The sequence below is a fragment of the Hyperoodon ampullatus genome, assembly GCF_949752795.1.
Source record: "Hyperoodon ampullatus genome assembly, chromosome: 5".
Taxonomy (NCBI): domain Eukaryota; kingdom Metazoa; phylum Chordata; class Mammalia; order Artiodactyla; family Ziphiidae; genus Hyperoodon; species Hyperoodon ampullatus.
The window spans coordinates 80,537,884-80,809,119 of NC_136918.1; the positions used below are offsets into that span (position 1 = coordinate 80,537,884).

Sequence of the window (271,236 nt, forward strand, 5' to 3'; positions counted from 1 at the left end):
ATTAAAAAAAACAAAAAAAACCCAACAAAAGAACAGTGGTCTACATTTTTGTCCTTATACTGTACTAGTAAAAAATTTTAACATCAACCCCCAAATATTCTGCATATTTATGAAACATATATTCTTGAGCTAACCCCCAAATTTCTGCATATTTGTAAAATATATACTCTTGAGCTAACATGATATGCATATATAAGACATATACAGGAATACAAAAGGATAACAGGCATAATAAACAATATTTCAAAACATTATTTAAGGCCCAATACTTTTTTTAAAATTAATTAATTAATTTTTGGCTGCGTTGGGTCTTCGTTGCTGCACGCAGGCGTTCTCTAGTTGTGGTGAGCGGGGGCTACTCTGTTGCAGTGTGTGGGCTTCTCATTGCTGTGGCCTCTCGTTGCGGAGCACGGGCTTCAGTAGCTGTGGTGCACAGGCTTAGTTGCTCTGTGGCACGTAGGAATCTTCCTGGTCCACGGTTCGAACCCGTGTCCCTTGCATTGGCAGGCGGATTCTTAACCACTGCACCACCAGGGAAGTACCCCCAATACTTTTTTATTCTCACCGCTAACCCCCCACCCCCCCAAATTATTAACTGTCCCAGATGCATAGTCTTTAAATGTTTTGGTAATTGTGACGACTTCACACTGGCATTAGCTGTATCTGTCATACTTAACCTTAGGGTAAACTTTGACTAAAAAATAGTGGATGGTTCATATTTCAAAAATTCTTGAGAATTCCAAAAATTTCAGGCCTACTTCTTGTCAAATTTGATTAGCTCATTATTGTTTTTAACCTATTGATGTAACTGATGAAGAGTTCCTACTGAGAGTAGAATGTGAGCTTTGCCATTTTGTTCTTTTATCTACACTTTATTTGCAGGAATCATTTTCAATCTATGAGGGTCAAGTTAGTTAAAAATCAAATAATATGACTACAAATCCATTAATTAAGCACAAGTAAAGTGTCGTTATGTTGCTGAAATTTTTAAAAAGCAGGAGGGTACGATATATTCACAATCCCTTCTAGGCTGTGGATTCATCCCCTTCCTTTAGGAAAACTGTATGGTGGACCATGTGACCCCTTCCTTTGACATAGGGACTGAGGAGGGCACCACTGTCTACCAGTAAATTAACCACTGGAAAGGTAATTTCTTGCATTTTAAGATAAAAATAAGATTTAGTAGTTCTAGCATTCCAAAGGATCATCCCATACAACCTCTGGGTATATACACGCAACTTTGGAGACCGGTAGTTTAAATACAACTTGGAAAATTATCTCTGGGCCACTTTTCTTCCATAGCTGCCCAGATGACATTGTGGTGTTGTCTGTTTACACCACTCTACAAGAGCTCCCCCTAAGACTGGAGCAAGACAGTCACCTCTGAATGACTTTTATTCATCTTCGCACCCCTGTATTCCTAAGACTTGGCAGTGTCCTATAAATCAAATTGATTTAATCAAACAGCAATTTCACACTACTACTTCTTTTCTTTGGTTCTTCTGCAGTCTTACCTTTGTTTTCTCTTTTTAAGTATTTTGTTTCTTATGTAAAGGTGGAAAATGAAGACAATACTGGAAATCATGAATACAGTAAGTATCCAAAATGCCATCAAAATGAGTATTTCTAGACTCTTTATGTGTGGGTGTGCAAGCACACACATATGCAATTTTACATAAATGGGAGAAACAATATTATTTTTTGATGGAGAGCAGAGTAATCTAGTATAAAGAAGCTGGATCAAATATACTCGGCTGTACATTCCATCCCAGCTCTGCCATTTTCTAACTGTGTGGCCTTGATCAATGTACTTATTGCTCATCCCCCCTCCCCAATCTATTAACAAAAGAGTTAATAATGGCTATCTCTGGAGATTTAGGGAAGGACTGAACAGGCACTCAGTAAATGCAAAATTTTTTCCTTCCTCTTAATCTTCACACTGACCTTGTTATTGGAGGGTTTTCCTAGGGTTCATTACTGAACAACTCTTTTCCATCTTACAGTATCTGACTGCAAATATCTGGAGCAGAGACCATATCTTATTAAATTCTGAAGGCCAGCACCCAACAACATTTAGGGGTTTAATATACGTTGGCTAACTAAATGAGGTCCTAGGAAGAGTTTGCTTGTGAACTTCTGTTTGTACTGACTGACCCTGGGTTCATCTAAATAAACAGCATCTCATATTCTATTTGCTATCTTCATTATTAAACCTGCATATATTTTCTTCTAGTTTCAATTAAAAATGCAGCTAAGTGATTCTGAGCAAGTCACTTACTCTAGTGTGTAGTTTCCTCATTTGTAAAAACATAATAACAGTTCCATAACAGTACTTCATAAAGTTCATTAACGTAATAGTACTTCCCAAGTGCAAAGTGCTATACAAATACATGTAATTACTATAGCAGCCAGTTCATCGTGCATTTTAATTTATAACCGTTACCTTGTGGACAGGCTCACCAACCTCTTTTATTTTTCCCCTCTACTACACTACTTACCTGTTCTGTATCACCCAGCTTTCCTATATTCATCTTTTTCTAGTCCTCTGGTTGGTTACTGTGGCTCAGAATCACTGATCTTTGCAAGGGACCACCTGATGAGCCCTAAAGGAAACCAAACCATCAGAAACCAAACTAGGGGATGTATTCACAACCAGGCACACACAGTTGAAGATATAAGGCTTAGAATTTAAGATAAAGCAAGACCAGGAGAGATGGGGACTATGTTTGAGAGAGAAGTACAAGAGATCTGAATCCTGGTTCTGCTTACTTTAGCTCTGTGGACCTTAGGTAAGTCAGTATACCTTTCAGACCTTCAGTTTCCTCATCTTTTAAGTGGAGGTGGTAACAGTACTTACATCAAACGATTATAATTTGAGACAGCATGTGTGAAGCACTTAAGAACAGTGTCTGGCACATTATAAACACTCAGGAAGCATTAACTATTAAAATTATTAAAAACTGATAAATGGTTGACAGCAGGCGGGAAGGTAGAGGAAGAATTTGAAAGGCCAGAGAAACAATCTAGGAATGTTAATTTCAGTGGTTCTATATTTTCTCCTAAACTTCTCCCTCCTTATGTCCTAATTCTAGATTGAACTACTTTTTTTTTTTTTTCCTATAAAATTATCCCCCTCTTGGTCAGATTTTTAAAATTTTAAACAGCATCAGTTCAAAATATTTGAAGGCAGCAACAGTAAAGCTACTAATCATAACCTTAAGGTAGACTATTTTTGTACTTTATTATATACAAAATAGCCACGTTTCCAATTTGTATAACCTAAACATTTGTTATTCACTTTCCTGCTGGTATAACTGGGAGTAGGGATGGGGAGTAAAGAGGAAGGCAGGATTTCGAGCTTTGCCTCACAGTGTTTTAGGGACTAGTGGCAAAGGTCTTTCATAATAGTTTGCAGGGAGAGGCAACAATCATTTGACAAAATTGCCACGCACTGAGTTTGCTTTTAACATTCTTTACCCTTCTCCATGACATCCAGAGGCCTCATGTTCTCTCTTCATTGCAAAGAACAAGAGCTGCTACCACTCCTGGGCTATGTAAAAAAACCTATGTCCAGGTTTGAGATTACAAATTGATTGCATGTTGGCCACATCTACCCTGGGATGTTTTTAATTCGGCCTGTAGGGTTTGGAAATATTGGTGTAAAAATCGAGGGATTTCATACAAAAATCCTGCTTTACGGTTTCTCTTGGGGGAAAAAACCAGCATACCTCAGAACACTGGATCCACATTCTTCAGGGCAACAATCTGCTAGAGCCGAACAGCTGCTCCTTTCAGTTACAGCACGGACACTCCAATTTGCCACGTTGCTTATCATTCCCTATTGTTTTACTCCAGGCCAGTATCACTCATTTGCTTTGCTTTTCTGGCCTCTGTAGACATCTGAGTTTGCAAACACTATCTAGACCTCTCCGTTCTCCCATCAAAGCTTACTTTGTTCTGTCCCAAGTTCCTCATCAGTTTTCCAAAGCAACAGCTAGTTAACCTGACCAAGTATGTGTATTTTTATATGTGCTCCCAGAGATAGTATCTTAACAGAAAGGGATGACTCTGCAGGTGGAAATTACAGACACCACGGGACTGATGGCAACAGTCCTTTCTACTTTTTCTGTAGCCATACCTCACTGTCCTTAGGCAAACCACGGGAATCTGACCACTGGCCTACGTGCGAAACCAACTTATATAGTACTTTTATAGATCACCCTAGTTCCAAAGAACCAAAAACTACAAAGGGTTATTCTGACTCCCCGTTTCCTCAGTCTTCGGGATATCCGACCTGACGGCACTTCCCCTCACCTGCTTTTGGGGCCCGTTCTGCGCTGGGCAGTCGCGACCGAGGAGCGCGCGCAGCCAGCATGAGCTCATTTCTCAGGGGCGTTTCTGGAAGGCCGGGCTTGGCCTGGCGCACGAGGCGCAGTCGCCCTCACTCTTATCAATGGCCACCGCGACTGGGCGGGGCGCGGCCGCCGAGGGGCGCTGCTTCTCTGGAAGCTTTGTTCTCAGTTTAGCGCCCGAGAACTCGCACCCAGCCGGGGAGGCGCCCTGAATCCGTCTGGCCCTTCCGGGGAAGACGCCGGCGCTCGGGACGCGCTCTCCTGGGCGGAGGGGCCTCGGGCGCGCAGAATTAGCCCCGCCCCGCCGAGAGCCTCCAGTGGGTGGGGAGACCCCTCAACCCTCCGCTCGAGCGCTCCGAGCCCAGCGCAGCCGACCGCATCAGTTTCACACCGGCTCGCGAAGGACTCGCGCTCCCTATCTGCGGTTTCCATACAAGCTGCAAGTAGCCGCAGGCGAGCCCGTCTAACCATCCACCACAACCCCAGTCGCGCTTCTCCCCACTCCAGGGACCGCCACCGGAGGCCGAAGGCCAATCACACTGCAGCTAGGTCTTGCGATTGGACGGCAGCGAGGGCCGATTGGCTGCCGCTACGGGTTTCGACGTCCCTCCTTTTCCCTTTTGCCCCGACTCCGGCTCCAGAGCTTCAGGCCAATGAGAAGGCGCTTTATAGATGCCCTCCCTTCGCTCTCAACTTCTCCCCACCTCGTCGAGGGAGGGGACGTCCTGACTGGCCAGACTGTCCTCGGAAGCCCCATTCCTTCACCAATCACCGAGGGAGGTGCACTCCCAGCGGAGTTTCGGCCAATTACAAAGCGGCCACGGCGCCCAGCCGTGCGGTTTCACCAGCGACTCCGGGCTTCACCGTCCTTAACTCTTCAAGCATTTTCCTGAGGGCCGGCGACTCCGATTGGTCACTGTTGCCATTGTCGAATTTCTCCTCCAGCCAGCCACAAGACAAGGCGAACCCACCTTCTTCTCGGTCGGCTATCTTCGGCATTTTCCGTCCTTGGGCGTGAATTTCCAGCGACACTTTCTAATTGGCTCCTCAGGTCGATCGGCTTTTTCCGGGAGGATCCGCAAACAAACGACATCCGTGATTGGTTCCGCTCGGGCTTCGGCTCCCCTGCCGAAGGGGGAGGACACTCGGCTCGGCCGGCGATTCCCAGACGCCTGTTACGCGGACGCGGGGGCGCTGGGCGGTGTAAGGCTGGGTGGGGGAGGAAGGAGGCGGAGGACGAGTAGGAGGGGGGAGGGGGAGAGGGGAAAAGCTAGGCGGCTGCGCAGACGGCACTCCTCACACAGAGCTGCCCCCGACCCGGGCGAATGCAGGCTTGTGCTGCCGCTGCTGCCGCCGCCGCCGCCCGGGCCGAGTGACAAAGGAAGGAAGGAAGCGAGGAGGAGCCGGCCCCGCAGCCACTGACAGGGCCCGGGCTGGGGGCAAAGCGCGGACACTTCCTGAGCGGGACCGTGCAGAAGCGAGGGGCGGGAGGGCGGCCGCGCTGGTGCCTTGGACGGGGGAGGGGGCCCCGAGGGACGGAAGCGGTTGCTGGGTTCCCATGTCCCCGGCGTATGGGGAGCAGTCGAGGAGCCGCTGCCTGGGGTCTGAAGGGAGCTGCCTCCGCCACCGCCGCCGCCATGGCCGCTGGATCCAGCCGCCGAGTGCAGCTGCTCCTCGCGCAATGAGGAGAGGAGCCGCCGCCACCGCCCGCCTCTGACTGACTCGCGACTCCGCTGCCTTCCAGTTCGCCGGGCCCCTGCCGTCAGGCCGCCGGATCCCGCCGCTGTCGGAGCTGCAGCGTTTCCCGACGCATCTCCGAGCCACCCCCTCCCTCTCCCTCCCTCCTTCCCATCCCCCTTTCTTTTCAAGCGTGAGACTCGTGATCCTTCCGCCGCTTCCCTTCTTCATTGACTCGGAAAAAAAATCCCCGAGGAAAATATAATATTCAGAGTACTTATTTTCAATCAAGTATCTGCCCCCGTTTCACGTGATATATATTTTTTAGGATCTCCCAACCATTTCTCCCCTCCAGGGAAAGGGAGGGGAAAGAATTGTATTTTTTTCCCAGCTCCTGATCATCTATATGTTAAATATCCGTACTGATCTGGCTTCAAGGAGAAATACATCGCTCGCTTTTTTTTATAGCTGTACAAAAGGAGTGAAAAGCCAAGAGGACGAAGTCTTTTTCTTGTGGGAGAACTTAATGCTGCATTTATCATTAACCTAACACCCCAACATAAAACAAAAGGAAGAAGAGGAGGAAGGAAGGAAAAGAAGGTGATTCGGAAAGAGAGTGATCATGTCAGGGCGGCCCAGAACCACCTCCTTTGCGGAGAGCTGCAAGCCAGTGCAGCAGCCTTCAGCCTTTGGCAGCATGAAAGTTAGCAGTGAGTATTGATTTTATTTTACACCCCTTTTCCACCTCTTTAAATAAGAGACTTTAAAATATCAGGATCTTAAATGTGAGACCTTCTGCTATAACAGCCGGAGGTAATGAAAAAGGGCAAAAACCTGTCTTCGGTCAAGGATGAGGCAGCTCCCTCTTTTCTCCTCCCATATCCCCTCCCCCGGTCTTATTAACCTTGAATTGAGGGAATATAATTTTTATTTGGATGATTCGATCTGAAACTTTGTTCTTTTTATATAGTTTTCTTGCAGTTGATAGCTTTATCAAGCGGTTGAGTTTTTCCATCTTAGAATAGCGATGGAAGTGTTTACTTGCTCATCCTTTTGAATAAAGCGAAGGACAAGACTCATAAACCATTATGTGCCTTTGCAGAGTGTGTCTTTTGGAATGAGGGATAGTTCAGTTAGCTCAGGTCTCAGGGGTTATCATAGTTTTGTATACTTAATAGAGGAGCTAAATGTCACTGTCTCGTAACATTTCTTTCTTGCCTATATGACTATACAAAGTATGCGTTCATAATCTAGAGATGAACTTGCTCCGTAACCACATTCCGGTTTGGAGGCAAGCTTTGATTCTTCCCTTTAGAAGGGACCGGTGGGGCTGATTGATATGCAGTAGCAGTAGTATCTCAACATGCATTGTTCTAAATTGGATAAGTGGTATATAATATGTTATCTCTTAACCTTCCCATTTTGACGTTACCAATCTACCACTATAGAATTAACGTTTAATCAAAAGGTAATTTGGAAGTATGTCCAAGTTTTGATTGGGGCTTGTATTGTCATGTTGCCAAATGCTAAGTTGAATGTTAATTGTCACGGACTCATCATTAAAGTTCAGTTTTAGGGTGCCATGGCACTCAGTACTTGCTAAATGATCTAGAGTTCAGGGGTTCCTTCTTAAGACTATTTAAAATACTCTTGCATTGGTTTCCTGTTGAATTTAGATAAGACTGTGGAGTTAGAAGAATATGGATTTAGACCTTTCCATCATAGGTTTTGCAGAAGGCTGTGGTCCTGCGTATAATAGGGATACTTGGGCTGTGTTCAAGGTTGTTGCTAGAGTGTACCGTCTTTCCTGATTTGTGCAGAAAAGTCTATGTTGAGTGTCCAAGTCTATACTAAGTGTCCAATGTTTTAATGTTCTCTATATGTGGATATGTTTATGTGGTATTTAATGACAGTTTATTTAAACATACTTACAGAATTTGACAAAAATATCTGTATTGTTTCCTTATTCCTCCAGAAAGGGGCATGATGAGGGCAAAGAAAAACTGTTTTGCTGCCTAGAAGGAGAGAATTGAACTGAGATTTTTAAAAAGTATATGCTGTTATATGAAATTGATTATGTCCTTAAGCAACATAAAATGATCACTCTTATTTGAACTCAGGATTTCAATTCATTTTGGCTTTTGGAACTTGCCTGAAACAGGGTAGTCTAAGGTAATAACTGAATGGGAGATTATTTTTGAGAGTTAAGTTGTTGGGTTTTTTTTTGGTAACTAGCTAGTTCAGAATGCAGGGTACGTGAAGAGGGAAGCTGATGATGCATCTTTCAGGGAATGGTCAAGCTTTCTAAGCACTTCATGGGGTCATTTGAGAGGAATATTTTTAAATTCTGGGGTAATTTTCTGCTATGATGAAGCAAATCTTATAATAGCTACTTAAGAGCCTCTTGTGGTACTGGAGTGTTAGGATGTTTTTCATCTTGGTTTAAAAACCACTCGAAATCAATTTTAGGTAATTAATGTATTAGATCTATTTCAGAGAGCAAAATAGGATAGCTTATAATATTAAATTTGGGGACTTTTCATTTAGTTTCCAGGATTCTCTTTGAATCCTGTGTGGATGTTGCCTGAGGATGGAGTAACTCTTGGAAAGTGTGCAGGTTAAAATGTTGACTTTTCTGTTACCATATAGGTCAACCTAACATTTTAAAAGTTGGAGATCAGTGCTAATTATGTGTTTTTGACAACCCTGACTTTAAGGACATTTTGGAAGAAAGGGGAGTAATTAAGCGTTTGTTGGATTGCTAGTGTTCTAAGGGACCCCTGTTCAGATGAGAGATACGTAAGAAATTATAGTCCTTGGCCTGAAAAGCTTGTCAGTTGTTGAGACAGGTTATAGGTCAAAGTGTGAAAACAATATCATGATGACTGCACGATAAATGCAAACAGAATGCTTTGTTCAGAGGGACAAGAAATGAAGGGATGAGGTAGAGGGCCGGAGAGAGAAGACTTCTGTAGAGGTGTGTTTTAAGACAGGTGTTAAAGGAGGCAGTAACTTGAATCGACAGAGAAGCCTAGAGGATTCTAGATGGAAGGAATGGACAGACGCACAGAGGTAGTGATTTTTGTATTTATAAAGCAGGTTAGTAAATCTGAATGAAAGGGGCCTAAATAGGAAAACAAGAAGAGATGGAATTTGAGAAACGTGTTAACTGATGGAGGGCAAAGGGGGTCTGTAAGAGTTTGGTTGAGATTCAGGAGAGATTGGTATTTACTGTAGGTTGCTGAACGAAATATTTGAAGACGATCTGGGCAGCTGAGTTGATGGGTTAGAAACAAAACATCAGAGCCATTTTAGGGAATAGTAGGTATGTCATGAAGAATGAGAGAATATATAAAGTGTGAAAATGAGATGAAAGCACATTTGCGAGACAGCGTGAATGAAGAACTGGCAGGGCTTTGGATTGGATTGAAGGGGAATATTTGGGAAGGAGTCAGGAGTTAAAAATAAATTCTGATGTTACTGGTCTGGAAGATTTGACCACCAAGTTATATTGTTGATTGTAATGGGAAAGTTGAGAAAGTGCTGAGATGAGAGGGTAGTTGAGTTCACTTTTTAAAAATTTAATATACAATAGGTTTTCTTGAAATTCAGAGGCAGCAGTTGGTTACTGGCAATGATATTTAACTTTACAATCTTGAACTGTTTCTAATTTTTCTGAACCCAAAACTGTCAGATTTATTTTCAGTAGTAAACTAAAGGTTTTTATTTATATGCATTCCATTTAAAGTCCTAAAAAAGAAAATAATTTTTTATGTAGATTCAAAAACCTCACACTTGAAACCTAGTTATAGTAACCCGATGGTAATTTATTTGAAAACAATGAAAATACTTTTTGGGCTAAACCGTGACATAAAAATTTTAGATATTTTATACAGCCTTTAATTTAATCTTCGGTACATGCTTAAAACTAGTTTTTCATAAATAATGGTTATTCTTAAGTAAACCTTGCGTTTAAAATAATGGTAATATGCAGACTCCAGCAGAAATTAAAAGTTGATTTTATAACAAGTATTTTTGCCTTTTTTTGTTGAGCTAAGTTTAAAACAGTATATTTGAATTTTTTTTTGGCTGCATTGGATCTTTGTTGCTGCGCGTGGGCTTTCTCTAGTTGTGGTGCATGGGCTTCTCATTGCGGAGGCTTCTCTTGTTACAGAGCTCGGGCTCTAGGTGCTCGGGCTTCAGTAGTTCTGGCGTGTGGGCTCAGTAGTTGTGGCTCGTGGGCTCTAGAGCACAGGCTCAGTAGTTGTGGCGCACGGGCTTAGTTGCTCCGCAGCATGGCGGATCTTCCCAGACCAGGGCTCGAACCCGTGTCCCCTGCATTGGCAAGCAGATTCTTAACCACTGTGCCACGAGGGAAGTCTCTGATTTTTTTTTTTTTTTTTTTTTTTTTTACTCGCTATGGTGAACCCATTTTTTTTGTCCTCGTCCATATTCAAGTGTTATTAAATAAATGTAAATAGTTATGAAGTTCTTCTGTAAAATCACATGATATTTTACTCAAAATAGAGAAAGTAAGGAATTGATAAACTATTAGTGAAAATTTAGCTAGTTGTCTAGCTAAGTCAGGGAGAAGTTATTTCCTCATATAAAACTTTTTTAGATCAATTTTTTTTTAGTGAAGTGAATAATTAATGGTAGTTGCATATTACTGTGCAGTATTTAGTTGTATGGCGACTAAAACCAAAGAGCAGGTGGCAACTTAGAGTTTCTCTATTCCTGAGGGAATTTAATCTCTTTGTGACATATAAAAATCAGGTTATTAGAATTTAACCAATTCTAGATTATCCAGTGTGGAAGAGAGTTCATGTGTGAAACTGAAAACCAGACTTTCATTTTCATTGTTTTCATTCCTTTCCCAACCAGACCTTTCTAGAGTTGTTAAAAAAACTAGACCTTCATATAAAAATTCCATGCTCTCTTGTTACATGCACCTCTAGAATGCTAATTGTGAAATGACTTTAAGGCACAGGTACTAAGAAAAAACTTCAAGGGAACCCAGAGGTTCACAAATCAATTTATGACTGATTGGGAATTGCATTTAGAAAATGAGGCGACATCTTCTCATTTCACTTGCATAGTTCAGCTGAAAATCAGTATATACTTGTATCCTGTGCTGTCTGCCCCTTGTTTTGGACTTCGGTTGCTGGTGTGAGATGCTGTTTTGGAGAAACAGCAAGGCTGGGGAAGCCAGAGTTTCTTAGGTGTCAGCAGCAGATTCTGAGACCAAGGGAGCTCTGTTTTTGTGTGTGCATTATGTGTAGAGAAGGCTGTGAAACGTGCATGTGCCGCAGTTCCATACATTTAATAACTCTCATGGGATTGTGGGACAGGGGTGGGATTGGGCAGGCTGTGGGATTGTGGTGTCTCTTGTGATGCTCCACCCTGCAATAGGAGAATGGAGGGGCAGAGCACATGGGTGTGATGGGATTATATGCTGGTACTAACAGAACCAACCTGATTTCCCAGACATTGTTCTACTAAGAACATAATCACCGTGAGTAAATGAATTTATTGGAATGTTTAGCATCATTTTCTAGCCTATTTTTGGGGGGGAGGGGTTGGAGGGGATAGTATGGAGAGGGAGCCTTGCATGATTGCAAGGATAGAAGCATTTTCATGGTTCACTGGTTTTAAAGTAGAGGTTGCAATCTTTGCTTCCATCTTGGGTTGTACAAATCATCCTTGGTTATATAAATTGTCTTTGACCTTGGTTGAGTGTGATATAGAAATGTATATTTATATGAAGACCTGTGTGAATAAAACAGCAAGGAAAAACTGACAGAGTTAAAGGAGAACAATTTGTTTTCCCAAGTTTCCTGCCATTAAATTGATAAAGGGATATTTATTCTATTCTATTTATTCTTGAGTTTTTATTCTAGTTTTTTTAAAAAATGAGTTAACATTCAGCACGTGATGGACATTCAGTAAATTATTTCAGTTTATGCTCATGTCTGTAATATACTTGGTCTGAAACAAGATACAAAGACACAACTTTGTAGATTTGGATTCTTAGTTTATGATCTCCTTTCTCATTTTTGCTTATGTTTTGGGGAGAAAAGTGTACTTTCAAAGCGTGTGCAAGTTGAAATTCTGTAAATGGTTGAACCTTATATTTTTGTATTGAATAGTTTTCTTAGAAGCATTTTAGTGTGATCATATTGAGGCAATGATGTTTTGGTTATTTTGAAACTAATTTTGCCAAACCAGGTTTTCCTTTTGTCTCCAGGATACCATGGCCAACAATGGCATGAATATGAACCTTTAACATGTTCCTTTATTAATATAGTTTGGAGTTGTTAATTTCTTGATTGTCCTTTCAAATCAATTTAATAATGAAAAGTAAACATTCCTGACGAACGAGGCACTATTTTCCTAGAAACTTGTATTTTTAAAATTTTAAACATTTTTTTGGCTGCACCACGCGGTTTGTGGGATCTGAGTTCCCGGACCAGGGATTGAACCCGGGCCACGGTAGTGCAAGCCCGGAATCCTAACCACTAGGCCACTAGCAAACTCCCATAGAAACTTGTGTTTTAGATGGTGGTATAATTTAAATGAACTTACAGTCCTAGGACTGAATAAGCATGCCCTAAAGCCAAAGAGATGGTAGCTAGGCAGGCAAAAATATTGGTAACATTGGTGCAAAGCAGTAACATTAATACTCCATTTTTTCATTACCATTAATTGTATCATGTTGAATTCCTTGGCTTAGGAAGCCAAAAATAAGTAGGTTGCTTTAATAGAAAGGGGCTGTGAATAATAACGTGATTGACTTGTGATATGTCTATTGAATGTTTGTTAAATGCTAATAAGCAATCTGCTAAATTCTTTACATGCAACAGCTCATTTTAATCATTACAACTCTACAAAGTAGCTAATACTATTATCCCCACCTTATAGATAGGTAAATGACATTTAGAGAACTGAAGCAACTTGTCCAACATTACCTGACTAGAAGATTGCTCTGCTAGAATTCAAATACAGGCATTCTGATTCTAGAGCTCTCGCTCTTTATTGTATATTTTATAGAGAATGGATTGCTGTTGTCTTAACACTTGGATTCCAGAGATAAGCTGAAGTGCCTTTTCTTTTAGGATAGTCTTCCATTGATAATTTAGCAGTGACTGTGTAAGGCTTTCATGCTTTTGAAATTAGTTTCAGGCATGTTAGCAAATATAGTATTTAATTACTTACAATTATATTGGAAAAAATTCTCAATTCTTTTAAGATTTCAGGGAAAACTTGTTAAGACAAACATTGAAAATGAAAATGTTAGGGCTTTTGTCGGCACAAAAAGAAAAATATGTAGTATATGTTTTTTTTTGTTTAATGTTCAGTTGGAACACTGGTTTTTATTGGTAAGTACTGATCGTAAGTAAATCTGGTGTATTTATATTTCCAGGTAATATTAGAATGTGATTCTCCAAATTAGCCATTATTAAGGATTATTTCTCTCCATCTCTTCCTATAGGTTGTGAAGTATTTTAAGTGTTCTACTCTTTCTTTTAATATTTGACAGCAAACTTCATGAAATTTTATTATATGTACACAACCAATTAGTCAGGTATCTATTGGACACTTGTTATGCCTGGAACTGTGAGCCTTCAGGTTGTTGTTGTACTTGTTGTTAAAGAATAACAGCTATGCATCAATGTGCAGTTGGGTTATTTGGAACATCACCTTTTTGGAATTTGTTGGTATTTGACAATCAGCAAGTGAACCAAAAAGGCTCCTGAGCAGCTAAAATCCCCACACAAATGGTGCATGCTCTTTCCTCATAGGTTATTTTTTGGCTTTTATTTAGAGTTCTTTTTTTATTCTTTAACACATAGTTCTAAGTCATTCACTTGTCTTTTTTTTTTTTAACTGCAAATTAGAAGGGAGTGAATTACACTGATATTAAGCATTACCCCTTCTAAAAAGTATAGACAGACAGTTCAGGAAAACAAGCATATTGCGATTACTTAGTGTAGCCTCACACAACCCCAGGGGAAATCACTCTGATAATTGTTCAAAATTTTGGTCTAGAGAAGGTTAAATTATACTAACTTCACTCTCTCAAAAGGACAGGAGTCAGGAAGGTCTCTTCTGGGTAGCTGGGCTTCTCAACTTCTCACTGCATTAAACAGTCTCTAATTTCTTGGTTACCTGAAGTGATGAGGAAGAGAACTGGGTCATCGCTGTCTGGTTGACCAATTCCAGTTGGCTTTCAGTGATAATGGATGAAGGTACTAAAGTCTTCAGTATGCTAGCCCAGAGTATCGTTTCCAACTCTTTCTTCCATTGCCCATCTATGTATATTACTCAGCAACAGCATTTTATCTGATTTAAGATTTGTTGTCTTATTTTTTCTTCTGTGGTATATATGGAGTTGCTGTTTGGATTTTGACATGCCCATACCTTTGTGGAATGCTTAGAAGGCACTGCGTGGAGTCATTTAATCTTTCTTATGAATTATGATTAGCTGTTAGAGAGTCACTTTACCAAATACACTTATGGCCTCTATAATGAGAATTGAAAAGGTGGGTATCTTAATTGTTGACCTGAAGAAAAAGGACAATCATGAAAAAGTACTTTTTTCTCTTATGGAGATCTGAGAAATTTTTAGGGGCTTAATTGACTAATATAAGTGAGAAGATGTTTCAGATATCTTTCTAAGGAAGACTAACCTATCTTTTAAAAATGTGACTCCCTCTACTTCCCCTTATTACGTAAAATCAGTTAATTCTTTTTAATTGATTAACCACTTTCTTCATGATCTTTGTGGAAGTTATTGAGTTGAGTCGAGTTGCTAATCCTAGACTTTTGAATTCATAAAGGCAGCACCTGGAGAATTGGAGTGCTGGAGTTATGCCTGGCATCAGACTGACGGTATTGTAGGTGCATTTGCTGTCTTACTGGAATTTCAGAGCTTTCGCACTTTACACATTATTTAAACTCTGAAGGGAAGAGGGAAGCTTTGAGTTGGTAGGGTTTCAATAATAATAATAAATTATATATGTATATCATTTACGTAATGTATAGTAACAATCACAATAATAATATAAATTGGATGCTGTATGATAGACAATTCCATGTTTGTCTTATTTACATATTTTGCTTTTAAAAATGGAATTTATTCACATGATTCAAAATTTAAAAGTGTTCAGTGATGTCTTTCTCCCCCTCCTGCTCTGTAACTACCAGTCCTCTTTCCTGGAGACAGTCAGCATTCCAATTTCTTAAGTATCCTTCCATAGATATTCTGAATCTTTACAGGTTATTTCTGCTATGAAATAACATTTTGTGTATACAGACCTAAATTAACACTGGCTTTAGCATAAGAGTGTTAGAATTAAAACAAAATTTAAATCAGTTATTCTAGAAAATTGCTATTGTTTTTCATCCTAGTAGATTACTAAACCCTTATTTTTTTAATATGAGTTGGATGGGGAGTAAATACAAAGATGAGAGAGTGCTTCTCTTGGTAATAAGAGGTAAAATGATAATAGGCATAACCAATGAACGCTTAGTGGCACATTTAAAATATTTGCCACTCTTTGTGTATTTTAGAAATGATCTATAAGGTCAAGTAGATATTATGTGTGTTCTTACTGGAAATAGCTGTTTATTTCATGGTAAAGAAAAAGATAAAAGATAATTGATATTTTCCTTTAACTTTGCATTTTTTGAACATCTTAGATGAGAAAACCTGTTCTCTTGAGAGATCAGAGGCGCAGAGTGCGTCAATGTCAATGAAGCCTGTGCCTTTTACCTCTTTAAGAGCGCATGGTTTCATTCTGCTCCCAAACCAAGCATTCCTTAGTCTTAAAAAATTAAAAAAAATTTTTTTTATTAAGTAATACACTCTATCATATGATTTAAAGAAATCAAATAGTGCAGAAAGTCTCAATATAGAAGCGTAACTCCTCTCCCTCATTTCTGTTTTTCAGAGGCAACCTTAACTATGACAGCTATTTCCTCTAGTAGTTTTATCATAATTTTAATTAGTGTACTATTTGTCTATGTCTTAAAATTATTTTTAGATATTATTTATTGTCATCACCATCTCCCTTTTACTATCTTACTAATGTAATTATACCACCATTTTTAGTTAAATAATTATTTTTTAAAATTATTATTCAGATGATCAGTACTCAATATCTAGACATCAAGGTGAATAGTGTACAATGATTACATTTCCTTTTAAAAACTGCATTATTGAGATATAATTCACATACCATAAAATTCATTAATTTAAGGTGTACAGTTCAGTGGTTTCCAGTACTCACAGAGTGATGCAACCATCACCACAATCTAATTTTAGAACATTTTTAATCACCCCAAAAAGAAACCCTGTATCCATTAGTAGTCATTCCTCATATTTCCCTTCCTTCCAGCTCCAGGCAACCACTAATCTACTCTCTGTCTCTATGGATTTGACTATGCTTGACATTTCATGTAAATGGAATCATAAAATATGTGGCCTTTTGTGACTGGCTTCTTTTACTTCATATAATGTCTTCTAGGTTCATCCATGTTGTAGCATTTATCAGTACTTCATTACTTTTTATTGCTGAATAATATTCCATTGTATGGAAATGCCACCATTTGTTTACCTGTTCATCAGTCAGTGGACATTTGGATAGTTTCTACTTTTTGGCTATTATGAATTATGCTGATATGAACATTTGTGAACAAGTTTTTGTGTGGACATATATTTTCAGATCTTCGGGTGTACACTTAGGAGTGGAATTGCTAGGTCATATGGTAACTGTTTAATATTTTAAAGAATTACCAAACTGTTTCTGAAGTGGCGATCACACTTCCTTTGCTTTCAACTTTTTTTTACACTTTTTTGTTGCAGTTTTCTTTTTCTTGCACAGCTTGCAATGATCACAGTCTTCATTTTTTTCCCCTCAAATTTTATTAAGCATTCTCTAGATTCTGCCCTACCCTCCATTCTTTTCCTGGAGTGCTGTCCTACTGGGATCTGGCCTGGTTGTTCTCCAGGCCTCTGCTATACAGCTGTCATCCTCTAACTTCTTTCACTGCTCTTTAGGGTCCACTGTCCTATTTCCTGGATCCCATCTCTTTGCATCCCTGAGTAGTTCTTATCTAACATAGTCTCATGACATCAGCTAGCAGTGCCTGGAGTATTAACTGTTTGGTAGAGACGCAATAGGGAAGGGATGTGGGAACAGATGTGTATGTATGACTGATTCACTTTGTTATAAAGCAGAAACTAATAAAAAATAAAAAAATAAAAAAAAAATAAAAATAAAAAATAACTGTTTGGTAAATGTATCTGGAAAAGTTTTTAGTTGGTTGTTTTTTCCACATTTGCTCCAAAAGGGTAGTTAAGAAGCTGACACACTTTTTTGGCAGGTGTCTCACCTTTTCAGTATCTAGATGCTGAGGCAAAATGTTTGGAAGGTTACTTAGTATCATTGTGATCAAGTGATTACCATGCCAACATGAAGCAAGTACAGAAATCTGAACAATATAAATGTTAAGTAGTTGTTTAAACCAGACCTATTCAATAGAAATATAATGGAAGCCACAAATGTGAGTCACATATGTAATTTAAAATTTTCTAGGAGCCACATTAAAAAGAGTAAAAAGACAGGTGAACTTAATCTTAAGAATATATTTTTATTTAAAGCAGTTTATCCAAAATATTATGTCAACATGTAATGAGTATAAAATTTACTAATGATAAATTTTGCCACCTTTTTTGAGTACTGAGTCTTCACAACCTAGTGGGTATTTTACTCTTAATAGCACATACTAATTTGTAGTAGCCACATTTTAAGCGCTTAATAGCCACATGTTGAGCAGTACAGGTTTAGAATTTTCCAGGAATTACGTTACTGTGTAATATTGTTGTCAATCTGCCTAATCATATATATATATATATATATATATTTATTGTAAAGGAACAGATAAGGTGTATGTAGTTTAAAAACACTTCATTGATTGGTCTCATTGCTTTGTTTTGTTTTTAGTCATGTCTTCAGTTTATTTTGAAATTTACACCACATTAAAGTAGGTTGAGAGATTTATGTTCTTCAGAAAGGTCCTTGGTATAGGAAGTAATGATTTTTTCCCCATATTTTAGCACACTTAAAAAGTATATTAAAATTCTTATTGGTATACTTGTTAGATGTTGTTATTGCCATGATTGTCCTGGTCCCAATGAGATCTTATTAGTCTAAATATTCTTTGTCATACATTCTCTCCCCTTGCTGTTTCAAAGACCCACCCAGCTTTCAGAGTCTCATACGCCACCTCAACTACTTAGTCTTCCTGGCCCTTTACTCCAAGGCATGAAATGCACTTGCATGTAACTCCTATAGCGCAGTCGCTCTTCTTATGTGCTGCCTTGTATTCTGTTTAACTTGTTTTGTCTCTTTCTAGGTGATTATAAATTCGAATATGGCAAAAATGGTATTTTACTCACCTTTATGTTTCCTGTAGTGTGGAGCACAGTGCTTTCTATAGTGGGTTACTTAATACATACTTGAGTTGAGAGTAATTTATCGTGGTAGTTACATGTATACTGTACATGATAGTATTAGAGTTTCCAGGTCATTAAACTGTCACTGATGTTTCTAGAAACATTTAAGTTTTTTTTTTTTTTTTTTTTTTTTTTTTGCGGTACGCGGGCCTCTCACTGTTGTGGCCTCTCCCGTTGCGGAGCACAGGCTCCGGACGCACAGGCTCAGCGGCCATGGCTCACGGGCCCAGCCGCTCTGCGGCACGTGGGATCTTCCCAGACTGGGGCATGAACCCGTGTCCCCTGCATCGGCAGGCGGACTCTCAACCACTGCGCCACCAGGGAAGCCCACATTTAAGTTTTGATACAAGAAATTAATTTATAAAGTTAAACCTGGGTTTTTGTTTAAACACAAAGGAACAATAGTAGGGAAAGCAAACAGACACAGAGATATAGACACTTGTGTTATACTGTGTGCTTAGCACAGAGGGGTGTGAACTCTGGATGGATAGCTGAATGAAAGAACTCAGGTGCTAGGTTGCACTGGTTGATAAGCACAATACCTTTGAAACATTGAGCCTGTCCAGCTAGTACAATACCCCCAAACCTTCCAGGAGTTTATTTGGAGAGGGTGGGGGTAGAAGAGAGATTTAGAATAATGAAAAGCGATAAATCAGTTTCCTTATTTTTACCAGGTAGCTTATTCTGCAAGAGACAAAGTAAACAGACTATTTAAATATGAACAGTCCCTTTCACCATGGATGTACTTAGACATATAATTGTATTGTGGGGATTTATGAAAACTGTAATTTTTACAAGGCCTCTTTTTGTGCCTCTCGGATAGTGTGTGTTTGTCTGATATACTAGTGTATATTAGTATATCAATTCAAGAGCTTTCCCAGAGAAAGTAAGAAATATTAATAAGCAATAAGGGTTCTCTCCACTAAATAATCCAACTTCTTAAATAGCTGTAAAATTTGGCTGTCTGTATTGGGTTTTGAGAAATCATGATGTCAGGATAATAATTTGGTTTTTACTGATCAACATTGTATCTGCTTCTTTGACTAATTGTATACATTGTGAGATGTTTGGCTGACCTAGGGCATGATTCTTAGAAGAGATTTATTTTCTCTGTAAGTAGCAAATGCTTGCTGTGCCATTGAAACCTAAGAGGAGTTACTAAAGAACAAAGCATAATTCTATTTAAATTCAGTTGAACATGAGGGATAACCTTTATTGAGACTTTACAGTATATATTTACCTCCTGTCAATTTATAGAAAGTTAAAGAATGGCTGTGCACTTTCAAAGGATAGAGGAAATGTTCTAGTATTTTATTTCTGCTATAGTGGAGAATGAGTACTTAGTAAGAAACAAAGGATTTGTGTGTCATGACTTCTAAAGTAGGAGCAGGTGGGCCAGTTCCTGGGGTCCTTAGAAAAGAAAGATCGCCAGAGGCAGAAGATCCTCTGACTCCACTGTCTTGTATATGGCATCAATATAAATTGTACAGCTTGTCAACTATCATTACTAATTTAAGAGTAAGACATTGTTTAAAAATGTAGCTTTACTTTATGTCCCAATTAACAACAACAACATATATTTTTTTTCTTATATATACCTGGGAAAGCCTATGTACTTTCTAAAGTTTAGGGAAGAGGTAAGAAATGCTGCTGTTGGCCATAGGAGTGAGGGTTGGGGAAAAAGTTAATTAGAAAAAAGATTGTGGTTATTATGATGAGTATTGAGTTTCCCTAGATGCTATGATGGTAGCCCATATCTTAGAACTAAAATAATTCAGATGTAGCTACTGTTTGAGTGTTTACTGTGTGCCAAGGGCTGATATTTCATATAACTTTCATAATGCTTTGAGGCAATATTCTCCCCATTTAATGGATAATGGAGTTGAAAATATTTTAATTGATATATTCAGGTTCTAACAACTAGTAGGGAATAGGCCCAGCATGTTGAACTCAGGCCACCGGACTTTAAATAAAAGACAAAAGGTTTTTCAGTACTTAGTATGTCATTGCACTATACTAAGCAATTTATTTCTATCTTATTTAATCTTTACCACAATCTTGTAAGGCAAATACAATTTACAAATGAGGAAACTGAGGCTTAGAGGGCCTTACACAGCCAGCAAATTTTGTAGTCATACTTTGAATTTGTTCTTTTAACTGCTGCACTATGTGACCTTTATAATTTGGAAAGAAAATGGGAAGATTCTGGGAAGTTGGTTGAACTAAGTTTTCTTAGGGTAGGGCTTTGGAACTTTTACTTTTTATTAATGTTGCTTACCAAGAAGAAAGTAAATTGTCAGCCATATACAAGTAAAGTTAAATTGTTTTATCCTTTTGAAGTAAAAATTCTAAGAGCAAATACCTTGCTTTAAAATTATCTATGAAATAGTGGCTGTAAGAGATGTGTAACAAATATAGTTGAAATCCATATTGCAAAGTCAGTTATGAGCCAGATCCCATTATCATTGAGGAAATTGAGGCTTAGAGAGGTTAGGTAACTTTTGCCAAGGTTTCAGAACCAGCAGATGGCAGAGCTTGGATTCCAACCAAGGTAATTTAATCTAGAGCTCTTTTCTCAACTACTTTACTGTCCTAAGAGAATGTGAATGATGTGCAAAAATGGAGCCTTGCTACCTCTGGTAACTTGAAGACACCGATTTTGAGTTTGACACATCATAGCTTGACTCAAGGCAAGCGTTAGACTTCACTCACCTGCTTCCATCCTTATTGTTTCCTGAGGTCACTTGTCTCAATAATTTAAAAAAATTAATTAATTAACTTATTTATTTGGCTGCATCGGGTCATAGTTGCGGCATGTGGGATCTAGTTCCCTGACCAGGGATTGAACCCAGGCCCCCTGCATTGGGAGGGTGGAGTCTTAACCTCTGGGCCACCTAGGAAGTCCCTCAATAATTTTTGTTGCTTTGCATTTTTGTTGCACATGAAGATCCTCTTTATTTAGTTGATGCTTAATAAATGTTGAATGTTGAAAAATAAATCAGAAATTTAAAGCAGTGAATCTTGAGCATAGAGACCAAATTTTAATACATCAGTTCGTAATCATGTTTTTCTCTCTAAGTATTTTTGTAGCTTTTGAGGGTAGTTAAATATTAATTAATTGATTTATAGTTTTCATGACTTGGAGTAAATTTTCTGTGCTTCTGAGGAACTTTTCTTAGTTGATAAGTGTTTTAAGTGTCAGATTATAATAAAATCCTGTGATGATACAAAATTCAGATGCAGTATAATTGGCTCCCATTCTCTGTACCGCCTTTTTCTCTACAGGTGAGGCCAGATACACATTATGTTTGTAGTAATTTAGTTTATGTCCTACAGTTCTGGTAAATGAAAACTGATATGTGAACTTTTTATTCCCTGTCTCTTCTACTCTGTAACTGGAAGACTAGTGGAAAAATACTGTTTTCTGTTAACATTGCAGTAACAAGCCCTGTTAGATTTTTCAGACCACACTTATAAGAGGACATCTGGGTTTTAATGTATAATAGTTTATAAATGGAGTATTCATATATCCACAAGGCACTTACTTGCCAGCTCAGCTATCCAGAATGCAGGCAGGAACTAGATAGTGGATAAAAATGAACACTGAGAGCCAAAAGAGCTATCATCTGAAGCAAAGTGTCATTTTGTTTTTTAACCTATGTAAAATCCTTTGGTCAGCATTTCCTACACTAGTTACTTTAAGCAATGTTATGCTGTAATAAATATTCTGTGGCTAAAGAAGTTTAGGAAATGCTGCTTATAGGATCCCTCTAAGGGTTGGTGTTTGTTGGATCACACTTTGGAGTCCTTGCCTTAGGTATTTGGGTCTTGCTTTTATTTTAGAAGAGAAGGGAGGGGAACCAACGTTTAAAGAGCATTACTGTACAGGACCTAGGTGATATCTCCATTTTACAGACGAGGAGCCTGAGGCCCTTCTGGAGGATAAAGAACACAAAACTAGCAACAGGGCACAACTGGGAATGGATCCCTAATCTCTCTGATTCCTAAATCTTTGCTCTTTTGACTTTACTCTGCTACTATATAATTGTAATGAACTGCCCATTTGGGTTTTACACTTTAGAAACAGCAATTTAGCAGTAATACTAGGAAAGAGACTAAGCTGCCCTACTTAGGGAAGAAGGAAAGGATAAATTTACTTACCTGACACATGGCCTGTGTCCTTTGCTTTGCATGGATGAACTCCATGCTCCAGAGGGGAAGGTTTCAGAGAATACTGTGTAAATTAAAGTGCTTTTAGAGTGAGATTTGATAGTATGTTTAGTTATGTATAGCTTTATGTCCATTTTTGACATTATAAGGCCAGAACCACCTCTTTGATCAGGTATAGTGGGCTTAAACAAGTTACAAACTTTTTATAGCTTCATTTTCCTCATCTGGACGTGGTGATAATAATACCTACTTTTCTGGGTGATTGTGATGCTTAAAGGAGGTAATTACGCATGTAAGGTGTCTGGCACAGAGTAACCTTAGCTGCTGTTATTAGTGGTAGTAATAAAAGTAATTAAGGCTTAGGTGTAGATTGTTACCTCTCTGTGTCCTGTTTTTTTGTTTTGTTTTGTTTCTTAATGGGCATGTGTAGGGTGGTCATAAGGAAAGCCTCCAAATCTTTTTTTAAACTTACTTGAGGAAAAATCATCACCATTTGCCTTACTAAATTACAGTCATACCTCATCTTACTGTGCTTCGCTTTATTGCACTTTGCAGATACCACATTTTTTACAGACTGAAGGTTTGTGGCAACCCTGTGTTGTCAGATGATGGTTAGCATTTTTAGCAGTAAAGTATTTTTTAGTTAAGGTGTATATATTGTTTTTTTGTAGATACAATGCTATTGCATACTTAGACTACAGTGTAGTGTAAACATAAGTTTTATGTGTGCTGGGAAACCAAAAAACTTGTGTGGCTCACTTTATTGTGATACTCACTTTATTGTGATGGTCTGGAACTGAACCTGCAATATCTCCGAGGTATGCCTAGAATGAAAGTCCTATCTTGGGTATATTTTATAGGGCATTAAGAAAGTTACAGTTGCTGTTAGGCATCTGGCACTTTTTCAGTGAGTACTATTTGTAATCAGCAGATGTTGGCCTGGTGCCCATAAAGTTCTTGTTTGTTTTTAATGTGAGATGTGTATTTTGAGTAGATCTAATGTCTGTGTAGTCAATATTTAAAAATTTTTTTAAATTTATTTTTGGCTGCATTGGGTCTTCGTTGCATGCGGGCTTTTCTCTAGTTGCGGTGAGCGGGGGCTGCTTTTTGTTGCGGTGCGTGGGCTTCTCATTGTCATGGCTTCTCTTGTTGTGCAGCACAGGCTCTAGGCGCCCGGGCTTCAGTAGTTGTGGCACACGGGCTCAGTAGTTGTGGCTCTTGGGCTCTAGAGCACAGGCTCAGTAGCTGTGGCACATGGGCTTAGTTGCTCCGCGGCATGTGGGATCTTCCTGGACCAGGGCTCGAACCCATGTCTCTTGCATTGGCAGGCAGATTCTTAACCACTGCGCCACCAGGGAAGTCCGTAGTCAGTCTTTTTATACTGTATATTTTTCTCCTGAAAGCTGTTTTCAGGCTAGTCTGTATGCAGTGACAGTTTGGTTTGTATTTGACCATTAGTTATTAAATGTTTAACTATGGTGGGCAAACCAGATTACTATGGAATGTGAAGATTTTTTTCTCCCAACTTGGATGTCTATAGTCTTGCTCAGTAGAGTTAAATAGTCTGAGGTGCCCTCTGAAAATTTGGAAAACATGTTTAGAGCCTTTCAAAACCAGTTAATAAGACTATTAACTGTGGATTGAGTTAAGCAGAATATGGTATTTTTCTTCCTTCAGTTTTTATTCCTCTTCAGTTCTGAGGAAGTGGGGGAGAAAGCCTCCCCACCACCCCCCCCCCCCAAATTTTTTTCTTTTCCTAAATTTTTATTTCCTGCTTTGAAAATAGCCAAGATCTTTGGGGGCTCTAAGAACACCAGTTTTCACAGTGAAGCTTGAGGCAGAGTGATTTTCATGGGAAACCTTTTCTTATAAAATAAAATACTCTTTGTCCATGTCAGGACATTTTTAAAGGAACAGCTAGTAGCAGCACCTCACTACCTTGTCACTAACTAAGGTGGAGGAAGAGAAGAATGAGTCACAGTTTCATTCTTTCTCCTATTCTGCTTCTCTTCTCTCTTTCCCTTTCAACTTAGCTCTTTATTGGCACTGAAAAAGTTTGCCAACCCTGATCTAGATCACGCTATCTGATGGTGGTGATATTTTTTTATTCCTTCTGTTTTATTTGCTGGAGCTCTTCTATAAAAAAGAACTTCTTTACTTCAATCAATTGTATGATTATTCTGCACAACAGTAGAATAAATGCCTTATTCTTTTCCTAGTATTTGAGAGGTGGCTAGTGAGGTTTTTGTTTGTTTGTTTGTTTGTTTTGTTTTCTTTAAGAATCAATACGAACCTCAGGTTTTGGATATGTTTGTTATAATCCATTGTAGTTATTCTTTTTAATTCTCAAATTGTCTCATCTTTAGCTAGTGGGAGCCCCTTCATGTTGGCTCCTGTATTCCTCGAGAAAACCTCAATAATCTTTGGTAACCCTGTTTTCCAGTATGGAAAGATGTTCCAGGCTCATCTTGTACATCACCTGTCTCAGATCTAGAACCAGTTATTTCTCTAAGGGGTTTTGATTCCTTTTAGTGTAAGATTATATTTAAAGACCATCATCTGAGTCTTTGTTGCTATGGTTGTGTTGTTTGTAGGCCCTTTTATTGGACAGAGCTAGGGGGTGTGGTGTGTGTATGTGTGTGATTTTTTTTGTGTGTGGTAAAATAAACAGTGTAAAATTGACCATTTCTATTTTAAAGTGTACAATTCAGTGACATTAAGTACATTCACGGTATTGTTTATTGATCACCACTATCTAGTTCCTGAACTTTTTCATACTCCAAAAAGAAACCCTGTATTCATTAAGTGGTCACTCTGCATTCTTACCTCTCCCCAGACCCTGGCACTAATCTGCTTTCTGACTATGGATTTGCTTGTTCTGGACGGTTCATAAGTAGAATCAGACAACATGTGGTCTTTGTGTCTGGCCTCTTTCACTCAGCATAGGTGTTTTCAGGTTCATCCATGTTGTAGCATGTATCAGTACTTCATTGTTTCTTATGGCTGAATAACATTCCATTGTATGGATATACCACATTTTGTTTATTCAGTTGATGGATGTTTGGGTTGTTTCCAGATTTTGGCTATTGTGAATAGTGCTGTGGTGAATGTGTACAAATTTTTTTGGAACACTTGTCAGTTTTCTTGGGTGTTTACTGAGGAACTGCCAGTTTTCCACAGTGGGTGCCTCATTTTATATTTCCACCAGCAGTGTATGAGGGTTCTAATTTTTCCACATCTTCTCCAACACTTGTTATTTTCCATGTTTTGATAATGGCCATCCTAGTTGGTATGAAGTGGTATCTCACTGTGATTTTGATTTGCATTTCCCTAATGACTAATGATGTTGAGCATCTTTTGATGGACTTGTTGGCCATATGTATATCTTCTTTGGAGAAATGTCTATTCAACTCCTTTTCCCATTTTTTCTTTTTGTTGTTGGGTTGTAAGCCTTCTTTATATATTCTGGATACTAGACCCTTACCAGATACATGATTTGAAAATACATTCTGCCGTTGTATGGGTAATCTTTTCACTCTCTTGACAGTGTACTTAGATGCACAGAAGTTTTAAATTTTGATGAAGTTGAATGTACCTGCTTCTTTCCTTCTCGTGCTTTTGGTGTCATATCTGAAAAAGTATTCCCAAATCCAAAATCATGAAGATTTACCCATGTGTTTTCTTCTAAGGATTTTATATTTTATTTCTTACATTTAGGTCCCTGACCCATTTTTGAGTTAATTTTTATATATGGTGTGAAGTAAGGGTTCAGTTTTCCAAGTTCGATGTGTTGAAGAGCCTGTTCTTTTCCCATTGAAGTGTCTTGGCACCCTTGTTGATTATCAGTTGACTATATAGATGCATGGGTTTATTTGTGGCCTCTCAGTTCTGTTCCACTGATCTGTATTTCTGTCTTTATGTCAGTACTACACTGTCTTGATTACTCTAGCTTTGTGGTAAGTTTTGATACTGGGAAGTTTAGGTAGTCTAACTTAGTTTTTTCTTTTTTTTCTTTTTTTTTTTTTTTGCGGTACGCGGGCCTCTCACTGTTGTGGCCTCTCCCGTTGCGGAGCACAGGCTCTGGACACGCAGGCTCAGTGGCCGTGGCTCACGGGCCCAGCCGCTCCACGGCATGTGGGATCATCCTGGACCGGGGCACGAACCCATGTCCCCTGCATCGGCAGGCGGACTCTCAACCACTGCGCCACCAGGGAAGCCCTAACTTAGTTTATTAAGAAGATTATTTTGGCTATTCAGAATCCTTTTCAATTTCATTTGAATTTTAGAATCTTCTGTAGATTGCTTTGGGTAGTATTGACATTTTAATATTAAGCCTTCTGATCTATGAACATGGCATGTCTTTCCATTTAAGTATTCTTTAATTTCTTTCAGTAACTTTTGTAGTTTTCAAGTCGTACCTCCTTGGTTAAATTTATTCCTAAGTGGTATTTTATGCTATTAAATTGAAATTTTTAATGCTGTTGTAAACTGAACTGTTTCTTAATATTCTTTTCAGAGTGTTCATTTGCTTAGTGTATAAAAATGTGAATGATTTTTGTGTTGATCTTATATTCTGCAACTTTGCTTAGTCTGTTGTATGATTATTTAAATGCGAAAATACACTAACACAACACTGTAAAGCAGCTATACTCCAATAAAAATTTAAAAAATAAATAAATAAAAATTTTAAAAAGTAAAAAAAAAAAAGAAAAGAAAATACACCATGAGTTCATACTAATATTTCTAAGTCTGATTTTGTTTCCAGTTTAAGGGTTTAGGATTATAAGATTTTCCCTTTAACTTTTTAAAGATTTATATTTATAGCTCTTCTTTTACGCTGAAAGTCTTGGAGAGTAATGAATTACTTGCCATGTTACTTATATATACATATGTGTATTAGTATTATTATTTTGAGCTTATTTTAGAAAATGGTTGCTGAAAACAATTGCCAGTTCCGCCACCACCGGGGTGGCTTCGTTATTCTCACAGTGGCGGAGTCCTCGGCCACTTCTCTGCACTTTGTCAGGTGGCCTCCTGAAGGTGCTGTGAGCGACTCCTACGTCGAGCTGAGCCAGTACCGGGACCAGCACTTCTGGGTCTCATTACTTTAGAAAGTTCCACATCATAACCATCATGAATTTCAAGCATCCTGCAAGATTCAAACAGTGAACGGATTCAACTTTTGCTGTTGTTTATCTCTGCAGTCTAAAGCCTATAGCTTCATTTAGGTAGTAGTAAGATACTGTCTTGTAGGATTTCTACAGTGTTTCCTGAATGGGTGGCAATGAAGAACAGGAAAAGTTACTGAAGAAAAGCTGTACATTGTATGTTGGAAATCTTTCCTCTTACACAACTGAAGAACAAATCTATGAACTCTTCAGCAAAAGTGGTGACATAAAGAAAATCATCATGGGCCTGGATAAAAATGAAGAAAACAGGGTTCTGCTTTGTGGAATACTGTTCAAGACCAGATGCAGAAAATGCCATGCGGTACATAAATGGAACTCGTCCAGATGACCGGATCATTAGCACAGACTGGGGCACAGGCTTTAAGGAGGGCAGGCAGTATGGCCGTGGGTGTTCTGGGGGCTAGGTACGAGATGAGTATCATCAGGACTATGATTCTGGGAGAGGAGGCTATGGAAAACTGGCCCAAAACTAGTGAGTGGTGAGAGCCCCATCATGAAAAACTCACTCCTTTGGCCTGTTGAACTTGACTTGCGTTACCCAAGGTCTGCGAACCTGCCCATTTTTACCAAGCTTTAATCAATGTCTCTACTGAGCTGGAAGCCTCTTCATGGTTTTCCACTTAAAAATTATTAAAGGACATAATCCAAAAGAATGCCTTTAATTCTATAGTCTTAGCATCTTGGTCGTGTGTCAGATTACCAGAATGATTTCAGTTACCAGGTCAAAAATTGTGTTCCTTAGCAACAGACGTATAATGTTGATCCATCAGCCAAAACACACTTCTTTTAGGAAGATTGGAAAAAAATTTTTTAAGTGTTTACCATATTTGCATCTAAGTAGGTTCATGGTCTACCTTGGGGCCTGGAATTACTATTTTTAAAATTTTAAGTTTGCATGAGATCAAGTTTAGTAAGTAGAGTTTTGCTATGTAATATAGCTTTACTCTAAATTAGGAATAGATGTTTGATAACTGAATTTTTTTCTGTGTTGAATTTTAACCTCTAAAGGCAAACTTAAGAGTCAAGGGAACTTCCTAAATAGTTGGTAAGCCTTAGACAGTCGCAGGGGACACCATCTCTTATGTGCTTTACATATCAGGAAATTAGGTCAGGACTTGAAGGGTATTTTTACTAAACACATTTTTCAAAATATGTGTTTTAGCTAACGCTAAAAAAAAACCTAGGGTCTGTATTACAGGGAACCTCAACTTCTGTAAGGGCAAAGGGGGGACGCTGTCAGTAGGAAATGGGCAGGAAGTATCAGGAGATGTGAGTTAAACCAGTGCCTTGACATGATGAAGGTTGCTGTGAGAGCAAGCAGATCTATTGTTTTCATTTTCAAACTGATCTTGGGAATTGAGTGGGGGTTTTTTTTTTTTTTTTTTTAAATGAGCTTAAAGATCAAGAGAATGCTTAACAAAAACAAAATCAGAAATGCTTCCCTCGGGAAATGTTTTGGCTCATTCTCATACTGAAGTCTGTCTTGTTTTTTCCTTAACTGTGCTGAGTTTCAGAGCCTGGGTAGTGAGCTGGTGGTCTCTACAGAGAAGGGAGTCTGGAGGATTTATTTTGTATTTGTAAGGGAAGAGAGAATTTCTCTAATATTATGTGAACTATTGCTCATTTTAAACTGGTAGTCTAGTATAATTTTCCCTGACGTAAGTGATATTTTTTCATCTAGCAACAGAGTATCTCCTAATTTCCAGTAGTTTGTGAAGCTGGGGCTGAAGTATCTCAATGTGAACATCTTGCATGTTACAGTAAGTATGTTTTCTCAAATTTAAACTGGCTATTTGAACTTTAAAAGATATCTCTAAATTAGTTGTAAGTATTTAGGAAAGCATTTGCAAATATCTAATTTAATGAGGACGTACAATTCATTATTAAAATCTTTTTACGCTGTAGTTTGAATTAACGTATTTTATATTTTGTAGTAAAATGTAACTCAGATTTCTAGAGGCCTTAAAACCACAGACAGTGGTTCCTATTTGAACTGTCTTCTGTAACAGATTTCAATAAAATTGGACCAACTTAAAAAAAAAAAAGAATTCTTACAAATTCTACTAGGGACTTATAGTCAAACTACTGTTTTAAAATCATTTGAAATGATTGCTCTCTAAGCCACCCATTTGATATATAGTTTGGTTTATTCATTTTGCTGTCAGTTTTTGGGAATAATCTGTTTTCATTTTGATTTACTTTTGATTACTTTTATAATTATGTAAAACATATTCTTCGTTCCAGAACCAAAACTACAATATGTAGTCAGAAAAATCTAGCCTTTATCCTTTCCTTCCCCTATAAGTGACCATTTTTATTAGTTTTTCGTTGTTTACAAAAAATGTATATAAACTTAGTCATATTTCTCTTTCTTTCTTAGATAAAACTTACACTTTATTTAGCACCTTGTATTTTCTTCTACTTAGCAGAAATCCTGGAAATCACTCAGAATATAGGGAGCTCTTCCTTACTGCTTTTTAAACCTGCCGAACACTCTGATTTTTTAATTCAAGCAGTTCCATATTGATTACATTAATGTATTACATAGAGAAATTTTTTTTTTTTTTTTTTGCTGTACGCGGGCCTCTCGCTGTTGTGGCCTCTCCCGTTGCGGAGCACAGGCTCCGGACGCGCAGGCTCAGTGGCCATGGCTCACAGGCCCAGCCGCTCTGCGGCCTGTGGGGTCTTCCCGGACCCGGGCACGAACCCGTGTCCCCTGCATTGGCAGGCGGACTCCCAACCACTACACCACCAGGGAAGCCCCATAGAGAAATTTTGATGGGACCAAGTTCCTGGTTCTTCTGGCACTGAAACTTCAAAGTATTTTATTTTTTATTTATATAATAAAGATATTATTTTACCACAAATACTCAAACAGTATAGAAGTGTATGCAATAAAATTTGTAAAGTTGTCTCTGATTCCCATATGCTCAGTTTCCCTTTATTCCTATCTCCAGAAATTATTACTAGTAAGTTAGTTCAAGATCTTTTTCTACAAGTGTATAGCATTTAATATACTGCAAATAGTTTTTAAACAAAGTGGGGATCATATCATGAATATTCTGTAACTTGATTTCTTCAATGTAATATTATCAGTTGAGCTTTAAATTTGGATAATGAAGAAGATTCGTGAGTATAACTAAGACTTAAAAAATGATTTTGAGACTTTTTTCTTCTCTTTCGTTAACACTAGTCAATAATATTTTTTTTTGTGTGTGTGTATATAACTTACTAAATTTTCTGTATTGTAATTTCTGCTCTAAAATCCAGAAAGTAGTGTGTGTAGCTATATCCCTCTTTACTTTCTTCTTAGACTCAAACTTACATTTGGAAAGAAATTGAGAAAAATTTTATTGTATTCTTAACACTAAAAGGAAATCTAAATAAAGTCAGTATACCTGTTAACCACCAGTGAACTCCATAAAAGCAGGAAAAAAACTGCCTATCTTGTTTATCACTGGGTCCCTAGCACCTAGGACAGCGACTGATTCCCTATTCTTACTCTGTATTTGTTTTATTTTCACCATAAATTATAAATGGATCATGTTCTGTGTCCTTTTTTCATTTGTTAATATATCATGGAAAGTTTTCTTGTCAATACTTAAGTATCTGCTTCATTCTTTTAAATGAATGTATTAATGGAGATACTATATATTACATAATTAGGTGGTTTTAAAGACTTTAATTTGAACCCTTCTCACCCCCCCAGACTTTGGTACTAGTGTTCTGTTTTTAAAATATTAGTGGAAGATACTAAGTTGAGGATTATATTGGAACAAACTTGTATAACTCCCTTTCTTAAAGTGTATAACATAAGTAAATGTTTATGTAGAATGGCAGTGTACATTAACGTGCTTTAAACAAATCTATGAGTATTCTGATGATGAATATTAGAGTCATTCACTTTAAAATATTTTGATAAGCAATTCACATAATGAGAAATAAAAATAGTTAACATGTGAAAAAAGTGTTCAATTTAGTATAATTGATTCAATACAAAAATAGAATGAGGCAAAATTGTACCCCTTCCTCCCCAGTGAAATTGGCAAAGATTAGAAAGATCATATTTAGTTGGTGACAAGAGTTTTGGGAGTTGTGTTGCAGAAGGAAAGTAAATTTATGTATTCTTTTTGGAGGGCAGTTTGGAGAGTTTCAGAAGTTCTAATTCTGGGAATTTAAGGAAAAAAATTAAGGCTATGCTCATAAATCTAGTTTTACATGAATGTTTATGAAAAATTTAATCCTGGGATTAATAACAGTAATACTACTTAAATAGTGCTTCATCCATGCCATATATTTATTTAATCCTTTCTACAATCCTGTAGTATTTATACAGTAGGATTAAAAATGATGATGTATAAGAATATTTAACATAGAAATAAGTTCATGGTTTCTTTTTTTTTTTTTTTTTTTTTTGCTGTACGCAGGCCTCTCACTGTTGTGGCCTCTCCCGTTGCGGAGCACAGGCTCCGGACGCGCAGGCTCAGCGGCCATGGCTCATGGGCCTAGCCGCTCCGCGGCATGTGGGATCTTCCCGGACCGAGGCACGAACCCGTGTACCCCTGCATTGGCAGGCGGACTCTCAATCACTGCACCACCAGGGAAGCCCAGAAATAAGTTCATGATAAGAATGAGTGAAAACAGCACATTGCAAAAGAGTATGTGCAGTGTGATTGCATTAACTGCAACAAAATAGAGAAAACTGAGAATATTCTCCAAATATTTATACTTATGCTTATAACCCTTTATTGTACTTACAATACAGTTATAATCCTGTTGTTCAAATATGTTACTCTTTCTGAGTTTTTCTACAGTGAACATATATTGTCTAACAAGAAACCTATTTTTTTTTAAATGTTCTTTGATTTTGCAAAAGGTTTTGCTTCAGGATTCCTGAACAGTAAATTCTCTAAGTACCTTTAAAATAGAAATCCATTAGTAACTAACTTTTGGTGAACACGTTAAATAGGGATTAAAATGAAGTGTAGTCTTTGATTTCTGTTAATTTGATGGTGTTTTCTATGGATTAGAAATGGAAAGAGTAGAAAGTTAACTGAAGCATATAAAGTTTGAAGCCTGACAATGGCAAAATGATGAAGTCTTTTAGATGTTAGTTTTGTGGTTGCTGGCAGTGAAGCTTTATCATAAATAAATGAAAGAAAGAAAGAAGGGGGAAGGGGAGAAAGAAGGAAGGAAGGAAATAGAAAGGGACTTGCTATATTTTTGCTTGCTATATTTTCATGGCATTATAATCAGGTATTTTCTCTTTTCCAGTAGGAATTTAATAATTCTTTTTTAAAAAATTTCATTTCACTATATCTTTCATTTTATTATTTATTTATTTATTTAATTTTGGCTGCGTTGGGTCTTTGTTGTTCCACACGGGCTTTCTCTAGTTGCGGCGGGCGGCGAGCAGGGGCTGCTCTTCATTGCGATGCACGGGCTTCTTATGGCGGTGGCTTCTCTTGTTGCAGAGCATGGGCTCTAGGCTCGCGGGCTTCAGTAGTTGTGGCACGCGGGCTCAGTAGTTGTGGCTCGTGGGCTCTAGAGCGCAGGCTCAGTAGTTGTGGCTCGCGGGCTTAGTTGCTCCACGGCATGTGGGATCTTCCCAGACCAGGGCTAGAACCCGTGTCCCCTGCATTGGCAGGCTGATTCTTAACCACTGCGCCACCAGGGAAGTCCAGTAATTCTTATAATTATTTTTTCTCCTCCTTTAGAATTGGTTTCTTTCAAATCTTCTGAGTCTTACAGTTTCAGTCTTGTTCCTACCCTTTTCAGGAATTAAGAAAATTAGTTCACCAGGTTGCTGCTTATGAATCTGATCTATGTAGGACTAGAACTTGTGCTAGTTTTACTTAGCTTCATCTTTAACACCTTGTTAAAATGTTTTTCTCAGTCAGGCCTTCTTTGCCCCTTATTTTAAAAATTGTAGGGCTTCCCTGGTGGCGCAGTGGTTGAGACTCCACCTGCTGATGCAGGGGACACGGGTTCGTGCCCCGGTCCGGGAAGATCCCACATGCCGCGGAGCGGCTGGGCCCGTGAGCCATGGCCACTAAGCCTGCGCGTCTGGAGCCGGTGCTCCGCAACGGGAGAGGCCACAACAGTGAGAGGCCTGTGTACTGCAAAAAAAAAAAATTGTAGCTGCTCCCCAGTTCTGCACTTTCCATTCCCCTCCTCTGCACTTTTTTAAAAAAAACATTTATCACCTTGTTATATATAATTTATTTTGTTTGTGTCTGCTCTTCCCTCCTCCCCTGTTTAAAATGAAAGTTACAGGGAGTGGGCAGATTTTTGTTTCTTTAGTGCCTTGTGTATTTCCAGAGTGCAAAGCAATGCCTGGATAATAGGATTTCAGTAAATATTTTTTGAACAATGAATAGAGGGTACTCAGTATTTGTGGAATGATTGGATGTTTTATTTAGTTGATGGAGGTGAAATTCTAAGTGTTTACAGTTTAGGATTCCATAGTTGTTTTGTATTGTGGTGTTTGATTTTCAGTCTAGTAATAGAATTAAATTTATTGACAAGTTGAAATTTCTGAATTTATTTCTGAATAATTCCAGAACAGGGATTATTCTTTATTAATTTAACTTTTATGATATTGTTTATTAACTTTTGCTAAGTGAATACCAAAAAGACTAATAAGATGAGTAGGGGAAAAACCTTTTAGCTTGCTGTGAGAGTCTGGCCTTTTTGGTCCTTGTAAGGGAGCTGGACTAAGGTTTAAGAGCTTTCTTGCTCTTTCTCTGACTTTGAGATTCATCCCAGGGGTTTTGTGTTTTTAGTTATATTTCTTTGGAAATAACAAGTTGTGAGGAAATGAGTTTGATGAAACTGCTGCCATGATTGCTTTTTTGAAATCAAAACTGTTGTTGAATGTTAATTAGCACCACAGCTTTGTGTGAAGGCTTTTAGACTTGAGTGATAATGAGTCTCATTATTATAGAGTGTAAGATGTTCCAAGGTCTCCACATTTATTCATCCAGCACTTAAAGCCAACTATATGCTAGGCACTCTGCTAGACTACTGAGCATACAAGTCAGTGGGACAGATTCAGTAAAGAGGAGATAGTAAAAATGTTTGTTTCACAGGTGCTTCTCCTAGATGTGGGATTTCCCAAAAGCAGGAGAATTTATTTTCTTGGGTATTTTTGGTTTTGATTTAATTTAAATTGAAATAGAAAATGAGCCACTAACTAGTATTGAGATGTATGATCACAGCATAATTTTAATATCAATTTGCTATTGAGCTAGAGTTTGTATGAATGTATATGTCTTTTTGAAGGTATTAACATTTATTGTCTTGTACTTTTTACCTGTTTTATTCTTTTAACGTAGTCCTTATAACAACCCTGAGAGATAGGAGTTATTGTCAGTATTTTACAAATAAGAAAAGTGAGTTTCAGAGAGCTTAAGTCATTTGCTTACGGTTCATAGCTTATAAGTCGTGGATTTTAAACCAAGCCTATTGATGCTGAAGTCCATAAACTTTTTATAACACTTCCCCAGAGGAATCTGGTTTTCTTTTTTTGGCAGGGTTGGGGGCATGTAGGTAATGTTAAATAACAAGATGTACTGAATTTGTAAGCTGTTCTGCAAATTTTGAGCCAGAGTATTTCAAAATAAAAATTCTCTTTTTTTCTTAATAAAAAATAAAATATATTCATTATGGCAAGAAATACAAGATTAGGGAGAAGAGAAAAGAAGAAAAGAAGAAAGGTAGCTGGGATGGGGAGAACCATAGTCCTGTTGATCCACTGTTAACCTTTTGGTATACGGGTGATACTTAATGTAATATACTGATAGTTTGGATTCCAGAGTTTCTGAGACCTGGAGTTAAATCTGGTTTCTGCCATCTAATAGTTTTGTGATTTGAGACTTTCATGGTTTTGGGGCAAGTTATTTATTTAAATTTTGCAAAGGAAAGAACTGAGGTTTGGAGAGGGCAGCCTACGTCATAAAGTTTTTTTTTTAATAAATTTATTTATTTTTGGCTGTGTTGGGTCTTCGTTGCTGTGCATGGGCTTTCTCTAGTTGCGGCGAGCAGGGGCTACTCTTCATTGCGATGCACGGGCTTCACATTGCGGTGGCTTCTCTTGTTGCAGAGCACAGGCTCTAGGCATGCAGGCTTCAGTAGTTGTGGTGCATGGGCTCAGTAGTTGTGGCACACGGGCTTAGTTGCTCCGTGGCATGTGGGATCTTCCTGGACCAGGGCTCGAACCTGTGTCCCCTGCATTGGCAGGCGGATTCTTAACCACTGCACCACTAGCGAAGTCCCTAACAACATTTTTAATAAAAATAATATTTTCCCAAATAAAAATATTGAGAAATTTAACATTTTTGCAAATCTCTTTGCTAAGAGAATGAGAGTGAAAAGGCATTGTTATGTTATGTGAAATATTGTTATGAAAATAGTTTTGGCCTCATGGACCTCCTGAAAGAATCCAGAGATCTAGACTACACTTTGAGAACTGCTGACCTAAATATTCAATTATATTTTCTTTTTGTATTTTTATGACCGAATTTAAATCTGGAATGAATTTGATTACTACCCTCCCACCACTCATTAGCCAACATCTTTTTTTTTTTTTTTTTTGCTGTATGCAGGCCTCTCACTGTTGTGGCCTCTCCCGTTGCGGAGCACAGGCTCCGGACGCACAGGCTCAGCGGCCATGGCTCACGGGCCTAGCCGCTTCACGGCATGTGGGATCTTCCCGGACCGGGACACGAACCCGTGTCCCCTGCATCGGCAGGCAGACTCTCAACCACTGCGCCACCAGGGAAGCCCTAGCCAACATCTTTTGAAAGTCCCATTTTCTTGTAAATCATTGACTGACTGCCTAGAATGAAGCTATAAACCTTTCCACCTTGCTCAGTTGTTACTGCCGGAGCTTAACTGTTGATTGAAAGCCCTAGTCTTAGCAATCTTTGCTTAATGTTGTATCTCTATTTTGGTATATTCTCTTAGGTTCCTGATGCATTCCCTCAACTCCAACTTACAGTTTCACATATGTTGTCCTAAAACTTAAAGATTTTTTATTTCTGTTGATGGTTGTGCCATATTGCTCTGAAAAATAGTTTGCTCACCACTTATGAAAGTGATGTATAATCACTATAGGAAATCTAAAACGTGCATAGAAGCATAAATGAGAAAAGAATATTTTGTCACTGTGAATATGCAGAGTGCTGCAGACATGCTATTATTGCTGTCCTGTGATGAAGGTTACTTCAGTATTGAAAAATGCTAGCAAGTTGAACTATACGTAAATTCCTGCTCCACTCTTAATAAATTGTACATCTTTTGATGTGCTGCTTAGCTTCTTGGGATCCCTTGCTCACCAGTCTTATGTTTATTACTTTTTGTGTGTTCCTAAGGTATTTTGGATAAAAAGAACAAGACTTCATTTCCCTTGTCACTAATTTTGCAGGTTAATGAAGAAATAATAAACATGTTATGTGATAAATATTATTATAGCTGTAAGCAATTATGAATATTATGGGAGAGCCTAAGCAAGCTATTGTTGAAAAATGATGAGGGAGTGAAGAGTAGGGAGTGGTCTTGAAAAAATTAAAGTTGTGTAATCTTTCTTTATTATTTGATGATTTGTTTGGCTGTCTAGGTCAAGAGAAGGTAGGAGTCAAGAATGACTCCCAGCTATTTGGCTTGAAAGACAGGGTGGATAATGAAGTTTACTAAAATAGGGAATATATTCTGCTCCTAACAAAATAAAACTCCCTGCACACCTACACTTTCCAAGGCTCTGTTCTTTTGCTTTCCAAGATGAGATCAGTTGTGGCCATGTTGAGTTTGATGGGCCTGGAAATATTCAGGTGGAGATGTGTAGGAGGCATTGGAAAGCTGTTAGGAGAGAGTGTGGGCTAGAGAGTTAGCAGTGTAGCATAAGTGGTTGAATGAAGATTAAGATCATCCTTTGAGAATTCTTAGCAGGAGAAGAGAAAAAGGATAGGGACCCTCCAACATTTGAGAGACAGGCAGAGGAAAATAAATCCAGCAAAAAGTAGTCAGAAGAGGGGAAAATGGAAGAGTGGTGGTGTAGAATGCAACTGACCAGAATTTAAAGAAGGATGAGGGTAGCGGAGAAAGGGATTTGAAATGTTAAATCCAGCTTAAAAAGACAAATAAGCCTGAAAATGGTTCATTAGATTTAAGAATAAGGAGGCATTGTTGACTAAAGCAAAAACAGCTTAACTGGGGGGCTGGGTACAGAAGTTATAGCAAAGAGGTTAAAGGTGAAGAAGTGGAAGATAGTATTGGCTACTCTTTGAGAAGCTTGCCTATGAAGCTAGGGGAGTGTGAATTAGAAGTGGACAAAAACATAGGGATTTGAGAGTGTTTATATTCTAAGGAAGAAGAGAGGAGAGAGTAAGAGATTGAACTAAGAGTTGGGGGAAAAGTCATCTTGGACTTTCTAGAGAAATGATTTCAAACTTTTTGTTTGCTCTCTTAATAAAAATTTTTTTAAAATGTATATTTTAGATAATACTGACTATGGTTTTTGATACCTTTTTATGATATTTCAGTTGTCACAAATAGGAGTTACTCTACTGTTGTTCTACTGAAGAGCCCCATTCTAAAATGGGCTATTTAATATAATCATGTAGCTTTTTGATGGTCAGTTTCATCTTTTCCTTGCACGTGTATGTGTCCCTCCAGCTCATTAATGTGGTTGATGGTAGCAGTAATACCATCTGTTCCTACAAATGTACTGCCTAAGTAACTGAACTGGGAAATCTATTAATGAGTTGTTAGAATTGTGCTCTGAATGAGATTACTGATATTAATTAATTAAGTAAATTGTAAGGAAGATCTGGGGGATGGCTGCTTCCATAAAGCTTAGTCTGTGATCTATTTATCTTTGTATCTGTCTATGGTTTTCTGCTGCTGTTTCACTTAAAAGATGTGGAGCTCATGGTTAGATTGCTTTAGAATGCCAACTCCAACACTTACTAACTCTGAACTTGAAAAACTTTCAAAACTTGACTTTCTTTATTTTTAAAATGATGATAATAGTACTTACCTCACAGGACCATTATGGAGGATAAATGATGTAACCCATTAAAAACACGCTTGGTACAGAGCAGGTAGATTAACAGTTGTTAGCTGTTACTGTCTCCAGGGTTTTGATTTTCTAGGCTTGATGTTCCTGGATGTTTTCTTGATTAGAGAGGTGTTACTGTATTTGAAAAGGGACTAGATTAAAATAGAGCATAGTGTAGATTTTATGTGTCTGGGAGGGCAGTGAGAATTTGCAGCATATATAAAGAAGGAGATTTATTTCCTGAGATAGGTTGGTTGGTTGTTATACCTGTTGAGGGCAGGTTTTTCTTAGAGGCATTTGAAATGCTGTATACCTCTAAATTGGTTCTGTAATCCCTTTATTTTTGAATCGAATACAAAAAGTATTTTAAAATGAGAGAGGGGTAAAAATGACCTAGAATTATGTTATGGGGTATTTTAGTTGAGAGAGAGAGAGACAGAGAGAGAGACAGAGAGAGAGAGAGAGAGAGAGAGTGTGTGTGTGTGTGTGTGTAGGAGAACAGGGGTTGCTGTAGACTGCTATTTTAGGACAGGAAATTAATGTAACCTGGTGAGGCTCATGAATATTGCAGGCTTAGTATCAAAACCACTGGGTAACCTGTAATTTAACCCAGGGCAGTACTTGGAGGGCAGGAAGTTAGAGTCTGTACCTTGGTCTGAGAAAGCCTATATTCACCTTTTTTTATGAGAGACTTGAGCTCCTAAAAAAGACAGAGAATGAAGTTATCTAGTATTTGATAACCGTCAATTTAGTCATTCTTTTCATCCTTCTATCAAATAAGTTGTACTATTCTTTTAAACAATTTAGAGTTCTGTTGAGAATCCATGCCTTTTTTGGTATAGTAAAACACTAATGGATGGAAAATCCTGTTTTGTAGCTTTTGTGAATGTACAAGTACATATGTAAGCGTCACCATTGAACTTCTGTAACACCCACAGACCCCCTTTATAAAGGAGAGGAGCATTTAATATGTTTAAAAATAGTAAACTAAATTGTTTCCTTCTGAGAATTTCTCTGGATGTGTTAATGGAGTTGAAAATTTATAAAGCTGCTAAACCCACATGGGAATTTTCACTTGTTTTAAATGCCATAAAAACAGGTTTTACTTTTATTGATAACTGGCTTAGTAAAAAGACCATGTTAAATTCAGAATGATTTAAGAAAACATTAAAGGTTTCATTGCTTTTTTTTAAAAAAAGTACTTCCTGTATGCAAGTTTCTCCGTATCTACAATCATACCAAATGAAACACGAGTGCCTTGGTTCTTGCCTTGCTACAAAATCACCCTCTCAGCAGTAGGTAGAGCTTGTTGGCATTGGCAGTGTTAGGTCAGTGACCTGACTATTAAAGCAGTGCTAGCTTTTCATTGAAGGGAGGATGAGATCTCTGTCCTCTGTTGAAATATGTTAGGTGCTTGCCAGTTGAGAAAACTATTGTACCATTTGTGGGAGGTATTGGATTAATAAGGTTTAGTATTTTTGACTTGTCAAAGTAAGATTTAATTGTCTTGTATTAAAAAGTTGCTCGCGTGATACAGTTCTTCTGGAAAATTTAGAAACTCCTGGAGAATTCCCTTACTTAAGCAAAAGGAAAAAACCCTAAAAATTCCAATTTTAGTTAACCATATAAATACCTCCCCTCTAAATACAGTCAGTGGCCATTATGTGATAGTTGTTTTTACAAAGAAATGTCATGTTATCAAAAATTACATTTATGTTATTAATGGTTTTAAGTTGCTAAAATTTTAGAAAAAAGGGTAGTGGTGGCTTAGTAGATTGTTTTTCAGATTCCTAATCACAAAGTAATTGTACAAATTTAATAGGTAGGTTTTTTTTTTCTCTTTAAGATATAGGTTGTATATCTATAGAACCTAAACCACACTGAACAAGTGAGTATTTGATGACATAAAGCTAGCTTTTGCACCAGATTAATGGCCTTTACCCGTCATCACTGGTATCATTAGTGTGTGTTAGCTATTGACATATAACAAACCACTGAAAACATGGTTTAAAACAACCACCGTTTGTTATTGCCTATGAGTCTTTGGATCAGCTGGGTAGTTCTGCTGATCTGGGCCAGGCTTACGTATCTTACATGGGTTTGCTCATATTTCTCATGGATTTAGTCAATAGATTGTCTAAGACTAACTTGTCTAGCGTGGTCTCACTCATGATTTTCTGGTTGGCTGCATGTCAGCTGGGGTACCAGGGTGACTGGGCCGCATGTCTTTAGATATCCTGCAGGCTGACTTAGGCTTGTTCCACTGTGGCAGAGCATATTTTCAAGAGAGGGATATGGAAGCATGCAGGAGTTCTTGAGGCTTAGGCTTAAAACTGGCAAACTGTCATTTTTACTGCCTTCTATTGGCCAAAGCATGTCATCAGTCCAATTCAAATTCAAGAGGTGGGGAAAGACTACAGAGTCACACTGTGAAGCGTGTAAATATAGGGAGACCTGAAAAATGGGAGGAACTTTTACAGTCAGTCTCCCACATTTAATGGACTATATACTCCAGTTAAAAAAAAAAAACTCCCACATTTAGTATAGTGATTTTTTTCAATTACCGAATCATATACTTTTATTTTTTTTTAAATTTCCTTTATTTTATTTTTTATTTCTTTTGCGGTACATGGGCCTCTCACTGTTGTGGCCTCTCCCGCTGCGGAGCACAGGCTCCGGACGCGCAGGCCCAGCAGCCATGGCTCACGGGCCCAGCCTCTCCGCGGCATGTGGGATCTTCCCGGACCGGGGCACGAACCCGTGTCCCCTGCATCGGCAGGTGGACTCTCAACCACTGTGCCACCAGGGAAGCTCCGAATCATATACTTTTAAACCTTTATTAGTGATAAAGCTCATACCTACTCCCCTGAGTAGCTGTGCTATACCTACAAACAGCTTTTATCTTATTTCCTTCACAGTTATGCTTTCCTACATAATGCAAATTGGGTTCCCTAACTAAACAGTTGAGTTATGTCATATTTAGTTAAGAAAACTGGAAGAGATGTTTAAAATTGTCCTCTGTTGCCTATTTTAATCTGATTAATTTTCCTGCCTTTCTTTGAAGGCTTTTTAAATAATCTGCTTTCTCATAGTCTATTCAGTTTTATTTCCCAGAGTTCTGTTCTCTGGCTTGCCCAGTGACTTTCTCCCTGTCATTTTTTTTTTTGAGATAAAATTGACACAACAAAAAAATCAAACACTTTAAAGTGTACATGCGTTTACATTCACAGTATGTAGCCACCACCTTTGTCAAGTTCCAAAACATTTTTATCACCTTGAAAGAAAAATCTGTGTCCATTAGCAATCACCTACTCAAGTCTTCCTATAAACCCCTGGCAACCACCAATATGCTTTCTGTCCCTATGGATTTACTTATTCTGGGCTGTCATTTGTTTTTATCCTCTATGCATCCAGTTTTGTTCTTTCTGCCCAGAGTATCCAGAATCCTATTAGACCTCTTCAGTATTTGGCCCACTTATTTCTTCTTCATCACAGAGATTGTATCCTGTAGTTTAATTTAGCTGCAGTGAACATTAGCACTGCACTCCACTGGAACTGCTTTTCCGTTTCTCAGGTTGCTTCCTCTGAGTCTTTCCTGCAGGGTGCTTCCTTTGCAGGAAGGGAGGGAGAGGGCCCTCCCCCTAATGTTTGTATATTGACCTCAGCCCTTTGTTCTTACTCTTTCCACCTTCCTTCTCCCTGGGTGATCTTAGCTACTTCTGTGGCCAAATTGAGATTTCTAACCCAGTTATCATCAGAATTCCATACCTGCTGGACTTACCACCTGGATGTTTCACAACTACTTTAAACTGAACATGTTAAAATTGAAATCCTTTTCTCTCCTTACCCTCTCCTTCCTTAAATGAAATGAAACCTTAGTATTACTCTTCCTTCTATTCTCTCTCTTGGTAAATGGCACCATTATCCATGGAGATCCCTGGGTTTGTTCCCAGGAGTCAGAGTTGTTTCTTCTTTATATGAGTGCCTAATTCTCTACCTCTAGAATGACTATTCTTCAAGTCCACTCCACCCCTTAAATATCTCTGGAATCTCTTCCTTTTCATTTCTATAGACCTCACTGTAGTTTAGGACCTTATCACTTTTTGCCTAGAAAGAGGTTCACAAACTGTAGCCCAAAGACCAGTTATGGCCAGCTGTCAGCAGTTTTTGTAGAATCACGTTTTATGGGAATACAGCTTTGCTCATTAGTTTTAGGTGTTCATCATCTATGGCTGGTTTTATGCTACAGTGGCAGCGTTGTATAGTTGTAACAGAGACCACACGGCCTGCAAAGCCTAAAATACTTACTGTCAGACCCTTTACAGAAAAGATTTGCCTACCCTTGGATTTTCTGTCTTTACCGTGTCTACCACTCCAGGTGAATATTCAGAGGTCTGACCATATATTCCATTGCATGAATCTTTTATTTACTATTCATTCCCTGTTGAATAAAGTTTGAGACTCTTATCATGCATAAGGCCCTTGCTTACCTCTCGGCTTATTTTCTCATTCAGAAGGCATCTTAGTCTCTCTGGTATGTGCCTGAAATGTTCTCTTTTCTCTTTCTGGTACATTTATATGTCTCTCAAAATCTAGCACAGATGTTATTTTCCTAAGAAATCTTCTGATATTCTAGATTATTCCCTCTTCCTTGCTTCCTTCATACCTTCTACAACTTTTGTTGTACTTAACATACCCATCATGCAATCTTATCCATTTAATGGTATTCCCCTAGTAGACTTTAAAACCAACCCTGGGCCAGGCCTGGAGCCAGGTATTGAATTACTCCTTCAAGAAGTGTTTGTAGACTGAGTGAATTGATTGCTTTTGTGTTAAACTTTTCCTAACTAGTCTGTCATGGCAGGAATTATGTCTTAAACAACTTTTACTTCCTCTGATTGTATCTAGGGAAATGCTATATCCATAGTAGGTACAGTTATTGGTTAAATTCTTGGTTTGCATTGTCATCTAGATAAAGGAAGCAAAAGATTCCTTTTGGGGAGAATGGACATTTATCAAAGAGAGGCTATCTGGCTAAGCCCATTAAAAGAGGACTTGATTTCTTTTAATTACCAACTTTCCCCCCTTGTCATATATAGGCACTTTTTATTCTCTTCCGTACTGGGCAATTTAATTGATTTTAATTTAATATTTTGTGCCATTAATTAGGCATCATATGACCTGTTCTGCATAGTGCAGATATAAGGAACAAGATAGATGGAATGTGCTAAGTTGATGCATTCATACAGGACAAAGTCATTCTAAAAGTACTGAGTTAGTCTGGGTGTAAATGGGAACAGAAATGGAGTGTGTTACTATTGCCATTAGCTGTTAGCTATCTATACTTTTTCTTTACTATAGATTAATATACCGTTTGTGGGACCTAGGTGCTGGTCCTCATAAGATTTCCTACCAGTAGAAGTAGAAGAAGGAGGAGGAGTCGTCGTCGTCATCGTTACTGTCATTGTCGACACCTGTCTAGTGCTTTTTATGTGCCAGCGACTGTTCTAAGCACAGTAGTACATAAATTAACTCATTTATAACCTATGAGGTAGATTCTGTTATCCTTATTTTACAGATGAGGGGCCTGAGGCACAGGGAAGTGACATAAATAAACTTGGCTAAGATAATACAGCTAATAATTGGTGGAGCCAGAATTTAACCCTAGCTATCTGGCCCCAGACTAGGTGCTCTTGGTCAGTATGATGGACTTTTCCTTCATGGATCATGGAATGATTTGAGTGCACAATTCTTATGTTCATTGCCTTCCTCTTTAAAACAAAACTCTGGGATTTGGGGCCAGTGGGGAAAGGAGGAAGTACTAAATGGTTAAAGATAGTTTGCTTAAAAAAAACATGTATATCCCATTTTATATTTTTCGTGATTAGTGATAGAATTCCTTTTATCTTTTACTGCAAATTGAGGCAAGAGTTTGGTTTTCTTTTGGCTTAACTTGTATGGATATAGTAAGTGCTTACTAAATGGTTGACTTTAAGCAAAGAACTGTGGGGCAATAGAGGCAAGTGTATTACAGTTGAAAGTTAAATATATGTATAATGAAACAAATTCATGTATGTAGCTGTAGAAGGTATAATTTTATTTAGCTGTGAGTATATATAGTCCCTAAACCTGGAAATATATTAATAACTGTGGTAATCAAGAGGAAATCATCATTGGAGCTTCTAGGTGTTGCTTGTAGCCAGCTTAAAAAAACACCTGGAGGTACAATTTATATATAGCAGATTACTCAAAGCCTAAGTGTACAACACAGTGAATACACTACCACAGAGATCAAGCGAAGTGTTCAACATTTTCATCATCATTCCAGAAGGCTCTCTTGTGGCCCGTCCCAGTCAGTAATGCCCCATCCCTTATCTTGCTTTATTTTCAAAAATTGCAATTATTACAGCTTGGCATATATTAGTTTGTCTTTTCTACTTAAAGTGTAAACTTCATGAGGACAGAGACTTGGTTTTGCTCACTGTTCTTTTCCATTGCTCAGCAAAGTGTCTGGTATATAGTAAATGGTTAACAATTATTTGCTAACTAAAAATACTTAATTATTCCCTATATACATATTATATGGTACACAGGTGCTGCTTAATGTACTAGGTGCTGAGGGTAGATGGTAAATTTTAGTTTTCTAGGGTGAGACTTTTGACATTCAGCATGATACTTAGACCAATTTTTAAACAAGGAAATTGAACCGTACTGGCATTGAGTTTAGTGTGTGCTGGTCTTTGCTCTCGTGAATGTTAGGAAATATGGGAAATTTGCTACCAGTGAGAGATAATAGCAGTCTATCTATTAGATTGCTTTCTTGAGAGTATCTGATTTCTTAGTTATCTCAAATTCTTAACTTACACCCTAAATGATCTTTTTGAATACCCCAAACAGTTGCAAAAGACTAAATGCTCTTGTTCTTGTGGGAAGAGAACTGTGATAGAAAAAGCATTGGTTTATTTGATCAGGTAAGACAGTTTAGGTGTGGTTTATAGGTCTTTTGTATCACTTCAGTTAAAACAATAAAAATTGTCTATCTTGATTAAAATAAGTAAAGGAGTATGTGGTTTAGAAATCATTCTAGTTCAAATTTATATTCATGTAGAGAAGGAAATTTTGAGCCAGAAGTGACCCGAGTATTCTGGTTCATGTTCTTGTTTGTCAAGTTTAATCCTCTCATTTTACATTTGAGGAAATTGGGGTGCAAAGAAGTTATGTTATGTGCTAGTTCAGTACAAATCAGCAGTCAACCAGTCTGTTTAACTCAAAAGTTCCTGGCTCTTTTGCATCATATTGACTGTAGAATCACTGGGGGAATTTTATAAACTTAATAAACATGTTAGGGTCCTACTCCCAAAGGCTTTTATTTTTTTATTAGATTTGGGATGGGGACCAACAGTGGAAGTTTCTGTTGCTCTACATCCTCACCAGCCTTTGGTGTTGTCAGTGTTTTCGATTTAGCCTTCCTAATAGGTTTGCAGTAGTAGTTTATTTTAATCTTGCAATTCCCTAATGACATACAGTGTTGAGCATCTTTTCATACTTTATTTGCCATCTGTATATCTTCTTTGGTGAGATGTCTGTTCAAGTCTTTTGCCTGTTTTTAATTGGGTTGTTTTCTTATTGTTGAGTTTTAAGAACTCTTCATATATTTTGGATACAAGTCCTTTATTAGATATGTGTTTTGCAAATATTTTCTCCCAGTTTGTGGCTTTTTCATTCTCTTAACAATGTCTTTTGCTAAGCAGAAGTCCAACTAATCAGTTTTTCTTTCATGGAATTTGATTTTGGTGTTGTATCTGAAAAATCATCACCAGACCCCCGGGCAGCTAGATTTTCTCCTGTGTTATCTTTTAGAAGTTTTATAGTTTTGCATTTTACTTTAGATCTGTGATCCATTTTAAGTTAATATTTGTAAAAGGTGTAAGCTCAGTTTATATTCAATTTTTTTTTTTTTACAAGTTATCTAGTTGATCTACCACAATTTTTTTGAAAACCTCTCATGATTTTTTGATGTCCTCTTTCTTTCTTTCTTTCTTTTTTTTTTTGCGGTACGCGGGCCTCTCACTGTTGTGGCCTCTCCCGTTGCGGAGCACAGGCTCCGGATGCGCAGGCTCAGCGGCCATTGCTCACGGGCCTAGCCGCTCCGCGGCATGTGGAATCTTCCCGGACCACGGCTCGAACCCGTGTCCCCTGCATTGGCAAGCGGATTCTTAACCACTGCGCCACCAGGAAGGCCTTATGTCCTCTTTCAATGGAGCTGTGCTCAAGTGTGAATTATGATTATTAAAATAAAATAAGGAACTTGAGATTATCATCATTGTTTTGATTTATAGAGTTTAAATTTTTTTTTTTGGCTGTGTTGGGTCTTCATTGCTGTGCACGGGCTTTCTCTAGCTGCGGCAAGTGGGGTCTACTGTTCATTGTGGTGCGCGGGCTTCTCATTGCCGTGGCTTCTCTTGTTGCGGAGCACGGGCTCTAGGTGCATCGGCTTTAGTAGTTGGGGCATGCGGGTTCAGTAGCTGTTGCTCACGGCCTCTAGAGCGCAGGCTCTGTAGTTGTGGTGCTCGGGCTTATTTGCTCCATGGCATGTGGGATCTTCCCGGACCAGGGCTCGAACCTGTGTCCCCTGCATTGGCAGGCGGATTTTTAACCACTGCGCCACCAGGGGAGCCCTGATTTATAGAGTTTAAGAGTAGTTTAGGAGGTAGTAGCATATTGAGTAAGAGCTTGGGCTCTAGGACAAGTCAGTTCTTTTATTCAGATTCTGAATTTGCCATTTGCTAGCTGTGACCTTGGACAAGTTACTTAACTGTGCCTCAGTTTCCTCCTGTGTAAAAACTATTCTTATGCTAAGTGAAAAATATGTAATATAAAGCGGTACAGTATGTTGCCTATCATATGGCTGATTCTCTTTGTTGTGCAACAGAAACTAACACAGTATTGTGAAGCAATTATACTCCAGTAAAGATCTGTTAAAAAAAAATAAGGAACCCCCAAATGCTTTATATACTTTTAATTTTCTAATCTCTGTTACTTTATTCCCTACAGTGTGTTCTAGAGAAATAATAATGGTGTTAATCTAAACAAGAATAAACATACTTGGACTGTTTCTGTTGTTATTGATGACTTTCTGGCAGAAGCAGATTTACATAAGGGAGTTTAATGACTGACCTAGTATAATCCTCATTTAAAGTGCGTAAAGTATAAAAAACTGAGTGCTTACTTCATTCTACAAGCTCATTGTTTTCTAAACTCAATAAATATCGAATAGCTCAAGAGTAACAGTTATATTTAAAAGGTGATGGTGACAGAAGAGCTGTAGTGTCTGTGCAAACATATTTCACTTCTTTGTATATGATGAATTACACACTATCTGCTTGCTTATGTATTTAGAATAATTTATCTTAGATTTTGTTTGAGTTAACCTTTCCAAAAAATATGAGATTTTTAAGGTAATGTGTCTTCATTTCTTCAATGTTACAGAACTTCTGGATAGAGAAGTATGTGTTTCTTAATTGCTATGCATAAGCTAGGATCAGGAGCAAGATAAGAATGTCCACTCTAGCCACTTCTATTCAGCATTGTATTGGAAGTCCTAGCTAGGGCAGTTTGGCAAGAAAAAGAAATCAAAGGCATCCAAATTGGTGAGGAGGAAGTAAAACTGTCTCTGTTTGTGTATAGATCAGATGTGTATAGAAAGTCCAAGAAATCCACTGTTAATCCACTATTACAGCTAATCAGTGAGTTTATTAGCATGACAGAGAATCACTGTATAAAAGTAAGTTGTATTTCAGGAGATTGGGATTGACATATATACACTAATATGTATAAAATGGATAACTAATAAGAACCTGCTGTATAAAAAAATAAATAAAATTCAAAAAAAGGTTGTATTTCTATGCAGTAGAAATGAGCAAACTGAAAATGAAATTAAGAAAACAATTCCATTTACAATAACATCAAAAGAAATAGAATACTTATAAATTTAACAAATCTAATAAATTGTTTAATAAATATAACAAAGGAAATACAAAACTTACACTGGAAATTACAAAACATTGTTGAAAGAAATTAAAGAAGACCTAAATAAATGGAAAGACATTCCACGTTCATGGATTGGAAGACTTAATATTGTTTAGATAGCAGTACTCCTAATTGATTTACAGATTCAGTGCAATCTCTATCAAAACTGCTTTTTTGTAGAAATTGATGAGCTGATCCTGAAATTCATGTGGAAATACAAGGGATCTTGTATTAGTTTTCTAGGGCTTCCATAGCAAAGTACCAAAAGCAAGGTGTCTTAAAACAACAGAAATTTATTGTCTCACTGTTCCAGAAGCTAGAAGTCCAAAATCAAGATGTTGGCTGGGCCATGCTCTCTGATAGCTCTAAGGAAGAATCCTCCCTTGCCTCTTCAGGTTTCTGGTGTTTGCTGATAGTCCTCTGCATTCCTTGGCTTGTAGATGCATCACTCCATTCACCTGGATGTCTTCTCCACGTGTGTCTTCACATTGTCTGCCTTCTATGTGTTTGTGTTTCCAGAATACCCTTTTTTATAAGGACACCAGTCATTGGATTAGGGGCCACCAGAATAACCTCATTTTAACGTGATTACTTCTGTAAAAACCCTATTTCTAAATAAGGTCACATTCTGAGGTACTGAGGGTTAGAACTTGCATATGTCTTTTGGGGGGGACCCAATTCAGTCCATAGCAGCCTCTGAATAGCCAAAAATATCTTGAAAAGAAAAAGAACAAAGTTGGAGGACTTACACGTACCAATTTCAAAACTTACTACAAAAAAAAAAAAAAAAAACCTTACTACAAAGCTACAGTAATCAGACAGTGTGCTACTGGCATAAGGATTGACATATAGATCAATGGAATAGATTTGAGAGTTTAGAAATAAGCCCCTACATTTATGGTCAGTTGGTTTTGAAAAGAAGTGTCTTTTCCACAAATGGTCTGAGACAACTGGTTAACTACACACAAAAAATGAAGTTGAATTCCTACCTCACACCATATGTAAAAATTGTCTCAAAATAGATTAAAGACCTACATGCATGAGCTAAAACTATAGAACTCTTAGGATAATAAAACAGGAATAAATCTTTGTGACCTTGGATTAGGCAATGGCTTCTTGCATATGATATCAAGAGCACAAGTAACAAAAGAAAAGGTAAATTGAACATTATTAAAAATAAAAACATTTATGGTTCAGCATACCAAGAAAAAGAAAAGACTGTTTTCTTGGGAGAAAATAATTGCAAATCATATATCTGATAAGGGACTTATATCTAGAATATATAAAGAACTCTTATAACTCAATAATAAGAAAGATAAGTAACCCAGTGGCCCATAAACACATGAAAAGTTGCTCAACATCATTAGCCATCAGGGAAATCTAAAGAAAAACTACAAGGAAATACTACTTCACATCCGCTAGGATGGCTAGAATAAAAAAGTCAGATAATGTTAAGTGTTTGTGAAGATGTGGATAAATTGGAACCCTGATACACTGTAGGTGGGAATATAAAATAGTGCAGCCACTTCAGAAAACAATTTGGTAGTTCTTTGAATGTTTACATATAGAGTTACCATATGCTCCAGCAATTCCACTCCTAGATACATACCCATATGTTCATGTACATGAATGTTCATAGCTTCATTATTCATAGTAGCCAAAAAGTAGAAACACCCAAATGTCCATCATCTGATGAATGGACAAACAAAATGGGGACTATCCATACAATGGAATATTATTCAATAATTTAAAAAAATCATATCAATACATAAAGAAATCAAAGTACCTCAACATGGATGAACCTGGAAAACACTGAAAGTTAAAGAAGACAGCCACAAAAGACCACATGATTCCATTTGTATGAAGTGTCTAGAACAGGCAAATCTGTAGGTAGAAAGTAGATTAATATTTTCCTAGGGCTAGTAGGGATGGAGGGATTGGGGGATGATAGCTAAGGGGTGTAGAGTTTCTCTTTGATATGAAGAAAATGTTCTGAAATTGATTGAGATGATGGATGCACAAGCCTGTGCATATACTAAAAGTCACTGAACTGTACACTTTAAATGGGTGAATTATATGTTTTATAAAGTATAACTTAACAAACCTGTTTTAAAAAATGCATTTTAAAGAGTACATTTAAAAAGTTCATATTGTCATTTTATAAGACTAGTGACCCTTCATTGTAGGGAAACATCACATATGAAAATTTAAATAACATAAGAGATGCTATAAAATAGAAATATGTAAGTTATAGGTCAGTGTTGTTCAGTAAAAATATATTGTAATGCCACGGAGCGGCTAGGCCCGTGAGCCATGGCCGCTGAGCCTGCGCGTCCGGAGCCTGTGCTCCGCAACGGGAGAGGCCACAACAGTGAGAGACCCGCGTACCGCAAAAAAAATAATAAAATAAAACAAAATAAAATAAAATAATATATATATATAGTAAGGCACATATATAATGAAAAATTCTAAAAGCCACTTAAAAAAAAGAAATGGATGGGATTAATTGTAGTAATATATTTTATTTAACCCAATATATAAAAATATTCACATTTTGGGCTTCCCTGGTGGCGCAGTGGTTGAGAGTCCGCCTGCCGATGCAGGGGACACTTGTTCGTGCCCCGGTCCGGGAAGATCCCACATGCCGGGGAGTGGCTGGGCCCGTGAGCCATGGCCGCTGAGCCCGCGCGTCCGGAGTCTGTGCTCCGCAACGGGAGAGGCCACAACAGTGAGAGGCCCACATACCGCAAAAAAAAAAAAAAAAAAAAAAAAAAAAAATTCACATTTTAACATGTAATACATATAAAAGTTATTGAGATATTTTACATTCTGTTTTTTATACTGAGTCTTCAAAATGTGTAATGTAATAACAGCACGTCTCAATTCAGACTAACCACTTTCAAGTGTTCAGTAGCCTCATGTCGTTGGTGACTGTTGTGTTAGCACAGATAGAGACAGTCAGTGTGACTCCAGAGGAGGAATAATCATTGTAGTTTAGAATGGTTAGGACAGGTCACAGAGGAGATGGAGTTTCAGTTTATTTTGCTCACTCATTCATTTATTGATTCAGTCATTTATTCATCCAAGAAATTTTGAGCTCTTTTATGAAAACTGGTGTAAAATGAAGACCTGTCTTATCTCCTTGTGGACAGTACATTAAACAGTTAATTATACAATTATTTAATTAGAATTGGTTAAGAAGTAGTTAGTGGAAAGAGTATAGGCTTAAAGTTAATTATTCCCTGTGAAACAACGGATGATGATAACTGCATTGTGGGGTTGGTGGGAGTAAGTGAAATAGGATATGCCCAACACTGTACTTGTTGCCAAGTATTTAATAAATACTGCTCTTCTCTTTCTTCCCACTTCATCCTCTGTCCCTTGTTGAATGCATGCATCAGGGCATGGGAAAAAGAAGCTTAGGACATGGCAGAGTCAAAAAAGAAGCAGGCTACCCAGGGACTCAAATGAGTTCTTACCTTCTTCTTTTATCCTCAGCCTTCTTTCACTACACGGTCCTGCTTCATGGACCCAGAACTCAAGTTTGTACTATTAGTACTAAGACCTATTTAACCAGTGTTAAATAGGTTTTTATGGACTGGATTAAGAACACAAATTATTGCTCTTTCTGTAAATTTTAATGTTTCATTCCAAACAGTTTTTCTATGAGTGAAAATTTGGAGCTCTGCCTGCTAAATTTATTGTCTTTTGCTTATTCAGATAAGAAAGTGTTTCAGAAATATTTTGAGAAGTGTTGAAATAAAATTATTTTTCAAAAATTCAGACTTCCCATTACATTTCTGAACACTCTGATCCTTGTAATTTTTACATTCTAAGATCTCAAAACTTTACCATACTTTTTTACAGTAAGTATTATTAAATCTAGTTAAATATTAAAGTTAGTTACATTAAGTTTGAGATGAGGAGTTGTAGTGACATTATTATTGTATGTTGAACACTGGATTTAGGTTGGGCAGATCTTGCTTTCTTGTGTGTTAGCTATATGGTTGTGGCAAGTCCATTCATTCACTGATTTTCGATTCATTTGAAAGATACAGGTTTGAATATTTAATGTGGTCAGGACATTATTTGTGTATTTACTTATATTTACAGATTGTGATAAATACTTTGAAGGAAAAGAGCTGGTTACAGTGAGAGGATAATAACAGAGGAAAATTACTTTGTTAGGATGGTCGTAGAGTAGGCTTCTCTGAGAAAGTGATATTTAAGCTGAGACCTAAAACATAAAAGGAGTCGGCTAGTGGCCTAGAAAAATACCATTCCAGGCACAGGGAAATATCATGTAAAAGAGTCCTGTGGAGGCAAAGAGCGTTGTGTATCCAATAAATTGAAAGAAGCCTAGTGTGACCTGATGATGGTGAGCAAAGGGAAGAATGGCATGAGGTGAGAATCCAACCAGATTTTGTAAAGTCTTGTAAACATGTTGAACCCTTTCAAGTATTTTAATCAGGGACATGATTTAGACAAGTGTTAACACTGAAATGGGAGGTTGAATATAAGGGTCTCTAAAGGTTGAAAGAGAGGTTTGGGCTACAGAAATAAATTTGAGAACCAACAGCTCTCAAATGTTAATAATTTGAGTACCATGTAATTAAAGTTCTGAGAATGTGTAAGATAAACTTGGGGAAAGTATAGTAGCAGAAGAGAAAGGAGGTCTAGGACCCAGACCAGAAGACCTCCAGCATTTAGAGGTTTGTAGAGGTGGAAACAGAATAGACAGGAGTCCCTCAATTATAAGCAAGGTTTTTTTGTTTTTTTTTTTTTGAGGGGTGGTGGGGGTTGTTTTGGATGACCAGAGGTTCTGAAGTGAAAATAAGGAGCAAGAAGGACATTATTTGAGATGTGTCGAGGAATTGAATCAGCCTCTGTGGGATTTCTGAAAGTAGTGTCCCTGGGGGAAATTATGTTTTCCTTAAGGCCAGCAGATGGGAGTTTGCTGATCAGAGTAAGAATTCAGAGGACACTGTAGAAGGGGAAGTCGAGTTGACTCAGATGAGAAGGATATATAGAGTAGATGGGGGATGAGAGTTAATAGCAAATAAGAGGGGCTTGTACTTCTGGTGAAGACTTAGGTAAACAAGGATATGCAGTGTGATGGATTTAGTCCTTAAAGTTTCTTGTAGGCTGGAGGGACCTATGGCCTTAGTGGTATAATTTGGACAATTTCATATAGCTTGTTGGGGGAGGAACAGGTTTTTGGTGATGTAAATTGGCTTTGGTAGGTTCTAGTTGTGGTATGGTGAGGCTCTGGGCTGGCCTGTTCAATTCTTTTATTTATTAAATAGTAATAATACCTCATTGATTATTTTATGATTTAAATGAACAGTCACAGAGTGGTTCATAAAAGTTGAATCTGAATACGGATAGCCCTTTAGGAAATCTTTTAAATGTACATCATAATGAGTCATGATTTATCCAGCTTATTTTCTTGTCACTCTTTTCTGTATTGAATATAAGAATCAATGCTTAATTGAAAAATAAACATTGGCTATGAGGCACTCAATCCATCTCTTCGTAATACTGATTATACTCTATTTTAGAACTAAGGATAAGACATTCAGAAAGTAGGCATTTGCTCTTTTTTTACTTTAGACAGTTCCTTAAGCGCACTTGGATATTTTAGAACCCAATGATGAAATGTTAGATTATAACAGTAATACTTCTATGAAAAGAGTATCTTTTTAGAACTTTAAGCAAATTCGTCTTTAAAAAATTTACATGCTCAATTATAGAGAATTTGGAAATTACAAAGAGGTACAAAAAAGAAAATTTGTCTGTATTCTCACTATCCAGAGAAAAGCTCCTGTTTACTTTTTGATGTGTTTGTAATATTTTTTTTCAACATTGGGATCACACAGTATATAGCAGTTTGTAACCTGCTTTTTCATGTAATCATGAATATTTCCTTGTAAACTTAAGTATTCTTTGAAAGTCAATTTTAATGGTTGTTTAATCTGTTCACTGGAGCATTATCATATTTACCTAGTTATTCTCTTATTTTGGAGTATCTAGATTGGTTTCAATTTATTGATATATATATTGCTTCAATGAATATGAATGTCTACATAAAGCAATCATTCTCTCTCAGTTTGATTACTTTTTTTTAATGTTTATGTTCTTTATTTATTTATTTATTTTTGGCTGCATTGGGTCTTCGTTGCTGTGCACAGGCTTTCTCTAGTTGCGGCGAGCGGGGGCTACTCTTCCATGTGGTACACGGGCTTCTCACTGCGGTGGCTTCTCATTGCGGAGCACGGGCTCTAGGCGCACGGGCTCAGTAGTTGTGGCGCACAGGCCTAGTTGCACGGCATGTGGGATCTTCCCGGATCAGGGATCGAACCCGTGTCCCCTGCATTGGCAGGTAGATTTTTAATCACTGCGCCACCAGGGAAGTCCCTCTGATTACTTTTTTCCCCACCGTATTCCTAGAAAGGGAAATACTGAGTCAAAGGGTAGGGTTTTGTTGTTGTTTGTCATTGTTGATGCTTTTAAGGAAAAATATACTTAATACAGGATTTCATATTTAAGAATCTATATACATATGTGTATATATTTGTGGGTATGACATTATTTATTGTGCAATTCCAACAATGGTTGGTTTGTTTATGGATTTGGAGACCCCATTGCAATAACAAATTCTACAGGGTCTCTGGCTCAAATGTTGAGACTTCTACTGGAGATTATATTATATATAAACCTTCACTTCTCTCTCACACCTTATCTTTCAGTGCTCTTACTCCAGCAGATACCTTCTCATTGCCCCTAACAAATACTCCTTCTTCATTAAGTGAACTTTCTTTTCTAACATTCTTGCTTGATATTTGGGAACAATTTTAAGACTTTTTAACAGTTTTAAGATATTAATTCTCAAACACTGGGAGTGAAAGTGTAAATTGATAAAACCTCTAGAACTCAGTAAGAGCTAATTGTGTTTGAGGATGCCTAGTTTTATTGTATCCTTGTTAACCTCGAGTGTTTACTTTTTATTTTTTAATATTTGCTAATTTGCTGGGTATAAATGATAGCTATATTTGGGGGTAGGAGGAGTGACTGAAATAGTAACTTCTTTATTTCCCAGCCTGTAACTGAATAAAAATTGGAAGGTGAGAATTAGGTTCTAAAACCTAGTGTTTGAAATTTATCCTCTTCATCTGGCAGCCATGAAATCATATATTTTAAGACCCGAAAAAGACCTAAAAGCTCATACTTATTCACTCCTTTCAGTTTACAGATAGGGAAAGTGAGGTTTAGAAAGGCGCTTCCTTGACTTTGCCAAAGTCATAAACCAAACAGTGGTACAAAAAAGCTGGCCTGTTTTTTCAGAGCTAGTCTGTTGGCTTTTCCGCAAACATCCCCTGCCTCCCCACCCCTTGTAGGTGACTAATTTTTTTTTCTGTTTGAATGCCTGATAGAATCTTTTTTAGCCTTTAGTTTAACCAGGATATTTCAACCATTCTGAGTCAGTTCTTTCTGGTATACACTGTAACTTTTTGTCCTGCAGATGTAGTTTGCTCAAGTTCAAGGAAATTTGTATCTTTGAATACTTTTTCTACTCATGTGTTGGAATCCATTCTTGGAACAATAATTATCATTTTTGTTCTCCACATTTATTATCTTCTCAAGAATTACTTTAATCTCTTCATTGATTCCCTCTGCATTACTATGATTTCCTTTCCCCCTTGCATTAATTTTTCACCAAGTCTCTTCTGTTCTTTGCTGTTTCTAGTTTATTAGATCTATGGTTGTTTTGCTACTAAGCTAAGGAACAAATTGAGAACTGTGGTAGGCTGAAAAATGAGCCCCCAAAAGATATCCATGTCAAACTTTAGCAACCTGTGAATGTTACTTTATTTGGAAAAAGGGTTTTTGCAGATTGCAGGTAAATTAAGGATCTTTTTTTTTTTTTTTTTTTTTTTTTTTTTGGTACACGGGCCTCTCACTGTTGCGGCCTCTCCCGTGGCTCTGGACGTGCAGGCTCAGCGTCCATGGCTCACGGGCCTAGCCGCTCCTGGACCGGGACACGAACCCATGTCCCCTGCATTGTAAGGGGACTCTCAACCACTGCGCCACCAGGGAATCCCTAAATTAAGGATCTTGAAATGAGATCATCCTAGATTATCCTGATAGGATCTAAGTCCAACTGACAGATGTCCTTATGAGATACACAGAAGAGAGCAGACACACAGAGGAGGAGGCTATGTGACCACGGAGACAGATTTGGAATCATGTGTCCACAAGGCCACAATGCAAGTAACGTGGGCAGCTACCAGAAGCTAGAAGATGCAAGGAATGGATTCTCTCCTACAGCCTACGGAGGAAGTGCAGCCATGCTGACAGCTTGATTTCAGACTTCTGGTCTCCAGGACCGTGAGAGAATAATTTCTGTTCTCTTAAGCAACCCAGTTTTTGGTAATTTGTTACTGCAGCCACAGGAAACTAACACAAGGACCAAAATAATTTTTCTTTTTAATGTTTCTGTTGTTTTATGACCTTATCTTTGGACTCTTGTTTTAATTACGTTCTTTTTAAGTTCTCACTATTGGAAGGAATTTTTTTCCTGTTCTTCCAGATAAGTGTTTGATTTGGCTTTTGCATGGTTTTCCTGTAGTGTGCTTCTGTCCGTTTTTTTCAACTTTCTTATGGTTAAATTGGGCAGCTCTTTCCAGATCTTTTGTTTTGATACAATGTCTATCAGTGAATTCTTTCTTTTTCACCTTAGTTTGGATATCTTTGTCTTCTACTAATGTGGCCATTGTTTTTCAACCACTCTTCTGTAGCCTGAGGGGTATAGTAGGTAAAGAAGTCTATTAGCCAGTGTAATCCTTTCTGAGCATTTTTTCCACCACTAAGCCATGGGTACATTCCACTTTTGTGGGCTTCTGTTTTTTCCCTCAATTTAGTATAATAACCTTGAAGACATAGGCCTTTCAGCCTTTGCTGAGGTTCACCTGTGGTGTGTAAGGGGCTTTCAGGGGTAAAAAACATTAGCTGTGGACTTTTCCTAGACCCTCCCTCCCCTACCTTGCCACTCCCAACTCTATAGCCGCCTATGGCATTTTCATGTTCTACTTTTTACCATATTGAGGAGTATCATAGAGAGTTCTCAGTATGTTGTCTTTTCACCATTTTCCTTCAGAATTGCTTTTAGAAGTATGAGCAGTGTTAGGAACCATGCCGTAGTGTATTATTTTCATGGATGGTCATTGTTTTTCTAGAGGTAGCCTGCCAAAATGTCTAATTTTATAAATAATCTGCTTAATTAGAAACCATTCATTTTTCAGTGACATCAGTTTCATTTAAAGTATCTGATAGCTAAAGTAGTTAAACTACCTGTTTTTTCTGTAAAGCCAAAGTTGGGGAGATAGTGGATCTATTCTTCAAATAACCATTTCTGAGTTGCAGTGAATATATACTGAGATATCAGATAAGAAGTCATTTAATTCAGTCTAGTGATACTGAAATGGTTTACAAACCTGCACAGTAATACAGCTCCTGGCCTCTTCTCAAATCCCCTGCCTTCATTCTTTTTTGCTCACTTTGCTCTAACCACGCTGCCTTGGGCTTTGGGTGCCCCCACTTTTAGAGAATATGTATTTTCATAATGTAAAGTTCACTCATTTAAATTGTACAATTCATTTATCTTTAGTTTGTTTACAGGGTTGTGCAATCATCACCACAATCTAATATTAGAACATTTCCCTCATCTCCCAAAGAAATCTCTAACCCGTTAGCAATCACTCCCTATCTTCTCCCCCACGCCCCTCCCCAACCCTAGGCAACCACTAATTTACCTTCTGTCTCTGTAGATTTGCTTATTCTGGACATCTCATATAAACAGAATCATGCAATATATTGTCTTTGTGACTGACTACCCTTCTTTTATTCCCCTATTTTCCTGAACTCCTTCAATGTCTTTCTTTTAACATGCCTTTATTATCTTTTCCCATCCTGTTGTCCCTCCCCGCTTCACACTTCTTCAAATTTCAACCAAAATATATCACTCTGTCTGCGTGACCCAACCCTAATTAGGTTCTAGATCCTCCATTATGGGCTTCCTTGCATCCTGTAGTTCTCTTTTACATACTCTTACCTCAGTTGTTATATAACTGGAAAATTATTTGTATAAATAATCTTTGCTTTTCTCACTAGGCTCTAGGTCCATGAAAGCAAGGAGTTTGTTGTTTATTGTTGATTTTCCACTGTCTAGGAAGAAATAACTACTTGGATGAATACATTCAGGTGCTCAACCCAGTGGGAGGGGGGAGGTTTGTAGAGAAGAGAGGGAGGGTATTAATTAAGTGTGTGTATTAACTCTCAATGTAACAACACTACTCATAGTTGAAAACGTAAGCTGAAAAATTAGAAAATTAGTGGTAAATTAGGCTTTATGTACATGTGTTGGACATAAGCATTGTCTGTTACACTCTCCCAGAAATATGACTCGAGAAAATCTGTCACCAAAGGAAAGCTTAAGATGTCAGTGCCAGGTTAATTTCTGGAGTCCATTTATGTTGTTGACTAGATTATGTGGAATATTTATCCTACCCAAGAAGTGGAATAGCCCAACTAAAATATTCTCTCTTTTTAAAATTTGGAATCAACATTTCAGGTTTCCAAGGACATTTGTAAATTATGGGTTCTGTTGTCTACTTGGGACACAGTTTATTGCAGGAGCACGTTGCTTCACTTGCTTTGATGGATATATTAATGAATTTGTCAAGGTTCAACTGCTGTTATTGGTCTCTGAAGTCCACTATTTCTTCTCTATTTGTTATAGTACCTGGATTGTTTGGTACATTTGTTCTTTTCTCCCTTAATGTTATATTTGCTCCTTTTTGGATAATGCAGGGGCCTGGGACAAAGGTATGTGACTATGGGTTGTGTGTATGGGGGTCTCAAAAATAGGGGGAAATAGTATATTTCTCCTTGATGAGATTTAAAGTAACATTTTAAGAGTAATAGTTCACATGGCTTTCTGTTGACCTTGTTGATCTACAAGATCATAAGTTGCACGAGACTGTTTACCAAATCAAATCTCTGAAGCCTTAAACTCTGTCTCTACCGTTAAGCTCTTCTGTGGGTTCGTAGTTTCATATTTTTATAATGGAAACTGATAAGAAAGTATGATGGTGCTACAGATACTTACTTTATAATTAACTTTTATTACAGTGTATTTCATCTGTGAAGCATGAATGTACACAGAATGGAGGGCTGTATTGGAGCCCATTGGATGGAGTCTTGGAGGGAATCAACTCAGAAATGTCTTCATTGCAGTCTTGGTCCTGTTATTTGTATATATTTGCACCAGAATGTTTTTAAAAAGATTTTTGGAACTTCGTTTCTTGTTAAAGTTAATTTCATAATCTGGGCAGCCAGTGGTACCTTTTCCTGTTTGACCTTTTCTTAGAAGCAGATTGATATATTAGTAACAGAGTCATCACTTGGAGTTAGAATAGCTGTTTTAATGTGGCCCCTCTTAATAGTTAGTGATTTCCAATGAGTCTCTTAACTTCCTGGAGTCTCAGTTTCCTTATCTGTGAAGTGGAAGTAATTTCATGAACTTCACAGGATTATTAAGATTAAGTAAAGTATTATGTGAAAATAATTAGTAAGGTATCTGGCTCTATTATGTTACAGGAAATACTGAGCCCAGATTTTGAATAAATATTGAATCCAGGTTTCATTAATAAATAAATAAATTCTCTTTGAACAGAAAACTCCATGAAGGAAGGGTTCTTATTTATCTTATTCTATTTTTGGGACCCCAGTTCTTAGCACAATACCTACTTAGTACACAGAGAATGCTCATTTTTAAAAAAATAAATTTATTTATATTTATTTTTGGCTGCGTTGGGTCTTCGTTGCTGCGCACAGGCTTCTCTCTAGTTGCGGTGAGTGGGGGCTACTCTTCGTTGTGGTGCATGGGCTTCTCATTGCGGTGGCCTCTCTTGTTGTGGAGCATGGGCTCTAGGCACTTGGGCTTCAGTAGCTGTGGCATGTGGGCTCTGGAGTGCAGGCTCAGTAGTTGTGGCGCACGGGCTCAGTTGCTCCGTGGCATGTGGGATCTTCCTGGACCAGGGCTCGAACGCATGTCCCCTGCATTGGCAAGTGGATTCTTAACCACTGTGCCACCAGGGAAGCCCCGATAATGCTTATTAAGCTTGTGAAGAATTAATCAATAACAATGTATTTGAACCAAAAATTCAACTGCATCTTTTTCTGTTCTCAAGATTTTTGAAACTTTCTACAGTTAGCCTACTGTGTGCCATTAATATGAGAGAACACTCACAAACCAGAAAGGTTGTATGTAACACAAACACATATGAGAATTAATATTTTATAAAGCCACACACAGATGATTTATTAAAATACAAGTACTTGAAGTATAGGATTGCATTTCTGTCTCTCTTGTTCTCATTTTAAATGGTACTCACTTTCCCACTGACTTAAGAGTATGTGTTCCAGTGCTTCTGTAGGTTGTGGGGGTATGGTATAAAAAAGGAACTTAGCCAGCAGTCACTGTTAATAGGCTTATGGCTGGTCCTGTCCTGGTTTATCATTGGGTCATGTAGGTAACAGTAGGAGATGACAGAGACCATCTGAAAAGGCAAGGTTAGCAAGGTAGGTGTTTCCCAAAGACGAGAGTTCTTTTTTTTTTTTTTTTTTTTTTCGGTATGCGGGCCTCTCACTGTTGTGGCCTCTCCCATTGCGGAGCACAGGCTCCGGACGCACAGGCTCAGCGGCCATGACTTACGGGCCCAGCCGCTCCGCGGCATGTGGGATCCTCCCAGACCGGGGCACGAACCCGTGTCTCCTGCATCGGCAGGCGGACTCTCAACCACTGCGCCACCAGGGAAGCCCCACGAGAGTTCTTTTTAAGTCCTCTTAGGCTTCTTACATTATAAGTTATGAGTCAGCAGTGTGAGAATTACTCTACCCTGGCATGGGGGTGTCCCAGCATGCTCTTCTGTGACCCACTAGTAAGAGGATCAGCCATACTTCTTAGGCAGTGGCAATTGAAGCCAACTCTTATAGTCCCACTGTGAGTGTAAGACTGTGTCACTCCAATGCTCTTTATTTAACAGAGCCCAGTTAGCTTTTCTTGTAGCAGAGATTTGTGAGGAGAAATGCAGAGTGGACTCTGCTTTGTGAATTGACCCAGGTGATCTGTCATTACTCTTCCTCCATGGAGAGATGGGCCTGGGACTTGTCCTATTTAAATGGCATTGCTCTGTTCTCTAAAGTCCATTTTTGTGGGGAGAGTACTGGCGGATGTTGTCAGCTTTTGGAGGAAGGAAGAAAGGGGTAAATATGAAAACCAATATGGATTTGATTCCAAAGGATTAGAATCAGTTGGGACAATGCTATTTAATATATTTTTCTCTTAGGCATATTTCTTATTAACTGTAAGCATAGTGACATTACTAATGTAGTTATAAATGTAAACTAAAAATTAATTAACCACTATATGAAAGTGTGTGGTGTTCCTTATAGAAATGGAATTGACAGAACTCTTATTACCTGGTTATTTTATTTTTCATAGTTAAAGAGATTCTTGTAAAGTTCTTAGGAGGTACCCTATCTCATTTCCACTTTAATAGTTTAACAAGTTAAACTGTAACATTTTATGTTTATTTTCCTCCCAGATTATACAGAATAGTCTTAGCCTGTAAACAGATTGTGTTTTAAAAGTTCATCAGTTGTTTTGGAACTCAGAACATAATTTTTCATTGAAAGTTTTGTAAATATGTAAAATAAAAATACTTAGGTTCCCAGGCTATCCTATAAAAGCCTAACTAAGCCATAATTAGCTCAGATATCTACATACTATAGTGAAAAATAATAGAGAATAATAATATTCTCTATATTATATTATTACTGATAATATAATAATATCATATTATAATATTATTTAGTAAAACTAAAACCCCCCTAAAAATTAGTTTTGAAAAATTCTTCCAAATGCTGGTACTACTAGATTGATAAAGGGATTTAATCTGAGGGAGATGAGAAGTAGATAGAGACTATGGGAAACTGACATCTTTCTGGGTACTTTCAGGAGCTTAATAGATTGATGGGATTGGCTTTTTAACTCATGGCTTTACTTTCTCTTGATACTGGTGTAAGAGCAGAAGTGCTATCCTTTTGCTTACCAGCTGTGGGTAAGGTTGCTTTTTTAGTTCTTGAGTGGAATGAATTGATAGGGAAAAGAAAGGGAGAGAAAGTTTCTTTTGGTAACTACAACTTGAAAACAAACAAACAAAAAACAGAAGGTGAAGTAACCTAGGATGTCTGTTGTCTGAGGTGGATTTAATTGACATAAGAATAATGCAAGTTTAAGGGAGTGGGGGGAGAGTATAACAATGTGAATGATTCCTGTTCTGGGAGAGAGACGGTGATAATAAGAAAGTGTGTTGAGTTAGACATCCCTGTGTTGGTCAGTAACTGGTGCTGGGTATCTTTGGAAGCTGTTTAGAACTGGGAATGAGGAACAGTGTGCTAATTTGGTATTTATATTTGCACATATTTCAGAGTTGGTTTTTCATGATGTGGGACAGCATCCACCACCCAAATATTATATAGATTTGGGGGTACTTTTTAAAATAAATTCAATTATTATCATTATTAAGCAAATATGCTGTTATCTTTACATTTATGAAAAGTGAAATATTATATGTTAATTATGTTAACATGTAATGGGTTTATTTTTGTTATTTCTGTTATTTTTAAATGAATTAATAAATCAATATTTTTAAAACTTAAAAAAAAGGGATATATTGTAATTCAGCCAGATCAACAGATTTCTAAAACTGTGTAATGTAGAGAAACTTAGTCTTCGTATTTCTTTTTTGATTCTTGATTAGAAAAATCATGCTTCTCTGCTTTTTCTGTCCCCAGTAGGTTTCTTATTTAGGATAAACCACACAAACCCCCCGCCCCGCAGACGTGCCCCCACCAAAAAAAAAGGCAGGAAATGTTTCTTCTGTTCCTGCAAAAGTAGCAGCTGTCGTTAGCCAGTGGATTATTATTTTGTATTGTGATGAATCTGTTCAAGTACTTAAATGTTTGCTATCAGGTCACTGATTTGGTTTTCTTCAGAGGGATTCTGACTCTCATTTTACTCATTTTAGATAGCCTTATGTATCAGGTAGCCTTATGTCTCAGGCAAAATGAAGCAATTTTTTATTGAAAGTATTTTTGCAGTTTATATTAAAATGTGTGAGGGGACTTCCCTGGTGGCGCAGTGGTTAAGAATCCGCCAGCCAGTGCAGGGGACACGACTTCGAGCCCTGGTCCGGGAAGATCCCACATGTCGCGGAGCAACTAAGCCTGTGTGCCACAACTACTGAGCCTGTGCTCTAGAGCGCACATGCTGCAACTACTGAAGCCTGTGCGCCTAGAGCCCGTGCTCGGCAACAAGAGAAGCCACCGCAATGAGAAGCCCATGCACCGCAACGAAGAGTAGCCCCCACTCGCTGCAACTGGAGAAAGCCCACGTGCAGCGATGAAGACCCAAACGAAGCCACAAATAAATAAATAAATAAATAAAAATTTAAAAAATGTGTGAGGATGCTTAAACTGTGTGGTACTGTGGGCTGAGTTATTTTTATGGATTTATTTTGGAATAGAAATAAATGGCTTGGTTTGCTTCCATTTTTATAGGCATTGGAAAGTGTATTAAACTTGGGAATTGGACGACCTGGGCAATTTTGCTTATCTTTTGAGCTTCAGTTCTACAGTTCATTATTGGTTCTACCTCCCTTATAGGACTGTTGCCTGGATAAAGTGAGGTTATGGGTCTAAACATGTTCATAAACTATCAAGTGCTCCACAAATATGTTATTGGTGAAGATGATGTGTGGTGATCAGGGTTGGTCCCAGGGAAAATTGTCAAATCACTGAATTTGTCTTTGCATTTTCTTCTCAGTCTACTGAGTGACCCAGTCCTTTTGAGAGATTACAGAGTCTTGTATCATTTTAGAGGAGGAATTAGAGGTACTTGTTTTAGTGACTTAAAGAATTTTAGCAGATTTCAAAGTTTAGTGGAATCCTGTAGGAAGCTGTTCACTTATAAATGAGCCAATATTTTACAGCCTGCTACGTGCATAGGCATAAAATGGGTTACAGCAATAAATGTGTGATAAACTTGTTTGTTGCCCTCATGGATTGGATATTAGTTGTTAAATTGTAATTGATAAAGCACATGGGACCAACCTAGAGTAACTAAGTCTTCTGGGAGAAAACAGATCCTGTCCTTCCCCTCTTTCCTTTACTGCTGTTTGAAATATAGCATAAAATTTTAGGTTAATAACTTCTTTAAAATGCATATAAAGACGCTTGTAAATTTGTATGCTGTGCTATTGGAAAAGCAGTTTGGATTTAGGGGTGGAGATAACTTTGGTGCATAGTTCAGGAGAAAGCAAGACTGAGTCAGGGTTTTGGGTTGTCAGAAGGTAATATTGAGCATCGAGGGGATGTGTGTCAGGCCAAGAACAGACGTGATCCATTAAAAGAAATTATAGAGTGCTGATTTTAATATTATGCTCACTAAAGACTAGAATAAAATATATCATCTTTGTGAGAGCTATTTTTTGGCTTTCTTCTGGATTCACGGCTGTTCAATATTGAAGTTGCCAGAAGTGTGATCACTGATCAGTGAGTCACTGTGTTTTTTAAAGTAATTATTTGTTTCTTTAGTCTAAGTGTTTACCATTTACTCTTCCCACCCATGTATGGTATACTGTTTCTTTGGTAATATGGTAAACTTCCTCATTAAGAAAGATTTTAATGTATTTGTCTACTTTCTCCCTGCCCAAAATTGGGCAGTTTTTGTAAATCAAGCAGATAAGCATGTTTAAGACTTAAAGATTCTAATGTTAATTCCTAAAAGCCAGAGCTCTTTAGACACATGCTATACAAGCCTTTTAGACTTCCATGGGAAATAAACCTGTTTCTAAAATATTGATACATCTTGATACTGTTTCAAGTGAAGGCTTAAGACCAAGTAAAATGTTTATTAATTTTGGGTTTGGTTTGATTTTATTCCAGTTCACTTGAGTTAGAAAAAAGGAAAAAATGTGCTTGATTCCAGTTCATGGTTCATGAGTAAAATAATATTTAAATTCAGGCTGTTGAAAATTAGCATGGTTCATTCTGGTTTTTGGTTTAAAGTAAAATTTGGGTTTTAAGAGAAGATTTAAAAATTGAGTAAATTACAATTAGTTCAAAAGGAGTATAGATAACTTGGAGTAAGATTTTGCATCAGAATCTTCTGTAAAATATTTAAAATTTTCAGTTTTGCTGAAAAAAATAGAAAGTTGATTTTAGGACCTTGATCCCTGTGTGTTATTTTCATGGCATAGTCTTAAGCAAAGTAGTGTAGTAGGGTACAGGTTTTAGAGTAAATGGATAGGTCTGAATCCTGTGGGTACACTTTATTGAAGGGGTTACTTTGGGCAAATTACCAATGAACCTTTCAAACATCCTAGTTTCTCCCATTTGTTAAATGATTATCTGAGTACATCACAAAGTTGTACGAATTAAATGGTATTATGGTTCTTTCTCACAATATGGTAGCTAGGGGCTTCCCTGGTGGTGCAGTGGTTAAGAATCCTCCTGCCGATGCAGGGGACACATGTTCGAGCCCTGGTCCGGGAAGATCCCACATGCCGCGGAGCAACTAAGCCCGTGCGCCACAACTACTGAGCCTGCGCTCTAGAGCCCGCGAGCCACAACTACTGAAGCCCGCACGCCTAGAGCCCGTGCTGTGCAACAAGAGAAGCCACCGCAATGAGTAGCCTGCGCACCATGCCGAAGAGTAGCCCCCACTCGCCGCAACTAGAGAAAGCCGCGCTCAGCAACAAAGACCCAACTCAGCCAAAAAAAAAAAAAAAGAATGGTAGCTAGAACTGCATTAAGAATCATTGGGGCGGGGGGCTTATTAAAAAAACAGTTTCCTGAGCCCTACTGCAGATTTACTGAGTCTAGTGGGGAAATTTTAGGATCTTCATTTAGTAAACTCTCCCAGGTGACTCTTACGTCCACTGTGAGTGGTGCTTGCAAACTGTAAAATAGTTCTCAAGGAATATACTTATATATGTATTGATGTAAACTGAGCTTCAGACCTCAGAGATGACCCCTGCCCAGTTCTTATCCATTGCTGCATATTGATGCACCGAAGAAACCAAAATTATTTGGAAAAGGGTTATGAGCAGAGTAATTCTCCTACCTGTAAATAGATACACATGTGGCAAATTGTGTTACTTGTTTTGGCTGCTTGTTGTTGCCATGTTTTCAGTAAACCTTCCATTCTGTTTTGCTATTTGAAAGGCTTCTATATACCATATCCCTAGGGATTTGTATCTGATCAATTGGCAAGTGTAAGAAGTAAAAACACTGCTAACTGTTTAGCAGGAAGTAGTCAGTTCCCAAATCCTAATAATTCTGCTTGAGTGATTTTTATATAAATTCAAGAGCAGACATTTGCGGAGACACCTGCATTGTGCTGAACCCTCTGCTAATAAGTACTAGGGAAATAAATCTAAATGATTTAGGTAATGTCTGGCTTTCCTAAGAGCTCATAGTCAAGTGGGGGGCTAGGACTCTTAATAATTATAGAACATTGTGATCAGCACTGTAGTAGGGCATGTACCTGGTGGTAAAAGAGCATAGCAGAAGAATTTTTTTTTTAATTCCCACTATCAGTAATTTTTCAGAGAAACTATAATTTATTGAGCACTCACTATATGGCATGTACTTAAAAAACAAAACAAAACTGCTTAACCTGTGTTATTTAATCATTACAACAACCTATGAAGTAGCAGCTATTTACATTTTATAGATACTAAGTGGTAGAATATGTGATTCAAACCTTGGTCTGACTTCAGAGCCCATATTAACACCATTATGCCTCTCTCTAAGGACAAAAACTTAACTGATTTTTTTTTCTTAAGATTAATTTTATGGTTCTTCAGAATTGATGCTTGTTAATCCCATTGGCATGGTATCTGCCTGTGATTGAAAATGTGGTATTGTTGCGTTGTTAAGGACTTGGGAGTCTTTTCTGTCTCATCTTTATCCTCTATCACCCTATGTTTTCCTATAATTTCTAGAAGCGATATACAGGAAAACATCTCCAAAAGCCAGCTCATGTATAACATCTGTCCTTTTTTTTTTTTTTTTTGCGGTACGCGGGCCTCTCACTGCCGGGGACTCTCCCGTTGCGGAGCACAGGCTCCGGACGCACAGGCTCAGCGGCCATGGCTCATGGGCCCAGCCGCTCCGGGGCATGTGGGATCTTCCCGGACCGGGGCACGAACCCGTGTCCCCTGCATCGGCAGGCGGACTCTCAACCACTGCGCCACCAGGGAAGCCCCATCTGTCCATTTTGTTTTCCCTGCCTCTCTTTGTTTACTCTTCCTATCCCCAAAGGACATTTAGTAATTTTTTGTTTTTTGTTTCCAGTTCTTTAGATAGAATCATGTGGAGATGAATCATGTCTAAGGGGAAAGGCCCTGCTAGAAAGATATTTATCACAAGTTTACATAGAAATTGTCCTAAAATTTTTTATCATGCTGTTGACATTAGAGTTGGTTTGACTGATTCAGCTGCTTAGTTTGCATTCTCTTTCTTTCTTCATAGTTTTGCTCCAAGTTATGAGAGCAGTTGCACTCTCGCTAGAGCTTCCACATCATAGAGTAGAGGCCCTATTTCTTGACAATAATAAGCTTATTTTAGAATTTGTCTAACTCTGATTTTCTGTGGACCTCAATTCCTTGTTTTTTATTTCTTTTGCTTATTAATTTTTATGTTGTTTTCATGTTTCTAAGCTGTTGTGTTTATTTGGGGGAGGACATTTGCTTTAATAAAAGTTCCTTAGCCATATACTTAGGATAAAGAGTTGTTTGAAGTTTAATTTAAAAACCTGAAAATTTGACAGTGGTCAGTGTTTCCCCTTCAGACTATCTTAATCATGCCTGAAAATAAGGTTTTTTGGTTCTTTTAAGTAATTTATATAATAATATTTTTCAGTAGACTGTTTGTTATATTGTTGTTGAATATCCATAAACATAGCTATCTGTTATATCTCTTCATGAGAAACAATAGTCAGAGCTAGTTTCCTTACTAATCCTATTGTTAGGTTAAAAAGCTTCATAAAAATACCTGTATCTTCCTTGTATCATACCGGGTGTGCTGGTTTCTCTGGGCTTTGTAGACTTTTAATTTTCTGTTATTTCTACACGGGAGACATTCTTCCGGAGGTAAAGGAAGATTTAATATAGATAGTCGTTGCTGACTTTGTTCAGTTTATTTAGTAGTATGAGTTATTAACATCTCTAAAAGCCTCCTAGTTAAAAAGGGTCACAGTTGCTTTTTCTCAGCTCTGAATCATTAAGAAATACTAAAATTAGAATGTCAGTGTCAGATACCTCCTAATATTTACATATGCCCGAAGTGGCCTTTTGGGTTTTGGATGGATTGATTGTTCTGAGGAGTGACTTCAGAAGACAAAAAAAATGTAACCACAAGGTGTTGCTGTGTTTGAGAGACTGAGAACAAGGCTGCACATATCATTTTGGGATACATCTAAGGGGCTTTGTAAAATTGTATTCTATATTTAACAGCCTTCAATTGAAAGTGGTTGTTCTGTTGCATACCACCTTTCCATTGCTTTATGAGGAGTCTTTTGTGGTTTATATATTTAAGATTTATCCACTGTGCTAAAGAATAGGGGATTTAATTCTATGTTCTAATCAGAATAGGAAATTCGTACCACCTGAGTGAATTTTAATTGTAATAGAGGATCCCAGGAGTTCTCTGGCCAGAAGAGAGTGCCTGAAACTGAGCTGTTCCCACTGCTTTGCTGTTGTTGCTCCTGAGAGACAGTGGCATTTTTTAGGGACCAATTTTATTGTAGTTGGTGTGAAACTCATGATACCATGCATTCTGGGAAATTCAATATTGGGCAAAGTGGTGACTTTTTTGTTTTTTTTTAATGAGGCATGTCTGTTATGAATTCTAGCATTTCATGAGGATTTTGGTTTCTTGGTAGCAGTGTTTAAATGCTGCTCTGTTGTTAAGATCCAAAGTTACGCAATTTCTAGTAGCAAAAGTTAAATTGTTTGAACATCACAGAATCAATTGTATTACATTTTTGTTTTCCATATGCTTTTGCTTTGGGATAACTTTCAAACTCTAATGTTGCCAAAGTATCTTTGGAAAAAGCTCTTTAGCTATTAATAAATGAATAATTGAGGACTGAAAACTGCAAAAGATTGTTCATGTATTCTCTTACTATTATTCTGGAGCTGACCTTTTTTACATTATATTTTCAGAGACATCTGCTTCTTGGGGGGGCGGTGTGGGTAATGGTATATGAAGTTGGTCTTTCAGCTGTAGTAGGAAGGTTGTAAAATATGGCAGAGGCAGCCTGACGTGAGTGAAGAGTTCTGTTACTTAAAGCTTTATGATATTGGACAAGTTAATCTCTCTTACTTTCCTTATTTGCATAGTAAACATGGCCCTCCATTTAAGTATTGGAGTAGAGGAAACAATCGGAAAGTTCTTTTGTACAGTGAAATTTTATACAGCTGTTATTTTATTGCTGAGTCAGCAAATTGCAGTGCCAAATGGTGACATGCTTTTCCTTGGCACACTAGCTGCTGACTGTCCCATGCATTACTAATGCTCATACCAAGGCACTCCCGGTGTTACCTTGCCATTCTTTACAGCTCTGCTATTTCAGATCTCTGATGGAGCAGTCTGAAGAACTTGGTGATTTCTGAATAAAAATTCCAGGATGCTTAGGCAGAAAGAGCCATTGTTCCTTGTATACCCAGGATTTCCTACTAGTGGGAGAGTATAGTCTGTAAGAGTTCTCAGCAGTTTCTCTAACTGCTCGAAAGAGAACAGAGTAAACCTTTTAATTTTTACTAAGATAGTGAGCAGGGGTTTTTGTTGTTCTTTGGTTTGGTATCTAGGGTTAAATATTACATTATTTTTCTTCTATATTTCTTCAGTGAGCATCTTAAAAATAAAATTGCTATAATGGAAGAGTAAGAGAGAAGAAAAAGAAGTGAAGTTTAGTCAGTGAGCCTAAGGACTTACATTGTACTGAGAATTGGTTTTAGATTTGTCAGGAAAGAGAGAAGAAGCATGAAGTCATAATTGCTACTTCACAAAGATTGTAGTCCCTAGAATCTTTGTGTATTCTGAAATCACTAAAAGAACAATTTAAAGCTTCTTAAAATTAAGTGCTAGGTAGTATAGAATGGTTTAGAATAGTTTAAGAATTCTGAGATATGAACTGTGCTTAGTCAAGAAGGAGGTGGCTCTTGAGCTTGAATTGAAGAGAGTCTTTGGATTGTTACTGATGAGGAGGGAAGGCAGAAGAGGTAAGGAGACGGTCATGAGTGGGCAGAGATCTCAGAGCTGGAGACCTAGTTATGAATGAGGCTCGGTTCAGAATGGGTTTTTCTTTTAAGTTTTGCATCTCTTACCCCAAATTTAACATTCCCCTATTTCTTTTACCCATCAGACCTTTCTTGGAAAGGCATCATTATTTCTGAAGAAGAAATAAGACACGGAGAAGCAAAAACTCAAAGCCTTACCTTCCTAAAGGGAGAGTGGTCTGAATAGAGTCAGCATATTTAGACTTTTTCAATTGCACTTATCTTATTTTCAAGTAAAATAAGAAAGCCCTGAGGAAAGAATTAGGGCCTTTAGAGTTGGACAGATAAAGATTCTTTGGTGGGTCCATCATTCGCCTTTTGACTGGACAAATGTAACATTCTTCTCATTATGTTTAACATAGGAACAATTCTGTCTACTTCATGGGGTTGTTTTCATTAAATGAAGTCATATATATAAACTAAGCATCGTGTCTGGTCTATGGAATGACTGAATAAATGGTGGTTAAAATAATTACTTATAATTGAAACAAATAGTTGAAGTAATACTATGTGATAAACTAAGATGAGCATTTAAAAATAATTTGTAGTAAAGAATATAGTTTACTTGGTATACTTTGGCAATTTTCTCTGTTGAATTCTTTACAGTTCTCATTTTTCTATCCCTTATTTCTTTTAGGAGACAAGGATGGCAGCAAGGTGACCACAGTGGTGGCAACTCCTGGGCAGGGTCCAGACAGGCCACAAGAAGTCAGCTATACAGACACTAAAGTGATTGGGAACGGGTCATTTGGTGTGGTATATCAAGCCAAACTTTGTGATTCAGGAGAACTGGTTGCCATCAAGAAAGTATTGCAGGACAAGAGATTTAAGGTAAGACCTTCAGTATTTCATGTATTTTGTTGCTGTCAATACATGTAAATAATTATTTTTTCAATTGTTTCTCTTTGCTTTAAAGTTCATTTATTGAACAAATTTTTATTCAGCTCAACTACTGTAGTGACTTTATTTCACATTGTGTATTATGTAGAGATAAAATTTACTGAAGATTGCAATATTTTTTTTGAACTGCTGTGAGTGACATATGTATTTAAAATGCTGTGAAATGTAGATTAAAATTTCTTAATTTCTATTTTAAAATGTGACCTTTCTCTGCCTTGGTTGTCATTGGTGTAAGAGACCAGAGAAACATTACCTGTAGCATATGATCATTTGATACAGTTGACTATGCTTCCTGTCTTGAAAAATTTCCTTGGAGTCTGTGATACAACACTCATTTTTTTCCCCCATAACTGACCTTTCTTTGCTATCTTCTTATGTCTCCCTTTCATCTGCCCCTAGAAAGCAGTACTCCCCACAGTTCAGCTTATTTTTATTTCTTACACCGTCTCTTTAGGGTGTCCTGTACATAGATGGTCAGACTCATCTGTATGTTATGGTATAGTGGAGAATCAGTGAGACCTACGCTCTAATCAAGGCTCTGCCTTTAACAAGCCATGCAACTCTGTTCCCTTCCCTACTCTTCCCACCTCTGCAACATTTTACTGAGAGTCTCCTGTGTACTAGGAACTGTGCTAAACATTGAGGGATTAAAAAAAAATAAGAGGTGATCACTGCTCTGAAATAGCACACAGCCTAGTGTCTGTATGCTCCAGAATGTCCTGAACTTTCTAAAGAGATTTTTTTTAAAAATTCTAAAGTTTTTGTCTTCAGTTCTCTCTCTCCCAAGCACTAGTCCCATGTTGCCCAGTGCCCACTGGATCTTGATATCTGAAGGTACCGTTATTTCATATTGGCAAGGTTTCTTATCTAACTCTGACTTAAACTTTCAATCTTAAAGGAAATCCTTTCTGTTGGTTCCCATTCCTTGTGGCTTTTTCCTTCTAATGGTTTTCTCATTTACCTGCCATTCAGGCTCTTTCATTCTGTCATACCTCATATCTAGTGATTACCAAATTTGGTTGATTTTTTTTTTTCCCCCCTCACTGCCTTGTCGAGCTATACCTTCTTTCTTTTTCTCATCACTGCTATTCTAGCCAGACCTTTGTCATTATTTGGCTTAACGACTAGTAAGATTCTTGCCTCTGATCTTCTCACTTCCAGTCTTTCTGTATACCAACATTAGAATAATCCCACAGTTCAGTTTGGTCATGTTGTTTCTCCTACACACAAATCTTCTATGGGTTCCTCATAGCCTAGAAAATAAAGCCTGCCCAGTTTTAATTGTACATTCGGGAGCTTCTATAGTCTTGCCTCATCTCCAGATATTCAGCTTTTACAAACCTTATGTATCACTATCTTTGAGATATATTGGTTTTTATGGCCTCTCTGCTTTTGTTCAGTTTCCCTTCTGTCACTCGCATTCTCCTCCTGTCTAAACCCTGTGCATATATGAAGATCCATGTCAGGTTCTTCCTTTATGAAATTTCCCAGATGATTCCAGCCAGCCCTATGGATCTTGCTAGTCTAGATTCCTTGAACACTTACTGTTCATAAACTAGGAAATTCCAAATTTTTTCATGACAAGGACTCCATTTTTATTATGTGTGTCTCCAGGATATCCACACACTTAATGTGTTTTTGAATTAATAGTTGCTGATAGCAGATACTTATCAAATCCTTAAAATATGCCAGGTGATCTAAGGCTTTTACATGAGTAGTTTTATAGGAGCTTTACCGTTAGTACTGTGATATTGGTACTGTTATTATTCAGATAAGGAAACCTACACACAAAGAGATTATAAATTAACTTGTCCAGGGTCATACAGTTAGCAAGTGGATAGATGGGCAGATATTTGAATCCAAGCAGTCTGACTCCAGAGTGCTTTATTATATTTTATCATTGCTGTATCAAACCACTATATTCTGTTCAGAAGATACTTCGGTTAGTTCTTCTTTTTCTTGCTTTTTAAAAAAATTTTAATTTTCCCTTTATCATAGTTAAGTTATTCAACTGAAATACAGTTCGGTTCATCTGTTTTTGTATGTATCCCTTTGTAGAACTTTATCCCCATTCTTTTTGACTTTTTAAAAAAAATTTATATTTTCAGTCTGTGAAACACTAATGTAGTTCTAAAAGTCAGAGATACACAAATGTCATTCCCTCTGTCTTGTTTCCACTCACTCCCTCTAGATAGCCAATCTCATTATGTTCTGATTTATTTTTTCTGGGTTTCTTTTGCACAAATGAGCTGTAAGTGTACAGTCATCCCTTGGTATCCACAGTGGACTGGTTCCAGGACCCCCAGTGGATACCAAAATCTGCAGATGCTCTAGTCCCGTATATAAAATGGTGTGGTATTTCCGTATAACCTAAGCTCATCCTCCCATATACTTTAAACCATCTCTAGATTACTTATAATACCTTGTTGATGCTATGTGAATAGTTGTAAATACAATTTAAATACTATGTAAATAGTTGCTGATGTGGCAAATTGAAGTTTTGATTTTTGGAACTTTCCAGAGCTTTTCCCCCCTGAATATTTTTGATCCCAGCTTGGCTGAATCCCTGGTTGTGGAATCCATGAATTCAGAGGGTGACTGTAGTTCTCTTGGTTTCTTTCTTACACAAAGTGTAGTATTAGAGATACTCTTTTGTACTTTCCTTTTCTGTTAACTATAGTTCCTGAAAGTCATTGCTTATCAGTTCAGAGATTTTTCTCATCCTTTTTAGAGCTTCATAGTATTGCAGAGTTGATTCCAACCATTCTTCTATGTATGGATATTGAATTACTTTTCAATATTTTGTAATCTCCAAGGGGGCTGTTATGAAAAACTTTGTGCATAGGTATTTTTATTAGATGTGTATCTTCACAATAAATTAAGAGAACTAGGGCTGCTGAATGAAAACATAAACATACATGTAGTTTTGTATGATATTGCTAAATTCCCCTGCATAAGAGCTTGTACAGATTTGCATTCTCTCTAGTAATATATGAATGCCTATTTACCCGCAAGGTTTGACACCATGCATTGATTTACTTTTTCAGTTTTTGCCAATCTGATAGGTGAGAAATGGTATCTCATTGTAGTTTTAATTTACAATCTTATGAATGTAGTTTAACATCTTTTCATGTGTTTAATGTCCACTTTTATCATATCTGGATTTTAGTTGTGATTAGAAAGGCTCTTCCTTATAAAGTCTTATAGAAAGCCTTTTCCTCAGGTTAAAGAGAAATTTATCCATATTTTCTAGCAGTTGTAAGTTTTCACTTTTTACAGTTAGATCCCTGATCCATTTGAAGTTTGTTCCTGTGTGTGGAGTTTATTCCTATGTATGGTATGAGTTATTGATCTAATTTTATCCTTTCTAAATCATTAATCATTTGTCTCATTTATTAAAAAGTCTATGTTTGTTCCAGTGATTTGAGATGCTATTGTTATTATATGCTGAATTTCCACATGTAATTTGGTCTATTTCTGGACTTTCTGTTCTGTTCTACTAGGTCATTTGCATATATCTAAGTCAGTACCACATTGTTTTAATTATAGAGCTCTATAGTATATTTCAATGTCTGGTAGGGCTAATCTGCCCATGTAGCTTTTCTTTTTCATGTTTTTCTAGCTATTTTTGGATGTTTATTTTTCCCGATGAACTTTGGTATCATTTTGACTAACTCCATGAAAAAGCTCGTTGATATTTTTAGTTGGAATTTCATCAAATTTATAAACTAACTTAGGGAGTTAAATCACCTGTCCATGATGCTGAATTACCTTATCCAGGAATAAGAGATGCCTTTCCATCTGTTCAAGTTTACTTTTGTATCTTTTAGGAGTTTTACTTATATAGGCTTTGATATTTCTTATTAAGCTTATTCCTAAGTATCTTATTGTTTTTGTTGCTATTATATAATTTTGTTTTTCTTTTTATTTTTTTCTGCTAAATGCTATAACGTGGCAGGCTGTGTGATACCAGGCTCAGTTCTTTCCAGTGTATCACCTTTTCTTTGTGAAACTTAAGTATTCTTTGTTCTCCTTGCTAAATGTTAGCTGTTTCCAAAAATACAAAATTTGGTGTATTGACCAATTCATTTCTCTTGATTATCATAAAATAGGCATTTTTCTGACAACTTAAAATTCTGTAGTTTCACATTTGTAATTTTTACGTAGCTGCTACCTAGGATTAAATAATCATGTATTTTGCATTAAATAATTACGTATTTTCAGGAAAAGGTGGAATAGGATCTTCTTGCACAATTACATAAACCAACATGCTTAACCTGCCTGGTGTCAGTGAGAGGCAGTTTGTTGTGGTGAAAAAACAAGAAGAGAAAGAATGGTCAGAGATAGAAAGAAAACAAGAGTAATTATCCCTGCACTGTAGTCATGAAAACTATATCTAAGATACTGAACCTTTTTTTTGTTTAAAGAATTTCTGGTGTAACAAGTTTCATTTCGGTAGTGTTTTACTTAAAATTTGAATACTTTTTTCCTTCTGGACCCATCATACTGTGGCAAATAACTAAAATTAAGCAACTTCAATTGGCCAGTTTGAAAGTGCTTGTGATAGAAAATGCTATTGTGGTGTTAGGGGTAGAGTCCAGCTAGGTACCTAATGTAGGAGACCTTTGATATTAGAGCAGGGAGAAGATTAATCAATCCCAAAGGCTACAGATGGTTGTTGAGGCTGGCTTTTCCAATTTGAAAATCAGTAAGCTACATTTTAATTAATTAGTAATCTTAGCTTCATTAACTATTAATTTCAGTTCTCCTTTGAACTAAGTCATAGGTTTCAGGTGTCCTGCTTAGTTTCATTTGTTCTGTAGTTAGGATGTGGGGGTGAAGTGAAGTGTCACTGTTGTTCTGTTGTGAATAGAGAATTTGAACCCTACTTTAATATATACCATTTTGGAGAGTGAGGAGAGAGAATGTCTGGGCTCAGTCCTTAGGGATATGATTATTTTCTGTATGATATTCTGGAGACAACAAAGGAGAAATAAGACCTTGGTCCACTATTAGTTTTGTAAGCTTAAGCATAACCATTAACTTTATGAGCTTCAATTTCATCATGTGTACAATGGGAATGCTGTTACTACAGCAATGCCCCAGTCCAGTGTTTGGTGCATAAAAGAACTCAATAAGTATTGTGCTCCCTTTTTACTCCAACATTGTGTGAATCAAATGAAACAATGTATTATGAGAACATTTACTAAATTTTAAAACTCCTTATAATTAAGTTCTGTTGGTTTTAATTTTAGGCTTCTGAATTACTACAAACTGCTATTTACTTTGGATTTTTTTCAGTGCAAGGTTGAACCATCAGAGGAGTCCAATGTCTCCTGGGAAAAGAGCTTCATTAAATATGTCTGCCATGCTGAGTCATTGGCAGGGAACAGCTCATGAGAAGCTTGGCTTGGCCCCAAACAAGAGAATAGCTTTGAGAGCTCAGCAGCTGGGACCATTGGTCAATAATGTTTCCTGCAGTGGGATATCTGAGAGGCACATTTTCATAGATGACATACCAAACTTCCTAAGGATATAGACTATTTTATGCTACTTTCCCAAGTGCCTATGTAGAATGACTGGTAAAATGTTTTTTCAGATTGAATTTTCAGAGACTGTACAAAGGTTTATTGGTAAGGATTCTATTGACTTTGCTTTAAAGTTATATATAGTTTTTTATTGCCTCCATTATTCCAGAGAGAAAAAATGGAGGCATGATATTGTGGTCCTGAATGTCTTCTTTCTGCCTTTCAGTGGCTTGAATGGCTTGAGAGAAAGAGAAATAAAGCTTAATAGAAGGCGGCCAGAGCAATTAGACAAGAAAAAGAAGTAAAAGGCATCCAAATTGGAAAGGAAGAAATAAAACTGTCACTGTTTGCAGATGACATAATATTACATATGGAAAATCCTAAAGACTCCATTAAAAAAAAAAAGTGTTAGAATAAACCAGTTCAGTAAAGTTGCAGGTTACAGATCAGTGCACACAAATCTCTTGCATTTCTGTATACTAATAACAAACTATCAGAAAGAGAAATAAAGAAAACAATCTCATTAACGGTTGCACTGAAAAGAATAAAATACCTAGTAATATATTTGACCAAGGAAATGAAAGACCTGTATATTGAAAACTCTAAGACATTAATGAAAGAAATTGTTGAAGACACAAATAAATGGAAAGATATTATGTGCTTGTGGATTGAATCAATATTGTTAAAATGTCCATACTACCCAAAACAATCTACGGATTCACTGCAATCCCTATCAAAATTCCAATGTCATTTTTCAAAGAAATAGAACAAATAATCCTAAAATTTGTATAGAAGCACAAAAACCTCAAGTAGTCAAAGCATTCTTGAGAAAGAAGAACAAAGCTGGAGATATAATGCTTCATGATTTCAAACTATATTACACAGCTACAGCAATTAAAGCTATATGGTATTAGCGTAAAACTAGACACATAGATTAGTGGGACAGAATAGAGAATCCAGGAATAAACCCACACATGGTCAGTTAATTTACAGTGAAGGAGACAAGAATATACAGCAGCGAAAGGACAGCCTTTCCAATAAATGGTGTTGGGAAAACTGAAGAGCCACATGCAAAAGAATGAAACTTGACAACTGTCTTATACCATACACAAAAATTAACTCAAAATGGATTAAAGACCTGAAACCATAAAACTAGAAGAAAACATAAATGGTAAACTCCTTGATGTAGGTCTTGGTGATGATTTTTTGAATCTGACACCAAAACTAGAGGCAACAAAAGCAAAAATAAACAAGTGGGACAACATCAAACTAAAAAGCTTCTGCACAGCAAAGGAAACCATCAACAAAATGAAAAGGCAGCCCACTGAATGGGATAAAATATTTGCAAATCATATGTCTGATAACAGGCTAATATAAAAAAAATACCCAACAATCCAATTAAAAAATGGGCACAGGACCTGAATAGACATTTTTCTGAAGAAGGCATCCAGATGGCCGACAAGTACATGAAAGGTTGCTCAACGTCACTTATCATCAGGGAAAGGCAAATCAAAACCACAATGAGATATCACCTCACACCTGTTAGAATGGCTATTATGAAAAAGACAAGAAATAACAAGTGTTGGCAAGGATGCGGAGAAAGGGAACGTTTGTGTGCTGTTTGTGGGAATGTAGATTGGTAGAGGCACTATGGAAAAAAGTATGGAGGTTCCTCAAAATATTAAAAAAGGAACTACCATAGGATCCAGCAATTCTACTTTTGGATATTTATCTGAAGAAAATGAAAATACTAACTTGAAAAGATATATGTACCCCATGTTCATTGCAGCATTATTTACAATAGTCAGGATATGGAAACAACCTAAGTGTCCATCAGTGGATGAATGGATAAAGAAATTGTGGGGGGGGTGTGTGTCTGTGTGTTCGTGTGTGTGTTTTGTGTATGATGGAACATTATTCAGCCATAAAGAGAAGGAAATCCTGACATTGTGACAACGTGGATAGACCTTGAGGGCATTATGCTAAGTGAAATAAGTCAGAAAAACACAGATGCTAGATGCTCTCTCTTATGTATGAAATCTTAAAAAATGAACAGCAGCAACAACAAAAAACAAGCTTGTAGATATAGAGAACAGATTGGTGGTTGCCAGAGGCAGGAGGTGGGAGAAATAGGTGAAGGGGGTCAAAAGGTAAAAAGAAAAAAAACCTTAAATATGAGGCATAGTACACTTCTGAGTTTTCTCACTTTTTTTCTTTTAATTTTATTATTCTTTAGTGTTTATACCTTTTCAAATTCCTATATGTCTGTGGTAAGTTCCAAAGAAGTGTTTAGCATCCAGAGTTAGATCTGCTCTTTTGACTAGTTTCGCTGAAGGCTTTGCAATTTTTGTGGATGGTCAGCTGCTTGATTCTTTTTTTATTAACAGTTTTATTGAGATATAATTCCTATCCCATAAATTTCACCCTTTTAAAGTAAACACTCTTTCACCCTTTTAAAGTATATACATTGGTTTCAGTATAGTCACAGAGTTGTGCAACTGTCACTGCTAATTCTAGAATATTTTCATCACCTCAAAAAGGAACTCTTTTAATAGTTCCCTATTCAATTATTATTAATAGTCCCTCCCCATCCTCCTCTTCCCCTAGGCCCTGGCAATCACTAATCTACTTTCTATCTCTATGGATTTGCCCATTCTGGACATTTCATATAAATGGAATCATAATATATGACCTTTTTGTTTCTGTCTTCTTTCACTTGGAATAATGTATTGAAGGTTCATCCACGTTGTACTGTCTCAGTACTTAAGTACTTTTTGTGGATGAATAATATTCCATTTTATGGATATGCTGCATTTTGTTTATCCATTCGTCAGTTGATCAACGTCTGAGTTGTCTTCATTTTTTGGCTCTAATGAATGATGCTCCTCTGAACATTTGCATACAAGTTTTTGTGGGGACTTTTTTTTTTAACAGTTCTCTTGGGTATATACTTGGAAGTATGGTGGGTCATACGGTGACTGTGCTTAACATTATGAGGAAGTGCGAACTTGTTTTCCAAAGCCGCTGTACCATTCTACAATCCACAAGCACTGGATAAACATTGCAGTTTCTCCACATCATTGCCAATACTTGTTATTATCTGGTTTTTGATGATATCTGTCTTAGAGTAAACTGATACATCTTGTCTTGATTTGAATTTCCTGGTGGCTAATGAGGTTGGGCATCTCTTCATCTTTTCTTTTATTGGCCATTAGTATGTGTTCTTTGGAGAAATGTCTGTTGAATTTCTTTTTTTTAAATTAATTAACTAATTAATTAATTATTAATTTTGGCTGCATTGGGTCTTCGTTGCTGCGTGTGGGCTTTCTCTAGTTGCGGTGATTGGGGGGCTACTCTTCATTGCGGTGCGTGGGCTTCTCATTGTGGTGGCTTCTCTTGTTACGGAGCATGGGCTCTAGGTGCGCGGGCTTCAGTAGTTGTGGCTCTTGGGCTCTAGAGAGCAGGCTCAGTAGTTGTGGTGCATGGGCTTAGTTGCTTCCTGGCATGTGGCATCTTCCCGGACCAGGGCTTGAACCTGTGTCCCCTGCATTGGCAGGCAGATTCTTAACCACCGACAGCAGGGAAGTCCCTGTCTGTTGAATTTCTTTACCCACTAGAATTTTTTTTTTTTTTTTTTTTTTTTTTTTTTTTTTGCTGTACGTGGGCCTCTCACTGCCGTGGCCTCTCCCGTTGCGGAGCACAGGCTCCGGACACACAGGCTCCGCGGCCATGGCTCGCGGGCCCAGCCGCTCCGCGGCATGTGGGATCCTCCGGGATCGGGGCACGAACCCGCGTCCCCTGCATCGGCAGGCGGACTCTCAACCACTGCGCCACCAGGGAAGCCCCTAGAATTTTTTTTTTAATTTGAAATTTTCTCTGTTTAACAGATAACTATTTTTTGAGCAATTTTAGTTTTACAGAAAAATGAATGGAAAGTACAGTGTTCCTGTATACACTCTTCTCAGTTTCCCCGTTTTCAACCTTTTGCGTTAATGTAGATTTGTTACAATCGTAGCAATATTGATGTATTAGTAGTAATTAAAGTCCATAGTTTGCATTATGGTTCAGTATTTGTGTTGTATAGTCTGTGGACTTTGGCAAATGTATAATGACATGTTTCCATCATTACAGTGTCATGCAGAATAGTTTCACGGCCCTAAAAATTCCCTGAGCTCCACTTATTCATCCCTCCCTTCCTCACCTCAACCCTGACAACCACTGATTTTTTTAAAAACTGTTTCTGTAGTTTTGCCTCTTCTAGAATGTCATATACTTGGAATCAAACAGTACATACATAACCTTTTCAGATTGACTTTTTTTCACTTAGCAGTATGCATTTAATGTGTCTGCATAGCTTTTCTTGGCATGATAGCTCATTTCTTTTTCTCTCTGAAAAAATACAATTATATGCATATACTACAGTTTGTTTTTTTTATTTGCTTATTGAAGGACATCTTGGTTGCTTCCAGGATTTGGCAATTATGAATAAAGTTGCTGTAAACATTCATGTGCAGGTTTTTGTGTGGATATACGTTTTCAGGTCATTTGGGTAAATACCAAGTAGCACAGTTGCTAGATTGTATGGTAAGAGTATGGTTCAGTTTTTCAAGAAACTGCCCAATTATCTTCCAAAGTGACTGCACAGAATAATTTTGTATTCCCACCAGCATTGATGAGAGTTCCTGTTGCTCTGTATCCTTACCAGCCTTTGGTGTTATTAGTGTTTTGGGTTTTAACCATGCTAATAGGAGTGCAGTAGTATCTCACTGTTGTTTAAATTTGCAGTTCCCGATGAAATACAATGTTGAGCATCTTTTCATATGCCTATATGCCATCCATATATCTTCTCTGATGAGGTGTCTTTTCAAGTCTTTTGCCCATTACTAATGGTTGACTGTTTTCTTCTATTGAGTTTTAAGGGTTCTTTGTATATTTTAGTTAACAATTCTTTATCAGATAAGTGTTTTCCAGTGCTTTTCTCCCAGTCTGTGACTTGTCTTTTCATTAGTGTCTTAGACCAGAAATTTTTAATTTTAGTGAAAAGTCCAATTTACAACTTTTTTCTTTCGTGGATTGTGCTTTTGGAGTTGCATCTAAAAAGTCACTGCCAAAAGCAAGGACACCTAAATTTTCTCCCATATTATCTTGTAGTGTTTTATAGTTTTGCCTTTTACATTTAGGTATGTGATCCATTTTGAGTTAATTTTTGTGAAAGATGTAAGATCGGTGTCGAGATTCATTTCTTTGCTGTTCAGTTGTTACAGCACTATTTGTTGAAAAGACTATCCTTTCTCCTTTGAAGTGCCTTTGTTCCTTTGTCAAAGTTCAGTTAATTATATCTGGGGCTATTTCTGCACTCTGTTCTGATCCAGTGATCTATTTGTTTGTTCTTTCTCTAATATCATGTCCATTTTTACTCTAGCTTTTTTTTTTTTTTGCGGTACTTGGGCCTCTCACTGCTGTGGCCTCTCCCGTTGTGGAGCACAGGCTCCGGACGCACAGGCTCAGCGGCCATGGCTCACGGGCCCAGCCGCTCTGCGGCATGTGTCATCTTCCCGGACCGGGGCACGAACCCGTGTCCCCTGCATCAGCAGGCGGACTCTCAACCACTGCGCCACCAGGGAAGCCCGATTGCTTTCTTTTTTGATTGGTCATTGTGAGTTTATAGAAATACAATCAATTTTTGTATTCATTTTACTTTAGTATCCTAAAACTTTGCTGAAATCGTTTCTTATTTCTAACAGGGCTTTGTGGGGTTTTTTTGTTTTTAATTCTTCAGGGTTTTCTACATGTAAGATCATCTCATCTGTAAACAGAAATAATTTTACTTATTTTTCCAATTTGGATGTCTTTTATTATTTTTCTTTTGTAATTGTTCTGCCTAGGGTTCCAAATACTGTTTTAATAGTAGTGGCAAGAGAGGGCATCCTTGCCTTGTTTCTGATTTTAGAGGGGAAGCTTTAAGTTTTTTGCCATTGAGTGTGATGTTAACTGTGGGCTTTTCACATACAACTTATTATGTTGAGGTGGTTTTCTTCTATTTCTAGTTTGTTGAACATTCTTATCATGAAAGAATGTTGAATTTTGTTAAATGCTTTTTCTGTATCAGTTGAGATGATCATTTGATTTTTGTCCTTCATGTTGCTAATGTGATGTATTACACTGATTGATTTCCATATGTAGAACCACTCTTGCATTCCAGGTATAAAACTTGGTAATGGTATTTCTCCAGAGATATACCCAGGAGTAGGATTACAGGATCATATGGTAGCTCAAGTTTTAGTTTTCTAAGGAACCTCCATACTGTTCTCCATAGTGGCTGTACCAATTTACATTACACTCCTCGGCATATATCTGCAGAAAAACGTGGTCCAAAAGGATACGTGCACCCCAGTGTTCATTGCAGCACTGTTTACAATAGCCAAGACATGGAAGCAACCTAAATGTCCATCAACAGAGGAATGGATAAAGAAGCTTTGGTGCATATATACAGCAGAATATTACTAAGCCATTAAAAAGAATGAAATGATGCCATTTGCAGCAACATGGGTGGACCTAGAGATTGTCATACTGAGTGAAGTCAAGTCAGACAGAGAAAGAGATACATTGTATGATATCGCTTATATGTGGAATCTAAAAAGAAATGATACAAATGAACTTATCTGATGATACAAATGAACTTATCTGCAAAACAAAAACAGACTCACAGACTTAGAGCGAATTTACGGTTACCGGGGGAAGGGTGAGGGGTAGGGATAGTTAAGGAGTTTGGGATTGACATGTACACACTGCTGTATTTAAAATGGAGAGGGTGTGGAGAAAGGGGAACCCTCTTGCACTGTTGGTGGGAATGTAAATTGATACAGCCACTGTGGAGAACAGTATGGAGGTTCCTTAAAAAACTAAAAATAGAACTACCACATGACCCAGTAATCCCACTACTGGGCATGTACCCTGAGAAAAACATAATTCAGAAAGACACATGTACCCCAATGTTCATTGCAGCACCATTTACAATAGCCAGGACATGGAAGCAACATAAATGTCCATCGACAGATGAATGGATAAAGAAGATGTGGTACATATATACAATGGAATATTACTCAGACATAAAAAGGAACGAAATTGGGTCATTTGTAGAGATGCAGATGGACTTAGAGTCTGTCATACAGAGTGAAGTCAGAAAGAGAAAAACAAATATTGTATATTAATGCATATATGTAGAATCTAGAAAAATTGTACAGATGAACCTATTTGCAGGGCAGGAATAGAGACACAGACATAGAGAATGGACATGTGGACACAGCAGGAGAAGGGGAGGGTGGGATGAATTGGGAGATTGGGTTTGACATAAATACACTACCATGTGTAAAGTACCTAGTGGGAAGCTGTGGTATAGCACAGGGAGCTCAGCTTGTTGCTCTGTGATGACTTAGATGGGTGAGATGGGGGGTGCTGGGAGGGAGGGGATATATGTATACATATAGCTGATTCACTTCACTGTACAGCAGAAACTAACACAACATTGTAAAGCAATTATACTCCAATTTAAAAATAAATAAATAAAATGGTTAACCTACAAGGGCCCACTGTATAGCACAGGAAACTCTGCTCAGTATTATGTAACAACCTAAATGGGAAAAGAATTTGAAAAAGAATAGATACGTGTATAAGTATAATATTTTTTTTTTTTTTTGTGGTATGCGGGCCTCTCACTGCCATGGCCTCTCTCATTGCGGAGCACAGGCTCCGGACGCGCAGGCCCAGCGGCCGTGGCCCACGGGCCCAGCCGCTCTGCGGCACGTGGGATCCTCCCGGACCGCGGCACGAACCCGCGTCCCCTGCATTGGCAGGCGGACTCCCAACCACTGCGCCACCAGGGAAGCCCTATATGTATAATTGAATCACTTTGTTGTATACAAGTTTTAAAAAAAAAACTTGGTAATGTTTATAAGGTATATAATCCTTTCAATGAGCTTTTGAGTTCGGTTTGCTAGTATTTTGTTGAGGGTTTTTGCATCAGTATCTATCAGGGATATTGGTCTGTAGTTTTCCTGATGTTTCCATCCCTACTTTTAATGTATCTGTGTCTTTGAATTTTAAATGGATTTCTTTTAGATTATATAGAGTTGGGTCTTTTTAAAACTTATTTTTTAAATTATTTTTGTTTTTAAATTGTGATGTAATTGATTTATAACATTGTTAAACTTTAATGTTTTTTCATTTTTGTTTTTTTAATCCACTGATAGTCTCTGTCTTTCGTGTGGTATATTTAGGCCTTTGATGTTTAAAGAGATTATTGGTATGGTTGAATCATATTTTTACCATATTTGTTAGTTTCTATTCATTGAACTTGTTCTTTGTTTATTTTGTCTTGCTGTTTTTTTGCTTTCTCTGTTTTTGACAGCATTTTATAGGATTCTGTTTTTTCTCCTCTCAGCATATATTTTCTTTTTTTTTCTTTTCTTTTATAATCTTATTTTATTTTTTATACAGCACGTTCTTATTAGTTATCCATTTTATACGTATTAGTGTATACATGTCCAATCCCAATCTCCCAGTTCATCCCAGCACCACCACCACACCCCCACACACCACTTTCCCGCCTTGGTGTCCATACGTTTGTTCTCTACATCTCTGTCTCTATTTCTGCCCTGCAAACCACTTCATCTGTACCACTTTTCTAAGTTCCACATATATGCATTAATATACAATATTTCTTTTTCTCTTTCTGACTTACTTCACTCTGTATGACAGTCTCTAGATCCATCCACATCTCTAAAAATGACCCAATTTCGTTCCTTTTTATGGCTGAGTAATATTCTATTGTATATATGCACCACATCTTCTTTACCCATTCATCTGTCTATGGGCATTTATATTGCTTCAATGACCTGGCTATTGTAAATAGTGCTGCAATGAACATTGGGGTGCATGTGTCTTTTTGAATTATGGTTTGCTCTGGGTACATGCCCAGCAGTGGGATTGCTGGGTCATATGGTAATTCTATTTTTAGTTTTTTAAGGAACCTCCGTACTGTTCTCCATAGTGGCTGTATCAATTTACATTCCCACCAACAATGCAAGAGGGTTCCCTTTTCTCCACACCCTCTCCAGCATTTGTTGTTTGTAGATGTTCTGATGATACCCATTCTAACTGGTGTGAGGTGATACCTCATTGTAGTTTTGAATTGCATTTCTCTAATAATTAGTGATGTTGAGCAGCTTTTCATGTGCTTCTTGGCCATCTATATGTCTTCTTTGGAGAAATGTCTACTTAGGTCTTCTGCCCATTTTTGGATTGGGTTGCTTGTTTTTTTTAATATTGAGCTGCATGAGCTGTTTATGTATTTTGGAGATTAATCCTTTGTCCGTTGATTCATTTGCAAATATTTTTTCCCTTTCTGAGGGTTGTCATTTTCTCTTGTTTGTAGTTTCCTTTGCTTTGCAAAAACTTTCAAGTTTCATTAGGTTCCATTTGTTTATTTGTTTTTATTTCCATTACTCTAGGAGGTGGATCAAAAAAGATCTTGCTGTGATTTATGTCAAAGAATGTTCTTCCTATGTTTTCCTCTAAGTGTTTTATAGTGTCTGGTCTTATATTTAGGTCTCTAATCCATTTTGAGTTTATTTTTGTGTATGGTGTTAGGGAGGGTTCTAATTTCATTCTTTTACATGTAGCTGTCCAGTTTTCCCAGCACCACTTATTGAAGAGACTGTCTTTTCTCTATTGTATATCCTTGCTTCCTTTGTCATAGATTAGTTGACCATAGGTGCATGGGTTTATCTCTGGGCTTTCTATCCTGCTCCACTGATCTATATATCTGTTTTTGTGCCAGTACCATATTGTCTTGATTAATGTAGCTTTGTAATATCGTGTGAAGCCAGGGAGTCTGATTCCTCCAGTTCCGTTTTTTTCCCTCAAGACTGCTTTGGCTATTCGGGGTCTTTTGTGTCTCCATACAAATTTTAAGATTTTTTGTTCTAGTTCTGTAAAAAATGCCATTGGTAATTTGATAGGGATTGGATTGAATCTGTAGATTGCTTTGGGTAGTAGAGTCATTTTCACAATATTGATTCTTCCAATCCAAGAACATGGTATATCTCTCCATCCGTTTGTATCATCTTTAATTTCTTTCATCAGTGTCTTATAGTTTTCTGCATACAGGTCTTTTGTGTCCCTAGGTAGGTTTATTCCTAGGTATTTTATTCTTTTTGTTGCAGTGGTAAATGGGAGTGTTTCCTTGATTTCTCTTTCAGATTTTTCATCATTAGTGTATAGGAATGCAAGAGATTCTGTGCATTAATTTTGTATCCTGCTACTTTACCACATTCATTGATTAGCTCTAGTAGTTTTCTGGTGGCATCTTTAGGATTCTCTATGTATAGTATGATGTCATCTGCAAACAGTGACAGCTTTACGTCTTCTTTTCCGATTTGGATTCCTTTTATTTCCTTTTCTTCTCTGATTGCTGTGGCTAAAACTTCCAAAACTATGTTGAATAAGAGTGGTGAGAGTGGGCAACCTTGTCTTGTTCCTGATCTTAGAGGAAATGCTTTCAGTCTTTCACCATTGAGGACGATGTTGGCTGTGGGTTTGTCATATATGGCCTTTATTATGTTGAGGAAAGTTCCCTGTATGCCTACTTTCTGGAGGGTTTTTATCATAAATGGGTGTTGAATTTTGTCGAAAGCTTTCTCTGCATCTATTGAGATGATCATATGGTTTTTTTTTTGATCATATGGTTTTTCTCCTTCAGTTTCTTAATATGGTGTATCACGTTGATTGACTTGCGAATATTTAAGAATCCTTGCATTCCTGGAATAAACCCCACTTAATCATGGTGTACGATCCTTTTAATGTGCTGTTGGATTCTGTTTGCTAGTATTTTCTTGAGTATTTTTGCATCTATGTTCATCAGTGATATTGGCCTGTAGTTTTCTTTCTTTGTGATATCCTTGTCTGGTTTTGGTATCAAGGTGATGGTGGCCTTGTAGAATGAGTTTGGGAGTGTTCCTCCCTCTGCTATATTTTGGAAGAGTTTGAGAAGGATAGGTGTTAGCTCTTCTCTAAATGTTTGATAGAATTCGCCTGTGAAGCCATCTGGTCCTGGGCTTTTGTTTGTTGGGAGATTTTTTATCACAGTTTCAATTTCAGTGCTTGTAATTGGTCTGTTCATATTTTCTATTTCTTCCTGATGCACTCTTGGCAGGTTGTGCATTTCTAAAAATTTGTCCATTTCTTCCAGGTTGTCCATTTTATTGGCATAGAGTTGCTTGTAGTAATCTCTCATGATCCTTTGTATTTCTGCAGTGTCAGTTGTTACTTCTCCTTTTTCATTTCTAATTCTATTGATTGGAGTCTTCTCCCTTTTTTTCTTGATGAGTCTGGCTAATGGTTTATCAATTTTGTTTATCTTCTCAAAGAACTAGCTTTTAGTTTTATTGATCTTTGCTATCGTTTCCTTCATTTCTTTTTCATTTATTTCTGATCTGATCTTTATGATTTCTTTCCTTCTGCTAACTTTGGGGTGTTTTTGTTATTCTTTCTCTAATTGCTTTAGTTGCAAGGTTAGGTTGTTTATTCGAGATGTTTCCTGTTTCTTAAGGTGGGATTGTATTGCTATAAATTTCCCTCTTAGAACTGCTTTTGCTGCATCCCATAGGTTTGGGGTCGTCGTGTCTCCATTGTCATTTGTTTCTAGGTATTTTTTTATTTCCTCTTTGATTTCTTCAGTGATCACTTCGTTATTAAGTAGTGTATTGTTTAGCCTCCATGTGTTTGTATTTTTTACAGATCTTTTCCTGTAATTGATATCTAGTCTCATAGCGTTGTGGTCAGAAAAGATACTTGATACAATTTCAATTTTCTTAAATTTACCAAGGCTTGATTTGTGACCCAAGATATGATCTATCCTGGAAAGTGTTCCATGAGCACTTGAGAAAAATGTGTATTCTGTTGTTTTTGGATGGAATGTCCTATAAATATCAATTAAGTCAGTCTTGTTTAATGTATCATTTAAAGTTTGTGTTTCCTTACTTATTTTCATTTTGGATGATCTGTCCATTGGTGAAAGTGGGGTGTTAAAGTCCCCTACTATGAGTGTGTTACTGTCGATTTCCCCTTTTATGGCTGTTAGTATTTGCCTTATGTATTGAGGTGCTCCTATGTTGGGTGCATAAATATTTACAATGGTTATATCTTCTTCTTGGATTATGTAGTGTCCTTCTTTGTCTCTTCTAGTAGTCTTTATTTTAAAGTCTATTTTTTCTGATATGAGAATTGCTACTCCAGCTTTCTTTTGGTTTCCATTTGCATGGAATATCTTTTTCCATCCCCTTACTTTCAGTCTGTATGTGTCTCTAGGTCTGAAGTGGGTCTCTTGTAGACAGCATATATATGGGTCTTGTTTTTGTATCCATTCAGCCAATCTGTGTCTTTTGGTGGGAGCATTTAGTCCATTTACATTTAATGTAATTATCGATATGTATGTTCCTATTCCCATTTTCTTAATTGTTTTGGGTTCGTTATTGTAGGTCTTTTCCTTCTCTTGTGTTTCTTGCCTAGAGAAGTTCCTTTAGCATTTGTTGTAAAGCTGGTTTGGTGGTGCTGAACTCTCTCAGCTTTTGCTTGTCTGTAAAGGTTTTAATTTCTCCATCAAATCTGAATGAGATCCTTGCTGGGTAGAGTAATCTTGGTTGCAGGTTTTTTCTCCTTCATCATTTTAAATATGTCCTGCCAGTCCCTTCTGGCTTGCAGAGTTTCTGCTGAAAGATCAGCTGTTAACCTTATGGGGGTTCCTTTGTGTGTTATTTGTTGTTATTCCCTTGCTGCTTTTAATATGTTTTCTTTGTATTTAATTTTTGACAGTTTGATTAATATGTGTCTTGGCGTATTTCTCCTTGGATTTATCCTGTATGGGACTCTCTGTGCCTCCTGGACTTGATTAACTATTTCCTTTCCCATATTAGGGAAGTTTTCAACTATAATGTCTTCAAATATTTTCTCAGTCCCTTTCTTTTTCTCTTCTTCTTCTGGAACCCCTATAATTCGGATGTTGGTGCGTTTAATATTGTCCCAGAGGTCTCTGAGACTGTCCTCAGTTCTTTTCATTCTTTTTTCTTTATTCTGCTCTGCAGTAATTATTTCCACTATTTTATCTTCCACGTCACTTATCCGTTCTTCTGCCTCAGTTTTGCTGCTGTTGATCCCATCTAGAGTATTTTTAATTTCATTTATTGTGTTTCTAATCGTTGCTTGTATCATCTTTAGTTCTTCTAGGTCCTTGTTAACTGTTTCTTGCATTTTGTCTATTCTATTTCCAAGATTTTGGATCATCTTTACTATCATTATTCTGAATTCTTTTTCAGGTACACTGCCTATTTCCTCTTCATTTGTTAGGTCTGGTGGGTTTTTATCTTGCTCCTTCTCCTGCTGTGTGTTTTTCTGTCTTCTCATTTTGCTTATCTTACTGTGTTTGGGGTCTCCTTTTTGCAGGCTGCAGGTTCGTAGTTCCCGTTGTTTTTGGTGTCTGTCCCCAGTGGCTAAGGTTGGTTCCGTGGGTTGTGTAGGCTTCCTGGTGGAGGGGACTAGTTCCTGTGTTCTGGTGGATGAGGCTGGATCTTGTCTTTCTGGTGGGCAGGTCCACGTCTGGTGGTGTGTTTTGGGTTATCTGTGGCCTTTTTATGATTTTAGGCAGCCTCTCTGCTAATTGGTGGCATTGTGTTCCTGTCTTGCTAGTTGTTTGGCATAGGGTGTCCAGCACTGTAGCTTGCTGGTCGTTGAGTGAAGCTGGGTGCTGGTGTTGAGATGGAGATCTCTGGAAGATTTTCGCCGTTTGATATTATGTGGAGCTGGGAGGTCTCTTGTGGACCAGTGTCCTGAAGTTGGCTCTCCCACCTCAGAGGCACAGCACTGACTCCTGGCTACAGCACCGACTCCTGGCTACAGCACCAAGAACCTTTCATCCACACGGCTCAGACTCCTCAGTTTGGGATGATTCGTTGTCTATTCATGTATTCCACAGATGCAGGGTACATCAAGTTGATTGTGGAGCTTTAATCCACTGCTTCTGAGGCTGCTGGGAGAGATTTCCCTTTCTCTTCTTTGTTCTTACAGCTCCCGGGGCTCAGCTTTGGATTTGGCCCCGCCTCTGCGTGTAGGTTGACGGAGGGCATCTCTTCTTCGCTCAGAAAGGACAGGGTTGAAGGAGCAGCCGCTTCGGGGACTTTGGCTCACTCAGGCCGGTGGGGAGGGAGGAGCACGGAGTGCGGGGCGAGCCTGCGGCAGCAGAGGCCGGCGTGACATTACACCAGCCCGAGGCGCGCCGTGCGCTCTCCCGGGGAAGCCATCCCTGGATCCCGCGACCCCGGCAGTGAAGGGCTGCACAGGCTCCCCGGAATGGGGGTGTGGACAGTGACCTGCGCTCGCACACAGGCCTCTTGGCAGCGGCAGCAGCAGCCCCAGCACCCCACTCCCATCTCTGGGGTCCGCGCTTTCAGCCGCGGCTCGCACCTGTCTCTGGAGCTCCTTTAAGCAGCGCTCATAATCCCCTCTCCTCAGCAACAGGAAACAAAGAAGGAAGAAAAAGGCTCTTGCCTCTTTGGCAGGTCCAGACTTTTTCCCGGACTCCCTCCCGGCTAGCTGTGGCGCATTAGCCCCTTTCAGGCTGTGTTCATGCCGCCAGCCCCAGTTCTCTCCCTGTGATCCGATGGAAGCCGGAGCCTCAGCTCCCAGCCCCGCTCGCCCTGGCGGGCGAGCAGACAAGCCCTCTCGGGCTGATGAGTGCCGGTCAGCACCGATCCTCTGTGCGGGAATCTCTCCGCTTTGCCCTCCGTACCCCTGTTGCTGTGCTTTCCTCCGTGACTCGGAAGCTTTCCCCCTCTGCCACCCGCAGTCTCCGCCCACGAAGGGGCTTCCTAGTGTGTGGAAACCTTTCCTCCTTCAAGGCTCCCTCCCACTGGTGCAGGTCCTGTCCCTATCCTTCTGTCTCTGTTTATTCTTTTTTCTTTTGCTCTACCCAGGTACGTGGGGGAGTTTCTTGCCTTTTGGGATGTCTGAGGTCTTCTGCCAGCGTTCAGTAGGTGTTCTGTAGGAGTTGTTCCACGTGTAGCTGTATTTCTGGAGTATCTGTGGGGAGGAAGGTGATCTCCGCGTCTTACTCTTCTGCCATCTTCCCCCGAAGTTCTACTTTTCTTTTTAACTTTATTCAGTAGTTGTACTTGAGTCTACAATGTACATTTTACTACTTTTTTTGTGTGTGTGTGTGTGGTATGCGGGCCTCTCACTGTTGTGGCCTCTCCTGTTGCGGAGCACAGGCTCCAGACGCACAGGCTCAGCAGCCATGGCTCACAGGCCCAGCTGCTCCGCGGCATGTGGGATCTTCCCAGACCGGGGCACGAAGCCGTGTCCCCTGCATTGGCAGGCGGACTCTCAACCACTGCGCCACCAGGGAAGCCCCATTTTACTACTTTTTGAAGTCCATTTTCAATTAACACTATACTACTTCACTGATAGTGAAAGTACCTCAGGGCAGAGTATTCCCAGTTCCCCCTTTCCATTCCATATGACATTGCTATCATTAATATCACTAATCTGTAAGATATCATCACTGAATGCATTGTTGCTGTTATTATTTTGAACAAATGGTTATATGTTAGATCAATTAAGAATAAGAAAAATAAAATATATTTTACTTTTATTATTCTTTTTCTAATGCTCTTTCTTTATGCAGACCTGATAATACCTGTGTCATTTTTCTTCCTTCTGATGAATTTTATGTTTTAACATTTCTTGGATAGCAGGTCTGCTCTTGACAAATTCTGTCAATTTTTATTTTTCTGAGAAAAATCTCTATTTCTCCTTTACATTTGAAGAATAATTTTGCTGGAGACAGAATTCTTGATTGTTGGGGGTTTTTCCTTTCAACACTTCAAATATTTTACTTTACTCTTCCCTTGCTTGCATGACTTTTGAGGAGAAGTCCAAGTAATTTTTTATCTTCGCTTGTCAATAAGTGAGTTTTTATTCTCCCCTCCTCTGGCTTCTTTCAAGATTTCCTCTTTGTGTTTGATCTTTTGCATTTTAAATATGATATACTTAGGTGTAGATTTTTTGGTATTTGTCCTCTTCCTATACCTGTGGTTTAGTCTATGATACTAATTTTGAGAAATTCTCAAGTATTGCTTCAAATGCTTTTTCTGTTTTTTCTTTTCTCCTTGTGTTATTCCCATTATGCGTGTGTTACACCTTTTGTAATTGTCCCACGTTGTTCTTGGATATTGTATTTTGTCTCTTTCATTCTTTGTTCTCTTTGCATTTCAGTTTTGGAAGTTTCTATGGACATTTCTTCAAGCTCACCGATTCCTTCCTTGGCCATGTCCAGTGTATTGATGAATGCATCAAAGACATTGTTAATTTCTGTTACAGTGTTTTTTATTTCTTTTGAATCTTTCTTAGAGTTTCAATCTCTCTCTGTATACATTACCCATCTGTTCTTGTGTGTTACCTACTTTTTTGATTAGAGTCCTTAGCATAATAATCAGTTGTTTTAAATTCCTACTCTGATAATTCTAATATCTCTGCTATGTTCAGTTCTGATGCCTGCTCTCTGTGTATTGACACTCTGATTTTTGTCTTTTAGTATTCCTTGTGATGTTATGATGAAAACTGGACACGATATACTGAGTAAAAGTCACTTAAGAAAATATATAGGCCTTTAGTGTGAGATTTTATGTTTATCTGGCAAGAATTAGACTGTGTTTACTGTTTACTGTAGCTGTAGGTGCCAGAAGTTAAAATTTCCTCTGGTGGCCTTTTATTTTGTCTCTCCTCTCGTCTTTGGGTTTCCTGAGAAAACTCTTCTTAAATAAAGTCTGAGACATGCAGTTCTTTCCATTATATTTCTCTGCTATTATAGGAAAGCCCTATATAAGTGGTGGTAATGTGTGGAGGGAGGGAAAGTGTTCTATATTCCTAAAATTGTCTCAGTGTCTTAACGAGCCTGTGTTCTGGTCTTGACCTTTATATATGTTTCTCAACTTTTTGTTCTTCCTGCCCCCAGTAGGTGAGACAAGAAGGCTGGAGAGGGCTGGAGTTTTTATATTTCCCTTCCTTCACATGGAAGGCTAGATGAGGTTAGAGTTGGTTATTTCACTTCCCCCACTTGGACGTCTACACAAGGCTAGAGTTGGGCATTTCCTTTCCCCCAGTTCAGTTAGCTCTGTTAGAATAGTTTTTCTTATGGGAAGTCTTAAGAAGAAGAGAATGCTCTAGGCCCATTTTTAAATGGCTACTTTTTTCTTCTTCCTGCTTCCAGCAGATGTTTCTTAGATATTCACTGTGAGAACCTGATAAGGCTCCTGGAGGTAAAACTGAGAAAAGTGTGGTCCACCTTCTGGAGTTTTTAACTCTGAGATTTGTTCACACTTGCACCTCTGTCAGTTACAGTTTAAGTTTTCCTGTACTGGTACTGGTTCTACAGGCAATTTCTGCTCCTGGGCTTCTCCTCCAGTAAGCTGTGATTCTGTGTGTCTGCCTGTTTGTCCGCAGTTTTTAGGGCAGCAGCTTGCCCTGTGACCTCAGTTCTCTGATGGACTTAAGAAGAGGGTTGGTTTTCAGTTTATTCAGCTCTTTTCTTGTGAAGATGGGAGGGATGACTTCCAAGCTCCTATGCCAGACTGGAGACCAGAAGTCCTTCCTTTGCTCATTTAAAAATAGATTTTAAAGCAATTATACTCCAATAAAGATGTTTTAAAAAATCTCTTTATTCTTGAATAGAGTTCTTAATTCTGGATACCAGCCCCTTACCAGATATATAATTTACAAATGTTTTTTCCAGTCTGTAGGTTGTCTTTCTACTTTCTTGATAGTTTCCTTTGAAGTACACGTGTTTTTCATTTTGATGAAACCCAATTTATCTGTTTTTTTCTGTGTGTGTGTGTGTGTGTGTGTGTGTGCGTGCGTGCGTGCGTGCGTGCGCGTGCTCTGGTGTTACATCTAAGAATCTTTGCCTAACCCAAGGTCACAAAGATTTACTCTTTTGATTTCTTTTAAGAGTTTTATAATTCTTTTTTGCATGGGGATATCCAGTTGTCCAGGTTCCATTTGTTGACAGCATTATTCTTTTCCTATTGAATTGTCTTGGCACTCTTTATCAAATAAATGTAGGCACTTCTGGACTCTCAGTTTAATTGCATTGATCTATATATGTGTCTGTGCCACCACCACACTGACTTCATTACTTTAGCTTTGTAGTACAATATGAAATCTGGAAGTGTGAGTCCTCCAACTTTTTTCTTCTTTAGTAAGATTATTTTGGCTCATTTGAGTCCCTTGCATTTCTATATGAATTTTATGGTCATCTTGTCATTATCTTAAAAAAATGCAGCTGGAATTTTGATAGGATTACATTAAATTTTGGGAGTGCCATCTTAATGTAAAGTCTTCTAATCCATTAGGGAATAGATTAGGGAATGTCTTTCTCTTTATTTAGTTCCCTTAATTTTTTTTCTAGTTTTCAGTTACAAATCTTGGTGATTATAATATCTGTACTTGTTTATGCCTCTTTGCCACCATTACTAGTTTTTCATTTTCCTAATGCTCAAAAAATATTGAATAGAGCCCTTTATTAAGTAAATTGGACAAGTTAGTTCACTTCTCTGGATTTGTTTTCTGTTGGTAAGATATAAGCGGAAATATTTAATGCTTATAAGGTTTTTTTTTCCTCAGAATAATATGAAGGAAGTTGTATAAAATACCTTTTTAAAGCTGTGAAGCAGTATCCAAGTATCAGGACCTTCTCTCTTCAAATTAGATTTTACCATCTTTAGCTTGGGATGATCTAGTCAGATTTATCTGAATAAGCTCCCTTACCTTACCCTTCCACTAAAAAACCTTCAGTGACTTTTTGAGTTACAGGATCAAGTGTAAGCTAAGGCTAGCCAACTCAGTCTGTATATACTGTGTGCAAAGGACTAAATTAGATGTTATGTAGGTCACAAGAAGGGATATGATACAGTATGTGCATTCAAGGAGTTTACAGTCAAGATAAACATTCGAAATGAGAAATATTAAGCAGATCATGTATTTCAGTATCAGATAATGGGAGTTCATGATTTGTATGACAGAGTATCTTGCTGTGGATTCCCCTCAAAGTTGTGGTTACATGGTTTACATTCACAGACACGGTTTGGGCTAGATAACAACTAAGCTGAAATTTAGGGTTTATTGAGGGCAATTTTATCTGGTCATTGCCATGTAGTACCTGACTGTTGGTGATACTTCCATATTGAATAGAAAAACTTGGGATGTTTTGCAGGGGAGTGAGTGAGTGAGGATAGGGAATTAGGCATGGAGACTTTTCAGTTGAATTGGTAGGTTCTTTCACATCAGTGCATCTTGCAAGGCTTTGTTAAGGTAATTGTATCTTCCTGAGTTCTTTCATTGACATATACTCTAAAAAATACTCTTTCATTGACACGTAAGTATAGTCTTTCACTGACATACTTAAGAGTATATGTCAATAAAAAAATAAGTACATGCTTTTTCATGGGCTAGACCCTGACTGAAGTGGTTATTTTCAGGTCTGCATCGTTACCCTTTGAGTATAGGGCCCTTGACTAGGTCTTAATCTTGAATGATAAGTTGGAGAGTGATTTGAGAGAAGGTAGACATCACAGCTTAATTCTTCTGAACTGGGGAGTAGTCTTTGTGTTGTGAAGGATTGAGTTTCATGATTTGGGAACTTACTTGTCTCTGTAGTTCCTCCTTCATTTTTCTGACTGGCAGTGACATTTCTTACAGTGAAATGCATCATGTGATGTATCATTTTTGTCAACAGGGGTATTATTTTATGTCATCAATTTAAGTAATTCACCAGTTGATTATTGAGTACTTCACCTGGCCTGGGTCTTGTTCTAGGTTTGGGGGATAACGTAACCTGGACAAAACAAAAATCTGTGCCATTTTAGAGCTTATATTTTAATGGGGAGAGATGGACAATAACGAATAAATATCTGAGATAGATATAATATGTTCAGTAATTTGTTGCTCTGGAGAGGAAAAACAGCAAAGAAGAGGGAGGAGAAGGAATGCTAGGAGTGAGTGCCAAGGTGTGACAATGTGGCATTTGAGGAAACATGTAAAGTAGGTGAAAGGGACTAATATTCAGATATTTAGGAGAAGATGGTTCCAGATGGAGGGAATAGCAAATACAAAAACTCTGCCAGGGGTGTCTGAAGTATATGAGGAACAGCTGGATGGTTAGTATGGTAGGTGAGGAGTGAGAGAGCATCAAGTAGTGAGGTCACTGAGTAAGGACAGTGGGAGTGGTGGTGGGTGGGGTAATTGGTAGAAGCCTTGTTAGCCATAGTAAGGGTTTTTGGCTTTCACTCTGTTCAAAGTGGGGAACCACTGGAGATTTTAAGCAGAGAAATGCCACCATCTGACTTACATTTTAAAATGTAAGGTCACTCTACCTGCTTTGTTGAGCATATGGAAGGTGAACAGGGGAAGCTGAAAGGCCATTTAGGAAGTAACTTGGTGATTTAGGCAAAAGCCTCCGAAAAGACTTGCACTAGGGAGGTGGTGAGAAATGATCCGATCCTGGAGATACACACAGACATGCATATATATATATATACACACAGACACACATATAAATAGTTTTTATATTGAGATAATTGTAGATAACCATGCAGTTAATAGTAAGAAATAATACTGGGAGATCTCTTGTACCCTTTCCCCAGTTTTCCTCCATGATAACATCTTGCAAAACTATAGTACAGTATCAACCAGGATATTGACGTTAGTATGATCCACCAGTCTTTTTCACATTTCTCCATATCTTCTTGTACTACTTTGTATGTGTGTGTTTGTGTGTATTTTTTAATTCTCCCCAATTTTATTATATATGTAGGTTTGTGTATTTACTACTACAGTCAAGATAGGGAACAGTTCCACCATCACAAGGACCCACTTACTGCCCTTTTATAACCATACTCATTTCTCTCCCCACCATCTTTCTACTCCCAACCTCCAGTTTAACCCCTTGCAACAATCAGTAATCTGTTCCCCATTTCTGTAATATTGTTACTTGAAGAATGCTATATAAATGAAGTCATATACAGTGTGTTACCTTTTGAGACTGGCTTTATTTGCCCAGCATAATTCTCTGGAGATTCATCAAAGTTGTTGCATGTATCAATAATTGGTTCTCTTTTCTTATTACTAACTAGCATTCCATAGTATGTATATACCACAATTTGTTTATCCATTCGCCCATTGAAAGACATCTATCTGGTAGCTATTCTGAATTCAGCTATGAACATTCAACTGTAGGTTTTTTGTGTAAACATAAATTTCCATTTCTATTAAATTGCTTCACAGTGCAGTTGCTGGGATCTTGGAAATATTTTGAAGGTGGAGCCAACAGTATTTCTTGACAGATTGAAGATGAGGTCAGAGAGAAAGAGGAATCAAGATTTCAAATTTTTGGCCTGCACGGCTGGAATAGTGGAATTGTCAATAATTGAGACAGGGAGACTATGAGTTGAACAGGTTTAAGGAAGATCAGGAATTTTACTCATGATATATCAAGTTGAGATGTATATTAGAAGAATTGTCAAGTAGGCAGTTGGCTAGATGATTCTGGAGTATTACATAGGAAAGATCTGGTCTGGCAATATAAAATTGGGAGTCATCAGCCTTTAAAGCCCTGAGACTGGAAGAGATAATTGATATAGCTGAAAAGAGGTGAGAGACCAAGCCCTGGCTACTCCATTGTCTAGAAAATAAGGAGATTAGATGAACTAGCAAGTGAAACTATTAATTTGGCTAGGCTTTGAGAACGCTGTGGGTGATATAGAAAGAGACAAAATTCATATTTTGCTCTAAAGGCACTTATAGTAAGCTAGTTGGGCAAGGTGTGTGTGTGTGTGTGTGTGTGTGTGTGTGTGTGTGTGTGTCTCCAGTGATATATCTGATTTTTATAAGCTACTTTTTGAAAAACAGTGTTTTATATAACAGCACTGAACTATAGTTGTAAAATAAAACAAAGCTAATAGAGTATATAATAAACTCCAAAATAATTCCTAGGTGCTACAGGAATTTAGATATTGGAAAAGATTAGTGTGAGTGGGGGCAGCTGGAGATGGCCTTGAAGAGGTGGGAGTTAAATAGGAACTTAAAGGATGGGTAGAATATATGTAGGAGGAAGGGAGGGTAGAGACATTCCAGTGATGCTAAGTGTGATCAGTGGCTTAGAACTGGGAATGAAATAATATACTCAAGAAGAGTGAGAAGTGGGATCTAGTTATGATCGCATTGGCCTTGAGTGGAGGGTAATATTGAGTTGATAAAGAGGGACGAGATTATGAAGTGATTTAGACTTTATCTGGTAGGAAATGGGAATATTTCTATCTCTCTTAAAATTTACTTTGCTAATAACATTTCCACTCCAGATCTCTTTTGTTGCTGTTTTCATGGCATATCTTTTTCCATCATTTTATGCTCAAGTTATTATGTCTTTGAATCTGAATCTAAAGCATGCCTATTATAGAAAGAATATAGTTGGAGCTTGCTTTCTTCTCCAGTCTGACAATCTTTGCCTTTGTATGCTCAATCACATTTTACATAGTTTTTCATATGACTAGATTTACCCCTGCATGTTGCTCTTTGTTTTCTATATCTCTCATGTTGTTTTTGATCCTCCATTCTCATTTATTGCCTCCCTTTGTATTGAACAAGTTTTTTAGTGTACCATTTTAGGTCCAGTTTTTTGTTGTTGTTGTTGTTGTTGTACACGGGCCTCTCACTGTTGTGGCCTCTCCCATTGTGGAGCACAGGCTCCGGACACACAGGCTCAGCGGCCATGGCTCATGGGCCCAGCCACTCCACGGCATGTGGGATCTTCCCAGACCGGGGCATGAACCCATGTCCCCTGCATCGAGAGGTGGACTCTCAACCACTGCGCCACCAGGGAAGCCCCCAGTGTTGATTTTTAATATTAAAAAAATTATTTTCTTAGTGGCTGCTTTAGTAATTACAATGTGCATTTCAGTTTATCACAGTCTGCTTCAGTTTAGTTACTTACTTAATTCCAGTAAAATATAGCACCTTTTTCCCAAAATACCTTCATTTTCTCCTTTCTCCTTCCTGCTATTATTGTTATATGTATTACATCTATTTCTGTTATAAGCCTACTAACACACTGTTATCATAATTGCTTTATACAGTTTATGTCTGATGAAATTAAGAAAAGAAAAAATGTGTAGTTTTTTTCTATTTTCCCATTTATATTTACCATTTGTAGTGGTCTTATTTCTCCTTGTGTATTTGAATTACCTTCTGGTGTCATTTCCTTTCAGCCTGAGAGACTTGCTTTAGTATTTTTTAAAGATAGGCTTTCTGCCATAGAATATTCACCATTAAAAAAAAAATCTGAGGATGTTTTTATTTTTCCTTTCCTGTTTGAAGAATAGTTTTTCTGTATATAGCATTCTTGGTTGACAGGGTTTATTTGTTTTTTTTCTTTCAGCATTTTGAATTTTTGTTTTTAATCGCTTTCTAGCCTCCATTAGTTTGATGATTAGTCAGCTGTTAATTATATTGTTTTCCCCGTGTATATGATGAATCATTTTTCTGTTACTGCTTTCATTATTCTTCTGTGGCTTCAGTTCAAAAGTGCTGTGCCTCCATGTGAATCTTTTTTGTGTTTATCCTGTTGGGGGTTCATTAAGCTTTATGGTGCAGTAGATTAGTGTTTTTCATCAAATTTGGGAAGTTTTCAGCAATTCCTTCTTCAAATATATTTTTTCTCCTTTTTCCTTTTCCTCTTTTCTGATGTTGCCTTTATCCATATTTTGGTAGGTCTTTTTTCTGATTGCCTTTATACATATTTCTAGTTGTTTGGTAGGTGTGACATTATCCTACAACAGGTCTCTGAGGCCCTGTTCATTTTTCTGCTCTTATTTTTCTCTTTGGTTTTTCAATTGAATAATTTCTAATTCTCTGTTTTCAAGTTCACAGATTTTTTTTTAAATGTCACCTCAAATCTTATCTTGAGCCCATAGTGAATCTTTTACTTCTTTTGTTACACTTTTCATCTCTAGTATTTCCAGGTTTTAAATGTTAATATTTCTTTATTGAAGTTTTCTACTTGTGTAGTTGTCATCGTATTTTTCTTTAATTTTTAAAATATAATTTCCCTTAATTGTTTGAACATATTAATTTATTTAGTATATATTAGAATTTTTTCAGCTTTATTGAGATACAATTGATGTATAGTATAGTGTAAGTTTAAGGTACAACATTTTGATTTCATGCAGTTATATATAGCAAAATGATTACCATCATAGCATCTGCTAACATATCACGGCTTGTAATTACTATTTCTTTTTTGTAGTGAGAACATTTAAGGTCTACTCTCTCAGCAACTTTCAGATATACAATACAGTATTATTAATTATAGTCATCATACTGTATATGAAATTCTGAGAACTTGTTTATGTTATAACTTGAAGTTTATATTCTTTGACCAGCTCCCCCTTTCCCCCAACCTCCAGCCTCTGGTAGCCACCTTTCTAGTCTGTTTGTATGAGTTGGGCTTTTTTAGATTCCACATGTGTTATCGTACAGTGTTTGTCTTTCTCTGTCTGACTTATTTCACTTAGCATAGTGCCCCCCCCTCACACACACTCACACACACACACACACACACACATTTTCTTTATCCATTCAACTGTTGATGGACACTTAGATTGTTTCTATGTCTTGGCTGTTGTAAATAATACTGCAGTGAACATGGCAGTACAGGTATCTCTTTGAGATAGTCATTTCATTTTCTTTGGATATATACCCAGAAGTGGAATTGCTGGATCCTTTGATAGTTCTTTTTTTTTTTTTTCCTGCTTTTAACTCTTTATTCATTACAATGATATACTGAAATAATAGAGGTCAAAATGGTAACATTTCCATAAAAAGCTCTTCAAATAGTTCTATCTTTAATATTTTGAGGAACCTCCATACTGTTTTCCATAGTGGCTGCATCAATGTACATTTTCCACCAGTAGTACATCCACCAGTGTACTATTATTTTCCATAGTGGCTGCACCAGTGTACATTTACAAGGTTCCCTTTCTCTGCATCCTCACAAACACTGGTTATTTCTTGCCTTTTTGATAATATCCATTCTAACAGGTGTGGTTTTGATTTGCATTGCCTGATGATTAGTGATGTTGAGCATCTTTTCATGTACTTGTTGGCCATCTGTATGCCTTCTTTGGAAAAATGCCTATTCAGGTCCTTTGCCCATTTTTAAATCAGATTATTTGAGGGTTGTTTTGTTTTGTTCTTTATTTTGCTGTTGAGTTGTATGAGTTCTATATATTTTGGATATTAACCCCTTATCTAATATATGATTTTCAAATATTTTATACCATTCCATAGGTTGTCTTTTCATTTTGTTGATAGTTTGCTGTGCAGAGGTTTTTAATTTGAGGTGGTCCCACTTGTTTATTTTTGTTTTTGTTGCCTTTGCTTTTGGTGTCAAATCTAAAAAATCATTGCCAAGGCCAGTGTCAAGAAGCTTAACATTCTTTGAACATAATAGCTGCTTTGTATTCTTGTCTGCTAAATCCAACAGCTGTGTCTACCCAGAGTCAGTTTCTGTTGGCTCCTTTTCTTTTTTACCTGAGTGTAGGTCAACTTTTCCTGTTGTTTGCTGGTCTCACAATTTTCTTGGACAGTTGGAAATGTTGGATAATATATTGTAGCAACTCTGGATTCTGTTTTTTTTTTTAATTAATTAATTAATTAATTTTTTTTTTTTTATTCCCCCTGAAACTTGTTTTGGGGGTTTTCTTTCTTTTTCTTTTTCTTTTTGTAACTTACCTGCAACTAATCTATAGAATCTTTCTCCTCCCCCATTTGAAGCCCCTGAATTCTGTGTTAAATTTTTATTCTAATTTTAATTTTTTCTCCTCATTTCTTAGGAGTTACTCTTTGTCTGCATGGCTTAGTGGTCAGCCAGTTATTGGTTAGAGATTATGTTCAAACATTTTGAGTTTATAAAGCTTCCATCATTTTTTGGATGCTTCTGTATACGGGTTCTGTACATTAAAAATTCAGGCAGTTTTTAAGTCAGCCTCAGCTTTTACTTTCTCCAAGGCCTTCTTGGATCTCCCATGCATATGTGCACAGCCTCTAAATCAGCCCAAGGGTATGTGCAGAGCTTATTTAGCCTCTCCATTTTCAGGATCTCCCTGTTATATTTCTTAGTGTTCTGCCAGTCTGTCATTTTCCCCACCTGGTGTTGCATCCTCAGGGTAGCAGAGCTGTGGGCTGAGCTGGGAGGTGATTGTGGGGGAAGGTAGTATTCCCTAGCAAGAAGGTCACCAGCCCCCACTGTCATAACTCCAATATGTAGCAGTGTTTCTTGAATAAATGCTTTTTGATTTGTTGTTGCTTTTGATTGATTTCCTGAGCCCTGAAATGATTGTCTTCTACAATGCAGTTCTTTTTACAGGTGTTTTGGAGGAGTGAATTTGCTGATCTCTTCATTCCGCTAGAGCTGAAAATCTCATTTCTTTTTGAACTTTCTGACTTCTTAGTTCTTTCCCTTGTCTCCCAACCCCAATTTAATTCACTCTAGTCAGACTTTTGTCACCACTGAAATCACTCTTGTAAGAGTCACTAATATCCTGCATTTGCCATATCCAGTTGTCTTCTATTTTCATCTTAATCAGCCTTTCAGCAACTTTAGATATAAATGGTCAGGGCCTTTTTCTGAAAACTTATTTTACTTGGCTTCTAAGGCTATCTTCTCTCTTGCTTTTCTTCCTACTTCACTGATTACTTCACTTGATTTACTCCTTTTTATACCTGTGGACGGACAGACAGATGGACAGGTGGATGGATAGGTACGTAGGTAGGTAGGTAGATAGACAGATAGACAGATATAGATATATAGATATATGAATATATATATGTATTTTTCTAAACTTCTTCCCTAGGTGATATTATTAGGTCCCCTTGCTTTGAATCCCTTTTATGCGGTTGACTCCCAGACATATATTTCCAGCCCCAGCTTCTACCTTGAGCCTCATTATTTTCACTTGGATGTCTAAAAAGGATTTCAAACAGAACTCTTGATCCACTTTCTCCCCTGAATTTATTTTTAGTTTTTGGAATGATCATTTTAAAAAGTAAGTCTGATTATGTCATTTTCTTGGCCTCATTGGCTTTCCTTTACATTTAGTGTGAAATTCAGTTTCTCACCATTATTAATGAGAGTTTATATGACATACCGCCTGCCTCTCTGTACTTGTCTCCCGCCTCTTCCTTTACTCAACATGTTGCAATCACATTATTCTTCTATAGCTATTTTTGAATATGCCAAGCCCACCTCTAGGCATTTATATTTGGAGTTCCTTGTAACTGTAGTGCTCTTCCCCCATATCCTCACATGGTTCTCATTTTTATATCATTCAGGTTTGTGTTCAGATCTTACCTTCTTTGTGAGGTCTACTCCGACTTCTGTATCTAAAATAATAGCCCTTTCTCTCTATCATGATCTATCCTCTTACTTTACATGAAAATATATTGTTTATTCCTCCCTGTCCTCCTTAGACTGAAAGTTTCATGAGGATAAGAACTTTGTTAGTCTTGTTCACTGCCATATCCTTAATACTGTAAATGATGCCTGGCACAGAATAGGCACACTGTATTTGTAGAATAACAATTTTTTTTCTGTAGAATTAGTATGTCATTAGTGTACTAATAAAGAATGACTCAGTAAAAATGGTTAGGCTTGGGATAGTTGTGTATTAAATGCATCTCAGACATGAACTTTGTCTAATATTGGCTTGATTAATAATTTAAAATATTGCTCTATGAAATTTCTATTTTGGATCTTTTAGGGAAATTTTTTTTTTTTCTGGCTGTGTTGGGTCTTTCGTTGCTGTGCACTGGCTTTCGCTAGTTGTGGTGAGTGGGGGCTACTCTTCATTGTGGTGCGTGGGCTTCTCATTGCAGTGGCTTCTCTTGTCGTGGGGCACGGGCTCTAGGCGTGTGAGCTTCAGTAGTTGTGGCACGTAGGGTTAGTAGTGTGGCTCACAGGCTCCAGAGCGCAGGCTCAGTAGTTGTGGTGGACGGGCTTAGTTGCTCTGCAGCACGTGGGATCTTCCTGGACCAGGGCTCAAACCCGTGTCCCCTGCATTGGCAGGCTGATTCTTAACCACTGAGCCACCAGGGAAGTCCTGGGGAATTTTAAAATGAGAAAATTTAAGCCTCCTTTCAAAAATAACAGGAAGTAAGGGTAGATGAATATTTTTTAAAGTTCATTTGTATATATTTTAAAATATTTATTCATTTATTTATAAATTTATTTATTTATTTTTGGCTGCATTGGGTCTTCGTTGCTGCGCACGAGCTTTCTCTAGTTGCAGTGAGCGGGGCCTACTCTTCGGTGCGGTGCACGGGCTCCTCATTGTGGAGCACGGGCTCTAGATGTGCAGGCTTCAGTAGTTGTGGCTCATGGGCTTAGTTGCTCCCTGGCATGTGGGATCTTCCTGGACCAGGGATCGAACCCGTGTCCCCTGCATTGGCAGGTGGATTCTTAATCACTGTGCCACCAGGGAAGTCCCTAGATAAATATTTGGTCCTTGTACTTGCTTCACTTATGCATTCTTTTTGATAAAAGATCATATGCATAACCTTAACACAACTTCTGTTATCTGGAAATTTAATAGTTCTCTGTTACCTTGGTTAATGAGTCCGGAAAAATAGATAGCTTATTTTAACATGGCTTTCTATGTTAAAAACAATCTTAATATCTGAGAGGAGTGAGTCTTAGCTTACTAGCAGTTCTCCCACAAAACTAGCTACCTAGATGTGAATTGGCAAAGTATAGCCATACTTCAGAAATAGCTTCAATTTGGAAGAAATGGAATGTTTTGAAATTTGTAAAATTTTCTGTGTCCTTCTCTGTAACAGGCAAAACTCAGAGTCTGATACAAGTTATTATTTTTGTTAAAGCAAGTATACTGTACTGTCTTAAGTTTCTGTTTATTGCTTCAGCTATAAACATTTTATAACAAGTAATGGAGTGAAAGATGGATATTTTATAAAAGGATTTTAAATATCACTGTGTACATAAGCCCAGCTCTCACAGTCAGTTTAAAGGGACAGAAGGAGAGTCATCTTGAGTTTCCTATTTCCTTTTAGAGGACATGCTAGAACCATCATAGAGTCTATCGCAAGTTTCTAGAGGAGGAGGAACATTTGCTTATTTCTGCCACCGTCTTCCAAGAACTGGAGCCCACTCTGCTCTAGGACAGTTCTGCTTGTTAGGCTCTTTGTCTGCAGTACACCCCCCACCCCTCTATATTTTGGCCTTGTTTTCTAACCATAACATCATTTACCTTCCAAATTCCCAGGTGTGTACTTTATGTTTCTAGCTCTTCTAAATCACCATTTTAATTGAAATTGTATGTTTTCTGTCCGCTTAACAGACATTTTGGTATTCTTTCTCTGTGTTATATAATTTGGACTTTATTAACTGGATTTCTGACAGCTAAGTATAAGAGTTGGAATTGTTGTTAATATACATGTACTCTTCAAATTTATTACTGCAAAATTCATGGTGTTAGGAAGTTGTCATATTATTTAATGTTTTATTTTCTGAAGCATAATTTTGAAACTCCCCAAAGGGAATATTATTTGTGGGATCTATAAATTTACCAGGACTGTACAATTTCCAGCATGTCATATTTTAACTCTGGCAACTGAGCCCTTCTAATGGGGCTAACCCTCAGATTTTTCACTGTATCTTGGAAAATAATAGGGCTTGTGAGAGTTTTCTTTGTACCCAAATTTATTTGTTTGGTGAGAAGTTTGATTTTTATTATAGTTGCAAAAATTATAGTACTGATAGCTTCTTTCAGATATCTCTTACATACTGTAGACCAGTGCCTCTCAAGCTATTTTGTAGTGAGGTTCTGGTTTTAAAAATTTCCAATTCATTGAAGACTGATATTTTTATAAAATACAATAAAAATGAATTATGAGAAAAGTGAATTTTAAGAAAATACAAAATATAGGCCCCACTTTTAATTATAAGATTCATAGATATAAAATTATTCTTTCAAGTTGCAATAAAAGAGTCTGAACACTTATTCTCAATTTCTATATTTATCTTATTGCAGAACAGTAATAAATAGTTCACAGACTGATCTATAGATGATACTTTTTAGTAACATATCTATAGCCTGCTCTTTGTAGTGCTTAATGTTATTTCAGAAGCATCTTCGTCAATATGAATAGCAGTTATCCTTTAAAAAATATTTTCATGTGTTTCCTTTTCAGAACCGAGAGCTCCAAATAATGAGAAAGCTAGATCACTGTAACATAGTCCGATTGCGTTATTTCTTCTACTCAAGTGGTGAAAAGGTAAGTCTTGTAGAACATTGATACTGAATATTGTGATAGACTTGTTATTCTTCTAGAAATAGTCCATATCCCCCCTTCCCCTTGAAACAGCTTTGCTTATTGAATGGAAGTATTCCAAAACACAGGCCCTAGTGATTCTGACCTCAAGATATGATTATTGAATATCATTAGTTATATCAGGAAAATGTTAATGAAATGATAGAGGGGATTAATTTTTAAGAATTTTCTTCTTTTTAAAACACTTATCTTCAGTTCTAAAGCAAATTTGTATATATTTTAAAACCTTTTGTGTTCCTTGTGTGCTTCTGGAGCCCCATGATAGTTCACCTGTTTATTGGAGGGAGGAAAATGATGTCATATTGTTACGTGGAAGTGTTGGAGGGGAAGGGGAAGCAGGAGGACTTTGGTAGGACCAGAGTGAGACTTAAACATTGGGAAGCAAGTTTAACCTATCCTTGGCTAGGGAAAAAGTTGGAAAAGATATAATATTACAGAACTTCTTAATAAGTGGTCACTATTTATGATCACATTTAATTCTGTGAAAGCAAAGGGTAATTAAAGAAGATTTCATGCTGTGAATCCCCCTTGCCCCCTACCCCGACCCCCTTGGTCTTTCTCTTTAGCAGATGCAATGGCTAACGTCATTGTACTCACTGGAGTTGGAAGCATAGAAAACCAGTTTCTTCTGTTGTACCATGGTCTTTTTCTTTCTATCTGTTCACTGTTCCTTCTTCCCAGATTCAGTCTTCCTTCACTGGTTTGGGATAAGGGGGAGGGCAAGTAATAAACACTTCATCTTTTTGGCTAAATAAACATTACTTTGGATAAGTTCATTTGATATTTTTGGACCTCACATACCATGCTTATACTGTCCCAAAGCCCTTAGATCCATAATACCTCTTGATTTCTAGCCCAGTTCTTTTTACTCACATATTTCCCAGTGTACCATTTAATCATTTTCCATTAAATTTTATTGAGATTATTTTCTTAGAAATTCTTTTTTTCATGACAGAGCCTGTAATATGGGAAAGTACCTATGTATTAAGCCAGAATTATGATATACATGCCTACAGAAATATAGTTGTTGCACGCGCTTGTGTGTGTGTGATAGCTAATGTTTTAACAACCATAATTAGCAAATTGGCCCTTTAGTGACTCTCATTTCTTAGGTGTTTTTAAAATTTTTTTTTTAAGTTTAAATGATGGCCTCTGCTTGTATTAAGGACCATAAACCCTCAAATATTTGAGCTCTTTTGTTCCTAAAGCCCATTATTTGGTTCATACTCCTTTTTTCTTTTTTTTTTTAATGTAGCAAACTGCCTGTTATGTCTTTGATCTTACCTGTTTTGACATGAATTTACATTTTCCTGTCCCTTCCCAAATAAAATTATGGAGCATCTATTGTGTTCACGGCACTCTTATAATGGAATTTCGCATCCCTATGGGTTTTGTTATTAAATGCTAGACATTATAATACCCCAGGGAGGAAAGTAAAGGTCAGAACTATTTATTCCATGAACCACTGAATTGCATGTGGATTCATTTGCATAGGCCTTCCTACAAAGCCCCTTAAACATCTTCTCTTGATTATTTCATTTATATAGCTTTCCCTGGATAAACAGCAAGGTCATATTGTATAGCTCAGGGAACTATATCCAATATCCTGTAATAAACCATAGTGGAAAAGAAAAAAAAATATATATATATATATATGTGTGTATGTATGTATATAGCTTTTCCTGTATGCCAGGCACTGTTTTAGTACTTTACAAATACTAACTCATTTAATTCTTACGAAGATAAAGAGCAGAAAGGGAAGCACAAACCTTTTGAACAAACCTTTTTAAGGCTACCTTTTGTGGTAGCACCTAAAGGCTTACCTGTCTGGTTTTGGTTTGGTGGAAGCCCCCATCACAATCTGCCCTTACCCTTAGTTAATCCTGCGGAAGGAGTAACAATGGACTGACTGTTATCTGTGTACCCCAGAGGATGATTTCCTCCCTGCTGCTATTCAGAGCTGCTTATTTATCTTAAATGGTCTTACAGATAAAGAGCAATTGAGAAGTCATTAAAGGAAGATAACTGGAAGAACAATGCACTTCTCTCTATTATAAAAAAGAAATACATATACTTTCTAATATTTCATTTATCTCAGAACTTTCTCTTGAGTGTTGTAAGTTTCCCAAAGTGAAAAAAAAACCCTTTTAATTTTGGATAGCTCCATTAAGAGAACAGAAAGAAAGGAAGAAAAGTTGTGATGTGTTGCTGAAAATAATGATCCTCCGTTGTCGAAAAAGGGAAGGCTTTCTAAAGATATGCAGAAGTATATAGGTTAAGGAACTTCCATAATCTTCCAGCCACCAAAATGATAATTTCTTCTTCCCCTACTCATGATCTTCACTGCCTTGTTTCTGAATTGTTCTGGCAGGACTAACATCACTCAAGAGACCAGGTAGTAAACTAATATTTCTCATATGAGAAGATGGATTCTGCTCTAGGTTTGAGAGCTCAGATTTGTTAGTTCTAACTCTCCAAGAGTAGGTTACTGAGAGTGAACTCAGTGCTGCTGTTTAGAAAGGGATCTAAATGTCTTGTGAAGAGCGTTATATATTGCCTATGTATATATATTAGAAGAGTTTAGGGGGAGGAAATAATAAACTAGTAGTTTGAAATGCCTCTGGGATATGCAAATAGAGATGCCCAGTAGACATCTACATGTAAGACTTCTAGGTGGTGGTGGTGGGACTCTAAGTGGAGAGATGACATTGACAAGGTTGGGTAGATGGGGTGTGTAGTCATGTTGTAGAGCTCTTAGGAGTTAGGAAGGAGGGAGAGGTGATGTTGTTTGAGCAAAGAGCTAGCAGTTTATCAGTATTGCTCTCTTGTCCTAGAATATGTTGAGGGTTGAGAGCAGGCTTCATTTGAGAGAGGTGCAAGGAAACCAGTGCCTTTGGGTTGGATCCAGGTTTTGTCTAGGGCAAGGCAGTGAAAAGAACCCTCTTTGAAGAGACTGGGGTTTGGAGCTCTGTGAAGAGTTTCTTTTGGGGTTTCAGATCGCTTAGGGGAAGCTCTGAGCAGGAGATCTCTGGTAAGAACATGAGCCTAAAGGAGGTGTGAGGAGGCAATTAGAATGAGTTGACGGCATTGTGAGGATGAGAAAGAGAAGATTTCAGTGTTTCATCATTATAGGCGTGAAATTCTTGTTAGGTTCTGTGGATATGTTTAAATATAAATGGGAATATTTTGTAATCCTCTCATCATCTTCATCATCTCTGATTCTCTTTCTTCTCTATGATTTTCAATTACTCTCTTCTAAGCTTTTTATCTCCTTTTCCTTCAGTCTCTGTCCACACTCTGGGTTTCTGGCCCTTTCACTCTGGGCTCTTTGCCTCTTTCTGTCTCTGGGTTTCTATCCCATTCTCTTGGTCTGTGGCACCCCCTCATATTTCTTTTTCCTCTTTAACTCTGGTGTCTATCTGTCCATCTGTTTCTCTCTGTGTAGGCTACTTCTTTTCAACCTCTTTCTCTGGGTTTCTGTACCCCTCATTCGTTGGGTTTCTACCCATCCTACTCTCTTTGAATATTTGATCCTTTCTACATTTTTGTGTGGATTTCCATGTGTCCTGAGCCTTCCTCATTCACTCTCTTGGTATGTCTTCTCTCTGAGCCTCTATTAATCCTTTTTGGGAAATTTTTAAAACAGGAAAAATTTTCACTCACTATCCTGGCTTTTGACTTCAGTACTACATATCTTATTCTGTATGTTCATGTTCTACATAGTTGTATGAATAACTATTTTTAACCTTGTTAAGTATTTAAAATCTCATAAAAGCTTTCCCTTTTTGCCTCATAATATTTTTAGTTATTGGTTATGTAATATTCCACTGGGTTTTTGTACTACATAATACTCTTAACTGTTCCCCTATTGTTATTTTTAATTTCAGAACTGTAGCTAAGCTACCCAAAAGTCTCATCATAATTTTTATCCATAACATTTTCCAGCTCTGGGTTCAAGTAGGCTGGCTGTAATATTTGACAAATATTTCCACTGACCACAGTTTGACTGAATGGTTATACCTATTTTGGTGACCTTCTCTTTATTGTGCTCCACCCTGCCATTTTAAAGACTGTTTTTCTTTAGGAATTATACATAGTCAGCTTTCAGCCTATAATTGTGGAAGAGAGTAGCCAATGTAGCTAGAAGAAGGAGGAATTAGTCAGGACAGGGACTAGAAATGTGACCAAATTAGTCCTAGTCATTAGTCTTCTGGTTGGAATTATTAGTATTTGCTGTAATAACTGGAGCATCATGTAGTCAATTAGTATACTCCAGGTTAACCAATAGATTTTATTAACTCTGATTTAGTTCAGAGTAATTAGTACTCTTTCTCCTTGATCAGAGAGAAATGGAATTTTTTAAAGGTGTTGAACAGTCTGGGCTTATAATAGTTTTGTGAATTCCAAGTATCTTAGAGAATAGTGTTTTTTAGTATTAATATTTAGCAATAGGAACCTTTTTCCCCCTAAATGAAATTTATGAAGAATCCCTGTTCTACAGGTAGAATAGATAAAAAGCAAAGTTGTTCTGGTTGAAACTGGGATATGGGACCAGCTGACTTTACCTTCCCTTGAGTTGCGGCTCACCTTTGTAGAACCCTCGGTCTCTGTAGGAGTATGGAGATCATATTTTGTTTTTACAGGAGCCTTCAATTTTATTTAAATCAATTAATAGTTTTCTGTAAGAAATATTCCTTTAAGTAGCCTTACATGTAAAAATGTTTCACCTGTGGTTCATCATAGATTGATTACTTGAGTAATAAAGGCTATTTTCCTTAAATAAAACTCTCCCTCTATTTGTATGAGAGACAGTTTAAATAGCAAGGTTCGCAAATTGATTTTATTCCTCATACCATCTTTTCTACTGAGAGTAACTGTGTGGCGGGCTGTGTTCAGAAAGTGAAGATTGTACCAGTGCTTCTGGGATCAGGGAGAAGAATGCTGTGCTTGATTATGCCTGTTTGTCACTAGCCCTGGAGAGGAAAGTTTGGGGTGAATCCATTCTGAAAAGTAAAGAGCTCTGGCTTTGTGCCCAGAAATATTTGGGTTTGCATCCTATTTGTGCCACTTGATAGCAGTATGACAGGGCAAGATATTTACCTTTGTAAGCCCTTTTCAACCCTCGTCATCTGTACAGTAGGGATTTTGTAAGGAAAAAATGTAATAATGTTTACTAAGTGCTTATCATAACACGTGGCATATAATTAACACATTAACTTACTATTTTACAAATTATTGTTTAATAATAGCAAATATATGTTGCACTTGCTATGCATCCAGACACTTAAACCTCACTGCAACCCAGTGAAGAAAGGGTATACTGTTATTATCCCCATTTTATAGAAGAAGAAACTGGGGCAGTCACAGTTAAGTTACCTAAGAGTCCTACAGCTACAGAGTGTCAAAGTTAGGAGTCAACTCCTATATACAGAGTCTGTGTAGTATTGCTATACCATTTAGCACAGAATGTAGATTTCTCTAGAAGCAGTGTGTTAGAAATGTAACACTTAAAAAAGTCTTAGTAGAGCTGCAGCGGCGACGGCGGGGAAGGGCGCTCGGGCGGACCACTCTGCTTTCCCGCGTGGCGCCGCCTCCCGCCACGCCTCTGCCTCCTGCTCGGCCCCGCCACCGGCTTCTTCCTCCCCAGACTGCCCTCAGCCCGCGCGCCGGCCGGCTCCATTATGGCTACCCGGAGCCCCAGCGTTATGATTAGTGATGATGCACCAGGTTATGACCTAGATTTATTCTGTATACCTAATCATTATGCTGAGGATTTGGAAAAGGTGTTTATTCCTCATGGACTAATTATGGACAGGACCAAATGGCTGGCTCGAGATGTGATGAAGGAGATGGGAGGCCATCACATCGTGGCCCTCTGTGTGCTCAAGGGGGGCTATAAGTTCTTTGCTGACCTGCTGGATTACATCAAAGCACTGAACAGAAGTAGTGATAGATCTGTACCTGTGACTAGATTTTATCAGACTGAAGAGCTACCGTAATGACCAGTCAACAGGTGATATAAAAGTAATTGGTGGAGATCTCTCTCAACTTTAACTGGAAAGAATGTCTTGATTGTTGAAGATATAATTGACACTGGCAAAACAATGCAAACCTTGCTTCCTTGGTCAAGCAGCATAATCCAAAGATGGTAAAGGTTGCAAGCTTGCTGGTGAAAAGGACTCCATGATGTGTTGGATATAGACCAGACTTTGTTGGATTTGAAATTCCAGACAAGTTCGTTGTAGGATATAACCTTGACTATAATGAATACTTCAGGGATTTGAATCATGTTTGTGTCATTAGCGAAATGGGAAAAGCAAAATACAAAGCCTAAGATGAGAGTTCAAGTTGAGTTTGGAAACATCTGGAGTCCCATTGAAATCACCAGGAAAATTATCAAATGTTCTAGTTCTATGGCCATGTGCTTAGTAGATCTTATTGCATGCATCTTCTAAGAATTTTATCCATTTTGTACTTTAGAAAGGTCAGTTGCTGCATTCCTGAATTCTTTATTTGCACTATGAGACTACAGACTATCAGTTCCCTTTGGGTGGATTGTTGTTTGACTTGTGAATGAGAAGTCTCTTAAACCACACCACTATTGAATGAAAATATTGAAATTGTATCTGTAACAAACATTGAAAGAGAAAAATATATTAGTTTTTTAATTGGTATTTTAATTTTTATATATTTAGGAAAGAACAGAAGTGATTAAATATTGTTAATTATACCACTGTGTGTTTAGAAAAGAAGCAGTCAGTTTCATATCGGTGACAGCATTTAGAGGTATCATTATGTTGGATAAACCATATGTCCTGGAGTTATTTTAGTAGGTTTCAGTAGTATTAACTGTATTTTCCCACTTTTTCAGATTATTTCTGGTGAATCTCTGTCAACAGTTCCTTTTAAATACAGGTCAATAAGTTCTAAAAACCTACCACTTTTTGAAGTCTTCAATGTAAAAATCCTTAAGATAAAGGCTGTCTCTTTAAAAGAAAAAAATGTCTTAGTAATGATTAACAAGGGGAGATTGTACAGTGTCTACTTTGTAGAACTTTTTTAGAAGAGAGTAAATAGCCTTTTGCTGTAGAATAGTAACAGTAGTAATAGTAAATAGTAATACTAATAGTGAATAGTAATAATAGCCCAAACTTATATGGTGCTTACTATATGACTGTAACCTAAACACTTTACTTACTCTTTTGTTTTTTGTCTTCTATTTTTTTGGAAGAGCTTTTGAGAGGATTGTTGTTAATTCTTCTTTAAATGTTTGTTAGAATTTGCCATTGAAACCAGCTGGCTTTGGACTTTTGGGGAAGTTTTTGATTACTGATTCAATCTCTACTTGTCATACAGGTTTGTTGAGATTTTGTATTTCATCTTGAGTCATTTTAGTGATTGGTGTGTTTCTAGGAATTTATCAGTTTTATCTACATTATCTAATTCATTGGCACACAGTTGTTTATCGTATTCTGTTATAGTCCTTATTTCTATAAGGTCAATAGTAATGTCCTCACTTTCATTTCTGATTTAGTTATTTGTTTCTTCTCTCTGTCAGTCTAGCTAAAGGTTTGTCAACTTTGTTGATCTTTTCAAAGAACCAACTTTTGGTTTCTTGAATCTATTGTTTTTTTCTGTTCTCTTATTTCTGGTCTAATCTTTATTATTTTCTTTCTTCTAGTAGTTTAGGTTTAGTTTCCTCTTCTTTTTCTAGTTCTTCAGGATGTGAAGTTAGGTTATTGACTTAAGATCTTCTTCTTAATGTAGGCATTTACAGCTGTAGATTTCCCTGAGTACTGCCTTCGCTGCCTCCCATAAGTTTTGGTATATTGTGTTTTTGTTTTCATTTATCTCTTAAGTATTTTCTAATTTTTCTTGTTTTAGAGTGTGTTGTTTAATTTCCTTTGATCTGTTGGTTGTTAACAATGTGTTGATTAATTTCCACACATTTGTGAATCTTTTGGTTTCCTCTGTTATTGATTTCTAGTTTTATTTCATTGTGGTTGGAGAAGATAACTTTGCATGATTTCAGTCTTTTTAAACTTATTGAGATTTGTCTTGTGACCTAACGTATGACATATTCTGGATAACATCCCATGATATATATCTGTTAGGTCCAGTTGGTTTACAGTGCTGTTCAAGTCCTCTATTTTTTTTATTGCTCTTCTGTCTAGATGTCCATTATTGGAAGTGGTATATTAAAGTCTCCCAGCTATTGTTGTAGAATTGTGTATTTCTTCCTTCACTTCTATCAATATTTGCATCATGTATTTGGAACTCCGTTGTTTAGTGAATATATTATATAATAGTTATATCTTCTTGATGAATTGACTCTTTTATCAAAATATAATGTCTTGAATGCCTTTTATTTCTTTTTCTTGCAACTGCCCTGGCTAGAACCTCCAGCATGATGTTGAGAAGAGATGAAAGCAGACATCCTTGTCTTGTTTCCAATTTTAGAGAGAAAAAGTATTTAGTTCTTCATTTTTAAGTGTGATTTTTAGCTGTGTTTTTTGTAGATGTCATTTATCAGGTTGAGGAGGTTCCTTGCCATTCCTAGTTTGTTGAGCATTTTTATCATGAAAGGTTGTTGTATTTCTTCAAATGGTTTTCCCCCATCTGTTGGAGTTTTTTTCCTTTATTCTATTAATAAAGTATTTTACATTAATTTTTTGAATGCTAAACCTGCCTTGCATTTCTGGAATTAATAACATTTGGTCATGGTATATAATTTTTATATGTTGCTGGATAGTATATTTTAGAGGATTTTTGCATCTATATTCATAAGGAATATAAATTAGTCATCTTTCTTTCCCCTTCTTGTGATGGCTTTGTTTGGTTTTCGTATCAGGGTAATACTGGTCTTATAGAATGAGTTAGGAAGTGTTTTTGTCTTCTATTTTTTTGAAAATTTTTGTGAAGAATTGGTATTGATTCTTCTTTGAAGGTTTGGTAGGTTTCTCCAGTGAAGCCATTTACAACAGGTCACTTTTTGTGGTAAATTTTAAATTATTAATTCAGTTACTTTACTTGTAATAGGTATACTTAGATTTTTTTATTTCTTCTTTTGTCCATTTTGGTGATTTGTTCATTTCATCTAAATTATCTTATTTATTGGTATAAAGTTTATACTTTTGTCTTAAAATTCTTTTTGTTTCTTTAAAGTCAGTTGTGATGTCTCCTCTTTCATTCCTGGTTTCAGTAATTTGAGTCTTACGTTTCTTGGTCAGTCTAGCTCAAGCCCTGTTGATTTTTTTTTTCAGTGAACCAACTTTTGATTTCATTAAGTTTTTAAAATTGCTTTTGTATTCTCCAGTTTATGTATTTCTGTTCTAGTCTACGTTATTTTCTTCCTGTGGGTTTATTTTGCCTTTTTTTTTTCCCCCAGTTTTTAAGCTAGAAGTTAAGCTTATTGATTAGAGATCTTTCCTCCTTTATTTTTTTATTTTTTTTTTTATTTTTATTTTTTTTATTTTTATTTTTTTTATTAGTTTCTGCTTTATAACAAAGTGAATCAGTCATACATATACATCTGTTCCCACATCCCCTCCCTCATGCATCTCCCTCCCTCCCACCCTCCCCATCCCACCCCTCCAGGCGGTCACAAAGCACCGAGCTGATCTCCCTGTGCTCTGCGGCTGCTTCCCACTATCTATCTACCTTACGTTTGGTAGTATATATATGTCCATGCCTCTCTTTCCCTTTGTCACAGCTTCCCCTTCCCCTTCCCCATATCCTCAAGTCCATTCTCAAGTAGGTCTGTGTCTTTATTCCCGTTTTACCCCTAGGTTCTTCATGACATTTTTTTTTTTTTAATTCCATATATATGTGTTAGCATACGGTATTTGTCTTTCTCTTTCTGACTTACTTCACTCTGTATGACAGACTCTAGGTCTATCCACCTCATTACAAATAGCTCAGTTTCGTTTCTTTTTATGGCTGAGTAATATTCCATTGTATATATGTGCCACATCTTCTTTATCCATTCATCCGATGATGGACACTTAGGTTGTTTCCAGCTCCGGGCTATTGTGAATAGAGCTGCAATGAACATTTTGGTACATGTCTCTTTTTGAATTATGGTTTTCTCAGGGTATATGCCTAGTAGTGGGATTGCTGGGTCATATGGTAGTTCTATTTTTAGTTTTTTAAGGAACCTCCATACTGTTCTCCATAGTGGCTGTACCAATTCACATTCCCACCAGCAGTGCAAGAGTGTTCCCTTTTCCCCACACCCTCTCCAGCATTTATTGTTTCTAGATTTCTTGATGATGGCCATTCTGACTGGTGTGAGATGATATCTCATTGTAGTTTTGATTTGCATTTCTCTAATGATTAATGATGTTGAGCATTCTTTCATGTGTTTGTTGGCAGTCTGTATATCTTCTTTGGAGAAATGCCTATTTAAGTCTTCTGCCCATTTTTGGATTGGGTTGTTTGTTTTTTTGCTATTGAGCTGCATGAGCTGTTTATAAATTTTGGAGATTAATCCTTTGTCAGTTGCTTCATTTGCAAATATTTTCTCCCATTCTGAGGGTTGTCTTTTGGTCTTGTTTATGGTTTCCTTTGCTGTGCAAAAGCTTTGAAGTTTCATTAGGTCCCATTTGTTTATCTTTGTTTTTATTTCCATTTCTCTAGGAGGTGGGTCCAAAAGGATCTTGCTGTGATTTATGTCATAGAGTGTTCTACCTATGTTTTCCTCTAAGAGTTTGATAGTTTCTGGCCTTACATTTAGGTCTTTAATCCATTTTGAGCTTATTTTTGTGTATGGTGTTAGGGAATGATCTAATCTCATACTTTTACATGTCCCTGTCCAGTTTTCCCAGCACCACTTATTGAAGAGGCTGTCCTTTCTCCACTGTACATTCCTGCCTCCTTTATCAAAGATAAGTTGGCCATATGTGCGTGGGTTTATCTCTGGGCTTTCTATCCTGATCCACTGATCTATCTTTCTGTTTTTATGCCAGTACCACACTGTCTTAATTACTGTAGCTTTGTAGTATAGTCTGAAGTCAGGCAGCCTGATTCCTCCAGCTCCGTTTTTCGTTCTCAAGATTGCCTTGGCTATTCGGGGTCTTTTGTTTTTCCAAACAAATTTTGCAATTTTTTGTTCTAGTTCTGTGAAAAATGCCAGTGGTAGTTTGATAGGGATTGCATTGAATCTGTAGATTGCTTTGGGTAGTAGAGTCATTTTCACAATATTGATTCTTCCAATCCAGGAGCATGGTATATCTCTCCATCTATTTATATCATCTTTAATTTCTTTCATCAGTGTCTTATAATTTTCTGCATACAGGTCTTTTGTCTCCTTAGGTAGGTTTATTCCTAGATATTTTATTCTTTTTGTTGCAATGGTAAATGGGAGTGTTTTCTTGATTTCATTTTCAGATTTTTCATCATTAGTGTACAGGAATGCCAGAGATTTCTGTGCATTAATTTTGTATCCTGCTACTTTACCAAATTCATTGATTAGCTCTAGTAGTTTTTCGGTAGCATCTTTAGGATTCTCTATGTATAGTATCATGTCATCTGCAAACAGTGACAGCTTTACTTCTTTTCCAATTTGGATTCCTTTTATTTCCTTTTCTTCTCTGATTGCTGTGGCTAAAACTTCCAAAACTATGTTGAATAAGAGTGGTGAGAGTGGGCAGCCTTGTCTTGTTCCTGATCTTAGTGGAAATGGTTTCAGTTTTTCACCATTGAGGACAATGTTGGCTGTGGGTTTGTCATATATGGCCTTTATTATGTTGAGGAAAGTTCCCTCTATGCCTACTTTCTGCAGGGTTTTTATCATAAATGGGTGTTGAATTTTGTCGAAAGCTTTCTCTGCATCTATTGAGATGATCATATGGTTTTTCTCCTTCAACTTGTTAATATGGTGTATCACATTGATTGATTTGCGTATATTGAAGAATGCTTGCATTCCTGGAATAAACCCCACTTGATCATGGTGTATGATCCTTTTAATGTGCTGTTGGATTCTGTTTGCTAGTATTTTGTTGAGGATTTTTGCATCTATGTTCATCAGTGATATTGGCCTGTAGTTTTCTTTCTTTGTGACATCCTTGCCTGGTTTTGGTATCAAGGTGATGGTGGCCTCGTAGAATGAGTTTGGGAGTGTTCCTTCCTCTGATATTGTTTGGAAGAGTTTGAGAAGGATGGGTGTTAGCTCTTCTCTAAATGTTTGATAGAATTCGCCTGTGAAGCCATCTGGTCCTGGGCTTTTGTTTGATGGAAGATTTTTAATCACAGTTTCAATTTCAGTGCTTGTGATTGGTCTATTCATATTTTCTATTTCTTCCTGAGTCAGTCTTGGTAGGTTGTGCATTTCTAAGAATTTGTCCATTTCTTCCAGGTTGTCCATTTTATTGGCATAGAGTTGCTTATAGTAATCTCTCATGATCTTTTGTATTTCTGCAGTGTCAGTTGTTACTTCTCCTTTTTCATTTCTAATTCTACTGATTTGAGTCTTCTCCCTTCTTTTCTTGATGAGTCTGGCTAATGGTTTGTCAATTTTGTTTATCTTCTCAAAGAACCAGCTTTTAGTTTGGTTGATCTTTGCTATCGTTTCCTTCATTTCTTTTTCATTTATTTCTGATCTGATCTTTATGATTTCTTTCCTTCTGCTAACTTTGGGGGTTTTTTGTTCTTCTTTCTCTAATTGCTTTAGGTGCAGGGTCAGGTTGTTTACTCGAAATGTTTCCTGTTTCTTAAGGTGGGATTGTATTGCTATAAACTTCCCCCTTAGAACTGCTTTTGCTGCGTCCCATAGGTTTTGGGTCGTCGTGTCTCCATTGTCATTTGTTTCTAAGTATTTCTTAATTTCCTCTTTGATTTCTTCAGTGATCACTTCATTATTGAGTAGTGTATTGTTTAGCCTCCATGTGTTTGTATTTTTTACAGATCTTTTCCTGTAATTGATGTCTAGTCTCATAGCATTGTGGTCGGAAAAGATACTTGATACAATTTCAATTTTCTTAAATTTACCAAGGTTTGATTTGTGACCCAAGATATGATCTATCCTGGAGAATGTTCCATGAGCACTTGAGAAAAATGTGTATTCTGTTGTTTTTGGGTGGAATGTCCTATAAATATCAATTAAGTCCATCTTGTTTAATGTATCATTTAAAGCTTGTGTTTCCTTATTTATTTTCATTTTGGATGATCTGTCCATTGGTGAAAGTGGGGTGTTAAAGTCCCCTACTATGATTGTGTTACTGTCGATTTCCCCTTTTATGGCTGTTAGTATTTGCCTTATGTATTGAGGTGCTCCTATGTTGGGTGCATAAATATTTACAATTGTTATATCTTCTTCTTGGATCGATCCCTTTATCGTTATGTAGTGTCCTTCTTTGTCTCTTCTAATAGTCTTTATTTTAAAGTCTATTTTGTCTGATATAAGAATTGCTACTCCAGCTTTCTTTTGATTTCCATTTGTTTCCTCCTTTAAATGTCACTTATTGGTCAGAGGCTATGCTTAAAGTCCCATTAGCCAGTTATATTTTTATCCTTTACCATTGGATGTTTGAGTGGCTTGGGTGCTGCTATCATAGTTCAGGGAGTTCATATTTATTTGCCACATGTTGAACCAGGGACTAATAGCTTGGACTTTCCCCTCTGATTGCTCCTGAGAGGGTACAGCCTTGGGCATTCACAGTCTTTTTGACTGCCAGGATGAATGTGATTTTACTCCCTGGGAGTTGCTCTTGAGTCAGAGTAGTTTATTGTTTAGTCAAATGTTTAGTCAGAGGTTGCTTGTAAGCCCCTCATGCCAGTGATGCTTCTGCTGTACGTTGATGTATCTATGTGCAACTTGGGGAATGCTTCAAGTTTGTCCTGCATGCTGCTCAGCTAGCACCTGTACACATTCTTTTTTTTTTCCCCCCCGGTATGCGGGCCTCTCACTGCCATGGCCTCTCCCATTGCGGAGCACAGGCTCCGGACGCACAGGCTCAGCGGCCGTGGCTCACGGGCCCAGCCGCTCCACGGCATGTGGGATCTTCCCGGACCGGGGCACGAACCCGTGTCCCCTGCATCGGCAGGCGGACTCTCAACCACTGCGCCACCAGGGAAGCCCTGTTGGATGTCTTTTTACTGGATTCTCTTATATGATGCTTTGCATCCCATCAAATTTTTAGAATGCTAGCATGGTTCTACTTAAAACTGCAGCTTCAAGCAATTTTGTTTCCCTGACTTGAAAAATTATTTGGGGGTAAGAGCATCATAGTGAGTAGTGTCTGTCTTCCAATGGATGAAGTTATCACAGCTTTTGCTGAGTTTTTGTTAGGTGTGATCAAAATTTTGTCATTTAGATTTCTTAACTCAGTGAACAGTTTTAGAGTGGAGTTCATAGAGGAGGGATTATCAGCAGTTAGAGAATAATTTTTTAATAAAAATGATAACCATTGAGAGAAATATTCCCGAAGTTGTACATCATGTAATTTGGAAGCCTAGTAACTGTTCTCTGAAATTAGTACTTTCTCATTATGTTAGTAGACTGTTTTCAGTATCTCCAGCTAAATGATACTCTTTATGTTGTATTTTTATACTTGGCTTTTACAGTTCGCTGCTAATCTGTGAATATTCAGGCATTCTGTTTGATAACTCAAAAGAGAGAGATTACATTAAGAAAACAGCAGGCCTGAGATTTTCCAGAAAATTACAAGTGATAGAAATGCAGAATCCTGATCCTTCTTTCTTCTTGAAATATTAGTATCCTCAGTCTCATGAATTATCTTTTACGTAAACCTCCAGACAAAGCTACTTTGGAAACGTGAAAATAGTAGTTTCTCTGCTGTGATGACATTTCCTAGGAATGGGCACTTCCCCCTCAGGGATTACTCCTGAGGCTGTTAAATTTACAGCAGAACATCTGTAGGTTTAACAAGAGCATATAGAGAATATGATGTTGAGCCCATTTATTTCAAATTGGTATTGATGGTAGTATTACTTGTTGTTAGTTTTGGCTTTCAGTTTTAGGACCAATTGTGTATATATATATTTTTAAGTGGATTTGATTTGGATACAAGCACAGAGCCATGAAGTGAAGGGTTGTTCAAAGTGCCTTTGAGTATAGACACCTCCAGTATCTCAGAAAATATAGTCAAAATGACAACTTTTAAATGTCAGAGAGACAGTTATACTTACAAAATGAACAAACCTCCTCTATGGCGCTAAAGAAAATTGACAAGTTGTTGATCAGTTAATGGAGTGAATAAATAAAATTTATTTGAGCAAAAAGATAAGCTTATATTAATCTGCAAAGTACTGCTCCAAATATAATTTGAGCCTCCATATTTCTCATAGTATAATAAATGAGAACATTTGACCTATCGCAGACATGGTTTCGATAACCTTCCTTTGATATGTTTTGTTTTGTTAATATCATGAATAAAATATACTGCCTAAAAATGGATATCATCAGTACATCAAATGAAGCCTGAACTGTACAAAGTAGAGTGGAATTATCTTTGTTGATCTGAACACAATACTTCTACTGTAAACTAATATTGCGTCAAATTTTTTCATTAGCTGCATCTCAATGTTGATTCCTTTTGAGCTCTGTTCAGTTACACCTATCATTTATTTTCCAGATGAATTACTAAGTCTTAATCTGTCATTCTACAGAATAAATTGGCACTTCGATTTTAATCATAGGGTTTTATATTTATCTTTGTTAAGTTTTATTTTGTGGGTTTGGCTTAGCATTCTAGACTACTAGAGTCCTTTAAATTCATATTTAGTCTTCCATTTTAAGCTTCTTCCTAGGTTTGTGGCAATATTAGGTGGTTGTGTTAAAGTCAAAAAATTGTAAAATGACTGCCAGATTCATCCTCTGATGTGTTTTATTTTGCAAGCACATTGTTAATTTTTTTTTTTAATTAGAATGCTTTTAGTTAAGTCTTGTACATTCTGATTTACCAACCACTGCCTCTTACTGCATTATACATTTTGGCTTCACACATTTACATTTGTTGTTTAGCCATTTGCTCTTGCATCCCCTAATGAAGGAAATCATTTACAATAATTTGATTAGGACAAGGGAAGAACAGAGTTTGTAGCCCTACAACTAGAAATCTTCCTTGAACTTAGTATTCATTTTTTTAGTATTTTTATTCTTCACTTTTGGTATGATTATTTAGCAAATGAATTAAATTAGCATACACATCTCCAGGTCATTTATAAATATATTGTGATTAACTTTGTCAAGTGATTTATTAAAATCAAGAAACCTTGTAATCAAATAATAGTTAAAAAAGAATAATTTTGGCATCCATATTAATGACGCTTCCAAAACCCGAGACTTACCATTCCCTGGGTTCTACTTACACAGCAACCCATTCAACACCAGTTCAGCATTTTCTATTTGTTTATTCTCTTTATCAGACCTCATCTTCACGTGGAACTAATTCTTACCTAAATCTTGATCTTTGAAATTTTCTTCCCTTAGCCCTCAGCATTGCTTTTGCTACCCTCAGTTTTACATATAACCTATCTCTTATTTTACAAGAAATAGGGTCATCAGACATACATTCATTTTATTTATTCTTTCTAACACGTAATCACTTATTTTAGATGTACAGGGGGAAAAATGTGGTATTGTTCATTTTTAAAGATGATAAAAGTTAAAATTAAGTATTATGTGCCAGGTAATATGCTTCAAGAGCTGTGTATGATTATTTCTAATAATCTCATGACAGTCTTTTAAAGTAGGTATCATCATTAGCACTATTTTACAGGAAACTGTGGCTTCAAGAGGTTAAGTAACTTGCTGTGGTCACATAGCTTGTAGCAGTGTTGGGACTTCCGTATAGTTTGTGTGACTCATGCTAACCTTGCTTCTTAATTACTACATGGTATAACTTCTCTGTGTTCTTCTTTTCCTGTTCTTGTGATGTTCTAGAACCTTGTTTCATCAGTTGTCCCTTTTCTTTTGTTTCTTAAAACTTTTCTGGCTTTATCCAGTCAGCATACAAATAAATTTGGGTCTCTTAGCCACTAAAAACTACAAACAAAAAGCACATTTAAAATTCTTCTTTGACTTTTGTTTCCCCTCAAGTTACCAGCTCCCAGCTCTCTCCTTACTTTGACCACTAGAGATTTTGTAAGAACAAACTAAATTAACTGCCTCCTATTTCTTACCTGCCATCTGCTCACTTATGAACTCAGTACAGGTTGGTTGCTGTTGGCACCATGGTCTGAAACTGCTCTTTCCAACACGGTCACTGAACCATGGTATACCAGATCCAACAGCCTTTTCAATCCCATCCTTCCTGCCATTGAAACACTTTGCTGTTCCACATCTCATCATTATTGAAACTCAACTTGGGATCTTTTGATGCTAGTCTTTCCTTGCTCTTTTATGCCTCTTAGTTCTCATTGTCCCCTAATGTCTTAAGGGAAGTTTCATTCTTAATTTTCAAAGATCTTATACTTATTTTCAAAGATCTTATAAGTATACTTATACTTATCTTATACTCAGTCCTTTCCTCACTCTCTTACTGTATACACTCTTCTTAGGTGAGTGATTCTTGTTCTTACAGTTTCAGCTATTGCCTAAATCTCTAGCTATGCTCTACTCTTGTTTTCTGAGTTTGACTTGACCAACCACCCATGTATTTCCAACCACCTATGGAACAAAACTAAAATGTTCTGATATTCATTAAATAAAAGTTCAACTTTTTCCCTCACACCTTTTTGCTCTTTTTACGTTCCTTGTCTCATTACCTGCCTAGTTGCCCAGGTTTAGAGACTGGTAAATTAATCCAAACTTCTTTATTTTTCAGGTTCTCTATTACTTTCTTGTTTAGCTAGCCAATATACCTGTTTCCCACCTCCTTTTTTAAAAATCCTTATTACCTGTGCCCTAGTCTAGGCCTTGGATTCTTGTAGAAGGTTTCCAGCTGCTCACACTGCTTTCATTATCATCTTCCCAACTTCCACCTCTGCCTTTAAGTCCAGGCTAGTGGATACTAGCCTGGACTTAAAGGCAGAGGTCCCAGGATATATATGAATTTGGGAGTCATCAGTGTATAGTAGTACTGAGCCATTAGACTGGATGAGTGGACTTACACAAAGAACAGAGGTCTGAGGACTGAGCCTTAGGATCCTCTATTCCTTAGGAGATAAAGGAGAATAGAAGGAACCAGAAATAGAGAGCCAGAAGAGCTGTCTTTAAGGTAGGATGAAAACCAGAAGAGTATAGTGTTCTAAAACCCAAGTGAAGTAGGTGTTTCAAAGAGGGGAACGTGATCGACTATGTCAGATGGTAGTGCTAAGTCAAGTAAAAGAGAGGGAAAGATGATGCCTGAAAATTAGCATTGAATACAGCAACAAGTAGATTATTGATCTTGATAAATAATTATTGTGGAATAGTGGTGGTGAAATTCTATTGGAGTAAGTTTTAGAGAGAATGAGAAGAGCCAGGTATTGGAGAAAGTCAATTTAGACATCTCTTGAAGAATTTTGCTGTTAAAGGGGCCAGAAAATAGGATGGTGGTGATTAGTGCGATTAGAGATTTTTTCTAACGATGGAAGAAATAACAAGTTTATGTTATAATGCTCTCACAGAGAGAGAATAATCGACAGAGAAAGAAAAATTACTGAAGCAATGAGTGTGAATAGGAAAAGCAGAGTAGTTTGTTTACATGCAGCAGAGTTTGCCTTAGAAAGGAGCTTGGTCAGCTTATCTCTAGTTAGAGTAGTGAAGGAAAAGCATCTGGGGGTAGATGCTGGTAAATGGGTACATGTAGTGGTACAAGCAAGGTATCAGCTGAGGGTGAGGATGGGAGAAGAGTTTTAAAACAAGCCTTTGCTGTTGTTTACTAACTCCCTTGTTAGAGAGTGAGGGTAATGTTAGACCATGGAATTTAAGCTGGATATGGAGGGAAGAGAGGAGAACATGAAAGACTGAGGGAAAGTGAAAAGGTAATAGCGTCAGTGGCATGCTGCCTCACTAAACTGTTTCCTGAGATCTGCTCTGTTCTTTGACCTCACACCTTTTTTTCTTTTTTTTTAAATTTATTTTTGGCTGTGTTGTGTCTTCGTTGCTGTGCGCGGGCTTTCTCTAGTTGCGGTGAGTGGGGGCTACTCTTCGTTGTGGTGTGCGGGCGTCTCATTGTCATGGCTTCTTTTGTTGTGGAGCACGGGCTCTAGGCACGCGGGCTCAGTAGTTGTGGCTCGTGGGCTCTAGAGCACAGCCTCAGTAGTTGTGATGCATGGGCTTAGTTGCTCTGCAGCACATGGGATCTTACTGGACCAGGGCTCGAACCCGTGTCCCCTGCATTGGCACTGCACCATCAGGGAAGCCTGACCTCACAGCTTGAATACAGTTTTCTCTCTGCCTGAAATGCCCCTTTCATACTCAATTTAGATGACATGTCTTTTACCTGCACCCTTACTTCCTTACTTCCTCTGCAATGACTACTGGCATATAGAAAATGCTCAATAAATGCTGAAAATTGAAATTCTTCACTTTAGTTTGGCAGGTATTTCAAACTGGGAAGATTGTGAAGTGTTACCTGAAGATTTTCCTACTCAGTAGCCAGTTCTAGACTTGAACACAGTGATTCTCAACTTTGTGTTCTGCTTCAGTTTGCTTATCTGATATTATTCACATGAACAGGGTGAGGGTAGCACTCTCTTCTTCTTTCCTACTTGGTACTTAGTTGGAATTCCCTTCTTTCTTTCCACTGATCTTGGATTGGTGTCTTTATGCTGCTGTGAATGGATGTTTAAACATATGACCTGCAGTAAACTTGTGAGTATGGTAACTCGCTGCCTTATAAGTTATTCTTTTTTTTTTTCAGTTAATTGTAGAAGACAAGTGGTTATTTTACTAATTATAGACTAATTAACTAATATAACTAATCAAATAACCATAGAATCTTTTTTAAGGAGAAATTTTGAAGTCCAGCTTTTCATGCTATAGGTGAAGAAACGGAAGCCTAGAGAGATTAAATGACTTGCTTACATCAGTTAGCAGAGCTAGGGCTAGAAATGCACATTTCTTAGCTCCCAGTTCAATACTTATTTTACTACCATGACAGCTTTCCTGATAGGATATAAGGGCAATGATTCTCAAACTAGAAAATATGAAGTTTTGTGACAGGTAATATCCTCTAAAATCATATAACCAAAATAACAGTTTAAATATGACTAGGAATCTTAACAGTCTTGAAATGGCTGTGTTTTTGCCATGAAATTGTTAGTAAAAAAAAAATGTGGTAGACTTGTTTTTACTATTATGGTTATATTCTGAATTAATTTTGTATAATTAAAATTGAACACATGAATCTTTTCTTTAAAAATCTGAATAAGTGAATGTATAGAGAATTTACTCTAACTTAAATATTTAAAGACTAGTTCCTAATCTTGTTATTTTGGTTTGTTTGTTTTTAATAAACTCTTTCAGAAAGATGAGGTCTATCTTAATCTGGTGCTGGACTATGTTCCGGAAACAGTATACAGAGTTGCCAGACACTATAGTCGAGCCAAACAGACGCTCCCTGTGATCTATGTTAAGGTATGTAAAAATGGAGCAATTTCCCATTTTAGTTATTATGAACAAGGGAGAGTGCTGGGTGTATTTTAACTATATTATTACATCTCATTCTGAGGGGGGAAAGCTGCAAAGTAGGTATTGCTAGAGTTTCATTAAATTTTTGTACAGTTTTAAAGCGTGAAGTCTTCCCTTTTTAAGCTTTCATGACGCGGGTATTAAAGATACTTGTCATCTTTCTGACAAATGAACTTTTTCACAGACAATTATGGGTTTTAATTTTGCTACCTACAGCACCTTTTAATTTAATTTCTTATAACCCTTATTGTGCCACAGGCTGAAATAGGAGCAAGCATATCCTATAAAATTATAAAAATATGGTTATAAATATTACCAAATGCAATGTTTATTGCCATTTATAGATACAGTGTGTCCGTAGCTGAAGTTTAAACTTTTTGTAATTTTAAATATGCACAGACTCTATTAAGGTGTTATTTAATTTTTGGTACCTGATGTCAATGTCATCCTTTTTATTTGATACAACTCATGTTAGAGTGGCTTGCAATTTATCCAACATAATTATGACTGAAGTTGTGGTAGATTATTAGAAACAGATTATTTGTTTAACTATGACATTGTGAAAATTAACTAGGAGTTAAGTTTAAAAGTTCAGCTTTCTAAGTATAATATTTTGCATTTTACCTTTTTTTTTTTTTTTTCTTTTTTGCGGTACATGGGCCTCTCACTGTTGTGGCCTCTCCCATTGTGGAGCACAGGCTCCGGTCGCGCAGGCCCAGCGGCCATGGCTCACGGGCCCAGCCGCTCTGCGGCATGTGGGATCTTCCCGGACCAGGGCATGAACCCGTGTTCCCTGCATCGGCAGGTGGACTCTCAACCACTGCGCCACCAGGGAAGCCCTGCATTTTACCTTTCATACAAATACTCTAGAAAATAAAATGGCATTGATTCTGAATGTTTTGAGTATCGAAGTTTTTACTTAATAGTTATATTTTAAGCTTTATAGTAATAAAATGGATTTTGCTGATGGGATTACTATAGTGGTGTTAATATGTTCCTCTGTCCTCAGTATTTCCTGTAAATTGGTGATTCAGTATATTTTTGTAGGAGTCAAGACCACTTCATATGTAGATGATACCTTATGTCGGTGCTTTATCTGACTTTTAACTCTCTTTTTGTTGTTTTTCACCAAGATACTGGTATCTTTGATTTGAATCATTTCAAAAGTTCTTTTCATGGTATATAACTTTGGGGTAGAGGTCAGAAGGTGAGGAGTCAGAAAAATTTATAAGTGAACCAGAACACTGACCTTGAAACAAATAGAAGGTTTAAGATATACTCACTCTCGGCCTTCCCTGGTGGCGCAGTGGTTGAGAGTCCGCCTGCCGATGCAGGGGACACGGGTTTGTGCCCCGGTCCGGGAAGATCCCACATGCCGTGGAGTGGCTAGGCCCGTGAGCCATGGCCGCTGAGCCTGCGCCTCCAGAGCCTGTGCTCTGCAACGGGAGAAGCCACAACAGTGAGAGGCCCGCGTACCGCAAAAAAAAAAAAAGATATACTCACTTTCTTCACAAAGACTGTCTCTTCGCCAGTCAAGAGTCTAATTCTTTCTTCCACACAGACCCAGTTTCTCAGTGTATGTTGTTTTGTAATAAAATTGAAATAAATATTCTTTTCAATTGATGTCAATAGTCATCTAGGATCTGTTTTTAAATGGCATTTTGAAGTCTACTTAATTCTGAAGGTTATTAACAGGAAGAGTGGTGTTGCTATTAATAGATTTACTGATGTCTTGATAACAGATTTTCTCAGTTCACAGTGTGAGTTTTCCCAGACCTCTGTATCAATAACCTCTGGCCCTGACAAAGGATGATGAACTTAAAAAACAGAAGACTTGGCTTCTGGTCTAAACATTGTTACTTGTTAGTCACATGATTTGGAATACCCCTCTGAGTTTTTAAATCTGTGTTTAGGGGAGAAAAACAGGTTTGTGGTGAGATGTTAGTAAAATAAAAATTATAAAAGCACATTGTAAATTTTCCTTTTTTAAGTTATTAAAAGATGGTACAAATATAACATTGGTTAACTAAACTATAATTAGCTAATGGATAGAGAAATGACATAAAACTTGTTTAAGAAAGACTGAGTGCAAACAATCCCCAGCTTTTCACTGTTCTTTTCTGGAAATCTGTTACTTTGTTTCCTGCGTAAGGACTCTGAATTGTTTGGGATAGAAAGTAAGTATTCAATTAATTTTTACTCTTTATTCCAGTTGTATATGTATCAGCTGTTCCGAAGTTTAGCCTATATCCATTCCTTTGGAATCTGCCATCGGGATATTAAACCACAGAACCTCTTGTTGGATCCTGATACAGCTGTCTTAAAACTCTGTGACTTTGGAAGGTAAGCTAGCTCTCTTTTCTTCTCCCTTCCTTCCCTCCTCTCCAACCCCACCCTCCCACCCTGTATACTCTTTTCATTACCTTTTGTTACCCTTACTCAGGGACTATAAACTAGTGCAGTTGCTTGTGAGGGTAGTTTCGGTAACTTCTGTCAGAATTTTAGTCTTTCATCCAGCAATTTAACTCCTAGGAACTGTTCCCTTACAAATACTCACACATTCACAAAATATTGTATATACCAGGATTTTTATCATAGAATTGTATATAAATGTCTGGCAGTAGGAAGATTACCAGATAAATTATGGTATATCATACATATAATGTAATACATGCAGCTGTTAAAAAAAGAAAGGGGAGGCTGTCTGTGAATGGAAAAGGAATGATCTCTAAGAAGTATTAAATTCAAAAAAGCAAGGTCAAGAATCTATATAGTATGTTCCCTTTTGTATTCTAAAAACACAGAGTATAGGCATATGTACACAGATGCATTGCTTATTTTTGGAATGATATAAATTCATAATATTGATTGCATCTAGGAGCAAGTCCCATTTGTTTATTTATGGCTTTATTTCCGTTACTCTAGGAGGTGGGTCAAAAAAGATCTTGCTGTGGTTTATGTGAAAGAGTGTTTTTCCTTTGTTTTCCTCTAAGGCTTTTATAGTGTCTGGTCTTACCTTTAGGTCTTTAATCCATTTTGAGTTTATTTTTGTGTATGGTGTTAGATAGTGTTCTAATTTCATTCTTTTACATGTAGCTGTCCAGTTTTCCCAGCACCACTTATTGAAGAGGTTGTCCTTTCTCCATTGTATGTTCTTGCCTTCTTTGTCATAAATTAGGTGCCCATATGTGCGTGGGTTTATCTCTGGGCATTCTATCCTGTACCATTGATCTATATTTCTGCATTTGTGCCAGTACTATACTGTCTTGATTACTGTAGCTTTGTGGTGTGGTTTGAAGTCAGGGAATCTGATTCCTTTAACTCCATTTTTCTTTGTCAAGATTGCTTTGGCTATTCGGGGTCTTTTGAGTTTCCATATGAATTGTAAAATTTTTTCTTCTAATTCTGTGAAGAATGCCATTGGTAGTTTGATAGGGATTGCATTGAATCTATAGATTGCTTTGGGTAGTATAGTCATTTTCACAATATTGATTTTTCCAATCCAAGAACATGGTATGTTTCTCCATCTGTTTATGTCATCTTTGATTTCTTTCATCAGTGTTTTATAGTTTTCTGAGTACAAGTCTTTCGCCTCCTTAAGCAGGTTTATTCCTAGGTATTTTATTCTTTCTGTTGCAGTGGTAAATGGGAGTGTTTCCTTAATTTCTCTTTCTGATTTTTCGTTGTTGGTGTATAGGAATGCCAGAGATTTCTGTGCATTCATTTTGTATCCTGCTACTTTACCAAATTCACAGGTTAGTTCTACTGGTTTTCTGGTGGCGTCTTTAGGATTTTCTATGTATAGTGTATGTCATCTGCAAACAGTGACAGTTTTACTTCTTCTTTTCCAATTTGTATTGCTTTTATTTCTTTCTCTTCTCTGATTGCTGTGGTAGGCCTTGCAAAACTATGTTGAATAAGAGTGGCGAGAGTGGGCATCCTTGTCTTATTCCTGATCTTAGTGAAAATGCTTTCAGTTTTTCACCATTGAGTATGATGCTTGCGTGGATTTGTCATATATAGCCTTTATTATGTTGAGGAAGGTTCCCTCTATACCCATTTTCTGGAGAGCTTTTATCATAAATGTGTGTTGAATTTTGTCAGATGCTTTTTCTGCATCTATTGAGATGATCATATGGTTTTTATTCCTTAATTTGTTAATGTGGTGCATCACATTGATTGATTTGTGTATATTGAAGAATCCTTGCATCCCTGGGATAAATTCCACTTGATCATGGTGTATGATCCTTTTAATGTGCTGTTGGATTCTGTATGCTAGTATTTTGTTCAGGATTTTTGCATCTGTGTTCGTCAGTGATATTGGTCTATAATTTTCTTTTTTTGTGATATCTTTTTCTGGTTTTGGTGACAGTGGGATGGTGGCTTTGTAGAATGACTTTGGGAGTGTTTTTCCCTCTGCAATTTTTTGAAAGAGTTTGACAAGGATAGGTGTTAGTTCTTCTCTAAGTGTTTGATAGAATTCGCCTGTGAAGCCATCTGGTCCTGAACTTTTGTTTGTTGGAAGATTTTTAATTACGGTTTCAATTTCATTACTTGTGATAGGTCTATTTATATTTTCTACTTCTTCCTGGTTCAGTCTTGGAAAATTGTACCTTTCCAAGAACTTGTGAGTTTCTTCCAGGTTGTCCATTTTATTGGCATATAGTTGTTTGTAGTAGTCTCTTATAATCCTTTGTATTTCTTCAGTGTCAGTTGTGATTTCTCCTTTTTCATTTCTAATTTTATTTATTTGTATCCTCTCCCTTTTTTTCTTGATGAGTCTGGCTAAGGGTTTATCAATTTTGTTTATCTTCTCAAAGAACCAGCTTTTAGTTTTATTGATCTTTGCTATTGTTTTCTTCATTTCTATTTCATTTATTTCTGCTCTGATCTTTATGATTTCTTTCCTTCTACTGACTTTGGGTTTTCTTTGGTTTTCTTCCTCTAGTTGTTTTAAGTGTAGGGTGAGATTGCTTATTTGAGATTATTCTTGTTTCTTGAGGTGAGGTTGAATTGCTGTAAACTTCCCTGTTAGAACTGCTTTTGCGTCCCATAGGTTTTGGGTCATCATGTTTTCATTGTCATTTGTTTCTGTGTATTTTTTTTATTTCTTCTTTGATTTCTTCAGTGATCTCTTGGTTATTTAGTAGCACACTGTTTAGCCTCCATGTATTTGTGTTTTTTTCCTGTAATTGATTTCCAGTCTCATAGTGTTGTGGTCAGAAAAGATGCTTGATATGATTTCAATTTTCTTAAATCTTCCGAGGCTTGATTTGTGACCCAAGATTTGATCTATCCTGGAGAATGTTCCATGTGCAGTTGAGAAGAAAGTGTATTCTGCCACTTTTGGGTGGAATGTTCTGTAAATATCAGTTAGATCTATCTGGTTTATTGTGTCACTTAAAGCTTGTGTTTCCTTATTTATTTTCTGTTTGGATGATCTGTCCATGGGTGTAAGTGGGATGTTAAAGTCCCCTACTATGATTGTGTTACTGTCGATTTCTCCTTTCATGGTTGTTAGCATTTGCCTTATGTATTGAGGTGCTCCTATGTTGGGTCCATAAATATTTATAATTGTTATATCTTCTTCTTGGATTGATCCTTTGATCATTACGTAGTGTCCCTCCTTATCTCTTGTAACAGTCTTTATTTTAAAGTCTATTTTATCTGATACGAGTATTGCTACTCCAGCTTTCTTTTGATTTCCATTTGCATGGAATATCTTTTTCCATCCCCTCACTTTCAGTGTGTATGTGTCCCTAAGTCTGAAGTGGGTCTCTTGTAGACAGCATATATATGGGTCTTGTTTTTGTATCCATTCAGCCAGTCTGTGTCTTTTGGTTGGGGCATTTAATCCATTTATAGTCAAAGTTATTATCGATATGTATGTTCCTATTACCATTTTCTTAATTGTTTTGGGTTTGTTTTTGTGGGTCTTTTTCTTCTCTTGTGTCTCCGCTTAGAGAAGTTTCTTTAGCATTTGTAAAGCTGGTTTGGTAGTGCTGAATTCTCTTAGCTTTTGCTTGTCTGAAAAGCTTTTGACTTTTCCATCGAATCCTGCCACTCTCTTCTGGCCTGCAGAGTTTCCGCTGAAAAATCAGCTGATAACGTTATGGGGATTCCTTTGTATGTTATTTTTTATTTTTCCCTTGCTGCTTTTAATATTTTTTCTTTGAATTTAATTTTTGTTAGTTTGATTAATATGTGTCTTGGTGTGTTTTTCCTAGGGTTTATCCTTTATGGAACTCTCGCTTCCTGCACTTGGGTGACTGTTTCCTTTCCCATGTTAGGGAAGTTTTCAACTATAATCTCTTCAAATATTTTCTCAGACCCTTTCTTTTTCTCTTCTTCTTCTGGGACCCCCATAATTCGAATGTTGGTGCATTTAGTGTTGTCCCAGAGGTCTCTGAGATTGTCTTCAATCTTTTCATTCTTTTTTCTTTATTCTGCTCCTCAGCAATTATTTCCACCATTTTGTCTTCCAGCTCACTTATTTGTTTTTCTGCCTCAGTTATTCTGTTATCGATTCCTTCTAGTGTATTTTTCATTTCAGTTATTGTGTTGTTCATCTCTGTTTGTTTGTTCTGTACTTTTTCTAGAGCTTTGTTAAACATTTCTTGTATTTTCTCAGTCCATGCCTCCATTCTATTTCCGAGATTCTGGATCATCTTTGCTATCATTACTCTGAATTCTTTTTCAGGTAGATTGCCTATTTCCTCTTCATTTATTTGGTCTTTTAGGTTTTTACCTTGCTCCTTCATCTGTGACATCTGTGTCATTTTTTTTTTTTTTTCTCTAATGAGTGGGATTGTGTTTCTGACTTACTGGTTGTTTGGCCTGAGGCTTCCAACACTGGAGTTTTTAGGCTATTGGATAGAGCTGGGTCTTGGTGCTGAGATGAGGAGCTCCGTGAGATCTCACTCCAGTGAACATTCCCTGAGGTCTGAGGTTCTCTGTTAGTCCAGTGGTTCAGACTCAGAGCTCCCACCACAGGAATTTTGACCCAACCCTGGGTTCGTGAACCAAGGTCCCTCAAGTTGCCTGGGGCAGGGAAAAAAACAATAACAAAGTAAAAACTAAACAGATACCTTAGGAAGAATATACAAATAAAAGTATAGATGAATCAACAGCCAGAAGGCACATCAGTACCATAATAGTAAAAAAGAGGAGGAGGGAAAAGAAAAAAGAAAAAAAAGGGTGGGGGGAGGCCTCGGCTGTGGAGGGTGGGGCCTAAGCAAGGGTGAGGTTTGGGCGGTGGGCAGGGCCAATGCTCAGGACTGACAGGGCTGGAAAAGGCCCTGGGGGCTGTGCGGGGTGGAGCTTAGGCTCAAGGAACAGAAGGGACCCAGGTTTGCCCCTCAGCCCTGGTCTCAGAGGACTGGGGACCTCACAGGGGAGCCCAGCAATCTTCCTGGGCTCTAGTGGGTGGGGCAGTTGCCCTCTGCTCCTCTCCCTCTCCTCCCGCCTGCCTCTCCTGTTCTCCCCTAGGCCTCCTTCCTATGCCTCCAAGGACCCCCGAGACCTGGAGGGGGCTTTGGAGGGCAGGGGATCGGTCTGGGGAGCTCAGCAGGCTGCCCGGGGCCCCAGTGGGTGGGGCAATCACCCTCTGCTTCTCTCCTGTCCCTCCTTGGATGGCTCCTCCCACCTGCCACTCCTCATCTCCCCGGCCTCCCTCTTATGCCCCCAGGACCCACATGGCCTGGATGGGGCTCTGGAGGCGGGGTACTGGCTTGAGAGCTCAGCAGGCTCCCCAGCCTAAGTGAGCCAGGCGATCGCCCTCTGCTCCTCTCCTTCTCTTCCCAGAGAGTCCCTCCCGCCTGCCTCTCCTGACCTCCCCGACTTCAGGGGCACAGATCCTGTCTGACCTCCACTTCTCCTCCCCCCTCAGTCCCCCTACTTCCTACCGATTCACTTTGGGGTTCCTACTATCTCCTTGGGCGTTAGCATCCCCCACCAGAGGCCAGCAGGCACACTAGTTGTGGGGAGAAGCTAACTCTGTGTCTTCCCACACCACCATCTTGACTCCGCCTAGTTCACTTTTAATAGCTCTGATAACAAAGCTGCCTTTTTTGTTTTTAGCGGCTAGTTTGAGCAAGTAGAGTTTGGGATACACTTTGAAGGTAGCTCCATCAAGTGGCATTTCTAATATTACCCTCTTTATCACTGAATTTTCTGACTAAATAATTGGAATCCGTCTTGTTAATTTAGAAAATTCTTTATAAGGTAGAAAGGTTTTATTAGTTTTGCTGAAAAAGTGTCTTAATTTTCATGCAGCCTAAAAACAGGGATTAGTGTTTATTAATTTATGAAATGGCTGCTGTATGTCAAACCTTGGTGAGAATGTTACAAAATAAACTGCCTCCCACCTTCAAAACTTGTGATGAAGGAAGACCAGGCTATGGTCAGACTTATCATTGACCAGAAATAAACGGAAGAAAAGAAAGCCCAAACTGAAACCTTTGTGACTGCTTTCATCTATCTCTACTCTGATTTTCCCATACCTTTACCTAAAATTTTTTTTTTTTACCTTTTCTTGTTACTTACTTTTTCACTGTTTTGATTTTGTTTTTTGTATTTATTTCTTGTATTTATCTTTCATATTATTGTATGTCAAAATGGTTGGCTTCTATAGCAGTTTATTTATTTTAGTGTGTCTTCAAGTTATCTTGAGAGGTACTTCAAAAGAAACTAATTTTAATATTTAAAATACATGCCACGGGGCTTCCCTGGTGGCGCAGTGGTTGAGAGTCTGCCTGCCGATGCAGGGGACATGGGTTCATGCCCCGGTCCAGGAAGATCCCACATGCCATGGAGCGGCTGGACCTGTGAGCCATGGCCACTGAGCCTGCGCGTCTGGAGCCTGTGCTCCACAACGGGAGAGGCCACAGCAGTGTGAGGCCCACATACCGCAAAAAAAAATAAAAATAAAAATAAAATAAAATACATGCCACAAAGTATTTGGGAAGGAAAGTTGGATTAAGAGAATGTGTGATTTAACTTACGACAGCAGAATTAGAATTCATGGACTGTGAATTATCTCTGCCCTACAGGAAAGGGCCTATCTTTTTTTATTGGATAACGAATGCTTAGACAGTTAATAAACTGACCAAATGGTGGAAAAACATAAAGTAGATTGGATCTGCGAGCTTTGGGATACTCACTCTGAGTCAGAAGTCAAATTTTAAGAGAGTGGCCAATTTCTTACCTTTTTAAAAAACATATTGGGTAAGCAGTATTCATTCTTATATTTTAATCTGTTACTGTGCTTTTTGGTGAGGGGAAGTACCGCTCATTTTTCTTCCCTTTCTTCTTTGTATTTTAAAGGTGGAATTCAGGGAACAAGAGCAGAAGAAATTCCAACATTTATCATTTTGTGATTTTTTAAAAATCTTTTTCCTCAGGTGACAGTTAACAAATGCATTCTTTAAAAGTTACTGTTCTTTTTTCAGAGTGGTATGTTAAAATTATAAGTTTGTTTTGTCAGACATAGTTATGGTTCATGTTTTCTTTTTCTTATATATTGCATGATTGGAATTATGGGAATCTTAGATAAACATTGTGTTGGGAATGATAGCAGTTTACGATAGCAATGATACGGTTTAGATTTAATTTAAAGAATTTCTGCTTTTGATTTTTTTATTAGTGCAAAGCAGCTGGTCCGAGGAGAACCCAATGTTTCGTATATCTGTTCTCGGTACTATAGGGCACCAGAGTTGATCTTTGGAGCCACTGATTATACCTCTAGTATAGGTAAGTAATGGACCTGAATATAATGGCTTGTAATTATTTATTACATCTTGTTTTTAGTAATTTAGTATTACTAATCTGTTCTTAAATATAAATATGCCTTGAAATATATTTCTTCTTAAAGATTGATATGCAAAAATATATAGAATTTAAGATATATTTACTATTCTACTTTTTCGTTTCTTGTATTATAAGCTACTCCTTTGTGATTGTGTGATTTCTTTAGGATTACAGTTATTTTTAACTTAAAATTTTAAATAAATTCGAAGTATACCTTTTCTTCACTAAAAAAAAAAAAATTCCCCTGAAATATTCCCTTCTGAGCTTGATCGCCAGTTGGAGAATTTGCATCAATTAAGTTTATGATTAAAGTGGTAGGATGACCATATTACTGACACTCCTGCTGTGCTGTCTCAGTTGGTTATTTAAGTCTGCTCGAAAGGAACAATCTGATTTTTTCATTAGTAGTTTGGATAAACCCACCAATTCTGTAGAATTTGTCACAAAAGATCTTTAATGATAGAAGGAATTGAATAGAGACAGTTTGCTTCATTCTTCATTGACCTCCTCGTCTACCTCATTTTAGCCCACTAGTAGTAGTGCACATACAGCAGAGTATGATCAGTTGGACATGAATAGGAAGCTAAGAAAGGAGCAACCTTAGGGCGGCATGCAGGTGGAGGTCAACTTTATTTTATTGTTATATTGCTTCTGAAGAGAATTCCTTAGTCCAAAAGCATACAAATACCAAACAAACAAACAAAAAATAAATGCGGTTTGCCTCTTTTATTTATTTATTTTTAATTAATTTATTTTATTTTTGGCTGCATTAGGTCTTCATTGCTGCATGCGGGCTTTCTTTAGTTGGAGCGAGTGGGGGCTACTCTTCGTTGCAGTGCATGTGCTTATCATTGCGGTGGCTTCTCTTGTTGTGGAGCATGGGCTTGGCACGCAGGCTTCAGCAGTTGCAGCACGTGGGCTCAGTAGTTGTGGCTCGTGGGCTCTAGAGCGCAGTCTCAGTAGTTGTGGTGCACAGGCTTAGTTGCTCCGTGGCATGTGGGATCTTCCTGGCCCAGGGTTCGAACCCATGTCCCCTGCATTGACAGGCAGTTTCTTAACCACTGCGCCTCCAGGGAAGTCCTGGTTTGCTTCTTTTAAAAAAGTCATGATCATATTATCTGACATATTAAGGCATGTTTAACATAAACCTTTAACCCTCTTAAGAGTATATTACTTCTATAAATGTCCATGTGCCTAGCAGTTCTTTGGGAATACTTCTCACAAAAAAAGGGCCAGTGTAATCTGTTTCCTCTACTAGGAATCAATTTTCTGGATATTATGAGTACCTGCTTTCCAGTAGCCTCCTTTGCATGACTAAAACCAGATTCTGACGTTCAGGCGTAAGACTCACCATAGGCCACTGATTCAGCTGGGACCTTTTGAACCCTAACAAGCCTAGATTTGGCTTTCCCTTTTAGATTTAGGATACTTGCTTCTTAAGACTCTGGAAGATTTATAAATAAACAAAGATAAATATATTTAAAAGTGTTCTAATACAAATATATTTTGGAAATATTTTTAACAATGGTATTAAAAGTGAAAGAGTAGCTGGACAAAATCAACTTGAATTTCTTAAATGAATTTTCTGTCATTATTTTTCCAAGCCAGTAAAATGTAGTCATTGGATCAGGGAGTTCCAATTCCTCTTTTTTTTTTAAATTTAATTTTTATTTTATATTGCAATATAGTTGACTTAACAATGTTGTGTTAGTTTCCAATTCCTCTTGTTAGTGCATCTTACCACATCAGACTGATTAAATTATTTGTTGTCCCCATGCCATTCACCGTTCTTCTCCTTCCCTACTGGTAGATGGAAAGCCCAGCAATGATTTATGTTCATCTCCCTAAAACACTTGTTTGATGATTCATACAAAACCCAGGAATCCAGAAACTGAAAATTAGCTTTTTCTTGCAGGAAGTCTTAGGTAGTGGGCTCTAAATAGAGTGCCCATATAATTTATCTTTTCATTTGGTAATACTTTTAAGAGAGAAAGGGGATGCTCTTCATAATTATCCCAGGACAGTCATCTAGACCAGGACTATCATGGGTAAGCCAGGATGTACGCTTTATTTTTTTAAATTTATTTATAAATTATTAAAATTTATTAGTTAAATTATTTTTTAAAGTTTTCTCTCAAGATTGAGGTTTCTGCTTTGACTTAAAAATGAATTATATTTTGTAATTTGTAAAATAAAATGTATTCTTCTATCTTTACATTTTAAAATATTCATATATTTAAGCACATTTTTCTGTCAGTCATATTACAAGACAAAAGTTAACCATTTAAAGTATTAAAATTTTTTTCTCAGAAATTTCCATTGGCTTACAACCCTGTATATAGCAGATTAAACCCTTGCTTTCTGCTACTCTGTATCAGTACCTGCCAAAGTGAAGAGATTGTATCACTTTGACTTATTTTTAAGTATAATAAGTAAATAATCATGTGCTATGTTTTCATTCTATAATCCCTATGTTGGTTGTTGTAGACTTGAACATCTGGTATTTGATAATTAAATAGATATTACCCTTTATTAGAATATTCTTATTGTCCTGTTTCCTGTTTAGTAAGTTTAACAGAATTTTAAAATGCATTAAGGATAGTTTGATGACTTTTTTCCCTATGTTTTGGATTATACAGTCTTTTCCTTGTGATATTTCTCTGACCAAAGTAAAATTAGAAAATGTATACAGTTTAATGCAACTTAAGCTACAGAGTATTAATAAGCTTTTGTTTTCTTTTCTCTTCAGATGTATGGTCTGCAGGCTGTGTGTTGGCTGAGCTGTTGCTAGGACAACCAATATTTCCAGGGGACAGTGGTGTGGATCAATTGGTAGAAATAATCAAGGTGAGAAGATTGGATCAGAATTTTTGAACTGGAAGGAATCTTATTGCTGTTCTCTAAGAATCCATATCTCTCACACACTCATGAAAAACTGAGGAAATGGAGAATGTGATCTAAGATCACATAGCAAGTTCAGCTGTGGAAGAAGTATAAGAACCCAGCTTTTGCTTTCTAATTGAGTTATTCTTTTGTTATGTGATACTAGAAAAGCTATTTTGGCCATCTGATGCAAGAAAGGGATATATCTGTTATTTAAAGTACTTAAAAGCAATAGATCACTAAAATGTATATAAACTGAATAAAAACCCAAGCTATGTCTATTTTTGCTCACCATGTGCTCTCTGCTCATAATACTCTGCTGAGCACATAGGAGATGCTTGTATTTAGTCAATATTTAAATGTTTATAAAATGAAAAAGTGAGTATGTATGACTAGACCACTTGATAGAAGCAGAATTTTTACTTATAATTTAAGGACGTTTTTACTTATAAATTTACTTATAATTTTATTTATTAGGTCTGTCAACACCTTTATTAATGACATCAGATCCAAAGTATTATTATTTTTTTTTTTTTTTTTTTTTTTTTTTTTTTTTTTTTGCGGTACGCGGGCCTCTCACTGTTGTGGCCTCTCCCATTGCGGAGCACAGGCTCCGGACGCGCAGGCTCAGCGGCCATGGCTCACGGGCCCAGCCGCTCCGCGGCACGTGGGATCCTCCCAGACCGGGGCACGAACCCGTGTCCCCTGCATTGGCAGGCGGACTCTCAACCACTGCGCCACCAGGGAAGCCCCAAAGTATTATTATTTTGGAATTCATACTGTCTCTTAAGAACAGCAGCACTGACATTTTAAAGTTTTTAATATTTGAGATCTTAAAAGTTCTCACCCCCCCTTTAGTAATATCTAGTGTCTCTGTATTTAGACCACTAGATTGGTTGATTCTAAGGTTATAGTTTGTCCAAAGCAACACCACCTACTGTCTAGTAGGCTTTATTCTTGATTTTCCAAATGTTTCACAGCAGTGGAAAATTGAAAATCTCCTTAGAGGTTATGTAGTCCAATTCTCCATCCAATGAAAGAACCTTCTTAGTTACATTCCTGACAGATGATTTTTCAGTGTTTTCTTGAATACTTCCAGCATCAGATTGCTACTTTGGAATGCAGCCTGTTTTGTATCTGGACAGCTTGAATTTAGTTTTTATTGTGCTGATCCTCAGCAGCTTTTTTATTTATTTGTTTGTTTGTTTAAAAAATTTTGTATTTTATATTGGGGTATAGTTGATTCACAGTGTTGTGTTAGTTTCAAGTGTACAGCAACGTGATTCAGTTTTACATATACATTATCTATTTTTCTAAATCTTTTCCCATTTAGGTTATTACAGAGTATTGAGCAGGGTTACCTGTGCTATTCAGTAGGTCCTTGTTGGTTCTCAGTAGCTTTTTCTAGTTATACACAGGACAGTGATTAAGTTATTTTAAAATCCTTGTGCTTCATTTATAAGAATATGTTACTTTTGATAAAATGATTTTGCTAGGTATCAGTGTGTACAAGTGTGGTTGAAAACACCCATGTGTGATCAAGAATCTTCCTTACTATCTATATAATTTCTTATGATTTGCACTTGAGATCACTGGTATTTTGCTGTCTTTTTTTAGTAACCATCTTTTAGTTTCAAATTGAAGCTTTAAACTTACTTAAACAGATCTACTTCATTCCTGATTCCCACACTACACTCAGATCTAAGTTCAGCTAGTTTGATTTCCTTGTTTCCTAAAAGCCTATGTATTCTTCATTATTATTCAAATTAGTATTCTAATACAGGAGTTGGCAAACTTTCTATAAAGGGCTAGATAAAACATTTTAGGCTTCATGGGCTAAAATGAAACTTAGGGATGTCTGAGATATATTGGATTGGGCAAAAAGTTTGTTCAGTTACTGAACACGTTGTTCAGTAAAGTTCTTTGTGAAAATGAAAAATGTGTCTTTTATTTGTACTTAAAACCGAACAAACTTTATGGCCAACTCAATATAACAAAAAAATTTCCACAAATTTTTCATTGATGAAATTCAAGTCTACTAATTAGAGGAATGGATTTCTTTTGAGGGGGCTTTAACATTTCTCTTAATTGGGGTTCAAAGTCAGTGTTTCGTATCATCAAATTGATTGCAAATGTTTATCTGTAAAATCAATTCTTAGTTCCTGGGCCCTTCCTACATAAACAGAGATTGGGCCATAGTTTGCTGACCCTTAGTCAGTACAACCATTCAGCATTTCTTCTGTTCCCAGGCTTTCAGTTGATGTACTTGAGTTTACCATACTACAATTCTCCTGGCGTATTGACATTCTATTTGTCATATATGTTTAGCTTATTAGAACTGCGTCATTTCTCTACTGATTATAGTTTAGAACTGTGTGATGGTTTATTCTTTGTCATTAATTTTAATGAATTCATACAGGACACAAATGAAATTGCTTAGGAAACTAAACTGAATATCTGTGATAAATCCTATATCTCATATCTTACAAACCTTTAAGTCCAGAGCTTATTTCACCACTTTTTGTCAGTCCTTGTAATTCAGTTTTCTACTAATATTGGTCTGTGCTTATTTAATTTTAGTAGAAACTGTCAATTTGTTATTGATGGTTTAAGACTTCATTTTTATTTAGGGCTTATTTGTTGCAAGTTTGTCCGTGATTAATTTGTTGTAGTAGGCCATCTCTAAAACAAAACACTCTTTTCATTTATATGTTATCTTGTCATCTTGCATTTATATATAGTCATCACCTACTGAAGTTCCAAGATCACTTTCTATAGATGTTTTGAAGATGATATAATGGAGTTAACATCCCAGGGCAGTTTGGGATATCAAGCTTCTCAGTCCCTTTTACAGTTTTAAGCAATACTACCCAGGATAAATGATATATTAGTATTAGTTTACCACCCATTTGGTGACCTAAAGTTATACATTACACTAAGGTTAATTAATAGACATTGTATTGGGGGGGGTGTGTATGTGTGTATAGTATAGCTCTAAATCTTATTGCATGGAGGTTAATAAACTTTGTAGGGATTTTGTGTGTTTAAGTTAGCTCTAAGTCTTGTTGACCCTGTCTGTACTTTACATATTGAATATCTGTGATGTTTCATTGAAATAAGAACTCTTAAACTAATTCTGATATAACTGTTCCAGTTTGCCTGATCTAAGTTGTATGTCAGAAAAGAGTTGTATAGGTTAGCTTTCAAAGTTAAATGTATTAAGACATTTTATATTTTAAGCAAATATTGTCATTTCTGCTAATCAGGACTTCAAGAATAGATTTCAGTTTTCCGTGAAAAGTGGTCTCACGGTTGCCCAACTCAAGTCTCAGCTTTTTTGAGATGTTAGTCATGCACCCTTAGTCCTTTCGGTAACTAGGGAATCTATGTTACTGTTCCTTTCTGCTCTTTCCATTTTCTCTCTTGAAAGCCTCATGGGTATTCCTCTGGAGTAACTGGAGGTAGCTGACGCAGCCCCCCACACCCCTGCCCCCAGTACAATAGGTACTCTTCTCTCTGATTTTGAGTTATGCAAAAAGTGAACAATCATACAGCAAACTTCATAAATTATAAATGGTAGAATTACCTAATTATTTTAGAAACTTTCTGAGCAGGGACTTTCTTTTATTGTTGTGTTTTAATATCCAAGGACACCAAAATAGTTTTCAGTAAGCATTTAAATTGAATTAATCTACTAGATGATTGTTCATTCATGAATTTGGAATTACCTGGGAATTAATAAGAAAAGTTAGTGTGATTGTTGTTGTTTATTAAATTTTATTGGCTTGGACGTCCATACCAATAATTTACAGAATGAGTAACACAGAGTATTATTTAAACTGAGCTAACTTAGCTTAACCTTAACCTCCCTACTTATCCTCAAATAAGGCTTTTAAAAAATATTTAGAATAAAATTAAAATACATCTTCAGAGTAAGTTAAAAGTATAAGGCAAAATGGAATTGAAAGTCATGAGAAATCATTTTTAAGCATGAAAAACACTTAGCTTTCTGAAGTTGATTTCATACATAGGATTATCAGATCAGAATCTCATTATGCCAGTTAATCTCTGAGTATCAAAAAGTGCTTGGATTGTCAAAGCATTTGTAAACAGAGAGATTCTGTTTGGGACTTCTCAGATAATAAGATTTTTTTTCTTAAATTCTTCCTTAACGTACTAGTTAAAATACCCTCAAAAAATATTTGATGTGGTTTCAGATACCTGGATAAAAACAAAACATTTTGGGAGAACATCTGTCAGGAATTTCACAAACCATAGGTTCAGTGATATAACATTGTCCTTTGGCACCTCTGCCATAAGTCATAGCAGTGGGGTTAAAGAGTCTTTTGAAGACTTGGAAAAGGTAGTATTTTTTAATATGATTACTTTTTTATAATTATATATGCTATAATTTTATATGCTTAATGCAGAAAATATACCCAGACACAAATACAAAGAAGAGAACAAAAGTAATCACTTTCTGTTCTGGTACATCATGAAGAATAACTTCTGTGACTATTTTTATACACTTTTCTATGCATATGTGTGTTAAAACAAAAGTGCCATCTGTTTTGTAGACTTTTTTTTTTTTACTAAATAAATGTATTTCTCATGTGAAGAAGTGTATGTTGACTAAGTGATTTTTTTAATGACTGCATAGATTCTATTGTAGATTCTATTCTGCATTACATAATTGATTCTGAAAAGAATAATATAAAGTGATAAACTATTGCTTTTGAAAAGAAATTCCATATTTAGCTCCTCAAAGATTTGATCATTAACTTCCTTATATAAATGACAGATGTCCCCAAAATTCCCCAGATGGATTGAAGTTGAAGCAGTCTAGCAAATTCTGGACCTGGGAATGCTGTAGGTCTTTTCCCCCTCCAAATTTTAAAATGTAAATTTCAAGTAAGGAAAGGCAGGCTTCAGTCCAGAGTTGAATTTTTGGATTAAAGTATCACAGAACTTAATATTTGAAAGAAACCAACCATTTTGTAGAATTTCAAATTTTAAATGTATTAATGTTCCTAGAGATATACTTTGATTTATTCCATAAACATTTACTTATGCTTTGTAATAATTTGACCATTTCTTTCTAAAGGAAGAGTTTTAAAGGCAGAAGTAGAGTCCACCTCTAGATGATAGAATTTCTCTATAGCTTTCATAACTGTAGTAACTAGCCTTTTAAATTTGGATATATCTCTTTTAGAAAAACATGACATTAAACATGTAGATCTTTTTTTAAAATTTTTTATTTTTATAGTTGATTTACAACATTGTGTTAGTTTCTGGTGTACGGCAAAGTGATTCAGGTATACATATTTATGCATATTCTTTCATGTTCTTTTCCATTACAGTTATTACAGGATATTGAATATAGTTCCCTGTGCTATACAGTAGGACCTTGTTTATCTATTTTATATATAGTAGTTCGTATCTGCTAATCCCAGACTCCTAATTTATCCCTCCCCCATTGATAACCTTACCCCTTTGGTAACCATAAGTTTGTTTTCTGTGTCGGTGAGTCTGTTTCTGTTCGTAAATAAGTTCATTTGTGTCATATTTTAGATTTCACATATAAGTGATATCATATGGTATTTGTCTTTATCTTTTTGACTTACTTCACTTAGTACGATAATCTCTAGGTCCATCCATGTTGCTGCAAATGGCACTATTTCATTCCTTTTATGGCTGAGTAGTATTCTGTTTTGTGCTTGTGTATATACGTACACCATATCTTCCACATCTTTTTTATCCATTCTTCTGTTGATTCCATGTCTTGGCTGTTGTAAATAGCCAAGGTTGCTTCCATGTCTTGGCTGTTGTAAATAGTGCTGATATGAACATTGGGGTGCAAAACATACTTAAATAATTTGTTATAAGGCAATTAAAATTACATAATTTCCCTTTTAAAACAACTTTACTAAGCTATTGGTTTAATTTTCTCTTAGCAATAATTATTCAATTTAGATATTTACACAGGTAAGAACTTTACACAGGTAAGAACTAGTAAAATCTTATCTCTAGCAGAAATTTTAGAAATTTGAAAGTAAAAAACAGATCCAAATAATCTTTTGATTATATTATTATAGCTAAGTAAGTGGACTTCATTTCTTGTGATGCCTATCAATAGAAAAAGATTTAGCAGTGGAGAGTGGGATTAAGGAGAGAGAGGGAAAAAAGAGGATTTTCACTTTTTACTGTTCTGTGATGTTGATTTTTTTTTTAAACAATCAGCTTTTTGAAATCCCAGAAACTATGAAAAAAATTGATGTTTTCAGTTGTTTTGTGCCAGAATCTTTTGTTAGGAAACAAATAAAAACATTTACATAGAGTTAAGAGAGCTGCATTTTATTACAAATGTCTGTCTAAATCATTGTTTTCCTGGTCTTCCAGTTTGACTGATGGCTCTTTGCAGTATAATTTATAGACAAATAGATCAGTGATTATCTGGCCCCTCAGAAGTCTACATTTTCAAATATTGGTAAAATACTGCTAATTATAAAAGCTACCACTCAATGAGAACTTCCTCTGCACCAGGCACTGGGCTAAGCACTTTACATATATTACCATATTTAATCCTTACCTTAATCCTAGAAAGATCATAATGACAAAGATGAGTACCACCACTACTGTTATCTGGGAGGGGTTGGGTGGTAGGGAAATCCTGTCTGATTCATCTTTAGCTAAATTGTTGTCCTCTATTCATGGTATTTTGTAGCTCTGGGGAAAATAATATGATACTTAATGTCAACTTGTCTCGAACCCATTAATTTAGTATTTTCAAAGTGTGACCACAAAATAAAGGAAACAGCCCTTAAATCTTATTGTAATGAATATACAAAATCAGTTTGTGATGTCTTTGGACTAGATTTAGTTGTGCTTCATCTAAAGCAATCAAGGTTGTAATAGTGGATTCCTTGCTTTCAAGTACAGCTCAGTGTCATTTTCATCATCTTTGTTTATCAAATAGTTTAGCTTTCAGTTATCTCCGTATTATGAGTTGTTTAGCACCTGTGTGTGCACTCTCTCCTGGCTTAACATTTTCACCATTAAACAGTCTTTCAGACAGAGGTCTCAGATATTAACTAAATCAGAATTTAATAAGTATAAAATACTTTTTTTCCTAAGTTTTTTGACAGATCCCTGACGTATCTTTGCTAGCATGCATTTGGAGCTTAATCATATGTTACCTGGTGATATTTCTTGTGCTGTCGTATTATAGAGCTCTTGTGTTGTTAACAGACTGCAGGGACAGCACATTAAACTTAGTTCTCTCTCCTTTTTCCACTCTCCGGAACAAGTAAGCACATCCCATTACACATTGTGGTACAGATTTTTACTTGTAATATATCAATATAGTATGCAGTATATAAAAAAAATTTATTGCTTTTTTCCTTGTATTATTTGTTTAAATTTTTCTATGTTTATTACTGACTAGAGCAGCAACTTTTAGTAGCTTTTGGATCATGGACCTCTTTGAAAATCTGTTCATAGCAATGGACTCTCCCCCAGAAAAATGCAGTCATGCCAGAGTTTTGCTTATGATATCAGGTGAACTTTGGACTTTCTGAAGCTCATCCAGAATCCCTAGCTTAAATATCCCTATACTAGTACAAGGAACTATGGTTACAATTTATAGTAACCACCTGCAGTATAAATATTATGTACATAATGTCAACGTTTTAAAAATAAGTGAATGAGGGCTTCCCTGGTGGGGCAGTGGTTGAGAGTCCGCCTGCCGATGCAGGGGACACGGGTTCATGCCCCTGTCCGGGAAGATCCCACATGCCACGGAGCAGCTAGGCCCGTGAGCCATGGCCACTGAGCCTGCGCATCCAGAGCCTGTGCTCTGCAACGGGAGAGGCCACAACAGTGAGAGGCCTGCGTACCGCAAAAATAAATAAATAAATAAATAATAAAACAAAATAAAATAAAAATAAAAATAAGTGAATGAGTAAATGAGTATTAGAATAATCATTTTAATGTAAAACTCCTCAACTACATCTTTACATTAATATGTTGTACATAGACCAGAAGAAACATCAAGTTTTAAGTAACTACTATGAAATTTTACTGACTCTACAGTAATACTAATACTTGGTTAAATCTCTGTGCACTTATATGTAAGTGTGCCCAGGCACAGAGAAGTCGTTTTCTGGCAATGTGGTCTAGTTTAGCTTTTGACTTGAGAATAATGACATCCATTTGAAATCTTTAATTTCCCCAAAACAAGCAGTATAAAATGATTTACTAAGTTGCCAGGATATGTTTTATTTATTCAAAGAAACTTTTTTCACACAGACCTAAGTTTCATGACGTTGTGACCTCAAAACTGTTGTACTGATAGTTATATTTTACAACCCGACTCAGAAGACCATGCACAGAATTACTCTTTGTGGGATATAATACACTTCACGTATCAACTGCAGATTCTTCCACATGGTTGCATTTTGAGTTCTTTGGTGTGTTTGCTTAATTTCAGGGTCCAATATAAAGAAACACTGGAATCTTGTAAAGGGGCATTTATTTTGTTAAAAGCATACTGATTGATATTTCATATTCATAAAACATAATTTTTATTTTATTGATACATATATAATAGGAAAACATGAAAATCTTGGCTTATGGTGCTATGAAGAACTATAGTGTTAGTGATTCTCAAAAGAAGCAAGAGCTGGGTGATGTGTGTATAAAATGTTTACGTGTCTCCAAGTGGAGTGTGATTTTTAAAAGTTTGGGAAATACAGTGAGTTGTTTTTTTTTTTTTTAAACCCAAGAGATTCTAATCCCACCCCTAGCCCCTTTTCTGTTTTGTACTCCTACCTTGAGCATACCACTATGGCTGAGATCCACCTAGAAAAAAAAAAGGCCTTTGACTCCTGTGAATATGTATTAACCAAGAATGACTTTTTTACTTTATGTTGAATAATTTGCATAATCAAAACAGTAATTACCTTTTTCAGGGGGAAGGAGGGTACTTGTTGCCAAATATAAAATTTTATTCAGGAAGAAAAAATGAGAGTCAAAACAATCTTTAAAAAAAAGAGTAAAGTCATACTTCCCATTTTTGAAACTTATTATACAGCTGCAGCAATTAAGACAGTGCATATACAATGGAATATTATAGCCACAAGAAAGAAGGAAATCCTGCCATTTGTGACAACATGGATGGACCTTAGGGCATTGTGCTAAATGAAATAAGCCAGAGAGAGAAAGACAACTACTGCATGGTATTCCATGTATGTAGAATCTAAAAAGAAAAGAAAGAAGTCGTCATAGAAACAGAGAGTAGGAAAGTGGTTACCAGGGGCTTAGGGAGGTGGAGGAAATGAGGAGAGGTTGGTAAAAGAGGACAGACTTTATAAGATGAATAAGGTCTGAGGATCTGATGTAAAACATGGTGGCTATAGTTGATAACACTATTAAATGTTCTCACCAAAAGAAGGAAGGAGGGAAGGAAGGGAAGAAAGTGTGAGGTGATGAATATGTTAATTAACTAGATGGTGGAAATCCTTTATATGTATATAAAATCACCACTGTGTACGTTTTATATGTCTTACAATTTTATTTGTCAGTTCAACCTCAAGAAAGGGTTGGGGGAAGTATAGTACTGACATGAGTGTAGGCATGTAGATCAATGGAGTAGAATTGAGAGCCTAGAAATAAACCTTTACATTTATGGTCCGTTGACCTTTGACAAGGGCAGTTCAACAGGGAAACAATAGTCTTTTTAACAAATGATATTTGGGCAACTGGCTCTCCATATGCAAAAGAATGAAGTTGGACACCTACCTCTTACACCGTATACAAAAATTAACTCAAAATAAGAGCCAAGACTATAAAACTCTTAGAAAGAAACATGGGTGTAAATCTTTGTGACCTTCAATTAGGCAGTGACTTTTTAGATATGGCACAAAAAGTACAAGTGACAGTAGAAAAAAACAGATACATTGAACTTCATCAAAATTTAAAAATTTGTGTCTCAAAGGACACCATCCAAAAAATTAAAAGACAGCACACAGAATGGGAGAAAATATTTGCAAATCATATATATGATAAAGGACTTGTATCCAGAATAAGGAACTCTTACAACTCAATGATAAAAAACAGCCCAATAGAAAAATGGGTAAAGGATCCGAATAACATTTCTCGAAAGAAGATGTACAAATGACCAGTAGGCACACATACACAAAAAAGATGCTCAACATTGTTAGTCATTAGAGAAATGCAAAATCAATACCATAGTGAATACTACATCACATTCATCAGGATGGCTAAAATAAAGACAGACAATAACTAGTATTGGTAAGGATGTGGAGAAATTGAAATCTTCATACATTGCTGGAGGGATTGTAAAATGGTGTGAACAAAAAATGGTTTGGCACTTCCTCAAAATACTAAACAGAGAGTTACCATATGACCCGGCAATTCCATTCATAGGAATGAATTGAAAACATTTATCCACACAAAAACTTACACATAAATGTTCATAGCAACATTATTTATAGCCAAAAAGTAGAAATTTTCAAATATCCATCAGTTGATGAATGGATAAAGAAAATGTCAGACACAAAAGACCACATGTTAATGTGATTCCATTTATGTGAAATGTCCAGAATAAGCAGATCTGTAGAGACAGAAAGTAGATTAGTGGTTGCCAGGAATTGGGGAGAGTGGAAATGGGAGTGACTGCTCATGGGTGCAGGGTTTCATTTTGGGGTGATGAACATGTTCTAAAATTAGATAGCAGTTGATGGCTGTACACCTCTGGATATACTAAAAAAAAATCAGTTCTATACTTTAAAGGGGTGAATTTCATAATATATGAAGTATATCTGAAAGATTTTTGTTTTGAAGACAAGAGTGACGGCATCTACCTACAGAACTTTTGATCAGGTCGTGTTGCTGTTTCCACCATATTTTAAGAAAGGCAATAAACTCTGACCATAGTTTTGCAAAGGACTCAGATCAAGTTAAGTGACAGATGGCACAGGATTAAATGGAATACAGCATGGACACACAAAGGGACCCTCCTGTACTAGTTTATTCCCTCTAGGCTGAGAAAATACTTAAGCCAAATTGTTTAGTTGTGTTCAAATAACATGATAACTTGATGCTCTTTTCTTCACTGATGTTCCTAATGGGATTTTAAGATTTGTATTGCTGCACTTTTTTGCCGGGGAAGTGGTGGTGGCGGGGTGGGGGGGGCGTTCCTTGCCTTTTGGAAATCAGTGGAGAACCCTGAGAAGGAAACATTGCATACACCACCAAAAAAAAAAAAAAAAATTCTTATACCAAAATTTCACTCATATATTGTAAGAAAGAGGTAGATAGAAACTGGATAAAATCTGTGTGTGTTGAGAGTTAAGTATTTTGGCTACCTACATCTAGTGGATTTAAAAAAGGAAAGCCTGTTAATTGTAGGAATATACCAGAGGACATAGCATTTTATATCAATCCTGTGGAAGTGAAAATGTGTAGAAATGATTCCAGTGTCAATAGAGTACTAATATTTTGAAGTAGAATAGCTCAGTGACATATTTTCTAGTTTTCTAATTAGAGAAATTTGTCACATTTATGATATAGGCAACCAACTTGACAGTTATGCAACTTGAATAAACATTTCTTTTATGCAGAAAGGAAATAAAGATGTTTAATTATTCAGCCATGTCACATATAATCTCTTTTGCTTCTGTGTTACACAGTTTTTATCTGCTTATTTAAAAAGCTTTGATTGAATTCATTATGTATAGCCTGGGTCATGTATCCTTTTAGTCTTTCAGGGTACATACCACATTAACAACATGTTGATTTAGTGAACTATGTGGGCTAGAACATCGAGGGTCTTTGCCCTCAAGGAGTTCAGAGACTCATTGAGGGGAGGAAGGGAACAAATGAGGGCAATAAAGTAAGGCAGGTATGATCCCAGAAGTCTGAGCAGACTACAAAGGCAGGAGCATCCTATTTGGAGGTAAATCCTATCTGGCAAGACTTCATAGAAGAAGTAACTCTTGAGCTGACTCTTGAAACATGGAAAGATATTCACCATTTAGTGAAAGGACGGGAATGGAGGACATACCTGCTAATTTGGACAAGGATGCTTAGTGAAGTCAGGTCTATTGTGTGTTGCTTTATGGTTTGAGCCTAAGGTTCTGAATGGTGGGGATAGAATATGAGTTTACCAGGAGAGAGAAGGCTGGAGCTGTGGGCAGTGGCCAGAACACATCAGTATGTAAGCAGCTGGAAGCCACTGTAGGATTTTAAGCAAAGGAGTAACAGATTTCTAATAGAATTTCTTTTATTTCACGTTTGCTTTAAAGGCTGCACATACAGCTCTATTGCTAAAGTTTGGCGACCTCTGGTGTTGAGCCATTAAAACACAAAGCTGTGAAAGAAATGTATTTCAGAGCTTTTGTCAGATGATTCTTGGCTGTGTTTTATTTCTTTGAAGACATAAATCATAATTCCTGACTTGATATTTATTGGTGTTAGCTAAATTTGCAACTAAATGAATGAAAAAAATGTTAAAACAAGCATGATGGGACCGGGTACAAATGAAATGATTGATTTAATCATAGGGATGAACAGCATCCCCAAAGGGTTGTGACAGGCTAGTCTCTGGTACTTTGAGTCTTTCCACCACCTACTCCGCATAATGTTCTAGGATAATGGACTTAAAAAATGCTTTTTTGCAATGAATGGAAAGATCTTATTCTAATAACAGATAACTCAGAGTACACACTTCCCAATGGTGTGATAATTTTGAACGTCCGCCCCTTTTATTGTGTGAGAGATATACTTACAGAAAAGTGCGTAAAACATTACGTGTAGTTTTGTTTCCTTTAAGTTGCGGGAGACTCAGTTTTTAGGAAATCCAGGAATAATAATTATTTTTTAAGTGTACCCTTAGTCTAAAAGTTTTGGAAAAAAATTACTTTTCCACCTCTTAATATTTGAGGGAATCCTAAGACTTGTTTTGTGTCTGAAGTGATAAAGTCCACGTCAAACACTTTTTTCTTAATCTATAAAATGAAAAAGTTTAAGTATATGATTTCAGTTTCCAAATATAAATCAGCTGAAATAAATCAGGTAGAAATACACTCTGAACCTAATAGAAACTTAACATAAAACTTAAAGATATACTCAGAAGTAGAAATGGGATAGTTGATTTATTTAAATGTTTTACGTTTGTGGTATTGATTGCAGATGGTGATGCATTCAGAATCTTGCTCTTCCTAATCTGTCACTTGTTTACCTTTTAGCCTTTAATGTTGCCATGCATCCATTTTCTAATCCTTATTTTCTGTTAGCACTCAGCTGTTACAGTTATCCAGATCATGCTGTTCTCCACTTGGTACCTAGAGCGCATAGAATGTGCATCTGACTCGCTTGCTTCCTAGATTCCTTAAGTAAAATTAGCTCTTGCCTCTCCTTTCAGGATCCTTTCCTGAATCTTTTCCTTACTCCAATGCATTGTTAGCACTTTCACCTTACACATTATCTGTGCTTATTTTGTTGTACGGATCTTGGCTATTTGAACTTGATTTATAATGTACAAGTCTCTCTGCCCTAGAGCTCCTTGAGCATAGGAACTTTGTTGAGTGAGTGACTTAAGGAGGCTGAAAAAAATTTTTAAATGCCTCTCAATTATGTCTAACCTTTGCATTCTTACATTCCTTTGCATCTTAACTCATACCTTTGCTGTCTTAAAGACTAAACATACTGTATATAGAATAATTCTGATTTTAGGGTTTGACAGACTCTGATAACTTTTAATGCTAGCCTTAAGATAGCAACAGAAGGATAAACATATGGTTGTATTTAGGGTAGTAACATCATCACAAATTACATAATGGTCTGTTTTTTTACTTTTTAAATTAATTTCATAGAGATGTTAATTTACATAAAATAAAACGTAGCAACTTTAAGTGTACAGTTTAATGAATTTTGACAAACATATAACCACTATCCTGGTCAAGGTTTAGAACATTTACATCACCCCCAAAAATGGGGTGACCAAATGTTCCAATTTGCCCAGGACTGAGGGATTTGTCAAGATAGTTCCAGGTAAACTGGGACAGTTGATCACCCTGTTTGTATACCTTTGCCGTCTCCCATCTTCTGTTTCAGGTTACCATAGGTCTGCTTTCTGTCACTGATGATTAGTTTTTCCTATTCCAGAATTTCTATGAATGGAATCATATAGTATATATATATTTTTATATCTGGCTTCTTTAGCTCAACATCATGTTTTTGAGACTCATCCATCTTTTTATTTTTATTACCTATTTATTCTGTTCTATGTGTAGTTGTATTCTATGCATATACCACAATTTGTTTATCCATTCACTTGTGGATGGGCATTTGACTTGTTTTTTTGTTTTGGCTATTATGAGTAAAGTTTCTGTGTTTGTTTACAAATATTTTTGCAGACATGTGTTTACATTTCTCTTCAATAAAGAGCTAGGACTGAAATTGCTGGTTATATGATAAGTGTATGTAAACTTTGTAAGAAATCATCAAACTGTTTTCCAAAGCAGTTTCACTATTTTTCACTCCCACCAGCAGTGTATGAGAGTTCCAGCGGTTTACATTCTTACCAACATAACGGTATTCATAATAATTTTAAGTTTAGTCTTAAAATTGCTTTTATCATTAGGAAATGTCCCTCTTTGTTTTTGTGTAATTTCCTTGTCCTGAAGTCTACAATTTTCTGATATTAATGTAATGAGCACTCCATCCTTCTTATGATTAGTGTTTGCTTGGTATACCTTTTTGCATCCTTTTACTTTTAATCTATGTGTCTTTATATTTAAAGTTCATTTCTTACAGACAGTATATACTTAGGTCTTCTTTTTTAAATTGTCTGATAATTTCTGCCTTTAGTTGGAGCGTTTAGACCATTTACATTCAATGCAATTATTAATATGCTTGGGTTTAAGTATTCCACCTTAATACTTGTTTTCTTTTTATTGTTCCTTTCTCTCTCTTCTTCTCTTTTACTGCTACCTTGTGGCTTATAATGAGTGTTTTTTATTTTCCCTATTGACTTTTTAAGCTATATCACCATGTTGCATTTTTTTTAGAGTTTGTTCTAAGATTGAAAATAGGCATCCTACTCTGTCACAGACTACAAATAATAATTTAACACTTTGCATATAAAGTAAGAACCTTACAACAAAGTATTTCCATTTTCCCTTCCTGTCCTGCGTGCTCTTGTTGTCAGACATTTTTTACTCCTACAATACTTTATTATTTTGCTTTAAACAGTTTTCTTCTAAAGCAATTTAAAAGCAAACGGGAAATGTCATACATATAGCCCATATTTACCAGTTTTGGTGGTCTTTATTCCTTTGTATAGAGAGGAATGTCCATTTGGAATCCTTTTCTTTCTTCTTGAAGTATTTTCTTTTAGTGAAAATCTCCTGGTGACAAACTCTCTTAGCTTTTGTTTGCCTAATAATGTCTTTTGAAGGATATTTTCACTGGATATAGAATTTCTTGGTTTCCAGTTTCTTTTTTCTTTTTTTAGAAAGGTCTCTGTTTTCTTCTGGCTTGCATTGTTTCTGCTGAGTCAGCTGTCACTCTTATTGTTGGCTGTATAAAATGTGTCCCTTTGTTTTGGGAAAGATTTTCCCTTTATCGGTGGCTTTTATTAGTTGATTGTGACTTGTTATGTTATTTTCTGTATTTATACTGCCTAGGTTTCACTGAGATTTTCATCAAATTTGAAAAAATGTTGGCCACTATTTCTTCAAATAGTTTTTCTGCATCTTTCCCCCCATTACCCTACTCAGACTCCAAACACACGTACATATGTTTTTCTGGCCATTTTACCTCCATGCTTCAGCTTTGGTAGTTTCTTTTTTTTTTTTTTTTTTTTTTGCGGTACGTGGGCCTCTCACTGTTGTGGCCTCTCCTGCTGAGGAACATGGCTCTGGACGCGCAGGCTCAGCGGCCATAGCTCACGGGCCCAGCCACTCCGCGGCATGTGGGATTCCCCCGGGCCGGGGCACGAACCCGTGTCCCCTGCATCGGCAGGCGGACTCTCAACCACTGCGCCACCAGGGAAGCCTGGTAGTTTCTATTTTTTGTTTTTCTCTTGTTTTTTAAAGTTCACTGATTGTCTTCTGTGGTGTTAGACCTCCAGGGAGGTTTTCATTTCATTTTCATTTCATTTCGTGTCATACTTTTCAACTGTACAATTACTGTGTGGTTTTTTTTTAATGCTCCATGTGTCTCCTCATTATAATAGCTGTCTTATAGTCCTTATTTGTCAATTCTGTCATCTCTGTCATTTTTGGATCTGTACCTGTTGACCAGTTTTTTCCCCACTCTTCTTTTTGGATCATATTTACCTTTTTCTTTAAAGAGTATTTTGTCAGTTAGTTTTCTAGTTATTTACTCTAGAGAGCAATTCTAGTATCAGTTACTTAATAATGACTAGAAGGAGAAGTCCATGATAATTTTTTTTTTTTTTTTTTTTTTTTTTTTTTTTCGGTATGCGGGCCTCTCACTGTTGTGGCCTCTCCCGTTGCGGAGCACAGGCTCCGGACGCGCAGGCTCAGCGGCCATGGCTCACGGGCCTAGCCGCTCCGCGGCATGTGGGATCTTCCCGGACCGGGGCACGAACCCGTGTCCCCTGCATCGGCAGGCGGACTCTCAACCACTGCGCCACCAGGGAAGCCCAATTTTTTTTTTTTTAAATAATGCAAGCCTTTGCATGACATTCCACATTTATTGAACTACTGATGCCAGGTTATGCAGAATTGTACTATGTTATATAAGACTTTTAGTTTACATTAGACCACCTTAAAGTAGTTATGGCTCCCTGCTAGGTATGCACAATATTTATACCCAAAGCAATTCCATAACAATGGTTTCTGTAACTTAGGCCTTGAGATTTAAAATTCTAAGCAATAGAATTACTTATAATGTGCACATCCATGGGACTTGCCCATCATTTAACATTCCAATCTAAATTCTACATGTGTGAAACATCACTTACACACAAGGTACTAAACTTATATGTTTGGTATTGCAGATACGCTTAAGCATGAGTAAGCATGGGATTTACAGTGAAAATCTACAGCTAAAGGAGCCTGAAAGTGATTTATCAAAATTGCTCAATTATTAAAAGAATTTTTACAAAAATTTATGAAATAAGTTTGAGATTTGTTATACTTTTTGATCTTGTTTAGCCAAATAGATGCCTGTATTTCTTCATATTATTCTTCTGTTGCCTAAGATCTATAATCCATAAATTAACAATTCAAGATATTCCTTTTATTAAATTGATATAGTTAGATTTTACCATGATATAGGTAGATTTTATTTAAATCATGGGGTTTTTTTAATTGTCAAGAAAAGTCCAACTTTTTTGTTTAACTTTTAACTATAGCCTTGTGATCTTATAAAATCTAAATATATTCCACATGACTCCGAAGAATTCAGGTTTTATTTTATGGTATAACCAATGGAGTTTAAGAAAGTGATTTTTTAAAAATTATTATTACTTTTTAAATAACTTTATTTAATTTTGGCTGTGTTGGGTCTTTGTTGCTGCACGTGGGCTTTCTCTAGTTGCGGTGAGCAGGGGCTACTCTTTGTTGCGATGGGAGTGCTTTTCATCTTGGTGGCTTCTCTTGTTGCAGAACACGGGCTCTAGGCACGCGGACTTCAGTAGTTGTGGCTCGCGGGCTCTAGAGCGCAAGCTCAGTAGTTGTGACGCATGGGCTTAGTTGCTCCACGGCATGTGGGATCTTCCCAGACCAGGGATCCAACCCATGTCCCCTGCATTGGTAGGCGGATTCTTAACCACTGTGCCACAGGGAAGTCCCTTTAAATTATTTTTTAGAAACCTTTTCTTGTTCCTGCCCTTAATATTAGGTAGACCATTTTAGGGAGTCAACTATACGTTCATTGAATCCCATATTTACCATTGGCATACTGTAACTCTGAGAAGTCTGTTTACCTCAGTGAACTTTAGGTTTCTCTTAAGTGTGAAATGGGGTAATAGAGTATCTGTAAAGTTTAAGCGAGAAAAGAAAATTAATATACCTAGCACAGAGCTCTTAATACTGGTTACTCAGTAAACATTTCTTCTTTTTGTTCTCCCGTTTCCCTCACTGATGTACCTTTTAAAAGGAGAACTTATGTATGCTGTCTTTACTTGCTCATTTCAGATGATTATAGTCTTCTTGCTCTTCTCACGACTGACCTCACCAAGGTCAGAAAGGAAGTCTTCATGGCCAGCATCAGTGAACACCTTTTGGGCTTTGTTTTATCTGGGCTCGTTGTGTCAGATACCCACCTCTCAGTCCTTTAAATGTTCACTTTCCTTGTCCTCCATGGTATCATCGTCTGTAGGACCTGTTCCAATCTCTTAGGGTTCTGTCTCAACCTTTTAAAATTTCCCTTTTTCCATATATTTGTGTCTTTTGAGTCCCCATCTTTAGCACTCTCTTCTTCAACCTGCTTTGCCTCTTACTCTCACAACCACCTAGCGTCTGTGCATCAGGTACTACCAAAGCTGTTTTTCCATCCTCAAGCTCACTTCTAAATGATATACTTATATCCACCACTTGGTGGAGAACTCCTCCAGGTTCTTCTTGAATATCTTAAATACTGTTTTCTCTTCCAGCTCTATTCCTTCATGCTTAATAGCATCAACATTTTTCACAACTACCAACATTAAAAGCTGAAATTTTTTGTCCTTCAACCAAGTCAATAAACAGATTCTTTCATACCATCTCCTAAAATTGGTTTGCCACTGATGAGATTTAAATTTTTTTTTAAGATTTGTCTTTCTTATGTTTGTTTGTTTGTTTGTTTTTTAATATTTATTTATTTATTTGGCTGCACCAGGTCTTAGTTGCGGCACACAGAATCTTTAGTTGCAGCATGAGGGATCTAGTTCCCTGACCAGGGATTGAACCCTGCATTGGGAATGTGGAGTCTTAACCACTGGACCACCAGAGAAGTCCTGAGATTTAAATTATGTTTTAGCTCTGCTTCTGATTAGTTCTGACCTCTGAAAAGTTGTTTTCTGGGCCTCTAGTTTTTCTCATCTCTAAAAATGTTTAGACTAGATTAGAGGTCAGCAACTAGGGCCCAGGGACCAAATTAAGTCTGCTGCCTATTTACTTATGGCTGCTTTGTGCTACAGTAGTAGAGCTGACTAGTGACAGAGGCTGTATGGCCCACAAAGCCTAAGGTATTTACTCTCTGGCCCTTTAAAAAAAGTTTGCTAATCCCTGGACTAGTGGCTCTCCCATCTACTTTTCATCTCTGTTAGCCAGCCTGGGGAGAATGTGCTTTCAAGATTTAAAAGTGAGAAGAAAAAGAATAGAAAAATTATTATAGTAGTTGAATATTTGGCAAGAGAAATTAAACATAGAACAGACTGTGACATTGGAATTTCGCTTTCCCCATCTAATGGCCTTAGTGATTCAAGGTCATGTGGCAGTAACAAAGGAGTAGGGAGATCTCTATTGCCACTTTGTGGTAACATGCTAGTTTATTTGCTTAATTGCTTTTAAATAATAGATAGTGAATATATCAATGATTCCATTTACTAGTTAGTAATTAAGTTTCTTAAAAGTCACAAATATCCACATTTTGAAGGTAAAGAACACAGTTAAACTGACCACTAATCAGAAGTATAATTAAGAATCTTTTTTATATCATAACTGTTCATCAAAGCAGATTATTTCCCATTGCGATAAAAGATTTTTTTCCACATCCATGCACCTGGTGTATATTGAAAGAGAATTCTAGGTATGTAAAAAATGCTTAGATGAAAATGCCAGAAATATTGAACCTTAGTTAGTTATATGTATGCTGACATGTACTAGTGTCTGCAACTGACTTTCAGATGCATCAAAAAATAAGGTGGATCGATATATGGATTGAGGGGTGGAAATGTGATGAAACAAATATAGTAAAATATTAATCATAGAAACGAGGTGGTATAGATGAGGGCATTTTCACTATTTAAGAAAAGGTGTAACTTTCTCATGTTTGAAATTTTTCATGTATAAAATTTTGGATAAATGTTTAGATCTAAGTGGCTGTGAGACACTAATCCCTGGACTAGTGGATTTAGGGAGAATATGAGAGTGAGTATACATATGCACACATATAATATACCTTCTTGCTTTCACATAAAATAAATTATTAAAATTTGTATGTTAAGCAAACCTTTTGTACATGTCATAAGTTTCTCAGCTGTTTTAGTGTATATTTCACAGATTTTCTTCCCCTGGGAATATTCATAGGCTATAATAAAAAACATAAGAATTGAAACTTCAAGGAGCATCCTGCCTTTTTAATTATACAGTGTGTAAATATGGGACAGTCAGCCAAATGGCTGATAAGTTCATGTGAGCTGTGTTCATACAATAAAAAAAAATATATTTACTAATGGATAGCATACAACACTCATTTCTTTTGGCGTTCTTACCAGCTTGTAGGGAGTTAGGACCATGCCTTGTGTTAACAAAGTATTAAATAAATACAGGGAGACTGCGGAAAAAATACTCACTGATTTGAGAGTGGGCATTTCTTAAGTGTCATTTTGTTTATTGTGAAACGTATCATAATGCAAAAATATATTAAAATGTATTAAGTTTAAAGCATACTAATAAAGTGGATATCCATGTAAGTACCACTCATATTAAGAATTGGAATTAGAAGAACTACTTAATGCCCATCCCACTCACAGTCCCTCCTCTTACATCCTTTCTAGTAAGCTAAATAATCTATACTTGATTTTTCTAATGAATATTCCCATGCTTTTGATTTAGTTTTACTATGTAAACTAAAATATAGGTTAGTGTTACCTGTTTTTAAACTTTATATAAGGCAGTTATACTATATGTATTCATTATTGAGTGAAAACTCACCACTGCATGAGATTGATCCATGAGGTATGTGTAGCTCTAGTTCATTTATTTTCATTGCTAGTTAGTATATCATTGTATGACTATACCACAATTTAATTTAGTTATTCTACTTTTGGATTTTTGTTTTTGCCTGCAATATTATATTATTACAGATTACATATATATATTACAGACTACATATATGTATTACAGACTATATATATGTGTGTGTATATATATATATAAAGAGATTCTCTAGGTTAGAGTATATGCCTTAAAATGGAATTAGTGGGTTGTAAAATCATTGAAGGTATGCGTTTCATTTTTAAAAAATATATTTATTTATTTATTTGGCTGCATTGGGTCTTAGTTGTGGCACACGGGATCTTCTTTGTGGCATGTGGGATCTTTTGTTGTGGCACATGGGCTTCTCTCTAGTTGTGGCACTCGGGCTCCGGAGCGCGTGAGCTCTGTAGTAGTTTGTGGCACGTGGGCTTAGTTGCCCTGCGGCATGTGGAATCCTAGTTCCCTGACCAGGGATCGAACCTGCATCCCCTGCATTGGGAGGTAGATTCTTTACCACTGGACCACCAGGGAAGTCCCTGAAGGTATGCATTTTAAATACTCATGGTTTTTCAAGTCATTGCTGTTGTTTTTCTTTAGCACTTAAAAAAATCCAGTGGAGTTGCATTTAGGAGGTAGAATTATCCATAAGTTCACTCTCCCTTCTTTTTCACTCTTTTCCCTTTTTCCCAGTACATGTTACACATGTACACCCTTCATCAAGGGTCTAATTTAGAACATAAGTGTTTGCTTTATTATTTAAAAATAAAAACTTTTATTTTCATATTTTAAGTATGGATAGCTCCTGACTCTTAAATATCTGATAGTTACAGCTACAAAGATCAGAGATTTCCCTTCTCAATACACCTTGCTTCTCTCTGTAAAGCTGGAATTCTACTACAAGAAGGAAAGGAAGTTTATAAATATTTATCACCTCTAAAAATGTCCTAGTACCTCTTTGTAATACTTGCCTCCAGCTCCTCATAACCATGGATCTTCTTTCTGTCACTATAGGCAGAAAATGTTCTAGAATTCCATATGAATTGAATTATACAGTAGGTACTTTTTTCATCTGCTTTTGTTCAGTATAAATATTCATCCATGTTTTTATTATTATTATTATTACTGAGTAGTATTGCATTGTATTAATGTACCACTGTTTGTTCATTCACCGTGTTGTGGACGTTTGAGTTATTTCCACTTTCTGGCAGTGGCAAGAAAGATGCTATGCACATTAGTGTACAAGTCTTTGTATGGACATATGCTTTTAATTCTCTTGGGTTTACTACCTAGGAGAGGGAATGATGAGTATAACTTTTTTACAATTCCACCAGCACTGGATGAGAGTTTCACTTGCTCTACATTCTCAACAAGACTTTGTATACATAGTCCTTTTAATTTTAGCCGCCTTAGTGGGTAGTATCTTGTAGTTTTAATTAGCATTTCCCTAATGATCAGTGATATTGAGTGTCGTTTAATGTGCTTATTTGCCATCTCTGTGTCTTCTGTGAAGTATCTGGCCATATCTTTTGCCCATTTTTATTGTGTTGTCTTTCTGTTTTTGAATTATGAGAGTCCTTGTATATTCGAGATACAAGTCCTTTGAATATGTTTTGCAAATGCTTTCTCAGTCTAGCTTACCTTTTGTTTTCTTAAGAGTGTCTTTTGAAGAATAAAACTTTTAAAATTTTGATTAAGTTTTGTAAGTTTTAATGAAGTCTACAGAAGTAGAAACAACAACAACAAAAACCTGAAATTCTTACTTTGCCCTGATTATTCACCACAAATCAAGTACTTATCATTACATTCTACTCCTTCTGCACAACTATCCTTGAATTGTAAATGGCTTAACATTTTATTTTAACAAACTTGTTTTATATCAGGCCCTAGAGTTATAAAGATGGGTAATAAATGTCATCTTTCTTCAAAGTACTCATTTTAGTATTTAGTGTTTCTTCCCATCATCTGCTTTGTGCACTCAGGTCCATATACTTTCCTTTGTCTGGTGCCTAATACAGCTCTGGAGGCAATGAAGTACTCAATATATTTTCATCTTGTATTATAGTTATACTTTTTTCCACACACAAATAAGTAAGTTTATCATAGCAGGAAATCTCTTATTCTTTGTATCCTTCATATACCATAGTGCAGTTCCTAGTACACAGGGACACTCAATATTCAGTGATTGAATGGAATTATTGATGACCGTGTTTGACTAAGAGCCTCCTAAATATCAACAGTTTATTAATAATAAAACCTTTGGCTTACTTTACTAAATGAATAAAAGATACTCTCATTTCAGATGCCATCATTGCAATAGATTGTTTTTCTAGACAGAACGAGGATGCCTGATTTTTACTTGAATATTTTTGAGTGATCTTTCTTTTACAAGCCTGATTTAACATTACTATTATCATAAATGTCTGTATACGGTAGTATAGCATGGGTTCTGTAGTCAGTTAGAAATTAAAGTCTTTTTATAAAGTCTGCTCTATTTAATGAGCTGTGTATTTTATAACTTTGGAATTCCTTTTTCCAGTAAAACCAGTACATTAAGACATAAAGACTATATTTGTAAGTACATAGAAAAATACGACAATAACTTGCTTTCTTTATCTAGGTCCTGGGGACACCAACAAGGGAGCAAATTAGAGAAATGAACCCAAACTACACAGAATTCAAATTCCCTCAAATTAAGGCACATCCTTGGACTAAGGTGAGTCAAAAGAGTTTTTTAAAAAGCACATTAACCAGTAGTTAACTAGAAGTTGGATTTCTCTTTGTTCTTAAAGTAAACTATTTCGAGACTAGATGGCTGCCAGAGTACAAAGTACAATAGCACTTTCTGCACGTAAAGTTAATTAGATAGCTGTACTTCAGTGTTTCATTGACCATATAGTTTCATCCCCACTGACTTCCTGTAGAAAGTTTCCAGCCTGGGTTTTTATTTGTATGATGAGGACAGTACATATACATAGCATTCAAATAAAGAATTTCATTAGGAGCAGGATCTTATGTATAAATTTTGACTACTTAAAATTCAGAAGTAATTTCTTTACATAGTTAGAAGTGTTTATTATTAGTTCAGTATCATATAGCATATGAAAATATACATTTTATATATTTTTATTTTTTAAACTGTTAATGTATAGACCTTATTATAGATGATATTTTGTGTTCTTTTTTTTTTTTTTTTTTTTTTTTTTTTTGCGGTATGCGGGCCTCTCACTGTTGTGTCCTCTCCCGTTGAGGAGTGCAAGCTCTGGACGCGCAGGCTCAGCGGCCATGGCTCACGGGCCCAGCCGCTCCGCGGCATGTGGGATCTTCCCGGACCGGGGCACGAACCCGTGTCCCCTGCATCGGCAGGCGGACTCTCAACCACTGTGCCACCAGGGAAGCCCTGTGTTCTTTTGTTTACTTTCCTATTGGTGTTTTGGGAGCAGGAATAAAATGAAGATTTGATCATACTAGTAATATACATTGAAAGCAATTAATATGTCAACAGCGTGTCACTAGCCATTGGAAAAGCCTAACCGCAACATTTAGACGGAGCCAGTTCTAAGAGCCATAGTACTAATTTATGAGAAGACTTTATTTTTTGCTTTGATACTTAATTGAGATGATTCTAGAGCGATTTTATTACAAAGTTGTTTTCATGTCAGTTTGATTTGTGAGATTGTATGCAGAGGGAAAAGAAAAATAATCTCAATAGGGTTTATAGCTAGAGTGAATCTCTCATTTTATAGATTCTGAAACTCTGTCTAAACATGTCAAATGACTTATCCAAGATTCCATAGGTGGCTGTGACAAAGCCAGGATTAAGCTTCTTCTCATATGTGTGTGTGTGTGTGTGTGTGTGTGTGTGTGTGTGTGTTTAATGCCTGGTCTTTTAAACTCCTAGTTACGTGCCATGCATGCATCCCCCTTCCCAACTTACTTATATTTCATTATATATTTTGTGGGTTGGAAGTTTTCAGCTTTTTAATATGTATTTCAAGCAGAGACTTTGTATATTTAAAAATGTATATATATAACATGTTTTGATCATTGACAAGTTCATTTAATTGGTTATAGATCTTTTATAATAAGAGGTGAAGTAATTTAGGGCTAGGTGAAATAATTTACACTTTTAGATTAAAAGTAGGTCTCTTTCTCTAAGTTGTATTATGATTCAAGTTACTTTCCTTCGAGTTATCACTATCTTCACTTCTCTTCACTTCTCTTCACCTCTCTTCACTTCAGAAAATCCTCTTATTACTAATTATTTATTATTTAGAATCAAAGACCTCAGTAATATTTTAGTGCCAGAACTATAGGTTGTAGCTTTCACTGACTAAGATGTTGCCCTCTCCCCCACCCTCTTTTTAAGTTTACAATAAACACTAAATATTCTGAGGTAAATCATTCTTTGGTCTTTGTACTTCAAGTTTATTTTGAATTTGGGTCAGAAGATATTTAGGGTGTCTCACTCAGAATTTCTAAACTCAGAGAATCCTAGGTGGCCTGTTTGGATTTAGAAGCTGAGTTACAGTTTGAATCCAGCAAAGTTACTCCAAGTTAAAGTGTTTATAACAAGTGATTTCAACCATGTTAAAGAGAAACAAAAAGCAAAGAGAATTCTGTGTATTGAATTAATACAGGGAAATATTCCAAAATGCTAATAATAGTTAGGGTAAGAAGAGTGTAGGTGATTTTATTTTCTTTGTTCTGCATTTCTATATTTCCATATTTTCTTTAATAAGCATGTTATTTTTAGGAAGAAAGAAAAGTAAAATTCTTTTTGGTTGAATCTAATCTAAGTATTCATCACATGTATAGAGTTTCTGACAAATATAATGCTGAAACGAGGTCATGAGATCTTATTTAGTAGTCCTTGTCCTCAATTTTTTTTTTTTTTTTAAATCAAGACTGACACTAGTATTAGTGTGTGTCATATTCTGCATTTTCCCCCCCTGGATTGTATCTCTTCAAGTATTAGCCAGGATGGTATGTGAGGAATGGTTTATTATAATTACCATGCAGGCAATTGAAGATTTGTGGTGAATTTGCATGCTTTACATCTTCTTTTGCCTTTGTGGATTCCTGATGTTTCTATATCTTACACTAATGCTTTTCAAACTTGAATAATCTATACAAAGCCCTTTTACTTGTTTGTTTTATTTAGGCTTCCATTCCTGTACCATGTGTAGAATAATAACTCAATTCTCCCACCTATTTTGTCTCTTCAAACTCTTGTGAACTCTTCATTCATATATGTAACATAATTGGGTTCTCACTTGGTACAAATGCATTTATTATGTAATAGTACACTTATGTTAATTTCTTAATAGTGCACACCATTAGGTTGCTGTTATTGTGGATGCAAACACAAAACCAAATTCAGACGTAGAAATTCCACGGCACTACTCTGTCATCCAGGTGATCCAGAATATATTGATTTTTTTAAGTAGATTATTATCAAAATAATAATACAAAATTTTAAATTTCTAGAGGGAACTCAGTCCCCTCTCCCCTGCCTTGTGATAGTGAGCACCAACTTGAGAAATGCTCTCTTATGCTAGGCAGCCAATGGAATTATTTTTTTTAAACATACAAAATGTTCTCTAAAGAGAAGAGCTTTTTGCCTTTGGAGGGCAGGTAAACGGGAGTCTGGAAACAAAACCTGCTTTGCCTTTATTGAGGTCTTCTGTTAAAACCCATTTAGCCCCATTTCCTGAAGCTGTGAGCATGTAAACCCTCCTTTCCTATGCGGCAGTGTAGTACAGCTATATCCCCAGATCCGGGAGCTCTTGTTCTCAAAGAATGTAGGCAGACAAAAAGATCAAGGGAGAAAATGTCTACTGTGGAAACATTGAGGTGAGGGTATTAAGATGTGTAAGAAAGATAGCAAACAGAAGGACAAAACAATGAAATAATCCTAGTGTGATATATAGTGGGAATCTTGAGAATTTAGAAATCCAATAAGATGGCCTTGACTATTACTTAATAGCCATAACAACCTAATTCGTTGGATAAGCATTTGAGGCTTAAGTTGGAAAGGAAATATGTTCTAATGTTTTGAAACAGGGACGAATATTGAGAGTGAAGGTGGGGAGGATAAATACCTCCCCACTGGTGTATGGTGTACACTTAAAAGAATAAAAGCCAGATGGGAAGCAAAAGGAAGTGATAATAAAAGTAAATTGAAAATTAAACAGAGATGGAGATTGGTTGGAAGAAGAGAAGAAGCTGAAATATTCTGCATTTGGTACATGGAGATTTGGTCAAATGACAGTTCTGTTAGGTATGAAGTAATGATCTAGTTTAAGCACTTCTCCCATTCTTTGTGCCTCAAAATTTTTTTTGTTTTTGTCTTTTTTGTTTTGTTTTGGTAAGATAGAAATTAGCTGTTGTGTCTTTTCTCCAAATTCTTTTGAAAACAAAGTATGCATATAAAGGATTATTTCATTTTAGTTCAGAGTAAATGTAAAGATTGTACCTCCAGTGTAGTTCTGTGATTTGCCCTCTCTGTCTCCACTGCCCTGACTTTAGTTTAGCCCATCATTGTATCATAGAATTGTTAAAACAACCTCCTACATCCTGAGTTCCCTCCTTCATATCTTTCACATCCTCATTGCTGTCAAAGTCAGCTTTCTTAAAAGCACATGTGATACTGTCACTCCTATTTAAAAGTTTTCTGATTCCTCATTGCCTTTAGGAAAATTTGACATACTATACACATAGAGACAAGAGTGATCATGTGTCCCAATTTATGCTTGTCCAGTGAAATTATTAATGCCACATTCCTTCACACTCTTCACTGTCCTAGTTTGGGTGACAGATTATCCAGTCGCTCTGCTCCTGATCATTTCTGGTTTTCCTTTCCAGAAAAACAAGAGATTTAGTTCTTCGTCCTGCTCTTAATCTTTCCTGAGGCATCTAGTCTGTTAAACGCAGTCTTTCCCAAGTGCCCAGCTCCTTCACCCTTAAATGCATACAGTTAAGCAATGAATTTAAAAGCTTAGTGTTTAGTTAGGGTAGATTAAGGGTTTCTAATAAGGTTACATTGTAATAGTTATATAAATTTCTTCCCAATTTTGAGTAACGTTTTGTTTAAAGTTAAAACAGGTATTCCCCTTTATCCCAGTAATAAGTAATCCTGTGAGGTCAGTTAGATAACTCAGATGTCTGTATATTCTTTCAGAGTAATAAAATTCATAAATGATATATCTGGTTAGTAGAAGGAAGTAAATTAGAATCCCAAGGGCCTTGGTCTCTTTCTGTTGACCTATTGCTGTTTAATATGTTAGCTACATATGACAGTGTTGTCCTCACTTTGCAGGGATCATGCAGTCATGCTGAATTTTTTGGTCTAATCAAACTGTTCTCCTAATGGTTCCCCAGAGAAGCCACATTCGTTTCTACCGCTTCCTAGTGAACACTTAGAACATTCTTTTTTTCTCTGCTTACCAAGTCTTGACCTTCTGTCAAGACCTCAAATCTCACTTCTCCCGTGAAACATTTTCTAATTATCCAAATTCTACATGATTATTCCCACCACATGATTATTCCCACTACTCCTGTAGTACCTATCAATTCATACCATATGTATTGTATCAGTTTCTAATTTCTCTCTTGAATGGTAGTAATAAAATGAATATCTATTACCTCAAAATGTTTGTTGCTGAGTTTTTGGCATACATGAGTATGTATGCCAAAACTTAATATTAAGTATTAAGTTTACTTAATACTTGATTGTCTTTAGGGTATGTGAGGACCTTGGATCATTGGTTAAGTATCCCAGAAAGCCTTATCTACAAAAATCAGTCCTTACATACTTGATTTCTTAGAACACGGTCCACATGCTGTGAAATGAATGAATACTAGTGTTTCCAGCTAGCTAATAGAGTAAGCAGAAAATTGAGGCCATTTCAGCCATCAAGGACTCAGACCAGATGAACTGCTTATTATATGTATTATTCTCTATGCTTAAAGCTAAACCAAAAAGCCCCACTATAATATTTTTTAAAAGACTTTTCTTCATAATGTTGGTTTTTTATTCCCTGCGCCTTTGAATACAAGATTTTTCACTTGGTAAACTTACCTGTTCTAACTACAGTTTCACATGTTACCAAAAATGTCTTCAGAGGGTCTTAGAGAGCGCAAAACAAAAATTGCTGTCAAACTTTTTTTTTTTTGCAAGTCCACTCTACCTTTTCTGGTCTGTCTGCCTTGTTTTGCTCACATGTATTCCAGAAAGTGTAAAACTGTGTTGGGGATTTCTATTGGTTCCTAAGTCTGCCACTTCTGTTTTGTTCTATTGCTTAGGTAATCAATTTCTATATTATTACTCAACCCCATCTGCATGCTGACCTCAACTAGTACATTATCACTTGTCTCATAAATCTACTACGTTCTCTACTGAATTTTCTACCTACATCATCTATTTTCCTATGTGAATAGACCTCCTCACTTTTCTGTTTATACTGGTTTTACCCCTATTTCTTCGGAAACTATTGCACATTAAAATCCAGCTACTAGTGTGGCTAGTCCATATGTGCGAAGAATAATATAAAAAAGAAAGAATGCTAAGACATAAGTTTCAAGGTCACTTGTGGGGAGCAGAGGATAGGATTGAGGGTGAATTGAAAAAGAAGGCAAAAATCTGTTTCTGACTTAATCATTTGTTCTTTAAAACACTTATCTCTTATGTAATCAGTGCTGTGCTGGCTACCATAAAGGATGCAAAAGAACTAAAATATATAGTCCTCCTCTTTGAAAAACTTAGAGATGATATAACTGACTCAGTTGAAGCAAGTATTGAATAATATATAACCATATACTTGATTATGTGCTATTGGTATTCAAAGTTGTTTCACATACTATAGGTATTATAGGGAAGATTTCCAGCATGGGTGGTGGAGGGGAAAAGGAAGCCTCCTTTAAGGGTGATAGAAGGGCCAGGGGGAATGAGGGTGGGTACTTTTGAAGGAGGATTTAGATTTGCTTAGGTGTCGCTAAAGTTAGGAATTGCTGTAGTTTAGGGGACTATCCCTTAAGATAAGGAGGTGTGGATGAAAAGAAAATATTATATTCTTAGGAAGATCAAGCTGACTATAGTAACCATTTTATGAACAATGAAAGATTAAATTGGATAAGTGGACATTTGGTAATTCACACTTCTATAGTATAGTACTATTTTATCAGTAAATGAGATTAGAGGGAGAAATTTCATTTCATAGTTAAATGCTGATATCAACACACATATGATATTCCTTATGTGTATTAGAGCTCAGGAAAGCTCCATTAGCCTTTTAATTAGTGCAGCTGAAATGTACTGAATGCTGGCTCTGCTGTGGCTAAGGAAAGGATGTTTTTGTTTCTTATGAATTATGTACTGCACATGAGCACTTCAGTAGACTTAAGTTCTTTTCTTAATTAACTTGATTAATTAGCATAATTAACTACTCAACAAATCCATGGCATTGTGTCACTTTTAGTCCTGTATTTAGGCTTACAAATTGCAAATAATTTTATATATTAGGGTTGCTCTTCAGGAGTGTTCATGGTGTATCAGTTTTTAACATTGGATGCTTGTGTACTTTGTGTATGACCAGAGAACAGTGTCTGTATTGTACATTTATCACAGTGAAAACTTGGGAGGAGTAGCTGTTAGAACCAGGCACAGTACTTGTTTTGCATTCTACTTAGATTAATTATCATTGCCCATAGGCATTCTTACATTGCTCTGGTTGGCTGTTTAATACAGTGGAATTGTTGAAAGCTGATGCTATGAGAATCAACAATAGGCCTTGATGTGGTATATATGACCATTTATAAATGGTAATTTTAAGGGGCTTATGATTCAGTCATAACAATTAGCTCCAGGTTGAAATTTGATGTTTGATGGCAAAAGTCTATTCTAGGACATGTAAAGGAGAAAATTACCTCTGTCCTTCCTGAGTTATCCAAATACAAATTTATTTTGAATAATTCTTCTGTTAAGGACTCATTTGCATTTGTTCAGTACCACAGAGAATTTATTTTGGAAAAAAATGAATTTTTTTCTCTTAGTTTCTTCTATAGACTAGTATTTGTGATGAGAGTTCGTTTCAATTTAAGAAAATGAGTTGCTGCACAGGTGAGGTAGTATTTGAATCACTTAAAAGTTCATGTCAGTGTTTTGGTTCTTTTCAGTTTTTCCTTTCTCTTTTGTTTTCTTCTTTTGTTTATTTATTTTTTGCTTTGTTCTGTTTTGTTTTATTTATTTATTTTTGGTTTTAGTTTTTACAGGGGGTGTTTTGGGCTCTTCATGGCCTTGCTGACATTCTTGGCTGGCCATATTTAGTCTGCGCACTAATTATTAGTTGGCCCAGTTGAGTCTTACTTTGTGCTCTCAGTTTTTTTAGTCTGGTTTTCTATTTTTGTCCACCTGGTTGTGTTTTAAGTTCATGAGAGATTTTTATCCTGATGGGCCGGATTTTAATCCGTGTACTAAATTTTAGTCTGCAGACTAAAAATAATCCGCGGATTATTTATTTTTGCAAAATATTTAATTCCCCCACTGGAAACTATCCTAAAAGAATGTTAAATTCTCTTAGAATAGCCAAGGGAATTCACAGCTACTGGTGAGTTCTGCCATTTTTTGTTCTCAATACCTAGACATAATAGACCCTACTACCTCCCTTTTGCATAATTGGCTCCGTTGTGCCTAGGTGTTGGTGTACATTACTATGCATGTCACCTATAACTGTGACTGTCCCTTAGTTGTATTGTTCATTGTATATATTTTTGTTTAGCTTTTGGTGGGTGAATTGGGCATATTTGCAGATGGAACTGTGTTGAATTTGTAGTGCTCAAAGATATAGAATTTTTTTCAGTGAGTTTTTCCAAAAAGAAAGAATGTTCATTATTTTTCCTAAGTAATGGGTGCAAGGGTATCAGGGGGCAAAGCCCACAATAGAAAAAGTAAGTTAATACCCGCACTCCTGAGGTGATATGTCAATTTCCTGAAGAGTCCTCTAAGATAATGAGAATGTCAGTAAACATCTCTTAGCAGGGAAGTCAATCCAAAATGGAGAATAATCCGCGGTGGCCTGATCCTTCTTAGCTCACACAAATTGAAAATATCTGGCTTGAAATCTATAGTAATATAAATTAAATATATTTATTACTTTTCTCTCATCACTAATAATTTAGCAAAAAATGTTTATACTGTGTACTGAAATTCATTAATAGAGAAAATTAGCAAATTGGGAACTCGTATCTTTAAAAGCAGTCTGATATGCCCCCTCCCAAGCCATGTCAATGGACAATGAATCCAGGTCGTAGAAGACCAAACACTTTACTTTGGGAACTTTACTTCTAGATTTCATTTTGATTTTAACTTTTTTTGGTTTTGTATTTTTTTAATAAACGCACTGGCATCGGAACATAATTAACTAAAATTAAAATGTTTCTTTACTGTGCCTCACCATTGCGCAATCAAAATTTTTTTTGCATACACTGTGGTGAAATAATTTTTAAAACTTGGACTTGCTACTGTGGAGACTGATGTTTAAAGTTTATAACTGTATAAACATTTTCTATGTCCCCCCCCCACACCATGGATTTCTTATAACATTGGATATATTTTTCCTTGCTGGACTATTCTCTTTTGGATTGACTTCCCCTGTTTGGATTATTTCACTGCATTCTCATCTTTAGGATTCGTCAGGAACAGGACATTTCACCTCAGGAGTTCGGGTATGTACTTAATTTTTTTTTTCCCAAAATTTCAGGGCAGGTCTATAAAACTAGGGGGAAAACTTTTTTTGAAAGGCTAAATAGTTATTCATTCTTGAAATGTAATAGTAAAAACAATGTAGGTAGCTGTGATTTCTGTTTTTACTCACTGTATGGTATAGGTTTTGCTTATAGTATATTTAGATTGTCAGTTTCCTGAGTGATTTATTGACATCTAAGCTGAAGTTTAGGAGTTGAGGGGTTTAAAAATTATTATTTTTACAAGAATAAATATTGACAAAGATCCACAGAACCAAAGATTCCGAGTGTTAGGCAATTTAAATGAGTAAGGAATGAAAAGCAGCAGAAACTAAAAGCCAGGGACTTCCATGGCAGTCCAGGGGTTAAGACTCTGTATTTCCACTGAAGTGGGGACAGGTTCGATCCCTGGTTGGGGAAGTTCTGCATGCTGCGCATTGCAGCCAAAAAAAGAAGCCAAATCTCAATAGTTACTGGTTTCCTTTTCTTTAGACACAAACATAATTCAGAAGAGCTGTTTCCGGTCTGGCCTGTAATTTTTGAAAGTTGCATGCTACCACACCCAGTCTTATGGTCAGAAATCTGGACTTTGGGTACACTGGGTTTTGACCCCACATAATTTTCCACTTAACCTTTATCCATAGATTACTGAACCAAGACTTCTCTCATCAAGAATCTCTCAAGGGGTTTAAATTAATAATGGATACATTTTTAAAAGGCAGGTTAAGTCTTAATTTTAGGCTCTTGGAATGAATTTTTTTCTTTATTGTTTTTAACTCTTTGATACTGTGAGTTAGGATTCCCTGGCAAGAATAAGCTAATATGTGTCTTAGTACCAACATGGATGGTCACTTGTAGCCAGTAAGAAACCAGAAAGATGTGGATGACTTTTTTTTTAATAATCAGAAATAAGCTTACAATACTGATTTATTAATAGCAGTAACACAAATTTTTTTTTCATTTAAACTACACTCACTGTCTAACTACCCTGCATTTGAACGTTAGAAGATATTTATTTCTGCTTTTGTTGGTGGTACTTTTAATTCTACTTATGTGTTACCATATTGGTGCAGAGACATTTTTATTAGACTAGCTAGCAAAATAAATCCATATGCTGTCAAATGCAAATTGCCCTCAGGGATAAAATATGTCAGTACTGCTTAATATTTTTATGAAAAATTTTCTAAATATTTCCACTGATTATTTTCTTTCACACTTTGATTATGGTTCTGGCTGGGGAGCAAGAAAGGGGGAAATGACTAAGAACAGTGTAAGATCTCAACATTTCAAATAATACAGTAACTCCTTGACTGAGGCAAGTCAGATTACTCAAAAGAATAAAGATAAAGCAGTTTTTGACCTTAGAGAGAGGGTTTTCTAACAAGCCAAATAAATTAACTAAGGCCTTTAATGTCCAGAAATAAATTTCTAATATCCTACCCAAACCAATCTCTCAATTTCCATGGAAAATATCTTTATTAATAATAAACTTTGTGTAAAAACAAAAGGAATAAAACAAGATTTTCAGAGTAGAGTACTCTTCTAAATAGTCTCTTATAACCTAATGAGTTCTGTAGTAGTAACCAGTTCTGCTTTCAGCCTAGTCGAATAGACAAATGTTACATGAGCCTTTCTCGTTAGGAAAACTTAAGCCTCCCAGGCTCCTCTGTGCCTTGTCACAATCTACATGTCCTTTCCTCACTTTTAGGTCTATTTCCCTCCATTTTTACACATCTCTTTCTCTTTATGTGTCTGTCCACCTCCACCACTGCCACTACTACACCTTCTATTTGATTCTGTGTTCTTCCTGTCAAGGGATATATGTTTCATTTTTCTTTAGTTTCAAAGGCTTTCTGTTCGTTTATTTGTTTTTCCCCTTCTGCTTTTATTCTTTAACTGTCCAAAATTTAGAACACAGTATATTTTTCATAGTTTCATATATTTATTAGGAGTTTTAAGACATAGATGAGTAGAAAGCTTTCTGTTCCTTTAAGCAAATTTATTTATTTGCATTTTGCTTCAGTATAGCTTTCAGTTTACTTTTTCTGTGAATTAATAGCTCTTAATGAAAAATACATTTCTCTATTCCTGATTAAAGCCCTAGAATATTTATTCAAATGAGGGTAAACTGGCCATGTTCGTGACAACAGCTACCTGAAAAAACAATTTTGGACATTTTGCGAAGTTCTGGATATTCAAGAATTTCCTCAAATAATAATAGTCTCTGCTTATTGAAGAGTTAATACCAAATCATTAATATTTATAGACTAAGAGTAAAACAGCTTTTCTTTTTTAGAAGATATTAATTGCCAAAATTTGAACAGTGCTGTCCATTATCCATAATCGTTCTGCTAAAAAAATCACACAAAAGAGGCAACGTTTTATCTATTGCCACAGCAGTCAAAACTTTAAAATTAATTTTGTATTCTTCTAGTTGCGCTTGCCTCCAGAGCCCAGGCTTTCTTTTGTGCCTGTCACATTTTGTGTGCATGTTTGATTGTACTGCTTTATGATTAGCATATGTAGATTTTTTTTCTATTTCCCCTAGTTTTTTCTCTGAGCTTTTCTCATATAGTCTTTAATTAGCAGTTCACATCACTGTGGTAAATCATATGCAGTTAACTCCTTTCATTCTAGAAGGTTCCTTTCACAAATGCAACCATGTTTTTGTACATGGTGGGAATTAACTCAGTACTCAGAGAATAATTTGCTAAGATTCTTACAAGGAAACATTAATTGTACCTTCTCTTTTTTTATACCATAGGTCTTCCGACCTCGAACTCCACCAGAGGCGATTGCACTGTGTAGCCGTCTGCTGGAGTATACCCCAACTGCCCGATTGACACCACTGGAAGCTTGTGCACATTCATTTTTTGATGAATTACGGGACCCAAATGTCAAACTACCAAATGGGCGAGACACACCTGCACTCTTCAACTTCACCACTCAAGGTAACTCCTAACACTTAATTCTTTTACCATTTCTGGGAAAATTACACATGTGTATGAAGTGACACTCTGTTAATTAAATCTGTGTAGGATAAAAGTAGGCATATTAAGTACTTATGCAGGTAGGAAGCATCCTATCTAACCACTTATTAGGCTACCACTTGTATGGTTTTGAACAAAATAATGGCAGGTAAAAAGTTTCAAATAGGCATAGCTTCTCTAATTTTTAGCAGATTATGATAAATCTTGGCACTGGAGAAGTTATATAGAGATTTCACTGAGTGAGGTTTATCACTAGTAAGACTAATGTATAATTTAACCTTCAGCTTTGTATCTGAAACTTAGAATATTAAAATTTCTTGCTTCCCAAGGACTTATATCAAGTTTTTTTAACCTGGGAATAAATTGGTGGCTGTATTTTTGTAATTTTAGACATTATACAGATGGAGAAAACTAGAGTCCTATAAACCCCTTCTTGGAACTTAATATAACTTTATATATATAAGGGATGTAGAAGAGAAATTCTCATCCCTTCTGGGGCTTGGCATCATTGCTGCTGAGAAAACACTGATAGGAAAACTAAGTTTGTGCATTGATGGTTTCTAAAAAGCCCAGGGATAGTCATTTCTTCACCATTTCTGTGTTCATTTTTCATTCATTCATCAACCACACTGCCTCTGATGATATGATTTTCTTCCTAAACTGAACATTAAATGTGTACAATTCCCTATAGATAAAACAAGGAATAAATAGATTGCTTGTTTTGATTGATTATTCAAGCTAAAAATATAGAAGGGGGATGGAGAGCTTTCTGTGATCAGGAAATAGATATATTTCCTTTATTATAAAGCCAATTTTCCCCCCATATTTAAACTTTTCTAAAATTGATTGTGGAAAAACGTGCTGCTTAAACTTTAGATTTGGAACATCTAAGTTGCTAGTAAAATAGACCTGGATGATTCAGTTGGCTATAACCTTAAGCTGTCGCTATTATGTAATGCTGGCAGTGCTGATGTAGTCTCCATTCATCTAAGAAAAATGTTCAGGTATCCTGGGACTATTAATTTTGACTAGGGCTGATCAGAAATCATTTGGAATGTTGTTTTAAGTCCTGGTTATGCCTCTCTAAGAAGAATGTTAATGAATGCCAGGTAGGGTATACAAAGGAGCAGAATTGGATATAGAGCCTGGAAAAGTGAAGACTTCAGGGACTCCTGAGAAAAATACCTCAAATAAAGACCTCAGCCCCTGGCATAAATAGAGACTAAATAATGAATCAATAAAGAAGTTTTCAACTGGTAATAGTGGAACAAGCTGTTTTCAGAATATTGATCTGTATATCAGGGAAAAGCTGGATGATGTCAAATATTGTAGATAAGATGATTCTGATTTGGCAGAAGGTTAGACTGGGAGACTCTTGGCCTCTTCCAGATCAGAAATTCATTGATTCCATATCATACAAGTTTTAGACCTCTTGAGAAAATAAATTTTATTTTTAATTCTTACTGCTTTTGTTTTTTGTTTTTTGGTTTTTTATTGCGGTACGTGGGCCTCTCACTGTTGTGGCCTCTCCCGTTGCGGAGCACAGGCTCTGGACGCACAGGCTCAGTGGCCGTGGCTCACGGACCCAGCCACTCCGTGGCATGTGGGATCTTCCCGGACCGGGGCACGAACCCGTGTCCCCTGCATTGGCAGGCAGACTCTCAACCACTGTGCCACCAGGGAAGCCCACTGTTTTTGTTTTAATCGAGTAATACATGTAGATGGAAGAAAATGTTGAAAATGCAGAGGAGGTAGAGAAAACTAAAATCACAGTCCCAAAGTAATTACTTTTAGCCTTCAAAATAATCACTTTTAGCATTTTATGGTGTAGCTCTTTTCAATCTTTTTTCTAATGCTAAAGCTGGTAATCCTTGAATATAAAGTGATCCTCTATTTTCCCATTTAGAAGATCCCAAAAGGGTTCTTTTTGTTAACTTGAATGTGTTTAAAATTGTATAGTATATAAAGTTAATATTGGGTTAGGAATTTTTTTTACATCTCAAATTTCATAAAACAATTTTCTTCAAACTCTATATGCATCTTTTACATCTGTGTCTTTGTTATCAGTAGAGCTACTTTTTGAACCATCTGTATAGTTTTTTAGGTTACATCACCTAAAGTTTTTAATACAAAGCACTTTTTGAATCTGTCTGAGACTGCCATTGGAAATTCTACATGTATCCATTTACATAACACGATACATTTTTTCCTTTTTGTACTGTAGGTATATGTTTATTGTCTGCATAATATAATTATTTAGTGGACTGCTTTTTAAAGTGGTATCTAAAAGGCTTTTGTATACAATGACATCCAGTGGAACTGTGGAGTCTTGACATCAGAAACTACTAAGTCAGTGCTAAGTTTCTTTACCTCTTTTTTTACCATTTCTGTCAGGTAACTTTAAAGTTTCTCAAATTTTGAAGGGAACCTTGATTGAGTTTTTTCCCATGCTAAGTATCTTCTCCAGCAAGTACTTTGTTTCTCAGAATACACAAATCAAGACAGCCCCTTGTCAAGTGAACAACTTGGTAGAAACTCAAATGCTGCATACAAGATGATATTTATGATGGATACATTTTGAGGAATAATTAAATTGAGACATATTTTGATACATACTCTTCAATGTGTGTGTGCACCTGTATGTGTTGATTGAAAATGAGATGCTGCTTAAACCTTTCTTTGATCAGATTTAAAAATCCAGGATTCGGTTTCACCGTTCCCATGCACCATTTCTGAAGTAATTACATTTGACTCTTTAGTCACTGGCTAATAATTTTCTATTATTACTAAAGAAAAAAACTTTAAAACAACTAAGTTTGTTATTTTATGAATTTCTAAGCTTTTTAAAAAACTGAGATAAAATTCAGTTAAAATAAATTCAGATAAAATAGCATAAGATGAACCATTTTAAAGTAAACAATCCAGTGGTGTTTAATACATTCACATTGTTGTGCAGCTACCACCTCTGTCAAATTCCAAAACATTTTCATTGCTCCTGAAGAAAACTCCATACCCATTAAGCACTCAGTCTCCATTAATCCCTCCTTCAGCCCTGGGTAGCCACCAATCTGCTTTCTGTCTCTATAGATTTCCCTGTTCTGGGTATTTCATATGATGGAATGACATAATGTGGGACCTTTTGTGTCTGGCTTCTTTCACTTAGCATGTTTTCAGGGCTCATCTATGTTGTAGCATGTATCAGTAGTTCATTCCTTTTTATGGCAGAATAATATTTCATTATATCATGTCTTAATCAGTTCAGGCAACTATAACAAAGTACCATAAACTAGGTGGATTAAGCAGCAAACGTTTATTTATTTTTTTTAAACATCTTTATTGGAGTATAATTGCCTTACAATGGTGTGTTAGTTTCTGCTTTATAAAAAAGTGAATCAGCTATACATATACATATATCCCCGTATCTCCTCCCTCTTGCGTCTTCCTCCCACCCTCCCTATTCCACCCCTCTAGGTGGTGACAAACACCGAGCTGATCTCCCTGTGCTATGCGGCTGCTTCCCACTAGCTATCTATTTTACGTTTGGTAGTATATATAAGTCCATGCCACTCTCTCTCTTCCTCCCAGCTTACCCTTCCCCCTCCCTGTGTCCTCAAGTCCATTCTCTACGTCTGCATCTTTATTCCTGTCCTGCCCCTAGGTTCTTCAGAACCTTTTTTTTTTTTTTAGATTCCATATATATGTGTTAGCATACGGTGTTTGTTTTTCTCTTTCTGACTTACTTCACTCTGTATGACAGACTCTAGGTCCATCCACCTCACTACAAATAACTCAATTTCGTTTCTTTTTATGGCTGAGTAATATTCCATTATATATATGTGCCACATCTTCTTTATCCATTCATCTGTCGATGGACACTTAGGTTTAAGCAGCAAACATTTATCTCTCACGGTTCTGGAGGTTGGGAACATCAAGATCAAGATGCCAGCAAATTCAGTGTTCGGCAAGGGCCCACCTCCTGGTTTGCAGATGGCTACTTTCTTGCTTATATGGTGAAGAGAGATCACCTCTCTTGTGTCGTTTCTTATAAGACCACTAATCCTATTCATGAGGGTTCTACCCTCATAACCAAGTTTCCTCCCTAAGGCTCCACTTCCAGATACCATCACATTGTGGATTAGGGCTTCAGCATATGAAGTTTAAGGGGACACAAACCTTCAGTCCATAGCATAGGGATATACCACATTTTGTTTATCCATTCATTGTACTGATGGACATTTGGTTTGTTTCTACCTTCTGGCTATTGTGAATAGTGCTGCTATGACCATTGTGTACAAGTATGAATTTGTTTGAATACTTGTTTTCAGGTTTTTTGAGTCATATGGTAATTCTATGTTTAATTTCTTGAGGAACTACCAAACCATTTTGCACAATGGCTTGCACATTTTACATTCCTACCAGGAATGTTACAAGGGTCCCCATTTCTTCACATCCTCACAAATACTTGTCTTCCTTTTTTTTTTTTTTAATAGCCGTCTCAGTGAGTGTGAAGTGGTATCTCATTTGATCCTAAGGCTTACTGCAATATAATGATTTAGAACCTGGTAAATGCTATTTACCTGTTCTTTAGTAAATTGTGTTCATAAGACAGATTAACGTGAAAATAAATTGGCTTAGGTTTTAGAATATGGTCTCTAAAATATTGGAAGGACTTTTGTGAGTGGGCAGTTTTCATATTGTCAAATAATAGAATCAACTAAAGTAAAGAAAAGGCTCGTTTTAAAGAGTAAATGATTTAATTCAGACTTTGTTCACACATATCTAATTGTTACAAATTTTTAAAAAGGAGTGAAGAATGTTTTATTTTGATATTTCAACTTTTTATATTTGCCCAGGTTATCAAACATAAATATGACTCTGTGTATGTCTGAATGTGCATATGACTTTGAGGAGTTGAAGAATATGTGTGTACATGGATGTGGTATATGTAGACATGGCATGCAATCTCTGTGGCTGTCAGACTGTTTATGTGATTCTGTGGATCTCAGTGAAAAGGATGTGCATGCATCTTTGTACCTCTTCAAATGGACCCTGTGAATATATCCTTGAAATGGTTTTTCATAAAACTCAATGTATTAAGTTGAACATGACATCACTTTGTAATATGGCCCTTCTTTATTAAAGTTGTTAAATGCTGCCCTGTCTTAGCAGCCATTCTGAAACTGGGCTATGATCACTTAGTAGTACTTTCTCCCTATCCTTCTAGATCACTATTATACTTGAACAGTGTTTCCATATAAGGACACAGCTGTCCAGGAAAGAGGTGCTACTTGATGTCAATAATTTGTGTTATTTCTGTTTGATCCTCCCTATTCTGATTTTGGAGCAGTCTTTGCAAATAGTCATCTTATTTACTAAGGCAAAGATGTAACTGTTGTGCAGATGCAACTTTAAAGCACATACTAATTAATAGAAGTTAATGGATGATCAGAATAAAACTGGCTAATTCAAGAGAATGAAGAAGGAGAACTAACTTTCCAGTTGGTTGTATAGCTAGAGAGAGTGCAGAGATAGTAAACATGGGGGCAGAGGTAGGGGGGGATGGAGGGTGTCATTAGTGAGGTTCTGCTGTATATAGGTAGAGTAAAACCCTTCTCCATCCTCACAGCAAATTTTCAGTGAAGTCTATACTATTTTCCCCAGATAAACTAAAGGTAATCCCTGATCTACATATAGTAGGTGCTCAATGACTGTTTGAGTGATTGATACCTGCCACTTTAAATACACACAGTATTTATTAATTCATGCAACCTGTACTTATTGGGCATTTCTAATGTTCCCTCTAGTTGTTGGTACTATTGTTTTAATTAGTAAGGTAAACCTACCATATGAACAGAACTATGAAGATTAGACACTTGAGTAGAATATAGTAAAGCTTATAGCTAACTGCAATTTGATGTTTGTTAGTGTGCCATGAGTAAATAGCCATAAATGTTAGTTAATATTACTTTCATATAATCAAAACAAGTGTTTCTGTGATCAGCTAGAGGGAGAAGAGAGGTGAACAGATATGGGACAGAAAACTTTGAGATTCTTCTGACCTTCTGGATCCATAACTACTATACCTCTCTTTTTTTCTGGCACTGGTGTTTCTGTGTTCTAGGATCCCCTGACTGACAGTATTACCTCCATCCAGGCATTGGAAACCAGGACAGACCTTTAGCAAACCATACCCTCTTTCCCTTTCCCTCAGTTATTGGATCTCAAAGGTTGGACATAACTTAATCAGACCTTAGGAATCAAATAGAATGAGGAAATCCCAACAGAGATCGATTTTCTCTTTGTTTTCCAATTCCTTACCTATTCCAAGGCTGGAATATACTGGAAATAGGTAGTTTTGTATGTTTAAAGATGAGTCTCCAGTTAATTCCACCACACACATCCCCAGTTCCAATTTTCTAGCCTAATTTTATGAGATTTTACCAAGCAAAATTATTTTAGTAAACATTGTCCCCCTGAGGGCATCGGATAGGATGGGGGTTGGGCAGGTGTAAGTAAAGATTATCAACTATTTACATTAGTGTGAGTTAGTTTGAAGAGTCTACTGCTCTACCACTTAGCTGGGTTATCTGAGTGAATGATAGTTTTGTGGGGGAACAAGGAGGAAGAGTGGCTTATTGGTTAGGCCAGGAGAAGGGGGGACTGCTTAAATGAGAGTTAAAACAGGATATTTGGAGCATTCAGAAAACAGCATGCAAACTCAGGCAGACTACGGATGTCTTGGGATACAGGGAAAAGAGTATCCGGACATGAGGAAAACAGTGATGAGACAGCAAAGGGGTTCCAGAAATCAAGTGAAAAAAAAGACAGTAAAAGGAAGAGTAAGAGAAAACCAAAGGGAATGGGGGAAGGATCAGAGAAAGATTTTTTTAATGAGTTTAGGACTGTGTTAAAGAAAAGGAAGTGATGAAAACAGGGGCTGAGGACAAGTTGGGGGTGGGCAACAAAAGCAAGTGTTACAGAAGGCCAGCTTACTAAAGGGTTATACTTCTTCATCTGAAAGCAGTAGACTACTTATTTATAAAATCTGTTGTAACTCATTATTTGTGATAATTAGGAGGCTCCATATCTTTTTTTTTTTTTTTTTTTTTATAGTGTTTATTTTTACTTGTTGACAGTTTGCTTTATCTATTTATTTATTTTTGGCTGTGTTGGGTCTTCGTTTCTGTGCGAGGGCTTTCTCTACTTGTGGAGAGCGGGGGCCACTCTTCATCGCGGTGCGCGGGCCTCTCACTATCGCGACCTGTCTTGTTGCGGAGCACAGGCTCCAGACGCGCAGGCTCAGTAATTTTGGCTCACGGGCCCAGTTGCTCCGCGGCATGCGGGACCTTCCCAGACCGGGGCACGAACCCGTGTCCCCTGCATCGGCAGGCAGACTCTCAACCGCTGCGCCACCAGGGAAGCCCTCCATATCTTTATAGCAATGATTTTTAAACCAGTTTTTTTGTTATGAAATAGTGGTATGCATAAATATGGTCAGCCCACCTGCTTACCTGGCTTTCTATATCCTGGGCATTTTCTTCTAGCCTGTCTTACCCTCAACCACATCTAAAGTGGACATAGTATATCACAACATTGTTAATTGGCTATACTCCAATATAAAATAAAAAGTTAAAAAAAATAATCAAGTGGACATAGTATTTCAACCACCTTGAGGTAATGAAGTATCTTCTAATATTCTAACCTTGAGTAGGGACTTTTTGGTTTTAGATTTATTATAATTTACAATAGCAAGAATAAATTTACATAAGATAGGAACTCTTTTTTAAAATTTATTTATTTACTTTTGGCTGTGTTGGGTCTTCGTTTCTGTGCGAGGGCTTTCTCTAGTTGTGGCAAGCAGGGGCCACTCTTCATCGCGGTGCGCGGGCCTCTCACTATCGCGGCCTCTCGTTGCAGAGCACAGGCTCCAGACGCGCAGGCTCAGTAGTTGTGGCTCACGGGCCCAGTTGCTCCGCGGCATGTGGGATCTTCCCAGACCAGGGCTCGAACCCATGTCCCCTGCATTAGCAGGCAGATTCTCAACCACTGCGCCACCAGGGAAGCCCGGAACTCTTGATTTATATGTAGGATATAAATCAAATCCTAAAGAGGAACTCATAAACTGCTCTCACTTGCAGTGCCCCTCTTTTTTTTTTTTTTTTAACTAAACTATAAACCTTTCACGTGGCTATCCCTGTTTTTCTACTGTGTTCTTCTGGGTGAAAAATGGCTATAAAAGATCTTGATAAATGGACTTGAGGAAATTTGGGTATAAATAAAAGGATTATTCTAGTAAATAAATGAGAGATGGAGCTGTTGATACTTATCAAAGGAACTGGTGTCAGAATTATTCTTTAATATTTTATGAATAATTTAGAAGAGTAAAATATCGAGGTAAGCTGTACTCTTCTAGGTATTGAAAGCTAAACCAAGGAAATACACTGCAAGGGAGAGCTTAGGAAATTCGTGAGGGCCAGTAAGAGGGGGCAGGTTAGTTTTAGTTCAGGCAACTAGAGTACTACTGACATACGGTGTTGACTGTATTCGGAATTTTAGGATCTAAATTATCAATTATTTATGAGGATTATTTTCCCTTTCCCTGAGATTTGAGTGTCTCTGCTGCCTTGACTGTACTATGCGGAGTGAGGAATGAGGAGAGAATGTGGAATGTTATAGGAACAAACAATGAAAAACTAATGTCTGGACTTAAAGTTCTGTGTGTAGTTTGGACAGATACACTTCCAGGAAGACCAGAATACTGGTGGTATGTGATGTATAACCAAGGCAATAAAGATATGCAGTATTGGGCTTCCCTGGTGGCGCAGTGGTTGAGAGTCCACCTGCCGATGCAGGGGACACGGGTCCGTGCCCCGGTCCGGGAAGATCCCACATGCCGCGGAGCAGCTGGGCCCATGAGCCATGGCCGCTGAGGAGCCTGTGCTCCGCAATGGGAGAGGCCATAACAGTGAGAGGCCCGCATACCGCAAAAAAAAGATATGCAGTATTGCATATGGAGTAAGTCAGACCTAAAGTCTGCTTCCCAGTCTCTCTCTAACTAGGTGCAGATCTTGGCCAAGACACTGTCTCTGAGTTTACTAATTTAAAAAGATGAGGTAGTTGGATTAAAGGATATACAAAGACACGTACAGCTGAGTAATATTCCATTGTATATATGTGCCACATCTTCTTTATCCATTCATCTGATGATGGACACTTAGGTTGCTTCCATCTCCTGGCTATTGTAAATAGAGCTGCAATGAACATTTTGGTACATGACTCTTTTTGAATTATGGTTTTCTGAGAGTATATGCCCAGTAGTGGGATTGCTGGGTTGTATGGTAGTTCTATATATACAATGGAATATTACTCAGCCATAAAAAGAAACGAAATTGAGTTATTTGTAGTGAGGTGGATGGACCTAGAGTCTGTCATACAGAGTGAAGTAAGTCAGAAAGAGAAAAACAAATACCGTATGCTAACACATATATATGGAATCTAAGGGGAAAAAAGAAGGTCATGAAGAACCTTGGGGCAAGACGGTAATAAAGACACAGACCTACTAGAGAATGGACTTGAGGATATGGGGAGGGGGGAGAGTAAGCTGTGACAAAGTGAGAGAATGGCAAGGACATATATACACTACCAAACGTAAAATAGATAGCTAGTGGGAAGCAGCCGTATAGCACAGGGAGATCAGCTCGGTGCTTTGTGACCACCTAGAGGGGTGGGATAGGGAGGGTGGGAGGGAGGGAGATGCAAGAGGGAGGAGATATGGGAACATATGTATATGTATAACTGATTCACTTTGTTACAAAGCAGAAACTAACACACCATTGTACAGCAATTATACTCCAATAAAGATGTTAAAAAAAAAAGATTCTTTTCAAAACTGTCAGAAAGAATAAAATAAGAAAGAACATGTGTCTAAAAAAAAAAAAAAAGACATACAGCTCCAAAATTCTGATTGTAAAAAATGAGTTGACTCCAGAAAGACAAAGAAAAAATGAGAAATAAAGCTAAAAACATAGAGCATGAAAGGGTAAGATATGTAAAATCATGGTATAAATGGACACAAAAAAAACCACAAACTGGTTCCTGCAGAATTCAACATAAATGCTACACTTATTACATTTCATCAAGAATGGAGTTCTAAGATTTTCAGGTTACTAAAGCTTATTCTTTTTAATCACCAGGACTTTAAAAATATTAACATTTTGCTAGATAACTTGTAAATGTATCATTACTATAAATGTAGTACACAAAATGCATTATGTAGTACATAATGCATTACTATAAATGTAGTATACACCTTTTTGGGTGACTAGTATAAATTGTGATGCTCCCTCTTGGGCAGTTCTAAGGCAAAGTAGTCATCGGTTTCTACAGGTATCATGTAGTCTGCGCATGAAACATTGCTAATATTACCAAGCAGGAGGAGCAAGCCTTGTAATTTGTTTACTATTTGTCTGATCTTCTGATTAGTTTAGTATTTGTTTACTTTTCTGAATGAGTATGGAGTATGTAGTCAACGTTAGGAACTTGGTCAGAGATTTCCTGGGCACTTTGAAATTGTTAGGAGAGAAACAGTTGTAATGGGGTTACTTGTTGATCTAAAAAAAATATATCCAAACAAGCAACATTAGAATTCAGTGTGTAAGATCAAGGTTCACCATCCTAACATTTGAATTACTCCTCAAAAAAAAGTACCATGCCATTGTTAAGTCATTTTCTGTGAATAGAAAAAAAATAGCAGTTTTAACTTGTATAGACAACCACTGGCAATTTTCATTTATTCTTAAGAGACCTGATACACACATGAAAACCTCAAACTACTTATAGAAGAAAAAGAAAGTTTGCCTCTTGTAGTGACTCCTTTCTGGGGGTCTGCATGTTGAGCCCTTTCAAAGATAACAAAGAAAGAAGATTTCCTTCTACCTTATGAATAGTATTTTATTATCACTGTAAGAGGTCTAGTTAATAAAGGGTTGATTTCTTCTGGTTTGTACATTGATTACTATTCTCAAATTTATCCTCAGCTTTCACACAACACAGTTTGAACAAACATATATACCTCTTCCCACCCCTACTCCTATCCCCCACCCCCGCAAATTAAAAAAAACAAAACAAAAACCCGCCCTTTCTTATCAATAAATTTGGAAATCTTATATTTGGAAGAAGAGAAACTTTAAGGGAAACTTCAGGTTTCTCCAAAACAACTAGATTTAGGTTCTGTTCTTGTGTTTAACATTTAAAAATATTGCTTAACTTACAGTGGTCTTTTCATGGGAATTTTTCTTCTATAGTTCTTAGTGCCAACAGTACAGCAAAATTTATTTAAATGAGTTTGGTTAACCTTTTGGTTGGTTGATACCTCTCTTGGTTGGCTTAATGATATCTATTTTTAAATTCATTTTGCTTTTGTTCTAATTGTGCATTATGTTTTGATGGTGGACCACATAATGATTGATACACCATCAAAACATTCATAACGTTTCCTCATAAACTACTATGGGATTTTTTTTTAATGAGTAGTTTTATGGCATCTTCAATTGGTTGAAGAAATCCTTGTCATGCATGAAGTTTTCTAAAACATTCTGGAACCTGTTTCCATTTTGTTTGAATCATGTCTCTGGAGTAATGCGGTCTCTTATTCTTCCCACCTCTTTTCCATAGCTAGACCCACTTTTATATTATAGGCTTCCTTGTTTCCTTAATAATCTCCCTGCTCTCAAGCCTCACACAAATATTTAGTGAATAACTATTAACTTTTCATTTTCAATCTCTTCTACACTCCGTATTCTCTGCCTTTAAGAATACATATACTGGGACTTCCCTGGTGGCACAGTGGTTAAGAATCCACCTGCCAGTGCAGGGGACATGGGTTCGAGCCCTGGTCCAGGAAGATCCCACATGCTACAGAGCAGCCAAGCCCGTGTGCCACAACTACTGAGCCTGTGCTCTAGAGCCCGTATGCGACAACTACTGAAGCCCAATCGCCTAGAGCCCGTGCTCCGCAACAAGAGAAGCCACCGCAATGAGAAGCCCACGCACCGCAACGAAGAGTTGCCCCGCTCACTGCAACTAGAGAAAGCCCGCGCGCAGCAATGAAGACCCAACACAGCCAATCAATCAGTCCATAAAATCTAAAGAAAAAAAGAATACATATACTTTCCCTGATTCTAAAAATGTCTATTGCTATGCTCTTTCTGTCCTCCAAAATGCCATCCTGTTTTTTGCTTTCTTTCCGTGCATTTTGTATCCATACTCATTGCCTCCGTTTCCGTACTATTCAGTGCCATGGATAGACAGGGAGATTGAGAGTAGGTTGTAATTGTTGCATACAAAAACAAAACAAGCATTTTGGACTACTTGTGACAGCCCACAGAAGTGCCCATAGTCTCTCCCCACAAAAGGGACAGACTTGTAGTGTAGAAAACAGTGCTGTGATACATGGAGGTTTCCTCATTCACACAAGCAAAAGCTGTGACAGTTAGCAAGCTCTCTGAAGTGGAGAAGAGCTAATGGATGGAAAGCAATGGACCTCAAGGAATACATATAATTAAGGAAGAGGAAAAGGACAATGGTGTATAGAAGTTGGAGAGATGTAGAGCTATATGTGGCTGTCCAGTTTAGAATTTCTTAAGTTTTGGGATGTGTGACTTAAAACTTTCACTAAAGTTCTCCCCGCCCCCAAAGGCTTTCCACTGTTCACTCTAGGTTAAGAACTTAGTCTTTTAAGTTGTTTCATGAACCTTACTTACCTCTCCCCTGTGTCTTTAGATGTGACAAAGCCTCCAGTATCCCATAGCTTCCTTTTTTTTGGTTATCGTCTTTTCTTTGCTGTTCCCTATCTTTCACTTTCATTAGTTACCCCTCTGCCACCTAGTGAAAAAGAGGATTGTTTTTCTCAAACCCTGCAACTTTGTGTGTGTGTGTGTGTGTGTGTAAGCATACATACACCTTAACCAGAATAAGACACAGAACCACCATGGCCCTCAATTGGACATGCAGATACACAAGGATAGGTGATCTGGTAAAAGAGATTGAGTGAATGGGAGAAAATGGACAGCATATGACCACAGACCACTGATACTCAGTTTATTTTAAAGATTATCTCAATTGTATTTCTGTCAAAATGTCGTATATTAAAATCTTTGGTCATCTTTTCCTTTTTTGGATTTTCTTTTAGATGTTGGGCTCATGGTCATAGAGATCTTTTAATTTAAAAGTGTCCCAGTCTCGAATCGATTGAATGCCTTTCTTGCCAGCTTATTTGTGTAATTGTCCTTCCATTTTCTATTTCTATTGAACAGACAAAGACAACTGTCTTTTTATCTGTCTATCCTGGGACCTGACACAATCTTTCATGCTCAGTTGGATGAGGGTGTGGGTGGGTAGATGGATGGGTGGATTTTAAAGAAGCTTTTCTATTTTAGGAGATTTTAATCTTAATTGGGATGGTAAGTCTGACTTTCTTTTGGATTACTGAAGAGTAACTACCACATCTTACATTAATTTTTATTCTTAGAACCATAAACTCATCAGCCATGGCAATTATCAGTGATTCTCTTGTTTTTCTAGGTGTAAGGTTGTGTGTTAAAATTGGACTGATTTGAAGTAAAACTACATTGGCTCTTTCTGTACCTCAGTGAGAACTGAAACAGCTACTAAAGCTGATTATGAGAAAGCAGCATCTCTTCAAACCTGATCATTAGGGCAGTGATTTTCCAACTCAGGGAAGGTTATTATTTGATGAGCTGACCTAATAAGTCTTCTCATTTAAGGGGAAAAGATAATGAATAGTCTTCTCTCAGTTTTGAGCTTTTCCTCCCATTCATTTTTCATATATCTTGACATCAGCATGTTGCTTCTTTTTACCAGAATCTGGTTATCATTTAGTATCTGATTTAGTACAAAATTTAGCTACCAAGGCACCAAGTTGAATAAATCAGTATTGCCAGGGGCTTTGTAAAGTACTGCGTTAAAACGATATTCCCCTTACTAGGGGCTGGCGGGAGGGATGAATGGTGAGTAGTTGCTTAAAGGTTTCCCTTTGGGGTGATGAAAATGTTTTGCAACTAGGTAGAGGTGATGGTTGTACAACATTGTGAATGTACTAAATTCCACGAATTATACACTTTAAAATGATTAATTTTATACTATGTGAATTTTACTTTAATTTAAAGAAAATACTATTTCCTAACTTTTTTTAGTCCGTGCCGTTACTGTGAATTGCTTGTAGCTCAGAGGATAACATCTTCCTTTAGCTAGTATGGTCATATAATTATTCCTTCAAATTATTGGAATAAGAATTATTAATAGCGACACTTATTAGAGTGGAAATAAGCACTCACTAGTTAAATGCCGGAACTACGAGAATAAACCAGGGTTATCTGAGGCAGACTAGAAGAAGTCATATTATCGGAAGTTAACACCAGATACTTTTATGTACAAGCTCACCACCATGTCTCGGTAGTTGTTTACATTATTAAGTCCAATATCATCTTTTTCTCAAGATTCATATACAGAACTTAATTCTTTAAAGAAAGCCAGTTTATATACAGTTGACAGAGAGAAACTTTCCACATGCAGATAAAAGCCTATTTCAAACTTTTAAAAAGTAATAATCTTACTAAGTTAAAAAGCAAAGTAGAATTCAGTAAAGACATTTTTAATAAAATCAGTGAGAATTTAAACAGATGTTCCTTAAATCCCGTTCCCACTATTGTTTGGATAAATTTTACCTGCCCTCGAGTAACTTGGTCTGTGCATGCCGAAGTACAAACTGCAATTATATTCTCTTTTCTGTGACACTGTCACCCTCAATCCCTGCAGTCAAATACTGTCAGAGTACCAAGGGAAAACCTAGTATATTTAATAAAAGATGGAAATATATCTTATTAATATGCTTACCCTCAAACTTTTGACCACTACCTTTCCCCGGCCTATCTTTAGTTCTCAGAGATACCCTAATTTTAGCAGATAGTGCCTTTGTTACGTATCACACCATTTCTGTGGACTTTCTCTATGTGTTAATTACTAGCTCATGATTTACTTTCAGATGTAGGTTTATCATGTCTTTTTTTTCTGTTAAACCAATGTTTTAATGCTGTATCCTCTGTTAGTGTTACCAATAAAATAGTTTGACATAAAATTTAAGAGTGGATTCTAACACATGTGTCTTACCTTTTCTCTAGAACTGTCAAGTAATCCACCTCTAGCTACCATCCTTATTCCTCCTCATGCTCGGATTCAAGCAGCTGCTTCAACCCCTTCAAATACCACAGCAGCCTCAGGTGAGAACACATAAGTCTCTTCTATAAAAACGTGTTTTGTTTTTGTCTTCATTTTATCTCATTTGATGAATGTGAACATTTAGTGCCTTCCAAGTATCAAAAACGTAGCATAGCCAAATGATTAAATGTGAATAAAATGTTGCTTTAATTTCCAAAAAGCATAAAAGGACCCCATAAATACTTTATATATGAGGTATAAATATCTTATAATAATGTTAAGTGATGTCACCATAATTGTTATTTTAAAAGTCATGCTTTCTGTATAATTTCTTGATTAATATGTCAAGTGAGATGCTTATAGCAGAAAGCAGTCTGTACAAATGTAATATTATTGAAGATAATTCACTTTAAGTCCATCACCCTGAATGTAAATTATATTAATATACTAGAGAGGCAAATTTTCAAGAAGTATGAATATAGATTGGTGTAATTTAATCATTGGAAAGGGCTAAAACTGCAATGCCAATACATTTAGCTAAGACTTAGATCAGAATATGACTAAATCTTGTCTATCCAAAAAGAAAAGAATGCCCATACGGTCTCCCAGCTTAGAGCTCAGGTACACTGCTGGTCCCATAGCTAGCTAATGTTGGGACCTGATTTAGTGAGAATTACTGTCATTACAGATATTCTGAAAATACCCAACCCTTGAGTGAATTGAAGGTCCTCCGAAGGACAGCTAAAATGAAGTTAGAAATAGGTAGCACAGTTGGGCTCGCAAAGAATTTGGTGTCTTCCCCTCAACACCCCACTACCACCACAACCACCAAAAAAGCAGATGTCAGGAGCTGACTCCATTTTTATTTAATCATCTGTTTCATTGAATTGAGTTGGATCAGACCCATTTTTGCCAAAGGGCGTTTATGCTCCAAGAGATAAAATCTTGCATTACTAGTTCTTAGCATTCAACAGTGAGGTCAAAATCTCTCTCATGTTGTCTGAGACAGAGTTGTTTGTTCCTGTCCAATCTTACCCTTTTAGAATGTTGCTAATAAGGATTTAAAACATTTCATTCTAATCTGTGGCCTGTCTTCATTCCAGAAAAAGTTTGGAAAGAAAGGTCTCTTTTCTAGTTCTAGTTTCATCAGCACATGTTAACCTTGAGAAGGTCATTTGAACTTTATTAGTTTTAGTAATGTCTTATTAGTTTTCTCAATCTATAAAATGAGTGGCAGTGCTCTCTTAGAGTAATATGGTACAAATCAATTATGTACCGAAATGTGCTTTGAATTTTTTAAATGTGAAAATATAGAGGTTGTTTTTAGTTTTGTTTTTAACTATGACCTCTATTTAGAAGGAAGACGGGATTACTTAGATGAGCTATTAATAAACTTAATAATTCACTGGCCAAGGTTAGATTACACAGATTGTTCAAAACATTAAATAGGCCCTAACCCCGAACTAGTACATTTGTTGATCTAGTTTCTAGGAATTGTTTTAGACTGTGAATAACAATGAGAATTATGATTGGTAAGTTTTGAGTAATTTTAAATGATTTTCTTAATGTGAAATACTAAACTAGTTAATGATTGCAACTAAGGTTTTGGGCAAATTGTCTGCCTGGTAGAATCCTAGTATATAACCCGATTTTGATGTTGCTTTGATACAGGTTACAGCAGTCCTCAAAAAATGTTTTATTGTGGTATATACATTTTTATAGCTGTTGAAATCAAATTTCAGCATAAATACGGAAACTAACATTGGACTTGGATCCTGAGAATTTACTTTAAAGTTGAAATAGATCAGGGTATGAGGAATTTAATAGAGGAATAGTAGGCTAAGGGCAGAGCTAAAATTAAAGGAATGTATGCCTTGAGTATCTTAATAGTTACCAGAAAGGATTTCACATATTTCTCTGAGCCTCCTAGTTGCTAAAGTAAATAAAGAAATGATATCTGTTAAAAATTTCCATTGTTCATTAGATTAAAAGCACACTGGTGGCTTAGGAGAAGCAAAGTGTTTCTGACTCTGCTGTTTGAGAAGTATTTCTCCTTTAGGGCCGCAGATTTGGTACTATAAGAGATAAGAGTAAATGAAATTCTCAACAATAAAGTGTCAACAATAAATGTAATGGTGAGTTCCATTTGGATACTTTTTTAAGTGCCCTTCAGTGTAAGCCAAAGGCATACCACCGCAGTGTAGTTAAAGGAAAACAGTTTTCTTTGGGGCCAAAGTTATGAGAGCCAAAGTAAATGTCACCAAACATACCTCAGGAAATGCTCATCTAGCTGAAGGGATTGACTCTATGACCTTAACGGCCACCTGTATTTATGTAAATATATATGTATGTGCATGTACACATATTTTAAATAAGAATTTGGTAGTATAAGTTATATTCTTTAGTAACACCTTAAAATATACATGCTCTTTGTTGTCTCTCTTAGCTTCAGTTTCTTTATCCATAAAACAGGAATAGTAAATACCCACTACATATAGTTGTGAGAAGTAAGATGTAAAATGTACAAAGTGCTTAACACTTTGCCTGGTCACATGGTAGACCTTCAGTGAAAGGAAACTGCTACACTATTTTTATTATTGTTATTGCCAAGTAAGGACAGATCCAGAAATGTTAAAAACCAGCCATGTGAAAGGCAAGTTGACATCCATCCTCTTATGAAAAAGGATCATTCTTATGAAAGAACCTGTGACTCTCCTCACCTGAATAAATAGACACCCCATCTCTCCACCCAAGCAGTGAGGGAATGAATGCCTGCTGACATGGCTGAAACTTTCCTCACAAAGCATTTCCGGGCTGCTTCAAGGTATGAAGAAGTAAACTGTTAAGCCACAAAGCCTCAGACCTTGAAGATCTGAACCTGGAAATTTTTCTAATTTAAAATTGTCAAAATTAGAATTTCTAATCACTCACCCTAGGTGCAGCACCACAATAATAGAACCCAATATGTCTTTGGGTGAATTAATTGCAATATGTACCTCTAACTAAACAATTGGCTTACTTAATTTAAGTCAATTTAATGGAGAATATACATGAAAATAGAGCCACTTTTAGTTTAGGACAAAACCATATCAACAAGAAGCAGAATATCTACTTTGACTAGCCTGAGAATGTGCCTCCTAGTCATCTAACATTGGATTTAGATCACTGATACAACTTCGGAAGAGAAGCATGGCCCTGAAACTATCTTCTGATCTGTTAAAATACCATTTCTGCTGATGCTCCGCACCACTGCAGTTCAGCTTCTGTCAAACATGTTTGTATCTTGAGCAAGATCATCAGAATACAGAGGCTCCTAGATGACTGCCTCAGAAGCTTTTATGTTGTTTATAGCTGGCTTAAATAAGAATGGAGTTCTGTGACATTTATGTTGATCTGGGAGCAAAGCTAAATCCTAAAGTAGGTAGGATAAAAGCAGAAGAAGAACAAAGTAGAATGATGAAGATGCCATCAACTGTGATCATACTGACTATATTATCATGAAATAAGCTTTAGATTTTAGTCAGTTTCTTTTGGTAGCCAAAGTTATTAAATGGTATTCAGATGTTAGGTCTTATTAAATTTTAAATACATTGTAGGCAGAAATCTCAATTTAGTCTCTATATTGCTACTTCTGGAAAAGCAAAGAAAGTAAACCTTATCTTATCCAGATTGTGGCCTAAAGGTTATTATTCCATGGCCTAAAGGTGAGATTACTCTGGGAATATATAGTTGTTATTCTCTAGCCTCCCCAAAAGAACCTTGATCAGTACAAGAGAATATCACAGTAATAGCTATTTTTCTCACCTTTCTTGAAAATAGTAAAGATAGCTTCTGTCAGTTTAATGACATTAATACTGAGGAAACTGTTTTTGCAGATGTTTCAACTACTTTTTCCATGTGTTGTATTCAAGGTTCCGGTAGTGACTGCAGATGAATGGATAAAGACCTGTTGGAAAGCATTACTATGTACAAGAGCTATCACAGCAGAGTTCATACTTTTTTATTCACTAATCCCACTTTAGGGATCTTAACTTCAGGGTACATCTAATAGAAGAAAAAAAGCTACCATGTACAGAGATATGAATAGGAATAATTAAATAATAACAAAAAAAGAGAGCCAATATGATCTGAATGGTCAACAGTAGGAAAATGTTTCAGTACATTATGAAATCTCCATTTGTATGTAACCATGAAAGACAATTATTATGAAACTTACATCTGTGGAAATATTCATCTTAATTTATGTGGAGAAAACTTAAAAATCTTACGTACCATGTTGGTAACTGTGCCAAAATGTGTACTTGCATGTGGATAGGAACTAGATACAAATATACAGAAATTAAAACAGTTGTGTTAAATTAGTGGGTATGGATGTTGTTAGTGGTGGGGTTTTTTTTTCCCTCAAAAACTTTCATTCTTTTAAATTGTTTTTAGAATACCTCAGTGCCTGGGGGCATTATATCTTACTGTGGCTCTGATTGACACGAGAAACTCCTGAAAAGTATACATACCACTCTCAGTCCATAAAGTATAATTTCTTTTTTTGATATTTATACCTGATTTTTCTCCACACCCCCAACAGATCCTCCCAATTATTCCATTTGGGAGACCATTCATCTGGACCATCTAGAGTAATACATCTTGAGGAATTATAGTTTTGCTAATCAAATATGAACCACTTTAGAGATAATCTCATCCAGTGCCACCTGAGTTAAGTGTGAGATGTGGTCGGGAATTTCAGCTAGAGCAGTTTTCTCTTTGCTTTGTATATTAGTCTTCTTCCAGTGCAATGGTTCTGCTATTAAAACAAATTTGAAAACCACTGATTTCACCTTCCTTATTATCTACCGAGAACTGGTGTCTCATGCTTGTGTATATTCAGTAACTGGAATATTCAGTAACACATTCCATCTTTGTATCACTTTGTTAGAAATTTGTCCCCCTATACCTCTTTCATTCAGTGATCCTACTCTGGGATTATAGAAAACCAACCCAATTCTTACACGCAAAAGTCCTTCAAATTTTAATGATGGCTAGCATCCCCTCCATACTAATGAGGATTTTAGATCCTAATCCTGAATATGTTCTAAAGTATCAGGATGTTAGGTTTTCTATACAGTTATTTGTCATCTGCACATTTCATAAACACATCAATTTTTTGCCTCTATCCAAGCAACTAATAGAATATATTAAACAGGACAAGACAGAGTCTACTAGTTTTTTGTTTTGTTTTGTTTTGTTTGCCTTTACCGAAGTTACTGATAAAATAAGTTAAATGGGACTATGCAACGCTTACTAGGGATTATTCTTCTGATGGTCTCTGAATAACTGGTCTCTTAACTACAGACCAACCTTACAATACTCATTTATATAATAATGTTATGAAAACTAAGTAAAGTGCTTTGCTGTTGTCAAGAAAACTTTCAGATTTTTTCCATCAAAAAAGAAACTGTCAAAGATGGAAATGAAATCTTTTTTTTGTTTTTAAGACTTAGGGAAATTTCTAGTGCTTAAATATTTGTAAACTGAATTTCTGTAATCCATTTTAGAATGTGTTTGTTGGACTATAGATTCTGGGTTTAAAGACATTTAAAATGTATAGATTTCCCTCACCTTCCTTGGGCTGCATTTTGTTTATTAGGATTTTTGTTATATCCTTTCCAGGTTGAAAACCCTTCTAACAGAAAAGGGAATCATGATAAGAGTTGGACAAGGTCTGTCTTCTCTGTCTTTTTACCTGGTCAGGGGGCTTAATGTTTTTTGATCTTGCTTTGAAACCCTTTGCTGTTACCTCATTTAAACCAAATCTGGCCTGTTCTGACAAGTGCACATTTTTATTTTCTATTCTTCCTGGGATGTGTGCCCTACTTTTTAAATTATGAGCCCATCAAAGAAAACCCTTTTAGTTGGTTTCTTTGGTTCTTCTCCTTTTACTTTGCATTGAGAGTATGTGCAATTGTTTGGTTGGTCAGAATTTTGATTTTCATGATTTTCTATTTCTTGTCAGTTATTAACCCCTTTTGTAGACTGTAACCACAAAATCATACCTATTTGTTCCCTGAACTTTTTGAAATGCATTTTGCTAAAGTCATGTTTCAGTTTAGCCAGGGCTAGTGATCCCTTTTTCTTACTATTACAGTTATTTTTCCCGCAGAATTTCTGTCACCCTGTCACCTTCTATATCACCAGACAATTTTTTCTAGCTGGACAGAATTAAACCCAGAATAATTTCTCCCATTGTTTGTTTCCACTGATTTTGAAAAATCAAATGTTAAATTAAGTCAGTGTATCAAATACTTACTTTCCTAAAATGATGGTTACCATCCTTTCATCCTCCCCCGCTCCCCCCCAAGTATGATTACCCTTTGACTCTGTGGCACTTGTATAGTGTGCTCTGGGAAAGCTGCACCCATACCCTGTCTAGCTGCAGAACCCACAGTGTTGCCCTCAGGTGTTCATCTTCCGAACTCTTTCCTGTCTATTTTCTCTTTGTCTTAACCTAAATGTATGTGGAATTTCATAAACATATATAACTTAAGCTCACTTAGTGAGTTTGCATATAGGTACCTAAAGTCAAACCATCTTTGTCATTATTTTCACCAGAGCAGTGCTAAGTCTCACTTCTAGAAATTGCTTCTTTTTATGTAAAACATGTTCTTTCCTATTAAGTCAAACATTTTACCTGGGTTTTTCCTCCTTCCTCCAAAAGTAATGTAATAAAACCTTCTTGATTAAGTTGGTGAGTGTCCTATAAGACATTCTTCTGGGTATTCTTCAGGTGTTCCTCAGTTCCTTACCTGAAGTTACCTGTTTATATTCATATGCCTTGTCTTATTCTTTGTTCCTAAACTAAGTCTTTTAACTTAAAAGATGAAAATATATCCTGTGTCCGCATGGCCTTCAGTTTTTTTACCCTGGACAACCAAGCCTCTTAATCGAAATGTGCTCTGCCCCTGAACTCACAGCAGCTAAGACCTCTACTGCTGGCAGATCAAGTATAAACAGTGTTGTTGATAAGCCCTCCAGGTTTGCTGCTGGATTGATTGGCTCACTAGCACCTGAATTTCAGTTCTGTTTTTTAAATGACTGAAGCCACCATGGAGTCTTGTGCCACACCTTTTCCTTGGAATAATATGACATGAGAGGTGATGGTGCTTTGCTGAGGAGTGTTTCCCCTCCCTCTCCCTCATTATGACACACACAAAATTGTCAAAATCATAGTAGACAATATAAAGAGAAAAGTGAAAATTGAATCCTTTTCCTTAATACTGATACTACTTTGATTTCATTAGTGTGGATTATGATTTCGGTTTAAATATAACTTTGGGGTATGCCTTTAATTCTCTGTGAGTAATGGTTCATGTGTCGTTGGTTCATGTGTCAGTTAATAACATGAATGTCTGAGACGTAGTTTTATAGTAGAGGCATTTCCACTTGGAACAGCTTGAATAGCAACGTCCTGAGTTAGCTACACAGTACAAACAACGTGGCCCAGGCCTCCAAAACTTTATCTTTTAGAGGAGTTGACCTGTCATGAGACATTTCTAACTTGTTATAAAAACAGGATAGCTGGCGAATAGAAATACATAATATAGGCTTGGGAGAGCATAATAAAGGAAATAAGGAAATGAAAGTATACTTAAAGTTCCCAAGTATACGTGTAAAGTACATGTAAAGCACAAAAAGGATTTGATATATCTGAAATACGCTCTTCTACTAATATGCCAATAATGATTTTATAGCTTTTGAGAATCGGAAAACATGTTTAGGGTAAATAAGGAAATACATTTTTATTTTTATTTAATTTCAATTAAATTTAAATAACCATATGTAGCTAGCAGTCATCCTATTAGAGAGTGCAGATAAAACATTTCCATTATTGCTGTTGAGCCAGACAATGGACACTTGTATCAGTTAGAAGGTTTTAACTTTTATAGACCCATAGTTCTGGAATACTGAGCAGAGTCTTAGGAACCCCAGCTCCTTTGTTTATTCTCTGTCCTTTCCTCCTGACCTGTTCCCTTGTTTTCTGCTTTTCTATTTAAACCTTTTGGTGACAGTTTATAAATGTGCGACCTTCCATTCACTCTCCTTCCCCTCCCCATTTACACATTGATCAGACACATTTGGAGGGAGAATGGACAGGACTTGCTGATGCATTGGCAGGGGTGGGGGAGTGAAGAATCGAGGTAAGAACTTTTGGTTTACCACCTGAGCAACTAGATGATGCAGTTTCCTCGGAATTGAGACAGCTGCCCATCAAATCCATGACTCGATTATGTAGCAACTCTTACAGATCTTTGAGAATCTGAGAATAAAACTGTGAATCCTCTCCTGAAAAATATATGTATCAGATATGGAATTTTGTACATAAAAATTTACTCTAGGACAAAAATCACAGCCTGGTGGACTCTGTTGGGAACCTAATACCTTAGAGCTTCACCCTTAGTTTCACTGTGGGATTGCCCAACTTGTCATTTTTACATCTGAAGTCACACAGAGTAAAATTGGTCTCAGTACAGTACATGCACAAATTCCCTTTGCCATATCCAATACAAAAGTCATAGAACCATAGACTCTTCTCAGCATTAGGGAAAAAACAGTTGAACATCTGATGCCATCTTTCTTGCTTGTACAGTTTATTAGGAGCATACCTAATTTTGTAGAGGGACTTGGTTCATGGGCTTGTGAACACAAGCCCTAACTGGCATTTAAGTTATTAGACCTATATGTATGCCTTAGTTATCTATTGCTGTGTATCAAGATACGCCAAAATTTAGCAGCTTAAGAGTAAACATTTCGGGCTTCTCTGGTGGCACAGTGGTTAAGAATCCGCCTGCCAATGCAGGGGACACGGGTTCAAGCCCTGGGCCAGGAAGATCCCACATGCCGTGGAGCAACTAAGCCCGTGCGCCACAACTACTGAGCCTGTGCTCTAGAACCCACGAGCCACAGCTACTGAAGCCCGAGCGCCTAGAGCCCGTGCTCCACAACAAGAAAAGCCACTGCAGGGCTTCCCTGGTGGCGCAGTGGTTGAGAGTCTGCCTGCGGGTGCAGGGGACACGGGTTCATGCCCCGGTCTGGGAGAATCCCACATGCCGCAGAGCGGCTGGGCCCGTGAGCCATGGCTGCTGAGCCTGCACGTCCGGAGCCTGTGCTCCACAACGAGAGAGGCCACAACAGTGAGAAGCCCGCATACCACAAAAAAAAAAAAAGAAAGAAAAGCCACTGCAATGAGAAGCCTGCACACCGCAACGAAGAGTAGCCCCTGCTCGCCACAACTAGAGAAAGCCCGCGTGCAGCTACGAAGACCCAAAGCAGCCAAAAGTAAAAAAATAAATAAAATTTTAAAAACGAATAAAAGACATTAAAAAAACAAAAAAGAATAAACATTTAGTATCTCACACAGTTTTCATGGGTCAGAAATTCAGAAGCAGCCTAACTGTATAATTCTGGGTCAGGATTTCTCATGAGGTTGTAGCCAAAATGTCAGCCAGGGCTTCAGACATCTGAAGGCTGGTTGCCTGGGGCTGGAGGCTGTACTTCCAGGATGGCTCATTCGTGTGGTTAGTGAATCTGTGCTGGCTGTATGCAGAAGGCCCAGTCCCTCACCACGTGGACCTCTCCGTAGTGCTACTTGAGTGTCTCACATTGTGGCAGCTGGCTTCCCCTAGGCCAAGCAATCCAAGGAGGAGAAGGTGGAAGCCACAGTGTCTTTTATGTCCTAACTTTGTAAGTCACACACCATTATTTCTGCAATATCCTGTTGATTACACAGGTCAGCCCTATTTACTGGGGGAGGGGACTGCATGAGGGCATGGACATCAAGAGGTGCATGACTCATTGAAGTCATCTTCGAGGGTGGCTACGACAATGTAAAAGAATGGTCTTATACCTTTCTCCCCCAAAACTGATTATTCTCTCCTTTCTCCCTCAAGTCCATCCTTCGTTTGGTTTGTTGGTTGGTTGGTTTATTGTGCAGCAGTATCAGAAGGGTGGTAATGAGCATTGGTTTCTAGGAATGTTGGAAGTCAGTGAAATATCAGCTCTATAATTGTTTCCAAAACACGTGTATCTCTGTATACCCCATACAAACTGTTTGAAAATTAGATAATAAAATAGCCATCCTCTTAATTCTTCATATTATAAATTCACCTGTTTTAATGTAGTAACTCTTTAGTTAATAGAAATAGGCTTCTGGAAATCACACTGGATTATGTAGGGGTTAGGCCTGAATGAAAGTCCTCTCTTCTCCCTTTGCTAGGAAATCTTTTCTGCTTGTCTCCTACAGGCATAAGGGTAATCATATTCTTCCTCTGTTCCCTCTGTGCTCAGCTCTCCACTTGTTAGCTCTGTGACCTTGGACACATTATCTCATTGCTTTGTGCATCCATTTTTTTCCCATTTGCAAAATGGGTGCAATAATTGTACCTGTTTCTTGCTTTGTAGGCTAAATGACATGCTTGCAACATACTTAGTATGATGTCTAGCACGTTGGTAAGCACCCAGATGTCAACAACTGCTACCACTGATACTTACTGTGGTGGTGATGGTGGTTATTGCAGTCACACTAAACTATACATCTGTGTATTTCTAGATGTCTCTTTTACCTTTCCATTTATTGGACAATTACTAAGCACTTCTTAGGCCTTATTACATAGATGGGTGGTATTATCACCATATTACAGATGGGGAAATTGAGGGTAGAGAGGTTAAATAACTTGTTCCAAAATCACACAGTTATTAAGTTGTACAACGTTATGAAATTGGATTAGATTTAAGGAAGATATATCACTGTGAACTTCAGAAGAGCATCTCAGGACTGAAAACAAGAGACTATATAGTCAATCTTTGACTCTTCATAGTTGGATCCTTTATAATCAAAAGATCTTAGTTTAAGTCATAATGCCAGGTTGCATCACTTTTACCAGTACATATGTAAAGAGAAGGGAATGAAGGAGAGGCAAAGTGAGCTTTGCTGCTTTTAAAGAGTTACTGTTTAGACATAGAGAACAGACTTGTGGTTACCAGTGGGGAGGGGTGTTGGGGGGGATGGACTGGGGGTTTAGGATTAGCAGATGCAAATTATTATCTATGGAGCGGATAAACAACAAGGTCCTACTGCATAGCACAGGGAAGTGTATTCAATATCCTGTCTGATAAACCGTAACGGAAAAGAGCATTAAAAAAAGAATGTAAAAAAAAAAGTTACTGTTTTAAATGCTTGAGAAGAAAAGTTACAGAAATTGCAGTAAACATCTAAGTCTAGTGACAGTTTATCAGAATTTTAAATTAATGAACATTTTTATTATAGAAGGTCCATATTAATTCAGATTCAACTCTGTAAAATAAATTTACAGACTTGACAGATCAAAATAAGCATGTATCAAGAAGAACTTTAAAAACATAGTTTTGCTCATTTAGTAAACCTGGCAGTCTGTCGTAGCTACTATTGAGTTTATGGAGAGTCACGTTTGTTTTGCTTTTCTCCTCCCTGTGCTTTGTCTCCATCTGAAAAGCAGAGAACTCTCCTTTCTCAGGGAAGACATGTATAATTTGATTTTAAGTAGAGTTCATTGCACAGGGCATAGGGTTTTTGTTTCTTTGTTTTTGATGAATGAGTCCAGTGCTGTGACTTTATATTATCCTGTGATATCAAGGATAATTGTAATCAAAACAATTAGCTGTTAAAATTTTACTCATCAGGTGATTTGGAAATAATTCAAAGAAAAATAAGAGATCATTAAATTACAAACCTGAGGAATATGAATGTTTTTAAAATTTTATTATTCAGAACATGATTTTGTTTCTGGTTATATGCCCACTTAAAAGGCTTATGCTTTTTATTTTGATCATACAGGCAGCCTTTGACTTTATCCAAGGAAGGGAAGACTAGTTTTGGGAATGTCATAAGCTCATAGGTAATAGCCGCTGAAAGGACAATAGCAGATTAGTAGCTAAATAAGATATTGCCAAAGAGTAAATTAATGTAATGGGCTAGCTGGCAATGTAGAGAAGCCTTGGTGAATGTTGGCCAATAGCTAATGGCTGCTATAGCCAGAGCTGCTAACACTGCTGGTATGTGTGCTGATCTCTTAAGTTCTGAGGAAGACCAGAATGTGACAGTTTTACCTGTCATCTTCACATGTTGAAAATGAGAGAGAAGTGCTGTTTGATGATAATCATGCAGGTTCTGAGTGTCATCCAAAACATGAGAAATGCTGCAGTAAGCATGGGTTTGTGAGGACCATTCTAATTCTGAAATACCTCTGTGCCTTCCAGGCTTTCTCAGGAGTGTTGTTTTTAATGTAGCCTGTGCCTAAATTATGAAAATGAACATTTTTCCTGAGAAAGCCTTATAGGAACCTGTTGCCTGGATAAGAATTGATGTTAGGTTATTGATGCACAGAATTTGGATGATCATTGGGAATAAAACTCCTGCTAAGTAGGGCACATCCAAGAAAAACCAAGAGTTATGAATGAAGTATTAGTACAATTACTGACTGATTATTGGGAAAGGCTGTTTACCTGCCTTTGGAGAGTAGGTTATATGCTATATATCATATACCCTCTCTTGCCACCTGTCCATGTGCCATGCAGATAAGTTAACATGATGCCATGCCATGGGCAATATGAAACTAACGCATGGCTCCTGATGTCATAATGTCTGTGCTTATTTTCATGAAAATAGTGCTATAGATGTTTTGAAGGAAATAAAATAAATTAAACACAACCATTCTTATTAAGAGATATAAACATTTTTTCCCCAAAGGCTGAGTTAAATGTATATAAGGGTAGATTGTTTTGAGGAGCAATTGGGAATTTAGGAAGGAAGTATAGTTTTTAAAGAGTGGCTATCAAAATGATAAACTGAATAGCTAATCCTTAAGAGTTCCTTGAGCTACAGTTGCTATGTATCCTTGGGGTCTTTTGTTTCTTTCTCAATTAAAAAATTCAAAGTAGAAAGATCCAAAGACCAAATGTTGAGTTCAACCATAACATTTACTCTACTCAACATAGGATACAGGAAAGGTACAGTCTCGAGAGAGAGACAAAACTTCTGAGTCTGTTTTTTGGTGTCCCTAGCCTTGATAGCCAAGGGCGGTGGACTTCTAGGGCAATGGCTCTTGGAAGTTGCCCATCTCAGTCAAGCCACCCTCCTTCTTGCTCAGGGCTTAGTGTGAAGTTTTTGAGAGAAAATTTGCCTAGCAGTATATTCCCAGTCACGTGTGTGATGACAGGGATGCAACTTGACAAGCCACTGAAACAGTAGTATCTTGCCTACCCGAGATGGAGAGCCAGTCTGGACACAGTTAAATGTCTGTTTAAATGTTAATGGAGGCTGTGAAATAATAATGGACCTTAAAAAGTGGGGGTGGGGGGGCAGGGGTTCAAGTTAGTTGTAAAGTTATATGTATTTTTAAAGGATTAGGCAAAGTAAGCTCAAGTGCTAAGACATTTGACTATAAGATGCTTTATTGAATAAGGGAATTGGTACTACAATGGCTGAAATTTCTTTTTTGCTGGTTGTGTCTTCCATTTGTATGAATTACAAAGAGGGACTGTACCTAGAAAGCAAGCAGCTGAGTTTGATTTATGCTTGGTGCTTCTCCCATCACCACTGACCCATATTACTTTCATTGCCTCCACTCATTCACCCACTTAAGCAGATGGCATATTGTAACACCGTTCAGAATTTTTAGCAAGTTTTCGCAGCTGTACACTGTTCATTTATTTTCAAGTGAGCTAGACTCCAACTGAGTATTCATGCTCTGCTAATCCCAGCTGTGGCAAGAGCTTTGACAGAAATGGTCTCTGGCTCCCTGAGTCTGTAACTTACTCAAAGATACCATCTTCTCTGTACCAAGACCTGGCCAAGGCACATACTTAACTCTAAGCAGAAAGAAATTCAGATTTCATAGTATTGGCCATATTCAAAACAACGTTCCAGATATAGCTCTCAGCCTGCAGTTGAGGCCACGTACTTTTCTCTCTGGGGTGTTACAGCATTGTTCACGCTCTCTCTTGGGGCTTTTAATTTGCAGATGCTAATGCTGGAGACCGTGGACAGACCAATAACGCCGCTTCCGCATCAGCTTCCAACTCCACCTGAACAGTCCCGAGCAGCCAGCTGCACAGGAAAAACCACCAGTTACTTGAGTGTCACTCAGCAACACTGGTCACATTTGGAAAGAAAATTAAAAAGAGAAAAAAAAAACCTGTTCATTTTAGTGTTCAATTTTTTTATTATTATTGTTGTTCTTATTTAACCTTGTAAAATATCTATAAATACAAACCAATTTCATTGTATTCTCACTTTGAGGGAGACCCAGGGGTTGGGAGGGGTCGTGGGGAGGGGAAAGCGGAGCACTAGAACACACAGTCTCTCTCCCACGACAATCTTTTTTTTATCAAAAGTCTGCTGTTGTATACTTTAAAAACAGGACTCCTGCCTCATGCCCCTTCCACAAAAGAAGAAAACTTTGTTCTGTGCGGAAGTTTTTTTGAACTTTGTTTTCTTTTAAAGTCAAGTGTAAGACTTGGGTATAGTGCACAGCTTGAAATTGGTTGGGAGCTTAGCAGGTGTAACTCAATGGGGACTTAAATGTCACTTGTAAAATTAATCCATATCCTCGGGTACTTGAAGACATGCCTTTGGCGTGTTGATGGCAGGTGTGGCAGACAAAAAAGGAAATGTGTGTCATTTGTAACCCTGGAGGTCAATAAAGTTTGAATCTATAAGGGGAAAATTCTTAATTGATTTGTTAAGGTTTATTTTGCTCTTAATCAGTGCTAGTGGTGAAGAAACTTACATAGGAAGCTGTCAAAGGAGGAGCATGTGTGCTCTGTGTGTGGATCTTTGTTTGCCTGACCAAAGGTTCTCTATAAATCTTAGTACAGTTTTAATCTAGTGACCTAGGAGGAGACTAAAAAGGGTGCTGAGCTGGCCCCTCTGACTGCAGAGGTCAAAAGCTGATGAACCTGGAGGAAGGGGACAGGCCAGGGGCAGGTCTCACCACTGTGGATGAATTTGTCCAGATTTTTTCTAAAGTTGCTTCCCTTGGAAAGATACACTTGAGAGGACATCATAGTTAAATAATGTGAACTATAACAGTCTACTGGTTTATTTTTCATATTTTTTAATTGCAAAATGAGCTTGCAGAAAGTGCCACATTCTGCACATAGTTCTGATTTTAAATCCAAATCTAGAATCTGTATTTAATTTCAGCCTTTTTAACCTCATGCTTTTTAAATTTTATTTATTGATGCATGGATGGTAGGAATATTAAAAACTACACATCAAAATGATATAAACAGTCACTTGTACCTGCTGACTTTATAGGAAAGCTGATTATATAAATGTGTGTATATATGTTACATACATAGATTCAATACTGCCTTTTGTTTTGGGTTTTTTGTTTGTTTGTTTGTTTGTTTTTGTCCACAGTATCAAAATTGACTGGTTGAAGCATGAGAAGAATGTTTCCCCCCAAACCCAGTTAAGAATTTTTGTTTCTGTTTTTCTTTGTATAATCAGTGAACAGTGTAAGAATCAGTCTCTGTTTTTGAAGAAAAAGCAATATTCCTTGGAAAGCAAGGAGAATTGAAGGATTATGTGGGCAGTGAGGAAATAGATTTTCACAACTAGTTTGGTTTATATGTTTAAGGTTGACATCTATGCGGGCCTTATATACTCTAAAATGAACCTTAGTCACCTTGGTGCTTATGGGCCATTACTTGACCTAATGAATCTTTAAGGCACAATCAGTTGTACTTTACATTTAAAGATCACTTGAGTGATGGCCGCCTTTCCCACCTGCCTTCCTTCCTTCCCCAGACACCTTCCAAGGTTAGCTGATAAGATTGTGTGTAACCTCCCTTCACCCTCCTTGTTGCCACCTTAGGACATGTTAGGGGTCTCGCCCTCCAGGTGATCTGGAAGTGGAGTGTCTTGGCAGCCCTCATGCAGGTCCCGGCACCCTGTCCTGCTTCTTAACGAAGTGTGTGTGACTCTCCAAGAGAGTCGTACTGCCTGCTGACATGACCCAGTACCCAGAGAGACAACGGTGAGCCATCTTAGTTTTCACTCACTGTCTAGCTAAGCTCTTAAGCCACAGAAGCGTTTCTCAAACCTCTGGTTATATCAGAGTTCATGAGAAAGGAAACACACTCAGTCAAACCAAATCAAGTTGAATTTTACTTTGCATAATGAGCTTCCGAGAGCAAATTAAGATTTGAAAGAAGTCTGAATCAAAGTATTTGGCAGCATAATTCCTAAAGGGAATGGCTTTGATAGACCATTTTCAGAAAAGATTTATAAAGAAGCTGGACAGCAGGTCTGTGACACAGGAATGGACCTACTTTCAGACCAAACTGCCCAGCCAAACATTTGGACACAGACACTACTCTGGACTTGGTATACTTGCTAGAGTCCATAAAAATCTGTGCTTGTTTTAGGAAACACTTTCCCCCACAAATGGGGTAAGAGAAGAAGAGAGAAAAGTCAAAGGCTTTTCTCTTATTTTATTGTGTGTGTGTGTGTGTGTGTGAGGGCTGAGGTGCATGATTTTTCTTTCTCAAGGATCATGGCGGGATCACAGAACTCTTTTATACAAGTGAGATCCAGGTCTCTGAATATCTTTTTGTAAATAATAATAATAATAATAATAATAATAAAAAGCTCCTCACCAAATTCAAGCTTGTACATTATATTTTCTTTCAATGTTTTTAAATTTAAGTTTTATTGTTTTGTATGTAAATATGTGGACCCAGGAACTGTTATTAATGAGCAAAAAGTTACTGTTCAGGGCAGTGATTCTGTTTAATAATCAGACAAATTGTAGACGAGCTTTTTAAAGCCATATAGTTTTAACTCTGTACAGTAGGTACCGGCCTGTATTATTGTAACAATAACTCTAGCAATGTATAGTGTATCTATATAGTTTGGAGTGCCTTCGCTTCCATGTGTTTGTTTTTTTGTTTTTCATTTTGGAAGTTTTAATTGGTTTCTCTATCCATGTCTCCCTGTCCCGCCCATTTCCCTTTGAAATAATAGCTCACTCATAACACAGTACCTTTGCCCCTTCCACGGTTAATTTCAGTGATACCATGCTCAGGAGTGGAAAGAGGAAACCATGTTCATAATCTCATTTCATTTAAGCCCTGCCTTTGATTTGGTTCTGAACATCTGTTTCCTCCTCAGTTGCAGTGACCAGTTTCATTTCACTCGGTCCATCCAGGGACTTAGTGTAGTGCCAGGGAGCCCTAGAGCTGGAGGATATTGAATAGATTAGATTTTGCTTGTCTCTGTCCCCAAACCCTAACCATGGGTCTTACAAACAGCAGATTCTGGGAGACTTCCACCCTCTCTCTCTCTCTCCTCCTTGTCTACTTCCCTCCCAAATGAGAGAAAGAAATAGAGAATTAGATTTATAAATCAAAGTTTCTTAATGTATCAGTTTTGATACATGAGTGGTCTAAAATGCTGTGGTGCAATTCCTAGTGGCTGCTGCACGATTGCCACCCGCATGATGAGGACTGTTGTTTTCGCAAGGGAACTTTCCTCCCTCCTGCCACCTCTACCCCTGTTCAGTGAAATGTCATTTTAATTTATCTTTGAAAAAAATCAGTTTAATTCTTACTGTGTGCACATCATGAAGGCCTTTTTCGAAAGAAAAAAAATCAAATTTGTTTTGCCTCCAAGTACTCCATATGTCTTGAGTAGAAGAAAAAAACTTTACCAAACCAAAGGTTGCTATTTTTGAAATATCACATGTTCATTCCAGCAAGGCAAAAGACTGCACCTTCTTTCCAGCAACATGCTGCGTCCTTTTTTTTTTTTAAGTCCTCTTAATTTTTAGACACGTATTTTTGATTTGTGTTTTAACAAAGCCTGCCTAGCCAGTCATCTTGTTTGCACCAATGCAAAGGTTTCTGAGAGGACTATTGTATTCTCTATCCCTGTGGATATAAAGACACTGGCATTTCATTTCTTTTTCCCTTTCCTTTTTAAGGGATTTAACTTTGGAATCTTCCAAAGGAAGTTTGGCCAGTGCCAGATTCCCAGAAGCTTGGGGATTTTTCTTTGTTTTAAACCAAAATTGTATCTGATTCTTCTTGTTCATGTTAGTGATCATCTAATCACAGAGTCGAACACTTTCTCCCCTATACAGGAAAATAAACTAAGCATGCTTTACAATAAAATCTGTCTTTTCTGATAGAAACCTGAGCCACTGAAAATAAGAGAAACAACTAGAAGCAGAGTAGAGTCCCAGACTAAGGTCTATGTTTGAGAGGCTTTGAAAGTAATCCCTGGGGTTTGGATTATTTTCACAAGGGTTATGACATTTTATTCAAGTTTGTTGCTCCGTTTTGCACCTCTGCAATAAAAGCAAAATGACAACCAGTACATAAGGGGTTAGCTTGACAAAGTAGACTTCCTTGTGTTAATTTTTAAGTTTTTTTTCTTACTATATCTGTCTACAGGCAGATACAGATAGATGTATGAAAATGTGCTTGCCTGTAAAATTTGCATTCATAAATGTGTTGCCGATGGATCACTTGGGCCTGTACACATACCAATTAGCGTGACCACTTCCATCTTAAAATCAAATCTAAAAAACAAAATTTATTATATATATATATATATATAAAGGACTGTGGGTTGTATACAAACTATTGCAAACACTTGTGCAAATCTGTCTTGATATAAAGGAAAAGCAAAATCTGTATAACATTATTACTACTTGAATGCCTCTGTGACTGATTTTTTTTTCATTTTAAATATAAACTTTTTTGTGAAAAGTATGCTCAATGTTTTTTTTCCCTTTCCCCATTCCCTTGTAAATACATTTCGTTCTATGTGACTTGGTTTGGAAATAGTTAACTGGTACTGTAATTTGCATTAAATAAAAAGTAGGTTAGCCTGGAAATGAAATTAAAATTCACAAGTGTGTGGTCTTTATTTCAGTACCCAACCTTCTTTTCTTCACCCTACCTATTCTGCCACTGCAATATGTGGTCACATCACCACTTCATTCCTCCAATTAGAGAAACATGAATCTTTGTTATAAAAATCAAGATGTGAACACTAGTTCTCCTTCTTTCAAATGATCTTATTCCATTGTATAGCCCCAACAGGTGCAGCTTCCATCTTGGAAACCTTTGGCTTTGATGTAGAGGAAGCTTTGCAGACACTGCTTTGAAAAGAAAGAATACATCCCTGGAAGGGATGAATTTTTAAAATGTGTATAAGCTGCTGTCTGATTACTGTGTTCATGGTTTGGTGTATTTTCTTTTAACTTTCATCCCATTAGTAATGGTCTTTGGGAGTATCTGTGAATTATATGAACACCACAAACAGTGGGGCTGTACCTCCCAGGTAACCAACACATGTTGTGTTTGAGTCTGCTCATTTCCAATACTGGATGATGTATGTAAACATGTTCTGTCTCTTAGCACAAAAAGAAACATCATTTTTTTTTAGGGCTGGCTCACTCTGTCAGGCCTAATCTGAAGGCTAGATATAAAGTCATGTGACTGCTGCTTCAATAAAAAAATTTATATTGGATAAAGTCTGGTCCTCTTTATTTACTTATTATTGTGGTGGTGGGCTTAGCTAATATTTGTAAAATAGTTTAACATGTTTACCAGTTGCGGGGGTTTGGGGGGAAGGGTGGGGATCAGCGCAAATATGCAAGATGTCACTTGTGGGACGGGTCTCCTGATGGCATTGAAGTGCATTTGTTTGGGATATACTACTACCTTATTTCCTGCCATATTTGAATTGGGATTGAGCAAGATATCTTTTTAACTTAAAAACTCCTGAAAGACTGCATCGTTAATTTCTAAGGTCTTCCAAAATGTTGTGACGAACCAGTCCTTCGGGATCATGTCTCAGGAGAGTAGTGATGCTGGAAGCCAGTTGAGAAGGTGCTCCAGAAGTGTAGTTAGGAAAGGGAGCACTCAGGTTGCAGCCCCCCTTCATGGAGAAGTCTGTGAAAGGAAGTGAACAAAAGTGATGGGGCGGTCACCCCTCTCTCAGGTGCAAAAATATTTCACCCACCCACTAGCACCTTCAAGTCTAGGAGAGCTGCAGTTAAGGGGAAAACTAAAACCGTTGTAGAAGATGGCATGATGAGGCCCACAAGTTGTCAGAAGCTGGGAAGGGATGGTCCATTAAATGTATGTTTCTCTTTACATCCTCTTTTCTCCAGAAAGGAGAGGACACCCTGGGCCTTCCCACAAGAGTTGTTGATGTCAAGGCTTTAACTGGATCCTTAAAGTCCGGGCCAGGTAGAGATTGGTGGCGGAGGGCTCTAACAGGGCAGCCGGAAGGTAAGCAGTAACTTATTTAGAAGGGCTTTTCTCCTGAGCTTTGGAGACTGACTCCATCCTCACCTGACTGAAGCAAGATCTAGGAAAAGAATGGGGGCCACAGGGATGCCTAGAAACTGACATTTAGTTCAACTGCTCAAGGGCTCAGGGAAGGGACTATAGGGAAATTAAAATGTTTGAGAGTAGGAAAGTTGAATCTGGCTCCTAGCCCTATAAACTGGAGATGCACAAAGCTGCTGAAAGGAAGTATCCAGTGTGAGCTCTTTGGTGCATCTAACATTGTATCTTAACTGCGCTTGGACTGCACTTAGTTTTTATAATATATGTAATTCATATGTACATATCAATTCAATGTTTGTGAAACTGCCCAGGTGTTTTTAAAATCAATACTGGGAGATGAGAGTTTACCTCCCACCTTAATCTCACCTTGCTCTCACCTTACCGTAGTCTACGTTTAACAACCATTTCAGGCTCTTGAGTGAATAGCACACTCAAAATTATTTCAATGGGAAAGAAGAGATGTATATATGAATACAGTTAAATGACATTTATATTTCCAAATGAGTATAATTAGACAATTACTGGGGGCAAAATCTGCATTCATTGTGTTTGGAAACAGGAGCTCCTTCCCCCTCAGTTTCTTTTCTAAAAATGAGTGCATTCTGTGTCCCCTTGATGCAGAAGAGGCTGGAGGGATGGCAGAGATTATGTTTGTTTGCTTTGATTTATAGTCTCAATGATTTATGTTCTCCAAGTTTGGCCTTCCTGTAAAATGGTAAAAGCTAAGACTGTATCTGTTTCTTAAAATTCAGTTAACTTGTAGCTTCATTTGCATCAAAATATTAACCATTTAAAATTAATTACTATATTTTAAATCATTTACTTTAAATTTTTATATAGGATAATTATGAGCAAACCAAGTTAAATAATGCATTTTTTAATGAATATATTTTATTTATTTATTTTTGGCTCCGTTGGGTCTTCGTTGCTGCGCGCAGGCTTTCTCTAGTTGCGGCAAGCGGGGGCTACTCTTTGCTGCGATGCGCGGGCTTCTCATTGCGGTGGCTTCTCTTGTTGCGGAGCATGGTCTCTAGGTGCGCGGGCTTCAGTAGTTGCAGCACACGGGCTCAGTAATTGTGGCACACAGGCTTAGTCACTCCGCGGCATGTGGGATCTTCCCGGACCAGGGCTCGAACCTGTGTCCCCTGCATTGGCAGGCGGATTTTTAACCACTGTGCCACCAGGGAAGCTCAAATAATGCATTTTTATGTTCTCACGCCAACAGTCTTCAGATATGTAAAGGGCAATAGTAAAATAATTAAAAATTTAGAAATATATACAAATATATAATATCTCTATTTCACCACCCCATTTCTTTTTTCCCCCCAGAAAGGAAGGCCAAAAAAGGCTTAAATCTAGCCAAAATTTAATTATTGAAGTCCTCTTGCCTTGATTTGACATTAACCACAGGATCATATTTGCTAAGCCTGGTTCTTAGGTGTGGGATGCCCTATGTAAAGTTAGTTAAAATGTAATTTTCGAAAAATGCAGCAACATTTTTACTCAAAGTGGTTACAAACAAAGCAGACACTTTCATACTCTTCAGCTCTGAAAACAGGTGTGTAAACAGGAACACATTTATTAAGTGCCATCAGTACAGCCTCGTCACAGAGCCTTCAGCGTTCCAGCCTCAGGAGCCACCCAGCCCCAGGTCGGTTGTGAAGCAGACCTGCACCAAGTCACACACATGTATAACCCCTTCGAGGTCAGTATCCATGTCAGTCAGCATGTATTCCCCACAGCAGGATGCACATTGTTGGTGCTTAATGATGTGTTTTAATGGATGCAGAGACACAGAATGAGGTGCCCAGAAGGAGAGAAGAATAAACACAGACAGGTAATGACAAGCTTGTGACATTTGGTGCAGGCCTTCTGGCCTCTCTCTAAAAGACTCCCTCAGATGCTAATGCACCTGCTGGTGGACACAGGCCTGAAACCCACGGAGCAACTCAGGACAGGAGGCTGTGGGTTGGGAACGGCTGGCGAGTGGGAGACAGGGGTAGCAGACGTAGCAGTGAAAATACTACCCAAGAAGCTAATGAACTTGGGTGTGGGCATAGCCCCTCAGATGCCCCAGCCCCAGGCACCGTATCCCCATCCCCTCTCCCACCATGACACTAGACCCCCAGACCCGGGGCCTTTTCTAAGGGGAGGGTGCCCTCGCCTCTCGATAGGCCTGACCAAGGGGCCAGCATACTCTTCATGTAAGGCTCTAGGGGGCTTGGCTCTCCCCAGGCTGAGCTGGGGGCTGAGGAATGCTAGCCTGCCACCCTCACAGCTGTCTTTGTGAGTTCCCTGGAGAGGCAGGACCTGCCCGGCATTGTCAGCGTCTGTCTGTGTAGCCCCAGGAGTGGTGGCTCTGGCTCCCAGGGCTCTGGCTCTGACTGCCATGGGGCGGCCGCTCAGCCATTTGTGAAGCTGAACAACTTCTGCGTGAGTTGGGTAGCGAAGGGGTGAATGTCCTGGAGGCGCAGCAGCCGCTGGGTGTGCTGAACTTTGATGCTGCGGAGCTCGGTGAGCATAGCCATGATCTTCAGGAACAGGAACCTGCCGGCCAGTCAGGGGAAGGGTTGGGGGTGTGGCCCGCCCTGCCCCCACCCACCAACACTGGGGCCCCTCTGAAACTGAACACACTTGAGAGTTTTCATCTCATCTCACAGGTCAGCCAAGAGACAAGGCTTGGCTGAATTCCTGAAGCTTCCCTTTCAGCCTGCAGATGAGGGGGCAGAACAGCCTGGGCCCTGCAGGCGTGGACCCACCCTTCCCACTCGCACCTCCTCCTCGGGGCTTGAGTTCCTGTACACAGGGACGTCCGTGGGAAAACCAGGCATTGCAGGCACCACGTGAATAGGTCATTCCGGGGGGACATCACTGCCGTGGCTAATGGATGGGGGTCAAGATGGGGTGGAGTAGTTGTGGAGGCACGGGCCGCAGGCAGCAGTCCCTCCCCGGATCTAGCCTGGGATCTGGTGTCTGAGACACACCTCGTGGCACAGTTTCCCCATGATGCCTCCTGGCTCCGTACAGGGGAGGACTGAGCAAAGCAAGACACGGCCACACCCAGCATCCCAGGAGGCCAAGCTCAAAAGCCAGCTGCAGCAGGCCAAGTAAGGACTTGAGGTTTTATGTTCGCACTAGCACACCCAGTGCTGGCCTTCCCCCGTCCAGCCCGGGACCATGGCACCAGGTCACAGGGCTGCTGAGGCCCAGTGAAGGGGTGGTAGCCTCTATCTGGTCAAGCCCTGAGCAGCCTTCCTCCTTCAGGTTGTGACCAGAACTAACTAAGGAGTCTCCTACCCCATTATCTGTTGTTTGTCCTGGGAGGTGGTTAGGTAGTTAGTGCTCAAGGGTGTGGGCTGTAGACTTGGCCCGCAAGGATCCATCTCCAGACCCCACCTGCCTGGGGTGGGACCTGGGTCTGTTGCCCGGAGCCCCCAGTCCTTTACAGGATATGATGGCACCCACTGCATGGGACTGTTTTCAAGATGAAAGGTGATATGCATGTAAAACTGCTTGGCACCAGGGCTGGCTCTTCTCAATAAACAGTAGTTGTTCTAGGTCGACTGGGCAGGAGGCCTCAGTGGAGGTCACAAAGCAGGGTCCCAAAGCCCTGGTAATTAGAGGCTGCCCCAGGAGCAGCTGTGGTCTGTGCCCCCAGAGAGACCCAGAACAGTCGGGGGCCTGGAAGCAGGGCTCACACCCCGTCACACCCTCTCTGCTTGCTGCTCGCCGGTGGGCGGGCCCGGGCCGGCTGTACTTGATGTAGGCCTTCAGGGTAATGGCAAACCGCTCCTGCAGCTGGTCCAGCAAGCGGCACTGCCCCACACCCGGGCGGTCTCGTGGGGAGGAGAAGGTGGTACGGTCCCCGCAAGACCATGGGGGCCGAGACAAGCTTGGTCCATCCCAGAGGGAACAAATTGCCAACCACCTTCCAGAGCCAGGAATTCCCAGGCAAGGAAGTGAGGGGAGCGCTAAGAGGGCTTTGCATCACCCCTCTGACCCTAGGAGAAAACAGCCAGAGTCCCCATCCTGGCTGAGCAGTGAGTGGAGGGCAAGGCCATCAGTTGGGACCTTCCCTGGGGAAGGCAAAGGAGGGGCTGCTGCCTCCCTCAGCTGAAGCTGACGGGGTGTGAGCAAGCCTGGAGAGGTGGGGGAGGGGCACAGGGAAGCCAGGTAGGACAGGTGGGGTTATCACCTGGAGAGAAAAGGGAGATGGCCTGCATCAGCACATACTCCTCCTTATGCAGCTGCAGCTTCTTCGGCATGTAGTGGAATTTCAATATGGGCTCCAGTAGAAGCTGCTGGAAGCCACCTGTAGGGTGGGTGCAGGCTGGAGGGGTAAACTTCTCAGGAAGCTGACCCAAGACCCAGACTTCCCTTACCAAGGTCTTTTTTCCCAGTGCCCAGTCTTATGCCCTGCAGTCCCAGGACCCATGGAACCTGGCATGGCTCCTCTCCTCCCTCCACGGCTGTTTCCCACCCTCTGCCGGGGCAGACAGGCATCTCTCGGGCACCTGCGGGGTTTCCAAGCAGTAGGACAGCTGACCACACTCCCAGGTCCTGGTCTCTGCATTGAACACCGTGTTGAGTCTCGGCTGGCACAGCTCAAAGGTGGCCGCCTTCAGCAGGGAGATCTGGTCCTTGATGAGCAGGTCCCTGACAGCAAAGGAGAAGGAAGAGATGCCGCTTCCTAGGAAACTGCCGCAGGTCAGCACCCCCTCCCATAATCCAGAATCAGGTGGGGGGGTGGTGAAGAGGAGAGGGAGGATGGGCTCCTCCCCCTGCGGATTATTGCAGTTGCCTTCAAACTGCCTCCAATCTCTCCCTGTCCCAATCCAGCAAGCAGATTCCTCCTCCCTGCCATCTTCCTCTGGTCTCCTGCTACCTTCAGGGACTCTCCACTGCTGATGTAGCTTGGTGTCCAGGCCCTTACAGCCTAGCCCCATCACCTCCAGCTCCCTGCACAGCCACTGACCCCCCAGCCGATGCCTTGGCTCCCGGTCCCTGGCCTCCTGCTTTCTGCCTCTGTTTCCCCACTTGGAATGAGTACCCCTATGGCTTCACTTAAGTAGACTCTGCTAGTCCTTTGGGCCAAGCTGTCCTTGTGCCTCCTAGAGGTCTTTCCAGACTGCAGTCCTTTTGCAAGTGCCAGTCCTCCAGCATGAGTTCCATGCAGCGGGGCTATTTGCTTCCTGCCGTCTGTTTTGGATTTGCTGTTTCTTCTGTTTCTCTCCAGGCAGCCTGGATGCCCTGAGCTCCACCCGCAGCACTGAGCACAGGCCCAGCCACAGTGGATGCCTCTAGTATTCACGGTTAGACTGACACCCCTCCCCACCTGAGAGGGGCCCCATCTCCCCACTGATGGAGGCATTCCAACTGAAAACCCAGGAGGGAGCTCTTCAGGAGGACCTTTGCCTGGCTTTGGTCTCCTCGGGAGTTCAGTCCCTTCTTTTAGATCCACAGCGTTGAGCCACAAATGCCGTGAACTTGATCTTTTCCTTCCGTGTGTCCCCGCCGCTGCCCTCACCTGCCCCCGCCCCGCCCAGCTCCCAGCCCAGGACCGGGCGAGCAGGGGACCAGCTCTGGAGGCTGTACTCTGCTTCCAAAGCTGGCCCCTCTGATTAGCTGCGATCCTGCGCACATGCCTTAACCTTGGTTTTCTATCTGCGGAATGAAGGTGAGAGCAACTCCTGCCTCCTGGGGTGGTTGTACCCCACACTGGTTGTCACAAGAAATGAGTGGCCTCCCACCCTGGTGGTAGGGTCTGGGGCATGAGATGTTGGTGGGGATCTGCCAGGTCTATGCGTGGAAGGGGGCCTTTCTCCCTGCTCCCTTGACCTTCTCTGCCGCAGCCTGTGGCCACCGTCACCCCAGTAAATAAGTCCTACGTGTCACCCACAGGGCAACCTGTGGGCTCCTGGAAGAGAACCTGCCCTCTGCCTGCGGATGAAATCAGGGCTCCTCATGTGTGATTCAGCTCCACCTGCCCAGGCCTGGCAAGGCCAGTGGCTGACCCCAGGGAAGACACGCCCAGTGCCATCTCCAGCCCTGACAGGCTCCATATCGTGTGGCTGTGGTTACCACCACACCAGAAGGGTCCAGGGTCTCTCATTCACCCCGGTTGCCCAGTGGCTGCTGCCTTCACACCTAGCTCTGGGGCGTCCCGGCCCCTTGTCCTCCTTCTCAGCCTTCTCTGGGCAGCAGACTGCCAGTGACCCCGCGTCTGTTGCTGGCCCTTTCCTACTGCTCCCTCTGGACTTCCTTCCTTTTCCTTCCAACTCTTCCTTTGCTCTTGAACTGTCAACTTGTGATTCCTGCCCCTTTGCGGGGAAACGGGGAGGGGGATTACTTTCTGAACGTCCACCATGTATGTGATGAATGCTCTCCCAGATTGTTTCTTATTCCACACAACGGCCCTGCAAGGTAGGCATTATTAGCCCCTGTCTAGCAGATGAGGAGGCTGAGACACAGGTTAAAGGGCAGGCGGCAGTCACAAAGCTAATGAGCCATACAGACAGCGAGGGCTCCATTCCCCAGCAGGACCAGGTGGCCTGGGGGCAGAGGTAAAGGAGGGTCTTTTGGCACCAACGTCCCCCAAATTCAGAGAAATCTACCCCAGACCATTTGAACCTGCTGGCCATTTCCTGCTCCTTTCCACACCATCCACCCAGGCCCTGTGTCCTACCTGAAATAGGAGAATGACTTTGGCAAAGTTGATGATGCCTTTGAACATGTAGGTTGACGCGTCAGCCATGTGGGGCAACAGGGAAGAGATCTCTTTCCCACTATTGTAGGCTGGGGGCTTGTAGTTCCAGATGCTGCCGTCTTCCCCCCGCAGCTGCAGGGAGACCTTCACTGAACATAGATCTTCCCTGATCTTGCTCCACTTGGCAGCTTCTGCATTTGACTGAGTCTGCAGAGACTCCGCATCTTGTGGGCACTGCTAAACACCTCTGGCAGCTGGGACATGAGCCAGAAGGGGGAGAGAAGAGAGAAGAGACAGCATATATTCTCCCAAACAGGTTCTGACACAGGCCCCAGGCAGGCACACACAGCCACAGCTGCACCCTGAGTGGCTGCACAGTGGCAGGAGTGTACACCCCACCTCCACACACAGCACTTGTTCCTTCTTTTTGGTCTTCTCCTATTAGGTGGATCTATTAATTCATGGTCCCTCACATCCCTGCCTGGTCAGGGGTGTGTCCCAAGCATCCCTGGCCTTGCACTCAGAAACTCAGAGAAAAGGATCTGGGAGCTAAATATGGAAAGAAACAGACTTTGGAGGCCACTGGCTACCAGTTCTCTGAGCTGGACGGGTCACCGAGATACCTGTGAGCACAGGTGGAAGAGGGCACTGGGATCAGACACGGCTACCATTGCTGAGATCACTAGAGTTTCTTGGTTCAGTAAAACCAGTTCACAAATGTCATGCCCCCTGCAGGTCCTGCCCCTGTCCTCATAAAGCCCTGAACGCCAGCAGCCCTGGGGCAACTCAGCTGTCCATAACTCCATTTATGGCTCAGACTCAATTTCTACCTGCTGCGGAAGGAGAGAGCAGAGTTCCTGACCTGAGCATGAGTCAGAATCACCTGAGGGGTCTTGTCAAGGCACAGACTGCTGGGCCCCAACCTCAAAGTTTCTGATTCAGGAGATAGGGGATGATCTGAGATTTTGCCTTTCTTACAAGTTCCCAGATGCTGCTGCTGCTGCTGCTGCAAGTCCAGGGGCCACTCTTTGAGAACCGCTGGGAATGAGATTGGGGTTCTGAGGAGCTAGCGCAGGAGCTGAGCCGTCTCTAAAGCCTCATACCCGGAAATTCTTGAAATGCGTGAAGATGCCATCAGAGGTTTTCATCTGAGTGGTTATCAACTCCCTGATCATCATCTGCTGCTCTTCAGTCAGAGCCTTGGCTCCAGGGGGCTGAGTCCCAATCCGTTCTCTCTTCTTCCTCCTGATCAAGGCCCGCTTCTGCTCCACGGCCATGTCAGACATGATCACTGCAGGGACAGCCAGGAGCAGCCTCAGGCACCTGCAGGGGCTCGGGCAGCAGCAGCAGACGGGGACATGCTCGTGACCAGAAACCTGCCTTTTTCCAGACTCTCGAGGACTCTGGGCTCCTCTGGAGAAACACTTGGGGAAGGACGGGTGTGCTGCCTGTGACTGTGGGCTTCAAGACAACTTCGTGGAGCGATGGGAATTGCTCAGGCTTCTGGATCTTAAGGCACTGGCTTGAGTGACGGTTTTGCCACTTTCTAGTGGTGACCTTGACAGGCTCCCTAACCTCTCTTGCCTTCAGTTTCCTTCTTGGTAATCTGGAGTGACAGTGCTCACCTCACACTGCTGTTAGGATCAGACACTGCACAGGAAATGCCTAATACAGCTCCTGGGACATAATAGTTGTTCAATAAATGCACCCGATGATTATTTTCTGGTGGATCAGATACCACCAAGACTCCTCAGAGGCCCCCAAGATCTCTGGGTCTCCAAGACCCCAGAGAGCTGGGACTACTGCTTAGCAAGAAATATCGACTCCAGCCACTTCCTATGTAGCCGGTAGCCTTAGGTTCTTCCATGGATTTCTGGGGCCCACTTGTGTGTGCAGAGCAAAGCTGTGGGGATCCTGGCAGGGTGGGGACGGCAGGGACTGCTGGTCTGCAGGAAAGGCTCTCTGCCCAAATGCCCAAGGAACTTGGCCCCTGAAAGGCTGCCCAAGGTCTCGGGTCCCTCTGTGATTGATGGAGAGAAATACGCTCTGGAAGCTTCCAGCCTTTTCCCCATGCGCTTTAATCTCAGAGTCCCTGGGAGCACAGTTATACCAAAGCTGGACAGGGGAAATGAGAACCCCCCTGTCACTGGCGGCACACAGTTCCTCGGAGGACGCCGGGTCTGGGCAGCTGGTGGAAGGCAGGGGGTCATAGCACACCACACGTCTCCAGCTTCCCGTCCCCAATTCACCGCCCCCAATTTGCCTTAAACGACTATGAAGGGAACAAAATGAATTACACAAGCGCAACAGAGGGGAGAGGCGGGCACCACCCTGGCCAGAGAGAACCTGGCCTCCCAGAGCAGAGAACGGAGACGCGCTCCACCCCTCCACCCCTCTAGGAGAGGCACCTGGCCTCAGGCCGACGCCTCCCGTCTGCGCACGCGCTCGCACATATCCCGCGGCCCGAGCCTGCTCGGGCTCACGTGCGCACGCCCGCCTGCGCGGCCTGTGCTGGCTTTCCTGCAGCCGCTCGCCAGGAACTTGCACCGGCGGCAGGCGGCAGGCGGGAGGCCTGGCACTGCCGCCGGGTCTTCCGGGTGATCTCGTAGGTGCCCTTCTGGAACGGGCACCAGAGCCGGGCGTTGCGTTTCATGGCTGTGCTGCGAGAGGACAAAGAGCAAGAGGTAGGCCGCGTGGGGCACCCTGGCTCCCAGTCCCCTCCCGACACGGACACTAGTCACACCCTCTGTGGGCCCTGTCTTTGCCTCTGAGTTGGGTCGGGGCCACAGGAGGGGTACAGGCGGACGCTCTTCAGGCTTCTGTCGGTGGGTGCTGGGCTTCCCCAGGGGCCCCGGAGCCGGCTGGAGGAGGGCAGCGGGGGAGGAGACTGTCCTGCAACATTCACGCGGGAGGTGGGCACTGCTTCCAACAGGGCCTGCACCAGAGCCTCTTTCTGGGATGCTTCAGCGCCAGGCCGAGCCTCGGTCTTTCCCGCACCCTGCCCTTTTCCCCCTCACTCCCAGGCACCCCCAGGTTTCTGTGGAGGCGGCCTCTTCCTGGATTTCTCCTTCTTGGAGGAGGGAGCCGGAGGAAGCCTGTCCTCAGAAGCATAAGAGACAAAAGAAGCTCCCTGTCTTCCCCAGTCCCCATTCTAGACTGGGGGGCCAGGGGCAGCCAGAGGACCGGGTAGACTATGGGAGGCTTTCTACCTCACTGGACAAAGGCTTCCCCCTTGGAAAAGCAGATTCTCCTGATGGACCTAGGGGAACGGAGAGGTTCAGAGACCTGTAATGGTGGAGTTGAGCACGCACTGCACCCACACGTCCCCGCACAGCTGTGCCAGGAGGGAGACAAGGGGGTAGATGCCTTTTAGAGATCTTAACCTTCTTATGGCCTAACCCGTGTCCCAGTCCAGCTAAGTGTCTACCCATGCTGTGTGAGCAGAACTCCCAGCAGAGCCCCGTCAACACACAGGAGCATGACAGAAAATAAAATGGTGGTTGGTTTAATTAGTAAGTTTGGGGGAGGTTTGTTACTTGGCAAGAAATCATGGAAACAGACGGCCTGGAGCTTTGTTAGATGTCGATCTGGACTGGGGTCGATGGGGTGCCAGCCGACACCCCCAGTCTTGATCCTATTCCACTCTTACATCAGCCCTCCTTACAGAATGATGCCCTGTGGGCAGGAAGATGACAGTGACTAGGTGACTGGTATGTGCCAGCCACATCTCTCTTTCATGTGAATTTAATAAGACCAGTTAGCTATGCAGTTTCAATTCAGTCCAGCTGTATTTACTCTGAGGTTTGCACCTGTTCCTCACTGCTTGGGAATGTGTGAAATCTAGCCAGCAGAGGGTGGAAATGATTGCCTCTTAAATTCCATGAAAGTAAAATACTTCTTCAGTGAGGCCTTTGCAAAAATAATTAATTGTAAAATCCAGTATTTAGGCTGAAAGCAAAGATGGGGTAAATTCTCAGCAAGGAAGAGCCATCAATAAATGAATAAATAAATTAATAAACAGTGTTTATATGTGACTGGGGCTTGCTGCCCTGAGGGCACACATCCTCACCCCCTCTTTGGGCGAGTGATTAGTTGACATGGCTTAGCTAGTAGGAGGTGGAGCCAGAATTTGAACCCATGTTAGTCTGACTCCAAAACCTGTGTTCTTTTTTTAAAAATTAATTAATTTATTTATTTATTATTTGGCTGCATTGGGTCTTTGCTGTGTAGGCTTTCTCTAGTTGCGGTGAGCAGGGGCTACCCTTCATTGCAGTACGCAGGCTTCTCATTGTGGTGGCTTCTCTTGTGTGGAGCACAGGCTCTAGGCACGCGGGCTTCAGTAGTTGTGGCGTGAGGACTCAGCAGTTGTGGCTTGCAGGCTCTAGAGCGCAGGCTCAGTAGTGTGGCGCACGGGCTTAGTTGCTCTGCCGCATGTGGGATCCTCCCGGACCAGGGGTCGAACCCATGTCCCCTGCATTGGCAGGTGGATTCTTAACCACTGCGCCACCAGGGAAGTCCCAAGACCTGTGTTCTTATTTCAACATTGTGCTGCATCCTTCACAAGATGCGTTTCTGAGTGGGTAAACCATTTATTAAACCTCCTTCGTTTCTGTGCAGACTTGTTCCTAGGCAGTTCATTTCACACAGAGCCCTCCATGTCATGTGAGTCCTTTGAGGCAGCTCTCTGTTCTTGTGCAGAAAGTGATTCCCTAAGGTCCTCAATGCTTGCCATCTCAATGCTGGTTACAGCACAAGGGACCAAGGAACTTTGCTGTCACTCCAGCCACATCCAGAGGCATCTGGCCCTGCACCCTCTGGAGAGCTGTGGGTCCTCCCTCTCACAGTCAGAGGAACATGTGTCAGTCCACTGGCTCTTGACCAGTTCCAGGGAGGCTCCATCTGTATTCCACATCCTTCACTTTCTAAGCAGAGGCTCATGTGAGCAGATGGCCATACCACTAAAAGGACCTGCAGTTTTTCTGGGGCTGATGCTGCCTGTTTTCTGCAGATTCAGTGGTTCTTAGCCTTTGTATTTTCCTCATTGTTTATGTTGGAGCTTTTTCTTTTGTTTCTCACCAGCCAGGGCCTTTTACTAAGCCCTTTAAAAAAAAAAAAAAACAGCTTTGGCAAAGGATCTTTGGAGAGCTTTGGGGTGGCTGCACATTCAGGATGGTTCCACAGTGTGTGCTGCCTAAGAAATCATTGACATTGTTGAAGGCCGAGTCCTGGGTGCATGCAGCAGTGGCCTGACCAGGCTGATGTAAATATATGCAGTAACTTCATTTGCTAAAGTCCCAGGTCTCCTATTAAATTAGGGAGAAGGGAGGTCTTCCATGAATGACATACATGGGGGTACACATGGGAATGACTAATTGTGACCAAACAGGATCCAGCTGTCCTACTGTCACCTGGAGGTCAGAGGACTTTGGATTTTGCTCCCTGGGGCTGGAGATGTGGCAGGTACTGTCCTGCCTTCATTGTCAAGAGAGCCTAGCCCCTGCCGCTGGCCTTTGACTCTCTCTACTCACTAACTTCTCTGGTGCTCAGGATCCTCATAAATAAATGGAACCTGCTGGAAGAGGCCAACATGGCCTTCAGCATGAAAAGGAAGAGGAGAGTGTGGCTTTCTGGGGATGTTACCAGCTGATCTGTGTCCATCCACAGGCTGATCTGGCAGGGAGAGAAGTGGAGGCGGAACTGTAGAGGCACGTGTCCCTCAGAAGTCGGCCCAGAGGGAACCACTGTGGGTGGAGAGCATGCTGTTCAGGGAGAAGATTCCAACTTGGGGAGAAAGAAAGGAAGGAGAGAGGTGCATACCGAGACCAGAGGATAAGGGGGTAAATTCTAAAGAAAATGTGAATTGTTTCTGCAGTAGAAGGAACAAGGATCCCCGGGGTGGGGGGTGGGGGGCGGAGAGCAGAGGAGAGGAACGGAGTGGGGAGGGAGGGGAGAAAGGAGAGTAGCACAGGGTGCTACTTTCATGGGTGAAAAGGGAGCAAGGAAAGGACTGCAGAGGCATCCTCGAGGATGGGAACTAGATGGAACCCAGGGGTGAGCTGGGAGCAGCAGAGAAGGGTGACAGGTTACAGGAGGCTCACAAAGGGAGCCTGGTGCTGTGAGAGGACTCAGCAATTTCAGGTTCCTAAACTAGGCTGAATGAGACCCTGCTTCAGGACCCGGGATTTCCTGTTGCTTAGGGGATTAGGCTGTGGGATGCAGCACCCTCAGCATGAATGATACGGGATAGGTGGCTGATCTCGACTCCAGACTAGAAAACATCAGAAAAATTGTGACATGCATGCTTCTCTACTACAGAAGGAACATGTGAAAGGGAAGTAGAAGGAAGGTGCTGGGAAGACTTTGCCTGGGGGTGGAAATAGGAGGATGGGAAGCCATCAGCTAGTAACCTTTGGACTCAGGTATTTAGAGACCACCAGAACGGTGCTGTGGCTACATCCAGGCCAACGGGCCAGAAGTCAGGTATTGACATGGGAATTGGTTGTCTTTAGGTACAAGAAAGAAGATGCCCAGTGAGAGGTCCAAGGTGCTGCCTGTTAGGTTTTGAAATTTAGCAGAGATGTCATTCTGGGCAGCCCTAAGGGCATGTCCATGTGCTGCATTTGTTGGGAAAGTAACTCTCCAGGGCCCAGACAGGAGGAGGGTCACTGTGAGACACCAGTCAGCTCCACTTAGCACTCCCTGGCTCCTCTGCTGGCCTGTGAGCCCACGGGTCACCCACCCTGGCCAGCAGCAGACTCTCCCCAGCTGGCGGTGGGAGAGATTTCGTCAAGTTCTCAGTTGAGTCAATGGGTGAGTAGAGGTGCCCATGTGTCAGCTTGTGTGGAGTCCGAGGCTTATACAATTGGAGGAGTCTTCTTTACAAAAAAGAGTACAAAGTTGCAGATACATAATTAGGTACCAAAGAGAATATGTATTTGTGAGGAAGAATGAGAAGAGAAATCACAATAAATAACAAATACTAAAAAGGACAAGTAGCAAACATCATGAAATCCAGAAAAATAGCCTAACATTTTAATTAATTAATTTCCTGACACTCCTCTATGATATCTTGATTGTCTCCTTGTGGGAGACGAATAATGGCCCCCAGTGACATCCACATCCTAATCCCCGGAACATGTGAATAGGTTTCCTTATATTGGCAAAATATATTTGCAGCTGTGATTGAGGTTACAGATCTTGAGAGAGGGAATTAGTTACCCAGAGTTACCCCGGTGGGCTCCATCTAATTACCAGAGTTCTTAAAAGGCTTCCCTGGGTTTATTCAGAGAAAGAGATGTGATGATGGAAAGGAGGTCAGATGGTACGTTGCTGGCTTTGAAGATGGAAGAAGAGACCAAGAACATGGGTGGCATCTAGAAGCTGGAAAAGACAATGGATTCTCCCCTGAGCCTGCTTGTAGGAACCAGTCTGGGTGACACCTTGATTTTAGCACAGTGGCACTGTTTTGGACTTAGGGCCTCCAGAACTGTAAGATAATCCATTTTGTATCGTTTAAGCCACCAGTTTCTGATATTATTACAACAGCAATAGCGAGTGAATTGTATTCCTTGTGAAACAATGATTTTGTAATGTCATTTTGTAATATAAAGAACAGAAAGATAGGTCTTTCCTCTAGCACTGCTGATCAAAATTTGCTTTTTACCATGATATTAGAGAAAAGTTTCATCTTCACAACTACGTGAAGGATTGTTGTCAACCTAAGAAAACCTCTATCAAGACTTTTTTCATGTAAGTCTTCATATTTGGAAGAATTTAACATAGACTAAGTAATGGCTCCATGCATTTCAAACCTCCACCGCCTCCTTTGGCCTGTGCTGGACACCACAGGATGCGGTGATGTGGTGACACAGCCAGGCCCTGCACTTTCCTGTCAGGACGGTGGACGAGCAGGCAGAGTGGGGCATTCCCAGGACTGCGTCCACGCTGCGTAGCTAGCAGTAACTCAGCTCTGCTTCAGTAACTGCAGCCGTGTGCCCACACTGTGTGTATCCCCAGCTCACTGCCCTTAGCCTGATCCCAAGACCTTCCCACGGCCATTCCATCCCCACTTGACTTCAGGTAAAATATGACAGTGAACAGAAATCATCTAAAACAACTGTGGTTAAATATCTTACTTTTGAAAGGGTTACAGAAGCATATGACGTAGGGAGGAGCACACGTAAGTGAAGGCCCAGAATCCTAATCTTCATTAGCTTAAATCCACCTCTGCTCTGGTTCTGTTGTACCTGTCAACCTACACATATATACGTACTTTGTATATATATTTATACAACACCTGTAAAACTACACACGTCTAAAACACACACACACAGTGTATAAAACTAAGCCACACAGGGGAGCTTACACCTCAGACCAACAGACAGAGCCTTTGCTGCCCAGTCTCCTCTGTGTTACATGTTGATGCCATCGTCAGGCCCAAATGCCTTGACAAACGTGGCAAAACAAGAGTCATCAGAGAGGCCCCTTCCATGGATCAGGCACCAGGCAGACTGGGACTGCCTGGCCTGCGGCCGACCCCGCCGGCCTCCATGCTGTACTGTTAACCCTTCTGTCTTGCTCGAGTGGCAATGATTGAGGCTCACTCTTCCTTCTGGCAACTCCGAAGCCGGAGGAGTGGGTTTTGGCAGCAAGGTGGGACTTAAAGTGAGCTCTGGGATTTTGAAATGCACGAGATCAAGGAAAGCTTTTGAGAGAAAAAAGTACTACTTTCCCCTCCCCTCTCGTCAAAGGAAGACAGGATGTGTCAGATAAAATGCCGACATTTGTGAGACAGTTACTGAGGAGCTAAATGGCGTTACCTTTTCGTGTTCACAGCCTCCATCTCTGTCCTTGTGAAGGAGACTCATAAACGCGCCCAGCCTGACCCTGCCGGAGGAGGAGGATGCTCAGTAGGCTTCTCCCACCCAGAGCTGCCCTCAGAGTGGCTCCTGAACCAAGGGTCCATAGGCTTCCTGGGGCCTGTGAGGGATGGTGTAATGGCTCTCTCCCAGGGACAAGGGATCCACTGACCCGTTCAGATCCTCTCCTAGTGAATCTGAATGTCAGATATACAGACGGGGCCAAATTAAAGGGCCCACTGGCTGGGCTGTTGCCATATTCAGAGGACACCAAAACATTGTTGGAATAGATCAGTAACGAGGTAAATCATAAACTGTTTTCTTTCCTACCAGGGTAGTCATTACCCTGAGGTGGAGATTTAAAACACTCCTTGACAGTGCAGACTAGTCTCTGTGGAGCAGTCAGGGGCACTCATATGCCTCTACACAGGGCCACTCCAGCCAACCACCTGGACAACTTCCTGAAATTGGCAGACAGAGGCAGAAACAGAATCATGTGTGGTGTAGGGCTATTTGCAGGGAATGAGTGGACTATTTTATTCTCTGTAAACACTTTTGCCTTCCAAGAAGTCATCTGGTTGGAAAATTGCACAGGGTAAATCACTTACTTTGACTATGAAATACACGGTAAACATTTTGTAGGAAAAGAACATCACTTGCCCACAAGCACATGAAAAGTTGCTCAATATCACTAATCACTAGAGAAATGCAAATCAAAATCACGAGACCTCACCTCACACCCATGAGGACGGCTGCTATCACAAAAACAAAATAACAAGTGACGGCCAGGATGTGGAGAAATTAGAGCCCCTTATGTATTGCTAGTGGGAATATAAAATGGTGTGGCCGCTATGGAAAACAGTATGGAGTTTCCTCAAAAAAATTAAAAATAGGATTGCCAAATGGTTTAGCAATTCTACTTTAGGATTGAAAGCAGGGTCTTGAAGAGACACTTGCACACCCATGTTCACAACAGCATTATTCACAACAGTCAACAGGTAGAAGGAACCAAAATATCCATCAACCGATAAAGAGATAAACAAAATATGGTATATACATAATGAAATATTTTCAGTCTTGAAAAGGAAGGTAATTCTATCACATGCTACAACATGGATGAAACTTAGGACATTATGCTAAGTGAAATAAGCCAGTCAAAAGGACAAATGTTGTATGACTTCACTTATATGAAGTACCTAGAGTAGGCAAACTCACAGAAACAGAAAGAATGGTGGCAATGTACAGCATGGTGACTACAGCTAATAATACTGTGTTATTTATTTGAAAGTTGTTGAGAGCACATCTTAGGCATTCTTACCACACACATACACAGGAGTTAACTTTGTTCCCTTTGTGAGGGAATGGATGTGTTAATTATTTTGATCTTGGTAATCGTTCTACAGTGTATATATCAAATCACGTTGTACACTTTATATATAATTATATTGTAATTAGTTTTTCAGTAAAGTTAAAAATAAGTAGAATGGTGGTTGCCAGGGGCTGTGAGGAATAGCGAGTATAGAGTTTCAGGGTTTTTTTCCATTTTTTACATCTTTATTGGAGTATAATTGCTTTACAATGGTGTCTTAGTTTCTGCTTTATAACAAAGTGAATCAGTTATACATATACATGTGTTCCCATATCTCCTCCCTCTTGCCTCTCCCACCCTCCCTATCCCACCCATCCAGGTGGTCACAAAGCACCGAGCTGATCTCTTGTGCTATGCGGCTGCTTCCCACTAGCTGTCTACCTTACGTTTGGTAGTGTATATATGTCCATGCCTCTCTCTCACTTCGTCACAGCTTACCCTTCCCCCTCCCCATATCCTCAAGTCCATTCTCTACTAGGTCTGTGTCTTTATTCCCGTCTTACCCCAAGGTTCTTCACGACATTTTTTTTTCTTAGATTCCATATATATGTGTTAGCATACGGCATTTCTCTTTCTCTTTCTGACTTACTTCACTCTGTATGACAGACTCTAGGTCCATCCACCTCACTACAAATAACTCAATTTCGTTTCTTTTTATGGCTGAGTAATATTCCATTGTATATATGTGCCACATCTTCTTTATCCATTCATCCGATGGTGGACACTTAGGTTGTTTCCATCTCCGGGCTATTATAAATAGAGCTGCAGTGAACATTTTGGTGCATGACTCTTTTGAATTATGGTTTTGTCAGGGTATATGCCCAGTAGTGGGATTGCTGGGTCATATAGTAGTTCTATTTGTAGTTTTTTAAGGAACCTCCATACTGTTCTCCATAGTGGCTGTACCAATTCACATTCCCACCAGCAGTGCAAGAGTGTTCCCTTTTCTCCACACCCTCTCCAGCATTTATTGTTTCTAGATTTTTTGACGATGGCCGTTCTGACCAGTGTGAGACGATATCTCATTGTAGTTTTGATTTGCATTTCTCTAATGATTAATGACGTTGAGCATTCTTTCATGTGTTTCTTGCCAGTCTGTATATCTTCTTTGGAAAAATGTCTATTTAGGTCTTCTGTCCATTTTTGGATTGGGTTGTCTGTTTTTTTGTTATTGAGGTGCATGAGCTGCTTGTAAATTTTAGAGATGAACCCTTTGTCAGTTGCTTCATTTGCAAATATTTTCTCCCATTCTAAGGGTTGTCTTTTGGTCTTGTTTATGGTTTCCTTTGCTGTGCAAAAGCTTTGAAGTTTCATTAGGTCCCATTTGTTTATTTTTGTTTTTATTTCCATTTCTCTAGGAGGTGGGTCAAAAAGGATGTTGCTGTGATTTATGTCATAGAGTGTTCTGCCTATGTTTTCCTCTAAGAGTTTGATAGTTTCTGACCTTACATTTAGGTCTTTAATCCATTTTGAGCTTATTTTTGTGTATGGTGTTAGGGAGGGTTCTAATCTCATATTCTTACGTGTACCTGTCCAGTTTTCCCAGCACCACTTATTGAAGAGGCTGTCCTTTCTCCACTGTACACTCCTGCCTCCTTTATCAAAGATAAGGTGACCATATGTGTGTGGGTTTGTCTCTGGGCTTTCTATCCTGTACCATTGATCTATATTTCTGTTTTTGTGCCAGTAGCATACCGTCTTGATTACTGTAGCTTTGTAGTATAGTCTGAAGTCAGGGAGCCTGATTCCTCCAGCTCCATTTTTCTTTCTCAAGATTGCTTTGGCTATTCGGGGTCTTTTGTGTTTCCATACAAATTGTGAAATTTTTTGTTCTAGTTCTGTGAAAAATGCCAGTGGTAGTTTGATAGGGATTGCATTGAGTCTGTAGATTGCTTTTGGTAGTACTGTCATTTTCACAATGATTCTTCCAATCCAAGAACATGGTATATCTCTCCATCTATTTGTATCATCTTTAATTTCTTTCATCAGTGTCTTATACTTTTCTGCATACAGGTCTTTTGTCTCTTTAGGTAGGTTTATTCCTAGATACTTTATTCTTTTTGTTGCAGTGGTAAATGGGAGTGTTTTCTTGATTTCACTTTCAGATTTTTCATCATTAGTGTATAGGAATGCCAGAGATTTCTGTGCATTAATTTTGTATCCTGCTACTTTACCAAATTCATTGATTAGCTCTAGTAGTTTTCTGGTAGCACCTTTAGGATTTTCTATGTATAGTATCATGTCATCTGCAAACAGTGACAGCTTTACTTCTTTTCCAATTTGGATTCCTTTTATTTCCTTTTCTTCTCTGATTGCTGGGGCTAAAACTTCCAAAACTATGTTGAATAAGAGTGATGAGAGTGGGCAACCTTGTCTTGTTCCTGATCTTAGTGGAAATGCTTTCAGTTTTTCACCATTAAGAATGATGCTGGCTGTGGGTTTGTCATATATGGCCTTTATTATGTTGAGGAAAGTTCCCTCTATGCCTACTTTCTGCAGGGTTTTTATCATAAATGGGTGTTGAATTTTGTCGAAAGCTTTCTCTGCATCTATTGAAATGATCATATGTTTTTTCTACTTCAGTTTGTTAATATGGTGTATCACGTGGATTGATTTGCGTATATTTAAGAATCCTTGCATTCCTGGGATAAACCCCACTTGATCATGGTGTATGATCCTTTTAATGTGCTGTTGGATTCTGTTTGCTAGTATTTTGTTGAGGATTTTTGCATCTATGTTCATCAGTGATATTGGCCTGTACTTTTCTTTTTTTGTGACATCCTTGTCTGGTTTTGATATCAGGGTGATGGTGGCCTTGTAGAATGAGTTTGGGAGTGTTCCTCCCTCTGCTATATTTTGGAAGAGTTTGAGAAGGATAGGTGTTAGCTCTTCTCTAAATGTTTGAAAGAATATGCCTGTGAAGCCATCTGGTCCTGGGTTTTTGTTTGTTGGAAGATTTTTAATCACAGTTTCAATTTCAGTGCTTGTGATTGGTCTATTCATATTTTCTGTTTCTTCCTGATTCAGTCTCGGCAGGTTGTGCATTTCTAAGAATTTGTCCATTTCTTCCAGGTTGTCCATTTGATTGGCATAGAGTTGCTTGTAGTAATCTCTCATGATCTTTTGTATTTCTGCAGTGTCAGTTGTTACTTCTCCTTTTTCATTTCTAATTCTATTGATTTGGGTCTTTTCCCTTTTTTTCTTGTTGAATCTGGCTAATGGTTTATCAATTTTGTTTATCTTCTCAAAGAACGAGATTTTAGTTTTATTGGTCTTTGCTATTGTTTCCTTCATTTCTTTTTCATTTATTTCTGATCTGATCTTTTTGATTTCTTTCCTTCTGCTAACTTTGGGCTTTTTTTGCTCTTCTTTCTCTAATTGCTTTAGGTGCAAGGTTAGGTTGTTTATTCGAGATGTCTCCTGTTTCTTAACGTAGGATTGTATAGCTATAAGCTTCCCTCTTAGAACTGCTTTTGCTGCATCCCATAGATTTTGGGTTGTCGTGTCTCCATTGTCATTTGTTTCTAGGTATTTTTTAATTTCCTCTTTGATTTCTTCAGTGATCACTTCGTTATTAAGTAGTGTATTGTTTAGCCTCCATGTGTTTGTATTTTTTACAGGTTTTTTCCTATATTGATATCTAGTCTCATAGCATTGTGGTTGGAAAAGATACTTGATACAATTTCAATTTTCTTAAATTTACCAAGGCTTGATTTGTGACCCAAGATATGATCTATCCTGGAGAATGTTCCATGAGCACTTGAGAAAAATGTGTATTCTGTTGTTTTTGGATGGAATGTCCTATAAATATCAATTAAGTCCATTGTGTTTAATGTATCATTTAAAGCTTGTGTTTCCTTATTTATTTTCATTTTGGATGATCTGTCCATTGGTGAAAGAGGGGTTTTAAAGTCCCCTAGTATGAATGTGTTACTGTCGATTTCTCCTTTTATGGCTGTTAGTATTTGCCTTATGTATTGAGGTGCTCCTATGTTGGGTGCATAAATATTTACAATGGTTATATCTTCTTCTTGGATCAATCCCTTGATCATTATGTAGTGTCCTTCTTTGTCTCTTGTAATAGTCTTTATTTTAAAGTCTATTTTGTCTGATATGAGAATTGCTGCTCCAGCTTTCTTTTGGTTTCCATTTGCATGGAATATCTTTTTCCATCCCCTTACTTTCAATCTGTATGTGTCTCTAGGTCTGAAGTGGGTCTCTTGTAGACAGCATATATATGGGTCTTGTTTTTGTATCCATTCAGCCAGTCTGTCTTTTGGTGGGAGCATTTAATCCATTTACATTTAAGGTAATTATCAATATGTATGTTCCTATTCCCATTTTCTTAATTGTTTTGGGTTTGTTATTGTAGGTCTTTTCCTTCTCTTGTGTTTCTTGCCTAGAGAAGTTCCTTTAGCATTTGTTGTAAAGCTGGTTTGGTGGTGTTGAACTCTCTCAGCTTTTGCTTGTCTGTAAAGGTTTTAATTTCTCCATCAAATCTGAATGAGATCCTTGCTGGGTAGAGTAATCTTGGTTGTAGGTTTTTCTCCTTCATCACTTTAAATATCCTGCCAGTCCCTTCCGGCTTGCAGAGTTTCTACTGAAAGATCAGCTGTTAACCTTATGGGGATTCCCTTGTGTGTTATTTGTTGTTTTTCCCCTTGCTGCTTTTAATATGTTTTCTTTGTATTTAATTTTTCACAGTTTGCTTAATATGTGTCTTGGCATGTTTCTCCTTGGATTTATCCTGTATGGGACTCTCTGTGCTTCCTGGACTTGATTAACTATTTCCTTTCCCATATTAGGGAAGTTTTCAACTATAATCTCTTCAAATATTTTCTCAGTCCCTTTCTTTGTCTCTTCTTCTTCTGGAACCCCTGTAATTTGAATGTGGTGCGTTTAATGTTGTCCCAGTGGTCTCTGAGACTGTCCTCAGCTCTTTTCATTCTTTTTTCTTTATTCTGCTCTGCAGTAGTTATTTCCACTATTTTATCTTCCAGGTCACTTATCCATTCTTCTGCCTCAGTTATTCTGCTATTGATCCCATCTATAATATTTTTAATTTCATTTACTGTGTTTTTCATCGTTGCTTGTTTCCTCTTTAGTTCTTCTAGGTCCTTGTTAAATGTTTCTTGCATTTTCTCTGTTCTATTTCCAAGATTTTGGATCATCTTTACTATCATTATTCTGAATTCTTTTTCAGGTAGACTGCCTATTTCCTCTTCATTTGTTAGGTGTGGTTGGTTTTTATCTTGCTCCTTCATCTGCTGTGTGTTTTTCTGTCTTCTCATTTTGCTTATCTTACGTGTTTGGGGTCTCCTTTTTGCAGGCTGCAGGTTGTAGTTCCCGTTGTTTTTGGTGTCTGTCCCCAGTGGCTAAAGTTGGTTCAGTGTGTTGTGTAGGCTTCCTGGTGGAGGGGACTAGTGCCTGTGTTCTGGTGGATGAGGCTGGATCTTGTCTTTCTGGTGGGCAGGTCCATGTCTGGTGGTGTGTTTTGGGGTGTCTGTGGACTTATTATGATTTTAGGCAGCCTCTCTGCTAATGGGTGGGGTTGTGTTCCTGTCTTGCTAGTTGTTTGGCATAGGGTGTCCAGCACTGTAGCTTGCTGGTCGTTGAGTGAAGCTGGGTGCTGGTGTTGAGATGGAGATCTCTGGGAGATTTTCGCCGTTTGATATTATGTGGAGCTGGGAGGTCTCTTGTGGACCAGTGTCCTGAAGTTGGCTCTCCCACATCAGAGGCACAGCACTGACTCCTGGCTGCAGCACCAAGAGCCTTTCATCCACACAGCCAAGTACGTTGGGAGTTTCTTGCCTTTTGGGAGGTCTGAGGTCTTCTTCCAGCGTTCAGTAGGTGTTCTGTAGGAGTTTTTCCACGTGTAGATGCGTTTCTGGTGTATCTGTGGGGAGGAAGGTGATCTCTGCGTCTTACTCTTCCGCCATCTTCCCAGGAGACCTGTGACTGGGGATCTTGTTAGAAAGTAGAGTCTCTCTTAGTAAGGCCGGTGGGGCCCAAGATGCTGCACAAGGTGCCAGGCGATGCTGATGCTACTGGTCCACAGACCTCAGGTCACCCCTTGAACAGTGAAGCAGATGACAGGCTCCTCCAAACTCTGGAACTCCACACTCTGGAGACCCCCCACTTTGGACGTGCTGCCTCTCCCCTTCCACGCAGGTCCTAAGCCAAGAGTTTCAGTTTTACAAGATGGAAAAGGTCTGGAGAGTGACTTCACAGTATAAATATACTTAACATTACCAAACCATATACTTAAATGGTTAAGATGGTAAATATCATGTTATGTGTTTTGTACACAATTAAAAAAAAACACCTGCCACTAAACCGTTGTTTATCAAATATTTAGAGAATATTAAAAGAGAAGCCAGGGACTTCCCTGGTGGCGCCGTGGTTAGGAATCCACCTGCCAATGCAGGGGACACAGGTTTGAGCCCTTGTCCGGGAAGATCCCACATGCCACATTGCAGCTAGCCCGTGTGCCACAACTGCTGAGCCTGTGCTCTGGAGCCCGCGAGCCACAACTACTGATCCCACGTGCCACAACTACTGAAGCCTGCGTGCCTAGAGCCCATGCTCCCCAATAGGAGAGGCCACTGCAATGAGAAGCCCGCGCACCACAACAAAGACTGGCCCCCACTCACCGCAACTAGAGAAAGCCCGTGAAAACCCAATGCAGCCAATCAATCAATCAATCAATAAATTAAAAGAGAAGCCAAAATATTAGACCAGTGTGAGTGCCCACAGGTCTCAGTCCTGCCTTGCATGGGCTCTGACATGCACACACAGAAGGCGGGTCATGAAGCCAGGAAGGGCTGTGATGAGGCCGAAGCTATGAGGCAGAGAAGCAGCAAAAAGGAAAGTACCAACAATGGTTAAAAGCAGTACAGTGAGGATTAAAAAGATAACCTGGTCAATTAAGCTGCATTTGACCCTGCATGACCTTAGTTCTTGAACTACATTTAGGTCTCTCTGAGGCCGGCGCCTGCGGCATTTAAGATTGCTGTCCCCCGTCCTTCTCTCCACGTCTCCTTCAGAATCCCCACTGCTTAAGGTAACCCCAACATCTGCTTGTAATCTAGGATGGGGATTCTCCAACTTTAATGTGTGTGTGTGTGTGTGTGTGTGTGTGTGTGTGTGGCCAGAGGGTAAAGAGGAAAAAAAAGCAGGTAAAGGGAAATTATATAAGAATAGAATTTTTAAAAAATTAACAGTGAAGCTTATAAAACTGTTGGCTTTGTTCAATGAAGGGAGAAGTTTGGTAAACTTATTAACTCACATTTCACAGGTTTTGTTGTTTACAGAATGATTTCAAAATCATCATCTCACTTGGAGGTGCTGTAAGGTGGGCAGAGCAGGGCTTATCCCCAGTGGAGCAAGGCAGGGCAGGTTGTATTATCTTTTTTTTTTTTGCGGTACGTGGGCCTCTCACTGTTGTGGCCTCTCCCGTTGCGGAGCACAGGCTCCAGAGGTGCAGGCTCAGCGGCCATGGCTCACGGGCCCAGCCGCTCCACAGCATGTGGGATCTTCCCGGACCGGGGCACGAACCCGTGTCCCCTGTATCGGCAGGCGGACTCTCAACCATTGCGCCACCAGGGAAGCCCCTGTATTATCTTTTTAACAAATGAGGAAGTTGGGGCTTTGAGGTGTGTCCAAGGTCACAAAGGCAGTAAGTGATAGAGCTTCTTTTCTTTCCCCTTTATTATGATTATATAGTGCAAATAGATACACTACACTATATATGTTAAATTTTTGTCACAAAACTCATGGGGATAAAATGAGCTCATATATTTACAGTTTTTTGGAAATGAATCAAATACTCTGAACAAAAGTCTCCCCCTCCTTGGCCCTGGCAGGGGACAGACACCCAGAGGAAGCTCAGCAAAAGTCACCTTGTATGAATTTAATTATGAGAGGTCAGCTGCTATCTTCAGGTGGCCATAAGTGAAATTTGGCCTTTGTGCTTTCTGGGACACAGTCATCAAGGAGGTTAGAAGGTTCATTCGTAGACATGGATCAGCCCAAGTCAAAAGTACACCCAGTGGCCTCTTCCAATATTTAACAAGGTGTACTGACCTCTGATTTAACTGCCTGTCTCTTACATGCCTGTGAAGTACTCTTATGGCCTATGGTTTTATAGTTTGACTCTGTTTGGAATTCGTAGAGATCCAGGAGAATCGTTTCATATATTACATGAGGGATTTAACTGTGTCTCCTTATCTTAATTTTCAGTTGGGTATTCAGTTTGTTATTTCATTGTTTCACAGAAGTTCAGGAGGTATGGCAGGTAGATGAACAGGTATTGGGTGGCAGAGAATTCTTCCCAATCCCTTTCAGATCACACCAGTTAGAAGGCCCCTGTGTGCAAGAAGAGTCCCACACACACTCCGGTGTTGTTCCCAGGTTGTGACCAGGGCACAACCCCAGCCCCAAAGAATCCTGCAGAGACATCACTGAGAAATATTAGTTCACAGTATGAAATAACAATGAATTAAAATTGGGAACATGATAAGAATACCTAAGACATCTAAGTGTGAATGGTACCCCTAGAATTGTGCAGTGTACAACATACACAACTGTATACATTAGCCCTGCGAATATCTTCTGTCATGGCTATAACTTAAGATTGTGCTGGAAGGCCAAGAAAAGGCAATAAGACCCCCCCACACACAAAAAAAAGGACTGTGTAAAAATTAGGAAGGAACAAAACTCTTCTTACATATATTATAATATGATGTCTACCAAGAAATTCCAGAGGAATCAGCAGATAAACTTTTACAGTGATTAAGAGAATTCAGTGAGGTGACCAGTTGAAATATCAAAACACAGAATAGATTTTCTATATCAGTAAAAAAAATCAATTAGAAACAGTAAAGTTATAATGGAAATTGGCTCAAGAATAGGAGATAAGTACAAAATAACAAAGTATCCAGGAATAGACATGTAACATAGAGAACTTAGTACATGATAGAGGTGACATTTCAGATGAATAGGGAAAGGACAGACTTTTCAGTAAATGCAATTGTAATAATTAATAGAAATAAGTTCCAGGTAGACTAACAACCTATTATTTAAATGATAAAAATGTGCCAAAATCTTGGCTGTTGAGAAGCCTTTGTTAAGTAAGAACTAAAGAACAAAGTCCATAAAGCAGAAAGTCAATAAATTCAACTACATCAAAATAATAATAGCAAAAACGATATTAGTAAATACTTCTGTTGACTAAAAACACAAGGCAAAGTTAAAAACACAAGTGACAGACATTCTTAGAATATTTATTATATGTATATCAAAGGATTAGCATCAAGAATAAATACTAGACTCCTACAATGGGTGGAAAAAGATAATCCAATATAAAATGAGCTAAGGATAAGAATGGGCAATTAAGAGGAGATAGAATGATCAAGAATTATATTTTAAAAATGCCCTATCTCACTGGTTGTTATGGGTTGACTTGTGTCCCCCAGGACCTCAGAATGTGATTGTTTTTGGAGAGAGGGCCTTTAAAGAGGTGATTAAATGTGGTCGTTAGGGTGGGCCCTAACCCAGTATGATGGATGTCCTTGTAAGAAGAGGCAGTGTGGACACAAATGGAGACACCAGGGATGCACTCCATAGGAAAGGCCGTGGGAGGACACAGGGAGGAGGCACCATCAGCTAGCCAAGGACAGAGGCCTCAGGAGAACTCAAACCTGCCGACACCTTGATTTTGGACTTTTTGCCTTTCTTGTGAGAAAATAATTTTCTATTGTTTAAGCCAGCCAGTCTGGCAAACTAATATATTAGTAACCAGGGAAATTTAAGTATTTTTAAAATGGGTTACTATTTTCACTCATCCAGTTGGAAAAGTAATCAGATGTTTAATAAATAGCAAGCATCAGGGTGTGGAGGAGCAGTAACTATTGTTCTCTGCTGGGGGGAGTATAAAATGCAGGCACTGTGGCGGGCCATCTGACAGTATCAAAAATTAAAATGCACATATCCTATGATGGAGCAATTCAACTTCTCAGTGTCTTCTCTAGGGAAATACTTCACGTGGGCACAAGAAGACAGAGAGAGGGAGGGTCACTGTAGCGTTGTTGGTAAGAGTGAAAAGTTGGAAACAGCTAAAATAATTATTAAAAAGGAAATGGCTAAATGAAAGGATTGTACTCTGTGGAATACTATGTAGCAGTTAAAATTAATGAGATAAAGCTATACATAGGTATGGAAAGTCTTCATATGGAATATGCATATGGAAAGTTTGTTGAGTGGAAAAACAAGGAGCATAATGAGACAATACATAGTATATTAGGACATATATGTATGTGTGAATGCAGAGGAGACCATCTGGCAATAGCACACCAAACTGATTAGAGCAGTTACTTTTAGAGGAACAGGGGATCGGCCCTGGCAGGATGGCTAAAGGAGAATTTAGTTTCATCTGTACTGCTTTTTCATTTTACAAGGAGCGTGTAATCATTTATTATATTTATAATTTTAAAAAGCTATTACTTACAGTAATTTAGTCAGTTTTGTGGTTGTCTATTATGTTTATTCCATAATAATTGAGAGAAAAGTTGATAGCTTGAGACTAGCAGTTGGCAAACTTTTTCTATAAAAGGGCAGATAGTTAATATTTTAGGCTTTGGGAGCTACACCAGCAGTTTTGAAGCTTGTAGGGCAAAAGCGGCTATAACTAATACTACGTAATGAATGAGCATGTCTGTGTTCCCATAAAACGTTATTTCTAAAAACAAATGGCTCGATGACCAGCAGGGAACACTGGTGTGAGAGCAGCCTACCAGGGAGAGAATCCACAGAGACGTATATATGGAAGCCACCTGCCATGTGTAAGCTACCTTACGGAAATATTCAAATGGCAAAGAACTGATTGAGACTTCCGGCCAACAACCAGTGAGGAACTGACCTCCTCAGTTCGCCAGCTTGTGAGGGACTGGCTCCTGCCAACAACAGCGTGAGGCTGACAGGATCTTGGTGCTCCGACTGGGTGTCAGGCCTGAGCCTCTGAGGTGGGAGAGCCGAGTTCAGGACATTGGTCCACCAGAGACCTCCTGGCCCCTCATAATATCAATCAGTGAGAGCTCTCCCAGAGATCTCTGTCTCAACACTAAGACCCAGCTCCACTCAACAACCAGCAAGCTCCAGTGCTGGACACCCCATGCCAAACAACTAGCAAGACAGGAACACAACCCCACCCATTAACAGAGAGGCTGCCTAAAATCATACTAAGTTCACAGACACACCAAAACACACCACCAGACGCGGTCCTGCACACCAGAAAGACAAGATCCAGCCTCATCCTCCAGAACACAGGCACCAGTCACCTCTACCAGGAAGCCTACACAACCCACTGAACCAACCTTACCCACTGGGGGCAGACACCAAAAACAACGGGAACTACGAACCTGAAGCCTGTGAAAAGGAGACCCCAAACACACTAAGTTAAGCAAAATGAGAAGACAAAGAAATACACAGCAGATGAAGGTGCAAGGTAAAAACCCATCAGACAAAAGAAATGAAGAGGAAATAGGCAGTCTACCTGAAAAAGAATTCAGAGTAATGATAGTAAAGATGATCCAAAATCTTGGAAACAAAATGGAGAAAATACAAGAAACATTTAACAAGTAACTAGAAGAACTAAAGAGCAAACAAACAATGATGATCAACACAATAAATGAAACTAAAAAATCTCTAGAAGGAATCAGTAGCAGAATAACTGAGGCAGAAGAACGGATAAGTGACCTGGAAGATAAAATAGTGGAAATAACTACCGTAGAGCAGAATAAAGAAAAAAGAATGAAAAGAATTGAGGACAGCCTCAGAGACCACTGGGACAACATTGAACGCACCAACATTAAAGTTATAGGGGTCCCAGAATAAGGAGACAAAAAGAAAGGGACTGGGAAAATATTTGAAGGGATTATAGTTGAAAACTTCCCTAATATGGGAAAGGAGATAGTGAATCAATCCAGGAAGCACAGAGAGTCCCATACAGGATAAATCCAAGGAGAAAGATGCCAAGGCACATTAATCACACTATCAAAAATTAAATACAAAGAAAAAATATTAAAAGCAGCAAGGCAAAAGCAACAAATACCATACAAGGGAATCCCCATAAGGTTAACAGCCAGTCTTTCAGCAGAAACTCTGCAAGCCAGAAGGGTGTGGCAGGACTCATTTCAAGTGATGAAAGGGGAAAACCTACAACCAAGATTACTCTACCCAGCAAGGATGTCATTCAGATTTGATGGAGAAATTAAAACCTTTACAGACAAGCAAAAGCTAAGAGAATTCAGCACCACCAAACCAGCTTTACAACAAATGCTAAAGGAACTTCTCTGGGCAGTAAACACAAGAGAAGGAAAAGACCTACAAAAACAAACCAAAAACAATTAAGAAAATGGGAATAGGAACATACATATTGATAATTACCTTAAATGTAAATGGATTAAATGCTCCCACCAAAAGACAGACTGGTTGAATGGATACAAAAACAAGACCCATATATATGCTGTCTACAAGAGACCCACTTCAGACCTAGAGACACATACAGACTGAAAGTAAAGGGATAGAAAAAGATATTCCATGCAAATGGAAACCAAAATAAAGCTGGAGTAGCAATTCTCATATCAGACAAGACAGACTTTAAAATAGAGACTATTACAAGAGACAAAGAAGGACACTACATAATGATCAAGGGATCAATCTAAGAAGATATGTCAATTGTAAATGCTTATGCACCCAACATAGGAGCACCTCAATATGTAAGGCAAATGCTAACAGCTATAAAAGGTGAAATTGACAGTAACACAGTAATAGTAGGGGACTTTAACACCCCACTTTCACCAATGGACACATCATCCAAAATGAAAATAAATAAACACAAGCTTTAAATGACACATTAAACAACATGGACTTAATTGTTATTTATAGGACATCCAATCTAAAAACAACAGAATACACTTTCTTCTCTAGTGCTCATGGAACATTCTCCGGGATATATCATACCTTGGGTCACAAATCAAGCCTTGATAAATTTAAGAAAATTGAAATCGTATGAAGTATCTTTTCCAACCACAACGCTGTGAGACTAGATATCAGTTACAGGAAAAAACCTGTAAAAAATACACATGGAGGCTAAAAAATACACTACTAAATAACCAAGAGGCCACTGAAGAAATCAAAGAGGATATCAGAAAACATCTAGAAACAAATGACAATGAAAACACGACCCCTAACCCATGGTGTGCAGCAAAAACAGTTCTAAGGGGGAAGTTTATAGCAGTACAGTCCTAACTCAAGAAACAAAATCTCAAACAACCTCACCTTACACCTAAAGCAATTAGAGAAAGAAGAACAAAAAAAACCAAAGTTAGCAGAAGGAAAGAAATCATAAAGATCAGATGAGAAATATATGAAAAAGAAATGAAGAAAACGACAGCAAAGATCAATAAAACTAAAAGCTGGTTCTTTGAGAAGATAAAATTGATAAAGCTTTAGCCAGTCATCAAGAAAAAACGGGGAAAGACTCATATCAACAGAATTAGAAATGAAAAAGGAGAAGTAACAGCTGGCACTGCAGAAATAAAAAGGATCATGAGAGATTACTACAAGCAACTATATGCCAATCAAATGGACAACCTGGAAGAATGGACAAATTCTTAAAAAAGCACAACCTTCCAAGACTGAACCAGGAAGAAATAGAAAATAGAAACAGACAAATCACAAGCACTGAAATTGAGACTGTGATTAAAAATAAATCTTCCAACAATCAAAAGCTCAGGACCAGATGGCTTCACAGGAGAATTCTGTCAAAATTTAGAGAAGACCTAACACCTATCCTTCTCAAACTCTTCCAAAATATAGTAGAGGGAGGAACACTCCCAAACTCATTCTACGAGGCCACCATCGCCCTGATATCCAAACCAGAGAAAGATGTCACAAAGAAAGAAAACTACAGGCCGGTATCACTGCTGAACATAGATGCAAAAATCCTCAACAAAATACTAGCAAACAGAATCCAACAGAATCCAACACCACATTAAAAGGATCATACACCATGATCAAGTGGGGTTTATCTCAGGAATGCAATGATTCTTCAGTACACGCAAATCAATCAACATGATAAACCACATTAACAAACTGAAGGATAAAAACCATATGTTCATCTCAATAGATGCAGTAAAGCTTTCGACAAAGTTCAACACCCATTTATGATAAAACCCTCCGGAAAGTAGGCATAGAGGAAGCTTACCTCAACATAATAAAGGCCATACATGACAGACCCACAGCCAACATCGTTCTCAATGGTGAAAAACTGAAACCATTTCCACTAAGATCAGGAACAAGACAAGGCTGCCCACTCTCACCACTATTATTCAACATCGTTTTCGAAGTGTTAGCCACAGCAGTCAGAGAAGAAAAAGAAATAAAAGCAATACAAATCAGAAAAGAAGAAATAAAACTGTCACTGTTTGCAGATGACATGTTACTTTATGTAGAGAATCCTAAAGATGCTACCAGGAAACTACTAGAATTTGGTAAAGTAGCAGGATACAAAAACAATGCACAGAAATCTCTTGCATTCCTATACACTAATGATGAAAAATCTGAAAGAGAAATTAAGGAAACACTACCATATACCATTGCAACAAAAAGAATAAAATACCTAGGAATAAACCTACCTAAGGAGACAAAAGACCTGTATGCAGAAAACTATAAGACACTGATGAAAGAAATTAAAGATGATACAAACAGATGGAGAGATATACCATGTTCTTGGATTGGAAGAATCAACATTGTGAAAGTGACTGTACTACCCAAAGCAATCTGCAGATTCAGTGCAATCCCTATCAAACTACCAATGGCATTTTTCACAGAACTAGAACAAAAAATTTCACAATTTGTATGGAAACACAAAAGACCCTGAAGAGCAAAAGCAATCTTGAGAAAGAAAACGGAGCTGGAGGAATCAGGCTCCCTGACTTCAGACTGTACTACAAAAACTACAGTAATCAAGAAAGTATGGTAGTGGCACAAAAACAGAAATATAGATCAATGGAACAGGATAGAAAGCCCAGAGATAAACCTCTGCACATATGGTCACCTTATCTTTGATAAAGGAGGCAAGAATATACAATGGAGAAAAGACAGCCTTTCAAAAAGTGGTGCTGGGAAAACTGGACAGGTACATGTAAAAGTATGAAATTAGAACACTCCCTAACACCATACACAAAAGTAAACTCAAAATGGATTAAAGACCTAAATGTAAGGTCAGACGCTATAAAACTCTTAGAGGAAAACATAGAACACTCTATGACATAAATCACAGCAAGATCCTTTTTGACACACCTCCTAGAGAAATGGAAATAAAAACAAAAATAAACAAATGGGACCTAATGAAACAAAAGCGTTTTTTTTTTTTTGGCACAGCAAAGAAAGCCATAAACAAGATGAAAAGAGAACCCTCAGAATGGGAGAAAATATTTGGAAATGAAGCAACTGACAAAGGATTCATCTCCAGAATATACAAGCAGCTCATGCAGCTCAATATCAAAACAAACAAACAAACAAACAACCCAATCAAAAAATGGGCAGAAGACCTAAGTAGACATTTCTCCAAAGAAGATGTACAGATTGCCAACAAACACATGAAAGGATGCTCAACATCACTAATCATTAGAGAAATGCAAATCAAAACTACAATGAGGTATCACCTCACACCAGTCAGAATGGCCATCATCTAAAAATCTAGAAACAATAAATGCTGGAGAGGGTGTGGAGAAAAGAGAACCCTCTTGCACTGTTGGTGGGAATGTAAATTGATACAGCCACTATGGAGAACAGTATGGAGGTTCCTTAAAAAACTAAAAGTAGAACTACCATATGACCCAGCAATCCCACTACTGGGCATATACCCTAAGAAAACCATAATTCATAAAGAGTTATGTACTACAAATGTCATTGCAGCACTATTTACAATAGCCAGGACACGGAAGCAACCTAAGTGTCCATCAACAGATGGATAAAGAAGATGTGGCACATACATACAATGGAATATTAGTCAGCCATAAAAAGCAACGAAATTGAGTTATTTGTAGTGAGTTGGATGGACCTAGAGTCTGTTATACAGAGAAAATAAGTCAGAAAGAAGAAAACAAATACCATATGCTAACACATATATATGGAATCTAAAAAAAAAAAAGGTTCTGAAGAACCTAGGGGCAGCACAGGAATAAAGATGCAGATGCAGAGAATGGACTTGAGGACATTGGGAGGGGGAAGGGTAAGCTGGGATGAAGTGAGAGAGTGGCATGGACATATATACACTACCAAATGTAAAATAGATAGCTAGTGGGAAGCAGCCAGATAGCACAGGGAGATCAACTCGGTGCTTTGTGACCACCTAGACGGGTGGGATAGGGAGGGTGGGAGGGAGACGCAAAAGGGAGGGGATATGGGGATATATGTATACATATAGCTGATTCACTGTTAAACAGCAGAAACTAACACACCATCATACAGCAATTATACTCCAATAAAGATGATAAAAAAAAACCCAAATGGCTCACATTTGGCTTCTGAGCCGTAGTTTGCCAACCCCTTGTTTAGACTAAGTTTATTATGTAACTAAAATGTATTTTAAATAAGTGCTTTCGTTGTATGGAAAAATAATCTTTTGTATTAACCAACTAATTAAATAAGCTGTAGCCTCTGGGGCCTTGCTTAGAATATTTTAGACTCTGGCCATATCTTTAGAGACCAAACACCCATCCCAGTGGAGATAATGCATTTACCTTGGCCATCTCGGTGGTGACCATCAGCCTTCCCAGCAGCAGAGTCGCACAGCCATCCATGGGATGGTGAGGATATTGCCTGCCACACGTGACTCACTGAGTCAAGGTTCAGTGGCCTCAGAGGTGACTCCTGACCATCCCTAGATGTGGAGTTGCCTTAAAGCAAAGTCTCTGGCCATAGGCTCAGCCAGGCTGGCCTGTGAGGTGGGGAGGAGGGCTTGGTGGTGTTGACACCTGTAGGAGAGGCTCGGTTCTATGTGACAAGGTGCCTCTCCTGGCAAGTGGAGACAGAAAACTCACTGGGGCAAAGCCAGTGCAGCCCCAGGGCTGTGCAGTGTGTGGCAGGCCTAGGAGGGACCCCTCACTGAGGACTTGAGGCCCTGTGACTGTCACGCTGCTTTGTCTCAGCCGTGGTCCCAGGGTCTGCCAACGCTAATACAGCAGGCTGAGCGGAACCAGGGCTGGGATGCTCCCACTGTCTAGCTCCCACTGTCCCCGACCGTGGTATCTTCTGGGTCAGGAGGCTCCAACTGCAACAGAGAGAGTGGGCTGAGTGTATGTATGACTCATGGCGGTTCATTACGGTTGAGGTTTCCACTGTGATTATTTCTCTAGGAGGCAAGTGCAGGATCGGGAAGCATTATGAATGAGACTCAGTATTAAGTGATTTCCTTCATGATTTTTTCCGCCCCAGAAATGTGGAGAGCAGCAAGGCCAACACATATACATCCCACAGCGATGTTGACCTCAAACTTAAGATACATTTGTGTTCCCACACTTCTTTCACATGGAACTGGGGGCAGGCCGCCCCCAGCAAAAGAAAAAGAAAAGCCATACCTGTTAGGTGGTAACTTCTTTGCTGTGACTTCTCCTTTGAGGTCCCCTTTGAACAATCAGGAATAAAGGATCAATCAAAACATCAATATCCCTGAAGTAGTTGCCTTGTTAAAGACTGGAGCATTCGCTTAATCTTTTGCTTTTCACAGGAGTGAACACTTCACTTGGGCGAGAGGCTGCCTCTCTTGTCAGGGCAGTTCTTCCTCTTCCCTGTGCTGTAGTCATAGGTTATTATTTCCCAGGATCTGAGCCAATCTTGTCTGTCACCCATATGTCAGTCCAGGTCAGAGGGAGGCTGTAAGTGCCCCCCATCTGGCACTACTAAGTCCCAAGTTCAGTACTTAAACTTGCAAGTGACCAGATAACCGTATTTACTCTCATTATGTGCCCCTGACTTTTTCTCTCAGATGTCTTCACTGTAAAACACAGGAGAAGGGGAGGAATGTTGCTAGTATCTGCTTTGTCTAATTAGTTCTGAACAAATTTCATGCATCTGAGGGGCTCTGCACTTTAGCCCCCGGGGCAAAGTTAATTCGAATTTAGATCTCCAGACACTACTTTCCTTTGTCTGAGCCACCTTCCTGGATAGGGTTACTTACTTGAAATTGCATGTTTGTGTAAGAGAGAGACAAGCACGCAGGGAGAGGGAAGGAGTCTGAGCTGAGGGGTCTGAGCACAGCTCACAAGAGTGACCTGTGGTTCTGACCTCAGGACGGCTGGCTGACCAGGAGCAGGGAGCACGGACCATGGGGAAAGGTTCTCAGGGTTCTTTCCTCCACCAGGCCCTGCCAGCAGCCCCTCATTCCTCAGCCTAATCCTTTGGGTTCCCAGCAGCAGCTGCTGATGGCTGTTCTAGCTCTCAAGGGAAAAGAGGAGACAAAAGCCCAAAGTGGTATGTTTCACAGGATATGTTTCTTCCACTTGCTTTGTTCTTAAGGATGCTTTATGGCAGATGTAGGGAGTGGGCTAGATACATGTTTCAGACAACAGTAAGAGGGTCCTGGCCACGAAGAGGGAGGGGGAGAGGAAGGGGAGAAGAACTGTTGATTAGATGGTGGTGGGGGGGCGGTGCGGGGGAGAGAACTAGGGATTCCCAAAAAATTACTGTGGCAATCTTCGTGTGAAAATTTCGGATTCCTTACACTTATTTCCTGATTTAAATTGTTTTTGTTTTGAACTCATGTCTTAATCCAGCCCTCCTGATGAGAAGAGCAAGAATATCTAAGTATGGTTTTTGTTTGGTTGGTTGGTCTTTAGTTAAATTGGTTTGTCTCTTCTACTCAGTTTGCCCCTCCCAGGGAATAAGGAGGATTTGAGTCTGGGACTTCCTAGGGGTCAACATTTCTCAAGTGCTTGCTTGCTTTGCTCCTCCCAGCCAAGCGCAGAGAATAGGGCAGCTCACACAGCCCACTGCAAGAGATCTGCAGCAGCAGTGGTGACTGGGACCCCTGGGCATGGAGCTCTTTTCTTTCAGTCAAGATTCTGACTGTCCACAGGGGATTCTGCTAAGACTGGGAAGCACTGAATTATACATCCCACTGGTTGGGAGGTTGACTTGGGCCTTGGACAGGAAGAACCTAGAATAAGTGAAATACTGGATCCTGGTCCCAATGGAAGCAGCCTCTCTAGTGTGTCCTGGAGGCTGCATGCTGAGCCCTGTGGCACCTCTGGTACCCTGATAAGCTATGACCAGAAGGTCATGACCACAGCCACATGGGGTTGGAAGGCTGAAAATGGTTAGGAACTCATCCCAGGAGACTTTATTTTCAAGATTCAAAGTAGGTCTTTCTGGGAGCAAAGGAGATAATTAGGGCAGTGAAAATAATCTTGTAGGACACTATAATCGTAGGTACATGTCATTATACATTTATCCAAACCCATAGAATGTACAACACCAAGAGTGAACTCTGATGTAAACTCTGGACTCTGGGTGATTATGATGTGTCAATGTAGGTTCATTGATTGTAACAAATGTCCAATTGTTACCGAGTCCAAGCTCGCTCTGCTGGCTGCACAACAGGCCAATAAATCGGAGACGAGGTGTTGAGGCGAGGAATAGTGACTTTATTCGGAAAGCCTGCAGACGGAGAGGATGGTGGACTAGTGTCTCAAAATAACCATCTTGTCGGGGTCTGGATGCCAGTTTCTTTTATAGCATTGAGAAGGGGAGGAAATGAGGAAGTAAAGTAAAAAGGCCAAAAGATTTGCCAGTATCCCCTGGAATGGCCAGCCTCAGGGAGGGGATGTGTTAATTTCTTCTTTCTTGCAGCCATCCACAGGTGGACAGGGTCAGGATGCTTCCCTGAACAAAGGCACTTTGGTTTAACATTCAGGCAGAGGGGTAGGGTTCCCTGAGGCAGGCCATTGTGTATAGACAGCATCATTTTAGTGAACAAAAGCAATGGGAAGCAAAGGTTAAAGTAAAAGAAACAGATCCAACATGGAGTCAGATTTGGCTCTTCCCTGTTACACCATTTTGGTGGGAGCCTGTGCAACTGGGGGTCAGAGAGTATATGTGGACTCTGTACCTTTCTTTCAGTTTTGCTGTGAAACTAAAACTGCTCTAAAATAAACCAAAGTCTTAAAAAAAGAAGTAGGCCCTTTTGTAAAGACAGACATTTCTGTGTCCAGGAGAAAAAGGCAGATCCCAGCTCAGGTGAGGCAGCTTGCCAGAAGTCCTTGGGTCATGGGTAAAATACATAGCTTTCATCTCTCAGGCCTTCCTGGCTCACAAGGGCCTGGTCTTATCTCTCTTATAAAAATAGCAAATTATGTACAGTAGGAACAGGGAACTAAGAACAGGTAATAAAACCACTGAGGCAAAGAAACTATTCTCAGGTTTCTGCAGGGATCTTCTGGATCCCTTTTCCTTTGGGTCTCTTGTGTGGCCAGAAGACAGGAAAAAGGCTGCAGGACTGCCAGGCCTCTTGAGTCTATAAGGGCAGTTTTAACTTTAGGCACAGCTCTAAGCTAAGAAACACCCAGAAAGTACACTCTTGTTATTAAGAACAGCACACTGATGTCCCCAGATGAGTCAGCCTCAAGCACAGCTGAAAAGTAGGAGAAATTTTGAGTCCCCGACCTATATTCTACTCTTTTGCAGCAACCAGAAATGTGAAGCTCTTAAGCTGCTGGTAACAGAAAAGCATATATGATAAACCTAGGGAGTTTCCTTAGTGTGAATCCACTTAATGTTTGACCTCCCTCTGAGGAATATTTGTATTTTAAAAAAGAACAGAGAGAGTCAACTAAAGGAGAAATGTGTGGACAGGGAATGTTGCTCACCACCCCAGGTCTACAAGGATCAAGCCATTAGCCACTGTAGCAGTGCCCCCTGAGGGGAATTCAGGATGGAGAAAAATAGGAAACGTCCTGTGCCTTGGACACTGGCTCTTGATAGTTAAGATGCATATCTAAGGAATAATCTCAATGAGTCTAGACTCTTGCATCTTCCCATACATAGAAAAGCACGAAAATCATTAACTTGAGATGTCTGTTCTTTGTGATTCACAGTAATCTTTTGATGTTCGACCACGTGTTTGTTTTGTTTTGTTTTTCCAGCCCCCAAACTCTACTATATATCCTGGCTCCTCACCTCTTCAGAGTAGTTTCTCGGAGCATCTGAGAGGCCATCTCCCAGGATATAGTCCTCAGTAAGATCCCCGAATAAAACTTGTTCACTAATGGTATAAATTCAGGTCGAGCCTGAGGAAAATAGATGTTTATCAACCAGACAGGTATCCTTCTCAAAATCTCTTAAGATTCCCCCGGGGTGTACTCTAGGAGACCCCTGGAAAAGGGGGCAGCCAGGGCAGGACACATGGAGGTGCAGCTCTGACCCATGTGGGGCAATCTTGGAGGAACCCTCTCCCTTTTTGTCCTTGGGTGGAGATAGAAAAGACCTAAGAAGACAAGGAATAGGAACCTTCTCTTTGAATGTGGTCCCATTTTTCATAAGTGGGAGCAGTGCCAAGAATCTTCCCTTCCTAGAAATGGCAGGTTTCAGCAACTGGGAGAGCTACTAAAATTGAGTTTCAGCTGTTCCAGACCCTATAATTGCTCCAAGGCACCATCAGTCATACTTGTGGTTGTGAAGCCTAATCCAGCCTCTGTACCCTGACACCGAATTAAATCTCAGAGACAGAGTTTGGGGTGAAGTAGAAAAGAATAGCCTTATTGCTTTGCCAGGCAAAGGGGGCCACAGTGGGCTAATGCCCTCAAAACTCTGTGTCCCCACCTGGAGGGGGTAGTGAGGAGTTTTACAGTAATGGTTCAAAGAGGGCGTGGTCAGCTCATGGACATTCTTCTGATTGGTTGGTGGTGAGGTAAGTGGGAGGCAGCAGCATCATCCTTCTGGTTCCAAATGGTCTGTGGTCTACGTGCTTGTGGGCAGCATACCGTTAACTTCTCCCACCTGGTGGGGCTTCCGTATCTGCACAACAGCTCAAAGATACTGTTATGTATGTCCCCTGAGGGGGGACCAGGACCCTGCCCCAAGGCTGCACTATTGTTCCTCTTGACTGCTCCTCCCTTGTCTCTGCATCTCCTCCCTTCCCTAATTAGCATCTGTTTGAACCTGCCTGTTGCAACTCAGGGGAGGTCAAGGAGGCTGAATGAAGCTTATTTCCTGTAATTAAGAAATGAGGGACACAGAAAGGCCTTTGTGCCTAGGAGGAGCCCCACAAGTCCTGCTCAGTATCAGTTGAGCCCCAGTATCTCTCCTCTCAGTCTTGGAACACTGGTTTCCCCTCATTCATGAATTATATTGCAGAATGTGATACCTGTGTCTGATTTTGCTACTAGGTTATAATCTCCCTGAGGGCAGAGCCCCTGACCTGTTTTGTATCACCTGTACCACATTCATTTGGTGAATGCTCTGTTCAGTTCAATAATTCTTTTAAAGATGGTCTTTCCTAACACTGCTTTAATAAAGTTCTGTTTTGATTGAAAAGGAGAAAAAAAATCAGCTCACAACCACCTTGAAAGAATCTTCCTTGCAGCTCACGATAGCATTGAATGAAACTCATGCTTACTTTTAATTTATTATTAAATGAATTAATATTTAAATGAGTAAAACCTCTTAAATTTTAATTTTTTAAAACTTACGTACACAATGATGGCAAAAGTCATGATAGAGATAAATTATATTTTGACAGTAAAGGAATACTTGGGTATTAAATATATATGGAATTACCTAAAAACTAAGATATGATTTGGACTTTTAAATTTATTTTTAAATAAATCACTATAATATGTAAGAGGGATAAAGGAATTGAGGAAAGAATGTGAAAATCTGGAATCTGATAACACAACAGTGCCTCTTCCTGGCAATATTAATGACAGTGACCTTCTCTCAACAGCTGTAGTTAGTTTCCTTTAGTCCTTGTCCTTGGTTTTCTTTTATTCTTTGAGTATATTTAAAACAGTTTTTTTAAAGTTTTTGTCTAGTAAGTTCAATATCTGAGCTTCCTCCTAGACAGTTTTGTCAATTCTTTTTTTTTTCCTTTGAATGGATCATACTTACGCTTCTTTGTATGCTCTGTGCTTTTTTTTGTTGTTGAAAATTTGACATTCAAATATTATAATATGTTAACTCTGGAAGCCAGATTCTTCCTGTCCCCCTGGGTTTGCTTTTCTTAATTGTTGAAGGCTTAGCTAACAAACACTAACATTCAGTTAGTGTTTGACACAGATTTCCTTGAAATCCAGGAGCTAAACAAAACAAAACAAACTAACCCCCCACCTTTCCTACTCTTTGTGGAGTGGCTTGTCCTAGGGCACTCCTTTTAACACCTAGCCATTTGCACCTCTCTATCAGCCCTCACTTCCTGCTTGCGCTGAACTTTGGAGAGCAGCCAACTATAAAAGCTTAAGAGACTTCTCAAGTCTTTTACACTTTTGAATGGTCCTTATTTCCCAAAAAATCTCTCCCAGGCTTTTTCTCCCAGGCCTTAGGCAGTCTGTTGTATGTCTCCACCTGAATCTTTTGTCCCCAGGAAGCTGCGGATTTTTTGTTTGCCTTACAAAGTTCTTGAGCAGTGCTTGTCACACACACACACCCTTCCCCGTGTGGGTTACAAGTGAGTCAAAACAGAGACAGCTCTTTACACAGTCCTTCCTTTGGCCCCCAGACAGGTTAGGACGGACAAACACAATAATTAGTGAATAAGGTCTGCTCCGCTCCCTCCAGAACCAGGGACCAGGGACCAGGGGTCCACACTGGGAGTACAGGCTGCTGATTTCAAGACTGCTGCTGAGCCAGGGAGGGGATGTAGCAAGAAAAGTAAAACTGCCACAGAGCTTTCCTACCGTTTTTAAGTGGCCTTTTTCTTAATTCAGCATTTGCTTGGTTGCCGTAAACTTCTGACTCTTCTCAAGAGTTCTGGCAAAGTTGGTTCTGACAGGTCCTGCTTGTTTGTCAGTGTTTGTGTGGAGGGACAGGAGTTTGGAGCCGCCCATTCTGCCATTTTGCTGACATCAGTGCTGGTGGATGACTCACTTCTTAACTTCTTTGTGTTTGTCTCAGTTCCTTTTTCTGTACAGGAGATGATACAGGGAGCTTGTAGTGAGGCTTTCCTTTTGAGAGAAATGATCACTAAAACAAAAAAAGCCTATTCCAGAAGTCTGTCAAATGAAAAAACAATGCACAACCTAAATGTTGAGAATTATGATTTATTCGAGGATATTACTGAGGATTATAGTATGTAAACAGCCTCTTAGATAGCTTTGCAGAACTTTCCAAAGAGGTAAGGGGGGAGCCAGGATATAAAGGAGGTTTTGCTGGAAAAAAAAAAAATGTAGTTGAACGTGAAGAGATTACTACAAATCACAAAAAAATCCAGACATTTCAAGTTAATGATTTTAGTGCCTTTCTATGTATGGGAAGATGCAAGGGTCTGGGTTCATAGAGATTATTCCTCTGACATGCATCTTAACTATCTAGGGCCAATAGCCTATTTTTCTCCATCCTAAATGCTCCTCAGGGCGCACCGTTGGTGGTAGCTGCAGTGACTGATGGCTTTTGTGTGGCATTCTTTGTTTACTAAAATGGCAGACAACATTTTTTTTTGTCCAGAAGCCCAAGACCTTTTCGTGATGGGCTTTGCGTCCACATTGGCCATAATGGTGAACGACGTCTCCCCAGAAGGAGCTGTAGGCATCCATCAGTTTGTTTTTTAGTTTATGATTAGTACTTTTTGGTTCCTGTGCAGGTAAATCATGAAGATATTCTATGCTTTCTTCTAAGAGGTTTATAATTTTTTTTTTTTTTTTTTTTGCGGTGCGCGGGCCTCTCACTGTTGTGGCCTCTCCCGTTGCGGAGCACAGGCTCCCGACGCGCAGGCTCAGCGGCCATGGCTCACGGGCCCAGCCGCTCTGCAGCATGTGGGATCTTCCTGGACTGGGGCATGAACCCATGTCCCCTGAATCGCCAGGCGGACTCTCAACCACTGCGCCACCAGGGAAGCCCTAAGAGGTTTACAATTTAAGCTTTTAACTTAATTCTGAGATCCATCTCAAATTAGTTGTGTTTGGTGTGATGGAAGTGTTAAGATTCATTTTCCTCCCTTTCATTTATTCACTAGTTCCAGCATCATTTGTTGAAAAGACGATCCTTTCCCCATTACACAGCTCTGGCACATTAGTCAAAACTCATTTAACTATATATGCCTGGGCCTAAGTCTGGACCCCCTATTCTGTAACATTTATCTAGTTGTCTATCCTTATGCCAATATCACAGTGTTGTTTTTTTTGGGTTTTTTTGTTTTTTTTTTTTGCAGTACGCGGGCCTCTCACTGTTGTGGCCTCTTCCGTTGTGGAGCACAGGCTCCGGACGTGCAGGCTCAGCGGCCACGGCTCACGGCCCTAGCCACTCCGCGGCATGTGGGACTGGGGCATGAACCCGTGTCCCCTGCATCGGCAGGTGGACTCTCAACCCCTGCGCCACCAGGGAAGCCCTATCACAGTGTTTTGATGGAAGCTTTACAGCAAGTCTTGAAATCAGGTGGGTGGACCATTCAACTTTGCTTAAATTTGACCTATGTCCATTACATATAAAATTCAAAATCAACTTATCAAAGTTACTAAAATGCTTGTGGTATTTTGATTGTTATCATTAAATCTATAGATCAATTTGGGGAGAATCAACATCATCATAATGTTGAGTGCTCCAATACGTGAATGTGGTATATCTCTCTATTTATTTAGGTCGCTTATTTTTTCACAGTGTTTTGTAATTTTCAGTGCAGAGATCTTGCATTATCTTTTGTTAAATTTATTATTAAGTATTTATGTTTTTATATTGTTATTATAAATTAAAAATTTTCATCTTCTAATTGTTGCTAATACACACACACACACACACACACACACATATTTTTCCTTCCTCTGTATATTGCCCTCTGTCCTGTGACTTTGTTAAATAGCTCCAATAGTTGCTCCTTAGTACTCCTTAGGTTCTTCCATGTTAAAAAAAAAAAACATGTTTTCTGCAAATAATGACAGTTTTACTTGTTCCTTTCCAATCTTTATGCTTTTTTCTTGCCTTATTGAACCATTTAGAACCGTTACTACAAAATTGAATAGAAGTGTGGTGGGGTGTATGTCCTTGACTTGTTGCCAGTTTTGAGGTGGGGGGCATCCACTATTTCACTGTTGCCTGTGATGCTAGCTTTAGGTTCTTGACAGATGCTTTTGTCAGATTGAGGAAATTTTTTTCTATTCCTAGTTTTTTTGAGAATTTCTGATCATGAATCAGTGGAATTTGTTGAATTTTTTCTTCAGTTATGGAGATCATAATGATGTTCTCCTTTTTCTCTATTAATATGGTAAATTGTACTGATTTTTTGAATGTTGAACCAACCTTGCATTTTTGGAATAAATCCACTTGGTCCTGATGTATTGTCCAGGTTTTTGCTTGTTTTTGTAGTGCTGGATTTGATTTGGTCACATTTTGTTAATGACTTTTGCATCTACATTAATGAGAGATACAGATGTGTAAACTTATTTTCTTATCTTTGTCAGGTTTTGGTATCATGGTTATATTGGCCTTTTAAAACATGATAGTTAAGTGTTTCCTCTTTATTTTCTGAAGGAATTTGTGTAAAATTGGTATCTTTAAATATTTGATGAATTCATCATTGAAACCATTTGGTCCTAGAGGTTTCTTTGTGGAAGGTTTTTTGATAATGAATTCATTTTACTTAATAGGTATAGAGCTATTCAGATTTTCTATTTCTTCTTGTATCTGTTTTGGTAAATTCTATATTTCAAGGACATTGTCCATTCCAGCTAAAATATCAAATTTATTGTCATAAGTCCTCAAAATGTTCCCTTATTAATCTTTTAATGCCTGTATGATCTGTAGTGACATTCTCTCATTCATTGTAGTGATACCTTCCCCTAGTCTCTTTTTTTTTCCTGGATGGTAACGTTAGGATTTTTTTTACTGAAATATAGTTGATTTACAATATTACATTAGTTTCAGGTATGCAATATAGTGATTCAGTATTTTTATAGATTATACTCCATTTAAAGTTATTACAGAATAATGGCTATATTTTCCTGGGCTGTACCATATATTCTTGTTACTTATTTATTTTGTAACATAGTAATTTGTGTCCCTTAATCCCATACCCCATCCTGCCCCTCCCCCATTCCCTCTCTCCACTGGTAACCACTAGTTTCTTCTCTCTATCTGTGAGTCTGTTTCTGTTTTGTTATATGCATTCATTTGTTTTATTTTTTTAGATTTCACTTATAAGTGATAATGTTGAGTATTTGTCTTTCTCTGTCTATTTCACTAAGCATGATATTCTCTAGGTCCATCCATGTTTTTGCAAATGGTAGAATGCAGTTCTTTTGTTTTGGCTGAGGAATATCCCGGGGTGTGTGTATGTGTGTGTGTGTGTGTGTGTGTGTGTGTGTGTGTGTGTGTGTGTATCACACCTTATTTATCCATTCATCTGTTAATGGACACTTAGGTTTTTTCCATATCTTGGCTATTGTAAATAATGCTGCTGTGAATATTGGGGTACATGTATATTTTTGAATTAGCGTTTTCATTTTCTCTGAATATATACCCAGCAGTGGATTTGCTGGATCATGAGGTAGTGCTACTTTTTGTTTTTTAAGGAACCTACATATTGTTTTCCATAGTGGCTATACCAATTTAAAATCTCACCAGCAGTATACTAGAGTTCCCTTTTCTGCACATCCTAACCAATGTTTGTTAGTTGTAAACTTTTTGATGATAGACATTTTAGACAGGTGTGAGGTAATACCTCATTCTGTTTTTGATTTGCATTCCTCTGATGATTAGTGATATTGAGCATTTTTTTCATGTGCCTGTTGGCCATCTGAATATCTTCTTTGGAAAAATGTCCATTCAGGTTTTCTGCCCATTTTTTAATTGGGTTCTTGGTTTTTTGATATTGAGTTTTATGAGATGTTTATAAATTTTGGACATTAACCATTTATCTGTCATATCATATGCAAATATTTTCTTTGCTTGTAGGTTGTCTTTTCATTTTGTCAGTGGTTTCCTTTGCTGTGCAAAAGCTCTTAAGTTTAATTAGTTCCAATTTGTCTATTTTTGCTTTTTTTTCTTTTGCCTTAGGAGACTGATCCAAAAAAATATTACTACAATTTATATCAGAGTTTTCCATCAATGTTTTCTTCGAGGAGTTTTATTGTTTCAGGTCTTACATTTAGGCTTTTCAGCCATTTTGAGTTGTTTTTTTTTTTTTTTTTTTTTTTTTTGGCGGTATGCGAGCCTCTCACTGCTGTGGCCTCTCCCGTTGCGGAGCACAGGTTCCAGACGCGCAGGCTCAGTGGCCATGGCTCACGGTCCCAGCCACTCCGCGGCATGTGGGATCCTCCCGGACTGGGGCACAAACCCATGTCCCCTGCATCGGCAGGCGGACTCTCAACCACCGCGCCACCAGGGAAGCCCTTGAGTATATTTTTGTATATGGTGTGAGTAATGTGCTAATTACATTGTTTGACATGTAGCTGTCCAGTTTTCCCAGCCCAACTTGTTGAAGAGCCTGTGTTTTCGCCACTGTATGTTCTTGCCTCCTTTGTCGTAGATTAATTGACCATAGATGTGTGAGTTTATTTCTGAGCTCTCTATGATGTTCCATTGGTCTATGTGTCTGTTTTTTTTTGTTTTTTTTTTTTTTTTTTTTTGCGGTACGCGGGCCTCTCACTGTTGTGGCCACTCCCGTTGCAGAGCACAGGCTCCGGACGCGCAGGCTCAGCGGCCATGGCTCACGGGCCCAGCCGCTCCGCGGCATGTGGGATCTTCCCAGACCGGGGCACGAACCCGTATCCCCTGCATCGGCAGGCGGACTATCAACCACTGCGCCACCAGGGAAGCCCCTATGTGTCTGTTTTTATGCCAGTACCATGCTGTTTTGATTACTATAGCTTTGTAGTATAGTGTGAAGTCTGGAAGAGTTATACCTCCAGCTTTGTTCTTTTTTCTCAGGATTACATTGGCAATTTGGGGTCTTTTGTGGTTCCATATACATTTTAGGATTATTATTACTTCATTTATTTATTTATTTTGATTTTTTGGCTGTGTTGGGTCTTCGCTGCACGCAGGCTTTCTCTAGTTGCAGCGAGCATGGGTTACTCTTCATTGTGGTACACGGGCTTCTCATTGCGGTGGCTTCTGTTGTTGTGGAGCATGGGCTCTAGGTGCGTGGGCTTCAGTATTTGTGGCACGCGGGCTCAGTAGTTTTGGTGCACGGGCTCTAGAGTGCAGGTTCAGTAGTTGTGGTGCACAGGCTTAGTTGCTCCATGGCATGTGGGATCTTCTTGGACCAGGCCCTGAACCTGTGCCCCCTGCATTGGCAGGCGAATTCTTAACCACTGTGCCACCAGGGAAACCCCAAATTTTAGGATTATTTGTTCCAGTTGTGTGAAAAATGTCATGAGTGTTTTGATAGTGGTTGAATTAAATTTGTAGATTGTTTGGGTAGTATGGTCTTTTAAACAATATTAATTCTCCTAATCCAAGAACACAGGCTATCTTTCCATTTCTTTATGTCATTTTCAAATTCCTTCATCAATATATTATAGTTTTCAGAATATAGGTGTTTCATCTCTTAGGTGAAGCTTATTTCTAGGTATTTTATTCTTTTTGGTGTGATTGTAAATGGAATCACATTTATAATCACACCAAAAAGAATAAAATACCTAGAAATAAACTTCCCTGATTGTTTCCTTAATTTTTGTTTCTGATAGTAATTATTTGTGTATACAAAAGCAACAGATTTCTATATATTAATCTTGTGTCTGGCAAATTTACTGAATTAATTTATTAGTTCTAATAGTTTTTGGTGGAGACTTTAGGGTTTTCTATATATCGTGTCATGTGCAAATAGTGACAGTTTTACTTCTTCCACTCCAATTTGGATGCCTTTTTTCCTTTTTCTTGTCTGATTGCTTTTGTTAGAACTTCCAATATTATGTTAAATATATGTGGCAAGAGTGGGCATCCTTGTCTTGTTCCTGAATTTAAAGGAAAAGTTTTCAGTTTTTCACCGTTGAATATGATGTTAGCTATGGGTTTGTCATAGATGGATTATGTTGAGATTTGTTCCCTCTATACCCACTTTGATGAGAGTTTTTATCATGAATGGATGTTGAATTTTGTCAAATGCTTTCCTCTGTCTATTGTGATAATCGTGTGATTTTTTTCCCTTCCACTTGTTAACGTGGTGTATTACATTGATTGATTTGTGAATATTGAACTGTTCTTGCATCCTTGGAATAAATCCCACTTGATTATGGTTTGTAATCCTTTTTATATACTTTTAGATTCAGTTTGCTAATATATTTTTCAGGGTTTTTGCATCTATATTCATAAAAGATATTGGCCTGTAATTTTCTTTTTTGTGGTATCTTTGGTGTTGGTATCAGGGTAATGGTAGCCTCATAGAATCAGTTTGGGAGTGTTCCATCTCTTCAATATTTTGGAATAGTTTGAGAGGTATAGCTATTAGCTCTTCTTTATATGTTTGGTAAAATTCCCCTGTGAAGCTCTCTGGTCTTAGACTTTTGTTTGCTGGGATATTTTTATTACAAATTCCATTTTACTATTAGTAATTGGTGTGTTCAGATTGTCTATTTCTTCCTGATTCAGTCTTGGAAGTTTGTAAGTTTCTAGAAATTTGTCCATTTCTTCTAGGTTGTCAAATATGTTGATGTATAACTGTTTGTAGTATTCTCCTATTTTTTAAAAAAATTTCTTTATTTTTTTGGCTGCATCAAGTCTTAGTTGTGGCATGCAGAATCTTCACTGAGGCGTGTGGGATCTTTCTTTGTGGTGCGCAGCTTCTTCGTTGTGGCATGTGGGCTTCTCTCTAGTTGCGGTGCATGGGCTTTTCTCTAGTTGTGGCGTGAAGGTTTTTTCTCTCTCTGGTCGTGGCACACAGGCTCCAGAACATGTGGGCTCTGTAGTTTGTGGCATGCCTCTCTCTCGTTAAGGCATGCTATCTCAGTAGTTGCGTCACATGGACTTAGTTGCCCCATAGCATGTGGGACCTTAGTTCCCCAACCAAGGCTCGAACCTCCATCCCCTGCATTGGAAGGCAGATTCTTTACCACTGGACTACCAGGGAAGTCCATTCTCTTATGATTTTTTGTATCTCTGTGATACTGGTTGTTATTTCTTATTTTGATAACTCTTTCATTTCCTGTTTTGTTGATTTGGTCCCTCTCTTTTCTTCTTGATGAGACTGCTAAAGGTTTATCTATTTTGTTTATCTTTTCAAAGAACAAGCTCTTTATTTCATTGATCTTTTCTATTTTTTGGTTTTGGTCTGTATTTTATATATTTCTTCTCTGATCTTTATTGTTTCCTTCCTTCTGCTGATTTTGGGCTTTGTTCTTTTTCTAATTTCTTTAGATGGAAGGTTAGGTTGTTTATTTGAGGTTTTTCTTGTTTCTAGAGGAAGGCTATAGTATTGCTATAACGTTCTCTTTTAGAACTGCTTTTGCTGCATCCCATAGATTTTTGGAAGGTTGTGTTTCCATTTTCATTTGTCAAGGTATTTTCTAATTTCCTCTATGATTTCTTTATTGACCCATTGATTGTTTAGTAGTACGTCTCCATGTGTTTGCACTTTTCCCATTTTTCTTTCTGTAATTAGTTTCGAGTTTCATACTATTGTCGTTAGAAAACATGCTTGATATAATTTCTATCTTCTTAAATTTGTTGAAACTTGTGTCCTAGCATGTGATCTGTTCTGGGGAATGTTCCATGTGCACTTGAAAATAATGTGTATTCTGCTGGTTTGGGATGGAATGTCTTGCACATATCTATTAAGTTCAACTGTTCTATTGTGTCATTTAAGACCACTTCTGTCTGGATAATATATCCATTGATGTATGTGCTATGTTAAAGTCCCCTAGTATTATTGTATTGTCAATTTCTCCCATTGTATCTGTCAATATTTGCTCTATATATTTAGGTGCTCCTGTATTAGGTGCATATATGTTAATGAGTGTAATATCCTCTTCTTGTATTGATCCCTTTATCACTATATAGTGCACTTTTTTGTCTTTTGTTATAGACTGTTTTACAGTCTGTTTGGTCTAATAAAGAGTATTGTTACTCCCAACTTCTTGTCATTTCCAGTCTGTTTTGTCTAATAAAGAGTATTGTTACTCCCAACTTCTTGTCATTTCCATTTGCATGAAATATTTTTCCATCCCTTCATTTTCAGTCTATGTGTGTCTTTAGTTCTGAAGTGAGTCTTTTGTAAGCAGAATATAGATGAGTCTTGTGTTTTTATCCAATCAGCCACCCTATGTCTTTTGATTGGAGCATTTAGTCCATTTATGTTTAAAGTAATTATTGATAAGTTTGTACTTACTACCATTTTGTTACTTGTTTTCTGGTTGTTTTTGTAGATCTTCTCTTTTCTTCTTCGTTTAGTTTCCTCCCTTGTAGTTTGATGATTTTTTGTGTGTGTGTGGTATGCTTCTTTGTGTTCCTTTCCTCTGTTTTGGTGTATCTATCATAGGCTTCTGATTTGTGGTTACCATGGGGTTCATACATGTTGACTTATTACTTGAAACAGGTAGTCCTTTAAGTTCAAACATTCTAAAAGATGTACCTTTTTTACTCCCTTCCCCCATACTTAGTGTTTTTGATGTTGTATTTTACATCTTCATGTTTATCCCTTTATTGATTATTGTAGTTATACTTAATTTTATAATTTTTTTTGTCTTTTACTATTCATGCTAGCTTAAGTGGTTGATAATCAGACTTCCCTTTATATTTGCTTTGACTAGTGGGATTTTTCCTTTCCTATAGATATTTTCTTCTTGTTATAGACTTTTCCTTTCCACTTAGAGAAGACCCTTTAACATTTCTTCTAGAGTTGGTCTGATATTGATGAACTCTTCTAGCTTTTGCTTGTCTGAAAAGTTCTTTATCCCTCCTTCAATTCTAAACGGTAATTTGCTGAATAGGGTATCCTATGTTGCAGATTTTCCCTTTCAGCACTTTAAGTATATCATGCCACTCCCTTCCAGCCTACAACATTTCTGCAGAAAAATCAGCTGATAGCTTTATGAGAGTTCCTTTGTATATGACTGTTTTTCTCCTGCTGCCTTTAGAATTCTCTGTTTAACATTTGAAATTTTAATTATGCTATGTCTTTTAATTATGGTATGTCTTGGTGTGGGTCTGGTTGGGTTCATCTCTTTGGGAGGCTCTGTGCTTCCTGTATCTACATATCCATTTCCTTCTTTAGGCTTGGGAATTTTTCAGTCATAATTTCATTGTATACATTTTCACCCCTTCTTCTCTCTCTTCTTTTTCTGGACCCCTTTATTGCAAATATTGGTGCACTTGATGTTATCCAGAAATCCCTTAAACTGGTTTCATTTTTTAAAATTTGTTTTTCTTTTTGCCATTCTGATTGGGTGATTTCCATTATTTTTTCCAGATCACTTATGAGTTCTGTAATACCTACGCTGCTACTCATTCCTTCTAGTGTGTTTTTCATTTCAGTTATTGTATAATTCAGTTCTGACTGGATCTTTTTTATATTTTCTAATTTCTCATCAATATTCTCACTGTGCTCATCTATTCTTTTCCCTAATTCAGTTATCATTCTTATTACTAATGCCTTGAATTCTTTATCTAGATAAAAAATTTATCTAGTAAATTGTTTATTTCTGTTTCGTTAGTTGTTTATTTCAGGGGTTTTCTCTTCTTTCAATTGAGATAAATTCCTCTGTCTTCTCATTTTTCTTATGTTTCTCTGTCTCTGAAATTTGTGTAAGTTACCTATTGTGATCTTGAAGGGGTGTCCTTATGTGGGAGCATCCCTATACAACCTGTGTGTGCTCAGTGGCTTTTGTGGGAGAGCCAGATTTGATTTGAACACAAGTCATGCCTTTCCTCAGGCTGTGCTGGCAGTTATAACCTTGGTAGGAGGTGGGGCTGGAGAAGGAGGGGCTAGGACAGTAACAAGGTGTGAGATGAGACTTTCTCTCTGCTCAGTGACTGTCACTCCCCTATTCAGGGCAGGGTCAGGTCCCAAGATTTTGGAGAAAAAGCCCTGAGGTTCAGGTCTGAGCAGGTTCAGTTTCCTTTAAGTATGTTATGTACTCTTCCCCCTCCCAGCACCAGCACCCTCAGCCCCATAGGGGAACAGTGCTAGAGCAAGAGGGGCTGATATGGGTATCTGACAAGGATCAGCTCACAGGGTGTGGTCATCTGGCCACTGTCAGAGATCTGGTCTGCCTCTGATGCACTGCCTGTACTATTTTGTTTTTTATTGGAGTATAATTGCTTTACAATGCTGTGTTAGTTTCTGCTGTACAGTGAAGTGAATCAGCTATATGTATACATATATCCCTTTCCTCTTGGACCTCCCTACTCCCCCATCCCACCCATCTAGGTCATCACAGAGCACCGAGCTGAGCTCCCTGTGCTCTACAGCAGGTTCCCACTAGCGATCTATTTTACACATGGTAGTGTATTTATGTCAAATGTAATCTCCCAATTCATCCCACCCTCCCCTTCCCCCCCGTGTCCACACGTCCACTCTCTACATCTGTGTTTCTATTCCTGCCCTGCAAATAGGTTCATCTGTACCATTTTTCTCGATTGCACATATATGCGTTAATATACAATATTTGTTTTTCTTTTTCTGACTTACTTTTCTCTGTATGACAGACTCTAGGTCCATCCACATCTCTACAAATGACCCAATTTCATTACTTTTTATGGCTGAGTAATATTCCATTATATGTATGTACCACATCTTCTTTATCCACTCATCTGTTGATGAACATTTAGGTTGTTTCCATGTCCTGGCTATTGTAAATAGTGCTGCAGTGAACACTGGGGGTACATGTGTCTTTTTGAATAATGGGCAGAAGACCTAAATAGACATTTCACCAAGGAAGACATACAGATGGCCAAGAGGCACATGAAAAGATGCTCGGCATCACTAATTATTAGAGAAATGCAAGTCAAAACTACAACGAGGTATCACCTCACACCGGTCAGAATGGCCATCATCAAAAAATCTACAAACAATAAATGCTGGAGAGGGTGTGGAGAAATGGGAGCACTCACTGCCTGTACTATTGCCAGTAATGGCTTCCCCCCCTCAGCTCAGATGCTGCTTAGGGTTCAAGCTACTACAGTATCCCATGGTCATGGCAGCCCCTGCCTCCAGTGTGGAGCTGCAATGTGAGGCAGAGGGTGCTAGAGTGTTCACTCAGTTCAGGCTGGGATGTGCTCTAGTCTGTCATGGGAAACCAGTCAGCCAACCTCATGGTTGCAATCTGCTCTTTCTGCCCTGCTTTGTGAGCAAGCAAGAATTCCCTCACTCCTCGTGGGTAGAGTCCAGGTGTTCCACAGCCCTCCTGTTGGTCTCACTGGCCTTCTAGCCAATGGGATTCCTTTTCCCTTTGTCAGACCCCAAGGCTGGAGAACTCAATATGTGGCTCAACTGCTCACTCCCTAGGGAAGATCTCCCCCATGTAGTCTCCCTTTTCCTCTGAGATCCCTCCCACGGGCACAGATCCTGACCTGATCACTTGTCTTCCCTTCCTGATTCTGGATGTATCTTTCTTTCAGCCTTGGTTGTACAAGAGTCTTTCTGTTATCTCCACTTAGCTTTCAGTGAGAATTTTTCCACATGTAGACGTATTTTTGATGTGTTTGTGGGGGAAGGTGAGTTCTGCGTCCTCTTACTCCATCTTCTTGATTCATGTCCCTTCCTGTCATTCTTGACATTGATAATTTGTATTGTCTCTTTTTAGAATAAGTATTGCTAGGAGTTTATTCATTTTATTAATAATCTTTTTACAGAATGAAAATTTGATTTTATTACTTATCTTTATTGTTTCTAGGTTTTCTGTTTCATTGATTTCTGTTCTTATCAAAATATCCCTCTTACGACTTACTTTGGATTTACTTTGCTTTTCTTTTGTGTCTTCCCTAGGTGGGAAATTAGATCATTGATTTTAAACTTCTTTTCTAATATGAGTAAATAAAGTTGTACATTTCTCTCTAAGCACTGCTTTAGCTGCAGCCCATAAAATTCAAAGTTGTATTTTCTCAGTCATTAAGGTCAAAGTATTTTCTCATTTCCAGTGTGAGTTTTTCTTTGAACCAAAGGTTATTCATAAATGTATTGTTTAACCTCCAAATGTTTGGGGGATTTTTAAATAATTTTTTTTTTGCTCCTGATTTCTAATTTAATTATTTCTGTGGCCAGAGAACATATTCCATAAGATTTCAGTCTTTGGACATTTATTGAGAATTGTTTTATGGCCCAGGATATGGCCCATATTGGTAAATGTCACATGTACATTTGAAAGCATATGCCCTACAGTGGTTGGTGTAGTGTTCTAATTAGTATCAGATCAAGGTGGTGGATAGTGTTTTTCAAATCTTTTATAATTTTACTGATTCCTTGTCTAATTGTTCTGTCATCTATTGAGAAGAAGCTGTTAAATCCCCAACTATGATTTTAGATTTGTCTCTTTCTTTAGTTATGTCAGCTTTGCTTCATGAATTTTGAAGCTCAGTTATTAGGAGCATAAATAATTAAGATTGTTCAGTTTTCTTGATGAATTGATCCTTTTATCATTATAAAACGTCCTTTTTAATCTCTGGTAATACTCCTTGCCTTGAAGCTTTCTTTGCCAGATATAATAAAAGAGCCTCTCTAGTTTCCTTGTGTTAAATATTTTCCTGGCATACTTCTTCCATCTATTTACTCTGATTATTTCTCTCTTTATATTTAAAGGGCTTTTGCAAGTATCATATAGTTGGGTTTTTCATTTTTTAAAAAAAATCCATTTTGACAATCTGTGCCTTTTATTTGGAGTGCTTAATCCACTTATATTTAATGCATGCTGTAGCTGAGTTTAGGTGTACTATTTTACTATTTGTTTTCTTTTTTTAAACTTAAAAAATTATTTATTTATTTATTTTCAGCTGCATTGGGTCTTCACTTCTGCGCGTGGGCTTTCTCTAGTTGCAGCGAGTGGGGGTACTCTTGGTTGCGGTTCACAGGTTTCTCACTGTGGTAGCTTCTCTTGTTGCAGAGCATGGGCTCTAGGCGTGCAGGCTTTAGTAGTTGTGGCTCACGGGCTCTAGAACACAGCCTCAGTAGTTGTGGCACACTGGCTTAGTTGCTCTGTGGCATGTGGGATCTTCCCAGACCAGGGCTCGAACCCATGTCCCCTGTATTGGCAGGCGGATTCTTAACCACTGCGCCACCAGGGAAGTCCCTGCTGTTTTTTTTCTGTTTGTCCGATCTGTGTTGTGGTCTTCTGTTTTTCCATTCTTTCCCTCATCTGGGTTAATTTTTCATATTCCCAGTCAAGTAGGGATGCATGGTGAACTTGTCTTAACCCCTTCCAGGGTCTCTCCCATTAAATTTCTGGTTTGTCTGCTGCTCATCCCAACTGAGACTACATCTTTGGGCTAACAAAGCTGTGGGTTTTCCCTGTTCACTTCTAACTAAGTTCACTAAGTTTGGCATGTAAATTCACAAGATTTCTCCCCCACTGCCTACCCTAAATCCATTCTTCCCAGTCTGGCAGCAAAGCTGCTGGGTTAGAAGACTACCATTCTTGCTGACTGAGGTAGGTGAGGGGTTGGGGGTGGGTGGGTACTAGACTTCTGTTGTTCTTACTTGAATCTTCAGCAAGTTTTCAATTTGTTGTCCATCTCTGGTAGATTACTACTGCCCTAAAAATGGGTGTTTTGACAATTTTGTCCAGTTATATACTTTTCTAGTAAGGTGGATTGCTGACCTCTTCTTTCTGTCATAACTGGAAGCTGACTATAATTATGTTTTAATATAATGTCTTTAACCTTTATTTATTTATTATTTTTTAAAATAAATTTATTTATTTTTTATTTTTGGCTGCGTTGGGTCTTCATTGCTGTGCACAGGCTTTCTCTAGTTGCGGTGAGCAGGGGCTACTCTTCGTTGTGGTGCGTGGGCTTCTCATTGTGGTGGCTTCTCTTGTTGAGGAGCACGGGCTCTAGGTGTGAGGGCTTCAGTAGTTGTGACACATGGGCTCAGTAGTTGTGGCTCACAGGCTCTAGAGCACAGGCTCAGTAGTTGTGGCGCATGGGCTTAGTTGCTCCGTGGCATGTGGGATCTTCCTGGACCAGGGCTCAAACCCATGTCCCCTGCACTGGCAGGTGGATTCTTAACCACTGTGCCAGCAGGGAAGTCCTTTAACCTTTATTTAAAATAAGAAACAGTGAGGAGAACATTTCTGCATCTTCTCTAAATCCTCCATTGGAGGTTTCTTAAGTTGTTGAATGTTGTTTGTGCAACGATAAATGGGATAAATACCTTTCAGGATACAGAAGGCCCTTACTCCCTTTATGACTTACTTGGTTCCTTGATAACATTCACCAGTTGAATCATAAAAGGTTAAATATAATTTACTATAAATTAATGTTATAAATTAGAATTATGTTCTTAACTCATTTTATAATATAAAATAGCAAGACATCATAAATGTTTTCCAAAACCACACAAATATTTGCTTCTACAAACGTTAGGTATGTAGAACTTCATTGAATAAATACTTATTGAGAGATTACCATGTGCCAGAGACTGTGCCAGGCACCAGGATATAAACAAATGAACTCATGAGATGCAGCTCCTGCCCTCCCCTCAGACCTAAGAGGCCAATTGGTGAACGAGGTGATTCCATAAGCATTTAGGATCAAGTGTGATATGTGCCATGGCAGAGGAAGTTCAGGTGTTATGACTGTGCCCAGTATCAGTGTTTGCTCCCACATTTGTTCCTTTGGAATCCTTGAGGGTTTAGAAATAAAATATCATTAAAACCTGTATTGAAGACATGTCTTCCATGGTAAATCTCTCTGAATGGTAAATGCTTGGGGAGGGACAGTTTCCTTGGGAAAGTCTTCAATTCTAAAACTTGAATGCACATTAGATCACTTGGAAAAAATACCCTTGCCTTGCTCCTCTTCTAAAGATCTGTCTTGATTGGTCTAGACAGAGGCTGAAGAGCCCCTTTTTTAAAGTACTCAGGTGATTTTAACATGCAGCCATGGTTGAGAACAACTGTGGTCCCCACTTCCAGTTTTCTTAACATTTGACACCTACAATAAAGATACCTCCTTCTTCAATGGTTTTTTAAGTTTTCTGGGAAATTCTTCTTCATGATACTTATGGCTTCCTTCTAACTGCTGTGATGTCTGGTAGCGAGGGACCCCTTATTATCAACACTTAGATTCTCCAGAACATGGGGCATTCATTCCTCTCACTTCTTCACTTATGACAGCATATCCATATTCTCTCTCTCTCTTACTCTTCTCCAGGTAAGATGGAGAAACTCATCTGATTGGTTAGAGATTGAAACCCACTGGGCTACTTTCCATGTATGCTTGCTGCATAAAAGTATTCTAAGTCTTCCTAGTAGATGCAACTCTCCTCCCAAGTGTGTACCATGATCTAGAATTGAGGAGGGGGATGAGAGTCAGTAGTGGGATCTCCCCCTGAACTAATATATACTCAGACTTTAATTTGTCTGGGAGCTCTGTGCTTCAGGAATTTGGACTCTCCAACAATTTTGTGCCAGCAGTTTCTCATCCCAAAGCGATCCTTTAGTCACACTACAAACTTCTTCCTTGGATTTTACCTGTCTGTTCTTAAGCATTTTGAAGAGAGGCAATGCCTTTGTCAAGAAGCACAAGGATTCACTGTGACTAATTATGCATGCATGCAAAAAACTTTTCCCCTCTCAGAAATCAGTTTGTTGTGACTGTGCATTGCTACTGACTGTACTACTGTAGCAACCTCAACCCACTACATGGCCCCGGGTGTCATGATCACGTGGCTTTAAACACAAGTTTTGCTCATCACTCAGGATGTTTTCTTTTCAAGAGCAAAGATTTATTAAAGTTGGGGTGTTTCAACTCAAGTCATTATAAGCAGAGGGCTGCCAGTATCAGAAAAAAGTTTTCCTTTCTTGGTAAACTTCAATTAGCTAATGAGAATTTTATAATACCTTATAGTGTTCTTTTTGCCTAAACACAAAGCTTAATTTTAGAAGACGATACAAGGATAAAGATTTTTTAGAAAATATTCTATTGTAAGTTTCATTATATGTTCTTTATTAGAAGCTGCTTTAAATCCTTTATTAAAGTAGGTATTGATTTTAACTTTAGTTCACTGCTGTATAGCAGGGGTGGGCAAACTATGGCCCATGGACCAAATCTGGCCTGCTACCAGTTTTTGTACCTGAAGTTTTTTTGGAACACAGCCACGTTCATTCATTTATGTGTTATCCATTGCTGCTTTCACCCTAAAATGGCAGAGTTGAGTAGTTGCAACAGAGACCATCTTCCCTACAAAGTCTAAAATGGTTACTATCTGGCTCTTTACGGAAGAAGTCTCCTGTTCCTTGCTGTTCCCTCCCTCCCACCTTCTACCCCATCATCCCTAACTCATGTCTTCTCATTTTCTGTTCCCGATTTTCCATTTCACAAGTGAATAATATAACCTTTACCTAGTTAAGGTTAGCAATTTTAAAGGAACAGAATAAAATTCAGTTGCCTCTTACTTGGGCAGTACTTTTCTGTCGATCAGTGATCCTCAAGGCAAACAAAACAAAAAAACAAAAACGTTGCCCCTAGTTTTCCTAGGATAAGGTAAAACCTTTCAAGTTTGTATGATCAGGTATTTTTTCAGCTCAGGAAATTTTTTATTATAACTTTGATTATTGTTTCTATTTTATTTGGTTTTGTTTCGTCTTTAAGAATTCCAACTGCTTGTAGGATTGGTCATCCAGGGCTAACCTGTCTGTTCTTATGATTCCCTGCTTCAGTTTTCTAAGAGGCCATTTCTTTTTGCCTCTTATTAAAAACACCAAGCAGTTTCTAAAGGTTGTTTCCTATAGTAATGTTGTTACCATGTCCAAGCTCGCTCTGCTCGCCACACAACAGGCCAATAAATCAGGAGACGAGGTGTTGAGGCAAGGAATAGTGACTTTATTTGGAAAGCTGGCAGACCGAGAAGATGGCAGACTAAAGTCTCAAAATAACCATCTTATGGGTGTCTGGATGCCAGTTTTCTTTTATAGAACAGAGAGGGGGAGGAGGTGAGGAAGTAAAGTAAAAAGGCCATTAGT

At 38.4% G+C, this 271,236-nt stretch overlaps 2 protein-coding genes and 2 pseudogenes across 5 annotated transcripts; 3 read left to right on the top strand and 1 right to left on the bottom strand.

The window, feature by feature from the left end:
* The first annotated feature begins 6,598 nt into the window (after positions 1–6,598).
* On the top strand, positions 6,599–206,874 carry GSK3B (glycogen synthase kinase 3 beta). 2 transcript variants are annotated; one of them, XM_079704208.1, is made up of 12 exons: positions 6,599–6,739; positions 72,106–72,299; positions 108,260–108,343; positions 128,814–128,924; positions 131,191–131,321; positions 138,622–138,728; positions 141,535–141,632; positions 165,243–165,338; positions 174,308–174,346; positions 177,129–177,315; positions 192,552–192,650; positions 206,634–206,874. In XM_079704208.1, exons 1-12 carry the CDS (start codon positions 6,652–6,654, stop codon positions 206,699–206,701), a joined length of 1,302 nt encoding a protein of 433 aa, XP_079560334.1. In that variant the 5' UTR covers positions 6,599–6,651; the 3' UTR covers positions 206,702–206,874. The 2 variants fall into 2 exon arrangements, with proteins under 2 accessions (XP_079560334.1, XP_079560335.1); XM_079704209.1 differs by lacking the exon at positions 174,308–174,346.
* Positions 28,129–28,381, top strand: LOC307053469 (nuclear cap-binding protein subunit 2-like; annotated as a pseudogene). The gene has a single exon. The product of its transcript is annotated as a nuclear cap-binding protein subunit 2-like (transcript).
* LOC307053328 (hypoxanthine-guanine phosphoribosyltransferase-like) lies at positions 114,067–114,734 on the top strand (annotated as a pseudogene). Its single transcript has one exon. The product of its transcript is annotated as a hypoxanthine-guanine phosphoribosyltransferase-like (transcript).
* Positions 206,875–215,387: 8,513 nt separating the features above from the next.
* NR1I2 (nuclear receptor subfamily 1 group I member 2) lies at positions 215,388–222,344 on the bottom strand (the record flags this gene model as incomplete). Its single annotated transcript, XM_079704656.1, is given in 10 exon segments — positions 215,388–215,532; positions 216,716–216,821; positions 217,181–217,297; positions 217,500–217,508; positions 217,511–217,641; positions 219,671–219,681; positions 219,683–219,912; positions 219,915–219,945; positions 220,795–220,982; positions 222,239–222,344. Coding segments are annotated over 10 exon segments (1,074 nt in total).
* Between the last annotated feature and the right edge of the window lie 48,892 nt (positions 222,345–271,236).

Excerpts from the sequence above, each read along its gene's own strand:
- GSK3B (XM_079704208.1), top strand. The coding sequence starts at position 6,652 with ATGTCAGGGCGGCCCAGAACCACCTCCTTTGCGGAGAGCTGCAAGCCA. Across the intron at positions 108,344-128,813 it reads TCTACTCAAGTGGTGAAAAG|AAAGATGAGGTCTATCTTAA; the intron begins GTAAGTCTTGTA and ends AAACTCTTTCAG. Across the intron at positions 138,729-141,534 it reads TGATTATACCTCTAGTATAG|ATGTATGGTCTGCAGGCTGT; the intron begins GTAAGTAATGGA and ends TTTTCTCTTCAG.